General features: G+C 31.4%; 57 protein-coding genes and 2 long non-coding RNA genes across 87 annotated transcripts; 26 read left to right on the forward strand and 33 right to left on the reverse strand.

The window, feature by feature from the left end:
• Positions 1-574: 574 nt before the first annotated feature.
• LOC103580356 (uncharacterized) lies at positions 575-2632 on the forward strand. 3 transcript variants are annotated; one of them, XM_008562075.3, is made up of 4 exons: positions 575-747; positions 1000-1134; positions 1209-1853; positions 2495-2632. In XM_008562075.3, exons 2-3 carry the CDS (start codon positions 1003-1005, stop codon positions 1407-1409), a joined length of 333 nt encoding a protein of 110 aa, XP_008560297.1. In that variant the 5' UTR covers positions 575-747; positions 1000-1002; the 3' UTR covers positions 1410-1853; positions 2495-2632. The 3 variants fall into 3 exon arrangements, with proteins under 3 accessions (XP_008560297.1, XP_008560299.1, XP_008560298.1); XM_008562077.3 differs by having other exon boundaries at positions 1020-1134; XM_008562076.3 differs by having other exon boundaries at positions 579-747; positions 1013-1134.
• Positions 2633-3209: 577 nt separating this feature from the next.
• Positions 3210-4357, forward strand: LOC103580353 (group XIIA secretory phospholipase A2). The gene is made up of 3 exons (XM_008562074.3): positions 3210-3702; positions 3869-3936; positions 4016-4357. The coding sequence occupies exons 1-3, from the start codon at positions 3468-3470 to the stop codon at positions 4334-4336; spliced, it is 624 nt and encodes a 207-aa protein (XP_008560296.1). The 5' UTR covers positions 3210-3467; the 3' UTR covers positions 4337-4357.
• An 82-nt stretch (positions 4358-4439) lies between these two features.
• Positions 4440-5702, forward strand: LOC103580352 (uncharacterized). Of its 3 annotated transcripts, none has more exons than XM_008562073.3 (3): positions 4440-4864; positions 5085-5192; positions 5255-5702. In XM_008562073.3, exons 2-3 carry the CDS (start codon positions 5128-5130, stop codon positions 5544-5546), a joined length of 357 nt encoding a protein of 118 aa, XP_008560295.1. In that variant the 5' UTR covers positions 4440-4864; positions 5085-5127; the 3' UTR covers positions 5547-5702. The 3 variants fall into 3 exon arrangements, with proteins under 3 accessions (XP_008560295.1, XP_008560294.1, XP_053599235.1); XM_008562072.3 differs by having other exon boundaries at positions 5260-5701; XM_053743260.1 differs by lacking the exon at positions 4440-4864 and having other exon boundaries at positions 4929-5192; positions 5260-5701.
• A 145-nt stretch (positions 5703-5847) lies between these two features.
• On the reverse strand, positions 5848-22241 carry LOC103580351 (histone acetyltransferase KAT6A). Of its 2 annotated transcripts, none has more exons than XM_014445196.2 (6): positions 22048-22241; positions 18130-18857; positions 14486-15069; positions 12421-14321; positions 11324-11703; positions 5848-11253 (listed from the first exon to the last, which is right to left on the reverse strand). In XM_014445196.2, the coding sequence occupies exons 2-6, from the start codon at positions 18649-18651 to the stop codon at positions 6802-6804; spliced, it is 7839 nt and encodes a 2612-aa protein (XP_014300682.1). In that variant the 5' UTR covers positions 18652-18857; positions 22048-22241; the 3' UTR covers positions 5848-6801. The 2 variants fall into 2 exon arrangements, with proteins under 2 accessions (XP_014300682.1, XP_014300684.1); XM_014445198.2 differs by having other exon boundaries at positions 5850-11253; positions 14143-14321; positions 22048-22239.
• A 799-nt stretch (positions 22242-23040) lies between these two features.
• On the reverse strand, positions 23041-25475 carry LOC103579467 (uncharacterized). Its single transcript, XM_008560870.3, has 5 exons — positions 25312-25475; positions 24810-25017; positions 23863-24138; positions 23365-23773; positions 23041-23242 (listed from the first exon to the last, which is right to left on the reverse strand). The coding sequence occupies exons 1-5, from the start codon at positions 25326-25328 to the stop codon at positions 23115-23117; spliced, it is 1038 nt and encodes a 345-aa protein (XP_008559092.1). The 5' UTR covers positions 25329-25475; the 3' UTR covers positions 23041-23114.
• On the reverse strand, positions 24945-31879 carry LOC103579474 (RNA-binding protein lark). 10 transcript variants are annotated; one of them, XM_053743262.1, is made up of 7 exons: positions 31042-31279; positions 30806-30967; positions 30179-30724; positions 29821-30104; positions 29401-29445; positions 25928-26044; positions 24945-25017 (listed from the first exon to the last, which is right to left on the reverse strand). In XM_053743262.1, the coding sequence occupies exons 1-6, from the start codon at positions 31051-31053 to the stop codon at positions 25987-25989; spliced, it is 1107 nt and encodes a 368-aa protein (XP_053599237.1). In that variant the 5' UTR covers positions 31054-31279; the 3' UTR covers positions 24945-25017; positions 25928-25986. The 10 variants fall into 10 exon arrangements, with proteins under 10 accessions (XP_053599237.1, XP_053599236.1, XP_053599242.1 ...); XM_053743261.1 differs by having other exon boundaries at positions 29401-29448; positions 31042-31278; XM_053743267.1 differs by lacking the exon at positions 31042-31279 and adding an exon at positions 31797-31879 and having other exon boundaries at positions 24946-25017; positions 29401-29448.
• A 246-nt stretch (positions 31880-32125) lies between these two features.
• Positions 32126-33499, forward strand: LOC103579529 (coatomer subunit zeta-1). 2 transcript variants are annotated; one of them, XM_008560968.3, is made up of 5 exons: positions 32126-32230; positions 32609-32854; positions 32927-33060; positions 33131-33221; positions 33357-33499. In XM_008560968.3, the coding sequence occupies exons 1-5, from the start codon at positions 32213-32215 to the stop codon at positions 33402-33404; spliced, it is 537 nt and encodes a 178-aa protein (XP_008559190.1). In that variant the 5' UTR covers positions 32126-32212; the 3' UTR covers positions 33405-33499. The 2 variants fall into 2 exon arrangements, with proteins under 2 accessions (XP_008559190.1, XP_008559182.1); XM_008560960.3 differs by lacking the exon at positions 32126-32230 and adding an exon at positions 32341-32428.
• Positions 33500-33638: 139 nt separating this feature from the next.
• LOC103579544 (coiled-coil domain-containing protein 25) lies at positions 33639-35177 on the forward strand. Its single transcript, XM_014445211.2, has 5 exons — positions 33639-33848; positions 33918-33965; positions 34081-34172; positions 34388-34770; positions 34994-35177. Exons 1-5 carry the CDS (start codon positions 33824-33826, stop codon positions 35070-35072), a joined length of 627 nt encoding a protein of 208 aa, XP_014300697.1. The 5' UTR covers positions 33639-33823; the 3' UTR covers positions 35073-35177.
• A 42-nt stretch (positions 35178-35219) lies between these two features.
• On the reverse strand, positions 35220-40535 carry LOC103578621 (serine/threonine-protein phosphatase 6 regulatory ankyrin repeat subunit A). Of its 2 annotated transcripts, XM_014445210.2 has the most exons (8): positions 40382-40535; positions 40133-40277; positions 39933-40060; positions 37406-39619; positions 36891-37327; positions 36573-36826; positions 36381-36510; positions 35220-36311 (listed from the first exon to the last, which is right to left on the reverse strand). In XM_014445210.2, the coding sequence occupies exons 2-8, from the start codon at positions 40157-40159 to the stop codon at positions 36208-36210; spliced, it is 3294 nt and encodes a 1097-aa protein (XP_014300696.1). In that variant the 5' UTR covers positions 40160-40277; positions 40382-40535; the 3' UTR covers positions 35220-36207. The 2 variants fall into 2 exon arrangements, with proteins under 2 accessions (XP_014300696.1, XP_008557981.1); XM_008559759.3 differs by having other exon boundaries at positions 40133-40535.
• Positions 40536-40796: 261 nt separating this feature from the next.
• Positions 40797-44931, forward strand: LOC103578619 (protein MMS22-like). Of its 2 annotated transcripts, none has more exons than XM_008559756.2 (4): positions 40797-41111; positions 41187-44093; positions 44161-44346; positions 44844-44931. In XM_008559756.2, exons 1-4 carry the CDS (start codon positions 40894-40896, stop codon positions 44896-44898), a joined length of 3366 nt encoding a protein of 1121 aa, XP_008557978.1. In that variant the 5' UTR covers positions 40797-40893; the 3' UTR covers positions 44899-44931. The 2 variants fall into 2 exon arrangements, with proteins under 2 accessions (XP_008557978.1, XP_008557979.1); XM_008559757.2 differs by having other exon boundaries at positions 41040-41106.
• On the reverse strand, positions 44878-46734 carry LOC103578620 (high mobility group protein 20A). The gene is made up of 4 exons (XM_008559758.3): positions 45951-46734; positions 45804-45888; positions 45532-45747; positions 44878-45214 (listed from the first exon to the last, which is right to left on the reverse strand). The coding sequence occupies exons 1-4, from the start codon at positions 46605-46607 to the stop codon at positions 45069-45071; spliced, it is 1104 nt and encodes a 367-aa protein (XP_008557980.1). The 5' UTR covers positions 46608-46734; the 3' UTR covers positions 44878-45068.
• A 53-nt stretch (positions 46735-46787) lies between these two features.
• On the forward strand, positions 46788-48373 carry LOC103578618 (DET1- and DDB1-associated protein 1). The gene is made up of 4 exons (XM_008559755.3): positions 46788-46896; positions 47144-47282; positions 47425-47486; positions 47945-48373. The coding sequence occupies exons 1-4, from the start codon at positions 46894-46896 to the stop codon at positions 48056-48058; spliced, it is 318 nt and encodes a 105-aa protein (XP_008557977.1). The 5' UTR covers positions 46788-46893; the 3' UTR covers positions 48059-48373.
• A 223-nt stretch (positions 48374-48596) lies between these two features.
• LOC103578617 (uncharacterized) lies at positions 48597-51562 on the forward strand. Its single transcript, XM_008559754.3, has 4 exons — positions 48597-48844; positions 48919-48982; positions 49055-49211; positions 49285-51562. Exons 3-4 carry the CDS (start codon positions 49064-49066, stop codon positions 51009-51011), a joined length of 1875 nt encoding a protein of 624 aa, XP_008557976.1. The 5' UTR covers positions 48597-48844; positions 48919-48982; positions 49055-49063; the 3' UTR covers positions 51012-51562.
• Positions 51563-51862: 300 nt separating this feature from the next.
• Positions 51863-54390, reverse strand: LOC103578616 (activating signal cointegrator 1). Of its 2 annotated transcripts, XM_053742799.1 has the most exons (10): positions 54357-54390; positions 53854-54016; positions 53671-53783; positions 53381-53593; positions 53030-53306; positions 52691-52970; positions 52463-52626; positions 52266-52384; positions 52014-52205; positions 51863-51943 (listed from the first exon to the last, which is right to left on the reverse strand). In XM_053742799.1, exons 2-10 carry the CDS (start codon positions 53919-53921, stop codon positions 51894-51896), a joined length of 1476 nt encoding a protein of 491 aa, XP_053598774.1. In that variant the 5' UTR covers positions 53922-54016; positions 54357-54390; the 3' UTR covers positions 51863-51893. The 2 variants fall into 2 exon arrangements, with proteins under 2 accessions (XP_053598774.1, XP_008557974.1); XM_008559752.3 differs by lacking the exon at positions 54357-54390 and having other exon boundaries at positions 53854-54143.
• A 495-nt stretch (positions 54391-54885) lies between these two features.
• LOC103578615 (protein LSM12 homolog A) lies at positions 54886-57187 on the forward strand. Its single transcript, XM_008559751.3, has 3 exons — positions 54886-55130; positions 55396-55772; positions 56973-57187. Exons 1-3 carry the CDS (start codon positions 55010-55012, stop codon positions 57072-57074), a joined length of 600 nt encoding a protein of 199 aa, XP_008557973.1. The 5' UTR covers positions 54886-55009; the 3' UTR covers positions 57075-57187.
• Positions 57188-58228: 1041 nt separating this feature from the next.
• On the forward strand, positions 58229-71699 carry LOC103578614 (transformation/transcription domain-associated protein). The gene is made up of 4 exons (XM_008559750.2): positions 58229-58471; positions 58541-58606; positions 59297-71189; positions 71332-71699. The coding sequence occupies exons 3-4, from the start codon at positions 59423-59425 to the stop codon at positions 71679-71681; spliced, it is 12117 nt and encodes a 4038-aa protein (XP_008557972.1). The 5' UTR covers positions 58229-58471; positions 58541-58606; positions 59297-59422; the 3' UTR covers positions 71682-71699.
• A 97-nt stretch (positions 71700-71796) lies between these two features.
• On the reverse strand, positions 71797-74813 carry LOC103578630 (delta-1-pyrroline-5-carboxylate dehydrogenase, mitochondrial). The gene is made up of 3 exons (XM_008559770.3): positions 74164-74813; positions 73756-73984; positions 71797-73316 (listed from the first exon to the last, which is right to left on the reverse strand). The coding sequence occupies exons 1-3, from the start codon at positions 74202-74204 to the stop codon at positions 71877-71879; spliced, it is 1710 nt and encodes a 569-aa protein (XP_008557992.2). The 5' UTR covers positions 74205-74813; the 3' UTR covers positions 71797-71876.
• Positions 74814-75690: 877 nt separating this feature from the next.
• Positions 75691-78865, reverse strand: LOC103578613 (pre-mRNA-processing factor 40 homolog A). Of its 2 annotated transcripts, none has more exons than XM_053742997.1 (3): positions 78696-78865; positions 78343-78586; positions 75691-78274 (listed from the first exon to the last, which is right to left on the reverse strand). In XM_053742997.1, the coding sequence occupies exons 1-3, from the start codon at positions 78696-78698 to the stop codon at positions 75792-75794; spliced, it is 2730 nt and encodes a 909-aa protein (XP_053598972.1). In that variant the 5' UTR covers positions 78699-78865; the 3' UTR covers positions 75691-75791. The 2 variants fall into 2 exon arrangements, with proteins under 2 accessions (XP_053598972.1, XP_008557971.1); XM_008559749.3 differs by having other exon boundaries at positions 75691-78277; positions 78696-78864.
• Positions 78866-79394: 529 nt separating this feature from the next.
• LOC103578612 (golgin subfamily A member 4) lies at positions 79395-84434 on the forward strand. Its single transcript, XM_008559747.3, has 8 exons — positions 79395-79837; positions 79904-80027; positions 80091-80299; positions 80427-80771; positions 80846-83336; positions 83405-83670; positions 83740-84030; positions 84318-84434. Exons 1-8 carry the CDS (start codon positions 79751-79753, stop codon positions 84342-84344), a joined length of 3840 nt encoding a protein of 1279 aa, XP_008557969.1. The 5' UTR covers positions 79395-79750; the 3' UTR covers positions 84345-84434.
• Positions 84435-84544: 110 nt separating this feature from the next.
• LOC103578611 (transmembrane protein 177) lies at positions 84545-86080 on the reverse strand. Its single transcript, XM_008559746.3, has 2 exons — positions 85820-86080; positions 84545-85343 (listed from the first exon to the last, which is right to left on the reverse strand). The coding sequence occupies exons 1-2, from the start codon at positions 85966-85968 to the stop codon at positions 84551-84553; spliced, it is 942 nt and encodes a 313-aa protein (XP_008557968.1). The 5' UTR covers positions 85969-86080; the 3' UTR covers positions 84545-84550.
• Positions 86081-86448: 368 nt separating this feature from the next.
• On the forward strand, positions 86449-89378 carry LOC103578610 (gamma-aminobutyric acid receptor-associated protein). The gene is made up of 3 exons (XM_008559744.3): positions 86449-86780; positions 87136-87333; positions 88760-89378. Exons 1-3 carry the CDS (start codon positions 86691-86693, stop codon positions 88826-88828), a joined length of 357 nt encoding a protein of 118 aa, XP_008557966.1. The 5' UTR covers positions 86449-86690; the 3' UTR covers positions 88829-89378.
• Positions 89379-89411: 33 nt separating this feature from the next.
• On the reverse strand, positions 89412-90202 carry LOC103578609 (golgin subfamily A member 4-like). The gene is made up of 2 exons (XM_008559743.2): positions 89858-90202; positions 89412-89783 (listed from the first exon to the last, which is right to left on the reverse strand). Exons 1-2 carry the CDS (start codon positions 90194-90196, stop codon positions 89427-89429), a joined length of 696 nt encoding a protein of 231 aa, XP_008557965.1. The 5' UTR covers positions 90197-90202; the 3' UTR covers positions 89412-89426.
• A 366-nt stretch (positions 90203-90568) lies between these two features.
• Positions 90569-93039, forward strand: LOC103578629 (putative ammonium transporter 3). Its single transcript, XM_008559769.2, has 4 exons — positions 90569-90987; positions 91467-92074; positions 92444-92718; positions 92809-93039. The coding sequence occupies exons 1-4, from the start codon at positions 90569-90571 to the stop codon at positions 93037-93039; spliced, it is 1533 nt and encodes a 510-aa protein (XP_008557991.1).
• Positions 93040-93559: 520 nt separating this feature from the next.
• On the reverse strand, positions 93560-95694 carry LOC103578608 (origin recognition complex subunit 4). Its single transcript, XM_008559742.2, has 3 exons — positions 94502-95694; positions 94284-94433; positions 93560-93853 (listed from the first exon to the last, which is right to left on the reverse strand). Exons 1-3 carry the CDS (start codon positions 95546-95548, stop codon positions 93674-93676), a joined length of 1377 nt encoding a protein of 458 aa, XP_008557964.1. The 5' UTR covers positions 95549-95694; the 3' UTR covers positions 93560-93673.
• Positions 95695-96532: 838 nt separating this feature from the next.
• Positions 96533-99973, forward strand: LOC103578607 (putative uncharacterized protein DDB_G0282133). The gene is made up of 2 exons (XM_008559741.3): positions 96533-97121; positions 97990-99973. The coding sequence occupies exons 1-2, from the start codon at positions 97005-97007 to the stop codon at positions 99487-99489; spliced, it is 1617 nt and encodes a 538-aa protein (XP_008557963.1). The 5' UTR covers positions 96533-97004; the 3' UTR covers positions 99490-99973.
• Positions 99974-100680: 707 nt separating this feature from the next.
• LOC106694278 (histone H2B) lies at positions 100681-101250 on the reverse strand. Its single transcript, XM_014445206.2, has one exon. The coding sequence runs from the start codon at positions 101229-101231 to the stop codon at positions 100857-100859; it is 375 nt and encodes a 124-aa protein (XP_014300692.1). The 5' UTR covers positions 101232-101250; the 3' UTR covers positions 100681-100856.
• A 315-nt stretch (positions 101251-101565) lies between these two features.
• Positions 101566-101996, forward strand: LOC103578603 (histone H2A). The gene has a single exon (XM_008559735.3). The coding sequence runs from the start codon at positions 101611-101613 to the stop codon at positions 101986-101988; it is 378 nt and encodes a 125-aa protein (XP_008557957.1). The 5' UTR covers positions 101566-101610; the 3' UTR covers positions 101989-101996.
• An 883-nt stretch (positions 101997-102879) lies between these two features.
• Positions 102880-103227, reverse strand: LOC128668980 (histone H4). Its single transcript, XM_053742820.1, has one exon. The coding sequence runs from the start codon at positions 103195-103197 to the stop codon at positions 102886-102888; it is 312 nt and encodes a 103-aa protein (XP_053598795.1). The 5' UTR covers positions 103198-103227; the 3' UTR covers positions 102880-102885.
• A 264-nt stretch (positions 103228-103491) lies between these two features.
• LOC106694277 (histone H3) lies at positions 103492-104139 on the forward strand. Its single transcript, XM_014445205.2, has one exon. The coding sequence runs from the start codon at positions 103523-103525 to the stop codon at positions 103931-103933; it is 411 nt and encodes a 136-aa protein (XP_014300691.1). The 5' UTR covers positions 103492-103522; the 3' UTR covers positions 103934-104139.
• Positions 104140-104513: 374 nt separating this feature from the next.
• LOC103573493 (uncharacterized) lies at positions 104514-106372 on the forward strand. Its single transcript, XR_001345421.2, has 4 exons — positions 104514-104747; positions 104894-105019; positions 105108-105278; positions 105624-106372. It is a non-coding gene; the product is annotated as an uncharacterized LOC103573493 (long non-coding RNA).
• Positions 106373-111286: 4914 nt separating this feature from the next.
• LOC103580206 (histone H2B) lies at positions 111287-112320 on the reverse strand. Its single transcript, XM_008561878.2, has one exon. It carries the CDS (start codon positions 112289-112291, stop codon positions 111917-111919), a length of 375 nt encoding a protein of 124 aa, XP_008560100.1. The 5' UTR covers positions 112292-112320; the 3' UTR covers positions 111287-111916.
• Positions 112321-112632: 312 nt separating this feature from the next.
• Positions 112633-113375, forward strand: LOC103580205 (histone H2A). Its single transcript, XM_008561877.3, has one exon. The coding sequence runs from the start codon at positions 112672-112674 to the stop codon at positions 113047-113049; it is 378 nt and encodes a 125-aa protein (XP_008560099.3). The 5' UTR covers positions 112633-112671; the 3' UTR covers positions 113050-113375.
• A 78-nt stretch (positions 113376-113453) lies between these two features.
• LOC103578628 (sulfide:quinone oxidoreductase, mitochondrial) lies at positions 113454-115884 on the reverse strand. 3 transcript variants are annotated; one of them, XM_053737078.1, is made up of 8 exons: positions 115450-115884; positions 115279-115385; positions 114986-115230; positions 114713-114913; positions 114440-114649; positions 114189-114375; positions 113649-113895; positions 113454-113592 (listed from the first exon to the last, which is right to left on the reverse strand). In XM_053737078.1, the coding sequence occupies exons 1-8, from the start codon at positions 115518-115520 to the stop codon at positions 113529-113531; spliced, it is 1332 nt and encodes a 443-aa protein (XP_053593053.1). In that variant the 5' UTR covers positions 115521-115884; the 3' UTR covers positions 113454-113528. The 3 variants fall into 3 exon arrangements, with proteins under 3 accessions (XP_053593053.1, XP_008557989.3, XP_053593054.1); XM_008559767.3 differs by having other exon boundaries at positions 114986-115210; positions 115274-115385; positions 115450-115881; XM_053737079.1 differs by having other exon boundaries at positions 115279-115377; positions 115450-115539.
• Positions 115885-116128: 244 nt separating this feature from the next.
• On the forward strand, positions 116129-117800 carry LOC128667372 (cytochrome P450 9e2-like). The gene has a single exon (XM_053737080.1). It carries the CDS (start codon positions 116194-116196, stop codon positions 117724-117726), a length of 1533 nt encoding a protein of 510 aa, XP_053593055.1. The 5' UTR covers positions 116129-116193; the 3' UTR covers positions 117727-117800.
• Positions 117801-118297: 497 nt separating this feature from the next.
• On the forward strand, positions 118298-118921 carry LOC128669036 (cytochrome P450 9e2-like). Its single transcript, XM_053743195.1, has one exon. It carries the CDS (start codon positions 118298-118300, stop codon positions 118919-118921), a length of 624 nt encoding a protein of 207 aa, XP_053599170.1.
• A 542-nt stretch (positions 118922-119463) lies between these two features.
• LOC103578596 (cytochrome P450 9e2-like) lies at positions 119464-121190 on the forward strand. Its single transcript, XM_008559729.3, has one exon. It carries the CDS (start codon positions 119520-119522, stop codon positions 121038-121040), a length of 1521 nt encoding a protein of 506 aa, XP_008557951.3. The 5' UTR covers positions 119464-119519; the 3' UTR covers positions 121041-121190.
• Positions 121191-121244: 54 nt separating this feature from the next.
• Positions 121245-122390, reverse strand: LOC103578626 (chymotrypsin-2-like). Its single transcript, XM_053743196.1, has 4 exons — positions 122330-122390; positions 121929-122263; positions 121482-121730; positions 121245-121397 (listed from the first exon to the last, which is right to left on the reverse strand). Exons 1-4 carry the CDS (start codon positions 122388-122390, stop codon positions 121245-121247), a joined length of 798 nt encoding a protein of 265 aa, XP_053599171.1.
• Positions 122391-122734: 344 nt separating this feature from the next.
• On the reverse strand, positions 122735-123692 carry LOC128668988 (chymotrypsin-1-like). Its single transcript, XM_053742875.1, has 3 exons — positions 123636-123692; positions 122986-123572; positions 122735-122904 (listed from the first exon to the last, which is right to left on the reverse strand). Exons 2-3 carry the CDS (start codon positions 123502-123504, stop codon positions 122764-122766), a joined length of 660 nt encoding a protein of 219 aa, XP_053598850.1. The 5' UTR covers positions 123505-123572; positions 123636-123692; the 3' UTR covers positions 122735-122763.
• A 566-nt stretch (positions 123693-124258) lies between these two features.
• On the reverse strand, positions 124259-125537 carry LOC103578625 (chymotrypsin-2-like). The gene is made up of 4 exons (XM_008559764.1): positions 125477-125537; positions 125081-125415; positions 124758-125009; positions 124259-124399 (listed from the first exon to the last, which is right to left on the reverse strand). Exons 1-4 carry the CDS (start codon positions 125535-125537, stop codon positions 124259-124261), a joined length of 789 nt encoding a protein of 262 aa, XP_008557986.1.
• Positions 125538-128134: 2597 nt separating this feature from the next.
• On the reverse strand, positions 128135-135763 carry LOC103578595 (slit homolog 2 protein). Its single transcript, XM_008559728.3, has 5 exons — positions 134869-135763; positions 130869-131214; positions 130428-130742; positions 129739-130071; positions 128135-129669 (listed from the first exon to the last, which is right to left on the reverse strand). The coding sequence occupies exons 2-5, from the start codon at positions 131211-131213 to the stop codon at positions 128278-128280; spliced, it is 2385 nt and encodes a 794-aa protein (XP_008557950.1). The 5' UTR covers position 131214; positions 134869-135763; the 3' UTR covers positions 128135-128277.
• On the forward strand, positions 131571-134769 carry LOC103578624 (dynein regulatory complex protein 11-like). Its single transcript, XM_008559763.1, has 7 exons — positions 131571-131710; positions 131770-131922; positions 132019-132131; positions 132199-132288; positions 132351-133663; positions 134295-134643; positions 134711-134769. The coding sequence occupies exons 1-7, from the start codon at positions 131571-131573 to the stop codon at positions 134767-134769; spliced, it is 2217 nt and encodes a 738-aa protein (XP_008557985.1).
• Positions 135764-138004: 2241 nt separating the features above from the next.
• LOC103578623 (uncharacterized) lies at positions 138005-142752 on the reverse strand. Its single transcript, XM_053743198.1, has 6 exons — positions 142642-142752; positions 142298-142337; positions 142084-142202; positions 138392-142000; positions 138199-138321; positions 138005-138125 (listed from the first exon to the last, which is right to left on the reverse strand). Coding segments are annotated over exons 1-6 (4014 nt in total). The 5' UTR covers positions 142644-142752.
• Positions 142753-142821: 69 nt separating this feature from the next.
• LOC103578594 (mediator of RNA polymerase II transcription subunit 8) lies at positions 142822-144309 on the forward strand. The gene is made up of 5 exons (XM_008559727.2): positions 142822-143076; positions 143282-143527; positions 143748-143918; positions 143984-144080; positions 144148-144309. Exons 1-5 carry the CDS (start codon positions 142912-142914, stop codon positions 144225-144227), a joined length of 759 nt encoding a protein of 252 aa, XP_008557949.1. The 5' UTR covers positions 142822-142911; the 3' UTR covers positions 144228-144309.
• A 242-nt stretch (positions 144310-144551) lies between these two features.
• On the reverse strand, positions 144552-146047 carry LOC103578593 (methyltransferase-like protein 25B). The gene is made up of 3 exons (XM_008559726.2): positions 145620-146047; positions 144999-145560; positions 144552-144923 (listed from the first exon to the last, which is right to left on the reverse strand). Exons 1-3 carry the CDS (start codon positions 146040-146042, stop codon positions 144559-144561), a joined length of 1350 nt encoding a protein of 449 aa, XP_008557948.1. The 5' UTR covers positions 146043-146047; the 3' UTR covers positions 144552-144558.
• On the reverse strand, positions 146020-149756 carry LOC103578592 (presequence protease, mitochondrial). The gene is made up of 2 exons (XM_008559724.3): positions 149507-149756; positions 146020-149369 (listed from the first exon to the last, which is right to left on the reverse strand). Exon 2 carries the CDS (start codon positions 149332-149334, stop codon positions 146260-146262), a length of 3075 nt encoding a protein of 1024 aa, XP_008557946.1. The 5' UTR covers positions 149335-149369; positions 149507-149756; the 3' UTR covers positions 146020-146259.
• A 262-nt stretch (positions 149757-150018) lies between these two features.
• Positions 150019-157632, forward strand: LOC103578622 (GATA zinc finger domain-containing protein 14). The gene is made up of 7 exons (XM_053743193.1): positions 150019-150382; positions 150504-150575; positions 150921-151358; positions 151433-151687; positions 151752-151941; positions 152000-152216; positions 152298-157632. Exons 3-7 carry the CDS (start codon positions 150976-150978, stop codon positions 155522-155524), a joined length of 4272 nt encoding a protein of 1423 aa, XP_053599168.1. The 5' UTR covers positions 150019-150382; positions 150504-150575; positions 150921-150975; the 3' UTR covers positions 155525-157632.
• A 675-nt stretch (positions 157633-158307) lies between these two features.
• LOC103578591 (ATP-dependent zinc metalloprotease YME1L) lies at positions 158308-161937 on the reverse strand. 3 transcript variants are annotated; one of them, XM_008559723.3, is made up of 6 exons: positions 161654-161937; positions 160995-161123; positions 160512-160937; positions 160209-160455; positions 158756-160014; positions 158308-158670 (listed from the first exon to the last, which is right to left on the reverse strand). In XM_008559723.3, the coding sequence occupies exons 3-6, from the start codon at positions 160899-160901 to the stop codon at positions 158482-158484; spliced, it is 2085 nt and encodes a 694-aa protein (XP_008557945.1). In that variant the 5' UTR covers positions 160902-160937; positions 160995-161123; positions 161654-161937; the 3' UTR covers positions 158308-158481. The 3 variants fall into 3 exon arrangements, with proteins under 3 accessions (XP_008557945.1, XP_008557944.1, XP_014300688.1); XM_008559722.3 differs by lacking the exon at positions 161654-161937 and adding an exon at positions 161353-161646 and having other exon boundaries at positions 158311-158670; positions 160224-160455; XM_014445202.2 differs by lacking the exon at positions 161654-161937 and adding an exon at positions 161353-161646 and having other exon boundaries at positions 158311-158670.
• A 77-nt stretch (positions 161938-162014) lies between these two features.
• Positions 162015-166650, forward strand: LOC103578588 (leucine--tRNA ligase, mitochondrial). 3 transcript variants are annotated; one of them, XR_008403329.1, is made up of 6 exons: positions 162016-162271; positions 162333-164184; positions 164246-164730; positions 164792-165015; positions 166421-166495; positions 166560-166650. XR_008403329.1 is itself a non-coding variant. In XM_053736906.1 (5 exons), exons 1-5 carry the CDS (start codon positions 162167-162169, stop codon positions 165232-165234), a joined length of 2673 nt encoding a protein of 890 aa, XP_053592881.1. In that variant the 5' UTR covers positions 162015-162166; the 3' UTR covers positions 165235-165249. The 3 variants fall into 3 exon arrangements, 2 of the variants coding, with proteins under 2 accessions (XP_053592881.1, XP_053592883.1); XM_053736906.1 differs by lacking the exons at positions 166421-166495; positions 166560-166650 and adding an exon at positions 165228-165249 and having other exon boundaries at positions 162015-162271; XM_053736908.1 differs by lacking the exons at positions 166421-166495; positions 166560-166650 and having other exon boundaries at positions 164792-165097.
• Positions 164905-165836, reverse strand: LOC103578587 (gamma-glutamylcyclotransferase-like). Its single transcript, XM_008559718.3, has 4 exons — positions 165696-165836; positions 165331-165629; positions 165099-165203; positions 164905-164995 (listed from the first exon to the last, which is right to left on the reverse strand). Exons 1-4 carry the CDS (start codon positions 165816-165818, stop codon positions 164965-164967), a joined length of 558 nt encoding a protein of 185 aa, XP_008557940.1. The 5' UTR covers positions 165819-165836; the 3' UTR covers positions 164905-164964.
• Positions 166086-167063, reverse strand: LOC103578589 (gamma-glutamylcyclotransferase-like). The gene is made up of 4 exons (XM_008559720.2): positions 166794-167063; positions 166419-166717; positions 166231-166335; positions 166086-166170 (listed from the first exon to the last, which is right to left on the reverse strand). The coding sequence occupies exons 1-4, from the start codon at positions 166914-166916 to the stop codon at positions 166149-166151; spliced, it is 549 nt and encodes a 182-aa protein (XP_008557942.1). The 5' UTR covers positions 166917-167063; the 3' UTR covers positions 166086-166148.
• Positions 167064-167169: 106 nt separating this feature from the next.
• Positions 167170-168514, reverse strand: LOC103578586 (gamma-glutamylcyclotransferase-like). The gene is made up of 4 exons (XM_008559717.3): positions 168246-168514; positions 167903-168189; positions 167729-167836; positions 167170-167284 (listed from the first exon to the last, which is right to left on the reverse strand). Exons 1-4 carry the CDS (start codon positions 168345-168347, stop codon positions 167260-167262), a joined length of 522 nt encoding a protein of 173 aa, XP_008557939.1. The 5' UTR covers positions 168348-168514; the 3' UTR covers positions 167170-167259.
• A 118-nt stretch (positions 168515-168632) lies between these two features.
• On the reverse strand, positions 168633-171221 carry LOC103578585 (aspartate--tRNA ligase, cytoplasmic). Its single transcript, XM_014445203.2, has 8 exons — positions 171129-171221; positions 170917-170948; positions 170536-170620; positions 170194-170477; positions 169630-170117; positions 169120-169538; positions 168936-169047; positions 168633-168878 (listed from the first exon to the last, which is right to left on the reverse strand). The coding sequence occupies exons 2-8, from the start codon at positions 170946-170948 to the stop codon at positions 168715-168717; spliced, it is 1584 nt and encodes a 527-aa protein (XP_014300689.2). The 5' UTR covers positions 171129-171221; the 3' UTR covers positions 168633-168714.
• On the reverse strand, positions 171147-173435 carry LOC106693070 (prohibitin-2). Its single transcript, XM_008559714.3, has 6 exons — positions 173174-173435; positions 172832-173094; positions 172438-172755; positions 172112-172189; positions 171935-172031; positions 171147-171584 (listed from the first exon to the last, which is right to left on the reverse strand). Exons 1-6 carry the CDS (start codon positions 173301-173303, stop codon positions 171397-171399), a joined length of 1074 nt encoding a protein of 357 aa, XP_008557936.1. The 5' UTR covers positions 173304-173435; the 3' UTR covers positions 171147-171396.
• Positions 173436-173869: 434 nt separating this feature from the next.
• LOC103578583 (immunoglobulin-binding protein 1) lies at positions 173870-175288 on the reverse strand. The gene has a single exon (XM_008559712.3). It carries the CDS (start codon positions 175116-175118, stop codon positions 174033-174035), a length of 1086 nt encoding a protein of 361 aa, XP_008557934.1. The 5' UTR covers positions 175119-175288; the 3' UTR covers positions 173870-174032.
• Positions 175289-175410: 122 nt separating this feature from the next.
• On the forward strand, positions 175411-176775 carry LOC103578582 (NADH dehydrogenase [ubiquinone] 1 alpha subcomplex subunit 8). Its single transcript, XM_053736909.1, has 3 exons — positions 175411-175642; positions 175831-176003; positions 176324-176775. The coding sequence occupies exons 1-3, from the start codon at positions 175514-175516 to the stop codon at positions 176541-176543; spliced, it is 522 nt and encodes a 173-aa protein (XP_053592884.1). The 5' UTR covers positions 175411-175513; the 3' UTR covers positions 176544-176775.
• Positions 176776-177570: 795 nt separating this feature from the next.
• LOC103578580 (alpha-1,3-mannosyl-glycoprotein 2-beta-N-acetylglucosaminyltransferase) lies at positions 177571-180416 on the reverse strand. Of its 2 annotated transcripts, none has more exons than XM_053736911.1 (11): positions 180020-180416; positions 179646-179770; positions 179425-179509; positions 179254-179363; positions 178953-179195; positions 178739-178877; positions 178453-178681; positions 178277-178381; positions 178119-178209; positions 177887-178057; positions 177571-177823 (listed from the first exon to the last, which is right to left on the reverse strand). In XM_053736911.1, the coding sequence occupies exons 2-11, from the start codon at positions 179745-179747 to the stop codon at positions 177710-177712; spliced, it is 1389 nt and encodes a 462-aa protein (XP_053592886.1). In that variant the 5' UTR covers positions 179748-179770; positions 180020-180416; the 3' UTR covers positions 177571-177709. The 2 variants fall into 2 exon arrangements, with proteins under 2 accessions (XP_053592886.1, XP_053592885.1); XM_053736910.1 differs by having other exon boundaries at positions 179425-179527.
• A 945-nt stretch (positions 180417-181361) lies between these two features.
• LOC103578579 (atypical kinase COQ8B, mitochondrial) lies at positions 181362-184384 on the reverse strand. 2 transcript variants are annotated; one of them, XM_008559707.2, is made up of 8 exons: positions 184307-184384; positions 183819-184012; positions 183102-183608; positions 182822-183044; positions 182632-182756; positions 182199-182562; positions 181672-182128; positions 181362-181605 (listed from the first exon to the last, which is right to left on the reverse strand). In XM_008559707.2, the coding sequence occupies exons 2-8, from the start codon at positions 184008-184010 to the stop codon at positions 181431-181433; spliced, it is 2043 nt and encodes a 680-aa protein (XP_008557929.1). In that variant the 5' UTR covers positions 184011-184012; positions 184307-184384; the 3' UTR covers positions 181362-181430. The 2 variants fall into 2 exon arrangements, with proteins under 2 accessions (XP_008557929.1, XP_008557930.1); XM_008559708.2 differs by lacking the exon at positions 184307-184384 and adding an exon at positions 184212-184297.
• Positions 184385-218100: 33716 nt separating this feature from the next.
• Positions 218101-220502, reverse strand: LOC128667289 (uncharacterized). Of its 2 annotated transcripts, XR_008403307.1 has the most exons (4): positions 220478-220502; positions 220055-220311; positions 219778-219948; positions 218101-219709 (listed from the first exon to the last, which is right to left on the reverse strand). It is a non-coding gene; the product is annotated as an uncharacterized LOC128667289 (long non-coding RNA). The 2 variants fall into 2 exon arrangements; XR_008403306.1 differs by having other exon boundaries at positions 220055-220501.
• Positions 220503-221052: 550 nt separating this feature from the next.
• On the reverse strand, positions 221053-223423 carry LOC128669037 (putative uncharacterized protein DDB_G0271606). The gene is made up of 2 exons (XM_053743200.1): positions 223327-223423; positions 221053-223121 (listed from the first exon to the last, which is right to left on the reverse strand). Exons 1-2 carry the CDS (start codon positions 223352-223354, stop codon positions 221053-221055), a joined length of 2097 nt encoding a protein of 698 aa, XP_053599175.1. The 5' UTR covers positions 223355-223423.
• Positions 223424-239922: the final 16499 nt, after the last annotated feature.

Below are 239922 nucleotides of genomic sequence, written 5' to 3' on the forward strand. Positions count from 1 at the left end.
AACACTTTACACTACCACTGAACACTTGACACTTAACGACACCACAGACATTTTGCACAATTAACATTTTACAAACACTGCACAATTTAATTAAACAATAACTATGAGCAACAAATTTAATGGATAATTACACGACGTAACTGCGATACTGTCTCTCAATTCAAACGTAAAGAAAGATCTGGACTACTGCTGCCATTTCGATGATACTGACTGCCGCTATTGGACCGCCAGTTGATACAAACCAATCGACTTTTCGATTCATCGACCGCCCCCCACTTTAGCAAAAGTTTGAACCTCGAATACAGCGACGCGCAGTAGCGTCAATTTGGCGCGAAATTTCAAAATTTAAATTTAATCATTTTATTAAAAATTACTTGTGTCAATAATTATATTAATTAGGGTGCATTCGGAAATGCTCTCGCTATAAGTCAGCTTTTAAATTGAATGTATAAAAATATTACCATTGTCTACTTATCTATCACACGGTTTGTATACTTGCAATTACCTATACAGATCTCTACTGTAGAGTATTGAAAACTCACCAAAATGTTCCGAGAAAGCTGATTGGTAGACCAACATTTCTAATCCCTGTGACTAAATAGTTCATCATTAAATATATATCCACATATATATTCATTTAGTCACGTATTTTATTGATAAAAAACTAATATATATATTTTCATCGTTTAATTTCAAGTGATTCAACACCCAAGCCCAGGTTTCATCAACTTGTGTATTTTCTCTCCTGTATGTATTTTTAAATTAAAACCATAATTATAAATTATTAACAATTAATGTTATATTTTATATTCTACTAATTAATAAGAATTTTAAATTTGAATTTAGAATTTTTGAAAATTTAAATTCATTTGTTTATTTAGCCGTCAATTTTTTTCAATCCGTCAGTTTATTGTTTAAAATATTTACTTATTTAATTAAAAAATTAAATAATTAGTAATAATTATTTGTATTTAGTATTTTTAAAAAAAATGTCTTTAGAAAATGGGTTTAGTTTCCAGTACAAGAAGAAAAATCATGACAATCGACAGAGAAACAGTAGAAAATTTGATAAAATCGGATACTGTGGTAATTTTTTCAAAAACTTACTGTCCTTATTGTAAAATGGCCAAGGAGGTAAATTTAAAATTACTAATTATTTAAATTATCTAATTAATTGATTGATTTATTTATTTGTTTGGAAATTCAAGGTCTTTGATAAAATGAACAAAACCTACAAGGCAATTGAACTGGACGAAAAAGACGACGGGGAAGACTACCAGGACATTTTGGGAGAAATAACTGGAGCTAGAAGCGTACCCAGAGTTTTTGTCAAAGGAGAGTTCATTGGCGGTGGCACTGATGTTAAGAAAGCATTTGAAAATGGAGAATTAGCTAAAAGATTTGATTAATTGTATTTATGTTAATTAATCACTTAATTATGAATTTAAAAAATATTTATTAATCATGTAATTTTTTATTTTCAATTAATTTTTTTTGCACAGTTCTTTTGAGAATTAATTAATAAATTATTTTATGATTATAATTTAAATTTTTTACTTAAAATTAATAAATCCTTTTGCTTAATTCAAGGTGTTAATTATCTAGAGAAAGACTAGAATTGTTTACACGCGATAGGACATTTCAAAATGATAAAACGTGATTAAAAAATACAAAACCGTCGACTAATTTATTCATCATCACGTATTGTAAAATAAGATATTGAGTAACGATACATTTAATTACTAAAAGACAATTTAAATTGAGTATAAATTGATTAAAATTTATTTTAAATAGCTCAGTTTAAAAGTTATACTGTACATCGAGTTAACAAAATTGTTCAAATTTATTGTAACGTAAGGGCTCAGTTTAATTTTATGATAATGAAATAATAATGATTGTGATGTTCTTGTTATATTTTTATTAATTATTTCGGGAAGTTATTAAATTATTTTAAATGTATGAAATTTCGTTGCTTTGTTGAGAAATAAAATTCATCACTCCGGAGTGTAGACCGATAAGAGATTGTGAGACACGGGTCTCAGTGACGTTCACTAGGGTAACCTGAGATGCAGTGGTGACAATTTTCACTATTGTATAAAATTAGACAAGTCAGTCCAGGGTGAGACCTGGAGCTGAGTACTCTGCTTAAACTGGGGAAAAACGCAGGGGCGCGCGATTAATAGCACACCCTTCTGTTCTTACACCCTGAGACGCGGAAATTTTTTCCTTTAAATCTAATAATGTGCGACTTGCCCTATGCAAATTTTTGGGTAAAATTGCAATAATTTTTTCAGACAAATTATAATTACTATTGAACATTTATTTAGACTATTATATCAAATGATTCTGATTGTATCAGATGCAAACATCATTTGCTTCTAAATTCATCTAATGATTCCGCTGACGTAATTTCAAGTGGAAGCGAATTTAAAAAATTTTAAGTCGTATTTTTAAATAATTATGTGTTAAACTGTTATTTTATATAAATTTTTAGTTAATGGGTTCATTTAATTCAAATTTGGGGTCGACTTACATAGACCCAGAAGGGACTAAATATACTGCAGAAGGAAAATTAAGTCCATCAGAAGTTGGTGTCCATATCAAAGTTGATGAATCAAAGAAAAATATTAATGTAATTAGAACTTATATTATTTTAGGCGTAAACTTTTTTTTTGTTAATTAATACGAAGTAATAACTAATTTCTTTTTTACAATTTAAAATAAATAGAAAAAGCAATCGCAGTCACAAACCAAATGTGGAGGAATTAAAAAGTAAATGGACTGGAATGGTGTCACCAAAAAAGAAAATTAAAAAATTATGTTATAACAATAAATTTTAAAAAACTCAATTAATTAAGTTTTTATTGATTACTTTTAATTAATTAAACCCACTGATCCTGTGTAATGACAATAAAATTAATTATTATTGATTTTTCATAAGTGTATGGAAATTTTTAAACGCAAATCCTACTTGTGCTGATTCATGTATCAGATCAGCGGCCAGTTGACATTTAAATTTAAATCTGACATCTTTTCCTTCGTATTTTCCTGATTCTGCTGCTTGTAATTACAAATACGAATTCCATAAAAATTTATCATGTTTTTCATCATCGCAAATTCGATTTTTGAATTTCTCACCCAAGTTTTTCATTTCTGTCTTTACCAATCAAGTGGGAACGCAAAATTCTCATGACCAGTCTATAAATAAATTCAAATATTCAAACGTCCACGTGTACACTGAGGATTAGTTTTAAATTTTAAATGCACTCACCTTACTCATATATTTATTAAATATCAATAATATATCATCGCAGTCAGTGATGACAAAAAAATTAGCATCAAAACCAGACTCGCAACCAAACACCGGACCTGTAATTTAAATTTTTAAAGCGCAGTTTAAATTTCAAATGTACAAGAATTTTACATAAGGTCATATTTATAAATACCTGATATAATTATTACCTACGATGGATTTAATGCGTTATAGAAAAGTATTTGTTTATTTATTAACTTTTCTCGCGTACGCTTGGTCAGGATACGGAGCTGGACTTCTAGGAAATTTGCGCGATGCCGTTTTGAGCGCAGAGACTATTTTTGGTGATTTTTTTCAAAGTGCAATTACTGTTGCGCGTAAAATAAAAGACATTCATGAAGTTTTTGATGCTGCTGTTGAAGAAAATTGTATTTTCTCTTGTCCTAATGGTAAATTCAAATTTTTTTTCACTCAGAAAATTTAATTTTTACTCATAACCTAAAATTTTTTTTTTTTTACAAAACTCTAATCATTAATAAAATAATTAATTCATTTATTGACATAATTGTCAGTAATTAAAATTAATTAGAGTAAAAATAATTAATTTAATTGTAGGTGTGACAGCAAAACCTGACAGAAATCATGTTCCTCAAAGTAATGGCTGCGGGTCATTAGGAATTGAGGTAAAAAATTTAATTATCGCAATTACGTAATTTAATTATTTGTAATTAATTAATGAGTTAATTTATTTAAAATTTAAAGATAAATCAAGAATATTTGCCGCTGTCAGAAATGACAAAGTGCTGCGACCAACATGATATCTGCTACGACACTTGCAATTCTGATAAAGAAAAGTGCGATCTTGAATTCAAAAGATGTCTGTATAAATATTGTGACAGTTATCAAAGTACTGGAGTGACGATCGTCAACACGTGCAAGGCAGCTGCCAAGATGTTGTACACCGGGACCACGGCTTTAGGGTGCAAGAGTTTCATTGATGCTCAGTCTGAAGCTTGCTGGTGTGGTAATAAAAATAAGAGTAAAAAGAAGAAGGGAAAGTGGTCTGGTTTTGATGAGCTTTAAATAAAATTGTTTAATTATTTATTTATTTGTTAAATAATTTATTGATTGGAGTTTATAGAAAGTTTGATAAGAATTTAGTTTCCATTCCTGTAATGTGTTTTGAATGACAGTTAAATTGCTTTGTCGAAAAAATCTGGGATTGTATGGGAATCCATGTAGAAATTTATGGATTTATATAGGAAACTATGGATACCTTGATTCCCATACATGAATTCTCCATAGAAAACTGTGGGTACTTGAAGTTCTGAATAGGAAATTCATATGGGAAACTCTATATATTTGTATTCCAATCCATGGATTCCCCATAGAAAACTGTGGGTGTCTGGATTCCCATGTAGAAAATCTAAATAGGAATTTATGAATACCTGAATTCCCATACAGGAAATCTATATGGGGAACTACAGGCACCTAGATTCCTATATAGTAAATTCAAATGGGAAACTATGGATTCTTGGATTCTAAGAATTTATATCTGTAAATGCTATATGGGAATTTTTATAGGAATCTAAGCTGGATTTTTTTTATAAGGTAACTATAATATAAATTAGAGTATCAGCGACTTTGTTTTTTTTTTTTTTTTAATTAGAAACAAATGAATTTTTTTTTAAACAAACGAGGCGATAAAAATTTTGTGACTGACAGATTTATTTATTATTTTTTTTTTAAATAAATAAATCACCATAATTTATAAAATTACTGTTATATATTTATTTATTTGACATATAATTTTTATCAATAAATTAAAAAGTGATGCGGTAGATGTCTGATAAAAAACGTAAGAGAATAGTAGAATGGGCAATGAGAAATCAACGCCCAAAAAGTCGGAAGCACGAGAACACAGAGGATACACCAAAAGGTGATTAAATAATTTATTATTGTTATTATTTTTACTATTTATTTATTTAATTTATTGTGTAGCGCAGATGGAACCCCAGCGAAAACACCAGAGCCTCGACGTTCGAAAAAAAAAATAACTAAACCGAAAAGTTCATCTGGACCGTCGAATCCGTTTTTGATATTTTTTCTGAGGATGAGAAGCAAGAAACCTAATGAACATGTCACTGTTATCGCACGTGCTGCGGGTAGACAGTGGGCTAAAATGACTCCGGATCAACGTCAGAAGTATGTCAATCTCGCTAATTCTGCTAAGAAACGTAAAGTTGTTAAGAAAAAGAAAAAACGTGATGAAGATGAACGTGATCCAGAATAAACGTTTAAATTTAAAGACAAATTATTTAAATTTACAAACAAGTCATGAAATATTTTTAAAAATTACTCCGTATTTTAAATTCAGACAACAAAATTTTTATATTGCAGTCATAGAATATTCAAATATTTAAAAATTAAAAAAAAAAATGTTCAATTTTTAATTAAACGTCAAAAAAATTTTATAAATTCAAATTTCGACTTTTGTAATAAAATCTTGATAATTAAAAATCATAAAATATTTAAAAATAAAAAAAGTAAAAATGGATATTAGTATTTATTTTTTTATTTTTTATATCTATGTACAATAAATATTTATACACTATTTTTAAAGACTTTCTCAGTAGTCACTTTGCAACTAAAGTTATCGCATTTATAATATTATTTATTTATCATTTATAATTATAATAATTACTTAAATACCTAAATCAATAACCATCCACTCTAAATCCTTTTTTCACGTCCGCATTTTATTTAGAACAAACGAAAAACAAAAATAAAATAAAATAAAATAATAATAATAAAATATTTCTACAAAACTATCAAATGGGACTAATTCGTGTGCTATTCGGCAAACAGTCGCACTCATTTTCAAATCAGAGTTATTTAAATAATTTTTTTAAATTTACTCACCACGCAATTTTATACAATTTTTTTTTTACTCATTCTCTTATCAATAAATTAAATAAAAAATTAATAACTAAAAAAAAATGATAAATCACGACATTTTGCTGAATAGACATTTTCGCGACAAGGTACATGTTAATTATAATTTTACTTTTTTAACTCAAACTATATTATTAATTTATAAATTATAATTAAATTATTTCATACACTAGTGTAAGTAAAAATCTTTTTTTATTTCTAAGTGCAATAACAATCACTTTGTTTAAATTTAAATTTAAATAATAATGTGCATCTATTTGAGTCGTAAGCATAAAAAAAAGCAAAACTTAAAAATAAAATTAAAGATAAATTACTTTTAAATAAATTTATCTTCAATAATTAATTAACTGATTAATTAATTAATTAACTAACAATTAGCGATAGTGATAATTTACATAATAAAGTACAACGCCGTGCGGTGGATTACTAATAACTTGTTGATTTAAAATAAAAAAAACCTCAACCTGAATAAATTTTCCAACCGCGAACAAAATCTTTGACTACATAAATATTTATAAATATTTTACACAACAAGTTGAGATAAATAAGAGTAAAAAAATGAAGCGATTATTGCTGACAGTCGTAGATTAAAATTATCGCGGCCTCATTGTTCCGTTGAGTGGCTGCATGAGCCCGCTGTTGATGTATCCGTGGTAGGTCGTGTAGACTGGATTCTGCTGATGAGGATCCTGGGAGTAAGGAGCTGGTACGTTTACGACACCAACGGGACCAAGTTGTCCTGCTTGGTTCATGAATCCCCCGATTTGGGCCGCCTGGTTTATGTAGCCACTGGTTGGCTGAGTCACGCGGTAGCCGTACTGGGCTGCCATGAGATTTGTGTTGAGCGCGACGTTGGGACTGACCCGGGTCGCGGTGGTTTGCATCTGAGGACAAGAGCTGGTCGGGTCAAGAGTCTGCCTGTAGAGACTCTCCGATGGGTAGGCCTGGGAGAGCGACGCCATGTTGGCGTTGGCTGAGGACCTGGAGGTCGATCTGCTTGGGGGACCAGGTGCTGCAGAGTTTACGTTGTAGTAATTTTTGGGGTACCCCAGAGGAACTTGCGGAGGAGTGGGGAGTTGCCGCGAGTTCTGTGGCGGGGTCATGGTGTGGGGAATGGGTGGTGGGGGTGTGAGATTCATCGAGGGTGGAGGCGTGGGTGGAATCATGTCCAGGCCGTTGGTGAGCTGCTGCAACTTAGCGAGGCTGCATGAGTTGGGGGTCTGGTGATTCGTGGAGCCGGTTAGCGATGGCGAGGGCGTGTGAGAGTGAGGCGGCATCGCGCTCGTTTGAATGTAGAAGTTGGTGGCTGTGGTGCAGGGTGTCGGTGCACCGGATCTACCACCGCGATGTTGGAGTACGTAAGTATTCTGCGATGGGAAGGTTTGAGACGCGACTGCCATGTAATTACTCTGGGATATCACGGCCATGTTGTGGGAATGAGAGTGAGAGTGGGTGTGATGAGGTATGGACATGGTTGTCTGTTGATACTGAGGCGGTATAGAGCTCCCGTGGGTCACTGTATGGCTGAGGTGCTGACTCTGAGAGGCTGGTGGAGTTGCACGATGAGATCTACTTTGCTGATTAGATCTTGATCTGTGAGTCTGAGAACCGTTGGCGCGCTTGCTGCTGCTGTGAGACTGCGACTGCGACTGGGACTGAGATTGAGACTGAGACTGAGGTTGAGGCTGAGACTGCTGCTGCTGCTGTTGCTGCTGGTGGTGGTGATGATGAGGCGAGTGCTGCTGGATGTTGAGACTCGACTGCGACTGAACCATCAGCTGCATCGGCTGGGGACTGTGGGTGGGAATATTTTGGGGATGAGTTTGGACTAGAGGCTGGGGTGTGTGCGACTGAGGCATGGGCTGAGGAGTGTGAGACTGAGGCATAGGTTGGGGTGTGTGAGATTGCATTGGCTGGGGAGTATGCGATTGGGGAATAGATTGGGGAGTGTGGGGCTGAGGTGTGTGGGACTGAGGGGTGTGAGACTGGTGGGGCTGGGGAGTGTGCGACTGCGGCAGAGGCTGAGGACTCTGTGTCAGGATACTCGATGGAGTCCTCGGTTGCTGAAGTGATTGATGCATGGAGTGGTGGATTGACATGTGAGGCGAGTGCTGGGATATCGAACAGTCGTAGTGCACTTGAGACATTGAGACCGAGGAGGGCGGGGGAATTTGAATGGGATTTGAATTGAGAGTCGGCGCTGATACGGTTGTCATTGGCAGAGCACTCGGTGGTCTTTCGACGCTGTGTTGTGAGGCCAAATCACTGGCTATTGATGTGGGGGATTCGAGACCCAGTTGACTGACGTCCAGGTCGCACTGCCCGTAATGTAGCGAGTGAACTGAATTTGTCGTGGAGTCGGGAGTGTAGACTCCCATTGAAGGCAAGTCTGGCTGAGATGGCGGCGTGCGTTTAACAGACCCTGGGTTCTCCAGGTGTGGAGTCGTCTTTCCGCTTTCTGGCGAGTGCTGCTTCTCCTCGGGAACTGTCTGCGGCACGTGGATTATTTCCCGGTGCTCGATATTCATGATCGGTTTTTCTTCAATCATCTGCGGGATTTCCTCAGCGACAGGATGAGACAGAGCTGGGGATTCTTTGGACGCAACGGAAACTGGCGAGCAAGACTGCTCGAGTTCTTTTATTTCTTTCAATGGTTCCAGCTGCTGCTGCTGCTGTTCCTGCTCTGGCTCCGGCTGTGGCAGTTCTTCTTCTTCTTCCTTTTTATTTTCTTCAACTTGTTTGAAATCTTCTGCTTCCATCTTCGGCTCAGGCTCTTCAACCTCTGGCTCGACTACTTTTTCCACAACTTTGTCAACTTCCGGAGCGACTTTGCTCTCATCTTCCTGCGCACCCTGAATTTGAACCTGAACTGGTTGGTCCTTAGGTTCATCAGCTTCATTAATTTTGACACTCTCAACTTTATCATCAACTTCCTTCTCTCCCTCTTTATTATTAACAACAACAACTTTCTCCTCACTAGTCTCATCAGGTACAGGCGTATCAGCTCGTTCACTAAACACCGGCTCCAGCTGCTCAATAATTTTCACCGTCCTAGGAATCGATTTAGGCCGTAAATCTTCTTCCTCTTCTTCCTCCTCTCCTTCGTCCTCATCCCCACCCTCATACTCTCCCGGACTAGCAGTCGGAACTTCACTTTCCGGAACTTTAGTCTTCACTTCGGTTTCTTTCTTCTCTATCTCCATCTCCAGTTCCTTCTTCTCCATCTCCAACTCCATTTCCAATTCCTTCACCTCAACCTCATTTATCTTCACCGGCGCGATCATCTGCGGAATAGTCAACTGCTTCTTATCAAACTTAGGAGTTGTGCTTCGCGATGCCGCTCGTACGGGACTCGATAGTCGTTCCTTCTTGGCTTTGGCCAGCTCCGCAATCTTGTACGTCATCTTGCCGCGTCTTCTTCCAGTCAACAAGTTCCTTTCAGTAATCTTGCCCTCATCCTTGCCATTACACTCCACCACCTTCTCTTTCTCCTTTTCCTTCTCTTTCTCTTTCTCCTTTTCCTTTTCTTCAAGTTTCTTTTCCTTCTTCTCTTTCGCCAGCAAACTTTTAGTCTGCCGACTCGTGACCTTCATCAAAATATCATCCAATTTGCTCTGCTTCGTCGCCCTCTCCATTGATTTTACTAAACTCCTCTTATCAGCCTCTTCTACTTTAGCTTTCTCTTTCTCTTTTTCCTTTTCCTTCTCCTTCTCTTCCTTTTCTTTCTCTTTCTCTTTCTCCTTTTCCTTTTCTTTCTCCTTCTCCTTGACAATTTTTTCTTTAGCCTCGCGCGCACGTTTTCTCGCACTTACCGTACCCTCAACAGGTTTTTTATCTTTATCCTTTTCCTTCTCCTTCTCCTTTTCTTTTTCTTTCTCTTTATCCTTGTCCTCATCCTCAGTCTTTTCGGAATGTTTCCGTTTCCTCGACGGGATTGTGCTCAACGGAATGTCCACTACTGTTTTAGGAGTTCGTATCCTTCGACGGCTTATTGATACCGGAGTTGACATCTTGGGTGTATTTGTTATCGGAATACTCTTGTTCATAATACTATTGCGTGAGTTTCTAGGTGTTTTTATTACTTCCGCTACTGCCGCTGGATTCTCTTCGTCTTCAATATCCGCAATATTACCACTGTCTTTATCCTTCTCCTTTTCCTTGTCATCCTTTTCCTTTTCCTTCTCTGTATCCTTGTCCTCTTTATCAATTTCCTTAACCTTCGGAGACTTCAGAGGACTGCGTGCTTTGATACCCGACCTTCTGACTCCAATACGGCGACCCCTTGGTCGTTTTTTAATCTTTACCTTCTGGATCTTCTCTACCATCGCAGTGACAGGCTTCGGAGAAATTTCTGGGGAAGCTTCCGGACTGACTTCGCTCAACTCCTCGGGGCTTTGATAGGGATTAGGAATCTGAGTCAGCAACGGGATCCATCGCAAGCAATCAGGATCCAGTGAAATCCGCGAACTTTTCTTAACTTTCGCCATATGCGTGTCGACTTTACTCCAGTCCACCACCACGGCGATTTTACCCTTGGACACATCATTTACTGCCTTGTCCAGCGTCCTCACGAACCCCAGAAGCTGCAACGCCGTCGCGATATCGTGAGCAGATACTCCGGTTTCTTTCGTAATGTCACCGAGTTTTATTTCCTTGGCATCGCGATGCGCGTCAAGATGCTCCAGGACGACACTCTTCCAGAACGAGTGATAAGACACTCGGCCTAGATCAGACAGAGGTTTTTCTGGTGTCCCCGGGATACCTTCGACTTTTGACAGCAGGTAACTGAACTCGATGAGAAATCTACCGAAGCCCTGACGTTGATACTGCGGCAGTGTCATTATACAGGAGACGTTGTACCGTTGAGCCGGACAATGTTTTTCTTTTGAAAAATATCCGACTAAATGACATCCGAATTTGTCATTTTTAGTTACTGCGTAAAAGAGAAACGGCTCAACGTCATAGTAAAGAGTTTTGTGATCGAGAAATAATTTTGCTAGCAGACAAAGATTCTGACAGTAAATTTTGTTGACGTTGCCATCAATCTAAAAAAAAAAAATTAATTAGTTCATTATTAATAATAATAATAATAAAAATAATAATTATTAAAATTACCTCAAAAACTGAAAGATCATTGCAGCGATAAATTTCCGTAGCAGGCGGATGCCTCCACTGACATTTATCCATGTGCCGATCCAGGACCGCCCGACTCTTGGTGTACTTGAGACAAAACTCACAGAAAAATAATTTTGGTAGCCGCGCATACTCCTGAGGAAACGGACTCGAGTACCAGGTCTCGACTTCATAACGTCCGAAGACAATCGCCGCTGGATTACGAGTCCCTACACCTGGTCCAGTTCCACCAGGACTCGTCGACTGCTCGGACTCATTTTCCGTAGCCGTCAAACGATTCGCTTGCTCTCGCGCTTCCTTGAATAACTCAAGGTCCTTTTGCGTTACTCCTGACGGAAGGTTTTGCATCATCACCGCTTCCTCTGTAAAGAAAAATAAATAAACTTTAATTAAAAATTTATTTAAAAATTATCTACTTAAAGTTAACTATTGTTAAGCTGGGTAACTATTTTTTAGCTAATAAAAAAGCAAAGCAGGACATCGGGGAGATCTAAGGACTGTGTTGGCGAATTATTTAATTGACAATTAAATTCAATCGCTCAATTTATTATAATTTTTATTGTAAGCTCATTAAATAAACCTTCTTAACATTTAATTTTTTTTTGCCACTAATTACTCATGCAATCTAATTAAAAATAAAAAATTATCTAAGCACATGCAAATTTTTAAAAATAAAAAATGAATTTTTAGTGCATAACCACAAAAATTTTGAGGTGATTCGGTTGCCAGGGTAATTAGGATGCAGGCACACGCACACGTACTAAATAGTACCAAGATACCGCACACCACACCGCCAACACATCCACGTGGTGAATTTAATTTATTAAAGTGACAGGATTGTAAATTAGGTGGGAACAAGGAGCGGTAAATTTGTCCAGGTACTTCACAAATTTAATCATCGAGGCCCTTTGCTAGCAAGGGATTTAAATTTAAATAAAAAAAAAATGTTTGCTCTGATGATGGAGTAAATTTGTGACTCCTGGGGGAGATTTAGTGGATCTGAATGCGTCTTAGAGAAGTATTAGGTTGAGGAAGTCTGAGACATTGTTTGTTGTGAGCGGGCGGGGGTAGACTCTTACCCTTCCTGGTGGAGCAGGGTGTCGCGCGGGGTGTCGTGGTGGTGTTGGTGGTGTTGGCGCTAGTACAGGCTCGTGGTTGGGAGGATTTCGAGTGGCCAGGATTTGACTTTGACTCATCGGCCTGCTGTTGCTGTTGATGCTGCTGTAATAATGATGAGGATGACGATGATGATAACGATGATGATGATGATGAGTGAGAATTGGAGTTGAGCTCAGGGTGGCAGTCTTTTTTCCTCGTCTCTTTCGACATGGCTGACGAGTCCGCGCATTTAACGGCATTCATTGTTCGTCGTCGGCTTTGTTCATGCCGCTTCGAATTTACCGCCGTTTTAACGAGATTCGACGGCGTCATTTTAGTGTCTTTATCACTTTTCGAATCCGTTATTTCATTTAATTCTTTTATTGACTCGTCTTTGTTACGTTCCTCTTTGGACTTTCGTCGTCTTTCAACTTTAGCCTGTTTTATTTTATCCTTTTCCTTCTCCTTCTCTTTCTCTTTTTCCTTCTCCTTCTCTTTATCTTTATCTTTATCAGAATCTTCGACTGCTGCATGAGATCTTTTTCTACGATCTGGTGCATAATTAGGAGCTTTATCACCTGTCCTGACACGACTATTACCCGGCGCAAGGAAAAAATGACTGAGACCATCATAAAGTCCTTTCAATTGTCCAACACCAGGTCGCACCTTCTCCAGAGCCATTGAGTTCCCAGTCGTAGGCGTAATGACATTTGAATTACCACTAGATTTCTTTTTACCTCCGACCGGACTCGCTGCCGGCTGGATATGGAGACCAAATGTCGGTTTCTCGCCCAAATCCAACTTGGGCAGACTCGCGCCAAAAGTATTATTGATGCTGCTGAACAAAGGCGCGTCGACATTCAGCTTCGCCGCGGCAGCAGCGAATCCCCAGGGACTCTCGCTGGTCTCACAACTGAAACCCGTGGGTTTTTTCGCTGTCGATGACTTTTTAACAGGAAGACTTTCTTCCGAAGACGTCGAGTCACTAGAGTCAGTCGAACTTTCAGCGTCCTCGTCATCTGAGCTACTAGTTGTGCTTTCTTCGCTGCTGGAAGTTTCACTGGACTCGCTGCTAGACACCACCGGCAGTCGTCTGTTAACTTTACGCGCACCCTCGTTATTTTTCCGCGTACTTTTGCTGATTGCCGGTGAATTTTTACTCCTTGTATTTTTGTTGTCTATGACAACGGTCTTATTGTTGGTAATTTGTCTACTATTTTTATTATTTGCATGCGTAATTATTTTTTTAATTGGATTTTTATTCGACCGCGTTTCATTTATTTTACGCGGAGAGTCATTTGTTTTTCGCTGATCGTTTGATTTGATTGACTTGGGACTTGATACTGTCGTTGTTGCTGTTGCTGTCACTGCAACTGATGCTGATGTAGCTGACCTAGATTTATCAGAGGTACCAGTGCTAGCAGCCCCAGTTCCAGTAGCAGTCGCACTAGATCCATTAGCTCCAGCTCCAGTACCTCCAGTTGCCCGTTTCAATTTGCTGTGATCCGCATTGAACGCACTCGACCTAAAGAACTTTTGTTTCTCTTTAGATATCCTATCGCTCTTCTCCTCGAGCAGCCTACCCTGGCCCGCGATTGAGGGTGATTGGATGTGTGAAGGTGATTGTGGTATCGATGGTAACTGCGGTTGGGATAAAGGATTTTGGGTAAAGGGTTGACGAAGGGAGACAACACCCGCATTACCGTCCGAGCTGCTGTCCACCTGTGACACCGCTCCGCAACTTCCAGCTCCAACAATTCCTCTTCCTTCTTTAACAATAAACTCCTTTCCATTTCCAACTCCTCCACTATCAACTCCTTCGACGACAATACCAGATTTACGTCCAGGAGTTGCTGGGCTCTTCTTTCTCGACGCCGCTGATCTAAGAGAAAAAAAACTAAACTATTAAAAAAAAAAAAATAACTAAAATTTTAAAGTTTAAATTTCTAGTAAAAAACTAAATGACACCAAGACAAAGATTTTTTTTTCTGATGTCAATTCCTGAAAATAAAAAATAAAATCTTGATAATTTTAGCCATCACTCACTTGCGGTTCTCGCGAATTTTGTTGAGTCTCTTCCTCGCACTAATCGGCGAGCTCTCATCCTGAGACCCCTGAAGATCTTGGAGTTTGAGCTGCGGCGATGCTTGTTGACGTTCTATTAGCTGAGGCGTTTGATGCTGCGGTGATTGCTGCTGCTGATTATTATTATTGTTATTATTATTATTATTTTTACTACTACGTTTAGGTGTATGATCATCAGTCCGATGGTGTAGCGTCTGACAGTGCCGACACCTCCAGGGCGCTTTACTTTTTTTATCCAGTGCCGGGTCAAGGCACGTCGGATGATAACACTTGGGACAGTTTGCACATTTAATCAAATAGTTCTGCGAGTCCCGTTCTAATTCACAACCGGCACAAACAGAAGCACAGTCATCGCAACACCACGTGGTTCCTCGATCAACCAAAATCGCTATTTCAGCTGGTGCACATGAGTAATGCAACGCAGCACCACACACTACACATTTACTGAGTCTGTCCGGCTGATTTTTCTTAGCATTCGTGTTGTTGTTGTTCCCCGCGGCCGTTGTCCCCAAACACTCCCGGCAAATCGGCAGAGCTGCTGGATGCTGTTCAAAAAAATCATTAATTATTAGTATTCATTTTTAAAAAAATCTTTTCAATTAATTATTCGGTTATGCTTCAAGAAATAAGTGACCAAGGAGCATAACGCTCTTAAGAGCTATAGGTTGGGGTAATTATTCATTTTACCGGCAGCACAAGGGCCCTATCACTCTACCTCATCTCCTACCGGCTTTTTTATTTTTAAAAAAATATAGGGTGCATCTTATTAATTTATCCTGCATTCATACAGCCTGCATATACATTTTTTTTTCTTTATTGATAGTAAATTAGATAACATGGTAATTAATGGAATAAAATAATTATTTATTGCAACTGAATTTTTTAGTGCGGGAAATTTTAAAATTACTTGAATTCAAAATAAAATAAATTCGTAATTCAAAAAAATTATAAGATTATTTTTTAAATTTTTTAATTAAACGTTAGCTCAATTTTAATTAAAGATTTTACTTTGATTTCAAAAAATATGTAAACAAATTAATATTCATATAAAATAAATTTGATTAAAAATAATGACAACTATTCTTGAAAATTAATAAAAAATTGCAGGTGTAGTTGTCAGGTGGTTTTTTTTTGTTCAAGTATTTAATTAATTTAATTGATCAATATTTCGTAATTATAAATTGATCTAGAAAAATATCCAATAAAAAATTGACTTTAAATGTTGAGTAAACATTAGACTTTTGCAATTAAAAAAAAAAAAGAATTAAAATTATACCAACAAATACATAATTAAAAATTTAAATATTAAATAATAATTAAAAAAAAGTATGACAGTGATATATTTATCGGATTGTATTTAATGAATAATTTGCAAAACGACTTGATAACGATAACGTGTAAATTATGCTTGCGTAATTACACGCAATCAAGATCCATATGTGGTGATGACAATTCTCAAATAAAATTTAATATTTTAATCAATTACCATATTTATAATACTAATAGTACAAAAGTCTGTATCATATATCATATTAGTTTAAGTAATTATTATCATTGTTATTATTAAATTTTATTAAATAATTTAAATTGACAGCGAGAGGTCGGAGTTAAATTGAATGAAAAGATAAAGATGATGTATCAAGTAAATGAGCCAATGATCTGTGAAGAGGTAAAAATCTTCAGTATCATAATAATCATCATCATCATCTTAACTGAGTAGTCGTGGCCACGTGATCGAATGAAAGCACGCGCAGACCAACGACCTGTTGCGCGATACGACAGAATAACAAGTCGAGGATAGGAAGCCTCAAGTTAAACTTAAACTAAAACTTTACAAAAATATAAATTTCTTAGTGCAAAAAATTTGAATCGTTCATTATCGATCGTAATTTTGAAATTACGATGAAAATATTGGTGCTATAAAAAAATTTTTCGAACAAAAGTTGTAGGAAATTTTATTTTCTAAAAAAAATGTCTCTTATAATTTTTTTATACGACCAATATTTTCACTGTAATTCTAAAATTAAGATTCATAATGAACGATTCAAATTTTTGGTAATTATAAATCTTAATTTTGAAATTACGGCTTTCTTATTAGTCCTAAGACAAAATTATAAGAGACATTTTTTGTAGAAAATTAAATTTCCTATAACTTTTATTTGACACACTTTTTGATAAGACCAATATTTTCACCGTAATTCCAAAATTAAAATTCATTATGAACGATTCAAATTTTTGGTAATTATGAAACTTAATTTTGAAATTACGGCTTTCTTATTAGTCCTATAAAAAATCATAAGAGACATTTTTTTTAGAAAATCAAATTTCCTACAACTTTTATTCGAAAAATTTTTTTATACGATCAATATTTACGCCGTAACATAAAAAATTTATCAGCATTAATTATAAATTATTATTTTTGAATTAAAGCAAAAATCCTGGCCCTATTTATTATCAATAATATACAGAATATGTTGGACGGATGAATGTATGAATGCGTGGATATGGAGTGGAGTGACGCGGTTAACAAATATACATGGCAACCTCGCATATTCCTCTCGATTTCCCCTGCTCGTTTGCTATACGTATTGCTGTTTGCCTGGTTTACCGTCTACGTCCTCGTCGTCGTCGTCCCACGATATACCCGCGTTCACCGATCGTTCGAGGTCACTGGACACGCACAAAAGAGACGCTCGAGCAAACGTACTTGGCCCAATTATCCCCGTATAATTATTTAAGCGACAAAAAATACATAAATATCCATTAATAAGACAGATTTATAGTTTACTAAAACTTATTAGTAAAAAAAGAAATTCTCGAGTTAAACGGTTGCCAAAAATAGAAAGTTAATGAAGATCGTTGCCGGAAATAAATAATTTAGCTGTTGCATAACTCAAGACAAATATGACGAGCCGGTTCCCTTGCCAAAGACAGAAGGCGTGAATGAGTTTTAAATAAAAGTCAAATAAAAACGCGGGAAATTTGAGTGATTAAAAAAAGATCTGCAATGAGTCGGCGCAGTTTGCAGCGATGGAGATACGGGAGTGTTTTGTGTCGACAAGTAAACTCGGCCATTACACCTAAACATTTTCTCCGCAGTCGCCAATCGTGAAACGACATTATCACGCGTGCCGAGAGATATATATTTTATATATATAATATATGTCGCGGTGGGACACAACATTGACTGCGCAGTCTGTTTCAGGCGTGCGCTCTTTCAGCTGCTATCCGTCTATCCGGGTCAGCATTATTGACCCTAAATGCTCACTACACCGGGTAATTTTTCCTAAGGGCATAATTCTTACCGTCACCCTTTTCGTTGTTTTATTATTTTATTTATTCCCAGCCCATAAACTGACAAACGATTTATACATCGCCCTCTATAACGTCATTCAACAACAACCTGGAGTTGCTTACAAGGGTTTTGTTAAATGTAACGCCTGTCGACTAGTCTCCGCTACAAAACTCGTAGAGGCAGAAAAATAAAAAACCCGTAGGATCAATAAAAGGCTCGGTAGTGATTGCGGTTCTGTAAACCTACCGCTTGCCTACCGCTTGCTAAATAAAATATCCCTTATTATAAGTAAATAAATAAATGAATTAACCTTTGAGGGTTCGTCGAGCTTCTCGATCTTTTTAACTGGAGGTCGGTCCGGTTGCCTGAATAGCCTGCCATCCTGGATAACGAGACCGCGATCGACCGCTCGCTTTGCCGATAATCTCAAGGAAGTCCTCAGATCACCATCGGCCTCTTCTTCGACGGTGTGACTCTGTCTCACGTACTTCTCGATGCTCTTTAGAGTCGAGCCGTCTCTTTCTCCTAATTCGCGGACGGCTTTGCCCAGTACTTTACTAAGGTCCGTGGTCTTTGATACCTTCAGCGGCTTTGATTGCAATCCCCCGGGATCTTTGTACGAGGACTGGCCTTTGTTAAATATCTTGAGTACGACTCCGCGTTTCACGGCTTTTTCCAAATGCTCTCCGATTTCTTCCTCATGGTAATTGTGATGTTGTCTTATTGCGTGACAAATTCTTTCAACACTTGGTCGCTGTTTTTGACTACGTATTTTACGTATTGCATCAAGAAACCATGCCGACCAAGTGTCATCCGACTCCGTTTCACCCATTATTTAATTATTATAATGGAAATAAATTTTTCCTTCTTCTATTACTAATATTTAAAACACTTATTATTAATAAACAAATAAAACTTATTACTAAATTGTTTTTATTTATCCTCCCGATATTACGAGAGCGCATCACACGGGCATTCACATTATGTCCCGATAATTGAATGACACCTGCTTCTTACTTGTTTATTTACTGAGGTTTGCTGAAACAAAAATTAATATTGCTGTTAGTAAATCATTTTATTTTAAATGTTTAATAAACTAGAAAGTTTATTTAATATTTTATGAGAAAAGCTATTGAGATAAGAGAGAGGTAAAAGTACTATGTGGCTTTAAAACTCAACATGTTTGACATTTACCCGTTTGTTATTATTGTACAATACATTATTTTATTTAATCATTACTCTGTTACGTTTATATTTAATTTAACAATTGACATTTTAAATTATTACGTACTCTTATGATATTTTTTCTTTACATAATTCGTTTTTTTATTGGAAATTTATATTTTTATTTTTTTTTACAAGGCGCCAAATTTCAAATTCAAATTTTTTGAATTTTTGAATTAAGGAAAAATTCATCATTTAAATCCGAACAGAAATTTTTGAATGAAATTTTAAAATAAAAATAAATAGTCTAGAATGATTAAAATCATTAATTAAGAATTAATTGAAATAATGAATCGTCTATTAATTTAAAAATAATTATCAATCTTATAATTGATAAATCAGTAATGGACTTGTCGATTTACCCTCAAGCATAAACTTTCTCCTGATTTAAATTTATGTCAATTACATAATAGTTTCATTAATAAAATTCGTTTCAATTAATAAACTATTATCCTTCTAATTAACGAACTCTATTAATTAACTAATTAATATTTATTAATCTAACGAATAAAAAAACAATTGGAATTAGATACAAGATTAAACAATGAAGTCGTAAAACTTGACCTAGGTCTCGCAGGCTCATCCAACCGTACAAAAAAAAAAGAATTTCTTGATGTAAGAATTTTTTTCTTACTCCAAAAAAGTCTTGAAAAAAAATAACAAACAAATTGTTTCCTAGATAATTAAATTAATTGAAAATTATTGTCATGTATTAGAATAAAATATATTTTCTAAACAGACTAAAGTTGTTCGTCTGTTTGATGTTGGATCCTGGGTCTTGGGTCTTAGTCAGGGTATTTTCCGTCAAAATAGAATAAAATAAAAGAATATTCCGAGATCAGACATCATTAGTCAACGTTTATAAATAGACAGACTACAGTAAGTTGAGCGGAATGCGGTGTGACGCTTTAGTCTTACAAATTAACTATACAAAGTCATCATTTTTAGTAACGGGTTATTTTACTTTATGTATTTTTCAACTTTTACAATGATGTCATTAATAAAGTTTCCATATAATATTCACTTATTTACTCAAAACGCAAACCAGAATATTTTAGTGACTTTCCTAAACTTTACGTCCACATGACAGATATTTTACTCATTAATAATACACTTAATTGCTCATGAAAAAAAAACCGCACGGTCATTAGCAGCTTTCGTTGATCTATATCCTAAGTAATTTTTAATGGTAAATATTTCTACTCAAATATAAAAGTAAAATTATGGGTTTTAAATTTAAATGCTGAGCAAACAAATTTAATGACAAAAAAGTTTAGTATTTAAAAGGGCCACTTAAATATTTTCGATAATGAAAATAAATAACTAAAAGAAACATCTGGTGGTGGATTATAAAATAATATTTATGTTTAAATAGATGGAGCATGAAGTGAATGAAAGATATTTATAAAAAGAGAATAGAATACATAAAGCAATTTAAGTATGAAAAGACTAACATGGGAGTTGGGTACAAGATAAAATCATACGGGCACGTGAAGAGCCTTGACCTAGGATGCAAAGCCTCTTCAGCAAACAAAGGGAATCCCCATATTAAAACTTGTCTCCTTAAAACATTTACCCGCAGCTAAAATATTTAACAAACAGTTACTGTTTTTCGTAACTAAAAAACATCGTTAAAAATTTTAATTCAAATTTCCCGCACTACTTTCGGTAGTATGATGCATCGTTCTAACTAGATACTTAATCTGTTCTGTACAATACTGATTATTTTCAAAACAGCAACTATTTTTCGTAACTAAAAAATGTGTTAAAAATTTAAATTCAAATTTCCCGCACAATTCAAATTTCTTCCGGTAGTATATTGCATCATTCTAACCAGATTCTGTACAATACTGATTAATATTTTAAGAATAGTTACTTTTTTTGTAACAAAAAAACGTGTCGTTAAAATTTTCAATTCAAATTTACCGGACTTTTGTTTTTTTGGTTTAAGCCAATGGCTGGTTAAATTATCGGTCTCTGGACACTTACTTACGGCAATGTGATCATGTCTAACCATCAGTATCAGTATCAGTGTAAGTTTGAGTGAGTGTAAGTACAGAGTTGCGTTTAATAAAATAATAAAGCCGGGTGTACTCGCGCCTTAAAACGCGCCCTCTTTATTAACTTACTCTCCATTACATAAATCCTTCTCGCTTGTTTGTCCACTCACTTATCAACCACTGTACTCATATATGTATTACATATATACATATATCCATACATACATAATTACTAATACATATTAAAAGCCTGTCCAAAATGAAACAACCAGCTGCCTCCTGGCCACGCACGAGCGCTGCCGTTCTTTTATCCCCATATTAAAACATTTATTTTATTTTTTACCATGAAAAAAATAAACGAAATTAAGAAAAAATAAAAAAAAAATAATTAAACTTACCAAAAATTTTTTTCATTTAATTTAAAAAAATAAAAAACATGACACAAATTTAAAAAAATAAAAAAAAAATTTTTTTGAATATCCAGCCACTTACGGCTGTCACATTTGTACGTAAAATTTTCGGCGCCAATTTTGCGACTTAATTGCGGACTTAGGGCATGAGAACCTTCGGGAAGACCTTGAGATTGACAAGATGGCCGCAATAAAATTATTTCATTTAAATTACAGTATATTTAATAACAAATATTAAGTGATAATAATAATGATAATAATAATAATTAGTATTGTAATTATTTATTATTAATGATTATTAATTAATAGATGTTGGGTACGGAGTGCGGCTTAGCTTAAATGGCTGTTGATAATTAGACAGTTTAAAAATACGGGAATGGACTTTAATGTCTAGTCGTGGAGTTGCGCACCGCTTCACCATCGCGCGCTCCCGTAGCATCGCAATCGTTTTTTTTTATCTCTATTTCTCTCTTATTTAACTGTCTCTCACTTACTCACACAAAATTATTTTCTCTCTCACTCTCTCTCTCCCTCTTACTGGTTAATATCTTTTTACATGAGCCACGCATAAAAAACAATAGGATTATAATTTACCTTTTTAATTGTCATATGTAATCCAGAACAAATATTACTGACACTTAAAATAATTCAAACTTTATAAATCACCACTTATTTAATCTGTATTTATGGTTAACACTGATCACAGATTAATAACTTCGACGCACCGTAAACTACTACCGAGGTACACAGGCGTCACATTTCACAAATCAACAAAGCTCATGTATTTTTATTAAGATGGCTAACTGAAGTTCAACTTAATACCAACTACTCGAGCCCCATCTTCTGGAAGACTTTTTAAGCCCTATTCAAGTGGGGGGACTCGCGCGCTTTTGGCGGAAAATTTAAATTCTGTTTATTTGGTAACTTTGACTCCTACAATTTACTAATTAAAAATAAATAATTTTTATGGTGTCAGAGGTGAAATTCTTTATGGGGTATTTGAATTTTTAAATGTTTTTTTAAATCTGGCGGTTTAAATCTTTTGGTAAGTTGGGTAATTTTACATGATATTGAAGTTAGCCCGTCTAATAATTTCTTAAATTTATTTAAAACGACAAATTATAAAAAAAAAAATATTTGAAAAAATTGCACGCGTAGTTTTTTTAATTTTCTACATGTGCATTTTTTTATTTTTAGTAATTTATTTAGTGAAAAAAAAATTCAAAAATTTTTGTCTGCTATGATCTTGAAGTTAACAATCAGCAATTTTTTTATTTTTATTTTCAGCAAGTCGATTACAAAAAAAAAAAAACAAAATTAAAAAAATGCACATGTAGAAAATTTAAAAAGCTATAAGTGCAATTTTTTTTTGTGATTTGTCGATTTTTAAAAAATCTAAAAATTATCAGACGTCTGATAACTTCAGTATCATATTTTTAAATTTTGTTTGAGTTGATGCTGAATTATTTGTTTCAAATTTGTTCTAAGTGTTTTGGAGTAAAATCGTTGGAGTATTCAAGTGTTGGAATTGGTGTCAATTTCCCATGGCTGCAGCCGGAAATCTAAAAATTTTATATTAAATAAAAATATTTTAAAAATTTTCTTCTTTATTCATAAAATAAAAAATACAATTTATTTTTTTTAAATTAAAAATTATTTGGTCAAAGTGCAAAATCTGGTTTTCCTTCGTACGTACAACCGGAACGCTGGACAATAACAGTCGCTGCCCATATTCCGCATTTGATACAAGTTTCGATACTCGCACCTTGTACATACTGTGCTATGAAACCTATTTAAATAGATAATTACAATAATTACATGAGTTACATAATAAATGCAAAAGTTATTTTGCGTTGAAAAGATCAGAATCTTGATAAGAATTAATTACAGTAATTAAATAAAATAATTTACCTCCAACAAAAGCGTCACCGGCGCCGTTGGTATCGACAACTTTTTCTTCTGGCAAACTAGTGGCGGGAAATTCTTGAATGCAATTATCTTTAGCGAGAATAACATTATCAGCACCCTGAGTTATTATGACAATCCGCTGTCTCTTTTCATTGACTTTCGGCATCTTGGACATTTTCAACGCGATTTCTTTCCGGTCCGTGGTACCCAAGTCGTTGACTTTAGAAAATGTTTCAGCCTCGGTTTCATTTCCGAAAATAATGTCCACATACGGGAATGCTTCCATCATTGGTTTTTTAAAAAACTCACACAAAAATGGCGCGCTAAGATTCATCATAAATGTTTTAGAATTTTTGTGCGAATGCTTAGCAACTTCTTGAATAGTCTCAGGACTTACTGTTAAGAAAAATCCCTAAAGTAGAATTTGTATACAATAAAAAAATTAAATTGCGCAGAAAAATAATCATTACAATTATAATAATTAATTAATTGAAAGCTTACAGATATATAGTAGTACTGAGCGGATTCCAGCAGACACTGATTTTCTGGCTCATGAATATGAGAAATGGAAAAACAATTTGCGGCTGCCAAGTTTGCGCAAAGTGATCTACTCTTTCCGGTTATTAAAACCGCACATGTTCCTGTTGGTGTTGTATCATTGTACTGGTATTTAACATTTAGTCCACTAGATCTGGCTTTTTCTTCTAATATTTTTGAGTACTTGTCTTTGCCCACACATCCCATAAATGTTGCGACGTGAGGTTTTTCTAAAAACCACTATAATAAATTTAAATATTTAATTATTGAACTCTCATTCCATTTAATCATTTCAAAATTTTATTTAAAATTTTTTCCCGCGAAAATTTAAATGATACTAAAATTAGCTGACGTCTACTAGTTTTTAAATTATAAATTATGAAAAAAATATTTGAAAAAATTGCGCCTATATTTTTTTAAATTTTCTACATGTGCATATTTTTAGTTTTTTTCTTAATCAGATTTTAGAAAAAAAAATTGAAAAATTGGTAATTGCTTCAGGGTCAGAAATTTGAACTATAAATTTCTAGATAAAGAACAAAATTAAAAAAACGAGGGAATTTTTAAATTTAAAGGCCGAATTGTAGCTGAAAAAAATATCACAGTCCAGTAAATAATTTTTGATTTAAAAAAAAAGTTCAAGTCAATGAAATTCTAAATTTACTGTAAAAATAAAGTAAGCAAAGATTTAAATAAAATTTAATCTTTTCTTTGAAGTAGATCTGGAATAAATGAATAAATTAAATAAAAATATATTTATTAGCATAACGATAGGAAAATTTCTTATCACTCGATTGTGTAATCGTCTGTTCACCCTTTTATCTTGTGAACGTAAATCTCAGAAAGTGTGTTGACATGGACCAGTTTGATTCATCTTACACTTATAATAATAATTAATCAAATAAACGTACTTGCGCAACTCTCATAGTATTTTGTACAGCTCCCCCAGCAATAAATTCAGCATGATACTGCTCGATAAGTTCATCATACAACGGTTTATGACTTTCATCAGCAAGAATTGCATCATTAGCTTTTAAATTATATTTTTTAAGAAAATCCAAGTCAACGACTGCTGAAATATCTAGAAGCGGATTTCCCAAACCCAGAATCAGACCTTCCCTACAAGTAAATAAATAAATGAGCAATAAAAATCAATTAGTCTCCATACTTGCTGGTAAATTAAGTAATTTATTCAATGAGCAATTAATTACACTTTATTTTAACACTCAAGGTCGAATTGTAAATATAGACATTGATTGTAACCTTAAATAATCGATCAATTTTATAAATTTTAATTTAAAAAATGACTTAGTGTTTTTTTAAATTAAAATTTTTTAAAATATTCAAATATTTTATTTTAAAATTTCTAACCTAGAATTTAAAATTCAAAATTAATTTAAATTGATCATTTACCTCAATTGTTCAGCCATTTTAATAAAATATGATTTTAAAATAAATATATAATGTATTGTATAATATAAATATATATGTCTGTGATATGTTAATTAATTAATAAATTAATTAAAACACGTGTTGGCAGGTCAACAGAGCGCGGCAGACTGAGCATTTAATTTAAACTTGCTGTCATGGCGACTGTACGCATGCGAGTTACTTTTAATTGCACAAGTAATCTTCGGAATTTTTAAAATCAAATGTTTTTATTATTTTATTTATTTGAACATTTGTTAGTTTTTATGTCAATTATTTTTTTAAATTTCCTACAACTCGAATATTTCTTGATGTCAACTTTGAATATTAAAAAAAAAGCGGGATTTTTAATTTTTATTTTCAAAATTCAAAACTGAGTTTTTTAAAAATTTCTCACAAATAATTTTTAATGTTAACTTCAAATATTTAAAAAAGAAAGCGGGAATTTTAATTCTAAAATTCAAAACTGAGCATTTAATTCAATTACTAAAAATTTATTGAAATTTTCTTCAAGTTTTCAATATAAATTTTTTTTTTTCAAAAATTTTAGTGATAAATTTTACTTATAATTAAAAAAATTTCTAATTACTTGATACTTTACCTTTGATATAAAAATTATGTATAATTTTCGTAGACTCCAACATCTTGATAATTAAAAAATCATTTCCAGTAAAATCCCTTTTCTTCCTTAGAATTCAAGAGCTCAGTGGCAAATCTTCTGTACGAGTGACATAAATTAAATTAAAATTAAAAAATAATTAGGAAATAAAAAAGACATTTGTTAATTTTTTTTAAATACTTTATTAAAGATTAAGCTCCGTTATAACATGAGAAGTTAAAAAAATTTAATTACAATTACTTCGAAACATTTTTTTAAACTGGAAAAATTTTATTACAATTTTCAGGATAAGGAAATTGTCTTTTATTTTTTATTTCAAATGTAAGGAAAAGATGATTGATTTTACAGAAGGTTGAGGTGAATGGTAAAAATAAAGGAAAGTTGCCAAAATATAATGCGAGTGTACGCGTCAGCGCGAATCGCGAACGAGCGCGGAAACGCGACGCGTACGGCGCAGGAAGCCAGCGAAGCGTCGATTCGTATTCGCACATTTCCATATTTTGCATGTTTACTTTTTTTTGACAACTCAAAACCTTAAACACAATCTTCTCATAATAATTTATTTCTTATACTTTCATTTTTTAAAAATCAGTACAAAAAATAAATAAAACTGCGTTTAAGGCAAAGGAATTTTGCTGGCTAGGATAAAATTTCGGATCAATTAAGGAAGGGATGCTAAAAAAATACAATTAATTAAAAAAAAGTATGAGCATTTAACGAAATAAAAAAAAAACACGTTCTTATTTTTTTGTAATGTTTTTTCTATCAATTACATAATACATTAATGCACAAAATTAATTAATCATTACATAGCGTTCGTACATAGACAGTTATTAATTAATTAATTGATTGATTAATCAACTAATTACCATGATATCCAACACGAAAGTAAAAAATACCTGGAATTTGTTTTGAATATATATTTATATGAACAATCGGTATGCAAAGAATCAGGGTAAAAAAATCCATAAGAGACTTATACATCGACTTATCTTAATTACAAAGTAATTGTTAATTTTTTTCATACACGAATTATCTTTATTTAGTTTAATTGTTTACAATAATTATCGAGTCTAATCCTACAATAAAAATTAATTATATGTCTATGGTAGAATAACCTTAATTATTAATTATCAGGGTCCTTAGTCACAGTAACCGACGCCATTTTATTTTTTTCAACCTCCATTTTGTTAAGTCCGTTAACATTTAAATTAATTAGATTTTTCATGTTAATCTCTGAGCCTACCGTTACAATTCATTACAATTTCCGTTTATTTGATTTATTAATTCATTTAATTAATTGATAAATAATTAAAGTTGATTATTTATTTATTTATCGCATCGCTTGTTGACAAACAGTACGTCAATTCACATGCACTTTAAATTCATTGGCCCAAAGAATTAATCGCGGTAATAAGAACACGATTACCATACAATTATTATTATTATTAAAACATTTAATTAATAAAATTATTCATTTTTAAAGTGTAGGTTACAAAAATTCATTAAGAATTATTTACGATAACGATAGACGCCCGGTATTTTTTTTTACATTCGATTGTGTAAAAGTTTTTTTAAATTTTAATTATAATTAGTGTTAATTATAATTAATTAAACCGGACGGTCAACGTTACCGAAGTTAAACTACAATTGAAAAAAAAAACGATCGGTCAAAAAAAAAAAATTAAAGGTCAAGAATTTGATAATTTTTTTTATTGATATTTAAAAAAAATCTTGTGTTAAAAAAATAAAATTAAAATTTTTGTACAGTTGATTTGAAAAAAGAAATTGATAACTTAAATTAAAAATAAAAAAAAAAATCAAATTCCGATTAATCGAATAAATAACTTGGAAACTTGTCAAAATCCATTCAATCATTTATTATTAATTCATTAATTAATATTATCAATAATTATCCTTAGTCCTTATCTAATTTATAGAAATATTAAATTACACGCAGTTATAATTTTTTAAACTGTTAATTGATTAATTACTTTTTTCATTTCCTTTTTTATTAATTATCGCACTTGTTTTAATCCAGTTAGCATACCACCGGCACTTGTTCATATACATATATTTATGTATTGATCAGTATATTATTATTATTATAAATATTTAAAAGAAAAAAGAAGTGAATCGTAAATCCATTTGAATTGAATGCAATTCTTGATAAACTTTTAATTGATAAAATTATCCTGGGTAATTTTGAAAGTGATCTTCGCGCGTGACGGCCAGTGTATGTGTTTTATTTAAATATTTATTATTTGTTAAAAATCATACTGATAATAGTTATTAATATTTGTTGTATCATCACGGAATCCCGAGGGCTTCCTGCATAATCTGTGCAACGGGCGTGCGGATGACGGCGACCAAGACGAGGACAAAAGGACAACTTAGACGACGACGACGACGCAGTAGACAACAACGACGTAGACACAGACGATCGGACACAACAGATGTCTCGATCACTCATTGAGTCTCATAGATTGACTGATTGTTTGGTTATCTGACGATTAATGGCATAGAGTTACTGTCAGAATCAGAGTCAGACTGAAACCGACGACGGCAACAGACCGAGATCATCACCGATCATCCGATCACGACGACGACGACGGCGACAGCGCGACGACGACGACGTCTGTCTATCTTTAGTAGGGTGCGAACCGGCGCGACGGCGATGGTCCACGGATTCCCGGTCTGCTAACGAAAAAATAATTTTTTTATAAATTTTTATGCGTTAAATTGTTTTATATTTACACGATCGCCGTAACCGGCAATTCATTCATTCAAATTTTTTAAATTTATTATTTATAAATATAATTACAATTAAATAATAATGCAATACATCAATACGTCATTTTTTTTTCAGCGTTAGGATTTTGAATCAGGATAAAATAGGACTGGACAAAATGGCCCATCTTTAACTCCTTATTTTATTTTTTTTTTTATTTAAGAAATTTAAATAATTAATATTGTAAGGAGTTAAAGATTGAAAAGAAAAAGAAAGAAAAAAAAAAAAAAAAAAAAAATAGCAAATTACTTCTAATAAAAAAATTAAAAAGAAGAAAAAATGCGAGGTAAAATGGATAAAAATAAAATAGGAAAGTCGACTCTTCTCCACGTCGGACAATCCGATACAAATAATTAGTCATGCGATGACAAATTTAAAATATTTATTGTAAAATAAATATTTTTAAAAAATAATGATAATTCTTATCCACATTACATTTTATCTAATAAAAATAAACAATAAATAAATAGATAAAGATTTTTAACGTAAGCGGCACCGAGAAAACGCGACGTTGAGAAAAGTTGAGCGTAGGAAAGTTATTAACGAATAGGGAAACGGGATTTATTGTTTTAAAAATAAATAATTAATTAATAAAAATAAAATTAAGGGATTACTTATTAACTCAACTTCTATTTTAATTCTTTTTTTTTTTTTTTTTACTTACCTACGCTCCTCAAACGAGTCTCGGCTGAAGTCCTCGTACATGCCTCTACTACAACAGCGTCACAATAAATAATCGATTCTAATTTCTAACTAAATGATTTTCTATTTTAAGTGTAATATAAAATTAATCATCCAAAAAATAAAACAATAAAAAAAAAAAAATAACAGTAATTAGAAAAAAATAAAATTTCAAACTTTGATGCATTGAAATAAAAGTCGATAAAGTGATAAAACAAAATCCAAAGATAATTTTAATCAAAAAGTGGGAAGACAAATCACCGAATCCCAATTCGATAAATTACAAATTTTTTAAACGCGATTTAAATATTTTTTCAGTGCCGCTTTTAAATAAACTACTAATTAAATTAATTAATTATTTAAACATAGTATAATTTTTTTGAGATGTGATAATAAAACTCACCTGAATCGTCCATTGTTACCACTAGGAGGTGGTGAACGTCTGCTGAACATACCGTAATCATTACCGCGGGAGAAACCGCTGTCGCGCATGGTACCCATACCTAGAGCAGGCATAGGTGGCATGGGATCGCGTCTCGCGGGTAATGGAGGCATGGACATTGGTGGGAAATCTCGTCCTAACATCGAGCTGTCCATATCGCGGGGTCCGGACATTCCGGTGAATCTTCTCTCGTACAAATCCCGGGAGTCATCGAATCCTCGTCGGTCGTAGTAACTATCGTACTCCTGATTATGAAATTCAAATAAATTCAAACCTTTTCATTGATGACCCCGGTAAATAATTTTATAAAAAAACTTACGCCAAATCCACGACCACCCATGATACGGTCTCTGAGGAATGGAGGCGGTGGAGGTGGTGGGTAAGGATCGCGACCAAACATCCTGTCTCGGAAACCGTTTCTATCAGGACCACCACCCATTCCACCCTTGGGACACTCTTTGGACCAGTGACCGCCCCGTCCGCAGCGGTAGCACTGCTCCGGGTCGCCCATACCCGGCCTCTGTCTGACCCGACTGGTAGATATCTGGACTTTCATCGGCTGTCCATCGACCATCTGACCATTGAGCTCCTTGATAGCGTCGTTCACATCACCCGATGCCTCCAGATGCACGAATCCATAATTCCGTACGATGTCGCACTCGACGACAGTACCGTACTTAGCAAATAGCTCCCGGACTTGTGGAGCTTTCGTGTTATCTGTTAAATTACCGACGAATATTTTTGTCGTCGGAGTGTTGGGACCTTTCCGGCTTTTAGCGGCCTCGCATTTTATCGGCTGACCATGAACTGGAGTTCCGTTTAAATTTTGAATCGCGTTTCTACCGGCTTCTTCATTCTCCATATGCTTTTTTTTTAAATTAAATTTAAATTCAATTAGACAGTTACTAGATAAGTAAATAAATAAATTAGAGAATTAAATACTTACGACAAATCCATAATTTTTAACGACATCACACTCGACAACTTTACCATATTTTTCAAATAATGGTTTTATATCGGAATTAGATGTTTTATCAGCAAGATTACCGATGAAAATCTTGAACGTACCCACGCTACTGAAGCCTGGCATTTTGCCTCTTTTTTGACCCTAAAAAAAAAAACGCCCGGTTTTATACTGCGCTACATACACTCCTGGTTTTATATTTTAATATCAATATATACCCGAAAAGGCATCCTGGAGGTTCAAACAAACACGTAAATAAATTAAATATCAAACTTGTCAAATCGTCAAACAATATATTTGTAAAAATTCGAACTTTAATCTAAATGGCCACGTTTACATTGCAGTAATTTTCCGTCAAACTCAATAATCCGGTGCAGGGAAACAAAATGATGCCGTCGAAACCCCCACTAGGAATTATGGCGCACTAGGCTTCCGCTCACCCTTCAAGCAGCCCCTCGTCTATGTATTTACTCCCCACTACTGCTAATTATCTTCGAAGCTTTAAGTATTTTCCCTCTCTACTTTCACGGCAGCTAAGCCCGGCGTTGACTCGACTACGTGTCCGCCATTTTCGACACTTTCGTCTTTCATTTGTCGCGTCTTTTTTTTTTTTTATTATTATTTTTATTTCTACTCCTTCTACTTTTTTTTTTTACTACCGGAAAATACGGAAATTTAAATTTTTAAAAAATTAATCGGACCTTGAAAAATAAAAGTTGAGGAAAATTTTCAACTTGAGTAAAAAAAAAAAAAAAAAAAAAAAAAAAAATTGTAACAACTCAAGGTCACGTAAAAACTGACACGATACAAATTTTATAATTGTGAGAATCACTGATAGAATATTTGAGGTTTAAATTTAAATTTGCGAGAAAACTTTTTTTGTTAGAAAAATAACGAATGAGATGCAAGGAAATAAAATGAAAAAATGTATTTTATTTAAAATAATTTAATATTTAAATGTAAAAACACTTACCTAAGTAGTATTTACTGGAAAAATACACGATTTAATTAACGACGCGGCGACACGCTTTGTGGTTGAAAAATGGCGGACGTGAATAGACCGGGAGCTGTCGTTCTCATGAATGCGCGCGCATTTTTTCAAGATGCGCATGCGTTGACGCGTGCGCACTTATTGGTTAAATGGCGGAGTATTTGAAAATGTAATAAATGTAAAATAGTTCATGACGATTTGAATGAATTCAAATTTACCGTCTTTGAAATAAGTTAACGTTAAAATCTTCATGTCGAATTTTTAATTTAAATTTTAAAATTATGTAGGCAATGTGTTCAACGGATTTCGTTTAACTGGGTATGTCACTATGCCGTATCTTGGATCTGTGTCATAGACATCCGCCCATATGTTGACACGTCTCTAAAATCAACGTAAACATGGACGGGCAATTGTTGGTAAGTTTTTTTTGTTTATAAATATTAATAACTCACATTAAAATAATCTAAGATCAAGGGTCAGTTTCTTTAGCAATAAGTCTGAGATAATGAAATAAAGTAGTTTTTAAATAATTAGTAAACATGCAACGTTCTCCAAAATATTGTGATCATAACCTAGCAATGTTTCATTTAAATTCTGATATAAAAACTAATCAAGTAAAATAATTAAATATTTAAATTTTAATGTTTCTACTCTACAAAGAAAAAAATAATTTATTGGCGCAAAACATGAATTTTATTATTTTAATTATTTAATTTTTTTATATTAATTTAAAAATGGTCGTGTCTGCTACATTTACACTTGTCAAAAAAATTAATTACTATTATTATTTGTAGGAACCATCTTTGTATACCATCAAAGGGATGGCAATTTTGGATAACGATGGGCATCGAATCCTAGCTAAATATTACGACAAAAATATATTTCCAACTTCGAAAGAACAGAAAGCTTTTGAAAAAAATTTGTTCAATAAAACCCACAGATCAAATACCGAAATAATTATGTTGGATGGATTAACTTGCGTGTACAGAAGTAATGTTGATTTATATTTTTACGTAATGGGCAGTTCATATGAAAACGAAGTGAGTAATTAATTTAAATTTCTTATTGTAACTGGTGTAAAAATGATATTTATGAATATTTATTACTTTCAGCTGATTCTTATGAGCGTATTGAACTGTTTGTATGATTCTGTAAGTCAAATATTGAGAAGGAATGTTGAGAAACGAGCTGTGTTGGATAGTTTAGATATTGTGATGCTGGCTATGGATGAAATTTGTGATGGAGGGTAAGTTTTTGTTGATAATTATTTTTTTGAAAAGTCAATTCAACGTACTGATGATTTACTTTTCATTTAGAATTATACTCGATGCTGATGCTGCGAGTGTCGTTCAAAGAGTTGCGCTTAGGACTGATGACATTCCATTGGGAGAGCAAACAGTTGCACAGGTAATTTATTAAATGATAATTAGAGAAGTTATTTTTTAATTAACGCATCAACTTTTGGTTTTAATTAAAGACTCAGATTTTATATTTAAAGAAACTAAACTACAATTTTTATTTAAAAACTTATTTTGCTTACAGGTATTGCAATCAGCTAAAGAGCAGCTTAAATGGTCCCTGCTAAAGTAAAGCGTAGGAAAAATAATTTAAAAATAATCCATTTAAATTTTATATATTTAAATTCTTTATTAAATGTAATTTTTAATCAATAAAATCCAGTTATCGTAAAATGAATGTTTTCTTTCAAACAAAACGCAAAAAGCGAAACGAGACTTTATTTTGACTTTTCAAAACTAGAGTCCCCAGAGCGCTTTGGCGCTCAAGACTAAAAATTCATTTATCTACAGTTGGTATTGAATTTTTTTTGACTATACATTTCAATGCTAGCACATTTTTAATTATTGTGATGATTAAACTTCTCAATAACAAATAACAAACAACATTATATCATATATTTATCTCAAATGCTAGTCTTATTTAAAAAACAATAATCAATAAAAAATTTTTAATTCATAGTTTCCACAAATAATTCAAAGAAAATTCAAAAAATGGTTTACTATTTTGAAAGCGATGGTGAGGTTATGTTTTTATTCATAAATTTATTGTCTATTACAATTATTTTAATTAATTATTATTTTTTAGTGGTCCAGCCTCCAGTGGTTTTATTTATGGGAGTTGATAAACATGAGAGTAAGTAAATTTAAAAGAAAAAAGAACTTTATTGCATTTTGAACTTTTTATTCAAATTAAATATTCATACGAATTAGAAAAAAAATTAATTTTAATGTTAATTATTAATTATTAGATGAAGATTTAATTAAATGGGGATGGCCAGAAGATGTTTGGTTTCACGTTGATAAATTTTCATCAGCTCACGTTTATTTACGACTTGCACCGGTAAGTTTAATAATTATTAAAAATAACGATAGGATAAGAAAATAAGAAGAGGTAAAATGGGCCAGATTAACAAATTATTATTATTAATGATAGTTGAGTCAGCGGGCATCTGAAAATTAAAAAAATTTTGAAATAAATCAAAATGTTTATAAAATAAATAAAAAATAAATTTCCACTTATTTATTATTAGTATTTAAAAATATAAATAAAAATAGGGGCAGACAATTGATGACGTACCAACATCGGTACTAGAAGACGCAGCGCAATTAGTAAAAGCAAACAGTATTGAAGGAAACAAAGCCAATGATATCGACGTTGTCTACACAATGTGGTCGAATTTAAAAAAAACACCGGGTATGGAAGTAGGGCAAGTGGGTTTCCATAAAGAGAAGGATGTCAAAAAAATTCATGTACCTAAACGTATTAATACTGTGGTTAATCGTCTCAACAAAACTAAACGTTCGGAGACTCCTAATTTGAGAGCTGAGCGCGAGCAGAGAGACAGAAGTGAACGGGAGGATAAAAAAAAAGTACAGAGAGAGTTGAGAGAGAAAGAAAAAGCTGAGAAGAAACAACGAGAGGAAGAAGCTGAAATCAGGTAAATTTAATACTGGTCATGGACAGCAAGTTGATGTAAGTTTACTACCGCAACCTGATGTCAATTTGTAGTAAATTTTGGTCTTTAGTTTTTACAAGCAATCGCTAATTTTGTGTTGCCTTCAAATTGCGACAGTAATTTACATCAACTTGCAACATCAGTAGAAATTGTCCTATACAAATATATGATAAAATATATGACTAATAAAAATAAAATATTACAGGAGTTACTCTTCATTATTTTCCGACAGTAAAATGACAGCAAACACAGAAGCTGGATATGATTCTGATGATTTTATGTAATGTATTAATATAATAAATATATATATTATTTAAAATAAAAAAATCTTAAATTAAAATTTCAAATCCTCTATATTGTATATTTACAATAAAAATACATGATTGACATTTTTTTATTGATTTAAATTTTTGTGCACATGGGGATTCAAATACAAACATTATTCAAAATCTCATACTTTTCACCGGTATTACAATAGATTAGTATATATATATATATATTTATAATTATTATTATTATGTATATAAAGAATAACTATTGAGCAAGCTTATTTATTTATTTATTTTTTACGAATTATGTATAGACGTTATTGTAAAATATTTAATATCAGGCGTTAGCAAAGACGGCTTCTTATTTTTATGTAAAATAGCAATTCCATCGTATGCACATTAATAATAATTAATGATTAATCAATTCATTAACTTATTACAGTCAAATTCCAATAAATCTGACAGCTAGTCAATAGAGTGACAATTTCCTGAAAATGTACCAAAAGTATAAATTTCTGATACAAGTGACAATTAGCGCATGCGCGATTTTCTCTTTAAGCAGAAGAAGTTTGAACTTCCAGGTCTAGGTCTAGTGAAAAATCGCATACATAAGGAAGGAAAGACGACATTACAGTCTGCGATTGACACCATTCAATTTTTATTGACACGATTTCATTTTTCGGAACTATTTTTACGTGTATGAGCTGGTAAATGGATGTATGCTCAGCAATTTGTATGAAAAAAATCCAAAACCTTAGAATTGACGCTTTTAAAAAATGGCGGATGCGCTTGCGCTGAACTTGTGATAAAAAAAAGCCTTTTACACACATGGATCGGAATGTCCTACTTTACTCCCTTGATATGTAATATACCTTTTATATATATTATAAACAAGTGTGTAGTATCAGGTGGGGGACAGCGTAACCCAGTGGGGGTAAAAACTGCGAGAAATTTAAAGTTAATGGAATTCGCCTGTAATTAACTAATTAATTAACAATAAAATTTATATCTCACGTTATCTAATTTTGATAGATGGTATTATTAATTTGGTGATGAATGAATGCAAGCAGTGATTATGATTATGATTATGATTATGATGATGATAATGATAATGATAATTTAAAAAACGACAACGCGTGATCAATCGTCGTCAGTAAAATTCCGAGTCCGAGCTATGCTGTGAATCTCTGCCGTTCAAATAAATTTCCGACGTTTGTTGAATTGAGGGTTGTTGAGTTGACTCCCAATTTTGACCTGAATATTAAAAATATCATAATTAGTAGTGTAATTAATATTTATTTAATTAATTAAATATATAATTACCATGCGCAGCAAGAATTGTCGCAAGACATTTAGCAACTGCGGCATTGGGAGCGCAAGCTAGGGCAGGAGTCAGTCCATCGGAATCAACAGCAACTACGCTGGCTCCCAATTGAATAAGTCGTCTCGTCACCTGGAATAATTACAATAATTATAAGACTTTTGAATAAAATCAAGAGTTTGATTAAAACTTACGCCAACGAGGCCGTTTCTCGCAGCGAGATGTAGCGGAGTTTTTAATTGTTTGTTTGTCATGTTGACAATCAGCACTTTCTTGGAATGGGACTTCTGAGAATTGTCATTTGAGTTCAATAAAGATTGAGATGACTCGATAGTATCTAGTAGCAGCGACGCAGCTGCTGAATGTCGTCGCTGACAGGCCAAGTGAAGCGCGGTGTTGCTTCCTGCGTCAACTGCTTGGATGTTGGCCTTCCACTCGAGCAATAATTCTGCATCAAAATAATTAGCATCAATATTTAATCAGCAAAGTATAATTTGTGTATAAATTAATACCGATGGTAGCAGTTTGACCAGCGAGCGCGGCACTGAGTAGCGGAGTCCGACCAGCGTAATCTTGGGCCTCAAGACCTCCAAGATTAGCACCCACAGAATGGAGAATAAGTTTCGCGCACTCGACAGAGCCTGCGGCAGCCGCAACATGGAGAGCGAGTCTTCCGCCAGGAGTGTCTCGCGGCGCAGCAGCTACCGCTTGCCCACCAAATTTGTCGATCAGGAGTTTCAAGCATTCCGCAGAACCCTGATGAACTGCGCAGTGGACAGCAGAAAATGGGTTACTCTCCAATGTCTCCACGAGATTCTGCTCCAGGAGATACTCAACGCAGTCCGGGTGGTCATTGTAGCAGGCCCAGTGCAAAACAGTGCAACCTTGATCGTCTTTTAATGAGATCGCGCTTGGATCAGATTTCAGCAGAGCTGCCAATGCTTTGAGCCTAAAATTAAATTACACATCAGCTAAAATTTGATCAACAAATTTATCAATTAATTAATTACAATAAAAAAATATAAACCTTCCACATGCAGCTGCTAAATGAGCTGGAGTTTTACCAGAATTATCTTGAATAGAAACTCGCGCTCCGTGTTCCAGCAAAAGTTCAACCAACGGATGATCTTTTTCGTGTATCACAGCACGGAATAAAGGCGTGTGTTTATTTATGTCAGGTAAATTACAGTCAGCTTTGTATTTTAGTAAAATTTGTGCGCACTCCTGATGCCGATTCGCTACCGCAAGTGTCAAAGCAGTCCGATGCTTGATGTCATACCGGTCAATGACCGTGTGATCTTCCATGTTCTCCAGCAGCAATTTAAGACAGTCCGTGTGTCCCATTGCTGCGGCACAGTGTACTGGTGTCCGTCGGGTCACGTTGTCTTGAACGGAAACCAGAGCCGCGCAACGTAGTAGCAACCTGACGCATTGTTCGTGTCCACGATAAGCTGCTAGGTCCAGTGGGGTCTTGCCGGTGTCTTCGCGTATGTTTGTGCTCGGGAACAGTGGCAGTAACAGACGCAGGATTTCACCATGACCGTGATAAGCCGCCAGATGAAGGGGAGTCAGCGCTGGATTGTTGGGGTGATTTGTCAGTTGCTGCTGGTACTGGTTCATCATTGCGGATGCTGACAGATTTGACGCTGCGGCTGATGGTGATGCCGCAGGTGATGCCGAATTTTCACCCTGTCGTATTGATGGAGACGGCGGATTACTTTTGGAGACATTTGATGGTGCAGGAGACTGATTGTTTGTGATAGTTGTTGCTGTTACATACAGAAGCGCTTCCAATGCAGGCTGATTACCTCCAGCAACTGCGTAATGAATTGCCGTGAATCCGCGCTTGTCGCGAATGTTTGAGTCTGCTCTGTGAGTCAGCAGATATCTCACACACTCGCCGGCATTGTCGCCATTGTTGTGATTCATTGAGTTGGAAGCTGATGAAGCGGCCAGATGAAGACACGTCGCGCCATTGACATCTTGGGCATTTGGATCGCTGCCATAACCAACCAAAGTAAAGACACATAAATAATGGCCTTGGCTAGCGGCATAATGAAGCGCCAGTCTGTTGTCGTTGTCCGACAAACGGAAGTTGGCTCCACTTGACAACAAAAGATCGAGACAATCAACGGAACCTTTGAATGCTGCCGAGTGCAGTGGTGTCCGACCGCAAATGTCACGTGAGTCTATCTTTTTATTGTCGACTTGGAGTAATTTACGGCAGACCTCAATGTGACCGGCAAGACAACTCAGGTGCAAGGGTGTACGTTGCTCAGCATTGCGAGCAGCCGGTGATGCTCCGCAGTCCAGTAACGTTGTCGTCAAACACTCGTGGCCCAACCAAGCGGCGATATGAAGTGCAGTGTTGCCATTTTTATCACGAGTATCCGGGGAAGCTCCAGCATCCAGCAGACTTTTGGAGCGCGTAAATCTTCCATGTATTGCGGTCATGTGCAATGGGGTCCGGCCATCCTGGGACTGGACGTTTATGTCAGCACCGGCACTAAGTAAAATTTCTAGGCAGCTGACACCGAGAGTACTTGCAGCTGCAACATGCAGCGGAGTTTGGCCCCGGTAATTGACAGCCTCGATATTGGATCCATGGTAAATAAGAACTGCCACCGCGGCAGCGTGACCATTCAAGCAGGCAACGTGCAGCGGAGTGTTCCCATAAACATTTTTAGCTTCAATGTCTGCTCCAGCTTCAATTAAAATTCTCAAGCACCCGAATTTACCAGCAGCAACCGCGCCGTGCAAGGGAGTGTACAGATTGCGATCTTTGACGTCGATCTCGGCTCCATGGTCCAGCAAAATTCTCACTATTTCCTCGTGGCCCTCCGAGGCTGCGTAATGCAGCGCACGTCGGTCCATTTTGTCCCGTGCATTGATAGCACAGCCCGGCTGCTCCAGCAGCAGTTTTGTCATCTCGACATGACCATTCGAGGCCGCATGATGCCAACAAGTCCGACCACGTCGGTCCGTTAAATTAATATTATTAAACAGCTTTGGAATAATCAAACGCGCGCATTCAACAGCATTGTTTGCCGCTGCAAAGTGTAATGGCGTTTGCCAATTGCGGTCACGTACATTTACCGCTGCCTCATGTTTAAGCAAAACTTCAACCGCTGACTCATTCCCCGAACAACAGGCGCGATGTAATGGCGTACGCCAACATTTATCTTTGTTATTAACGCCCGCTCCATTTAAAATTAGTGTCTCAAGGATGTCTGGATCTCCACTGAAATAAAATTCATTCGTTAAATTTTTATAAATAAGATCTTCAAATCACCTGCATCAAAACGAGAATTTTGATTCCTCACGCCCAGACCAGGTTAAAAATCATCAATTGGACCCTAGCTATCAAGTTGACAGATCTATCAAATTCTATTGTCCTGATTGCAATCCTGAGCTACTCAAGTTCTAGGTCTAGGTATTTTTTTATTGCAGATCGCGAAAGTTGGGCTAAAATTCTTATTCCAACTGCTCTGATCATCAAAACTCAGTTTCAATGCAGTAAATATGAAAAATAGACAAATATTTAATAAATTTACATGAAAGCTGATGCGTGGAGCAAAGAACGTTGCTCCTCATCCTGCCAGTGTACGTTTTCCTGCTGCGTCGCCAACAAAGCGCGAATCTCCTGGACATCTCCAAGAAATATCGCTTGTAGCAATGGCGGCTACGAATATAAATCATTATTACAATAAACAATTGAAAATATATATATATTTATATGTAGAAAAATATTCACCCCATCGCCAAGCTCCAGAAAACTCATCTTGGACTCAACTAGTCATTTCTTTATAAAAAAAATAATAAATATATCGTCTGGTAAACTTACTGATCACTTTTTTTTAAAATATATCAACTGATATACGTATTCCTACGGAGTAATACTGCAAATATATATGTTTTTTATCACCATATCGCGTTCATTTACATGCCGCAAGTACATTTTCATCCACATGCTATTTAAAAAATAACTTTTTTATTTATTTACCATCACATATTTTTTTTTTCATATATTAAATATATATAAAATTCCACCCCAGTTAATTACTGATATATTTGGATATTTATTTTCTGTTTATTTTGTTGTACTTAATTATTTAATTGATAATCTTTGTCCATGATGGTCGCCATCAGCCATATCACGTGTCTATAGTTTGATACCACATAAATATCATATATATTTATATATATTTTTTAAAAGTAACCAGCTGATTCAAATTCTCTAGACAAAACTGCTCGTTTCGGGTGTTTTCGGTTTTACCCCCACTTTGAATTTCGCGCGCTAAATTTTCCCCCACTTCTTTTTGCGCGCGCGCAGTTTTAAATTCGCGGCAGTGGGGGAAGTTTCCGAAGCTTATTCTTTCTCCAGATCAAGTTTACAACAAACTGTACATATTTTAAATGCTACCGGTAAAACAAAATAATTCCCGCGTTCAAGTTTCGCGTAAACCAAAATTTTAATTATTAAATTTTGATTATTAATTAAAACTAAAACGAAAAATGGAAGCTGGTAAATTTGTGACATTTAATTGTGCCGGGAAAGTTAATTTAAATGACAGTAACTTGAGCAAAATTGCGGGACTTATGAAACAGCAATTAGATGATAATTGCAACGAGTTTAAATTTCAGGTTATCGATGACCGGGTCCTGCTGTTCGATTACGATCTGCCAGGAGCTTCTGCTATTTTTTATCTGAAGCCGCTAATCGAATGCGTAGAGTACATTTTAATTATTTATTTGTTTAATTATTCAAATAATTATTGGCGGGAATTAAATTTTATTTAAAATTCCAGGATCAATTTGAGAATTTTAATGAGATACGAAAAATACAACGCGCGGATTCTAGACCAGGGTGATGATGAAACTGAAAAAAATAATTTGTACGAGATCAGGAAATCAATTTGTAATTTACTGGATTACGTCATCAGATATATCAGCAGCATTGGAGCTGAGTGGATCAACATGGAGATGAATCAGCTGCTAAATTTCCAAGACGTCGATAAAATTTTACTGGTGATAAAGAAATTCATCAGTAGACTGAGGTCCAGTGTACCCGCGAGTATTTTTCATTACGCGGTTTCAAATATCGGTAACCAGTGCAACCAACCGGAGTTCCATCTGTATCACATGCACTTGGAACTGCGCTGGTTAATTATTTTATTCACTTACGTACGAGCTGTCAAATTCAACGCGATAATGGACACGCTGGTAAATGACTTCAGCAAGACAATTGAACTGGTGATTGATGACCTGGTCTACGTTTCATTAAAAATATTTGAGCGGGTAAATTGCAGCGATTTGAAATTCAAAACTCCGTACAGTTGCACGTGCGCAAGAGAGTTGTGGCTGATGATCCAGTTTGTCATCGAGGATCACAACAAATTTGAATTGTCCACGTTCTGGGACTACGTTAATTCCGCGCTAGATAAAATTCAACAGACGGTAAAAATAGAATTGTTTAGTGTCTGGTTAATTTATCATTTAGCGCAACTCCAAGGCTACAGTAGAGATGGAATTTTTGATGGTCCCGAGAGCGGAAGAGTGGCAGCGAATTATGAAAAAATAGACCGGGTGCTTCGAGGATTTTCACGTCAGCCAGATGACGTCGACGAAGAACTTCGAGTTGTCATTCCAGTTCTGAAGAAACTTACGACTGACTGGTGGCCGTTTAAAATAATGATCATCAACAATTTGTGGGAATGCTTCCATCGGAGGCTGGACCAGCCGTTCCTGACCTCCCAGGGTCTCTGGTCAGTATCAATGGACAGAAAAACTCCTGCTGATATGCTGAGACAAGTGAAGGAAAGGATTGAATGCGCGTCGAAAGATCAGGCGGAGTCCAGTTACGGGATGTTTTTAAATTTTCTGGGCCACGTGCTGAAGCGCAGCCACGAGCAAGCTGTCGGCGGGAGAAAATCAAACCACTGGAATCAAGTAAAAGGGCGGATTTGTTCGAAATTTACTAGGAGCAAAGTCCAGGAGTTCAATGAAGCCGCGTTAGTTAATTTTATTTCGCTTTTTTTAACCCTGGCAGTCACGACTGCTGACACTGCGAACGTCTGCGCGATAATGCTGGACCTTTTGCCACCAGTTCATCATCAGCAGCAGCAGGAAGATGAAAATTTACGGAGACGTATTCTGCTGAGCTGGAAGGGGCAGCTCTGTGTCCTGCTGGTTTACATGGAGAATAATTTGAACTTGCAGCCGGTTGCTGATAGGTACATCCAAGTAGTCAATGTCATTTGCTGCAGGCATGACGAGCTGGCCAGGACGATGATGTCCACGTTCATTGACACGCTGGCAACGCTGATTACGGTCAGCGAGAAACTTGATCACGGAGAGCACAACTTCATTGGGGGCTGGATCGATCGTTACTTGCGCGAGTGTCCGAAGAACAAGGTCCCGGTGCTGCTTAAAATAATTCAGGATATTTTGAACAAGCTGTCGTTGATTGACAGCAAGGACAATAACATGCTTGCTGCGCTGATGGTAAATGTCGTCGGGTGCGTTCGCACGATGGTATTTTCAGCAGCCGGTAATTACTATCAAGAAATCGCTGGACTTGCTGTGGGATTTACTGTCCAGGCATCCAGGAACAGAGAAACCGCAGAAGCGAATCGTCAAGAAGCCCCGTCGCTTTTCATTCACTTCACCTCGACCCTCAAAGTAAAAGACGCCCGGATCATCAGCTGCTACTTGGCTTCCGTTCTGAATAATCCTGAGCTGGAGCCTTTGAGGGAAATTAAAAATTTTAATTTGCTTGTGACCCAGGCCTGGCTCAAGTGCTGCATCCATGGTCAGGATTCATCAGCCGTCAGCGAAATTAAAACAATAAAACGTTTTGTTGTTGAACTAGATGATTTCAAAAATTTATTTAATCAGCAGGACAGAGATAAATTCGTTGAAAATCCCGAGTCGTTGATCAGCTGGACCATGGCGCTGGCCAACAGACGTCGGGCTCTTGAACAAGACTCGGAAATCACGGCTCTGGATGTCAAGACTCGGGCAGTCTTGGGTAATCTTGACAAGTGGGTGCTGACACCAATAAGACCCGATACTCAGGACAGTGAACTGTCTTGGTGGATATACAGATGTCTGGGTACGATATTTTTGTGCTGTGGCGCAATGCTGCACACGAAAACTCATGCCAGCATGCTGCTAAATTACATAAATAAATTTGTGATACTCAAGAATAAAGAGGACGAGTATCTTCGACATCTGGCCAAGAAAATATTTTCGATGGTCGTGCTGGGACTGGAGTCTGCTAACGCGAAAAATGACGTGACCCTTTTCAACTTGACATCCGAATTATTACAAACATACTTGCCGCTGCTTGTCACTGAGAACCCACCAGACAAAAGCTTCCGTGTATCCGAATCACTGACCCGGTGCTTCACCGACACCGCCGCTGATTTCTGTAAATTTATCATCGAAAAATTGTCAACACTTTTGAAAATATCATCAGATAATTCACTGCACAAATACTGCTACCTGGTGATGGCTCTTATCAGCAGTCTCCTGGAAATTTCCGTGTCCCAATCGAAAAAATATATCACTGAGTTCATCGTGTCCCGGTGCACGGGTCATATTATTGAAGCTTACATTCGTCTTCATGAACATCATCCCCACAAATCTCAGACAATTAAATTTATCAATAATGTGTGCGCTAATTATTATTATAAACACGATTCAAATTTGAGGTAAAGTAATTTTTTAATGTTAATTTGATTATTAGTTTTATTCAAAAATTTTTATTTTTGTTTGCAGAGATAAATTATCAAATACGATTGCGACGACTTTGATAAATTATTTGCTGTCAAATTCGCTGGCTACTTGGGAAATCGTACAGTCAATAAACACACATGATTTAAAAATAAAAATAATTACAGAAGTACAACAGGGTATTGTTAAATTACAAAGAAATTGTCATCCTCAGAATGCTAAATCACTCAGGTATCTTTGAATTTTTTTAATTTGAATTATTCCTGACAACCAAATTGACGGCAAGTTAGCGACATCTTACTGCACCAATTTGTTGTCAAGTTTAACGCTAAAATTTCATTAACTGACAACTGGATGAAAACTTTCTAAGAAAGTTGACATCCCATTAGTTAACGAAAAGTTGCCTTCAATTTTCTCAGAAAGTTGACAACTTGTAGTCAACAGTGACAGACTGTTGTCAACTTGATTGCAACTAATTGACATCAACTTTCTGACCAAAAAATCTTGCTATCAGTTTTAAGTTTTGACTTCAGTATAAGTTAAAAATTGACGTAAATTTACAGCCGTAATATAAATGCGTTGAATCAGAAAGTTGACTTCAAATTGCGGACAAAAAAAACGAACAGTAAAATTGTTACTTACGAATTACCGTCAATTATTTTTACCATAAAGTTTTTGCAGTCAACTTGACATCTTATTAGTACTTAAATCTAATTGTTTTGTTTCAGAGAACTGTCAATTAAACTCACAGACCACGTGAAAAAAATAAATGAAAAAATTTAATTAATTGATTAATTATTTGTACTGTGATTAACGCATCACTTTTTATGAGAGTGTCGTGTTGAGGAACGATATTTCAAATTAATTGTTGCAACATTTGATGAAGATGTGGCCGGTAATGGTACTGGTGATTGTTGGTGTTGAATATCAGCTGGTGAAGATGGAGATGAAGGTCATCCTATTAAATCAAATTGAGCAATCGCATTTTGTACAGAGTTTCGGAATGACGGCTCGGAATTCATCCCACCACCGCTTAATAAATATTCCAATCGCTCAATATAGCTGTCGATATTTTGTAAATTGGCACCTTCATGAGTTCCTGTAAATATAAATAAATAAATTTTATTTATTCTCTAATATATATATAAATATATCATGTATTTTTGTAATAAAATTAATTAAGTAAATTTTAAAAATTTTAATTGACATTAAAAAATTTTTTTTGACAAATGACCCGATAATAAAAAAATTTTTAATTGTCATCTGAATGCTATTTTTAGCATCACAAACATTACACTAGCGCTTATTAAAAATAATTAAATTCTGATATTCGTGTTCATAATCTTCGACTTGTTGATACTGATAAATTGTCATCAAATATCAGTAGTATTTATAAATATTTAAATAAAAATAAACCTTTGAGAGGAACAGAAGAAAAACAACTGGCCAATTGATTTCTCAATGTATCAAGATGACGTTGCAGTGACTGATTGGTCGTTCGTTGCTGGTTTGTTTCTGATTCCAAGCGATTTACTGCAGCATGCAGGCTGTCAACATGACGCTGAAGAACAGCATTCTGTGACTCGCAGTCTGATGTCGCCTTTCTCAGCTGTCGTAATTCAGATTCACAGGCTAAAAATATATCAATTATTTATACAAATAAAATTTCCATCGAAAAAATTTCATACCTTTGTTGTGGTCAAGAAATTCTTCAGTAAATATCGGAATGTCAAAACCAGAGAACCCATCGTTGTCTTTTTCCGATAAATTTTCCTGTAAAAAAATTCAAATATTCAAAAATCCCGCTTGATATTCAAAAGAAAAATTCTACGTACAATTGGGTCGGGATTTGTTGTGCCATCAGTTACTTTTTTGTCATTTTGTTTGTCCATTGATTGTTTCTCGCTGAACAAACGATACGCTTCAGTTTGTTTGTAGTCACTGTACTCGCGGTTGTATCTCTCCTTGTCTTGTTCAGCAGCAATCAGATACTGCTGCTTCTGTTCACCAGGAAGTGAACTCCATTCAGCAGCGAGAAATTTAGTTATGTCAGCAAATGACATGTTTGGGTTTTCATTTCTCACTTTGTCTCGGCGATCATTCAAAAATCTAAAGTAACCAGTGAGCGGTTGCTTGGGCGCCGTAGCATCCCTAGGTGTCTTTTTACGTTTTTTCGATTTACTTTTAGCTGGAGTTGCATTGTTGCTATTTACTGAAGTATTTAAACCCAACTTTTTACCATCCCCAGCAGAATCCGCGACTTTTTCTTCGGCGTTTTCACTGTACGGGGATCTGTTACCAGGAAAGTCATCAGATTCTCCATTGATATTATTTCCTGATGACTGATGTCCACTTGTTGTTGTCGTTGTTGTTGTTGTTGTCATCGATGTACTGATCGCTGATTCATCACCATTCATGTTATTAATTTCACCAGTTTCTACTCCGGATGATGACGTCGTGGCATCACTTCGCCGCGAATTACTCTGGGCCATTTTTTAATTTGAATTTGTATTATTGTTTTTTTAAATAATTTAAATTCTTCGGCTTTTTTACTACTAGGTTATTTTTTATTTCGTGTCAAGCTCCGAGTTTTCTGTAACCTGAAAAATTTTTTATTGCGCATGCGCATAAATAAATATGACAATTTGAGCAAAACTTAACCTGAAACTCAATATATTTTGTGACTCTACATCTAGATGCCAATAAATTTTTAAATAAACAAAATATTATAATTAATAAAATTTATATTTTTTTGAATTATTTTTCTTATTTATTATAATGGTAAGTAAAAAAAAAGCGGATAATTCATTTTTTTAAAAATGGTTTTTTATTTTTTATAAAAGTTTTTTTAACCACAAAAATACAAAACAAATTTTTTGTATATTGTAAAATATCACGAAATTAAAAAATTTAAATCATTTTTTAACTTTTTCGCGGCAATTTTAATTATTATATATTAATTAAATTAAAATATAAATAATAATAATATTTTTTTTTTTAAATTAATAATTTACTTTTTGTTATTTAGTCAGTCTCTGAGTTTTTAAAAGGACTTCCGTCACATGATGAAAATAATTTTTCAAATTTTCATACTGACAATGGAAATAGAACGTGCGTTAAAAGGCCATCAGTTTATTTACCCACTAAAGATTATCCTTCTCAACAAGGTGAGTAATTATTATAATTATTATTTATTTATTTATATCCGGTCACAAAAAATCCTGATATTTGTCACGGATAATTTTGTCGAGGATAATGATCAGGAATTTATTTATTTATTGTAATTGATTAATTTATTTATTATTACAGTAATTGTCACTGAAAAAACGACAATATTATTACGTTATCTCCACCAACAATGGGACAAAAAGGTAATTGATAAAAAAACAATTAAATATTTTTATTTTAATGACAATTAAATAAATACTGTAATTATAAATAATTGCACAGTATTTCAAAAATTTTAATTTCCCAGTTGTAGATATTTTTGAAATTTAAATAGACGAATTTTGAATTATAAATAAATAGAGTAAAAAATAATATTTAAAAAAATATACTTAATTTTTAAATTTTTTAAGCGCGCATTTTTTGAAAATTTTATTTCATTAATTATTTACTCTATTTATTAACAATTTGAAATTCATCTGATGTCTGCAACATTCACTCATAAAAATTCTTAAAAAATTGCAGAATTGTTTGCATTTTTCTTCCTGTGTATATTAAATGTTTTTTATTTTTTTTTATCGTTAATTTAAATTGTTACGATAAAATTCAGGAAATAGTTGATTGTTTACTAACGCCAGTATTTCAAAATATTTTTTTTTGACAGAATGCTGAAAGAAAACGTGATCTGCTATCAACAATTGGCGGAAATGATCAGTCCGAAGAAGTGACAGTACGACGCTGTAAAAGACCACGTCTCAATTTAACAAATTCTCAATAATATTTTAAATTACCTCAACATTTTTTTGTTTTTCCTCAATAATTAACACAACTTACAATTAAATCAATTATTTAATTTTTTTTTGACAGATCACACGCTACATTCCAAATACGCGGCATGTTTACATTTAAATTAATTTTTTAAAACCTCATTTTTATTAAATTATCAATTATAAAAATATTTTCATATTCATTAATTACTCAATATTAATTAATATAATAATAATGCGTAATGTAATTGTAATTATATGTAATGTATTTGTGTGCAATGCGTGTGAATTTTAAATGCCGCATTACCAATAAATTTAATTATTATTTAAAAGTTTTCAATTTTATTCCCTGATTTAAAACTCCCGCTAATTCAGATTCAAATTCAATTTAAAATTTCCAGCCGGAGTTTTTAATCAGAGATTAATCATTAATTAATTAATTACTAACTGTAACCTGCATTCTAAATTTTTTTTGTATAAATACTTGGAAAAAAAAAAAACAACTGTAGAGATGGCGCTGAATTCAGTTGCGTATTTTTTACTCTTTATTATATTTTGTGAATTTTAATAATAACCTCGAACAATTTATAACAATTATTTATATTTATATATTTTGGTGAATTACTTACTAAATTTCATTATAATTAACCAATTAAATTAATTTAATAATATGTTTTTAAAATTTTAATTTATTAATAAATAATTTAATGTTTTTTTTAAAAAAACATTTTAAATAATTCGTTTAAAAAATGTGTGAGCGTTTAAAGTTTTGTTGCAAAAATGGTCAAGTGAAAAAGGTGATTGTTGAATTATTTATTAAAAACGGGTCTAGATTTTACCCATTGTCTATAATTAGAATTTATATTTATAGGCCGAGACAGTATGAGCAGGCATACAAAAATTACCATATAAATTTTTTAAATTTTCATCTCACGGTAATTATTTATTTAAATAATTAATTGTTGTCACTTTATTTTGTTTAATTAATTTTATTTAAATGTATTTAGTGATTAAAAATGATGGCATTTGACATATTGGACCGTCCAGGTGGAACAATTATTGATAAATTAGAGGAAATAAGTATAAATGTTGAAAAAAGTCATCTTGCGTATTTACAAACAGACGAGAGTGAAAAAAAAATTGAACTGAGACGGAAACTCGAAGGTATTTATTTTAAAAAACATTTAAATTCAAATTTATTGTAAACATTGGAATTGATTTGAAATTTTTATCAAAGGATTCATCAAAGAATATTTACACCTGGTGCCACATGAAAAAAAATACGTATTCCAGCAGACAGCCCACATTCTCCATCAATCAGCAGCGACACTTCCGGATTTTAGCGGGTATCGCGCGTGTTCTGCGTGGATCGCAATTTCGCTTTACGCGGCAAATTTGCTGGCGCAACCCTGGAGGAAAGAGTATCGGACCCTGAGAACTTACAGCGGTTTTTATAAGCATGAGATAGAGACCAATTTGATTGGAGCTGAGCTGATGTTCGAGCTGATGGGTTATAAGCACACTGGAGTGCACGAGCGAGGGGTGATGGCACTAGAGGGCCCGATAGATCCCGACCGGGTTTCGTATGTCAGCCGGGATGCCATCGTCGCGTTCGTCGAGTGTCAAATAATAAAACAGATATGGGAAAATGTCTCACAGTCATTCACGGTCTCCTGGCTGGAAGTCCTGGAGTTTAGAGAAAAACACGTGGGTACTCCAGAAAACGCCATCCGCGCGTTGAATCACAGGTTCTGGGAACGCGTTCAGCAAAGACGTAAACTTGTTAATTATGATTTGCATTACGCGCAGCCGGCAATTATAAATAATCCAATCAGTAGTGCGCAGTATCCATTAAGTAATTATAGAACTGATGGAGTTGTTGGAATGCCTGGAGCACCTGGACCTGGACCAATACTGACGATGCCCAGAGTTCCTGTGGTACCAATCACTGGAGCGACTGGTTACGTTCCTGGAATCATTTGCCCTGATAATTATCAACGATACGAAGACTTGAGGTACTTTGAATCAGACCCGCTGATAAGTAATCATTTCAATCAACTTTATGGTGTCCCTCCATCAGCATATCCGCGAGCTGCGCCGCTAATTGAACTCGACGGCATGAATTATGACAAACGCACTCACCGTCGCAGCAAATCATCAGCTACCAAAGTACCTCAGCTAGAACAAGTTGATAATTCTGATCGGAATAAATCATCGGCCATAAAAACATCAATGAGTCTCGACTCAGCAACGGCAGCAGACTCCTGGGATTTTGTATACCGCAGTCTTGATGATCTTGGGTACTCTAAAGATGTTGCTGAGCGTGGAGACGTTCTGCGCAAGCACACCACCAGGAGGACAAATTCCAAGATAATTGACAATCAATTTGCTGACAAATATGAGGACTCGCGTCGTCGCCATGGCAACACGATAATTAAAAATTCTAAAATAAACGGCAACGGCAATTTACGTTACGACAAAACCCAACTTATTGATTTAAATCCTGGGTATAATTACGACAGTGAAGGAAGTGATGTAATGAGTAATGACATTAAATTGAAAGACACCAAGACAAGTCAAATTAAAAATAAGAGAATTATTGATATGGTTAAAAATATGTCTATCAAACCTATTGATAATCATGATGACTACGTTGATCTTCATCATTTTAATAACGAGTATGAGCATCAGCGGGAGCAAGAGTGCGATCTTGAGCATGACCGTCATAAAATAATAAGGGAGAAGTGTCCGGATAAGTGGAACTGCATGACATGTACATTTTTGAACCCAGGAAACCGGGAAATTTGTGAAATGTGTGGTAAATCCAGGCGAAAAGGTAACGAAGACAAACCTCTGGCCAGTGGAGGCAAAGAATGTCCGGTCTGTACGCTTGTTAATGAAAAAGAAGCTAAAGCTTGCGAAGTATGTCATGCTAATTTGAAAGACTCGCCTACTTATATTTAATTACTATAATTAATTTTAGCGCACTAATTTATTTATTTGTTTTTTTTTTTTTATTGATACTGAATGATGTTGGAAGAAAAATTGTGTTTTTAGTCCAGTCGAAATACGGAAGTAGGGATTTTAAAAAGTTGGTGCACCCCCCCCCCCCCGTATAAAAATCATTACCCCAAGGGTTGATGAGAAAAAATATAAACAGCCCCAAAAAACAGATTTAATTGGCAAATATTTTATGAAAAAAAAAATGTATACGACTTTCTTCCCTCTAAACAGGACAAGAATTTAAACTGGGGGTATATATTTATTTTCTCATCAACCCCTGTATTTTTATGGCTTACAGGAGAGACCTTCAATAAAATTTGCACCAACTTTCTAGAATCTCCTATTTCGAAATTTCGACTGAATTATTTTTAAAAAATTGATATTATCTGGCCTTATTAAAAATTGTTGAAAGTTTATTAGAGAATATGAATGAATGAATTTGTAAAATATTGAATATATATCTATGCTTTTATGTTATTTAAATTTAATTCAATAAACATGTTGAATTGTTATTGCTACTATTTATTATTTTTGTTTAAATGCTCAGGGATTTTATCCCTGGTAGTCCGACTCTACTGACGTCGCTCCTGAGCGCGATCAGTTACTGCTTAGATTTTTCATCAACAAGATAATTAGCAAGCGCAGAAAATATTCTGTTGCTTAAGGAGGGATCCGATGGAACTTATGAAATATCTCCGCATTTTTCGCAGATATTTTTAGGATTGGTCTGAAAATGCTAGTAGATAAAATATTATCAATAAATTAAATTTAAAATGTATCGGACGTGTCATCAATTACACAACAATCATAAGTATTTTGAACAAAAAAAATTATTTATTAATATTATGTAAGATGTTTTAACGCAGCTTTATGAATTTGTTTATCCAGCTTATCTAAAAGATAAAAAAAAAAAATTTATTATTGTTTATAAATTACTGATAAAAAAAATGAGTAATCACTTACATATTTTATTCTTTCCTTGCATTGGAAATTTGAGCGACAATTCATGAGTGTCTTGACAAATAAACACATAGGGGCTGTCTGAATCACCATCGGGATAAATTTTACGGTATTCATCTTGGGCTAAAACGTCGACGACTGTAACGCAGCCTAGCAGACAACCAGTAGGATACGACTTGGGAAATTTTAAATTCTCTGCAACAATTATTTAAATTAAATTAAATTAATTTATAAATTATTTCAAAATTTACTTACCACTGAGATGACGGTAGTGATTTTCTAGGCTAGTTATTTCTTCTTTAGAAACAGCTTTGGCTGCTGCATGAATCCATAAGCGTCCGCGGTGGGCTGAGTACCAGGTCCTGCCTTCATGACTAAATTTAAATTAATTTATTTATTAATTAATTAATTAGTTGACTGGTTAATTGAGTGGTTAAATATTTAAATAATACCTTTTGATGCCAGCGACTAGAAGAGAAGCGTACGGTTGATGCATCGAAAGACAGTATCCTTCGTCAACCATATCCAGGAGTTCTTTGTCCTGAATACGACGAATAGTAGCCGAGACATTTGGATTAACTGATGAACTTTTGAATTTGTTATTGGTTTCCATGTACTGAAATAATATAAATTTTAAATAAATAAATAAACAAATAAATTTTTGAAAATAAATGAATTACTTGAGGAAGATCGAATTCGAAATCAGGGCAAATGTCGTTTTTATTTTCTGCATACTCTTGATTGGGCAGAGATAAAATATCATAATCTTCAGGCTCTTCAATAATTTGACGGCCGTATAAATCGAGAGTTACTTTTTTACTAAAACGCGACGCGTGTTTAAGATTCCGTAGTTCTTCTTGATGTTTTTGAATTTCAGCGCGTTCTTTGTTTGACAACCAGACACTGTCACTTGACTGGTAATAATCAGACTGATCATCGATAACTTGAGTACGTTTCACACTGAAATAAATAAGAGGATTAAAATAAATTAGTAAATTAGCAAGGAAATAATTTGTTACCTGTTGCGATCAAACTCAACGAGCTTATCTCTCTGCTGCAGAGCCGCTTGCTGCTGCATTTGATCTTTTGTTATTTTCTGGTCCATCAATTTATTATACAACTGATCTGAATGTTTTGTTTGCATCGCAAGAATCGATTGTTGATCTGGAGTGCAAACCAATTCATTGCAGTAAAAACAGGGACCGGAACCCTCTTGTGCGCAAACAATTCTTCCGCAATTCAAACAATTGTTTATCAAAGAATGAGATTTCGCTTCGCAATCGCACTTGTGTCTGTCTATTAATTTTAAAAAAATTATTTAAATTAACCGACTAAATAATTTAGTGGCAAAAAATAATATTTAAATTTACTTTTCAACATAATGGTAAATTTATCTTTCCCATCATCGGAAAAAATGCTCACGAATTTAGACTTTTTCTTCACGTTCTTTTCACTCGAAATTTCTTTTTCTTCCTTGTCTTTAGTTTTATTTTTCTTTCTATCATTCTGTTTCTGCGGCTGTCCATTGGGATTTGAAAAATTGTCATCAATTTTTTTGTAACCTGTCAGATGATTTTCTGCTCCTAAATTTAAAAATCAATCACTTGATTAATTAAATTAATAATTAAAGAAATAAAATGAGAATTTGAAAAGTTCTTACCCCGCTTTCGTTTTAACTCAAGGACAAAATTACGATGTTTTGGATTAGAAAAATCTAGTAAAGTTTGCAAGTAATCATCTAAATCTCTTTCATTATGGATCTGAAGTATGTACCTATAATTAATAATTATTTAATTAGTAATTGACAGTTATTTCGTTATTTGTTTATTTTAATTCAACATACTGAGTTAAATCTTCAGGTACTGGGAAGTCTAACAATAATGACAGATTATCATGCACCCATCGATCCATTTGTTTAATTATTATTATTAGTTATTAATTATTAATTAATAATATATATATTTCAAATAATATATAAATTTATTTATTTTGTGTATAACCTCTCGCTTTATTTAAAAATACAAGTCAGAAATGATACTGATGAAACTGAAGTTAGCTGACGTCTGATTGGTTTTTATTTAAACGATAAATCATAAACAGAAAAATATTTGAAAAAATTTCACCTGTAGTTTTTTAAATTTTCTACATGTGCATATTTTTTGTTTTTTTTAAATAAATTCTTGAAAAAAAAAAATCAAAAATTGTCAACTTATCACTGATTTATAGTTAGCAGACAATTAACAATTTTTGAATTTTTTGTTTAATAATTTAATTTAAAAAAAAAAACTAAAAATATGCACATGTAGAAAATTTAAAAAACTATATATGCATTTTTTTTTAAATTACAAAATTTTTAGACGTCTGCTAACTTCAGTATCATAACAATCAAGAATTGACATCAATTTGAATGTAACTGACAGGTGGTGAAATTTTTTTAATTTTTAATAAATAAGACCCTAAATAAAATGTCAATAGAATAAAAACTAATGGTCTGTTCGGATTCTCCGCTCGGCGCTAGGGCGCTTGCAACATACCCGGGAAAATTTTAATTCATAATTAAATTTAATAAAATTAAAAAAAAAAAAGTATTAATTATCAGTGTATTGATTAAAGTTAAATTGAAGTGAAAAAAATCTTAGTATTTCAAATCGTTCATTAAATAATAGAAATTGTAGTTTTATTTTTACAGCATTTAAATTAAAATTTAAAATTCATAAATGTCTTATGCTACATCCATTTCCTGGAATTGACAGCAGGTTTCCATTGACGTTTCATTTCGTTTTCCATAGATGGCGCTGGGAATTTCGTCTTTTACGTCCGATTTCATGTCGACTAAAAGTGGCGCTTATGGAAAGCAAATGGTATCCACTTACCCCGCCAGTTTCCTTTAGCTTTTAAAACTGTCACATGAAAACAAGCTTGTGTTGATACATATCATTAGAACCCCACATTTTTAATAGTTATATATATCTAGACAGAGCAAAACATACATACGAAAAATGGCTGGCGTAAGCGACTGGTTTAGCATTGGAAGTACAGTAGCATGTAAAACTTGTTATAATAAAGAAATCGAGGGTGAAGTTCTCGCATTTGATCCACAAACTAAAATGCTTATACTGAGTATCCTTTTACAATTAAATACAACCTAATAATATATTTACTATAAACTAAAAAAATATAATAATTAACCGTGTGTACACTAGTGTCTTTGTAATTGTGGATGTTAATGTGTAATTAAATGTGTTATTTTATTTAAAATATTAATTAACATACGCAAAAATAATTAATTATTGTTATTTTAATAAATAAGTTGTAGGTTTTAGTCATTTAGTCGTAAGTTTATATTTGAAATTTCTAAGGTTATTCTCCTTAATTTATACATCAGAATGCCCATCATCCTCTGGTAGACCATCGGTAAATGATGTACATATAGTTAATTTATCACTGGTGTCTGATGTACAAGTAAAAAGAGAAGTCAGTCCAACAACAACAGAGCCACCACAGAGTCTCAATTTACAGAGGCTAAACACACGTGTACGTAATCAAGTTGAAGAAAAAAAACGTATGGTAAAAGCTCTGCAGGCCGGAGTATCGCCAGAAGGACAAAAACTTTTTATAGCTATTTCTAAAACAATTAATGAAATAACGTGGTCTGGGCAAAATATTGTCGTATGGGGTAATGTTACCATCGTACCGCCTTACAAGGTTGATAATGTACATGGTAACGCTGAATCTAAACCTTATTTACATGTTAGAAAAGTCGTAAGTATTTATTTTCGATTTTTAATATTTTTTTGGAGTACTTTTTTAGAAGTTTTGATAAAGAGTAGGGTAGAGGTACCGTCTTTGATCACTTGAAGACCAGTTTTCGACACGAAAAATTTGAATAAATAGTATATTGTGTGACGAGGGATGAAACGAAAAGATTTCAGATCAAAGGTGTCATCAATTATCAGCGTAAGCGTAAATAGTCACTTGTAATTTATAATTAAGCACAAACAATAAATACTATTTATTATTGATACTAATTTTTATAAAACTTAATCACAGAACTGTCATTTACGTAAACAAAATCAATATTCTGAAGTTGCTATGAAATAAATTACAAGTATCAGAGTTCCAATTGCGAAAGACAAGTCAAAGGGCAGAAAAATTATTTGTTTCTTACCAAGGGACAAAACAAGTTTGTCTCTGTCGCTGACGCATTCAAAATTTACGCGTTTGCTGATATTCGCGACATTGGACTGAAATTAGTTTCTTTCGACTGGCTGTAGAGACATTGAAACTTTGTTTTGATGCTGGTATCATGAAAAAATACTTTTTGCACACTGTTACAATTGAAAATTTATTTTAAACTTTTTGCTTTTTCACGGGAATCAATTCGAAGCTAATGTCTTATTGCACAGGAATGAATTACGTATTTTTAAGAATAAGTTAAAGTTACCGTAAGAATAATGAAAAATTTTAGTAAATGTATGAAATTTGAATTAGTAAAAAAATTTATTGATTTTGAAAAATTTGAATTTCGAAAGAAATTTTGTTTCTGTTTGATAAAATTAAAAAATTTGAATCAAATGTTAAAAATATGAAAAAATGTGTAAGAAAAATTTTGTAGGAAATTAAATTTCCTACAAAAAAGATTTTCATAAAATTTTGTGTAAACCCGGTAGTTTTATCAGAATTTTGAATTTCAGTAACGTGATAAATGTCAATTGATTGAAATTTAAAAAACTAATCTTTGAGCTAAAATTTTTGCTAAACTATTGAAGATATGACAAAAATATATGAAATCAACTTTAAAGGAAATTGCATTCTCTATAAAAAAGTTTAAATAAATATTTTCGTAAACTGAATACTTAAGACAGAATATTAATTTAAAGTAAAAAAATGAAAAAATACTCCAATAAAAAATCTTATCAATTAAAAAATATATAAATTAATAATAAATTTTTTGTTTTCCAGGTAGAGAAGCATATGAAAGACACAGCAGCAGCTGAAATGCAACAACAACAATCACGGCAACAAATACAAAAAAATAATAGCAATACTACGTTGCAGCAGTAGTTTAAATTATCACACATACACACAAACAATAATAGAATTTCATTGGTTAAAATTTATGTAAAAAATAACAAATTAAAAATTAATAACAACAAATAAAAAGGATATAAATTAAATTTAAATTAAAACAACGTGTGTATGTGTTTTCATAACACGCACACCAAATAAACGTTCATTATTGTTTTTTTTTTTAAATTAAACGATCAAAAACAACAGCAATGATCTTTAATTAATTAAAAAAAATGATATATAATTGCAATGTAATTAAATATAATTATAGCTACGTTATTTGTATACTAAATCCACGATTAATGTTTTTATTTTAACTTTTTTTTTTTTAAACGAATGCGCGAAAAGTTAAAATTAATTACCAAAACATCAATAAATAGATAGTGTTTTAAAAAAATTAAAAAACTTTTTTTCAAAAGTCATTTATACATAGATTGTTTTTTTTTAGTTCTATTTGAGCCTAACGAACAAAAAATAAAAATTGTCTCATGTATAAAGAAAATTTAAATAATTCGCGCGTAAAAAAAATTAATTGCGGGAGTTTACGTATCATATTTTAGTTTTTTCTTTTGATTAGATTTCTTTAGATTTTTGAATTTTTTTTACTCAAAATCAAGGGCCTCCATCAATATTTAGGACTAAGCAATTTTTAAAGTTCGCTCAGAATTTTTAAAAATTCAAAAATCAAAAAGTTTTTTTTTATTCATTAATTTATCTCGTATTAGAATTTTTTCTTGTAATTTAAATTCTGGGTAAATTATTGAGTTTATGAAAAATTTATGAGAAACTTATTTGTAGAAAATTGAATTTTCTATAAAAAAGATAATTGTTAATTTTTTTGTAAATTTATTAACTGAGAATTTGAATTAAAAGAAAAAAAAATTAACTGTCAAATTGTTCTTATTTTTTTTATAACTTAAAATATAAATTCTAAACTATTACGAAGAAATTTATCAGAATCTTTCTATATAAACTTGAATTCTGTCAGAATTTGAATTAAAAATTTCGTAAAATTAAAACGTGAAAATTTTAGAGTAAGCTCTGGATTAAAAAAAAAAAAGTATTTGAATTTACCGCCAAAATTTAAGTGTCAAAAAACACCCGAGTGTCCTCTACAGTCACTTTAACAAACAATTTTGATAGAAATTTGGAAAAATAAAGTCTTAAGTCATATTAATTTATAAGCAGTACGATTTTGTTTGTAAATAAATACAAAAATACAGTAAATTATATGATGCTTATAATTAAACACTTATTATTATATAAATAATCACATATTTAATAATAAATAATTAATTCATTATAAATATAATTTAAATATTATGATCTAATGAAAATACGAATTCATGTCAGCGGCAAGTTTCTGGGATCTAACCTCGCAGAATAGAGCGGTAAATTTATTTAGTTTAGTAAATGTTTATTAATTACTTATTATTAATTATATTTATTATTTATTTCAGTTTATAATTACTTAGTTAATAAATTATTTGTAAATGTGACCAATAAAATCAATCAATATTTTAAATGTAAGTACCAATTTTCAAAATATTATTATTATTCAAAATTGAAGTTCTGTCAATAATGTAATTAAAATAATTAACGATGACGTTTTATTTTTAAAAAATTTGAAAATTTATTTATTATTTTTTGGAGCGAAAGATTTCAATTTTCGAAATTTATTTCAGTTGATTTTAAAATTTTAATATCTTGGGATTTTGAATTTGCGGTATAATTTACAAGAAACTTCTTGTAGAGAATTTAATTTCTGACAAAAATGTAGGAGATCATTTTTTTGTATCTTTGACAGTTCAAACTGAATTTGAATTTAAAGATCAGGGAATAAATTTCTAATTCGAGAAAACTCTGACTTTTGATTCAAATTGCGCGTAATTTGATTGTTACGTCATAATTTATCAAAATTTTTTTTAGAAAATTAAATTTGCTATAAAATTTAAATAATTTTTTTTATTCATAATTTTATTTAAAAAATTTCAAAAACTAGACAAATTGATGCCATGAGTTTTGATATCTTTAAATAAAAATTGTGTTTAAATTATGACAGATTCGAGAAAAATATATGAGTTAAATTTTGTAGGAAATTAAATTCTCTTTATAAAAGTATTCAATGATTTTTTACATAAACTCAATAGTTTGAGCACAATCTTGGTGTCATTACTTCAATCATTACTAATTTTATGTAACTTGTTTTCAACTAGGCATGTACCAGATTAGGAACCATCATTGCTTATAAATAAAATCATTTGAAAAGGATCTTTAACAACAGACCGCCCTCTATCAATTAAAATAATCAGTAAAGACAAAAGTTAAAAATAGAATAAAAAATGCCGCCACCACAGCCTCCGCCACCGGACCCGGTGACCCAGATGAACACATACAGGTCATACGTGACCATGTTGGCAGATCCCAACTCCAAGGATGAGTTGAAATTGAAAGCCGCGCAAGAGCTATCAGAGAACTTCGAAGTTATCATGTGTTCGTCTCAGTACCCAGCGTTCCTGGACCACATGATGAAGATATTTATAAAAATTTTACAGGACGGCGAGCCGCATTTCATTTCTGAGTACAATATCCAGCAAGTGCGCAAGCTGATACTTGAAATGATCCATCGCCTGCCCACCAATGAGCACTTGCGCCCTTACGTGAAGCCAATCCTGAGTCTGATGCTCAAGCTACTGGAGACTGAGAACGAGGAAAATATTCTCGTGTGCTTAAGAATTATTATCGAGCTCCACAAGCAGTATCGCCCGACATTTAACCCCGAGATCCAGCACTTTCTCCAGTTTGTTAAGTCAATTTACAGCGAGCTGCCTAAAAATTTGAACAAAATATTCGAGCCCAGGCCTCCAATCCGCGTTAAAGATCTGTCTGAACTAAACATCGAAGTCCTGCTACGCGAAACTTTTACAATCACGCCAATACAAAGTGAAAAGAAGGCCAGTGATGGCAATCTTATAACTTACAATCTAATTCCCAGAGCAGTATTGTCGCTAAAAGTATTGCAAGAGCTTCCAATAATCGTCGTACTGATGTACCAAATCTACAAACAGAACGTCCATCAAGATGTAGCTGACTTTATACCTCTGATAATGACAACGATAACTCTCCAGCCGAGTCTCCAGCACCGCAATGCCCCGGGGTTCAACAAAGAAGTCTTCGTTGACTTCATGGGAGCGCAGATAAAAACGATAAGTTTTCTCGCCTACATAATAAGGATTTATCAAGACGTTGTCTCGTCACACAGCACCATGATGGTTAAAGGGATGCTGGGACTGCTAACACTCTGTCCCATAGAAGTGACGCATCTGAGACGCGAGTTACTGATAGCAGCGCGTCATATATTAGCTACAGATTTGCGAATTAAATTTGTGCCTTACATGGAACGTCTGTTTGATGAGCAAGTCCTGCTAGGCAACGGCTGGACCACTTACGAGTCTCTCCGCCCTCTAGCTTATTCGACTCTCGCGGACTTGGTCCATCATGTCCGTCAACTTCTGCAGCTGCCGGATCTAGCGCGCGCGGTTCATTTGTTCAGTAAAAATGTTCACGACCAAAGTTTGCCCACGACAATACAGACAATGTCCTGTAAATTATTATTGAATTTGGTCGAGTGCATTCGCACGCGCAGTGACAGTGATAACAGTAATCAAGGCCGCGAGTTGCTGATGCGAATGCTGGAGGTGTTTGTTCTTAAATTTAAAACCATAACTAAATTACAGCTGCCGATTTTGTTGAACAAAGCGAATAACGCGAAAGCTATAGCTGCGGCAGCTGGATCTGGTGCTGGAACTGCAGCTGCAACTGGAACTGGAACTGGAGCGACGATTGATATTAAAACAGAAGACAGCAAACCCCCGATTCTACAAGAGACTGATGATAAAGAAGCTAACAAATCAAAATTTCTAACTCCGCAAAATCAATCATCGTCGCTTGTTAACTGCAACGTTTCTGATTACCGCAGTTTAATCAAGACTTTGGTTTGCGGTGTCAAGACAATAACATGGGGCTGCGCTAATTGCAAGTCAACGAACAGTTCGGGTGATGTGATTCAATCGAAACAGTTTCATCCACGCGAGACGTTGGTGTTTATTCGTCTCGTCAAGTGGGCACTTCAGGCGCTGGATATTTACACCATTGGACCGTTGATGGCGAATCCGACGTTATCAACTCAGCAGCATCATTATCATATGAGAGCTGGGCAAGCGCAACCCCCACCTCCACAGACAGTGAGGACTAAAGAAGAAAAAGAAGTGTTGGAACACTTTAGCGGTGTGTTTTCAATGATGAATCCCCAGACATTCCAAGAGATATTTTCTACGACAATTGACTATATGGTAGAGAGAATATTTCGCAATGGAGCCTTGCAAATTGTTGGAAACTCTTTCCTGGCAAATCCCACTACCTCACCGATCTTTGCTACCGTTTTGGTCGAGTACCTGCTGGAGCGGATGGACGACATGGGATCAAATCTCGAACGCAGCAATTTATACTTACGTTTATTTAAACTAGTTTTTGGTAGTGTCTCATTATTTCCCGCCGAAAATGAACACATGCTGCGCCCGCATTTGCATCAAATCGTAACGCGTTCAATGGAATTAGCGATGTCTGCTAAAGAGCCATACAATTATTTCTTGCTACTGCGCGCGTTGTTTCGTTCTATCGGTGGTGGCTCCCATGATCTTCTGTACCAAGAATTTTTACCTCTGCTTCCAAACTTACTCGAGGGACTCAATCGTTTGCAATCAGGCCTGCATAAGCAGCACATGAAAGATCTATTTGTCGAATTGTGTCTCACTGTGCCAGTGCGTTTGAGTTCTTTGTTGCCTTACTTGCCGATGCTGATGGATCCCTTGGTCTCCGCGCTCAATGGCAGTCACAATTTAGTCAGTCAAGGTCTACGCACCCTAGAACTGTGTGTTGATAACTTGCAGCCCGATTTTCTTTACGAACACATTCAGCCAGTACGCGCTGATTTGATGCAAGCGCTCTGGCGCACTCTGCGTAACCCCAATGACCAGGTCGCCCATGTCGCGTTCCGTGTATTGGGTAAATTCGGTGGTGGAAATCGTAAAATGATGATCGAACCCCAGCGTCTTGATTATAATGACCGTGACAACGGCCTTAATGGCAACGAATCACCAGCAGTTGTCATTTACTTCCCCGATTCTGCGACGACTCCCGTTAAATTGCCAATTGAAATGATCATTGAGACAGCATTCACTGCATTAAAATCAAATACCACTGACTCTTTTTACCGAAAACAGTGCTGGCAAGTCATTAACTGCTACTTAGCCAGCGTACTGCAATTAAACACTGAAATAAATCCAGACAATACTGACGTTACTGATGAAACCACCCGTCAAACCCTTCACAAACTGTTTACATCAACCAGCTTCAAGGAAAATAATTTGCCGTCACTTCAACAACAACAGCAGTCACAGTCACAGGAACTCAATTACAAATATGACAATGTCGTTGCCAGAAATGTGCTGCAGACAGCACTGACCGGTTTGTTCGTTGCTGCGGCTATTAAAGAACTCAAGCAATCTGTCATAGCCACCATGGTTTCGTTGGTTAGACACTACACGATCATCGCGATAGCCCAGCAAGCTGGTCCCTACTGTTTAGCGCCCGGTGACAGATTGATAAACGGCAGTTCCGGTTACACAAATCGTTGTCAAGATCCGCTGGTGCTGATGGACGCGCTGGCGACGATAATGGGCCATGAAGAAAAGGAATTATGCAAACCGGGACAGCTGGCACTGATTCTGATCTTGGAGACCGCGACCCAGATTCTCGGTAGCAAAGAACGCGCATGTCAGCTACCGATGATGGAGTATCTGGCTGAAAAAATGTGCGCGCTTTGTTACGAACGCGCTTGGTACGCAAAATTAGGCGGCTGTATTGCTATTAAATTTCTGTTCGAACGCATGGCAACCAAGTGGGTCCTCCAGCATCTGTTTCAGTTTTTAAAAGCGCTCATGTACGTAATGATGGATCTGACTGGCAAAGTTTCCAACGGTGCCATTGATATGGCCAAAGAAAATTTGGAACAAATGCTGCGGGTTTACGTTCATCCTGACATAATCAATTCAACGCCAGAGCTACTGGAAGTTCAGAACAAAAGTATTTACGACGTGACACATGAGTTAGTGCGTCAAGTGACGTCTCCCCATACGCTGGTACGCGAACAGGCAATGTCTTCCCTCAGATTACTGGCGGAAATTCAAAACAAAAGTGTTACCCAGGTCATGGAACCTCACAAAGACGTTCTCGCTGACATGATTCCGCCAAAGAAACATTTGTTGCGTCATCAGCCTGCTAATGCGCAGATCGGTTTGATGGACGGCAATACATTCTGTACAACTCTGACTCCTCGTTTGTTTACGATCGACCTCCAGATTCATGAACACAAGGTATTTTTCCAAGAACTTCTTGGACTCTGTGATAATGAAGACGCGTTTTTACACAAATTACCCTGTTACAAATCAGTAAGTAACTTGATACCGCTGCGCAAATCAGCTCTACGTGCACTGGCAGCCTGTCACTATATCGTAGGCCTTCGTGACAAAATATTTTCTACCCTGTACCGGACATTCGAGCGTCCGAACCCTGAGTTACAGCAAGCGACCTTCGAGTGCATGCAGAAATTTATCGGAGGCTTCCAAATAGACATGGAAACTGTTCACACGACAATGCGCCCCATGCTACTGACACTCGGAGATCATCGTAACTTGAGTCTTAACTGCGTGAAACGTTTGTCATACCTAACTCAGTTGTTCCCCAGTACCTTCAGTATCACTCTCTGCGAGCAGCTACTTCTCCATTTGAAGAAACTACTGGAGAATTTGATCCAAACGAGCCAAGCGAATCAGCAGCACAAAACAACCGCGAGTAATATTAAATTTGACGATGACTGCAAGGAAAAAATATCACTTATCATCGGAATATTCCACTTGATACCAGCAGCGACACCTAAATTCATTGACGTGCTCTGTAGACTAGTTTTGCAGACGGAAAAGTCACTGCTGATTGAAGCTTCCAGTCCATTTAGGCGCCCGTTGATGAAATTCCTGCTGCGGTACCCCACGGAAACGCTCACCCTCTTCCTACATGACAACAACATCAAGGAGCAACAGTGGAGCCGGTACCTTGAGTACTTGATCAAGCAGCCGACAGACGGGAAACCATTCAGAGACGTTTTGTTTACGAATATGAACTGTACTGGGAGATTGATCACGATGTTACTGGCAGCTACTGTGTCAAACTCTTCGCTGTCAACTTCACTGGCAACTTCATCGACCAGTGGCAACTTGACTACTTCAGATAAATACGAACTCCAACATCAGGCGATAAGAATTATCTCCGTGCTCATTAAATTCGACGAGCAATGGCTGTCAACTCAGGGACAAATTGTTGCGGCTTTGAAACAGCTTTGGTACCAGGACGGGTATCTGGAGCTGCATAAACGCGTCGAAAATGTTGACTTCAGTCGCTGGAAGGAGCCAAAGCTTGTTGTTAAAATACTGCTTCATTATTTCAGTCATCATCCAACGGACATCGATCTTCTGTTTCAACTTCTACGCGCGACTTGCGACCGTTTTATACCAGATTTCCAATTCCTAAGAGATTTTCTTGAAAATACCGTAGCGCGGGAGTATCAAGTTGAGTGGAAACGCAGCGCATTTTTCCGATTCGTCGAACATTCTTGTCCTCAAGGATCGACATCAGCGTCGGCGACTGTTCCTGCTTCAGCCCCGACACTATCAGAAGAATTGAGAGCCAAAATACTTCAGCTGATAATAATTCCAGCATTTGCTGTTAGTTTTGAACGCGGCGAAGGTGTAAAACTGGTAGGCGGTGCTCCGATGCCTTATCAAGACAACCCAGAGAATGTAGTCAGTGTATTTATTTCCCGGGTGATTGATCCAGATAATCCTTTTGCTTCAGCAGATTGTCTGCGCATTTCACTGCTGCAGTTCTCGTGTCTGCTGGTCGAGCAGGCGTCCCAACATATTCACGATGTCACCAATAAACGCCAGGGCAATAAATTACGTCGGTTGATGACTTTCGCGTGGCCTTGTTTGCTGGGCAAGAACTGCGTCGACCCAGCGACTCGATACCACGGGCATCTATTGCTCTCCCACATAATCGCCAAGTTTGCGATTCACAAACGCATTGTACTGCAAGTGTTCCATAGTCTTTTGAAAGCCCATGCAGTCGAGGCACGAAATGTCGTACGACAGGCGCTGGAAATTTTAACACCAGCGATGCCAGTCCGGATGGAAGACGGCAACACCATGCTGACACACTGGACCAAGAAGATAATTGTCGAGGAAGGTCATTCTATGCAGCAACTGATTCATATTCTCCAGCTGGTGGTTCGTCACTACAAAGTTTACTATCCTGTAAGACATCACCTGGTCCAGCATATGGTCAATTCAATCCAGCGTTTGGGTTTCAGTCCCAACGCGACTCTAGATAACAGGCGACTTGCAGTTGAGTTGGCTGAAGTTATCATCAAATGGGAGCTGCATCGCATCAAAGATGAAGCAGCCGGTCAGATGATGGACACGAGTGATCCTAATCTAACATTGAATGAACTAATGGCCAATCCGGTCAATAGATTTCCTGGTGAACCGAGTGCAACTAAACCAATCGAACGCGGACACGCGGACTCTATTTTGAATTTCCTGCTGCGTCTCGCCTGTCAAGTGAACGACGGAACCACGAGCATAGCAACAGCTGCAGGAGCTGCTAATGCCTCTGGAGCCGCTACTTCGACAGCAACACCAGCAGCCACTGCTGCTGCCATTCAATCCTCAGGTAATCCAGGAGAGTTGTTGTCACGCCGCTGTGTTAATTTACTTAAAATGGCATTGAAACCTGATGTCTGGCCCAGTTCGACCCAGCAACAGCAGCAACCGCCGCCTGATTTAAAATTAAATTGGCTGGACAAAGTTTTCGCGAGTATCGACAGCGCCCAGCCAAATTACGGCAACATTTGTACGGCTTTAGAATTACTGACGTTTTTGCTAGGAGTAATGAAACGGGAACAGATCTTAGCTAACTTCAAATTACTCCAGCGAGGTCTCAGCGCCTGTTTGACTTCCAACAATACCAAAGTAATCCGACTAATGCACGCGCTCATGTCCAGATTGATGTCAATATTTCCGACAGAGTCGACCGTTCCTTCTGGAGTAGCACCACCAGCGTCAAAATACGACGAGCTGAATACTCTCTACACAGCAGTTGCTAACTTTATCACCGAAGGGTTGACAGCTTATGAAAAAAATACCGGTTTGTTGTCCAACACCACTGGCGCTGCTGCTGGAAACGCTTCGACGTCATTATTCGGTACCCTGATGATATTAAAAGCTGCTTGTATCAACAATTCGAGTTACATTGACCGATTCATTTCCCAATTCGGACGCGTTCTTCATCGCATGACCAAAGATCATCTGCAATTAAGCGGCACCGTGACAGCAGACGCGGCCACTTCAAACACAATCACTGATTCAAATCCAGTAAACAGCGAATTGCTGATACTTAGCTTGGATTTAGTCAAAAATCGTGTCGCGGTGATGAGCCCCGATATGCGAAAGTCATTTATTTCATCAATATTGATAATATTGATTGAAAAAACCCATGATATCAAAATAATGAAAGCCATAACGCGAATGCTAGAGGAATGGATGAAGAACAAAAACCCAATTGCCGTCAATCAGGCGCCTAGTTTGAAAGAAAAGTCGATGCTGTTGGTTAAAATGATGCAGTGCGTTGAGAAAAAGTTCCCTGATGATCAAGAACTCAATGGACAATTTTTAGAGCTCGTTAATTATGTGTACCGTGATGAAATTTTGAGGACAACTGACTTGACGTCAAAATTAGAGCCGGCTTTTCTGAGCGGGTTGCGCTGCACGCAACCGAGCATTCGCGCTAAATTTTTTGAAGTTTTCGACAGCTCGATGCGACGTAGGCTGTATGATAGACTACTCTACATTATCTGCAGCCAGAGTTGGGACGCAATGGGGCCACATTACTGGATCAAACAGTGCATTGAACTTGTGATCGTGACCGCCAGCGCGTCAACGCCAATGAAACTCGCTAACCAAGACAATTTACTACCGTCACTTAGTACAAATACAAACACATCAAAGCCCGCATCGACTTCCTTAATACCTGATGAAGCAGACTTATTTTTCACGAGGATCAAAAAAGAACCGGGTCTGGATGACGATATCGTTGATGACTTTGCTGGTAATCTGGACTCCCTGGTATCTATTGTGAAGGACGATCTACTTGACATGGACCTGGGGACCATCAGCGCGGATATTAGCATGGAAATAGACAAGAAGCCTGTGGTGGAGCCGACGGAGACAATAAACCAGTTGATAAACAAACAAGATGAGTTTTTACAAAACGCTAGGAAAGTTAAGACTGAACAGTTTTTACTGGCGGCTGCTCAACTTTGTCACATGGACACCAGTCTAGCCGAGCGAGTGTGGCTGGATATATTCCCTAGACTCTGGTCTATTTTGGACGAGACCCAGCACTCGGCGCTGACTGCAGAAATAGTTCCGTTTGTTTGCTCGGGTGCGCATGTTATTCAAAAAGACTGTCATCCATCAGCAATAGCGACTTTTGTCGAAGCAATTTCACACTGTGACCCTCCAGTTCCGATCCGGCCGCCGCTAATTAAATATCTTGGACGTTCTCATAATTTGTGGCACCGCATGACTCTTACGCTAGAAAAAATGGCTTTTGAAAATGGAGATCTTAATGGTACGAATGACACTTCTAGTGTCAATGCTAATTCAAATTCCACCGTCAATGCCAATAGCTCGAGTTTATTTAGTGACAAACGTGAATTAATACCGACGCAATCCGCGTTTGATTGCTATGACTTTGAACCAGCTGATGCTGTCACAGCGGCGAACAATCCTCATGCCCAGATACTCGATTCTCTGGCTGACATGTACTCGCTGCTGTGCGAAGAAGACATGTGGTGCGGACTATGGCAAAAGCATGCGCACTACAAGGAAACAATCCAAGCGACTTCATTAGAGCAGCAAGGATTTTTCGAACAAGCGCAGGTGGCTTACGATGCAGCGATGACCAAATTCAAACAAGACTACATTGGGAATCCCGCGCCGTTTAAAATACAGCGGGAAACTTTGCTGTGGGAACAGCACTGGATTCGCTGCGCGAAAGAACTGAACCAGTGGGATTTGTTGCTGGACTATGGTAGTAAAAAGACTGAAAAAAATCCATTCCTTATATTAGAAAGCTCATGGCGAATTCCAAATTGGACGATGATGAAAGAAGCATTGGCGCAAGTGGAACACAATTGTCCTAAAGAAATGGCCTGGCGGGTAAATCTCTACCGTGGATTCCTAGCGATTTGTCACAATGAAGACCAACATTTGAATACAGTAGAACGTTACGTCGAACTGGCGTCGAGTTTGTGCATGCGAGAGTGGCGACGTCTGCCGGCTATTGTCAGTCACATTCATTTACCGCTTCTTCAAGCCGCTCAGCAAATAATGGAGCTTCAGGAAGCGATGCAGATTCATCAGGGTCTGCTACATGGACGATCAACGGCTTCGTCTCTGCATGATATGAAAGCCATCGTCAAGACTTGGCGCAACCGGTTGCCAGTTATCGCTGACGACTTGAGCCATTGGTCAGATATATTCACCTGGAGGCAGCATCACTACACATTTATCTCTAGCCACTACGATTCGCAGCAGCAGCAGCAACAAGACCCAGCCAATGCCCAGTCTACGACTGCCGCAACGCCTACCACCACCACAAATAATCACTCAATGCTGGGCGTTCACGCATCTGCGCAGGCGATAATTCATTTTGGTAAAATAGCGCGCAAGCACAACCTCACTGGCGTGTGTCTAGATTCTTTGTCGCGTATTTACACGATACCAAGTGTACCAATCGTGGACTGTTTTCAAAAAATACGTCAGCAAGTAAAATGTTATCTGCAGATGGCAGCAGTGAGCGGGAACAATGAACTCCAAGAAGGTTTGGAAGTTATTGAGTCAACAAATCTTAAATACTTTACCAAAGAAATGACCGCTGAGTTCTACGCACTCAAGGGAATGCTGCTATCTCAAATCGGGCGATCGGACGACGCCAACAAAGCTTTCTCTGCTGCTGTACAGCTACACGACACTCTCGTAAAAGCCTGGGCACTATGGGGTGACTACCTCGAGCAGATATTCACCAGAGATTCGCGCCAACAGATCGCGATCGGCGTATCAGCGATCACCTGCTTCCTGCACGCCTGTCGTCACCAAAATGAATCAAAGTCCCGGAAGTATTTGGCTAAAGTCCTTTGGCTCTTAACGTACGATGACGACAAGAACTCGCTGATGGAAGCCGTTGACAAATATGCCGTCGGAGTGCCGCCTATTCAATGGTTGCCTTGGATACCGCAATTGCTGATGTGTTTGATAAGACACGAGGGCAACGTCATACTGAATTTGCTCTCCCAAGTTGGACGGATGTTTCCTCAAGCTGTTTACTTTTCTATCAGAACCCTCTACTTGACTCTGAAGATCGAGCAGCGCGAGCGGTACAAAAGCGCTGAGTTACAGCAGCAACAATCAAGTTCTTCTGCTAATATCAATCCAAGTCAAGCGACACCGGCCTCTGCCGCTGAAACCGGGCCAATAAAAGCAACTGCCCCAATGTGGAGGTGCTCAAAAATAATGCACATGCAGCGGGACATACATCCAACTATTTTGTCAAGCTTAGAAGGAATTGTCGATCAAATGGTTTGGCTCAGAGAGACTTGGTACGAAGAAGTTCTGCGGCAGCTACGTCAAGGCTTAGCCAAATGTCACGCGATTGCTTACGAAAACCGGGGGGCTGTTTCTGAAGCGACTATCACTCCGCATACGCTTAATTTTGTCAAGAAATTGGTATCGACATTTGGTATAGGAATTGAAAATATTTCTTCAACATCTTCGCAGACGACACCTCAGACTTTTGGATCCGCAGCCTCTGAATCTCTGGCCAGACGCGCCCAGGCTACGGTACAGGACCCAGTTTTCCAACGTATGAAGGAACAGTTTTCATCAGACTTTGATTTTACTGTACCGGGTGCCAAGCTGCTGCACAATTTGATAAACAAACTTAAGAAATGGATAAAAATACTTGAAAGTAAGACGCGACAGTTACCAAAGTCATTTCTTATTGAAGAAAAGTGCAGGTTTCTGAGTAACTTTAGTTTAAAAACTGCTGAGGTTGAGCTGCCAGGTGAATTCTTGTTACCGAAACCCTCGCACTATTACGTGAGAATCGCGAGATTTATGCCGAGAGTCGAAGTTGTGCAGAGACACAACACTGCCGCGAGAAGACTGAGAATTCGCGGGCACAACGGGCGGCTTTATCCGTACCTGGTTGTCAATGACGCGGGTCTAGGTGACGCAAGACGCGAGGAGCGTGTTCTCCAATTGCTCAGAATGTTGAATTACTATTTAGCTAAACAGAAAGAAACGTCAAGACGGTTCCTGCACTTCACTGTGCCACGTGTCGTTGCAGTTTCGCCGCAAATGCGTTTAGTTGAAGACAACCCGGCCTCGACATCTCTGCTGGACATTTACAAACTCGGCTGTGCTAAAATGAGTGGAACTGGAGCTGCAAATGCCAGCGGGGGAATGGAACACGATGCGCCAATAGCGCGTTACTATGAAAAGTTGGCGGTAATGCAGGCAAAAGGGACACAAGCGAGTCACCAAATGCTCAGAGATATTCTCAAACACATTCAGTCAACGATGGTACCCAGAACGATGATGAAGTCTTGGGCTGTTAAGACTTTCCCTGTAGCGACTGACTACTGGACCTTCAGAAAAATGTTTACTTTGCAATTAGCGCTTGCCTGCTTCGCCGAGTACGTCCTGCATCTGACGAGATTGAATCCTGATATGATGTACATACATCAGGATTCTGGTCTTGTTAATATCGCATATTTTAAATTTGACGTTGATGACATGTCCGGTGAATTGGACGCACAGCGACCGGTACCATTCAGACTCACTCCGAATATTTTGGAATTCATTACAACAACTGGTAAGTAAATGCATGCAACTTCTCTATTTGATGTCATTAATTTATACCGGGTCATGTTCCTGGACATCATGACCCGGTACAAATTAATGTCGCTTCTTCATAAACAAATTACCAATCACAAATAAATTATTTAAAATTACAGGAGTATCAGGACCGCTGACAGCATCAGCAATAGCAATAGCTCGGTGTCTAGTGCACCCTTCCTTCAAAGTCCACACGATTCTCCGCGCAATTTTGCGCGACGAAGTCATCGCCGACCACAACCGCAAGCAAGAAGACGCTGAGAACGCGGCTCAAGCGCCAGCAGACATGAAAGGAGAGCTGCTGATAACGATGGTGACCCGCGCGGTCACTGCGATCATGACAAGACTTAACTCGCTCGCAAACTTTGCAGACAACGGGGACGGTAACAAAGTCAGCACCCTAGTCGCTGCGGCGAGCAGCCACGACAATCTTTGTCGCATGGATCCATCCTGGCACCCATGGCTATAATTTTTTTATACAATTATGTCATCATTACTTCTATGTATATAAATTATAATAATAATAGTTGTTATTATCAATAAGTTTTATGATTAATAATGACAAAAGTATTAATTACAATTCGTTCGTGTAAATTAGATATTTTTTATTGTGTCCAATAAAAAAAATAAAAAAATATACTTCATACTTATTAATTAATTACTATTAATGCATGTATTCATACTTATAATTATTTAATGTAACGAAAGTTTCTTTAATAGTTTGGGGTGATGACCATCTGTGAACATAAACTGGTCCGCCGGATTTGTCGTTTGTTCCTGACTTTCGATGACCACCAAAAGGCTGCTGTCCAACTACGGCTCCAGTTGATTTGTCATTTACGTAAAAATTACCCGCTGTGTATTTGAATTTTTCGAGAGCCGCGACAGCCCACTCGCGGTCTTGGGTAAAAATGGAACCGGTGAGCGCATAGGGGGTAGTTTTTTCCACGAGGTTCATCGCGGAATCTAGATCCCGGTCTTGGTAAACGTAAATGGTGAGAACGGGACCGAATATTTCTTCTTGCATCAATTTGTCCATTGGGTCGGTGGTCACTATGACGGTGGGTCGTACGAAGTAACCGACAGAGTCGTCGTAAGTTCCGCCGGCGATGATCCGGGTGTTGGGCGAAGTCTTGGCGTAGTTTATGTACGAAGTGATTCGTTTGAATGCCGCTGCGTCAATTACCGCACTGGAGAATACTGTGAAGTCGTCGGCTGGTCCCAGTTTTAATTCTTCGGTGACGGAGACCAAGCGCTCGCTTATTGTCGGCCAGAGGGACTCAGGTACGTACATTCTGCTGCATGCTGAACATTTTTGTCCGCTGTACTCGAAGGCGCTTCTTATTGTTGACAAGACCACGTGCTCTGTGTTGGCTGATGGATGAATGAAGTGGTAATTCTTGCCCCCGCATTCGCCAGAAAGCTTCGGGTAATTGATGTAAGTTTGAATGTTGGCGCCTACTTGGGACCAGAGATGATTGAATGTCGCTGGAGACCCGGTGAAATTGATACCTGACAGATAAGGCGACTGAGTTATCGTGTCACCGAAATCTGGACCAGCTGCTGGAATAAAATTGACAACTCCCGCAGGTACGCCGGCTTCACGGCAAATTTTAAAAATAGTCCACCCAGAAAGTATCGCAGTGTCCGATGGCTTCCAGAGGACTGAGTTTCCCATCAGAGCTGGAGTGTATGCCAAGTTACCGCCTATTGCTGTGAAGTTGAATGGCGATATCGCGGCAATGAAACCGTCGTGTCCACGATGACGCATCGAGTTTATTGATTCCTTTGGCGAAATCGGGCGGTATTTTAAAGATTCTTGTAAAAAGTACGCGTTGAATCGGAAAAAATCTACTAGTTCAGCAGCGCTGTCTATCTCTGCCTGTATCGCCGTTTTACTTTGTCCTAAAATTGTTGCTGAATTTAATTCCTGGCGGTATTTCGTTGCCATCAAATCAGCGGCTCGCATCCAGATATCGATTCGTTTATCAAGAGGCACTGCGTCCCATGTTCGCTGACTTTTTACTGAATTATCTATCGCCTTCTTTATTATATCAGTACTTGCGTGATAGTATTTTGCGATTTTTTTACTGTGATTATGCGGCTGTGGATTAAAATTAATTTTATTAATTATTTAAATTTAAATTTACCGCCAATAATTTTTTATTTGTTTGAAAATTTAAATATTGAGAGGTAATGAGACCAATGTTCTGAGATTTATATAAAAATAAAGTATATAAATATGTGATAGATGTCTAATCAAACTTGTCAATAATTTCAAATAATTTTCTTTAAATTTCCAGGAAAATTTTACGATTGTGAAAGTAGCAGGCATCAGGCAACTTTTAAATTATAAATAAAGCGAGTAAATAATTAAAAACAAAATATTTACAAAAAATGCACTTATGAATTTTAAAATTTTTCAAATGCCCATTTTTTTCAAATTTTATTTTATTAATTATTTACTCTATTTATTAATAATTTTAAATTTGTCTGCAACATTCACAGATAAAATTTAAAAAACCTGATAAATATCAACGTACCATAACTTGATACTTAATATTATCAGTGCGTATTTCTTCATCACCAATAACAATAGGAATGTCTTGACATTCTATCGATTTATGTTTCAATGCTTCAATTAAATCATCACGTTCTCTGCTATTTTTTTTATAACTCAATACTGGCTCATTAACCAGCGGTATTTCCTTCAAATTTATATCCTGCACAATAGATAAATTTTTTACATGACTCAGACATCTCGTCCCGCATCTAAAAGTTTATAAAACAATTAATAAATTAACTAAATATTAATTTTAAAAAATTAAAAATGAGTAAAATTTAATTTAACGCAAGTGCGTGGGCGGATACCATACGATTGTATTTTTAAAATTCTTCTTCGACTAAACTCGATATAAAAAACTAAAATAATAAATAAATATAAAACTTACTTGTTAACAAAACAATTAAATGTATATTTAATATTAAACATCTTAGATAATTAATAATTTTTCTAGATAATAAATTGAAATGAAAATATTTCGGCACTGCCGGTAAATTAATTAAATATTTGCATATATGATATATGTAAATTAAACACTTGTGTAGTTGTTATATATATTTAAGTGTATGGAGAATTTTTATATGTGAAGGCCATCGCACATTTGAAGACTTTTTTAAATAAAAACCTGAGTAGATAAACAGAATTTAAAATGAGTAAAAAAAAAAAATTATAACGGTACAACCGGTCCTTAGATTTTCAGTAAACGTTGCTTATAAATTACTTTTTCTATTCAGCCTTAAGACTATATACTTTTTTATATATATTTTATTTATGTCAAACATATACTCATATGTACACATTTATAATATGAGACTGAAGCGAGAATTAAGCGTAAGAGAAAGATGAAACGTGGCAAGTAATTTAAACTCCAATGGGTTCAATTGTCAAATTAATTTTTTATTGTGTGATATCTACGTCCGTTCATAAATTTATTTCTTTCAATTTAATATTTATAGCATAAATTTGTTCATAGTAAACATATTTAGTTTCAAGTTTTGTTTGAAATATTTTTAGATTTTTTTTAGCTGACGTTTCAATTAACCCACGAGATTTGAATCAGTTTTTTTTATCTATGACTTTATCTGATATCATTTTTCTATTTCATAGTTTGTGGACAGTCTCGGGTTTTTTCACAATTTGAAGAAAAAATGCACGTAAAAAATTTAAAAAACTATTGGCGGTTTTTTTAAAATAATTTTATTTTTATAATTTATTGTTTTAAAATAAAATTCAAATTAAATGTCGGTATCATCTGTCATACTTGAATTCATATTTTTCTCTGCAGCTCAATTGTCTGTTAAAAATTTATTTAAATTTTGAAGGATTATTGTCATGAAAATTTAAATAAATTCAAATTTCCTGAAGTTAGCCGACATCTAGTAGTTTTTGAAATTTTATAAAAATGATAAATTATATAAAAAAAAAAATATTTGAAAAAATTGCACTTATAGTTTTTTTAATTTTCTACATGTGCATATTTTTATTTTTTTTATTTTTTTGAAAATTTGTTGAAAAAAAGTCCGAAAATTATTGCCTGTTAACTTCAGGATCATAAATTGAGAGGTGATAATTTTTGGATTTATTTTTTTACAAATCAATTTAAAAAAAAAAAAAACTAAAAATATGCACATGTAGAAAATAAAAAAAAACTATAAGTGCAATTTTTAAAATTATTTTTTTTTTTAACAATTTATTGTTGAAAAAAATCCAAAAATTATTAGACGCCGGCTAACTTCTAATGAGTGTGAATTAATAGAGTAAATAATTAATGAAATAAAATTTTCAAAAAATGCACATGAAAAAAATAAAAAAATTAATAAGCGCATTTTTTGTAAATATTTTTTTTTTATTATTTACTCTTTTTATTTATAATTTGTAATAATTAATAATTAAAATCTAAAATAAAACAAAGATAAATAATTAATAATAATATTTATTGACAACTAATAATTAAAGATGAATGTGAATTTAAGAAAATCAATTAATATGACATGAAAATTATTTATAAAGACAAATTCAATTATCTTCTTGTTGCATTTGTAATTCTCTTAGCAACTGAGCGCGTTTGTTCTCCAACTCATCTTCAGACAATTCTTGATGCTGGGAAACTTCTTTGTGTCCTCCATTGGCTGGGCTCTCCCTGTACTCAGGACCAGGAACAGCCACGGAGCCCGACCTGCCTCGTTTGTCTTCTTTTCTCTTGCGTTCATTCTGCGGGGGCGATTCTTCTTCAGCAGAAGAAGTCGGCATCCGGGAATGAGACCTCGAGTGACTGCGGCCGCGTTTCTTTTTAGTTTTCCTGGGTCTCTTGGACCTTCTGCTGCCGCTGGTGGTCTCGCCAGTTGACTCCGCCGAGCTGTCATCAGACTTGCTCTGTATACTGAGCGATCGCGACTTCATTCTCTTCTTCTTACCGCGTTCGCTAGCAACATCGTCATTGGCCACAGCTGATTGCTCGCTATAAGGAGACCTGGACCTCGATTTCCTCTTAACTTTCTTGGGTTTCTTCTTCTTGCTCCTGATATGATGATGGCTGCAGCTCTCCTCCAGCTCATGCTGATACTCCTTGAATATCCTCAGCCTCTCAGCCTCACTTCCAACGGCCTTAAAGTCACTGGAGTCTTCAATCGTGGGTCTGACATCATCCTCCCAGTTCATCTGATAGTCAACCGGTAAACTTTTAAGCAGATTCTTAAAAGCAGCCTCCAATTTCTTGAACTTTTTGGTCTCTTCTTTTATTCTCTCCTTCTCTCGAGCCTCAGCTTTCTCCAGCAGTAAATTATAAGTCAGCTTGACATTTCCCGCGTCGAGAGTCGCTGACTTGCGGTCTTCGCAAACAACCGTAGCAAATTCTTCAAACGTCGTATTGACTTGGACATCAAAGCCCTTGTCCCTCAATATCTCACGTATTATTTTTTTTTCATCATGGAACCGCGACTTCAAATCCTCGACATAAAATTTAAACAAGTCTAGAGGAGTCGAGCCCGGCTGGCCGAGCATCGTCGAGAACCGAAGATCAGCAGACAACATCGGGTACAATTCGACCCAAAGTGACATCGACGTCAGCTTACCCTGCTCATGGAGTTCATCGAGCAGACTGATGAATCCATCGCGATTTTTACGTTCCTGACGTTTCCGTCGTTTTTTCTCACGTTCCTTTTCTTCTTCCTCGTCTTTCTCCAGCTGTCTTATATGATTATCAAAAACTAGGAGCGCATCTTCTTTGTCCATCTCCAGCAAATGAGCGTCTTCAGCAAACGGGGAGTACTGAAGCAGCAGAGCTTGGGCTTCTTGCCAAGTAGTGCGATAAGTGACATCGGTCATAGTGTCCAGTACCTGCGCCAACTTCTTGGTATTTCTCTTCTTCATTTGCTTGGCTTCTTCCTTCTCGCGCTTGGCCAAACTAAATACAACATCCTCGTAAATATCACGACGATCTGCATCACCGACAGCGCGCCAAATTTCTAAATTACCAAACATTTCTTCGCATTTGTAATACTTAGTAAAGCTGGTCATCTTATCATGGTCCAGTAAAAATTGTTCGAGATCTTCCTTGGCTTTTTTGAGCCTCAGTCGTTCCTGTTCCCGCTCTTCCTTCAGCTTCTGGGTCTTGTAGGCATTGAAGGCTTGTTTCCTCTCGTTTAGTTTCTTCATCTGCGGATACCGGGGATCGTTCTGTATCATCTTGACAGCTTGCTCCCAGGTCGCGTTGGAAGGAACATCTCGTTCTTTGAGAAGTTCCTTGAAAGCCTCGATAGCCTCCTTTTTGTCTTTGAACTGCAGCTTGGGCTCTGGAGTACTGGTGCGGCTGCCAGCACCACTGGCAGCTCCGTTAGCTGAACCTTTAGCAGAATTATTGCTGTCTTCATCAGCGGCTACCAGCTTAGTGATTGCCGGCGTCGAGGTCGTGGCAGTTGTCGAGTTCGTTGACGTCGCGGTGGTATTCGGAGGCGTGGGAATGTTTATTGCCGCTAAAGTTGCTGCTATCGCTTGTTCAATAGCTGATTTACCATTAGCACCACCAACATCCTGACTAGTTGATTTGGTTGTTGGCAAGGGCGCGTCTCCTTCAATAGCTGATGGTGTTGATGACTTGGTAGCTGCTGCATTTACTTCATCAGCGACTATTTTGTTTTTTAACTCTTCCAATTCACTTGGTATCGTCCATCTAGATTCCTTAGTTATGACATTGTGGTAATAAACTTTACCATTTTCAGATTTGTACTCTTTCCAAGGACACTGGGACAGTAAAAGTTCATTGGGAGTTTTTAAATCATCAGGTTTTTCCCACAGTGACTGTTTTGTAGTCGCGTTGTAGTAATACGTTCTACCATCTGGTGCTTTATGCTCAGACCAGTCGCTTTTTTTAGCCACCGCAGCTGCTGGAACTGTTGCCGCAACTTCTGTAACTGGAACTGATGCTGGCAACGCGGAATCAACTGCTGGTGTTGCTGGTGGCTGGGAATTAACCATCGCACTGGCGGTTATTTGTGAAGGTGCTGCTGTTAAATCATTTTACAATTAATTATTTTAATTGATTATTTGAATTTAAATTTATATGACGTACCTATGACGGCGTGATGATGAGGAGCCGCTGGCGCACCCATTGGAAAACCGAATCCTGGAGGCGGAATCGTAAATTGTGGAGGCATGATACCTGGTGGACCTGAGGTAGAATGAAGTGATGGCGGAATAAATGAGGCTGTGGGTAGCATCGGTGCTACAAACCCGGGTGCTGCTGCTGGAAACCCAGGGGGAGGTGGTATGGTTGCTGCTGATGCAGGGTTTGGAGGTAAGCTGTCATTTGATGACTAAAAATTTATATGATTTTTTAATATAACCTATAACCGGCACTTTCATTTTGTTTTTAATTATTTTTCAAATGACTTTTTTAGCGGAATCTTTTAATTTGTTACTTACCATAGTGGTTTGGTAGTCAGAGCTGGAGATTTTAGTCAGAACATTTAAAATAAATTAATTTCTTTAATAAATTAAATATTTACGTCTACACCTTCGTTATTTTTAGTATACAAAATGTACTCAATGTTTTTGAAACTTTTTACTCTCGGGTCCCCATGAGTTTCTGTGATCTAGGGATTTTTCGTAAAACCACCAACGTCACGATGATACTGAAGTTGACAATCAACAAGATTTTGATTTTTTTTCGACAAATAAATTGTAAAAAAAAAAAATACACATATAGAAAATTTAAAAAACCATAAGTGCAATTTTTCAAATACTTTTTTTTGATCTGTCATTTTTAAAAAAATTCAAAAATTATCAAGCGGCAAACTTCAGAATTGAGGAAACTTCAAAATTGTAAATTTTTTAAATTTAAAAATAAATAAAAATGTACGTAGAGTAAAAATTTAAAAATGCGTATTTAGATAATTAAAAAATCTGTGCGCGCATTTTTTTAAATTTAATTATTTATTTTAAATTTATAAATTGACTTACATCTGCTATATTCACTCATGTCATCATGTCACGTGACATATATATAGATATATAAGAATATAATCGTATAGATAGCATCTATAAGTTAAATATTTTATATTAAAATATATATGTATATATATATGTATTTTTTTTAGTTTTTTTACAACTGTACTTACTATTTACTCAAAAAAAAAATATTGATAATTAATACGTGAAATTTTTTTTTAAACCTTTGAATTTTTGATACCAATTTACTAAATCATTTGAATTTTTAATCATTTATTGGGTTGTTATTAAAAAAAAAATAATAATAATTACAGCTGGGTACGTGTTAAATGTATGTCAAAACCTACACATTTTTAAGTCATTAAAGATAATTAATAAGATAATGATTTTAATAATGATGTTTTTATAATCATGTCACTAAATAACACTTCGTAAAATAGTGATATTTAAATTCATATATATAATTATAAATATAAATATAAAAATATAGAGCTAGTGGACAATAGGGCAGTCGGGTCAGTAAATAAAAAATGTTTAAAAAATTTAAAGACAAACTCACTGAGGAAATGAAACAATCGCCTGCTAGATTTCAAGCTGGCATGCAACATTTAGCTCAGGTAATTAATTAATTAATTAATTTATATATTTGTGTGCTGGTAAAAATTTAAATATTTATATTCCAGGCAGTTTCTCCAGGTATATCAAATTTGTCACTTACTGGTACTGGAGAACAGTCATCGTTTAATAATTCAAATGATAATTTCAGTCTTACGGACACTGATGATCTTGTAACACTCACTGATGATCGTAAGTTATTTATTTTATTATTTATTTGTGTGGAAGTTTTCACTGAGTGATTTTTTTGACAAGTAGGAGCTGGGAAAAATAACAACAGTCCGCCACGTGATAATTTTAATTTTCAAAATGTCGATTTGACTTCGCTGTCATCCTCGTCATTGTTGTCAAATAATACTACGGGATTGTCAAGATCATCGAGTGTTAATAGTGTGACCAGTAACGATACGCAGTCGGGATTATTTCCGATATTTGAAAGTCCTAGTAATATTTATCAGTTACAAGTTAGTATTTTAGTGCCAAATTATATATATTTGAATAATTTAAGTATCTGAAGATTTTGAACGGAGTAGAAAAAATTTTGCTGCTAAATGACAGTCTTGTAAATATCTATTATTATTTTTATTGCAGTCAGATATGGATCAATCAGCAAGTGAAGCTGACGATTGTATAACAAGTCATCAATATGATGAACTGACAAAAGATGATATTTATTCAGCTTACCGTAAATCACAAAAAAAGTATCATAAATATCGTGGGAGGTTCACTGAGTTAGTAAATCATTACCGTGAAATGGAGAGAATAAAAGTTAAATTAGAAACATTGTTAGTTGACACGCAAAATAAAGCATTGAGACGCATTGGTAATTTAAAAGAGCAGTGTCTATTGGAGCAACAAGCCAAAGCACATCTTGAAGACGCTCTAAGAAATGATATGGAGGAAAAAGATCACATTATCGATACTCTTAATACTAAAGTAAATTTATTTATATATTTATTGATTATTACTTTCGTTTATTCATTTACTTATCGTCAATAAATTTATTTCAGATAAAATTACTACAAGCTAATGGAAACAAAATGGATTTACTGCAGCTAGAAAGTGAAACAACAGACAAAAATAACGACGAGTCCAATTCAACGAATGAAAGTCAAGTAGAATCACTTAAACAACAGTACCAGCAATTATTTACCGAAAACAGTTCATTAAAAAATAAGTTAGACAAATTTGAAACTCTGGTTGCTAAGTATAAAGAAACTCTAAAACGCAGTAAAGAAAAAATTGACGAATTAGAACAGGATAGATTTACTCTCGAGCGTGATTTCGAGTCTGCTAACAATTCGAATCATGAAAAAATAAAATCACTTGAAGAGAGTTTGGCTCTCAAGAGTAACGAAATCATCGATCTACAGAACCAGGTCAGCGCGATAAGACAGCGCGAAGAAGAGTCAGCTATTTCCCTTGCCGAAAATAAATTATCTATTCATCGAGAGCTTGAGATCAAGGAAGAACAGATAAAACAGTTGACAGAAAAATTGAAGGATACGTCTGCTCCTGTAATTAAAAACACCCAAGAGTTTTCAATTCAAACCGACGAACTACCGGATAATGATAAAATTGTCCAAGAACTCAAAGCAGAATTGAATAAAACGCAGAACAAACTCGCTGATTTACAAGCAGAGTTACAAAATTCCAATTCTGTTATCTATGACATTAATTCCCAGAACAATTCTTATCAACAAACTATAGAAGATTCAAATAACGAGAAGAAATTGATTCTCAATGATATTATCAATTGTAAAAACGGTCTTGAAAGTTTGAAATTAAATTATAAGAATTTGAAGCAACAGTTTGTCAGTGATTACAAAAAAAAAGTAGACAATAATTTTTCCGGTTTGTCAAAGTCGATTGTAAAAGTGATCGCTGATTGTAGCGAACGTGAAATTAAAGAAAGAAATAAAATAAAGGAAAATTTTGATAGTAAATATGATGAATTGAAGCGCGAAAACGATAAATTATACTCGGAAATAGAAGAAATAAATTTCGAATTGTTTGACTGCAAGGAATTGTCCAGAGAAGCGAAGAAAGAACTCGAGGAAGTGGAAAAAATAAAAGAGGAATTAGATAAATACAAGAGGAGTGATGAAGACAAGAGTGAAGAGATTGAAAAATTGAGGGAAGAAATTATTTATTTGAATGAGAAGTTCAAAGAAAAGGAAGGAGAGTCAACGGGATGTAAAGTTAATGATGATTATTTAGATAGTCGTGTCTCTAGTAATAAATTAGAGGAATTAATGGACGTAATTAATGCTAAGAATGATTTCATTGATGCGTTGAAGTGTAAAAATCGTGGGGTAGCTGCTAAAGAAGTCGAATGTAAAAATTGTCTTGATAAAGTTGACAAGTTGGAGATGATGATGGAAATTATTAATGCTAAGAATGATTTTATTGATAAATTTAAATGTAAAGTAAGAGATAATTGTTGTGTTATTGATAAATTAAATAATTATATTAATGATTTGTGTGAAAGAAACAGAGTTCTGGGTGATGGAGACACTTTGCTGAAGAAGCAGGCCGCTGACTTGAATGAGAAGTTGGAAGAATTGAGTCGGGAGAGGAGTAATTTAGTTGAAGAGAATATGAAATTACAGAGGATTGGCGGTGACAGTGGGGAGAGAATCAAAGAAATGGAGATCGAGATGCTGGGATTGAGGAGTGGGAATGAGGAGCTGAAGAAAAATATTCGCGAGTTGGAAGAAATGGTTCAGGATAAAGAGAAATTGGTGGTAAGAATCAAGGAAGTTGAAACAGAGAAGAAATTTGTTGAGGAAGAAGTAAAAAAGTTGGCTGAGGACAATCAAGGATTGAAGAAATCGGTGGTAAAAATTAGTGAGGATTTGAAGAGAAGTGGAGAAGAAGTGAAGAAATGCGGGGAAGTAATAAATCGACTTGAGGAAGAAATGAGAGGATGTGATAAAAATATTATGGAACGGGATGACGAAATTAAGAAACGTAATGAAGAAATAATGGAGCGTAAGGAAGAAATAAACAAATCTAACGATGAGAAAATAGGTTTAGTTATTAAAATTAATGAGTTAGAAATTTTGTTACAAAAACATTCCAGTGAAATAGGAGAATTTAAAGTACAAATAGATGAATTAAAAAAATTAAATGAATCGTATGTTGATAAAATAAATAAATATGAGAAGAAAATAGAAGAGGCGGAAGAATTGAAGAAGAAAAATGACAGCGGTGTTGTTGATGATTTAAAAAAATTAGTCAAGGACTTGGAGATAAAACTGGAGGATACGGAAATGAAGTTACGAGATGCCGAGATGACGGTGACTAATTATAAAACTAATGAGACGCAGATAGAGAATATTAATACGGGTTTGAAAGATGAGATGGATAAATTAAAAGACCAGTTGGCGATGGGTGAAGAAGAGCAGAGGGTGAGAATGAAGCAGCTGGTAAAAGAATTTCAAGCTAGACTTGATGATAAAGACTTGGAGTTACAAGCGGCACTTGATCAGAAATTCGGTATTTATTTATTTGATTTGTTGAAGACATTTTGTTTTTATTGTTAATAATTGATTGACTTTTTACAGATCGACAGAAAAATTATGAAAGTGATTTAATTCAGCAGTACAAGGAACAGTTAAAAGATTTCCAAGTTGAACTGACTGCGAAGTCTGAAGAAATTGAGTGTTTGAAAAACGAGCAGCATTTGCTGGTTGATGCCAAGAGTAAGCACAATGAGGAGCTGAATAAATTGCAGGAAAAAATAGATAAAATGAAAGCTTACGCTGACGAGATGGAAGAAAAGTATAAGAAGGAAAAAAATAAATTTAATGAAGAAAGTAAAAGAAGTCATGTGAGTATTAATATATTACTTTATTGTACTTTTAAAATATATGAATTTTTATGAAACATTAATTTACAGAGTGAAAATACCTCAAGTAATCCTACAGCAGAGTCACTGCATCTTATGCAAAATACTTTAGTAGCGCAGCGCCGCGAATTGAGCGAACTTCGTAAGCTAGTTAAATTGAGGTGCGAAACATCCTCGACCTTGGACGACTCAACGGAGATCGAGTACTTGAGGAACATCCTCTACGAGTACATGATGGGCAAAGAAACCCTCGTGCTTGCTAAAGTAATCGCAGCTGTAGTTAAATTCGATCAAGAACAAACGCATAAGGTTCTCGAAAAAGAAAAAGATAAATTAACACTAGTAAGTTTTTAAAATTGCAATTTATTTTTCATTAGCTGCGGAAGTTTGAATTCCTGCCCTGAGGGAAGAATTTCTTTTCTTTAATGAGACAACAAATTATGAAAGCGATTAGCGCATGGGAATTCTTCCTGCAGGGGAAAGAATTTAAACTTTCAGGTGCAGATCTGGTGAAAAATTTTATACACCTCGGTAGTCAATTGCATAAGGCTCGGAATGTCCTACATCCTCCCTAGGTGTGTAATATACTATTAATTACAAATTAAAAATAATATTTTTTTAATTTTCAGTTGGGCTCGCTGGGACTTACGTCATAATTAGCTAAAATAAATGTAATATAGAGTGCAATTAAATTAATAAATCTTTATAATTGTAGATTTTTTTTGTAATTTTAATTATTATTAAAAACAAATATTAATATATACTTTCTATTGATTAATACGTTTATTTTTATTTTTAATTCTAACGAAATATTTACAAGTTTGTATAAAAAAAAAGAAAAAAAAAAACAAATTAAATAAATCTAAAGATTATCAACATGTGATTCGAATTTTTTACAAATATCTTCAAAGAAATATTTTCTCTGAGTGTTAGGTAAATGTTTCTCTCGGAAAAATGAGTTTTCATTGCCCTTGAGAGTGTAAACTTTATTACCTTTGTCACCGAGTAAACTTCTCAGCGCCATGTTACGCTGCAAAGTTTTGTTGTAGAATTCCAGTCCACCTTTCACGTAATTTTCGTTTATTTCAGAAAGTTTTTTATCAGAAGTGTACTCGAAGTGTCGCGTCAGCGCGTCTCTTTGCATGGCCCAGAGGCCCCAGTAGAAAGCGCCCACGATAGAGTACACAACAAATCTTCGGAATCGAGATCTCTTTAGCATGCCTAGTGTCTCATTGATCTTGAATGTCGTCGCGTAATAAGCCGCTGATATTGCAGCGAGTGCTATCGATTCAGTGTAAATAAATTTATTGTCGGTCATGATTATTTCCCGGCCGATCGCGTACTTCTTGGCGTCATCTGATAGGATCAAGGAGTCAAGGAGTTGCTTTGCGTCGGGACGGAACCAGTCTACTGGCTCATTGTTGACAACGATGGCATCCTTGTCTATTGATGATACTTTGTCGTATACAAAATTCGTTGGTATACCGATCATTGCTCCGAATCTAGATCTTTGACTCCCAGCATGCCAGGGCTCGTATCCGAAGACCATGAATGGGCGCAAAATTGTTCTGTGGAACGCGCTGACATTCAAATCGTCTAGTACTTGGTTCCAAAGCTTCTCAAGGTGCGATGTCAGAGGCATTGGATCATCTAATCTGTTTATAAAATAAAATTTATGATCCTGTTTAAAAATAATCCGTAACTTCCGGATATTTTTGTGTGTGAATGTACTAGACATCCAACTATTATAATTTACAAATAAACAAAATGTATATGGAATAAAAATAAAAAAATATACATGTACAGAATTTAAAAATCAGTATATGCATTTTTTTAAATTTTATTTTAAAAATTCTTTAGTTCGTTTATTGAAAATTTAAAATTTTTCTCATACCTCCTGCACTCACACTCATATTTGTTATCAATAAATCAATAAAAAAAAAAATTAAAAATATGCACATGTAGAAAATTAAAAAAACTGTAGGTGCAATTTTTCAAAAAATTTTTTTTTTTGAATTCATTGTTCTAAAAAAAATTCAAAACTAAAATATTCTAATTTTACTTAAAACTGTCAAGTACAATTTTTAAATTTAAAAATTATCGAGATGGATATTTAAAAATTTATTCTTACCTACGCATTGCTACTAATTTATAATAATTTTCTAAAAAAATAGTATGTGGAAAAAATTGTGCAGAAAATAATCCACATGATACAACTACCGCAGCACCGGTTGCAAATTTACGGCCACTGCGCGAAAGAAACCAGGATGATGAACTCATTATTAATTTAATTAATTACCGGATTTCAATTTATCAAATCTTATATTTTTACTTTATAAAACTTTTATATATTTTGGTTTTCTTGATCTTTAACAATCAAGTAACATAACCATTTAATTCTATTTAAAACCCAAGACAGATGGCGCAATTTAAAATTCCGCGGGAAATTCAAATTTCGAATTTTTTTAAAATCGTCAGAATTTAAAATCTGCAGTTAATTACTTTGATCGGCAATTAGTATTGTTTATAATTAATTTTAGTAATTAAAATAACAATTTATGTAAAAATATTATTTTAAAAAGACAACCAATGAACGCGCGAGTTTACCTCGGAGCCAATAGGAGAACCGTTTGAACAGCAGAGCCAATGGCGGGAGTTTTCTAACGGCAGTAGCCAATAAAAAAAAAATCTGATGTAAATTTCGGCAGACCAATCGATGGAGTTTAATAAAAAAAAAAAAGACAATTCATCCTCCATCTCTTTACCCCCAGTGGCAATTCGTCATTTCATTACAATTTCTTGCGCATTTACTCAGTACACAAAAACAAGTTAACTAAATTTAAACGTCACAATTATTTAAGTTTTATTTTTATCAATAAATAAATAATAATAAAAAAACAATAAATTAACAATTCGAGTTTTTAAAATTAATTAACGTTAACAAAAGACGACGCGGATTTTTTGTTATTGTTCAAGACAATTTAAATTTATTTTTCGTTATCATGAAATTTCAGTACAAAGAGGAACATCCCTTTGAAAAGAGAAAGGCTGAAGGTGAAAAAATTCGTAGGAAATATCCTGATCGTGTTCCAGTAAGTTCATTATTAATTAATTAACCAGTTATTCAAATTAATTTAATTATTTTTTGACATTTAAATGGCTGTCATTTTGCTCCAGTGTAAATGTATAAAAAAAAAGTATAAATACATATAATATGATTTAACAATTTTTTGTATCCACACCTACATACTGATGACGACATACTGATATATATGTATATGTATATATTTGTCATTACAAATACACTCAGGGTCTTATTTATTTTTTACGCACTTGTAATAAAGTTTATTGATATTTTATTTATTGATTATTTAAAAATACATTTTTTTTTAATGACAGTTTATAATTTTTTTGGCTTTATTTAATTAGTTTATTGATTTTTTAAAGGTGATTGTGGAAAAAGCACCAAAGGCTAAAATCAGTGACCTTGACAAGCAGAAATATTTAGTGCCGTCAGATTTGACTGTTGGTCAATTTTACTTTTTGATCCGCAAACGCATTCACTTACGTCCTGAAGATGCACTTTTTTTCTTTGTCAACAACATTATTCCACCCACCAGTGCTACAATGGGCTCACTTTATCAGGTAATTTATAATCATCATTTTTTTAAATTATTTTATAAATCGCGCCTATGATTTTTTTATTTTATACATGCACACAGACGTCTAATAATTTTTGGATTTTTTTTTTGATGATAAATGAAAAAAAAAAAAATATTTGAAAAAAATGCACTTTTAGTTTTTTAAATTTTCTGAAAAAACAATAAAAAAAATTTATTGTTTTTGATAAAATTGAAAATTATTAGACGTCAGCTGATTACAGTATCATTTTTTTATTACGAGTTCATTTTATTTTTATCTTCACGCACATTTTTTTTTTATTTTTACCAGATAAATATTTAATTATTCATTAATAGCAAATTAATGTGATGGTATTTATACAATAAACAGATTTTTATTAGGATTATAATTGTTATTTATTGATTGTTTGATTATAAATATTTATATTTATGTTTCATATATTTTCAAGATAAAGAAAATTTGCGGATTTCATTTTTTTTATATTTTTATATAAATGGAATATTATAAATATATACTAGGTCTGTCAAAAATAATTAAATAATTTTTTGACAATTTTGTGGATTTAAAAAAATTTTGAAAATTTAAACTCAGTATTTTTGACAGCGCAATCCCATTTTTAAATAAGATCTCAAAGTTACCAGACAATTAACAATTTTCGGATTTTCTTTTCAAAGAATCAATTGCAAATATAAAAAAACTAAAAATATGCACATGTAGAAAATTTAAAAAACTACAGGTGCAATTTTTTCAAATAATTTTTTTTTTATAATTTATCATTTTTTTTTTAATTTTATAAAAAATGATAAATATTAAATTGTTACAGTAAAATAGCCTTGGAAAAAAATTCTGAAAATCAAATTTTCGTGTCTATTTTTAAATCTAAGTCCCCTCAAAAAATGACTAGTCTCTAAATAAACAACATATATATATATATATATATATATATATATATATATATATATATATATATATATATATATATATATAACCCTTATTTACTGACATACATATCTATCAAAATTTTTAATATAAAGAGTGAGCTTTAGAAATTTATCAAGATCATAACCGAGCCACCAAAATACATTCAAGTACAAAATTTTTAAAATCACATTTTTTTGCGCATAAATTTTCAATACTCAGCTGATGTTTTCATATTTTTATTTGTATGAAAACTGAAAAAATATCTCAAAGTTAATAAATCCTCGCATAAGTTTCCACCTCCGTGTTCTAGTTACCCAGTATTTTATTTCTTGACCTCAAAAAAATGTTTAAATATAAAAAAAATTAATCCGCATTATTTTTACTCACAGTAAAAAAATCTAAAAATATTTTACAAAAAAATTACTTTTTTTACGAGGTCTCTCCTCGACTTTTTATCAAATATTCAAATTTGAATATTTAAATAATTTGTTTTTTTTTTTTTTAACAGGAACATCATGAAGAGGATTGCTTTCTTTACATAGCATACAGCGACGAGAACGTTTACGGAAATCATTAAAAAAAATATATAATTATATATTACACTTAACTATATTACAATTAAATGTTCACTGAGAATTTATTTCTCAATAGGATTTCACAGGTAAATAAAATGAAAAGAAAAAAATTCGACTCATAAAAAATGAACATTTTAAAAATAAAAAAAAAATATTAATACTGCGTAAAGTTATCATTCCTCGTGGATGTTCAAGCAAAACTAATCATTTTTTATTTCTCTATTACTTCTATTTAATTAGTAATGAGTAAAAATAAATTTCAATATTAGCAAATTATTGATCATGTTTTGAATGCCTAATGAATTTTATTTAATTCATGAAACTTTAAATAATTTGTGTTTTTACTTTTATTTTCTTTCTCCAATAAATTATTGAATTAATCAGTAGCTTGCCTTTGTGTGTATTCACGGATATTAAAATAATTTCTAGCGAAAAAGGTTCGGGAATTATTTATTCTACTAAATTATATTAATTAGTAGACTAATGTGTATTAATAATAAATATAATTATATTAAGATGTGCAAAAATAAAATTTACGTCAATAAAATCTAATCATTCATTGTTTTATTATTGTAGTTATTAATTTTATTTTTACTGCTTTTAGTTTCTTTGATTTAGATGTAGAGCCAATCTCTCTTCAAGTGATTTTATTTTTTCATGATTCGAATTGTTAGCAGACTCGAAATCACTCTCGAGAGTAAATCTATCCTGTTCTAATTCGTCCATTTTTTCTTTACTGCGTTTTAGAGTTTCTTTATACTTAGCAACCAGAGTTTCAAATTTGTCTAACTTATTTTTTAATGAACTGTTTTCGGTAAATAATTGCTGGTACTGTTGTTTAAGTGATTCTACTTGACTTTCATTCGTTGAATTGGACTCGTCGTTATTTTTGTCTGTTGTTTCACTTTCTAGCTGCAGTAAATCCATTTTGTTTCCATTAGCTTGTAGTAATTTTATCTGAAATAAATTTATTGACGATAAGTAAATGAATAAACGAAAGTAATAATCAATAAATATATAAATAAATTTACTTTAGTATTAAGAGTATCGATAATGTGATCTTTTTCCTCCATATCATTTCTTAGAGCGTCTTCAAGATGTGCTTTGGCTTGTTGCTCCAATAGACACTGCTCTTTTAAATTACCAATGCGTCTCAATGCTTTATTTTGCGTGTCAACTAACAATGTTTCTAATTTAACTTTTATTCTCTCCATTTCACGGTAATGATTTACTAACTCAGTGAACCTCCCACGATATTTATGATACTTTTTTTGTGATTTACGGTAAGCTGAATAAATATCATCTTTTGTCAGTTCATCATATTGATGACTTGTTATACAATCGTCAGCTTCACTTGCTGATTGATCCATATCTGACTGCAATAAAAATAATAATAGATATTTACAAGACTGTCATTTAGCAGCAAAATTTTTTCTGCTAAAAAATTACATTCTGATCCACAAGTCAAGAATTGTAACCCAGCATCGATTATTCTCTTTGAAACTGATTTATGAAAATACTAGCATGCACTAAGGAAGAGCATTATCAATAATTCTATTTGTCATTTACCCAAGTACAATATATATTATCGTGCCTTCGTCTATTTAACAATCAAATATTAAGCAACATTTATGTTTTGTTTATCCGGTCGAATTAAAACCGTAGACAAACGTTTACTTGCTCACTTGCGACTTGTTCGTTCCTAGTAATCGTGTAATATAATAAGTATTAAGTGCAGTACAATGGATAATACGAGTCTTAATGACACTGATCATTTAAATGAATCAACTTATATCAGCTCATCTTTCAATATCGGCAAGGAAGACAGCACGTGGATCGTGACAAATTCCTTTATTATATTTACGATGCAAACGGGATTCGGAATGCTGGAGTCTGGGTGCGTTTCTTTGAAGAATGAAGTGAATATAATGATGAAAAACGTCGTTGATATTTCTCTTGGTGGCCTGACTTATTGGATATTCGGTTTCGCGCTGAGTTTCGGATACGAGCCGCCTACTAATCAGTTTATTGGCACCAGCGGATTTTTCATTGATCCCACTGTTGATGATGAACTTATGGGTCCTATTTGTGCGGCTTTTATATTTCAGCTGAGCTTTGCTACTACTTCTACGACAATTGTCAGTGGAGCTATGGCTGAACGGTAATTTTTTTTTGACAAAATACTTTTTTGTTGGACCGCTTAGATTTTATTTCTGTATTCTATACTTAGAATTTAAATTGCGGCTAAAGGATTGGAGATACGATAAAAATGTATGAATACAATTTTGTAGGAATTTTAATTCTCTACAAAAAAAGTATCTTTAGATTTTTTCGTAAACTCAATAGTTGACTTGCAATTTTAATTTTATGTAAGATGTCAATGATTTTTTCCATTCCTGTACAAAAATTCTGTTTTATTGATCTTGTAATTAAAATTGTGATTAAAATATCAAAGATACAGCAAAAATATATCAATACAAATTTGTAGAAGTTTAAATTCTCTACAAAAAAAGTATCTTTGAATTTTTTCATAAACCCAATAGTTTAAACAAAATTTGAATTTTAAACCCGACATCCCAAAAATAATTCATTTAGAAAATTTTTAACTTCCCGCTTTTTTGAAAATTTCTTTTTTTGCAGATGTAATTTCAAAGCATACTGTCTATTTTCTTTTTTAAATACCATCGTGTATTGTATACCAGCCGGGTGGGTATGGGGTGATCACGGGTTCTTAAAAAAACTTGGAGTAGTTGACATCGCAGGCTCAGGTCCAGTTCATTTGGTCGGTGGGATTTCAGCTCTCGCTTGCGCAATAATGTTGGGACCTCGTCTCGGTCGCTACGATTACGGCCTGGACCCATTACCTCTAGGATCTCCAGTAAACGCAATCCTCGGACTGTTCGTGCTCTGGTGGGGCTGGTTGGCATTCAACAGCGGAAGTACTTACGGGGTTGCCAATGATAAATGGAAGTACGCAGCACGTGCTGCTGTTTCAACGGTGATGGCCAGCATCGGTGGTGGGTTAGTTGGTCTAATTTTCAGCTTGGCTAGTTCTCGGGGCATAGATATCCTCAGCCAAATAAATGGAATCCTCGGAGCACTTGTCGCTATCACAGGAGGATGTTTTTTGTACAGAGCATGGGAAGCGATTATTATTGGGAGTATCGGCGGTTTTATTACATGTTTTACTATGCCTCTATTTGATAAAATGAGAATTGATGATCCTGTTGGTGCTTCAGCTACTCACGGTTCGTTGCAATAATTTTTATCAATAACTATTTTTAAAAAACATATTTTTTAGTATTTTCATATGGGAAAAAACTTGTTACAACAAAATGAGTGTGATTTCTTGAAAGCTGACAAAATTCCGCGTAAAATGAGTACCAACATCGGTATATTTCAACAAACTCTTTATTATATATGTTATATATATATTTGTCATATATTAAATAATTTTTTTTTAAATATATCGATGTGGGTACTTAAACTAACGGAAATTTTCTCAGAAATTCATTGAAAATAATCATAATAATTTTAAAAAAAAATCCTGAGACCTACAGCACAAATAGTCTCTTTGTCACTTAGTATAGATGTTTATTAGGTTTCAGTTTTTTTAGGAGTTACAGGTATGTGGGGAGTCGTTGCAATAGGTCTATTTGCTGATAATCCATGGCCACTGAACACCACCGGTGGTAGAAGCGGACTATTTAAAGGTGGTGGTTGGTATTTACTGGGAGTTCAAAGTTTAGCGGTCGCATGTCTAGCAACGTGGGCATTTTGTTCATCTATTGTACTGCTGTGGATTGTTAATAAAATAATACCTCTGAGGATGACGATGCAAGAAGAACTGCTGGGTGCTGATTTAGTTGAACATAGAGTCAAACATTCAAAGGTAAAATAGGAGAGCTTATTGTTGTTGTGATTGTGGACAATAATTAAGTTAAGATGTTTTATTTATTTAATCATTTATTTGTTAATATAGATTGGAGTGAGTAGAGCTATGTCAGCATTAAGACCTTTTACAGGCGACAAAAAATTAAATGATATTTTAGACATCGGTATTAATCCAGGACATGATTATTTTGTTAATAAATATCGTAAATCAAAGCGTGTTAATAATTTAATTAGAATGATGAATAGAAAAAAATCTATTAAATCACCATTGCCAATTAATCAAACACCAGTCATTAATACTCTGGCTTGGATTAATTAATTAATTAATTATAAGGGCTGACAATATCAAGTACTTTTCAATTTTAATTGAACTAAAATTCAAATTCTGTCTAAACTATTGGACTTACGTTAAAATTTATAGAGACATTTTTTGTAGAGAATTTAATTTCCTACAAAAAAGTTATCCATCATTTTTGTGATATCTCTGATAGTTTGGGCAAAATTTAAATTCAAATAAAACAAAAAACTAAAAATTCAAATATCAATTTTTTACGTGAAACTTAAAATCAAAATTTTGACGAAAATATCAAATTTACATAAAAATTCATAGAAATCGTTTTTGTAGAGAATTAAATTTCCTACAAGTTTGTAAGAGACCAGTTTTACGATATCTCTAATAGTTTGGCGACAATTAAAACTTTAAGTTGAAAATATAAAATCAACTTTTTCCGAAATTGATTATTTTTAAAAATATTTAATTGCAATAATTATAATTAATAATAAAATTTATGTAAAAGTACTTTAGATAATGGATGCCCTATAGTTTTTTAAATCACCATTTAATATCCAAGGCGATTAAAAATCAATTTCGTCTTCGGTATAAAAATGTATTTTTTTAAAAATAAATTATAAATAATAAATAATAAATACTAAATAATTAATTATTATCTTATTTATAATGAATTATTGTAAGTAACCCATTGAGACACTTCCGTTGGTAGCCCAGGATAATTTTTAGCAGCTTCAATAATTTGTTGCGATGTGACAAGTAATTTAAAAAACTGATATTCTTTCTCCGATTTCAAATAATTGCTAATCCCGCTGCTATTAACTGGTGCCAATAATTGCAAATTCTAAAAAAATATATGTGTACATTATATATACTAGACTGTGCCAAATAAAATCATTTTAAGATGAACCCTCCGACCCAATTATGAAACGCGCGCTCGCTTAAATTAAATTTCCCATTTGAATAACATGAAATTTTTTTTTAACTTTGAAATTTTATCTCGTTAACGTGATAAAGGTGTCCATTGGACGTTGGGAAGCCTCTGGGGTATCAGAGAAGACTTCTGGAAAACGCTGACACTCAGAAGTGAAGGAAAAAAATTTTTTTTTGTACAGCATTAAATTCTCTACAAAAAAGTCTTGGTGATTTCAATTTATTGACCCGTTAACGAGATAAAATTAAAAAAAAAAATCCCGCGTGATTTAAATGGGAAATTTTATTTAAACGAGCGCGCGTTTTGTAATTGAGTTGCCCAACTTGATACAATTAATTACCTTAATATGTTCAAATGCTTTCATGATAACTGGCCTCTGTACAGAATGAATCGATGACAATTGATTAGCAAATTTAACATAACGATTGAGTATCGCTTCAAAATTAAATGGCTCATCATATATTTCTGTTTCATGTTTCATTGCAATTATCTATGACAAAAAAAAAATGAATAAATATTAATCAGTACCTAATAAATAATAATAAAATAAAAAATTACCAAACTGAATTCCAGTACAGAAAGACCTTGAAGCATAAGTAGTTTGTCATCATGCATAAATACTTTGCTGGCTTCCACAATATCATTGACCATAATCTTGCAATGCTGGTCATTCAGACCAGAGACGATAACAAACAGCAAATTTTTTAGTAATCTTTCACCAACGTCCAGCTGATAAATTCTCTGTAACAATTTTTTGATCACTGGATTAGCAACAAGACTGTCAATGTTTTTGTTCCAAATCGCAGCGAACTGTTTGTCGATATCGTGACCTCCATCATCATCGGCATCATCATCTGTTACACTGAGCAAATAGTAAAATAATTTGACAATATTGTCATTGGGTTCAGCCTGTGGATTATCGCTGCCGGGAAAAATGAAAATTTGCCGATGAGAAAATCTAGACTTTACTCGTTTCTCCAGCAGCTCAATGACATCCAGCCGACAAGTGATTCCCAGGACGCAGATTGGCGACTGTGCTGACTGCGCGATGTCAAATAAATTGTAGAGCAAAGTCTGATTGTGGTGCTGGCAAAATAAATCGAATTCATCAATCAAAAATATGCATGGCTTGGATGTTTTTTTGTCGCCAGATTTTAAACACTCGAGTAAAAAATTTAAATTCTCAGCGAAAGTTCCAAATACTTTATCACCAACGACGTTTTCTAATTGCATTTGTCTGGTGGCATCTCGTAGTGCCAACCTGTCATCAGTGTGAATTAGTCCATTGAGATTGACAATTAATGCTGTTGATTTGAAACATTTTAGAGAACTTGACAGCTCGTTTAAAACAGAATTTATCAGGGATGTCTTGCCAGAACCACGTGGCCCTATCAATAATGCTGAGTTACTTTCACCCAATTCTACTGTTCGGCGAATTAAATCATATATATGCTGCCTTTGTTTAGTGTAATACTCATTATTTATATAGTACTTGTCATTTGTATTCATTATTTTTTGCTTTAAATATTTTTTCGTACGCAAAATCATCGTACTTTCATTGATCACTTGATTTAATGCTATGTCGAGATTTTTTTTTCTGCTCATTTTATTTATCACTTTTATTTAAACTTTTTATTGTTATTCAAATGTTTATACACTTGATATCAATTTAGAGTAATTAGTAATCTATTTTTTTTATTTTTTGTCAACTGGGTCGTTCTTTTCTGAAGCTTGTTTACGCGGACATGACAGATGAGCAGAGCGCGAAATTCAAATTTAAAGAGTGAAAAAATTGTCATAAAGGTTATGACGTAATTATATAAATATGTAATGAATATAATTCGTATATATATATATATAATATAAATTTAGTTATTTGTATATATTATTTTTATGTAACTTTGAATTTTCAAGTGATGTCATAAAATTTAAAATTACACCTTTATTTTATTTAAATAATTGGTTTTTTTGGCTAGAAGTCGGGTAATTTTGAATACTGCGAACTTTGAAGCTGATATTTATTTGAATTTTCTTAATTTTAATTGAAAACTCGTATTTTAAAAAATTTGAATTTAAATCTGACTCGAGCGCTTTAATTTTTAAAATTACAGTAAATCGATATTCATGTAAAATAAATAAATTTTTTCAAATTTTTAAAAATTTAACAAATTTTTGACAGCAGTAATTATTAAAAATCGAAGGCTTATTTCCGTTAGCGGGAATTTCAATTTGTAATTTTGAAATTAGAATTCTAATTAAGCTGTTAAATTTAAAAAAATGAATATATACATTAAGTTTGACAGGAAATAAAATGTTATACAGTTTCAATAAATTCTCTAACGTAAATCGAATTTTTTTTACGGAATTAAAATATTTAAATGAACTGTCAAAATAATAATAAATTACGATTTCGCAGTAATAGAGCTAGTAATAATTATAATTAATATTAATTAATAAATTATTTAGTGTAAAACTCATTAATAAGTAACGCAAAAGAAAGAAGAAATGGAGTATTTTTAAATTTTATTAAAATCCCGCCTTTAGTTTATTGCTCACTCTGGCGGTAAAAATTCAAATTAAGCCGCCATATTTAAACGGTTGAAAGGAAACAAAGATGTCGACGTCACTGTGACTAAAACTGTACAGTTTTTTCGTTATTATCTGTCACTAAACGGCATATTTATAAATGTATACAATAATAATTACTATGACAAGTTACGTAATTACCCGATAATAATCATGTGCTCGCTTAGTTTTTGACAAATAAAATACACGTGCACTTCCATTAATTGTCTAATAATTGTATACATACATATACATATACATTTACATATATATATATTTTTTTTGTGCTGCATAAACAAGCAATCGAAGTTTTTTTTTCCGAAGAAAAGAAAGAGGAAACGAAATGTTTTTTAAACGCAACAGGCGATTTTGACACATGAGTCATTAATAAAAATGGTGGATACGTAAATAAAAATATTCAAATTTATTTAATTAATTTTGTATATAATAATTAATAATTATAAATTAAAAAATTTATTTTTTATTATTAATTAATATGGATACGAAATGTCCTTGTCGACTTTGCGGTAAACAAGTGTCTAAAACGTTAATTAATATTTTTGATTCAAATAATAATTACGCTAAGAAAATCAATGCGCTATTACCAGTATATGTAAGTATATATTAATTATATTCTTTTTTGTCACGTGCGTATTTTTGACAAGTGATATTATTTTACTTTTTCTTTTGAATAATTTTGATTTTTGGGTGTAAGTCAAAATTACTGCGGATACTTTTTATAAGAAATTTATTTTTTTGTAAAAAAAGTTTTTTTTTAATTTTTATTAAAATTTTATTGTTTTAATGGGATGTTAATTTTGAATCACGGAGAAATTTACTGTCACGATAGAATTTTTTTTATTTTAAGGAAATTTGAATTTTTAGAATTCAAATTTCTAATTAATTATTGAATTTATGGAAAAATGTATGGAAATGATTTTGTAGGAAATTTAATGCTCTATAAAAAGGTCTCTGTGAATTTTAGTGAAAATTTTAATTTTTCAGCGAAATTTCAATTTTAAGTCAAATAAAAATTTTTTTATGTTACCGAATTTTAATTTGTCGTAAAAATTCCATTTTTGCTGAGTTTTGAATTTGAATTCCGTCTAAACTATCTAAGATACGGGAAACATGTATAGGAACAATTTTGTAGGAAATTAAATTCTCTACAAAAAAGTATTTTATAAATTTTTATGTAAATTTAATGGTTTAAGCATAATTTCAGTTTAAATAAAAGCGCGAAATATTTTAGCTGCAATTAATTGATAAGTTTCTTCTGCCAAATTAAAATTTAAAATTCTGTCTAAACTATCAAAAATATAACGAAAATGTATAGGAACAATTTTTTAGGGAATTAAATTTTTTACAAAAAAGATTTTAATAAATTTCGTCGTGACTTCAATAATTGGTAAATGAATCAATGAAATAAATAATTTTGGATAAATTTTTTTCTGACGAAAGAAATTTTTTTTTGTTCTCAGGTTCATGAAGATGATTGTCTTCCCAAATGCATGTGCAATGACTGCCACGACAACCTGCTGAAGCTCCACAAATTTTACTTAACAACTTTAGAAACAGACATCGAATTAAAAAGTCAACTTCCATGGATGCAGAAGCGCCTCGAGGAGACCCACGTCGGCATTCCAATGGTCCAGTACCTGAACAGCAAGACTCTAACGATAGCAACAGATTTAGAAAACTACTCCTGCTACAGCAGCACAAAACTTCCAGAATATGATCTGATAAAAACCCTCGACTCAAATCTAGTGTCAGTACCAGTAAGTTCCTGTCCCTGTTCATACTCGTGTTCAAATTGCCTGCACATAAACGTCGAAGATCCCAACGCCGACTTCGATCAAAGTATCGACGAGGACACCGACTCTGAAAATAAAGACAGCGCTCTCGATCCTCTAGCGACGGAGATTCCCGTCGATGTAAAAGATCTTAATCAAGATGTAAAAAATATCAATCGTGAATTGAAAGATCTCGCTCAGGATAATTTTATCTGCAGTAAATTAAATATTTTTAATTCTAATGAAAAGTCAAGTGATAATTTTCATCGCACTTTGAGACCCCGTCAAAAATCGACTGATTCTTCGAAAAAAGTACCGGTTAAATCTTCTAAAATAAGTAAATCTAAAAAGAAAGTACATTTTTATAGAAAAAAATCGGATAAGCGTAAAAATTTAACGAAAGATTTAATAGCTGACTCAAAAAATTGGCAAAAATTAGAAATAAAAGCCGAGAAACTAGACGACGTTGACCGCAAATTAAAATCTGATGATAAAAATTTACGTAAAAAAATAAAAACAGATTTGAATGGGAAAAATAATTGTGTGGTTATCGATCGTAAAGTAAAAATTGACGAGTCAATTGTTAAAGTAGATAATGATATAAATATTAATTATAATTACAGTAAAAATAATGATAACACGAGCGAGAAAATACTAAATGATGGCCATAAGATAAATATACATAAATGTACTGATAATTTTAATGAGATTAATATTATTAATGGTAATAATAATAGCAATAGCAATAGTACCAGTAATAGTGAGAGTAATGCTAGCGGTAATTATGATAATCAGCCAAATGTTACGAACAAATCAGTAAATATTAAGAAAGAGTGTAATGAGTTGAGTCTGATGGACGTGAGTGTGAAACTAGAGAAAATAAACGTCGATGTGGATGACAGAGCTAAAGAATCCGAGAGATTGAGACGCAACGCGACAGCGAGTGTCAAGAGTAATTCAAAAGACGACAGTAAAACAGCCAGCAAGTGTTTGCCTCCGGGTGCCGGGGGTAAGAAGCGAAAGAGAAAGAAGAAAAAGATAAAAAAACAAACAAATAATAATAGTAATTTAGACAATTTGTTTGAAAATATTGATTTTTCCTCGTCTTCCGGGAGAGTAGAGTGTGATCTATGTAAGAAATCATTTGTTACTCGTGAAGTATTTAATTTACATTATTGTTGTAATTGAATTACAATTATTTTACATCTTTATTGTTAATTGTATGGTAGTTAAATTTATTTTCATTCACATGCGGTTTATTTAACATTTAAACTGAGAAGAAATTAACGTTAAAAAAATATACTTTTGAATCAGGAATTAATTTATTTAAAATTTCTTCAGTACAAAAAAATTGCTGAAAATTTTTTATTAATTAATTTTCTCAGTGTTCAGTAATCGCGTTATTAAAATTTATTTAAAAAATATTAAAGCTAGAGTACAATTATCTTGTTACTAATGAATTTTTTACTTGAATAATATAAAAAAAAAAAATGTTCTTTACTTCATTATGTTTGTTATAAATATTAATTATAATTAAAGCTTACATATATTTACTGCTTTGTTTACGTTTACTTGAATTGAAAATTCTGTGATTTAAATCTCTCTATTGATTAGTTAATTAATTCTCATAAAGTGAATTAATTATGTAGTTTTTAATTGTTCCATGTATTCATTAATAATTAAGATGTAATTAATTTTAAATATTTTTGATATCATTTTCTCTGCAATAATTAATTTATATATTCTCTCGGTTGTGTTTTGAGAAGTAAATAAATTATTGGGTGCATGCTTGACATGTTTTTTTTATAAAAAATAAAATGAATAATTGATGGTATAAATTATCTGTATAAAAATTAAGTGAATTAATGTTTAGCTGATTTAAATAAATGCTACAAATTTTTTAATATTTCGATTTTAATTTCATTTTTTTCCTTCCACGTTTTTTGCGTCATTTAAATTTAAAAAAAAATTGAAGATTCTCTAGTCTAAAATATTTACATCTGATTAAAACTACATTTTTGAAAATCGGATCCAAATCAATAAAATTTCTTATTTTAAAAATTTAACGCTCATTTTGATTATATTTAGATTCAAGTCAATGTTGATAAAATTTTTGTATCCAATAATGGATACAAAGCAACGAAGCAGACAATGCGGGTTACTGAGTAATGATCTTATGAAATGAGATATTATGCTGACGAATTCAAAAATAACTAACGTTGAACTGAGTCCTTACATTTATTTATGACTCATGCGCAGTGTAGAGTTCAAGTATCGAATTACTGATAAAAAATACTGACGTCGGCGGTTTATCTTCTTGAATAAATATGATGTAAATATATAACTGATTATTGTTGATACAAATTTAAAATAAGAATATGTGATTGATATTTATATAAGATAAATACTTTGATTGGAAACATTATTGAATATTTTATTTAAATTCTATTGATGATGTAATTCAAGATGAATATTTAAATTGAGATTAATTTACGTTTGAAAAAATTTGGTGGCCCTGAAAAGGGCCGTTTGGTTTTTATTGAGGATTAGGACATTTATTTGGAGCTGGTGTATTTGGTGACAGCTTTAGTTCCTTCACTGACTGCGTGTTTTGCCAATTCACCGGGAAGCAGAAGACGAACTGCGGTTTGAATTTCCCGGGAAGTGATGGTGGAGCGCTTGTTGTAGTGCGCAAGTCTTGAAGCTTCAGCAGCGATACGCTCGAAGATGTCGTTGACAAAACTGTTCATGATGCTCATGGCCTTGCTGGAGACTCCAGTGTCAGGGTGGACCTGCTTCAAAACCTTGTAGATGTAAATGGCGTAACTTTCCTTGCGCTTCTTCTTGCGCCCTTTCTTGTCACTTTTGGTGATGTTTTTCTGGGCTTTACCAGACTTCTTGACGGCTTTACCACTTGGCTTAGGCGGCATGACGAAATGGAGATGAAGTGACTCGGAAGATAAGTCGAATTTAGCAAAAAATTGCCTTGAGCAGTGGTACGGTGATTTTTGAATCGGTAGCTGCGAGCCAATAAAATCGCGTAAAAGTGAGTAGAGAGGATAAACGTGAGCTCATTAGCGCGCGGGTACCGACGGCTAAAAAATAATAACAATAGTAATAAATTCGGGACCTGCGAGCCAATGGGAGCGCAGAAATAGTGGAGGGGATAAAAGCTCGTATACTATTGGGTCGCTGGTTCCGAAAAAAAAGCTTATGAGTAAATTGCGACGAGCATTATTTTTTTAAATCGCTCCGACAGTTCGTTCTGTTCATTTGTGTTTACTACCGTTAACTTATAAACTTATCATCATGTCTGGTCGTGGTAAAGGAGGAAAGGCAAAGGGCAAGTCAAAGACCCGTTCAAGCCGTGCTGGACTCCAGTTTCCAGTTGGTCGTATCCATCGTATGTTGCGCAAAGGCAACTACGCAGAACGTGTTGGTGCTGGAGCTCCAGTCTACCTCGCAGCTGTTATGGAATATCTGGCTGCTGAAGTTCTCGAGTTGGCAGGCAACGCCGCCCGTGACAACAAGAAGACTCGTATCATCCCACGTCATCTCCAGCTGGCCATCCGTAACGATGAAGAATTAAACAAACTTCTCTCAGGAGTCACCATCGCTCAAGGTGGAGTTCTGCCCAACATTCAAGCTGTCTTGTTGCCAAAAAAGACCGAGAAAAGCAGCTCTTAAATTGCACATCAACTCAAATAAAAACCAAACGGCCCTTTTCAGGGCCAAACAAATTTTTCAAAACGTAAAATACTCTTTGGGATTATTTAGATGTAGTTTAAGATATTGATGACTCACAAGTCCTCACTAATTACAATTAGTAAATGAGCTATTTAACATTTCGATATCCTCCATTTAAATTTTTATAATTTTATTAATCTCTTTAGACAAATTACCCATTGCTACAATACAGCTTTTTGATTTAAAAGTATTTTAACCCATTGGTCAATTATAATTTTAACTCTGCCATAAAATTCCATCTTACTTCATATTTTCACCAGCATTATTTAAACTAAGTATATTAAAAACTTTAAGTAGTTGCTTCAAAAATATTGAACTGTCTCACTAAATTTGAAATTAATAAATCAAACAGCAATTATTACCAAAAAAAATTAGTAGAGCATAAGGTGGAATACTTATATTTGTTAATATAAGAGTCGAATGATAGAATTATATACAGTACTTAGTAATTATATGCATTGTCATTGATAATTTGCAGACCCTGATAAAACTCAAGGTATATTCGTTCTATTGAAAGGCGCGGGGATTAACAATTTCTTATTCAAAAATTAACGATACGATTAATGAATCTCAATGCTTGATGCATTGATAGCAGATTAAATTATTTTATCCTAGGAATAGTAAGTAAAAAATGAGACAAAATAAGATGAAGTATGAGTACTAGGTAATTGGGAGCTCATGTTAAAATTAAATATAAAACTCAATGAATTACAGTTCAATTTTTAGTGAACTAGGATTATATGGGATTTGAAACTTGAATTATTTTTCACGTGTAAAAAATTTGGTGGCCCTGAAAAGGGCCGTTTTGTTTAATGTTTGCTGAGTCGAATGATAAAATTAACCTCCAAAACCGTAGAGAGTACGGCCTTGACGTTTCAGAGCGTAGACAACGTCCATGGCGGTGACAGTCTTACGCTTGGCGTGCTCGGTGTAGGTGACAGCGTCACGAATGACATTTTCAAGAAAGACCTTGAGAACTCCACGAGTTTCTTCGTAGATCAGACCTGAGATACGCTTGACGCCACCACGACGAGCCAGACGACGGATCGCTGGTTTGGTGATTCCCTGGATGTTGTCACGAAGAACTTTACGATGACGCTTGGCTCCTCCTTTTCCCAATCCTTTTCCTCCTTTACCACGGCCAGTCATTGTCACGAATTTAAAGAGCGGAGACGTTTACTCGACGAGAGACAGTGAAATTATGACTTTGAAATACGAAATGGCCGTATTTAAGCACTTTCTTACGATTTCCCTCTCCGCTCGTTTGCAACGAAGCTGTCAAATTTTCTCCCACTTTTCGATTCGGACCAATCGCAGAGACGTTCGTTAAATTATCCCCCTCTACCGAAATTGTCCGAATCAGAACGCGCCAAGCGGCCAGCGAGTTGACAAAAAGGCAAAAACGGGCGCCATTTTTTCAATTCAACCAAATCTCTTGAACGCATCGTTACGTCGAATCTTAAATCAACTCACAATGGCTCGTACTAAGCAAACTGCGCGTAAGTCGACCGGTGGAAAGGCTCCACGCAAACAACTCGCCACCAAGGCTGCTCGTAAGAGTGCGCCAGCGACCGGAGGAGTCAAGAAGCCTCATCGTTACCGTCCCGGCACAGTTGCTCTCCGTGAAATTCGTCGCTACCAAAAGAGCACAGAACTTCTCATCCGTAAACTACCATTCCAACGTCTGGTTCGTGAAATCGCTCAAGATTTCAAAACTGATCTGAGATTCCAGAGCTCAGCTGTGATGGCTCTCCAGGAAGCCAGCGAGGCCTACTTAGTTGGTCTCTTCGAAGATACCAACCTCTGTGCCATCCACGCCAAACGTGTCACCATCATGCCCAAGGACATCCAGTTGGCTCGTCGTATCCGAGGAGAACGTGCCTAAGTCATCTCCACTTCGAACATAAAACCAAACGGCCCTTTTCAGGGCCATCAAATTTTTTTAACAAAGAAAATTTTTCGAGTTTGTTCCGTCTCTTATATATCCTATCGTTTTTTTTTTTCTTACTAATAAAATTCTAATAGATCTTTAAAATAAATTCAACCATCATCCCATTTTTATTTATCTACTTTGATATTTAATATAAATAACTATTTATATATGACTTAAAATAATTAACCTCGATATCCTAATTTTCTTATGCGTCAATTACTTCAATAGTAAGTTCAAAATTAAAAACTTGTAAAATTGGGTACTTAGAGATTAAATTTGCTGAAATTACTACAACTTAGCAACATATCGGCTTCTGATTAGATCAACTTAAACCCCCTCTACCTGGAACCGGTCAATCACGTGGAAGTGTCAAACTGTCACCCGATTGGCTCGCAGTTACCGACGTTTCTTGCCAGAGCCAATCAGCGCCGAGAATAGCAGTAATGCAATGTTTCGGTCAATTCGCTAAGATTAGTTATAAATACACCTGCTAATTTTGCATAATTCGCATTTGCTACTCAGCTGTCAAAGGGGTAATACCTCATTATCCTTTGACACTTTTAGCATCCTCAGAGTCCAATTCAAATAAATAAACTCATTAGGGCCACTTTAAACTCTTTAACTCCGCGACTTTATTAATTCACGTAATAAATATCTATTCAACTATTATCTATTCACCTTCAAGAATGAACTTCTGATTGCTGCTTTGACAAGTCTATCGGCCTTGAAAATAGGCTAATGTCACTCCTGCTGTTATATCTAAAAAGTACGTATTTCCTAATTTAATTTTTCATTTTTAACTTGACAGCAAGTTTGCGAATATGAATTTTGAAGTTCACTTCAAATTCATATCAGTGCGCGTGCGCGATTATTGCAAAAAAATTAACACCAAGGAAAAAATTGTAATTACAGGTGGAGCCACCGGCGGATGAAGAAATGCGGATGTCAATGAGTTACTATGGATTATTCGCAGCTCATTATAGCAACTGAAACCGAGTTTAAATCCAAAACTTATGCCCCGATTAATTATTCATCAAGGTGAATAATTTTTTTAATGAATTGAAATCCAATGCACAATTCAGCCCAGCGACATAAAACTTTATGGCTTTCTTTTTTTATTTTACAGAATGTAGCTGGTGTTTGAAAAATTATGGGAGAATAAAATGAAAAATTATCCGGGCATTAGAAAATTAATGCAATGAATGCTGAGTGAATGACTGGTGTTTTGACGGGAGTTTTTGCCTGCTGAGAGCGCAGGCGCGTAAATATTTAAAAGCTGCAATTAGATTCATCGAATGTGAGTTTCTAAACGTTGTGATTTATTTTATTTAGCCAAGATCGTTAGGATTACGCGGACAAAAATTTAAAATTACTTTTATATTGAAATTAAATTTTCGAAATGAAAAAAATTCCGCTACTAAAACTAAAAGGGGTATATTTGAGAGTCATAGTAAATAGGCGGGAATTATCGTCATTTAAATATTTCATGATATGAATTCAGAATTTAAATTTTTCGCGAAACAATTCAATAATCGTTGATTAGTAAGAATTATTTTAAACCCCTGATTGCTCTGATTTAGAGTTTTTATTTTTATCTAAATTAAAATTTTCAAAATTAAGTTCGTCGTTCCTTATCTTTTAGGACCAAAAATTTATCATTTACATTGATCGCAACTACCAAAATATTTGAGATATTATTTATTATCGGCGGCTTCAAAAATTGCAATTAAGTTTATCATTTTTATTATATTTCAAGTACTTTTTCACAAAAAATGTTTGGATAGTGTGAATAAATTTATCAAATAAATATATTATTAGGCCTGATTAATGAGAGGATGAGGTGACAGCGTTTTTGACAAATAATTAAAACTTTTTCATAAATATATTTTAAAAATGAAAGAAAATTGGATTTTATAATAAAAAATATTTTTCGAGCTCATTTTTAGTTGTACGTTTAGTCATTCCGCCGAGGCTAGGCAAGTTGCCGTATCTTGATCCTGAAGAAATCAAAATACTGGTGGCCTGTCTGGTCAAGGCCGAACCAGCGGTCGCGTTTTACGTTAAAATCATTTTTTATTTTGAAAATTTAGGGTCAAAATGAGCTCATTTAAGAAAATGAACAGTAAATTTAAAATGTTGATTATTAGTTCAGAGGTTAATTAGTGGTGGGGCCTTGCAGTGCCAGGGATCTGGCTGCCGTCGGGTCACCACTGAATGCTCCTTCAGGACATTTATTAATCCGACGATAGACCTCACAGCGAGTTGGCCACTATGGGCACATCCCTTTTTAGGGTTCTGCATTATCACTAAAAATAGCGAGCAGATAGAGCCGTTCGGTTTCGTACTGTTGGGCGTGCAGAGTTTACAGTATGGACAGCACGCGGTCATTGAATTGAGAAGTTGCATATTTTGTAATTTATTTTTTTTTTTTTTTTTTAGTTCAATGAATTTAACAGTTTTTTAAAAATGCTAATTTAACATTTTAAAATATAAATTAACGCAGCTTCTCTGTTCAAAATGATTCTCTATCTGCTACAGTCTCCAAATCGGTCGCTTTTCCGACAGAGTCACTGTGTCCCCCAGTTTCTTCAGGACTCGTGGATGCACCTCTGTAGTAAGGGCAACTGGGCCGGAATCGGCTGTTGGGGGGACTCTTCCAGATTTGAAGTAGTGAAAATATTGAGCACTTCTTACTAGTGAATGTACGTCGCTCTTGAAAAACACCGGTTTGCATCGCTCTGGTAATTGGTGTATTTTCACTAGTTCATTTTTAGGGAGATGGGAAGCTAAATGTGCGCTGGTGCAGTTAAACGATGCCTGTCCCAAGTGTGTCACCGAGGGAGAGGATTCACCGGAGTTTTAAATGTTGTGAGCACCTAGAGTCATTTTTTGTCCGCCGTTATTTTATTTATTACTATATTACATTACATTATATGACATTACATGAATTTGAAAAGATCTGGCACCCGACTTTACAAATGAATTTTTTTAAATTGATAAATCGTTCGGAAAAACCTCTGATCGGTGATGAAAATTTGTTGGTTGTAATTTAAAAAATTTTAAATGTTCAAATAATTTTTTATTAGTATAACAGAGGCCAGTTGCTCCTTTGGGCAATTTGAGTTCGCTGTCGACTACTGCGTTGATCGCTGTTGGTCCTGCCTATCATGTCCTTTGACTCTGTCAAACCATATAGGTGTCAACACTTCTCGTCAGAGTCAAGCGGAAGTTCGATTGCCGTGAGCAAGTTTAGGATTTTGTTTGTTGATAAATAAAGTAAATTCTGCGTCGATGAATGAAAAATAGCCTCTGTCCGCGTTTGAAATTTTCAAGTCACGGTTCGAAACATTATTAGAGCCACCGAAGGCTCCGGTCGCGATAGTCAATTTTTATTTTTTAATTATTTTTCATTCTATTTAGCTTTTATTAGAACAGGAAAACAGTGGCTAAATGTGCTCCTGTGGGCAATCCGAGCCTGCTGTCGACTGCTACGTTGATCGCTGTTGGTCCTGCCTATCATGTCCTTTGACTCTGTCAAACCATATAGGTGTCAACACTTCTCGTCAGAGTCAAGCGGAAACTCGGTTACCGTGAGCAAATTTAGGGTTTTGTGCGCCGATTTATAAAACTACTTATACACTTTTCTATTAAATGTAAATTTTTTTTGTAAATAACCAGCCACTGTTCGCGTTAAGAAATGGCCAGGTCCGTGGTTCGATATAGGCCGAATTTTATACGGCGCGTATCGGGTTTTCAATATACAAATATTTTTTATTGCAATAAAATTTATTTCTTATAATAATCAGTTTGACTTGTAGTAAAAAGTCTACGTTTTCACCTCATTCAAATTTAATCGACTGAAATAATTTATTTGTTTTTGCGTCAAACTTTAAAAATAATATTAGGAAACTTATGAATTCGAATTGAAGCTTAATTGTAATTCAAATAATAAGAGAATACAAATTTCAACTGGAAAATTATTTTGAACTGGTAGTAAAATTGTGGACAACATGTGACACTTAAGCCAGAAAAATCTCAAGTGAGTAATTACTGACGCTCAAGCTAATACATTTTTATTTCAATTCCAAATTTAAAATATTAATATCTTTCCAGGAGTTTTGATATTTTATTATTTAGGCTGCATTAAAAAAGTTCTAAGAAATAAATAAAGCCAAATGAAATAAATTTAATGTGACTGATCTATTGCCAAAGAAATAATTATTTAATTAAAATTTTTAATGAAAAGAAAAATATAATTTTTTGAAGGGACTGTTTATAAATTTTGGTTGGTAAATATCATAAACTTGGTAATTATTTTTTTTATTTTTTATAGTTTATAAGAAAATCTATATATTGTTGCTTAAAAATTGAATATTTTTAATTTGAGAATGATTTTGAAGATTCATCATTCGCTATCAAAATTTTTACATATTTTCTATAGAAAAATCCAAATAATATTTATTTTTATGTTTCTTATTTGCAAAAAATTTACAGGAACAATACGAGAGGAAACTTGTTTCTCTATAAAAAATTCTTTGATTTTTAATCTTCCAACTTTGATATTATAGTCAAGGGAATGGTTTTGATGAGTCGCTGTTCCTTGGACAAAATTTTTTTTCTACTCTTTATTACTGTGAATTTTAAATTGAAATTCAAACGAAACTATCAAACATATTACGAAAATTTATTTAAACAAAAACTTGTAAGCAACTTGCGTTTTTGTACAGAGAATCCTACTAATTTTTACTGACTCGAATTCGCCCAAATTTAAAATGGTTTTGAAATTACGCCAGTTCTTCTCCATCACCAATAATTTTCAGTTAATAATTGCGAATCAATTTTAAAATACTCAAAAAAAAAAATTACAGGAACAATATGAGAGGAAATTTTTTTCTCTATAAAAGTTCCCTGGTTTTTTAATCTCCGAAATTTTTTAACATTGTCAGTGGAATGGTTTTGATGAGTCATCATTCCTTAGGAAAAATTTTTCATCTCCAAAAAAAACTTGTAAGCAACTTGCGTTTCTGTACAGAAAACCCCATTAATTTTCGAGACCCAAATCTTCCCAAATTTTAAATGGCTTTGAAGCTTCGCCATTTCTTCTCCATTACCGAATCTCTTTATCTTCAATAGTTTTAAGTTACACATTGCGAATCCGCTTTCAATCCTGCGACAAATGTTCAATAAATTGAAAACATAAGTTCGTTTACCGAACTCTTGCGAAATGGGTTTTTGTCCCATAAAAATTTCACCAGGTGTCTTTTATGGTTAACAAAAAATTTATAATTTTTAATTAAAAAAAAAAAAAAGTTATTATTTCTGATCAATCTAATAACTTTTTTCAGTGCTAACTAATGTAAATTTTTTTTTTCGTTATTTCTTTCAACTTGATTTTGTCCATCGACTACGATAAGTATAAATTTTTATTCCATGGCCAATCAATGTAAATTTTCTTTATTTATTGTATAATTCTTTCAGTTAAATCGTACATAAAATATTATTTCTTAAAAAATTAACTTGAAATGTATAATCTTAACGATAAAAACTTATTTAAATATTTTCATTTCAGAGCAAACTAATATTTATTTTTTTTTTAATTCTTTCAGTTCAATCTTATATTAAATGAATTATTGCTCATAAAATTGACTTGAAATTAAACTTTTCAGCGCTTCATCATATTGATAAATACTTATTTAAATGTTTCATTTCAGGGCATTCTAATCTTTAATTTTTTTATTTTTTCAGCTAGATCTTCAATTAATTAAATTATTACTTGTAAAACTGACATTAAATGACAATTTTAAACGCCCCATTGTAATGATAAAAATTTACTCAATAATTTCTGTTTCAGGGCCAACTAATATTCATTTTTTTATTTTTTTTTTAATTCTTTCAGTCAGATTTTAAATTAAATAAATTATTGCTTATAAAATTTATATCAAACGTACTTTTCAGCGCATTGTTAAAACGTTGAAAACTTATTTGAAATTTTCCATTTCAGGAATCAACTAACATGAATTGTTTTATTGTTTTTTTTATTTTTTCAGTCAGGTCTTACATCAAATGAATTATTCTCAATATAATTGACGTCAGATGTGACTTAAGCGCTTTATCATTACGACGAAGAGTTTTTCAATCAATACAATTTCAAGGTGAACTGTCATAATTTTTTCTGATTTAATTTTTGACTTTGATTTTAAATAAATTATACAAAAAAACAACCATACCCATATGTAAAACCAAACGGCTCTTTTCAGCGCCTGGCTCACATGGAGAATGTTCTCGAGCTTTCGGGGTCCTGTTCATGCAGGGCCCCCTCAAATTTTTCATACGTATGTTCTCTTCAAGTTCCAAATTTTACTAAATAAGCACTCACAAGAAATACAAGATTTTTTTTCCGTACAAATAACATAAAATTTTTTTCTTGCAGAGTATAATTTTTTTAAAAAAAATTTTCCAATACCCACAAAACCCATTCTTGACTTTATCTTTTCCCATTGAACTCAGCACATTCATAAAACTTTTTTTTGTTCCATTTTACGGTAATTAGTAAAAAAATTTCTAACCTAGTCCATAGAATTTTTATCTATCATCTCTGTACTCAAAAATAAATATATATATAAACTAAAGTGTAAACTATAATTTAACAAATGTTAAAAAATTGTAATTCTTTGTCAGTCATTTAAAATAATGAAACATTTACTGCGAAAAAGTATCGAAGCATTGATGTAAGTTAAATGTTACAGAACTTGAATTATTTTCCACAAATGTAAACTGTACTGGCCCTGAAAAGAGCTGTTTCCAACTCAAAGTGTAAAACTTCAGTATCCAATTATAAAAAAATACATAGAAATAAAAATAATTCCTGACGAAAGACATATTTTGTTTAAGATTTCCTCACAATAACATGAAAACCAAATTATAAAGTCGTGATGACAACTTTTTTTTCGCAACCCAGGATATTTTTCTACTACTTCTTAATGGTTCGCAGGTACCGACGTCAGTGTTATTGTTATTATTTAACTTTGGTTTCTGCGATCCAATCGCTGCACAGGAAATATTTTCTCAAGGCTATAAATTTTTTTTAATTGGTTTGCTGATACCGACTTAGTCAATATTGTTATTATTTGCGTTATAAATAATCACTTAAAGTTGTACTACTGTAAAACTTATAATACTCTTGTAAACATATAATGATAAATATAATTACTATTAAAAAAAAAAAAAAAAAAAATAAACATTAATATTTCATAGATGTCAGAAAAAATTTTTTATTAGTGTTTGACTAGCAAAATTTCACTTTATTAGTCATTTAAGTGTTATATCTTCATTTTACAGGGTTTTTATTTAAAATATATATACGACTGCTTGATTGCAACAACCAAATTCTTAACTACTTATATAAGAAAAAAAATTTTATACGTATGCACATCATATCTAATTATATGGAAGAAATGGCTTAATGTAAGTATATAAAATGATGTATCATCATGTCATTTGATAGAGATGATATGTAATAGACACGTTTTAAAAGGCGTCGAGTTATTAGTAATAAAATCATACTTCTTACTATAAAAAATTTAATTTGGAAACTCTTATTCAAAAAGTTGCTGTGAATTACTTGCAGGCTGATTCAGCAATCGCTGTAAACTTGTCTCGAGATTGAAATCTCTATCGAGTTTTAATAGATGTACAATATTCAAAAATACTGTATAGCTTAGATTCTGTGTATTCAAAATAGAACTTTATGTCTCGTCATACAGTGAGAGATTGTTTAAGAAAATTTTTTATTCGCATATAATTTGATAACGAATAATTTTTCAACTACTATGAAATTGTCGTTTAGATATTCATACAAAACTTGAAAGAAATACGTTTGAAAAAATTTGGTGGCCCTGAAAAGGGCCGTTTGGTTTTTATTGAGGATTAGGACATTTATTTGGAGCTGGTGTATTTGGTGACAGCTTTAGTTCCTTCACTGACTGCGTGTTTTGCCAATTCACCGGGAAGCAGAAGACGAACTGCGGTTTGAATTTCCCGGGAAGTGATGGTGGAGCGCTTGTTGTAGTGCGCAAGTCTTGAAGCTTCAGCAGCGATACGCTCGAAGATGTCGTTGACAAAACTGTTCATGATGCTCATGGCCTTGCTGGAGACTCCAGTGTCAGGATGAACTTGTTTGAGCACTTTGTAGATGTAGATAGCGTAACTTTCCTTACGCTTCTTCTTGCGGCCTTTCTTATCATTCTTGGTGATGTTCTTCTGGGCTTTACCAGACTTCTTGACTGCTTTACCACTTGTTTTAGGAGGCATGATGACGGACCAATAAGTTGACTGTTATAGAATAGTCGGACTGTGCCAGAAATATTTTTTCGCAGTAATGGCATGACTTATGAATCGGTACCTGCGAGGCCAATGAAATCGCGTAAAAGTAAGTGGAGGAGATAAATGTAATCTTATTGGCGCGCTGGTACCGACCGCTGAAAAATAATAACAATAGTAATAAAATCGGGACCCGCGAGCCAATGGGAGCGCAGAAATAGTGAAGGGGATAGAAGCTCGTATACTATTGGGTCGCTGGTTCCGAAAAAAAAGTTTATGACTAAATTGCGACGGGTGTTCATTTTTTAAATTGCTCCGACAGTTCGTTCTGTTCGTTTGTGTTTACTACCGTTAACTTCAAACTTATTATCATGTCTGGTCGTGGTAAAGGAGGAAAGGCAAAGGGCAAGTCAAAGACCCGTTCAAGCCGTGCTGGACTCCAGTTTCCAGTTGGTCGTATCCATCGTATGTTGCGCAAAGGCAACTACGCAGAACGTGTTGGTGCTGGAGCTCCAGTCTACCTCGCAGCTGTTATGGAATATCTGGCTGCTGAAGTTCTCGAGTTGGCAGGCAACGCCGCCCGTGACAACAAGAAGACTCGTATCATCCCACGTCATCTCCAGCTGGCCATCCGTAACGATGAAGAATTGAACAAACTTCTCTCAGGAGTCACCATCGCTCAAGGTGGAGTTCTTCCCAACATCCAAGCTGTCTTGTTGCCAAAGAAAACCGAGAAAGCCAGCTCTTAATTGACTAAACTTATTTACAAAAACCAAACGGCCCTTTTCAGGGCCACCAAATTTTTCATACTAAGAAAACTTACCAAGTGGTATTATTATTACTAAAGAAATAATTATAACTGCCTGATCACATTTTATCTAATTTTGACTTGTTCTAGTTAACAAAAGTTTTTTCTAACCTAAAATCTGTACGACAATTAAATAATCAAATTCAGTTCTATGTCAACTGATGTCAATGAAATTCGACCCAGCCTTTACATGGTTGAATTACTATGGTCGCAACTTGATTTAGGCTTTTTATCATTAGAATCTATCAGATTGTCATGTGATCAGATGTAAGATTAGCTCTCAGTGGGATCATTTGTCTAGAAGTAAGATTGCTAGGATCTTAAAATTTAATAAGAAAATTTGAGTAATTTTGATATAAATAAATATATTAAATTATGTACAAATAACATATCCTACAAATATATTCATATTTTGAAATCTTATTTGTTAAATTTAAATATCGATAGGCATTTTCTGATAAACTCTGGACCATTCCACCGCCCCCTGAAAAAATTAGTAGTTAAGAAGTAGTTATAGTTTGCGACAGTAAGCTAACTTACTTGAGCATAAAATTCCAGTAGAGAAAGGGAAAAAAATATTTCTTCATAACAAACATGACCCAGTACTCGTTTTTCTGATCGACTGGGAAGGTTTCCCGCGGCTGTAGGTTGTAGTCAAATTCAGCTAGAATACATTTTCCGGGTGCGGTAACCAGTGGACATGATGCGTATCCATTGTACTCAGATTTTGATTTCTTATCCGCCAGGTCATTCATTATATTGTCATATAAGACTTTTGACTGTGAAGCTAATTCATAGAATAAATAAATATATCAGTAAATCTCGAATTATAAGAGCGACAATACAGACGAATTCCTGTAAGCCTCAATTTCCTCGATCTTGATATCCATTACTACAAATTATAAAGTCCATGTAGAATCATATGGACATCCTAATAGGAAACTATGGCTTCACATAAAAATCCATTTCAATTTATGCAAACGGGGCTTGAAAAAAATTTTAATTTCCAGGAAATTTTTGACCAACTCTCAGACTTAATGGAATTCGACTGTAAAAATTTTTGTATATTTTTCAATTTACCAATTGCTGCCATTGTTTTAGAATTTGGAGTCGACGTACAATCCCCTAGACCGTAAATATTTTTATATTTCGTGTGTTGTAGAGTTTTCGGGTCAACGCTCAGAAAACCGGCTTCATTTGTCAGCGAAGTGTGTTCTTTCAAAATGTCCGGCGGGCCCATCGGAGGAGTCACGTGCAGAAATGAATACTGAAATATATGTAAGTAAATAAATATTTATCAAATCATTTGTTGATATCAACAGACGTCATACTTTCTGCGTAATTTTGTTATCTGGATTTTTCAAATCAACAAAAACAGCTTCTTGATCGTCTCCTTTAACCTCAACCAAACATGTCTGCGTATTAACTTTGATATTACGAGTTTTGCAAACTTCCCAGAGGGCGTCGGCGTATTTTTTAACTCCAAATATTACTGGAAGTGATGTATTATAAATCACCTCTATATCATTTCGTATATTTTTCTGAAAAAATTCCGAAACTTGAATCACCTATTCGACAAATTAATAATTTATCAGATAACTTACTTTGCTCCAATAATCTTCTGCCAAATAAACAATTTTTTGTGGCGCTCCTGGACATTTTACCGGAGTGTTTGGAAAAGTAAAAACCGCCGAACCTGTAAAAGTTCTCTCTATTTTTTTAAATACTTCCGTCACCGTTTCCGGAGCGTAAATTGAACAGACTTGAGAGTCAGGATTCTTCAGGCCATCTATCAGTCCTGGAATCTGAATGAATTTGTTTAATAATAATAATAATTATTATTATTATTAATTCGTTGACATTTTAGATAAATTTACTTTGTCCCAATATAGTTGTAGACCCATAGCGACAATCATCAGCTGATACTCAATTGTATCGCCATTACTGGTGACAACTTTATTTGACTCTGGTTGAAAAGACATCACGCTGTCCTTAATCCATTGGGCCTTTTTCGGTAGCACGGCAGCCATCGGCTTTTTCGACGATTCAAATTTTTTTAATCCCCCGCCAATTAATGTGAACATGGGCTGATAATAGTGTACCTTAAAAAATGTATGAAAATCTATTTATACATTCTATTAATAGATATAGTAATAATTTAGTACCTCACTTGGTTCTAAAACTATCACATGATTTGGAGAGGTGTCAAAATTATTTGAAAGCTTTGCTGCCATACTGCAGCCTCCGGTCCCACCTCCAATTACTAGAACTTTACAACTAGAAGATTTATTTATTTAATTAAGTCAATAATTAGTTAATAATTTTAAATATTTAAATTTACCTGTGATGAATTTCTCGAGTTACATTTATATAAATTTTAGTCAAAATTTTTAAATTCGTCGCAGTAATCATTTTTATTTGAATTTTAATTATTTTTATTATTGATAATACTACTTAAATTATACTTATTATTATTTTAATTTTAAAAGAAGTGATAAAAAATGACCCAATTATTTTACACCTTAGACAAAATATGATAACACTTGCGCAAGTAATTTTTTTTTCACAAACTTTGCAGTTGAAAGCTATGTATTTTTACACAAATATAAATTAACCTAAATCGATTATTCGTCTCTTGAAGCTCAAATGATGAGTAGAAAGTGATGTTACCGTCTTTGGTGACAACAAGACCTTTTTGACCGACAATTCAGCAGAATGCATTTTTATTTTTTATATTTGCGGCTTTTTAATACAGAAAATGAAGAAAAAAATATTTTTATGAGCTAGAGACTTATTTTCCGCGAATTTTTTAATGAAAATAAATGATGTTTATTTTAGATGTATGTTTTGTTCACTAATTAGCAATAATTAATTTTTTTACTTGAAAAACTGTGCAGTCATCTTGAACATAAGTATAAAAAATTATTTGTTAAAAGTCGCGGCTTTAGTTTTTTATGTATTACGACGCACTGATAATATGTCTCAAGAGTGGGAAGCTGGTTGTCAATGAATTGCATTTTCTGATGCAGTACAGTGTTGTGCGTTCAATCAAACCGCATGCGTAGTAAAACTTATCAAATAAACAATGGATATTTCATGGACTGTTTTGCTGGCTATAATAATCGGTTTGATTCTTATAAAATACATATTTTTTGCCAAAGACCCACATTTCAAAAAATATGGGATCCCATACATAGAACCGCATTCAATTCTCTATGATGTTGGTCAGGTATTACTGAAAAAAATATCAATCGTCAATCAAACAATGAAAACATACAATCATGACACTTCTGCTAAATATATTGGATTCTATGAATTCACCAAACCCATTATAATGATTCGTGATTTGGATATTTTAAAAAATATAACAGTGAAGAATTTCGAACACTTTGTGGATCATCGGAGTTTTACAGACCCTGAAGCTGAGCCTTTGTTCAGCAACAATCTGTTTTCTTTGAAAGGTGATCAATGGCGAGAAATTCGGAATCTGTTGACTCCTGCGTTTACATCCAGCAAAATGAGAGCCATGTTCAAGTTGATGTCCGAGTGTGCTAATAATTTTACTGACTTTTTGGTAGAGGAATCGCGAAAAGGATCCACGGAATTTAATTCCAAGGATATTTTCACCCGCTACACTAATGATACAATTGCTACATGTGCTTTTGGTATTTCTGTTGACTCAATGAAGAATCCCAAAAATGAATTTTATGTTCTTGGAAGAAGAGTTACTAATTTCGAGGGTATTCAAATGCTCAAGTTCGTTTTCGCAATGACTTTTCCGAAATTAACGAAATTACTTGGTATCAAATTGTTCGACAAAGCTGCAGATTCATTTTTTTTGAACCTGGTGCGAGATACAATTGCAGCAAGAGACGAAAAAGGTATTTATCGACCAGATATGATACAGCTGATGATGGAAACAAGGAACCATGAGCCAGGGTCCAAGAAACCTGAATTAACTATAGAAAATATGACATCCCAAGCATTCATATTTTTCTTCGCGGGTTTCGACACTACGTCAACGTTAATGTGTTTCGCTGCCCATGAAGTTGCTGCCAATTCTGACGTTCAAACAGAATTGCAAGCGGAAATAGACGAAGTGCTGGAGAAATGTAACGGAGAACCGACTTACGAAGCTATCACCGGTATGCAGTATCTTGAAGCTGTAATATACGAAGCATTGCGGCTGTACCCAGTGGTAGTTGCAGTAGATCGCGTGTGTACCAAGAACTTCGAACTCCCTCCCGCTGTACCTGGAGCTAAGCCGTATACTCTCGAAACCGGAAGCGCTGTTTTACTTCCAATGTGGGCGATTCACAGGAACCCAGAACATTATCCCGAGCCAGAAAAATTTGATCCGAACCGATTTCTGGGAGAAGGAAAGAAAAATATCAACACATCTGCCTATTTTCCATTTGGAGTCGGACCTCGAATGTGTATCGGAAACCGATTCGCACTTTTGGAAACTAAAGTCCTACTCTTCCAACTTTTAGCCAAGTGCAATATCAAACCAGCGAAAAAAATGATTCTGCCAATGAGAATCAATTCCTCTTCCGTTGCCGTGACCGCAGAAGGTGGATTTTGGCTTGAAATTCACCCAAGAAAAATTGATAAATAATGTAAATTTCTATGTTTATATCTATGTATGTAAATCGAAGCTATTAATAAAAAAAAAATCTTGCTGTTGTTTTTTTTAACTTGTTATTCGTTATAGTCTTCCCGACCAAAAAGTCGTCCTCCTCCTACCATTAGTAAATACGAATTTCTTATACCCCTACTATCCATTTTAGAACGGCATTTTCGTCGGGACTACTATAACTAAAGTAAAACATCAATTGACTATTTTATTTGTATGTTAGTTATCATTTAACGCTGAGGCGATGACGTAACGCTACTCCCACTTAAATAATCATCTGCTCTGGCGCAGGAGGATGGTCAACACTTTTTTATACAAAAGCAACTCGTAGATTATCAAGGCTAACCACGCGAATACTTGTACACGTAACTTATAAATATAACTTATTACATCTGAAAGTAAACAATGAGTTTTGTTGATTAAAATAGTGATAATCATGGACATATTTTTAGCAGTTGTGGGATTAATCACTATATATTATTTATTTTTTCGTAAAAATTTTTTTGAAAAACATGGGATTCCTCATAAAAAACCCTTTCTATTCCTCGGAAACATGGGAAAAATAATATTTCGGAGAGCGACTGGCGTTGATCTTATTAATGATACTTACAATTATAACTCGGAAGCTAAATTTGTTGGGTTTTTTAACTTCACTTCTCCAATGATATTGATTCGTGATTTGGAATTGATAAAGAGTATTACAGTAAAGAATTTTGATCACTTTGTGGACCACAAAAGTTTATCAGATCCTGAAATGGATCCGTTGTTCGGAAGCAATCTATTCAGCCTGAGTGGCGACCGGTGGCGACAAATTCGGACTCTACTTAGCCCCGCTTTTACGTCCAGTAAAATGAAAGGAATGTTTAAATTGATGTCCGAGTGTGCGAGTAATTTTTCAGATTTTTTAGTAGGTCAAGTGCAAAACAACTTAATTGAATTTAACTCGAAAGATATTTTTACGCGATATACAAATGATGATGACCTGAATACATCAGCTTATTTGCCTTTTGGACTTGGACCCAGAATGTGCATTGGAAATCGTTTCGCTCTTTTAGAAATAAAAGTTCTCTTCTTCTATCTTCTTGCTAAATGTAATATCAAGATTTCTGATAAAATGATTCTGCCAATGCGATTTTGTAAATCGAGTATTACTTTGATGGCCGAAGGTGGCTTCTGATTAGAAATACAATCAAGAGAGTGAGATTTTTTAATTAATTATATATCAGCCGTAATTTATCTAACCATGCTTAATTCGAAAAAAAAATTGTTTACAACATCTGAAATTTTTTCATCAATCTGCACAATTACATGACGGTGATAAATTGATTTTATTAATCGTCAACTAAGTCTTAAAAAAAATTTAATCTGCTATCTTATCTCGATACCGATTTATAGTTATCATTATCATGATTATTGATTTAATTATTAATAGTAATGAATGATTGAAAGCGACGAGAAACCGGTATTTAAATGAAGGTAAATATCAATTTAATTAAAATGTATATTAATCTTATTATTTTGGTCACGTTTAGCTTGCGTGAAAGATATATTCAATATAAACATATTTATATTAAGGAATTGCTGCCGATGATGCAATTGAGAATTAAAAGCGAGATCTTGATGACTCTTGTTAACTCTCGACGCATTGATTACTTCAAGGTCGCAGCTCTGTTGTTTCGCAAAACCGAGTGTGCACTGCTAGTTATCATTAGGTGCAGTGTGTGTAAGCGTCATATAAAGTTATACTCTGTTAAATTACAGTTTACAATTGAATCATGTTTGAAGTATCTTGGTCAACAGTTTTAGCTATTTTAGCTGGACTGTTTGTTGCTTATTACTTTTTCTTTCGTGAAAACTATTTTGCTAAGCATGGAATTCCTTATTCAAAACCTCTTATCTTTTTTGGAAACATGGCTCCGGTAATATTTAGAAGAATCACGTTTGTTGACAATATAACAGTTGCTTATAAGACGAACAGTAAAGCTAAGTACGTGGGATTTTTTGAATTTAGTACCCCTGTGACGATGATTCGTGATTTGGATTTGATTAAGACCGTGACAGTTAAGTACTTTGATCATTTTATGGATCACCGCAGTTTCACTAATCCTGAAGTAGATCCTTTGTTCAGCAACAACCTGTTTTCTCTGCGTGGTGACCAGTGGCGGGAAATACGGACTCTGCTGACTCCTGCGTTTACATCAAGCAAAATGAAAGCAATGTTCAAATTAATGTCCGAGTGTGCTGATACTTTTGGTGACTTTTTGGTAAAACAATCGGAAAAAAAACAACCGTTCAATTCTAAAGACATTTTTACCCGCTACACAAATGATACGATCGCAACATGCGCTTTTGGCATATCTGTTGACTCAATGAACAACCCTGACAATGATTTTTATGTTCTTGGTAGAAACGCAACTAATTTCGAAGGCATAAAAACTTTGAAATTTTTCATAGTTCGTTCATTTCCAACAATAGCCAGAATATTGAATATTAAACTTTTCGATACCAAGACTGAAAACTTTTTCTATGATTTAGTACGAGATACAATAGCTACAAGAGACGCCAAAGGAATCAGTAGGCCTGACATGATCCAACTGATGATGGAGACAAGAGGCAGTAAACCAGGTTCCAAATCACATGAACTCAGCATTGAAAGTATGACATCTCAAGCGTTTATTTTCTTCTTCGGTGGTTTTGATTCTACATCAACTCTCATGTGTTTTGCCGCTCACGAGATCGCGTCGCATCCAGAAATTCAAGAAAAACTTCAAAAAGAAATAGACCAAGTTCTAGAAAAATGTGATGGGGATCCAACTTACGAAGCAATCAACAGCATGATCTATCTTGATGCTGTCGTTAATGAGACTTTGCGATTGTACCCAATAGCTGGATTTATGGACAGACTTTGTACCGAGAGTTTCGAGTTGCCTCCAACTCTACCTGGTTCAAAACCACTTTTGGTAAAACCCGGCGATAATCTTTGGGTACCAGTTTGGGCAATCCACCGAGATCCACAATATTTTCCAGACCCGGACAAATTTACCCCCGAACGATTCATCGGAGACGCCAAAGACAGCCTGAATATGTCAGCTTATTTTCCTTTTGGAGTCGGGCCCAGAATGTGCATTGGAAATCGTTTCGCTCTTCTAGAGATAAAAGTTCTCTTCTTTCATCTTCTTGCAAAGTGTAACATAAAACCCTCTAAAAAAATGATTCTACCAATCAGATTAAGCAAAAAGAGTTTCGCTTTGATGGCTGACGGGGGCTTCTGGTTAGACATAACACCAAGGCTGTGAATTGATAACTTCGTTTTTTAAATGTTAAAAGATAAAACGACTAATCGCTTTGTTTTTAAATAATTTTTTGTGCTAAGTATAAGTATGGTAGTCACTGCTAAGAATTTTTGTAATGGATCAATAACAAATAAAAAAATATGTTTTATATTACATTTATTCGTCGATTCTATATTACATTATATATAAGATCCTAATTATAAATAATTATCTTTTAAATTTAAAAACTGTCCTATAAATCCAAGGTAAGTATGAATGCACTCGCGTATAAATATCCGGAAGACCCGCGCCGCAGGCGTATCCCATTGAAACGACGCCAATTACTACTCCATTGTGGATCAAAGGGCCGCCGCTGTCACCCTGTTATCAAGTAAAGTAAGTAAGTCACTTAATTATTCTTACTAAACAAAATTTATCATAATTACTAATAAGACAAATACTTACATCACAAAAACCTACTCCGTTTTTATAAAATCCACAAATTTGGTGTTGTCCAATCGGGTAAGGAAGTCTTCGTATGCATTCTGGGTTACTCAAAGTAATTACAGGAGCCTTTTGTAATTTGGCTGTAGTGCCACCTCCATCATGTAAATATCCCCATCCAACTACTGTGGCAAACTGACCAGCACCACAGTATGAAGTTGACAGTCTCATAGGTCGTTGTTTTTCATCAACAATAATTTCTTCTGCCAGCTGAAATTTATTCATTGTTAATTAAGGTTAACCCTTAGAGTTAATTAGGGTTAATACCACAGAAAAAAAAGTTGTCGAGTCAAGGAAATATTTAAGAAGACAAACGTTTTCGAGAAGCACACAGAAAAAAATTTTTACTTGTTCCAAGAAATCATTTTTCTGTGCAATTATGAGCATCAATGATTCATCATTACTTACTGTTATGATACCAATGTCATTATAAACTTGAGGTGGTCGTACGGTGTAGTGTGGATAAATATCAAATTTTTCTATATTGTAAACATGCTGAGGTTTTTGACAATTACTACTTCCAGTTGCTACTGTAAATGCATCTTTGTCCAGCAATCGCACTAATTTCGATGTGCCATCAACATTTGTCAAACAATGCGCTGCTGTCAAAACGTGACGTTTTGTTATTAAAACGCCGCCGCAAAAATGATATCCCCAATTTTGAATAGAAACCACCCCGGGGAATTCAGTTATCGCTGCATCGGTACCATTAACTATTTTATTAGGCCGTTTTCCATAAATTTCTGCCCAGAATAAATTCAAAAATTAATTAATCAAAATATTTAAAAATAAAAATATATATAACTTACCGTCAGGTATCAGAACTATTCCAATAACGAAAGGAAAATAAATAAATTTTAATGGAGTCATAATAGATTACGTTACAATGAACTTATTAATGGATGCTGTAATGAATGAAAAATTTTGTCACCGTTGGTTTTTATAATTATTCTTATCAAATTTAGGATGCCAACAATGAATCATCAACAAATAATTTAAACACGAGTATTTAATAATTAATAGGGCATTAAAATTAAAAATAATATAAATCACAGGCATTCACGGTCATATAAGTAATTAAATTTTTATCAATAACAATAAATCAAATTGTAAAGAACCAAAATTATATTATTAATTATTTATTACTTAAATTAAGTATTTTTTACAATTAAAGCTAAAAATATTTCATCAAACAAAATTCTTTTGGTCAACATTTGAAACTGTCGGTATTTTTTAAATCTTTTCAATTAATTACGCTATAAATCCAGGAGTAATATGAATGAACGCGGGTATAAATATCCGGTTGTCCATGACCACATTCCCAACCCATCGAAACTATGCCAATTACTTGTCCATTACTAATCAAAGGGCTACCACTATCACCCTGTAATTAAATTCAATTGATTAATTAATTATTTATCATCACCAATAAAAAAATCACAGCGAGAAGTTAACAAATACTTACATCGCAAAAGCCTGATCCTTTGCTGGAAAGCCCGCATAAATGAGATCGCTCAATAGGCGTAGGTGCTCTACGCAAGCATTCTTCATGACTTAAAGTAGTAACAGGAGCTTTTTGCAATCGGTCTGTAACCGAACCTGCTTTCTCTTTCAAATATCCCCATCCGAGAACAGTTCCACGCGAGCCACCCATAGTATACGAAGACGGTAATCTAATAATATTTTGTGTTGCGTCAAGGAAAATATATTTAGTCAAAATCACGATGCCAATGTCATGTAAGTTTTTCGGCGGAGTTCCTGTGTATTGTGGATGAATAACGAATTTCTCGATAGTATGCACGTATCTAGGATATCGCCAATTACTACTTCCTGACTTAACTGACAAGTTATCTTTATTGTGCAATTCTACTCTATTTGTTTTAGAATTAACAATAGCCAAGCAATGGGCCGCTGTCAAAATATGACGTCTCGTTACAAAAACTCCGCCACACCAATGGCTATCGTAATATTGAATAGAAACCATTGCTGGATACTCAGTTATATCAGCATTTGAACCGTTAACTATTTTTTTTGGCGGTTTGCAAAATATTTCTGGTAAAAAAAATTTTTTTAATTTAGAATGCAGTTTTTCGAAGTTAAATTTTGAATACTGACCTGTAGTTAGAATCGCGATACCAATTGTAAATATGAAACAAGTAATTTTGAACGACATTTTTCGGAATTTATTAAAAATATCTAAAGACAATGATTGAGTTTATTTCGAAGCTGGTTATTATAAGTTTCCTTATCAGTTTTATAAATATAAATTATTTTTTATTTCAGGATAGACAAGTTTCCATAAATTACATTGTTTAAATTACATCAATTATTTAAGTTTAATGGAATATCTTTGATAAATAGCTTGTCATAACTAATAATGTGAAGTTCTAAAAATAAATCAAAAATATTTTTAAGTTTATCTTGGGATTAATAGATGAAATCGATGAAGTGAAATCAATACTATCAATTATTTTAAATAATTATTATTAGTAGCATAAATCATACATAGTCAATAACATTAATTTCAAGTGAGTAATTCATGTTTACTCACCGATAACCTATAAATATAATTTATTCATTCTCAAAGAAATAATAAATTAAAAACAATTAATGTCAGAGTGAATATAAGCAAGGTAACAATAAATTATATTGTAAAACAGGAATCAAATATTTGTTTATAATAAAAATATATATTTATATAATACAATAGAATTAAGTATTAAAACCGTTAGAGATTTTTACTGGATATTTGCTTTTATCCATCCTAAGTATGAGTAAACTCGGGTGTAAAGATCTGGAGTCCCTTTACCGCAATTGAATGACATTGATACGATACCAATAACTTCTCCGCTGTGTACCAGAGGACCTCCACTGTCACCCTATTCAAATAAATTTGCTTTAAATAGTTTAAATCAAAGAAAATCTAGGAATGGGTCAAGTTTCTATACTTCTACGAGGTGAGGACAGTGAACTAGTGGCCGATCGAGGATCATTACCCAATCACCTAACGTGTTTCCGGTCCCTTATCAGCTTCTAGGTTATTGACATTCAGCAACTTGACGGAAAATATACGTCAAGGTATATATTAATCAGTTTTCGAGATCACAAAAAGCTGATGGGAAATCTTGTTTTCAACTGTTTCGGGAATTTTGCCGTCCGAAAACGGGAAATTGAATGCCAAGTTTACGTAAACTAAGTGACTATTGGGATATATAAAAAAACGATAAATAAACTTACGTCACAAAAACCAACACCGTAGTTTTGTGAAGCACAAAGTTGTCCACTATAAATAAAAACATGATTACGACGTTGGCATTCAGCATTACTTATTGTCTTAACAAAAGCTTTCTTCAGTAGTTCTGATAGTTTTCCTTCGCCTTCATACGAAGTCCCCCATCCAGCAACTGCAGACTGTAGACCAACGCCAGAAGGCCTGCTTGGTAATCTTATAATTTGTTGTGATGGATTAGGAGTGATTGGCTTTTCCAACTATGGAGTAGGTAAACAATCGATAAATAAATTTCTTAGATGCAACTTAGTCGACAATATATAATAATTACCGTTATGATGGCAATGTCATTGATATTTCTGTTATATGCACCTAGATACCGAGGATGGATTTTAAAACCCTTTATTTTATGAATCATTTTAGGAAAGTTGCAATTATCGCTCCCTGAGCCAACGGTTATTTCGGAAGCCGGGTACAAATCGACGCCAGTTTGGAAATAGTTGTCTTCCGCCAGGCAATGCGCGGCTGTTAGTACATGTTTTGTTGTTATAAATACTCCTGCGCAAAGCTGTTGTCCGTAAAAACGTATTGATACTATCGATGGAAATTCATAGAGGAATGCTCGTACACCACCGGTGATTTTATTTGGTGTTTTTCCGTAAACATCTGCATTGAAAGAAAAAATTATCGAAAAACAAGAAATCGACAAGACGGAAGAAAACGTTACCTTGAAGTGATGCGAAGACTAGCGCTAAAATTAGAACACTAACAATGCTTTTTGTAAACATAACTTATTTATTTTTGAAATTTAAATAAAACCGACTGATGAATGAGTAAAAAAAATATTTTCACTCTTATATATGACTGCAGTGTTTATTGTATTAAAACACAGTTTTGAATAATCTTGTAATCTAGATATATTTTTATAAACTTCGCGATGTCTTATGACATTAAGTAGCAAATATTTATAGACACATCTCGATGAAATATAATAATGACATTTATAAGCTTACTATAAAAGCAATTTTTGATATAAATTAGGTGATAATATCTTTGTTTCTGCATACTTTCATTGTTTGGAAGTTTACTGAGTGATTAAGTAGACATTTCTATTGATAAAGAGATTAGACATAAAAAAACTGGCTCTGCAATAATGAAAATTGATAATTACAGACTGATAAAATTAACGCAAAGTACATAAATTACGAATGTTGACTTAACACGATTTCGAACACAGCGTCATGCATATTACTATTTGAAGTAGCTGTGGAAAAAGAAAAGAAGAGAAAAAATATTGATTTCAAACTAAGAGGTGCTTGAAACCCGTAAAACGTACTGCTCTATCAGAATGTTAAGTTAAATGTAATCCAGCATGGTTGACTTTTTGACCGGAAAAAATAGCAGGACTCGGGGTATGTAATTTAATAACTAGTAGCCCAGGAATATGTTGCTGTTGGAAATTTTTCCTTCTACGAAGAATGCCCCGTAACTTTGGTCCTGTTGGAAATAACCCATCACAACACAAACGTTTTTTGTTCATTAGGATGTCCTCTAGTAGAAAAAGCCATAAAAAGTTCTAGGAATAATTTATTTTTTGAGTAATCGACGTCGGGCAGATGAGGGCAGATACGGGCAGATGACACTATCTATGCAATATTATGAGGAATGGCTCGTAACTTTGGTCCTGTTGGGAATAACTCATTACAACACAAACGTTTTTTGTTCATTAGGATGTCCTCTAGTAGAAAAAACCCAAAAAAGTCCTAAGAAATATTTATTTTTCAAATTCAGACCCATATGATGGGTTGGTGGACATGGGTAGAGATGGATGGAAATGATTTTCTACAAAGAGTAGCCCGTAACTTTGGTCCTGTTGGAAATAACCCATCACAACACAAACGTTTTTTGTTCATTAGGATGTCCTCTAGTGGAAAAAGCCATAAAAAGTCCTGAGAAAAATTTATTTTTTGAGGAATCGACGTCGGGCAGATACGGGCAGATGAGGGCAGATGATACTGTCTATGCAATATTATGAGGAATGGCTCGTAACTTTGGTCCTGTTGGAAATAACTCATCACAACACAAACGTTTTTTGTTCATTAGGATGTCCTCTAGTGGAAAAAACCCAAAAAAGTCCTAAGAAATATTTATTTTTCAAATTCAGACCCATATGATGGGTTGGTGGACATGGGTAGAGATGGGTGGAAATGATTTTCTACAAAGAGTAGCCCGTAACTTTGGTCCTGTTGGAAATAACTCATCACAACACAAACGTTTTTTGTTCATTAAGATGTCCTCTAGTAGAAAAAGCCATAAAAAGTTCTAGGAATAATTTATTTTTTGAGTAATCGACGTCGGGCAGATGAGGGCAGATGACACTGTCTATGCAATATTATGAGGAATGGCTCGTAACTTTGGTCCTGTTGGGAATAACTCATCACAACACAAACGTTTTTTGTTCATTAGGATGTCCTCTAGTAGAAAAAACCCAAAAAAGTCCTAAGAAATATTTATTTTTTGAGGAATCGACGTCGAGCAAATACGGCAGATGCGGTCACATGACACTGTTTTTGTAGTTGTATCCTGAGTGTCTCGTGACTTTTATTCTGTTAAGAATGAATCAGCACAATTTTAATGTTTTTCTATCCGTATGATTATCTCTAGAACGAGAAACCCAAAAATGTCAAAAAAAAAATATGTTCTTTTTATTTATGACACATTCGTTGTTATTCAAGAATGTTATTTATACATCTTTTTTTTTGTTTACTCTTACTAACTTTTCGCAGATTCACCAAGTCAAGTTCCTCCGGATTTACGTTATTTCTAATTCAAACATGGTTTCTACATCATCGCACATAAATATGCTCGATGATTTTAAAGTTTGTCATATGAAATCGCTAAAAATGACGTGAACAAGCTATAAAATTTCATAAATGTCAATATAGCGAAAGAAGCCGTCCTTATTTGGGTGCCTACAAGTCTTTGGTCCAATTATTGTTATCGTATTGGGAAAACATTGAGTTATTGCCGATCGGAGAACATTAATTGGAGCTACGAAACTATAAATCCTCCGTTTTTATCGTTTTTTTTTCTTTTTACATTTTACATTAAAATACCCTTATGCGTGGATTAATAATTTAGTGATAGCAAGCTAACTATTTTTTACATTTACTTCATTAAAACATTATTATTTTCCTGTAGTTCAATTTGTACGCTAAATATAATTATCTCAAAATATTTATTTTTATTTACACATAAAATTACTTATTATGCCAAAATAAAATCGTGTCTAATAATTTACATTCATTTATTTTATTTTATTTTAAAAAATAATCTCAGTTAATACATACATACGAAGTATTTACAAAATATATATTCAAAAAATATATAAAGGTTATCAGGCACTAAATAACATCATTAATATACATTTCAACACTTAAATATAATTTTAATATTAAAATTAATTAAATAAAAAAAAATATAATTATTTACACGATTGAAATAAAATGTAAATTGAACAAATTCCAATCAGACTTTTGTCGTAGCCAGTAATTTAATGTAATGTGCTTTATGAGTGATTTCAAGTTCTTGCGCGGGTAAAAAACACTGGGTCTGTATTTGCGGGGTCTTTATTTTTTTAATCAAGTTACGAATAAACATAATAATCGTTACAAATAAAGCGCACGACACTACAACGGCAATTAAAATAATTAAGTCAATTTTTTGTTTGAATGCCTGCACTTCAACACATCTAGAGCTCCCGCTATTATTCTCGTGGCCTTCATCATAATTATTCAAACTCGCGCAAACTTTGTATCTGCCGGGGATGAGTCCGGTCATTTCTGCGTAAGCTAGAGTGCAGTTCAACTTTCTTCGGTGGAGAGCAGCTTCGCCTGCAAAGACGACGACAAATAATTCACACGCTGAGTTTGAGGATTCTATTGACGATAGACTGATATCGACGTGAAGAAATCCTTGTTCGGACACATTTACATGAACGCCGGTAATTCTGTGGGAATCTTGTCGGATTGATGGGACTGTGGTGCTTGGAAAAGTTGTCGGAGGGCTTGGCGCAATATTCTGTGCGTCTCGATTGGTCCATTTTGGTGTTTCTTCAAGAGGAATTATGTCACTGCACCCTAGACCTAGTGATAAATTGCCTTGTTCCGACGGTACGAGGAGAACTATGCAGTACCTGTACTTCCGGCCTACTTGAAGATTCACTGACGTAGGAATCGTTACAGGAAGCGTGCAAGGATTCGCCATAAACCGGGAATCGCAATGGAGTGTCTTGGATTCTATTTCAACTTCCGAGTTCCCGGTGGCTTCGTAGACAATCAAACTGTCGCAGGTGTAGCTTTCGCTGCAAGGCTCTACGTTCCATAGAATATTAACTCCAGATTTGTCATAGTGGAACTCTTTGAGAGTCAATTGGTCGCGTGCTAACGGTACTTTGGTCATTATTGGCGGTGTGGGATCGCCACAGAGCAAACTGCCCGGTGACACCTGGGTCAGGATCCCATTTTCTAGAGCTGGGGGTGTCGCGCAAACAGCAGAATTTTTTTCTTCTTCATCCAACGGTGAGTTGCTTAGCCAGTTCGCGAAATCCAGAAGCGTACAGTCACAATTAAGTGGATTGTCGGCAAGAGACAGCCGCTTTAGTTTCAATTTCGATGTTGGAACTTCGCTGGATACCATAGTGATGTCATTGTCGTCCAGGCGCAAATCTTGTAGACTCGTTAATGGAACCACCAGATCAGCTGTCAGAGAACGTAGAAAATTGTGAGTGAGATCCAGAGTCACTAAATTTTCCAAGTGAGCCAACGACGCACTAGAAACTGCTACGATTCGATTGCTCGCGAGGTCTAACCGAGTCAACGTTGACAAATATTTGAACGAATGATCCTCGAGGACGTCAATCTGTAAATAAATTTATTAAATGGCTGGCTATTGTTCTTTATTAAGTTATTACGGGTTTAAAAAACTTACTTGATTGTGGCTTAAACTGAGATATGTTAAATTTTTAAGACCGGCAAGTGCGCCCTGCTCGACATTAATAAGTTCATTCTCCGAGAGAGTTAGGAATCTCAATTTGGGCATTGATGGCAGTAAATTAGGTCCCAGAGGACCAATAAGTAAGTTACTAGATAGATCCAGTTCTTCAAGATTTTTCAATCCACGTAGTGCAGATAATGCTGAAACGCTTAATCGATTGCCGCGCATTTTTAACGACCTCAGTTGCTTCAATGGCCCAAATGCTTGCGGAGACAATTGGGATAATAAATTGTCGCTAAGATCCAGGTACGTCAGACTAGCGAGACTCTGAAATAAATATAATATATGGGTATATAAATAAAAAACCAGAGTATATTTTAAATCAAATGATTTAATTGTGGGAATCAATGCTAATGCCTTTTAAAACTTATATCATTCAAGCTTGTTGAGCTGAATTAATATCTTCTGGGAGTACAAGGTTGATTGACAGACGAGACTTTTATTATGTTATGGGAATAAAAAAGGGATCATGGGGAATCTTGATCGAATGATAATGTATAGTCGAAAAAAAAATAAAAAACAATCAAGTCGAAGATTGATGAAGAAAAAAAATAACAATGATAAATTATATTTATTTATTTATTTATTTACGAGTAATTTGTGCTGGTAAAATATTTACTTACTTTTAAAGAATTGGCTTCCAATGTATGTAATTTATTTTGCGATAAATCTAGCCTGTCTAGACCATTGAGTTGGGCCAAAGCCGAAGTGGGAACAGACTCCAAAAGATTGTTGGGTAATCCAAGTGCCTGGAGTGGTCTCACTAAACCAGTGAACGCATTGTCATTGACACGTCGTAATTCACCGGTAGATATTACGAGACCGTGAAGAGCAACGTCTTCTAAAAATTTTGCCGGAAGCGTTGAAATCCCCGTCACTGTTAAGTCTAACAGTGATATTGCTCCTTCGCGGCTGCTTTTTAAATGCTGATTTATTGTCTAAAATAATTTATCATCTTATTATTGAGGATTCACTTTATCTTAACAATCTATTAATCAACATAATTGTTTATTAAATCCCTATTAAAAGAACCCATATAGAATTTTTATGATAGGAATATTAACCTGCAATGCTGTCCGATCTCCAGTACATCTTAAAGTATGAGGAAAGTCACAAGAACACTCGACATTTTTTTTAGTAAAATTCGGACACTCCCAGGGAGTATCAAATTTTTGAATCACTTCTGTTTGAACAGAAGCGTTATTATGCGAAATTTCTTCTGATGGTACAGTTGATGATTCTGTTGTCGAGTCATGAGATTGCTCAGGATTAAAAGAAGTTGAAGTGACGCCTGTGGGTTCTATCGAGGACAAAGTTATATTCGCTACTGCTGCAATAGTCACATTTTGTGCTTTAGTGTGTAAAATATATACTGCTGTCAGTATAAATATTAAAACAGTATTCGGCATCCTGTAACAAAAAAGTTTAATGTTATGAATCAATTATCACGAACGAAATAATCGAATTTTGCGACCATTTGTCTTACTCTGGATCTGGTCTTTGTTCTTTTTAGTGTTGGATCTTTTAAGCCCGTGAAATTCTCGCGTTGACGTGAGAATGCCAACCGAAAAGAAAGAATAACATGAGGATTTTATTCAACTCTAGAAGAACCTCAATCGCGATAAATCAATCAAACATTTTCAGCCATGTGTTAAAATGCCAATGAAAAATTTAACGTCCTGTCTTATTTGTCGGGAACGAACTTCATTTAATACTTTTATAACCTTACGTTTTATTTTTATGGTAAATATTTTAAATTATTTATTATGTCTGATAAATTTTATGATGACCTCTGGTTGGAAGCGAAAAAAGAAATATCAAAATTAGTGGCCCAAGATATTGCGGCCCAAGAAAACGAACTGACTGAGGAAGCTGCGTTAAAAAAATTAATGCCGATTTATTTGAAGTAATAAAATGATCTATTGATTTTAAAAAAAAAAGTTACTAAATTTTTTATAAAATTAGATATCGTAAAGTTACAAAGATTCTGCTGTTGTGTTATGAGCAAACAATCCAGAGCCAAAAGAGAGAAATCATTGAGAAATTTGTCGGGTGCTCGATCGGCCGGATGCTTGAGTACAAGAAAGAAATTGTGAAACTGAATTGCTCAGAATATGAGTGGGTTAAAGTGGAATAATTATTTTTAAATGCTCGCGGGCAGTAAAAAATAATTATTGAGGTAAGATTGTGGGTATGAACATATTTAATGTGCAGGTGCCCAGATGACCTGCTAATTAAAAGTAAGTGGACGCCAAATGATATTGAAATATCATCGCCAAGCATGTCAGCCAATAATCAATTGTGGCAGCATCAAAAACGTATTGAATAATTAATGTCTCCGATACTCGTTGCTATGTTTTTATAACTCTCATCTTTAAAAACGAAATTTTTCAGATGAAATTGATGAGCAAGTATTTAAAAAAGCTGTTTTGATGATACAGAGTCACGAAAGAGCTAGAGTTGCTAGAAAAATCGCTATCAGAAGTAAGAAAATTTTGGTACTAATTATTATATGCGAGAAATTAATTTAATAAATATTTTTTAAGCCCAAAAACAGAAGGAATATAATGAAAAATTGATGTCAGGAGAAATTTCGCTCGAGAAAAAAAAAGAAAATGAAAAAAAAATTCACAAAGCTGTGGTGACTATTCAAAAATTATGGCGAGGCTTTTATGCCCGGAAGCTTTTACGAGAGCGAGCAAATCGGTTGGAAGAATTATTGGGAATGACTTCCAGTTCCAGAGATGACCAAGTTCTGAAAAAGGATGAAGACAATATAAAACGACGGCAAGACTTACGATTGCGGGATCTAGTCGATTTTGAGATGAGGAAAAGTGAACAAAAGTCTCGAGTTTTTGAAAAAAAAAGCCCTGAGCTTATGGAAGACATCACTGACGAAATTCGTGAATGGTTTCGGCTTTGGTACAATCAAGTAGGCCATTTTGGAATTTTTCCTCCGGCTTCTGATGGAGGATCGGTTTTGATTGCTACCGAGCACGTTCCAAGTCCGCAAGAATTTTTAAGTCCACAGGAAAAAAGTGACAAGATAGAGTCCGGAGATTGGATAATGCCGAGGTCAAAAGTTCTTGATACTTTAGTTGAATTAAATCGACAGTATTCATATGACTGGGAGTTACAAGACGATTTGATGGGTGATATTTATCATGAAGTTCAATTGGAAACCCGTGAAATTGTTGATGATTCAATGAGACTTGAACTGAAGCGTCTTAACAAAGCATTGATCAAAGATCACAAAGACGATAAAGTCAAATTCAAAATTTCCAAAGCCAAAGGCAAGCGAAAAAAACAGAAGAAATCAAAGCTGCCGGATGTTAATAAAATCCAAGAAATGTTTGATGAACTGGTTAAAACAAATATAATAAAAAAGTATGAAAACGTTAGATTAGATGAATGGGTCAGCGACATTTCTTACGGAGAATCGAAGCTAAGAAATAGTCTAGGTAACGTAAAACAAGCGGTTATCGATTACTGCATTCTTCCGTTGCGATCAAAACAAGTCCATAAACTAACGCCTTTAACTAAATCAATTTGCATCGCCGGCTTACCGAGATCAGGAAAAAATTTACTCGCTAATATAATCTGTACTGAAGCCGGCGCTACTTTGATAGACTTAACACCTAGTAATTTAGCCAATTACCGAGAAAAGGTGACAGAAAAAAAATTAATAAAAATGGTAATAGCTGTGGCGAGATTCTCTCCATCAGCTGTAATTATTTTGATCGATGGCGGCGATAAGCCCTGGTGGAAGAAAGTGCCACCGGTTGAAAAAGATACAAAACCTAAAAGACTCGCACGATTGCTACCTAAAATAATAAAGTCTATAAGCCCCGGGGATCAGGTAACTACTAATAAAATATTATTATTATTTAGTTTATTATCATTATAACTTATACTTAGATCGTAATCAGTATTTGCTTAATAAAGTTGTTAAAAATATAATAGTTTATAACATTAATCGCCAGCTGGGAATTCGAGTGTGATTTATTGCTAAATAAATAATTCAATTGAATTTATGTAAAACTTGTTAGCATATTTATTAATTATACAATGTCATAATGTAAGCATTAAGCGCGCATTTAATCGTATGATCGTGGGCACACGAGTTTTTAAATAATTTGCTTTTTTTTCTTTGATTTATATAAATATATATATGTTTATTTATTATTATATCTTCTTTTATTCATTTTTGCAACCCCGTGAATAGAGATAGTCTTCGAAAACTTGTCTCGATTCTTCACTTCCCACGCGCGTTTATGGCGTCGATAACCTGTCGGTTTGCTGCGGGCGGCCTTGGACATATGCAATCTTAAATTGAATACTTTTTATCAACAATTACTCTCAAAGTGTTGTCTTTCTGAGCCTAATTAACCACGATCTGTTTCATTTCCTTTTGAATAAATTTACGCGGATTCTTTAATTTTTACCGGGAAAAGTTTCGAATTCAAATATCTAAAAATTTTATTTTACAGATTCTGGTATTGGGAATAGCGCACGAGCCATGGAAATCAAAAAAACCTTTCTATAAATTCTACAAAAAATTTATAATAATACCGCCTACGGACTACAATTCTCTGTTTATGTTTTATCAGAAAATTATATCAAAATATCACGGGTTAGATAAAAATCTCGATATTTCGTCGCTGGCACGAGTAACAGTCGGATATCCACTGGGTGCCGTAAAAGAAGTTTTAGAAAATATTTTAAATATTAAACGCAGACTAAATTTAAAATCACGTCCGTTAAAATGTGAAGAAATTTTAAGTGAATTAATTAATCATGATCCCACGCAAGTTGTAAAGCAATTCAAAAAATTTGAAAGTAAGGTCAAAAAATAAATGAAAAATTGTATGAATTTTTTAAATCGATTGGTTTTTGTGATAAAAAGACGATCGAGCCATTTTAGTAATCAAGACCTTCAATAGCGCAACAAGATTTAACCCCTGATACAATGCCAGACCAGTTACTATATTAGTCCAGCATCTACAAGCAAGTTTTTAAGTTGATACAACTTATAAGTAAACATTCCCTTGATCAAACCCTTACCTCTACACACGTTTGTCGCGTGTACACACGACTATTTCTTCTTCGACAACTTCTTCCTTCACCCTTTTCTTCTTATCCTCAATCTTCCTCAGCTTTTTTTTATTTTATCAAACCTCTTCACCGTGAATCATAACACCCTCGTCTAAACTTCCCTCTTTTACTAAACATTTTTCAACCATTTAATTTTTTATCACAAAACTCACTCGCCCAAACTCTTAAAAAAATTCAAATCTCAGCTCCGAAGACTCCACTTTTTAAATAAAAAATTTTAACTAAAAATCATCACATTGATTTATTTACTTTTTTTAAGGAACACAAAATAAAATAAATAATCACCAGTATTATAATGACAATTAAAAGTAAATGATTAGATAAGGAATTGAAGTTAATAGCGAATAGTTGAGATAGTAATTAAGATATTGATAAATTAAGTGAGCCGAGAAATGGATAACGGATAACGAAAGAAAGGTGAAACGTAACTAAACGTGTGTACGGATCGTTGGAGGACCCCTACCAAGACCAAGGAGCCTTTGAGTCTTTGAGAGAGATATAGGAGTATCTTTTTCTACTCTTAACTCTCGTCTTACTTCTTAACTCGCCTCCGCATATGTCCACCTCTTCGTAGTTGATTCGATCCCAGCCAGCCACATAACAGAGTGTGTGTGTGTCCTTTACCCCACCTTGATGCAGAAATATGGTACTGTCTCTGTCCAAGTGTCCCACGTCGTCGTGCTCGTTCAGAGTTGCCCGTTTCCACATAGCATAGCCATGTATGGAACCCACCGGGCAAAGACGTGGACGTTCTCTCCGGCCCTTACGCCCACTTGCTCTCCAGACTCTCTTACAAACTCTCTATACGCAATACACGCATCCAGGTGTGCCTTCATATATATATTTGACTTTACACTTACACTCACATTTACATTTATTATTATTATGTATTATTATATACAGTCCCACGAAATCTCAGCTCGTATCTCGACTGCCTCCTCGCTAACCGTTCCTACTCTTCAGTGTCTTCCTACAAGTACATTAAGCATTTTTAATCGTGGGAATGTACACACTTATTTCCTTTTATTTTACTCATCAGTATTAATTTATTGGTTTGATAAAAATAATAATAAAAACATTTGCTGGATTAAATAATCCAGGCAATTTAGTGGTGACGACTTTTAAAGAAAAATTTATCTGGAGGTTGAAATTACAAGAAATCCTTCGCCCACATTTTCCCTCCAAGTTATTAAATTACACACTATTTGTTTCGTAATTACATAAATATTTATTAGACTGGAACAAAATTATTTATAAATATATATATTTTATGAACCGAAGTATTTGATCCTACAGGTAACAGGGTATCGATAAAAAACTGACTAAATTTCAGAAGAACAGGCGTTAAAAATTATCAGAACTAAACGTTTATTTTTAAAGATAAAAGTAAAATGTATGAACATGGGCAAGCTTACAAGCGTGACACTCGTCACAATTATTTTAATGTATATTGCACCGGAGCCTGTACTCGTTGACTGGATAATCCTTTAGCATACGTGGGAGATCAAGAATATAATAATGAATGAAACGGCTCGGTGATAACTGAACTCTTATTCAGTATAAGGAGTAAGAGGACCGAAAAAAATAATAAAAATGTATAAAAAGAGTGAATGAAAGTTTGAATACGCTAACGCCTCCCCTCTACTCGACTCCCACCCGGTTAAATTCGGACGCGATAAAGATCGGGCGTAGTGAAAGGACAGTTCTTTCAGTACAACTGGAACCAGAATTTTTTCACCCGATTAAGATCTCAAATAGTCATTTTTTTTTATCTATAAATATATATGTATTTGTTTTTTAGCAACAAAATGGATATATTTAACCGCTCTGACTTTGAATTGATGGTTCCTCTCTTCTTATTTAGAATTTAATCTTATCTTAATCCGATTACTGAGTTTATTGGCTTATAGACAGGCATTAATTTCACACTTAAAAAAAAAAAAAACATTTTTTATTTTATTACAGTACCAACTCGTATTTATATATTTTTATAAAATTAAAGATATTGATAGTTGTACTGTGGAAAAATTAACAAGATTTATATTTAAGATATTTAAATATTGTTGATGTTTGCTTGCTCGCGCGCGTTACGAAATATAAAACCGGGCCCAGTACACCCACGCAAGTTTTATTGGCTACTTAAAAGAAAGTCTGTGTCATTTGACAATATTTTTATAAATAAACCACCTTAATAATTTGTTTTACTCTTTAGTTTAATTATCAAACATGTCCTGATAATCGTTTGAATTTATCAGTTCCGAATATTTCAAATCTTAAATATTATACGGAAAACTGACTTTCAAAGTTATGTAACGAGAAAAAATATAATTTTGCTGCTAATTTTGATTCCTAGACTGAGCTATTGCATAACAATTATTTTTACAATAAATTTCTTTAAAAATGAGATAAAAACATTAAACAAATAATAAAATATGAAGAAGGAACAAGTTTAAAGCCCGGTCTTGAGAGTCGTTCTATTCACAGAAATGGAAGATAACTGTTAGCTTGCTCACTATAAGGATAAGGATGTCCGCGAAACATAAATGTACAGAGCCCATGTCGTACGGAGTACATCAACTCCAGATGCTAAGAGATCAAACGCTAAGTTATCGCAAAAACGTTTAATCAAACCGGCTATTAGCTGACTAGACTTATCTATCTTGATCCACACATACTAATACTTTGTTACTTAAACTCAATACCTTACCAAGAGTACTCGTTTTTTTTTTAATTTATTTTATTTTATTTCAATTCTCATAGAATCACTCAACATCCAGTTTTGCTGAATTCATGATCAACTAGACAATTCCATTCCATTCCCACGTTATTTTTTATTGTTATTTACCCAGAATTTACTCAATAAATAGTTTTATTGAATAATAAATTGATTATTATTTAAATTAGAATTTCTTCGATAGCTCAGTTGGCAAAGCAGTGGACTGTAGTTTTATTTAATTCAATTCAATTTTTTTTTTTAATACTCTGTGCTCTATTGCACGAAATTTAATAATAATATTTTTTACATATAATATAATTTAATTTGTGTAAAAATTTTATAAAAATATATATATAATTATAATTACATTCAAATCTTTGAATTAGCAATTGCAAGTAATTCTAAAAGTTGTTTCACATCATTTATATACAGTGTAAGTAATTTCGGAGTTGGTTTTACATTTTTTATTAAATTTTTCACATCTTTGTCTCTGAAATATTGTAAAATAATAAATAAAAAAATTTAAATACGTAAAATAAATACAAATAATTACAATTACTTACCTAACAGATCCTAATATATTAATAACTTCTATGTCATCAGGATTTATAAATGGAAATGACGCGATATTAATTTTAAGTTTGATAATTGTCTCCATTTTTTTAGTTCTCACTGTTACTGATACTCTGAAAAAGTCGAATAATTTTATTAATTATTAATATTATCATATATTTATACTCAAAGTAATCGACTTACATGTCTCCAAGAATGTCCATCACACTAAGCCTGTACAATTTTTTCAACTCCTCATAAAAATCGTAGACAAAGACAACTTGCTCGGTAACAAGAGCAATAAGTTTAGGAATATCTGCGTAATTTTTATGAGTCTCCATCAACCGATCACAGTCGATCTTTCTGGTGATCAATCTATCAGTGAGCTTCAACATTTCGATATCATTGTCACATACACGAGGCACGATACGAATTTTAGTTATTTCTTCCTCTGGTTCGGCAACATTCACCCGGACCCCGAATATCAAACTAGTTTTGTAGAATTCAATGCAGACAACAGCCGGATTGATGGTATGGATTTTCCAAACGCACTCTTTCCTCTTCGCGTAATTCTCAAGACCAACTTTTAGTAACTGGTACGGAGTTTGATCAACAATTTCTTCAGTCACGCACTCAATTTTTTTCGGTAGCTTTTTGAGCTTAGCTTTGGCTTCTTGAATATTCTGTTGAGTCTCTTTTAATTTTCTGTTAACTAACTGGTCTCTTATAATAAGTTTTTGCAGACGAATGTTGATATCACTCGGCTCTAGGTATCCTATCTCTGGAATATTTATTTTCTTATCATCCAATACCTCTAGAGATTCGTTTACCGCCAGACTGACATCCATGGAATCATCTTGCGTTCTATTTACTTGACTATCCGCTGAATCATTTGACAGGACATTAGATTCTGCTGAGTTATCTTTTATTTGAATGTCTTCAGTAAACGTTAAAATTAATTTTTTCTTCTCAACTTCTTCACTATCTTCATCTGAAATACTTCGTTTCAATCTAGACTCGTTTGCAGCACATTTAACTTTATCTGAGTAATCCAAATTTATGTCATTGCCAGACAGATCTTTAGAAATATCGTCAGTTGATGATTCTCTGTTATTACTCTCATCTAGTTCACTTGTTTGACTTAGATCGCTAGAGTCTTTACTCAAGTTGCTGGACTCCACCAGCGTGCTATTATCAGAATCATTATTCAGAGATTGAGACACTTTAGGAGCATCAACATCTTGATCGACACTAAAATCCGCATCATTGGTGTAAATAAATGAAGGTGTCTCTTGCAATGAAACTCTACCATCAAAATCAAATTGATCTTCATTTCTAGACATCAGTTCCGTAAATCTATCACTTGAATTTTCATTATTCACTGAATCAGTCGACTGATTTACTGAATCCGATTGAGATTCAAAACCGGGTGCTTGATTTTTTTCAAACGAATCCGATGCTGATAAACTTGAAGAATCATCTGGTTCAACGGCAACGGTATCAGACATAACTAGACTTTCTCTCACATCAGAAGCTGGTGCTCGGATTGACGGAATCGCTACGGTCATTTCCATAGAGTCATCAGCTCTGTCGTTTTCATTTGAAATAATCGGCGGTTTGGATAAAAATGATGGGCACAGATCGTTGTCTTTGTTCAAATCTTGATGCAGTATCCGATGCAGAGCTTCCATCGAAGCTTTTCGATCAACAGGTGGTTTACAGTCACGAGGATTCTTAGCATTCGGACTAGAGACTGCTGACTTTGGAGTTTTAGTGTCTGCGATACAGTGATAGCTTCGTTTCAAAGACGGATTTATTGATACTGTGTTCTCCATAAAGTAATTGTGATCTATTTCCAGATCTTGGGCAGCTGATTTTGATAGAATCGACCGGTTAGTAAGTGGAGTTTGTAAAGAACTTATTGTTTCAGTTATTTCCATTGATTTGTTATGGAAGACTTTAGTTTTTTCTTCATCAAAATGAATCGGCTGTGGTAAAATTGACGCTGGAAGTATCGCTTGAGTCATTTCCATTGATTTATTATGAAAAACTTGTGTCCTATCATCATTGAAATTACGTGATTGGATGATTTGTGATGCTGGAGGTATTGTTTGAGTCATTTCCATGGATTTATTATGAAAAACTTCTGTTTTATCATCACCAAAACGACGTGATGATGCTGGAACTATTGCCTGAGTCATTTCCATGGATTTATTATGAAAAACTTCTGTTTTATCATCACCAAAACGACGTGATGATGCTGGAACTATTGCCTGAGTCATTTCCATCGACTTATTATGAAAAACTTCTGTTCTATCATCAATATGACGTAATCGAGTCATTAGTGACACTGGAGGTATCGCATCAGTAAATTCCATAGATTTATTCTGAAAAAATTCTGTTCTATCTTCACTAAAATGACGTGATTGTGGTAAAACTGATGCTGGAAGTATTGCTTGAGTCATTTCCATTGAATTATTATGAAAAACTTGAGTTTTTTCTTCATCACAACGACGTGGTAATAAACTCAGCTGTGGTTGAATGGCCTCCGTAATTTCCATGGACTTATTTTGAAAAACTTCTGTTTTATCTTCACTAAAATGACGTGATTGTGATAAAATTGATGCGGGAAGTATTGCCTGAGTCATTTCCATTGAAGTATTGTGAAAAACTTGTGTCCTGTCGTCACCAAAACGACGAGACTGAGTAAGAACTGATGCTGGAGGCACTGCCTGAGTAATTTCCATGGATTTGTTATGAAAAACTTCTGTTCTGTCTTCACCAAACTGACGGAATTGACTGAGTAATGACACTGGCACTGCTTGAGTCAACTCCATAGACTTATTATGGAATACCTCAGTCCTCTCTCCGGTAAAATTACGTTGCTGCATATCAGGCACCAGGGGAACTATCACATCCGTCATCTCCATGGATTTATTATGGAAAACTCTAGTTCTATCTTCATTATAATGACGACTCAATGTCGATGGTATCGCTTCAGTCATCTCCATTGATTTATTATGGAATACTTCGGTTCTGTCATCAACATGCTGCCGTGGTAAACTTGAAGGAATGACTTCTGTCATTTCCATCGATTTATTTAAGAAGACCTGAGTTTTTTCTTCACCCAAACCACTGGATTTTATTGGGACTGACGAAATGGCCTCAGTAATTTCTATAGAATCGTTACTGAACACCTGAGTCCTGTCATCACAAAACCGCGTCTTGCAATTAGATGCCGGAATAACTTGAGTAAATTCCATTGATTTATTTAAATATACAGTGTCTTTAAATTTCCTATCTAAATTATTATCCTGATTTCCAACAAGAGGAACATCCGAAGCGACTATCGTACATTCCATAGAAACATCTTCGACATTAGTTTTATCCAAACGATTTTCATCTTCGTCGCAGTAGACCGCGAATCCTGGGGTCTGACTGACGAGTCTCGTTTCGTCGACGGCAACTTCGACAAAAGAACTCTCTACAGTTTCTAGACTCAAAATCTCCGGCATGTTTTCTTTGTTAGCCAGCAGCTCGGGATTTACTATCACGCGTTCAGTCCGGACTTCCAGAAGAGACGCAGCCTCCGATGTTGGAAACTTGAACTCAATTTTGTCCGGGCGTAGAGAAGCAGATGACGGATTTATGTCCAAGTTTTGACCTGCATTCAAAGCGAGGCTTAAAAAACTAGTAGTCGTAACTATTCCGGGTTTTGGAGCTTCCGTATGACTCAGTTTCATCTGACTGGAGTCGCTCTCCTCGTAGGTGCTGTCCCATAACGTTCCTTGCTCGAATGAATCAACGAACTCTCTGTAAAAAAGATTTATATGAGTAAACTGACACTTGAGTTTGTAATTTCACTAATAAATAAATTAAAAAATTAATTTACGTACTTAACACTTTTTTTCTCAGCGAAACTGACTCTGCGCTTGAGTCTAGATGGGCTATTTTCCGGTGACGAATTCGACTCAACATTTTGTGAGGACGTTGGTTTTTTTGGTAACTTCAAAATCTACATGACAAAAAAATATTTATAATTATTTATCTTTTAATTAATTAAAAAAAAATGAAGAAGCTTTTTGAAAATTTAAATAAATTTTGAATTACCGAAGACCTCCTTGAATTTTTTATTGAATTCACGGGTAACCTAGACAATAAAAAAAACATAAGACAAAATATTGACAGAATTTTGTGGTTACTCTAGTAAATTTGAAAACAAAATTGATAATATTGATAATTACAAGTTAATTAATCGAGGTGGAATAAATGTAAAGTAAATAATTAAGAATACTTATTTAAATAATTAAAGGCTCGTTAGTGAAGTGAATTTAAAAAAAAAGTTTGTTTACATTTTTAAGCGGGAAGGATTTAAATTTTGGAAATGAGGTTTTTTAAATGAATAAAAAAGTGTTTATTGTTAATTAATTATCAGGCAATGAACTAGTACTTACATTTTTGAATTTGAAGATACTTATTTGTTTGTTAAACAAAAAATCATTTGAATTTAAACGGTTAACTAACAACTCAAAGCTGATCTCCATCAGTTGGAAATAAAGACAATGTTTGACGTTTCTATGTAACGACGGATTGTAAACTGATCAATAAAATTGACAGTTAGGGCTCAGCAGCTCCAGAAAAAAAATTAAATAATTGACAGGTTAGTTATTTGTGTAAGAGTAGTTCCTGTTGTTTATAAATAAATAATAACATCAAAATTAAAAATGCAACGGGAAGAAAAACAATTAGACGCAGCATTAGAAGCGATGATTATGCGCGTCAATGATTTGAAAACTTCAATAGCTTCTATGTTATTTAAATTGGAACACGAATATGAAACATTAAACTGGCCAAGTTTTCTTGATAATTTTGCTTTAATTGCCGGTCATGTAAGTAAATTTTTTTATTGACATTAATTAGAGTATTTTTGAAATAATATTTATTACGAGTTTAAATGTAGCAGACATCAGACAAATTTAAAGTTATAAATAAATAGAGTAAATAATTAATAAAAAATGCACTTATTAACTTTTAAATTTATCTTATGTCTGCTACATTTACACTCATTATTCATTTGAATATCGTATTCTTTAGCTTACAAGTTTATCAAAGCTCTTGGCTCATGATAAAGCTCCAAATTTTCGGAATTTGACTGTCCTACCATTGTTGCTAAGTCCAGAAAAAGATGAAGATTTAATGAGAATGACTGAAGGTAGAATTACTACATTTGCTCATGACTTAGTTCCCGATTATCTGAGAACGAAACCAGAACCACAAGCTGAACAAAAAATGATTCAACTGGAGCACAAAGCTGCTAACTTAACTTATGATGCTTCACATGTAAGTTCATATATTAAATATCAATTGTTAATATTATTATAAAAAAAAATATTTAGTTATTCAAGTACTCACTTGTTTATAATTTTTTAAAATGCTAAACTGACGACTAGGATTGCAATGTAAGCTGTTAAGGCTAAAGTTAATTATGTTATTGTTGATGTCAAATAATCGATAGTAAATAAATAATCAACATATTACTTAATAGAAACTTATTTTACAGAAACAAGTTGCACAGTATACTAAAGTTATTACTCATGTTCATGATATTGCTGAGAAAGCACGCGATGAATGGGAAAGTGAAGCTAATTCTCGAACAACACAAACTCAAACTAGTAGCACAGCTGATACTCATGCTCTAGTTGCTGCTGTTGGAATGGGAAAAGCTCTAAAGGTAATTTATATTTTTTATTAATTAATCAGTTTCAATTTTATTTAATCAACTAATTATTTTTTTAGAATGAGACTGTCCAAATGGTCCAGTCGGGCGTAAACGCTGGACCTTCTAATATGATGGTCGGTCGACCAGGTAGTCAACCTGGTGCTGGTGGTCAAGGTTCAATATTATTATTATTATTATTATTTTTGTTATTATTATTCTTATTAATTTATTTATTTTTTAGTTGGACAAATGGGAAAAGCTCCAAGTACTATCAAAACAAATATCAAAGCTGCCTCACAAATTCATCCTTACAATCGATAATATTAATAGTAATTAAATATACTTTATTAATTTAAATATATATGTTAGACTGTGCCAAAAAACCGACTATTTTTTTTTTTATAAACAGCCTTACAATTTTGGTGGATACCAAGTCCTGTTGAAATTTGAGCTCTTAATATTGATAAGGTCGCTAATTTTTTATTTCCCATTTAAACATGGGTTTTTTTTTTTTAATTTTGAAGTTTACAACTCGTCGGCAAGTCATCGTAGTGGAGGTCGACTTATTAATCGGCCGGACTACGATTTCTTGAAACAAATAGGCATTTAAATGATGTAAATAAAATAGTATAAATTTTTATATAGATAAATGTTATTTTTTAATTCCAACAGTCGCATAACATCTTGGCGAAATAACATTACTTAAAACAGCAACTATTTCGGATGAATAATTATTTTCAATTAACCAACAATATCGGTCATATAAAACTAACGATTCCGCTGGTGCTTGTAACAATAATTGTAATCCAGTATAAATTTCTACATCATTCATTTTATCCTCATGCGATTCCCATAATTTCATTATGGTTTCCATAAATTTTTTGTTATCACCGTCATTCGATATTGAATTTCCATTGAAATAATACCGCTCTATGGTATCTTGTAAATAAGTTTCAAAGTTTTTACATTGAGATTTTCTTGTCGCTTTCCTTACACATTTAGTAAGAGTTATATTATCTAAAACAGTTAAACAATAATTAATTTTCAAAAATTTCAAATATTATAGACGGTAATTAGTATTATTATAATTACTTTCATAAGTAAACAGTTCAATAACTGCTCGTGATAAAACACAAAACGCATGTTTGTCATGTAAATCTTTCGACATTTTATCCCATCGATTTGCTGGTTCTTGACATGCAAGTCTTAAAAAAGGCCTATGTAAAATTTCTTTATAATTACAATTATTATTACTATTATTTATAACATTTTTCAGTGTCTGTGATACTGGAAAATTTATAAATTTATTATAATCATTAACTTCCAATTTATGATAACAACAAGAGACAATTATCAATAATTTTGCCATTTCTATTTTTGAAAATAATTTACATGCAGTTACACTCAAATCAGCGCATGCATGTAAACCAATAAGACAGAATTCCTCGTCGTTTGTCAAAAGTTTTATTTTGTTTTTTATTTCTTCATCAGAATCATTTGTTGTTATTTTTATATTTACAAATTTAACTTTTTCTATTGATTCTGGATATAATGAGTGCTGACGTTTTTCAGCGATTTTCACGTTATTTAAATTTGATTCTAATCCAATCACTTTGTAGTCATATAAATAATTTAATAGCTGACCAATATACCCCTGAAAAAATTATTTAATTTACAAATAAATAAATAGATAAATAATAAACTTTTACTTACTAAACCTGATCCAAAGTCAACAATTGTCTGTATATTATATTCCAAGCACTTGTCGTTAATCAATTTAGCCAGATTCAAAATTTCATACTGTTTTTTTTGACTCAGTCCAGTTTTAAATGCATTCGGAAGTTGTTCAGATAATTTAGGCGGAAGTGTAGGTGGATGTGGTAATTTATTAATTATATTACATTTATTAACAAATGACACAAGTGATGGTGGCCAATTTTCATTTACAAATTTACCATTAACAAGATCATTTAACTCCTCTGTCGTTAGTTGTCGCAAAACTTGTAACCAATCATCCGGAAATTTGTTTAAAAAATTTTCAACGAGGATTTTAGTAACTGGATATTTAAACAACCATTGAAATTCATCAAATAAATTAATAGTATTTTCAAAATAATTTTCGAAATCTTTCAACATTTTTTATTTATTCTGTAAAAAAATCATTTTTTTAGCACAAAAAATACAAGACTATTTCAAATTATGAACAATTATCATTAATATTAACATTTTATTACAAAAAGTTACATTTTTAATAATTATTATTAATAATAAATATAATACAGTTGACTAAACTTGTCCCCAAGACAAGGCTTATAACGGGTAGCCTGTACATATAAATTTAAATTTATTAATCCTATTGTTCAACAATTTTCCAATTTTGAGTTTTTCTATCAAGTAAATCAGCATTTGGCGGTCCAATAATAGCTCTTCCAACTTTAATACCATCAACACCAGGTTTCAAATACTTTTCCGCAACCCTAATAATGTCATCTTTGCTAACATTCTTCAATCTCATTCTCTGATTTTGTACATCATCATCAGTTAAATTCATCAAAAACTTTTTCATCCCACGATCGCTTGGCGCAATGGGCATATCAAGATTTTGAAAAACTCCTAATTTAGATTCATCAAGATCAGTATCTTTCAGATTATAATTAAGCAAAAAATCATAGGTATTATCAAATGTATCGAATGTTTTAGTGCTGTTTGGATCTCGGAATGAGTAAAATGTAAAGATTCCATCAGATGATACAGTCGCGCCAGAACCATAAGCGCCTTCTTTTTCTCTGACTTCTTTCAGTAAATAAATCGAACTAATTAATTTAGATAAAATACGCAGCGCAGCAAAATCTGGATGATTGTAAGGTACAGTTATTAGTGTCTTTGATGTATAATTTGTATTGTAAGGCATGATATGATGAATTCCTTTTTCCAAACCATTTTTATCATCATTTACTAGTAATGATTCACCAGCAGTATATTTTAATGACTTATCATTATCCGGCTGTCCGTCAATGCCATCGTAAAATTCTCTCAGCCCTTCAATTATATTTTTCTTGTCATTGTCATCATTAATTGACAAATTAATCGCTGTGCGTAAGTGCGATTTATTCAACACATCGTTTTTAATGGATTTAATTTTATTCAAAGTAGACAGAAATTCATTGTTTTGAGTTATTTTTTTAATGCGGCTGACATACTCAAGCCCAGATATACTTTCTTTGAATTTAGCTACCGGTGATATCAAACTAGCGGCGCTGCTCATAGCATAAATATGACCGGAATCAGCAATACCATTTGATAAATCACTAGCCTCTACTTTTACAAGAGTTTCAAATCGTTCTGTATTTTCTAGATCAACTTTATTAAATAATTCGCTCCATAACTTCCACATGTATTCGTAATTATGATTCAAACAATACGAACTTATCAAAATTCCTTCTTCATAATTATAAATATTGTCTTTATTTTCAGAAACATGACTTGAAAAATTCAACCCACCGGTTTTTAGTTGACATAAGCGATCAAAACTACGGTAGTCATGAATTTCAGTTCCCATTCTAGCGATTACGGTATTAAATAATGGGATTAATTGTTTTAACTCATTATCAAGCTTGTTTGTATTTAAAATACCGCGATAATAAGAAACTCCATTTGTCGGCTGGATTGACAATTGAACTGGAACATTTGAAATTAAAATGTCATTTGTGACGTAGCGATCAACGTCATTTTTTAAATCACTTATTTTTAACGTTGGCAATATATTTAAATCTTGATTTTTTTCTTGATCATTCCGCAAAACTAGACCGTTCTCATAAATTTTATCTAGATCATCTTTGGAGCATTCATTTAATTTATCAGCGAGTAATTTGTCTTCGGCCTTTTGTAGATTCAGCTGATAATTATCATCCGGCGACATCGTTAATATCAAACAATGTTGATTATTTTTAATATATTTTTCAATAACTTTATTTAAATATTTATCATCTTGCTGTAATTTCATTTTAAAATTTTTAATTAATTTATTTATCCTCATTGAGTCGACTAAATTGCCATCGTGGTTCCATAATGGCGTGAGACCAAACAGTAGATTCATTCCGAAATTCGATACCTGATGTTTTATTTTCAGTTCAATCCCGTGTAGTACAGCATCAATGTGATCTTTTTCAAACCCGTTTTCAATTACGCTGTCAATTGTTTGATGAAATACTTTCTCAATGACTTTAAAATCATCAGATTTTACTCCTTGTAAACTGACAGCAAATATCGTATCTTTTAATTGATAGTCGTAGCCAGTAAATGGACCAAAACCAGTTGATAAATTTGATTCGATCAGAGATTTATAAAATGCTGACGTTGGTCCTTTCAAAAGTAATTCAGAAATAATATTTAATTCAAGAGTTGTTTGTATGTCTGTGATATCATTGCAGAGGTATCCTATCGCAATGACACTCTGCCTTTCAGGATTTGGAGCAAGAGGATCATTCTTACAAGTTATGTGTTTATATCTTGGTTCTGTCCAACGAGTTTCCGATGGTACGGACGATATACTTGCGTCTATTTTATCGAAATTATTTAAATATCTGTCATTCAAAAATTTGAGATTATTTTTGAAGTCAAAATTACCGTAGGAATAAATTTTAGTATTTGACGGATGATAATATTTGTTGTGAAAATTTTTCAACGCGTCGTAGGTCAACTTTGGAATATCCAGCGGATATCCACCGGAACAAACCGAGTATGTGTGACTGGGCAAGATATAATTCAGTAATTTTTCAGCAAAAATAGATTGATTTTCATTGAAAACTCCTTTCATTTCATTAAAAACAACTCCCTTTATTATTATCGGGCTGTTTTTGTCATTCAAATCAGTGTGCTCGAGTCGCCAGCCTTCTTGGTCGAAATCTAGCTTACGTAGAAGAGGCCTGAAGACCGCATCAGCATAAATTGACTGCAAATTGTTGTAATCTTTAAGATTTTGGGTTGAAAATGGATACATTGTGTAATCAGGACCAGTCATTGCGTTCATAAATGTGGCCAATGATCTGCGCAGCATTTTCATAAATGGATCACGTACAGGATAGAGTTTACTTCCGCACAGTGTCATATGCTCAAGAATATGAGGTATTCCTGTTGAGTCCATTGGAGTCGTACGAAAATTTATTGAAAATACATTATTGCTGTCATCCCGATTCAAATGCAAATATTGCGCTCCTGTTTTTGAATGCGTCAAGCGAATCGCATCTAAATACATTTCGTCAATTCTACTGACTTCGTTGATAACAAAACCGTGCAATTCATCGCCTTCTTTGTAATCTTCTTTATTATTATTGTTATTAATTATTGGCATTTGTGCAGTACGAGTTGAATAATACGTACGTGGAGCGGCAAGAAGCGCACGCTTGGCCATTTTAAATCGTTGTAACATTTCTGTTTATTTAAATATTGAACTTGTTTTTCTTTCTGTAAATAAAATAAATACTTGTTATTATAATAATTAACACAAGCAATACATATTCTTACCGCTCCTCGTATATTATTTTATTAATTAAAAAAATATATACTAAAATAAGGTTAAATAATAATTGAATTTTACTTACAAAGTTAATTATTGGTATTATTTAAACGGCAACAATTAATTATTTTATTATGAATTGTTAATTAAATGGTCAACTTTTAAAATAGTAATTGATGTTTTGTTTATTTTGTTTTTACACAACGTGTTTTTTAAACCAAAAAAAAAAGTGTAGTCGGTTTTGGATGTATTTTTTTTGAGCGGATGCGCACTGAGATGAGCGCAGTTTTTTCTCGCGCGAAAATTTGAATTTGATATTTATTGTAGCAGCGGTACTAAGCTTAGGTTTTTTTTTGACTTTTTAATTAAAAATTAAACGATTTGAATAATTATCACTTTAATTTAGTGGTAATTAATTGCTTATATTAATTTATATGTGATACAATTTAAGGTGACTTTTTTTTCTATTTTGAAAATAAAACTTTCGCGCCATCTCACGGTAATTCAAATAATAAGTATAGACAACCGTTAAAATTAAACTGTACACAGAAGCGTAGCGCAACAGCAGCAGAAAACGAGAAAAACAGAAAAAGTAGATTTACATATACGTATTTATGGTACAGTGCAAAAGATGGTGATGGTGTACAGGGTATACACTTAAATATATACCTATATACCCATAAGCAAGACCAGCATAAAAAATAATAATGAAAAAAAATTAAATAAAACCCAAAAAGAAAAATAAAAATCATTAAAGAAAGTAATAGTAATAAAATCGATAAATTTAAATCCAGTGAGAAATTTAATTAAATAAACAAACTGAAAAGTGGATTTTTGTTTATTCCGATAAATAAACTAAAAAAAAAACGTTAAAATTTATTTGACATAATTTTTATGATTTAATTAAGCTACCTAATATATAATATTATATATATATGTATACATATTATATATTAATTGTGTATGTAGTAAAGTATTTGTGATTATTAAATTTAAATAACTAGCACTAGAGTATCGTGATAAAAATTAAAGAACAATTTAAAATTTTTAATGTGTCTTCTGTATGCTGTATTTTGCTGTAGCTGATGCATGGACAACAAGAAGCTCCACCGCGCGATTAAAAGGCGGCCCCGTGTTCACTCTGAGTATTACATGTAATTTGTTATTTTATTCATACAACTAATTGTTATAAAAAATTCCATTTTAAACTTCCAATTTTCATTTTATTGATAATTGTAATTTATTACTTCATACTCATTAAAAATATTTAATTGATTAGACTGAGTACAAAAAAAAAATTGAATTTGTTCGTAAAATACAGACGTGAGTTTTTTTATTAATTTTAAAATTCGCAATGTTAAATTGCGAATTACAAACTGATATAAAAAAATGGAAGTTAATAAAACACGCTGTCAATTATTGAACCTCAGCGTAATTTAAAATAAAATAAAAAATATAAATAAATTAAAAAAAAAAAAATAATAAAATTATTTATCCAGATTTTATAAATAATTCAAGTTGGAGTTTAAAAAAAAAAGTGGTGTTGGATGTAAGATGAACATGAACAATCATGAGAGGCCGAAAATTGCCCAGAAAAGTCACAGGGCCAATGAAGACAGTGCCTTTGACTCGAGAAAAATAAAAAAAGAATCCAGTGAGGTTAATTGTGCCGATGGAGATGTCAATAAAAACTCTAATGTCTATGATACTACGACAGGAAGAACTACGACGCCTAATAATTCATTAATTAATGATGACAATTCGACACCAACATCAATAACAACTCGTGAGCGTAATTCCGGTTCGCGTTTGTCCAATGGCTTTCATCCTGACATTCAGGATATCATCGCTGCTAAATTGTCAAACTCGAATTCTCATGGATTATCATTGTCTGCTAAAAATGATAAGATTCGACATCTCATTGAGGACAGTATCAGGTTCGTTTCTTCGATTAAAATTATTATCAATTTTTAATTACTATCGGTTTTATATATTTGTATTTTTTTTTTAGTGAGGAATCAAAATTGCGTGTTCAAGAAATTTATCTACAAGTTGATCAGCTGAAAATAGATGAAAAATTATTACTGTACCTGAAATTACCAGCGTCATTGACGAATCCTGGTGGTACGGTTGATCCACTGAGGCAGCCGTTGAATCCGCTTGGTAATCGGTATGAAATTCATCAAACGATAATGTGGATTAAAACCCATCTAGAAGAAGATCCTGACGTTTCGTTACCCAAACAAGAAGTCTATGACGAATACAAGTACGTAATTTATTATTAATAATTATTATTATATTAAAATAATGAAATGTTTTTCGATCGATAGCATTTTTTGTATCAAAAATTCAATGAAACCTCTGTCGACTGCTGATTTTGGTAAAGTTATGAAACAAGTTTACCCGCGAGTACGACCACGTAGACTCGGTACTCGCGGTAATTCACGTTATTGTTATGCTGGGATGAGAAAACGAGTAAAACTTGATACTCCAACACTTCCTTCAATTATTGGTGTCACGGTAATTATTTATTTAAACTAATAGTTTTATAAAAAGTTAACATGTGATTGTAATGCAGGATGAAGATGATTCTGAAGAATCATTAACTGAGGAAATGCTTGGAGCAGCGTCAATTTTAATTCGTGAATGGGCTGAAAGTACACTAGGTCATAAATTTTCATCATTAAGCGGCTTGGCGCGTCACTTAGTTGACAATCTGTGTGTTGATACTCGATCGTTGGCTGCTGTTTGTATTCTCAGTGCCTCAGTGGATGTCGAAAATTCATCAAACAAAAGTTTGTTTCATTTTTTAAAATTTAATATTGTACTAATTTATTACTAAGGGTAAAAAAACTAAATATAAATTTGTAAATTAGTTTTAGAGACACCTCTTAAGTCATCAACACCAATCGGTGGTAAATCTGGAAAATTACGCGAAGCTCAAATACAATTACAGAAAAAACTTCAACAACGGGATCAAAAAAGTCGAAACTCCGAGGCGATTATAAATCAGCCAAAGGAAAGTAATAACGGGGGTAGTGAAATTGTTAAAAATTCAGTCGGTAAATCGTATAAAAAAAGTAGAACTAGTTTGTCTCAATCACCGCAAACAACAAATTCAACAGCAACTGTACCAATTAAATCATCATCATCATCATTAATTACTACAAATCGGTCTAGAAAATTATCCAGGTCTTGTAGTCAGACTAGTACGATATCACCACAACTGAACTGTGATAATTCAGCTGGGCGTACGTCTGTTGAGCCTTTAAATGGATCTTCAAATGCTAGATCTTGCACGAGTACGCCCAATGACTCAATTACCTCACGAGATAATATTTTAACAGCAACAACAAACAAAAATTCACGGAAGCGTGTTAGTCTAGATCAAGCGCGTCCAAGTAATGAAACGAGCCCGGAAAAACAAGCGAAGCTTGACGGCGACAACCAAAATAACGATGATTCAAAACTGTCCCTATCGTCAAAATTGAAGCAACAAAATTCAAATCAGCAACGTGCTAATAAACTAACAGTCGTCTCACCAGGTAATTTAAAATTTAAAAAACTCGATATTATTGACGATAACAATGTTATCAAAATAGTTAAATGCCGTGATAATAATAATATACTTATAGATAATAATCGTATTATAAAATCTAATGGTCGTTCTAGTGTTTATGATAAAAGTATAATAACTCCTGTTATTGTTGACGATACTGCAAGTATTTTAATAAAAGATCAAATATCTACTTTACAAGATAGTAATAGTAATGCTACTGATACTGATAATTTTATAGATAATAATAAAAACGATAAACTGACTACTATTGATACAGACGCACTTGATGATTATTTAAATGGTGGTAATAATTCCCAAGAACCTGAAGAAGAATTACTGCAATATTTCAAACAATCAAGTTCATCAAGTTCTGATAATGATATTACCTCATTGTCATTAATTAATAATTGTAATAGTACTATTACCACTGCTTGTACCAATACCACTATTATCAATACCACTAATTCAAATATTATTGCAACTGATGTTGATCAAACATCAAGATCTGATAAAGTATCACAGCTACGTTTAATATTACAACAGAATCTCAAAGATGGTACAATTAAAACAACGGATATTATTAAAAAACAAAATAATAATGATAATATTAATAATATTAATAATAATAACAATAATAATAATAATCAGATAGGAAAACGTCAAGTACAAAAAAATGATATTATATTACCAACATTATTAAATAATCAGAATAATAATACTAATAATAATAACAATAATAATAATACTAATAATAATAATAATAATAACAATAATAATAACAATAATAATAGTAATAATACTAATTCACGTAGACGAGTTAGCTTTGAGACAAATGTTATTGAACATAATTCTCAACTAATAAATAATAATATACCAACAATAAATCCAGTACCACCAAGTCCAAATACACGCCGTCATATATTTAATTTTACTCCAATATCACCAGGACCTCATTCACCAATAAATGGACGTGCATCAAAACCTAATTCAGCAAATGCTAGTCCTTTTGTATCACCACGTAATACACCAGTACCCCGATCAAGAAGCAATATAGCTAATGTATATAGATCGTCACGTAATAATTTAAAATCATATTCACGGTCAAATTCATGTAGTGCAACATATATTTGTAAAAATAATACCGATAGTACTGACACGTTTCTCGTTCCGACAAGTAGCAATGAAACAATTAAATTGTCACCATCATTGTCATCAGCATCACCAGCGACAACAACAGCAACAATATTGGGGTGTAATAAAACAACTCAAGTACAAGTTTGTGGTAATATTGGATCAATAACATTGGGACCAGATGATAATAAATCAACATTAGTCTGTACATCATTATTATCAGATGTTAATCCACAGAAACAATTACTTATTAATTATCCGAGTCAAGAAAATTTATTAGAAATTAAAAATATAAATAATAATAATAAATCTACGACAACAACACCGCCAGCAGCTGCTGGAATACTGACTAGTAAACCAGCAGATCAAGAAATAAGTGAATTATTATTGAATAGTGTAAAACAATACAATTATAATAACAGTGATAATTATTATCGTTCGCAGTCAGTGCCATTGCATCGTATGTTTAATCCAACGCTAGTATCGCCGATATCAATGCAGTTTTTTTCAAACAACAACAGTTTCAATCCATCGACAAGTAGTTCTGTTGTACATACACCGGTGCCCAGTGAATATGATGATTTTGGTTCAATAACTGGACAATCAGATAGTTATTTGTTGGACCAAGTTGATGCTAATTTCATAAATGATGATCAATCATACCTTATTGAAGACAAAGCAATATCATCAGAAAATATAAACAAAATATTTGATTTCTTCGATGAGGACAATGACAAAGATTTGAATAATATTCTAAATCAACAAAACAATGACGCTGAGGATGATGATGATGATTATGAAGAAGACGATGATGATCATAATCACCATCATGATGACACCAATTTAATCATACTTAACTCGTTGTCAAGTGCTGGTAATATGGGCATGCAGGAGACGATGCTCGATCCTTCGACATTGAACCCCTCGTCTATTGATCCGTTTGAAAAAATAATAATACACCAGCAGCAGTCTAGATCGTATCCTAATACACCACTGCCTCATTCAGTAACGACAGCAACTACGTCAACCTCAACAGCAACAACGACCCCACCACCACCACCAGCAATATCGGCATCTTATCATCAGTCATTTACGGAAGACAGCAATGGACCACGTTCTTATCCACCAACACCTTCATCGCATCTTATAGGGTCTCAGGATGTTTATCAAGAAACAAATGAACCGATGTTGTCAAGTCCGACATTGAATTCATTGAATTTACATGTTACTGAGCATGGTAACAATGATCCAACGGATAACGTCTGTAGAAATGTTAGCGATTTACTAGAAACAAATTTTCTTACTGATGGGGACGATGACGACGGACTTGATCCGCTAAGTAATTTTGATGGGTTGCAAGATGTTGATTCATTAGCACCGTTATTTAATGAAGTATCTGATACTAATCGTTGATTAATTAATTTTAGTTATTATTATTATTATTAAACATTAAATATTTAAATAATAGATAACGAATATCAACAAATTAACGATTTAAAATCGTTTTAGTTAAGCAGGCTGTGGCGCAATATATACCAGTGGCTTTTTATTTTTTACTTCTATTAGTTTTATTTCATTTTTCATCCAATCACTTGAATTAACAAAATACGAATAAACGATAAATTGTCATTTTTTATTGACATGTGATAATTTCATGTTTTAAGATTCTGCATTTACTGTATGTTTGGTTTTAAGGGTATTCTCAAGTAGTGCCTTTCCCATACATTTTAAAAATTGTATTGGAATTTTATCAATTGGCAGTTCCAGGTCATTAAGTATTTTTAAAAAGTATGGAGACACTGCCTGAGAATGCCCTTAAAAAAATAATAAATATTGATAACACCGACATATATATAAATGTATGTCAGCAAAGCAGTTGCCCGGTCACGGGATATTTTTTATTGAAATCCAAGTTAAATTGAATGAATAAATTCAACGTGATAAAAAATAATAATAATAATAGTTATAAATAAATAGAATACACTAAATATTAGTGTAATAAATATAAAAATGAATAATTAAAAAAAAGTATTTGCAATTGAGATTTTTTTTTATCGACGTGAAAAAATTTTTTCAAGATTGATAATTTAAAGAAAGACAAATCAGCATTGAAATAGTTATTAACAGTAAAATAAATTTAACTTTCATTTTTTTTTCTTTTTTAATTAAGAAAAATAAGATCGTATTTAAATTATCAATTGTTTAGAGTCCGCAATCAAAGGACTTACGGTTTAAGTGTAAAATGTATTTGTACAAATTATTTAATAGTATATATATATTTTTTTTTTAATACATTTTTTTGTATGTATAATTTTAACTAACTATAAATACTATGCAATTTATTTAGTAATTATTATTTTTTAAACGGAAATTCGTAACAATTGATAACTGGAAAAATTAAAATTTTTATTTATTGTATACACAGGCAAGGATTTTTTTGGCGCCAAAATTTTTTACTCGTCCCGATTTTTTTGAATTATAAATTGAAAATAAAATTTTCTTGAAGCGAGAAGAAAATTCTTACGCTAAGAAATTTTTTCGTTCTAAGAAAATTTTTCTCTTCAATTTATAATTCAAAAATTTCTCGCGCCAAGAAGTCCTTTTTCTGTATACTTACGATCAAATTTGTATAGTTAAAATATTTGTTATTCAGAAAGTAATTAACTTTTTTTTTAATCTGACCAATAATTGAATGCTATAAAAGTTTAAATCAATAAATGATATTTTGAATTTAGCGCTCTTGGTTTGTTTAAACAAGTACCAAAAAAGTATTAATATATTTCATACAGTAATGAATAAAGTTTAATATTAAATAATTAAGATAATAAACATTTGATATTAATCTTTTTCATTGAAATTTTTTTTCCTTTTGTATTAAAAAAAATTAAAACTAAATTATAAAATTGAAGTAAATACGAAACTAAGATTACACGCACAAAAATAATTTTTACATTAGGTAATATCTATAATTAAAGTCTAATCATGTATAATCGGGATTCTTATTATAAAAACAAATATGATAAATAATATAGGAATTAAATGAAAAATGTGTTGGTAGATAGAAAAAAATATATAAATACTGGAGATCAAATTACTGTGGAAATGATTAATATTAAATTTGTAATGAACGTAATCGAGCTTATTGACAACAAAAGTTGAAAAAATTCAAGTGTTTCGGTACAAATTAATTTCTTTAGTTATTTCATAAATTTCATGTGATTTGATCAGCAGTAATACAATAACTATATCGTGATTTATATTAACTAGTAGAATTGCATGATGACAAACAATAGATCAACCCGTTCCTTATTTATTTTTATTTTCACTCCAATATTTTAAAAATTATTTGTCCGATTGCATCTGAATCCCGATAGATTTTTTTATTTTTAAAATTATAATTAAAAAAAGTTTTTGCATAAATTTTTTTTCTTTTTTATAACAAATGATTGAATACTTAATAAGTTAAAATTATGTTAAATAATTTAAAAAAATATAACTTTTGTAATTAGTGCAATTAATAATTATTATTTATTATTGATAATAAAAATAATAATAATAATAATTGAAAATGAATTATGTTTAGTAAACTGTGATATTTGCGTGAATGTATGTGTGTTTTGTGTATATATGTAATTTTTACTTTAATTTTAATCAATCAGGTTTATTTTTAAATATTATCATTATTTATTAATATAAATAAACATTTAACTCACAGATTATCATATTAATAGTAGTAATTTATAATGATAAAATAAAAAACGGCTTGAATAATTGTGGTAGTTTGCAATCGTAACAATTTTTTTTTTGTACTTTTTAATTATTAAGTCATTAAATTTTTTTATTTGTTTAATTTTAATAAATAGCGACACTAATATTAACAATTCATTTTATTATTAAATAATTTTAAGTAGTATATGTATATATATATACATATAAATATGATTTTGTATTATTTATAATTAATAATGTATGATGACAAAATAAAATGTTACATATTGTATGGCCTAAATAATTACAATCTATAATTAGATTAATTTAATAACTTTTTTATTATATAAACAAATATATATATATATATAAATATATTAGACTGTGCCACTAGATTTATTTAACAGAACAAATTTTGAATCCAAAATGAGTATTTGTTAAAATAAAAAAAAATAATTGATGAAATTAAAATTATATTAAGTCACAACTCAAAATAATTCATAGTAAATTTTATAATTTATTTATCTACATAATTATGTATTATAAATTTTAATTAGATTGTTTTTAACATTTTATTTTAATTATTTAACACAGTTGACAAAGTGAAACTTTTTTTTTTTGTTATTAAACACTTCAGTCTTCATTAATTACAATGAACAAATTCACATAACATTTGTCGGTACATCTATTATCGGTGTTCTCTTATCACCAATTGATTCAACTTTTTTATCATTCAAAAGTGCTTGGACTTCTTCAGCGTCGAGAGTTTCATACTTCAGTAATGCTTCAGCAAGAAGCTTGTGCTCTTTAGCATGAGTTTTTAAAATTGATTTAGCTCTTTCATAGGATTCCTGATAAATAAATACATAAATTAATTAAAATTAATAACAATAAGTCTCGAAGTTGGTGTCTTTGGAGGGAACGAAAAATACAAACCTGTAAGAGACGTTTAACTTCGCTGTCAATAATTTCAGTTGTATTAGGACTATAATCGGAAGTATTTTCTTGTCTACTATTTTTGATTTCAGATCTGAATCCAACTTTCTCTGACATACCGTAATTTTTAACCATCGCTTCAGCGACTTCTGTTGCTTTCTGAAGATCACTTGATGCACCAGTCGTTACTTTGTCTGGTCCAAAAATTAATTCTTCAGCAGCCCGACCTCCAAGCATCGTGTCCATGCTCGCTAAAAGCTGTGACTTTGTTTCATGATAGATATCTTTTTTAGGTAGATAGCTTGTGTGACCAAGACTTCCAGCTCTTGGAATAATTGTTACTTTAGCTAATGGATGTGCTTCCTTTGAATAATAACTAACTAATGCATGACCGGCTTCATGGTAAGCTGTTATGCGATTTTCTTCCTTATCCGGCATACGTCCCTTTAATTCAGGACCTAGAATAACTTTTTCGCGAGCTTTTTCTAAATGATCCATCGTAACATAATCAGCTCCTTCGATAGCCGCTCTCAGTGCTGCCTGATTGATCATCGTTTCGATGTCAGCTCCTGTAAATCCGGTTGTCGCCCGTGCTAATGCATCAACATCCAATGATTTAGTTAATATTTTAGTTAAATATAATTCAATTATTTCTTTTCTATCTTTTAAATCTGGTTTATGAACATAAACTTCAACGTCAAAACGTCCTGGACGTCTCAGTGCTTGATCTAAATCATCACGTCTATTAGTGGCACCTAGTACAATAACGCCTTCATTTTGATGAAATCCGTCCATTTCAGATAATAATTGATTTATTGTTTGATTGGCATAGGGATGAATTACTGAGGTTGTACGTTTGCCACCAACGGAATCTATTTCATCAATAAATACAACACATGGCGCACGTTCTTTAGCAGCTTTGAATAAATCGCGCACACGTCTTGCACCTTGACCGACTAAGATTTCATCAAACTCTGGTCCAGCAGCATGGAAAAACGGTACGTGTGCTTCGCCAGCAACTGCACGGGCTAATAATGTTTTTCCAGTACCTGGTGGTCCGACTAATAAAACTCCTTTAGGTAAACGTCCACCCAGTGCCGAAAATTTATCCGGGTTTTTTAAAAATTCAACTACGTCTTTTAATTCTTGCTTGGCTTCAGTTACACCCTTGACATCATCAAAGGTAATATTTATTTCTTCTGGGTCGATCGCTGTATGAGATCCCAATGAAATTCTAAACATACTTCCGCTGCCACCAGCTATTGGGTAAAATAAAAAACAAAAACTAATTAAAAAATAAAGAAAATAATTAAGTAGTAAAACAAAGTTATCAATAAATTAAACTATGATACCTTAATTGCTGTCGTAATTATTATTATAGTAAGTTAATTAAATGAAAATGATTTAAAAAAAGAAAAAAAAACATGATAATTTCTACATATGAGATACTAACATTTTTTATACACACCCGCAAATGATAGAAAGATGAGGAATACTGTTGCAAACATCAGTACTTGCTGAACTATTTTTAACCATTTCCATGAGCGTGCTGGTGATTTTCTGTCATTTCCGGCAATATATCCTTCAGCGAATGCAACTTTGATTCGTTGTCTGTCCGAGCTTGATAATTCCTTGTTGCTGAGAATGTTTTTTAATAACTCGAGATCCGCTCGGTCGATTGACACCTTTGGCTTTTCTTCCTAAAATTTAATTTATTTATAAATATATGAATAATAAAATATGTAAATAAACTTACTCCTAATTTCGAAAGCCCAATCCATGCCTTGAATCGACTGGTGAGTGTTGGATTTCTTTCTTTCTCAGCAGTGACATTACGATTTGTTTTAAAACCACGTGTTGAAATAGTTTGTCCTGGTATTGCTGATAAATAATATAACAACTGCGCTCCTCCCTTGTCACCAGAGTAAATACAAGGTGATGAATTAAATATAAAACCGCGTTTATTATCATTGAAATTAAAGCCTGATACATATGACACTTTCCAGTTCATGTCATTGATTGATCTAGCAGAAATTCCTCTATCAATTTTATTCAAATTATTATTTAATTTACGGATTATTTTTTTTAATTGTGATTTTTTAAATCTTTGGGACGGCTGTAGCTTTAGTAATTTATTGGGATCCATATTTTCCCACAACAGAGCATTTAAATTTTTTGACGCCTGAAATTTTAAACTTTATTAATCATGTTCACAAATATTTCAACTGACGTTTCTTACTTCATTCAAACTTTCTTGGCAAAAATGGTCACTATTTATACTTATATCTACATGTTGTTTATTTATTCGTGAATAATTTGATGATTTCGGTGTACATGTCGATAATAACTGAGTCAAGTGATATAACACCTAGAAATAATAAATAATAATAACAATATTTTTATTGTGTACTAAAAATTTAAGACAATGCGAAAGAAAATGTAAATTTTTAAATTAAAACGTTACGTAAATTATTATAAATAAATATGATGACAAAATAATAAAATAATATGACGTCTTAATAATAATGACGAAAAGAAATATAGTTGAGAAAATAATAAAAATAAAAATAGATACAATTTAAAAGTTCTTGCATCACCTGATTATGAGATTGCAAAGAAATCATTTGCAGTCTTAAGTTTGTTATTTATTTAAAATAAAAATGGAAGTAACTATTAATTATCAGGATAAAAGTAAAACTAGGTAGAAAAAAATATATTCGATTATTATTGTTGTTGTTATTGTCTTAATTAAACAATTTAATGACAACAAAATCGTTGGTTAAAATGTCACAAAACACTCGACTGCTCTCAACCTCAACCTCACTAATATAAAACTCAAACCTCAAAACAGAGTAAAACGGAAAGGCTCAAATGATCACGTACACACTAATTTCTTACCACTAGATTTTTTAAAATAAATTTCGCATGATGTCCTTAGTGATGTCAAGTAGTGATTTTTTTTTTATTTCTTCAAGTTTTAAGGAATTTTCTTCATCATGGAACTGGCTGCACTGTTATTTATTTAAAAATATTGTGGTCGCTTTTCAATTCAAATCTAAAATTTAATCAAATCTTATCAAATTTAAATCGTAAAATGAATTGGAAATGTTATCAACATCTAGTTCAGTATGGAGATTTTTGCGGGTAGTGTTTAAAACTGGTATAGTTGTTGTGTGGTACAGTTACTTGTGGTAGGCCTGGTTGTGGTTCAGTTGTCGTAAGGTACAGATTTTTCCGGTACACCTATTAATGTGCCGTTCAGTATTATCATGACAATGCTGCCAATCAGACGGGAATTCCTTCTCTCCCCTCTTCATGTTTTTAAACTTTATCTTTGCTAAGGATAAAAAATGGCGGCACCCACGTGCCAGATAGAAAATATATAAACAAAGTCTTAGTCAATTTTTGAATATGAAGTACAGTGGACTTAATTGTTTGAATTTAAATTCTAATAAATTGAAACAGCATTTATTTTATAATGTTTTACGTTCAGCATCAACTGGACTAGGATTATGGGTAATCAATAAAATAGATTTTATTGTAATTGATAACTTCTAATAAATATATACATTTATAGGATTTAAATGTAGACAATGAAATTCGTCATAAAATAGAAGATCATTGGAAAGATAAAATTTGGTCAAGTAAAATCAAGGGCAATGACAGCGATAAAGAAAAATACTACGTCCTGTCAATGTTTCCATATCCATCAGGATCACTTCATATGGGACATGTGCGCGTTTACAGTATAAGTGATGCAGTATCACGGTTCCATAGAATGAAGGGTAAGAACGTAGTCCATCCAATGGGTTGGGATGCCTTCGGATTGCCAGCAGAAAATGCAGCAATCGAACGCAATATTGATCCTAAGGAATGGACTGACAGTAATATAAAAAATATGAAAGAACAATTAAATATTCTTGGCTGTGATTTCGATTGGGAACGTGAGTTTGCGACTTGCAATCCAAATTATTACCGCTGGACCCAGGAATTATTCCTCAAACTCTACGATTGTGGGTTAGCGTATCAGAAAAAAGCGTTTGTCAACTGGGACCCTGTTGACAAAACAGTTCTGGCTGATGAGCAGGTTGATCATGATGGAAAGTCATGGAGATCTGGTGCTAAAGTTGAAAAGAAGTTATTGAGACAGTGGTTCATACGGACCACAGCTTTGGCCAAGTCACTTTTTGATGGTCTTGATGATCCGATGCTGAAAGAGTGGCGGGATATTATTAAAATACAGAAACACTGGATTGGTGATTGCAATGGGACATCAATGGATTTTAAATTAGTATTTGATTCACCTGATGATGCTGATAAACCTGATACTTTTAACATCTGGACAGACAAACCAGAATTTATTGAGCATGCGAAATTTGTTTCAGTTTCACGTGATAATTTTCTAGCTAAATCACAAATTGATAATTTTACAGACATAACAACAAAATATCTTAATGCTAAAGTTATTAATCCATTTAATAATGAAGAATTGCCTATTTATTATACAGATACAATGAAATTTTCAAAGCTACGTGATAATCATATTGGTATTCCAGGTTGTTTTCAAGCTGACGCTGATTTTTGTATAGATAACGGAATTACTTTTGATAAAATCGAGGAATTGAGTAATGAAGAAATAGAGAATAAGCGTAAGATTGTTATGGAAAGAGCGAAAGAATTAAGAATTGGTGGTTATTTGGTCAGCGCGACACTCAGAGATTGGTTGATATCACGGCAAAGATATTGGGGCGCACCGATTCCTATAATTAATTGTGATAAATGCGGCAGTGTTCCAGTACCACGTGATCAATTGCCAGTTCTTTTACCAGAAAAATCATCTAGCTCAGATTCGGGTATTCCCAACTTAAGACAAGCAACTGATTGGCTAAAAACATCTTGTCCTAATTGTGGCGATGATGCCACCAGAGAAGCTGACACAATGGATACTTTTGTCGATAGCTCATGGTATTTTATGAGATTTATTGATCCACATAATGACAATGAAATGTTTTCACATGACAAAGCTATGAAATATCTTCCGGTTGATTTGTATATCGGTGGCAAAGAACACGCGGCATTACATTTATATTATGCGAGATTTATAAATCATTTTTTGTTTACTCAGGGTCTTTTACCAACACGTGAGCCTTTTAAACAATTATTGGTACAGGGAATGGTTATGGGTAAAAGTTTCCGCGTTAAAGGTAGTGGTAAATATTTAAAAGAACATGAAGTTGAAAAACAGGGAAATAATTTTATTGAAAAAAATTCTAAACTTCCGGTTGTTGTTGCTTGGGAAAAAATGTCCAAGTCTAAGTACAATGGTGTTGATCCTATGGAAATGTTTAAGGAATATGGATCAGATACCACAAGATTAATTATTCTTGCTGATGTTGCACCAACGTCTAGCAGAAATTGGTCCGATCAAAGTAAGAAATATATTTTTTAAAAATTTAATTAATTTATTTATTAATTAATTAATTTTTTCAGCGTTTCCTGGTATTTTTAATTGGCAACAACGATTGTGGTTATCAATAAGACAACTTTTGATAAGCCGTAATGGTATTGACGTAGAAGAAATTAAAAATACGATACCAGATACTGAAAAATTTATAACAGAGAATGAGTATTTGTTTAATAGTAGAAATTATTATATAAAAGGTGTTACATTTAATATAATTGGATCACAGCAACTGAGTGTCGGTATTTCTAAAATGCAAGGCCTGACAAATAGTTTAAGAAAAGTATCATTGAAATGTTTGACTCACAGTTCAGAGTACGAACGCACATTGGCTACGCAAATAATAATGCTCGCACCTTTAGCTCCAAGATTTGCATCTGAATTATGGAGCGGATTTTGTTCTGCTCCCTACCATTTAGTTAATGATGATTTATTTATACAGAGAGACAAAGATGTTCTCGAACAAAAGTGGCCAGAAGTTGACAGCAATTATGAATTAGATATTGATGTTATTGTAAGTTTATTTTATTTTAATTATTATACATTTTATAAATTAATTATATAATTATTTATAGGTAAATGGAGCTCATATTGATACTCTCAAAATTCCTAAATGTAATATTGAAAAAATGTCAGGAGAGAATGTAGCAGAATTAGCATTGCAATCCGAGGCCGCTAAAAAATATATAAAAGATCGTAAAATTATTGGATTTAAATATCACTGGGATCCAGATTGTGATGGAAAAATTCAATTCCAAGTATCACTGAAGCCTTCAAATCTAAAAATAAAAACTACCGTGTAAATATATATATTTATATTTATTTTGTTATTTTATAATTTGTACAGTTTGGTTTAAAATATATATATTTAAATAATCTTACCCAATGGGAATGGGAAATTCTTGGCCATTATGTCTTGTAGAATTTAAATTTTCTATATATTTTTTTGGTAAATCATGTTCTAGTGCACCTTTGATTACTGTTTTTCTATTTATAAAAAATAAATTACAGCTTATAACAGTTGAAAGTAATTGAAAATTTTTAAAAAGTGGGGGAGAGACACTGTCTGAAAATGGTCTTATTATTAAAATAAAAATGTATGATGAATATTTACAAATAAATTAGAGAAGGTCTACGATGATCAGGTAATTTATCCAAAGGTACATTATCTTCAGGATCAATGGTCATTTTATAAGTACGACAGTTAAATATTTTTCCATCAACTGTCGTAACACTAACTGTCAATGGTTTATAATTACCAACATGTACTTCTTCTTGTCCGTCTAAATGCTTGATATCACTGATATTTAATTCCCACATAACTCCCCATACATGTGAGCCCGATGCTTCTACAATAGTTGCCGGTGATGCCTCCCAAACCGGAGTATATCCACAAAAATCTAATCTATAATCCTGATGAATATTTATTTAATAATTCATTTACTTTAATATTAAGTGAATAAATAAATAAAATTATACTTGTAAGCAAGCAATATCTTTATACCGCGCAGTTGAATTAGCAACAAGTAATCGCGATGAAAGCATATTACTACCATAAGCAAAGTATAAGAAGGTTTCCATCATAATCATTGGCCCGTTCATACTGACGATTATTTATTTATATTACTGGAGATAGTAATTTACAGTTATCATAATTTATGCTTCATTTTGTTTTGTTTCACCCGTTTTTTATCATTAAATCATTTATTTATAGATGATAAATCACAGTTATTTAGACAATGTAGTTGCTATTAATTTATTATTTATCAATAGTTAGACAATTATTATTATTAGTAAACTTATTATCGCGTAAATATAAAATTGATATAATTTTTAGACATAAATTAAATTTTTTAAAAATGTATATATGTACGATTATATATCAAAGTCTAAAGATTAGTGAATTAACACTGTTTATTGTTCAATTCCTAGTTATATATCACAAATGTTTAATCTGAAAATAAATAAATAATATATTATATCATAAGATATTGATTTAATTATAAAATCTTACTCTTTAAGTATTATAGTTTCATTCCAATTATGTTTTATATTTTTTAAAAATTCAATATAATCACTTGGTAACTGATGATCTTGAGCGCCGTGTACAATAACTTTTCTAATGAAATTAATAATAATTAATTGGTTATTAAGTTTTCATAGTTATTAGAGGTATCCCCAAGTAATTATAGTATACTTTACAGGTAAGCTAATGATGGTTGTCGATCATTAGGTAGTTGATTCAATTCAACAATAGGATCTGGATCAGTAAGCTGCTGGTAAGTACGACAGTTATAAATTTTACCATCTGAATTTGTTACATTAACATTTAGTGCTTTATAGTATCCAGCATCAACACCTTCCTGACCATCGAGATTTGTTAGATCTTCATTAGGTATTTCCCAAATCACTCCCCATACATGAGAGCTTGGAGACTTGACAATCGTGCCAACGGATCCACTCCATACTTGTGAAAATCCCATAAAATCTATTTTATAATCCTGCATTTTATTTTAAGCATTAACAGTTTTATTTATCCAATAAATCCATTAAATATAATAATTTAAATTCCCTTACTTGTAAACGAGCGATATCTTTGAAAACAGCTCGAGGATTAGCAATATGCAGCCGTGATGAAAGTAAATTACTTCCATACGCGAAATATAAAAATGTACCAGCCACTATTGCTGATCCGTACATAATGTTTATGTCTAATGCCAACGGTTTTAAACTAACTGGTGATAAACTGATAGAATGGATATGAATATCTTTTCATACTTGTTAAATAACTAATTCTAACAAAATTAAAAACTCGTTTGTTTAATATATTGCATAATTTACTACTTAACATACTATGATAAATGTATTTTAAGTTTTCTAGTAATTAAAAAATATTTATTACTTGGGTAAAAAAATTTATTTTAATTATATACTCAGTATTTACAACAAAACATTTATTATGCGAAGGATAAAGATTATCAGTAATAATAATAATAATATAAAATGTTTATTTTATTTAAAAATAAAAATACTATTATAGATACTAGATCACATTTTGCAATTCTTTCCTGTAAAAAATAAAAAATTGTATGATAAAATGAACAATAACAATAATTGTGATTATATTTAGCGAGTATAATTATAATGTATATACATTTTATTTATCACCAAGTTGATCAAAAACATCGCGTATTAAATCAAACAATACTACTCTTATCGAATAACTTGTTAAATAATCATAATTACGACATTATAAACTAATATGCAAACATTATATTTTATTCTTTGGTCAATAGACATAAAGCATACTCTGAATTGGTGTATATTTATTTATTTTGTAACACTCTTATTGCTCTAAGTAAAGCTCAATGTGCATTTGCTATAAACTGCTTATTACTAGATAAATTATATATATGTTATTCTATTCGTACGTTTAATTTAATACATATTGCTTTTGATCAACTTAGTACTAAAGAGAATTTATGTATTTATGCTATTATAGTAATATTTACCCAATAATACTATTTTCGTCCATAAATTCATTATGTTTTATTTTTCTCAATATATCAATGTAATAATTCGGTAATTTACAATCAAGAGCTCCTTTAATTATTATTTTTCTGTAAAATATTAAAATATTAATATTTATGATCGTTAATATAAATCTAATAATAATAATAAATTACAAATAAGTCAATGCTGGTCGTCTCATCTCTGGTAAATCTTCAAGTTTAACATTAGCCTCGGGGAATTTTATTTGTTCATAAACTCGACAATTATATATTTTACCATCAGGATTGATAACATCAACTTGAAACGCATAATAATCAGTTTCTTGTTTATCTAAACGTTTAATATCATCAACATTTATCTCCCAGATAGCTCCCCAGACATGATAATTTTTAGTTTTTACGATAGTTGCTGGTGATCCTTTCCATAAATTTGAGTATCCATTAAAATCCAATCTGTAATCCTTAAATAAATATCATTAATTATAAATAATTATTTAAAAATTTATAATAAACATACTTCTATTCGTCCAATATCTTTTAGAACAGCACTTGGATTATTTATTTTAATTCTTGATTTTAATAAATTACTTCCATAAGCAAAATAAAGTACTTGTCGCATTTTTTTATAAATATTTTCTCTATTTTTTATTTATAATTTAATTAATAACTTAAATTTTCGTTGCTAAAATTTATTAATTACTCAAAATAATTTAAACAAGAATTTAAATTTAAAAAAAATAATAAAATGTTCTAAAAGTTACAACCAGCTGTATATTTTAACCACAAAATAAAGTATGAAATTAATATAAGCATATGTTTTGACCTTGCGTATATTTAGATATGAAAATTGATATGACTATGCAACAGTTAATAAGAAAAAGTAAATTCAATAACAATAGGTAAATATTTTTTTTTTATTATTTATTAGAATCAAAAATGATTGAATTGTTAATTATAAAATATCAAAATATAAATGATATTTATATTTAAGGAGTCAGACGTTTAGGGTCACGTGGGAACATAGATGTCTTTCTGATATTGTCTAATCCCAGATAAAGCATCACAACACGTTCCAGTCCAATTCCACCACCTGCATGGGGTTGACATCCGTATCTGAATGCGTCGACGTATGATTTTATTTTATCGATATCTGAAAATTTATAAATAAATAAATAAAATTGATTAATTAGACTTCTTATTAACTTACCAATTCCATGATGCTTAGCACGTTCAGTTAAAAATTCCGGATCATGAATCCTCTGAGCACCAGAAATTATTTCCTCACCTCTCATAAACATGTCGTAAGAATTCGAAGCTTTCTGTTGTTACATAAATAATAATTATTATTGTAATTAATACTTATAAATTAAAGTAAGTAAAATATATATTACTGGATTATTAGGATCTGGCATCGTATAGAAGGGACGAACAGCCAATGGATATTTGTCAAGCATATAAAAGTCAGTGTCATATTTAGCTTTTACTAATTTCCCCAGCAACTTTTCATCTGGAGTAGAAAGATCATCTTCTTCGCCCAAAGTAACTCCAGCTTCTGCTAATAATTCAATAGCCTGAGGGAATTCAAGTTTTAAAGGCGGATCCAAAAATTTAAATGGTTCAACTTTAAACTGTTGATTAACAGTTGCTATTTCATCAGCATAATTATCACGCAGTCTGCGAAACAATTCCGTAAACATGTTACCAATCGTATCAAGTACTTCATGGTAATGATATTTAAATGCCATTTCAAGATCAAGACCAACAAATTCCGTCAAATGACGATGAGTATTTGAGTCTTCAGCTCTGAAAACTAAAATCATTTTTTAAATTAATATAAAAGTAAAAAAATGAATAATAATAATAATAATAATAATAATAATAATAATAATAATAATAAATACCTGCACCAACGGTAAATACTTTATCAAAGTCTGAAGCAACAGCCATTTGTTTATATAATTGTGGTGATTGTGCTAAATAAGCAGATCCTTTAAAATAAGAAACAGTAAATACATTAGCACCGCCCTCACTGGCTGCTGATATTATTTTAGGAGTATGAATCTCAACAAATCCTTTTTCTGTAAGAATATCACGGAATAATTTAGTAACAGCAGCTTCAATACGAAAAATCGCTTGATTTGCTGGAGTACGAAGATCCAATACACGATTGTCTAGACGTTTGTCTTGATTAACAGTTATCGTTGATCCACTTTCAACATTTTCTGCTCGTCCGGCATCTTCAACTAAAATAGGCAGCTGAGGTTTTGCTGCACTTACAACAAATATTTTTTTGATCAGACATTCAACATCCTTTTGTGTACATGATTCTATTTTAGTCGGTACTGTTTTTATAATCGCTTCCACATCAATTATTGATTCCCTTGTAATTCTAATAAATTATAAATTAAATTAAAACATCGATAACAAATAAATAAAAAAATAAATTAAATATTTAAATAACTTACGCAGATATAAATTTAATCATCTGCTTACTGGTATTGTCATTGACTGTCGCTAAACCTTGTACGGTATAAGATTGTTGTCTGATAACAATAAAACATTGTTTACCTTTAGCACGACTTGTGTGCAAACGACCGCGAATCCAAACAGATTCATCAGTTAATTTCAAATTCAAATCTTTTACATTAACAAATTTTCTGTCCAGATGATAATCGGAGCTTTTAATTATTCCCATGTTGCCGTACAACCCAACAGATACATCTTCAGTACCGTTTGTTTCTTCATGCGGCTAATTAATAATAATTAATATGTAATTACAGTAATTAAAATTATTTTAATAAAGTTACCATTTGAGATTGACGTTCAGCTTTTTTGGCAGCTTTTTCAGCTTCTTTTTGCTGCTTCTTCAAAGCCTTTTTCGATGGCTCGCCTCTGAAAAATAATTAAAAATTAATTAAATCACTCAATTACTTTTAAAAAATAATTAAATAAATACTTTATTCGAACAAATAAAAAATCATTTTTAGATTCTTGATAATAATCAAATTCTACTTCATCCATTAGAAAAAAAAAACAACAACAACTTGATTATAGAAATGTAAAAGTTCTACTGAATAATAAATAAAAAATACCAAACTTTTATGTATTAATTTATTTATTATTCAAGTTCATTAGACGATTAATTTATCAACTGTTTTTTTATTGTTTTACTTGAGATAATTACTTACCCTTCAGTAACATTTCCCAGAGTATCACTCATCTGCAATTGCAAATTAAAGTTGCATCATTTTATTTTTTTAAATTTTATTAACCACTTAAGTAATAAACATTTCAATTAATTAATTAATTAAATTAAATTGGAAGAGGTTATGTTTGTTGAGTTTTTAAAAATAATTAATTAAAAGTAAATAAATAAAAAAGAGTTAAAAAATAAATTTACCTTTGGTTAACAAATTGATATTTTATAAAAAAAATTTATTTTCCAACAATAAAATTACGATATGGCTGAAAAAAATAAAAAAAGTACCGAGTGACACGTGCTCACGCTGATAACTTTAAAACGGTAAATTCTTGTACTAAAAATATATAATAAGATAACAACAACTGGGATTATTTATAGTGGAGAATAAATTTAATGAGGATGGGAGACAAGACAAGCACGATTTAAATAAAAAATCTAAACTTAATAGTTATCTATTTGTTATAAATTATAAAATAAGTTTAGCAGCATCAACAGCAGATTCTAATAAAGTAACTGAAGAATCATTGACGGTCATGTCGGCTGGATAATTATTATAGTTATTAAAAATATTTTGATTGATTGCTGGCTTTATTTGAATTATTGACTCAATAGCATTATTAGTTGCACTGTCCCATGTATCCCAATTTGATTTACCTATAAAATAAATTAACTTAAAAATTACGTGCTTGTCTTGTAATTTAAATATACAAAGGATTTGAATTAATAAATATAAATAAATAGTTATATCTAAACACATTTTCTTTCTGTCTTATTGACGATCTACATTGATTAACAATTTAAATTCAAATGCGAAATTTCAAATATTTCCGTCACCAGTTTATTTAAAAATATAAATATAATAATAATAATAATCAGTATTATTATTATTAATAACGGAAATTTGAAATTACTTAAATACATTAAACATTGGTTCAATTATAATAATAACAATAATTATTATTATTATTTATATGTATAATCAATTTTTCAGCTTTACTTCTTACTTTTTAACTTGTCAGCAGCTTCATCAAATGCTCCGTCATGAATATTTAGCATCAAATTGTTAGCATTAAGGTAAACACGATTTTGTGAAGTAGCAATCTGTAATTTAAATAATTTAAATACATAAATTTATGTAATTTAGGCATTTTAATTATAATTATATTATTAAAAATAATTACTGTGCGAGAAATGCTTTGTGCTGCACGTAGTTTCCTCAATTTTAAGTAACCTGGATTAATACCAGTGGCTATACCTAAGTGCAAAGGAGTTAAGGATTTAAATAAATAAATAAATAATCGGATTTCTCCGTTTATTTGGGCAACAGAATTTGTCCTGCTGTACTTCCCTATCCAAACGTTCTCATTTGAGTGGATTTTATGGGAACTGATGAATAGGGTTGCTAATTATTTTGTTAATAGAGCATCGAAGCAGTAACAGCCCTTATTAGAGTCAGACTACCGGGGATAATTCCCTAGAATTTAAAAAAAAAAAATAAAAAGGATATCATTTTAGCGGCTTCAGCTTCTCCTTCAGCTTGAACAATTTTTTGTTGTTTTTCTTGAACTGCACGTTCAACAACAAACGCAGCACGTTGTGCTTCCTGTTGCGCAACTTGTTTAGCTTCAACAGCGGCCGTATATTCTTTACCAAAACTCAATTCAGTAATAGACACATCGTCCAATACAATATTCCAATCTTTAGCACGTTCTGTCAATTCTCTACGTACTAGCATTGATACTTGCTGACGCATCGTTATCAATTGGGATGCATTGAATTTGGCAACTACTGATTTTAACACTTCGTTGCAAATACTCGGAAGTACCTGAAAAATAAAGTATCAAATAATTAAACAATGAGAAATAATTTAATTAAGAAAAAGATAAAAAATTATGTAATACTTTTTCATCGTAATCTAATCCTAGTTGACGATACATTATTGGCAATGCCATTGCGTCAGGTCGTGATAGAACACGAAGTGATATATTGACCATCTGAAGATCCTTTGATCCTGTTGGTGATGATATTTTTCTTGGACGACTTCTGATGTCATAGATTATCGGGTACTGGAACCAGGGAATACGAAAATGTAAACCTTCAGTGAAAATGTCTTTTTGAATTCCTCCAAGTCGTGAAAAAATAATGGCTCTGTGTCCTCCTTCAACTATTTTGTAAATAATTAATATAATTAGTGGCAATCTGATGATAAATATATAATAAGAACAATAAAAAAAATATCTAACCTGTGAACATTGACTGTGAGATGCCATATACCGCAGCTCCAGCCACTGCTAAGACTTTCAATCCAGTATTCATACCACCGGGATTTCTACTGAATTTTCCAGCTAAATCATTCAATTTACTTTGCGCCATGTTTTCTTTAATTATTTATACTATTTAATAGTTAGTGAATATAAAAAAATTAATTACGAAAGAAATTGTAAAAATTGCGTGTTGCCGGCGCACGTTTTTTCAGTAAAATATTTCTTATGTCTGAAGTTGGCTTCTATTCTTATTTCCCTCTCTCTCTTTCTCTCTCTAGATTTAAACTATCGATAAGTAAAATATCAATTATCAACATAATTTTCGATAATTCGTTAAAATTTACATATTTTGATATTAAAATAAAAAAAATACACTAGTTGAGTGTCACATTAATTACACTTATCTTTACTCTAATAAATTCATGAACAAAAACAGAATTTTAAAAACATCTTAATGCTTTCGAATCACCCTTCTTATCCCTGTTTAAAAATATTGATTGAAAAGAATTAAAAATGATGAAATTTGAATTCTTTTAAATAATTTAAATTCTTTTGTTTGTATATATACAGTTTGCATGAAGTGACCGCTTCTCAATTCTTTTCAATCAGTATTTTTAACCAGGGATTGGTTGCAAATCGTTTCGAATTGTTTCTTTTAATCAGGATGTCTACCTCTCTATGAATTTATTATTTTATTAAATTGATCTGTACATGAATTTAAATTAAACATATAAAAAAATACATTTTAGAAAATGAATAAACAAAAATAATAATAATAATGAAATCGTTTTTAATACTAAAAATATTACAATACATGGATAAATTTATAATAAATAATTCAGCTTCTGTTGTAGCGATTTCCCCAGCCGCGTTTATGATCATCTTTATACTCATCCATAGCTCTCATCTGTTCAAGATATTCTTCATCATCTTTTTCAACTAACTCTTCTTTCTTCAAAACATCTGGATCTTCAGATGAACTCTGATTCGCCATATCCTGAAGACTTTTACCAGCAACTTGAGTTTGTCCAGGGCCAGTGTTGGCAGCCCATTCGCCATCAGCAACTTTTTTCTCATAAAACTCTTCAACAGTCATGACCGGTAGACTTGGATACCCAGCACCAAGTACTCTCTTTTGCATCTCATTACGTGTAATAATTATCGGTTGTAATTTAGGAGGTCGGTATTCTTTTTTACTTTTACTTTCTTCCCCATCATGTTTTTTAATCATCGCCATCTGCTCCAATATGTTTTTTTCTTCAGCCAATGAATTTATTTCATCAATAGACTCGAGGACATATAATTTTATTAAAGTGATAAAGTAATTTCTTTTGGTTTCATCATCAATATTAGGATTGTCCATACTCTTTTGATAAATTTCTAATTTTTCTTTCAGATCTTTTTGTTCTTTATAACGCTGCAATTTTAAACGACGTACAGTCATCATATCTTGAATCATTTCTGTATTTGTTTGTGATTTTTTAACTTGTTTACATTTATCATCATCATCATTATCATCATTGGAATCATCATCGCTCTTTAATTTTGGAATTTCAACTTGGGTGATACCATACGATTTAACTCGTTCAAGAAAATCATAAAAATAAACCTGTGATACTTTTAAATAATGCATTCGATTGTCACGATCACATATTTTAGTTGCCAAAGTACCAAGTAATGCTGGTAATAAAAAATATTTAAGATGTTCTGTAGGTATTTCATTGTAGTCTTCATTTTTACTAAAAATATCAGCAATGGAAACTAATTTTGTCGCATTTTCAAAAATACTTATACATTTTTTAACATCCAATTGAACTGTCAAACTATTTGTTGGTTCATCACTTTTCATTATACTGTTAAACAGTAAAAATCCACTGTCAAATAATTCGGATAAATTTATTTCAGTATCATCATTAGATGCCATTATTATTTTTTTATTTTATCAACACTTGGTTTTTATTTTTACTTGTAGTATATGGTTATGTTTATTATTATTTTTTTTTTTTACTAAAAGTGTCCCTACGAGATAGTGCTTCGGGTGTTTTCGGTTTTACCCTCACTCTGTCTTCTGCGCGGTAAATTTTAAAAGTGACCGGTAGTGGGGGCGATTTTCGAAGTTTATTCTCGTTCTGGAATGAGTTTACGGCAAATTGTGATTAAAGTCAAGTAAAGTGAAGTTACTTGTAGAATTACACAGTGAAATCGATAATCGAAACTCGAAGTAGGGGAGCTGCGATCACACACTGGATTTTTTTTGCTTTAAAAAAAAAAGAAAGAAAAAAAACAAGTAGATTTGTTAATTAAATAGTAATAAATAAAATGGTAGTAACTAATAAAACTTATATACCTTCAGAAGAAGAATTGACAGTACCAGAAATTAATTTGTCATGGCCAGTTCTTCATGCGGCTTCTTTTTATATGGGAAAATATTGCGAGGATCATAATAATGTATTTATTTAATTTTTTATTATTTTTATTAATTATTATTAACATTATTTATTAATTATAAAAGTTTTTTATTACTATAAATTTTATATAAAAAGTATAATTTATATTTATTTATTTTTATTTATAATAAGTTACGTAATTAAATCATAACCTTAATAAATTGGGTAATGTCAAATAATTATTTACAGGAATTTATGCTGTGCCGCAAAGAATTGGATGCTGTTCAATGTGTCAATGAAGGAAAAGCTGTAACAGCATGTGCTCTTGATTTTTTGAGGAAACTCAAACAAAATTGCTATCAAGAATTTGATCAGTACTACAATTGTGTCTACCGATCAAGTGCCAATGTTTCTTTTATGCCGTAAATATTTTATCAATTTATATTTTATCATCAGCAAATTACTCACATCTATTTCCTATGGCAATTGATTCCATAATTTAATTGCTGATAATAGAATTGATTTCTCATATGATACTGTTTTACAAGATGGTTGATAAAAAAAAAATAATTAAAATTACAAGTAATTTACCTCAGTTATGCATTAAGTATCAGAACTGTAATTAAATAATTGAGAAATAAAATGAGGAAAATACTGGAGTGAGTCCAGGTACCTGTGAGTCATTTGCTGATGTCAAAGAATGGACATAAATGAACATAATTTAAATATATATATGTTTTAGATGTCGTAATACACAAGAGGTTTTGGATAAATGCGTTTTCAAGCATATGAATATTGAACGACCACCGTATGGTTACTTTTGTGAAGTTAAAGTTCATGATACCAAAAGACCTAAACCCGTTGAACAGTTGCCTGAATATGAACCGATCGCGGCGAAATTACCAGAAGGAGTTCCGAAACCACCAGCTAGATTTGGTAGCAGATGGTGGTGGGGACAATAAATAATCGTTTTTAATTATTTAGAAAAAATAAAAAAATTATTGCAAGTAATCAATTATTGTTAGTCTTAAGTCTGTACATCTTGATATCAATTATTTATCAACATTCAAGGTTTGTATATTATATTTTATTTTTATTTGAAATTAACATCATCTATTATCGTTACTATTATTGTAATCGTATATATTTGTGTATTGAGAATTCAAGTTGTACAGGCGAATAAAATAATTTAAAAAATAATATAATTGATTGTGATTATATTTATTATATTGCACAATTATTAAAACATAAGTAGACAAGTATATAATTTAATAACATTATTTTTTTGCTATTTCTGTTGCCAGGAAGACTAAATTATTATAGTTTTTAATTTTGATCTTTTTAATTAAATTAATTTTTTTAAAATTTTGTTGCGTTTTAAATTTTATTTTCTATTAATAAGTCAACTAATTAGCAAAATTTACAAATAATAACAACCGGTTATAATTTAAATATTAGTATTTATTGCTAAGTATTAATATAAATTTAAAAAAAAAAAATTTATCAATTCACTGTAATCTTTTTATTAATATATTTTTTTTATACAACTGCACTAAAATATATTTACATATAAGCAGTGAATAAAAAAATTTGAAAAATCTAAAATTTAACAAGCTCAAATAAAATTATGAAATAAATTTAAACAAGATTTTGGACTTGTATTAAATTTTTTAAAAAAGCTTCAACTATTTTTAATAAACTATATAGTGGAATCGACTTGCTTCTTTTTCATCTAACTAGATAGTCTTTTTTTTACATTTTTTTTTTTATTGTTGGGAGGTAGTTTCGATCACGGCAAAGTTTTTTCCCTTTGGCTTTTTCCAACTGGACATTGGAGTATTGGAGAACTTTGCCAGGTACGAATTAATTGATTGTGAATTATTATTTTTTCCTATTCTCTCTTTCTCTTTTATTCTTTTAATTTAATCAACTCTGTTAAACTATCACTAATTACTTGATTTCAAAAGGAATAAATCAAGATCCAGTCTCTCATTTTTAAAATATTCTTACAGTTTAAAAATTCATTAGTTGTCATTCACTCTAAAAAAATTAAAATAAAAACACAAACATTAAAATTTAAAATGTTATTATATATCTAAAGATCTTGAATGTGACTTGGAATCATGTGTTAGTTCCAACTTATATCGTAACCGTTCCAATTAGTATTTGGAGCGAGATGTACGCGTCTGTTATTGTAGAAAAATGTGATTACACCTCGATAACCAGTTCTTGGTACTCCACTCTGTAAAATAATTATAATTAAGTAAAAGAAAATAAGGGAAATAAGTAACAAGAAATTACATACTCTAAAATCATCCATTAATCCGAGCATTTTAGCGGTATTTTTAAATGTCTGTCTCGTATGATATGGAATTCTAACAGATCCAGGTATCACGATGTTACCACTTTTTAATTCTGAATAACTTACAACCGTCGAATGATAGACTTGATTTACAAAGTTAATGTCATAATTATCCTTAAATAAATTTCGAGATTAATAAATAATAATAACATAAATTTATTTAATAAATACTTACTTTTAATAAATAACTTAAATTCATTTTAGTAAAAGGCACAAATTGATCATTGAGTTTAATATATTTAAGATGTTTTTCATAAAATAGTCCACTGTAATTATTTAATTAAATTAATAATAATAATAATCAACAAGTAAAAATTATAATTTGTTTCTTACTTGCTGACGCCAACTTTTCCAAACGTTCTGGTTCGTGAAAGCTCTGGTCTGATGCAAGCTCTATTTTTTCGTTGCTCCGGTTGACGAATCCAATCATCCCAATAACTATTTACCAAATATATAACATTATTTAAATATAAATAAATAGATAAATAATAATAATTAATATTACTAACGCTTTTGGCCATTTTACTGATAATTCTTGCCACAAATCTTTAGTAAGCATCCAACCAAGACCAGGAAAAAAATCCGTACGATAAAGCAAATGTGCTGCGGTCTCGTCAACTAGTCCAGATTTACCATTATCATTCCATGCTGAGACGCACCATAATGATTTATCGGCTACTAACAGAGGATAAGTTCCCAAAAAATATTCATAAAAATCTGGAGCCACATCCAAGTCGTCTAAAAAATAATAAAATTTAAATAAAATATCGGATATTTAAGTTATTTTTAAATTACCTTCAACAATAATCGTAGTATCAAAACCAAATTCAAAGAAAATTTGATTTAATGCCCAACCATAATGACGTGCTATTTTAAAATAACCTTTGAATTTTTTTTCTCGAAGTGGTATATCAATATCTGATTGATCTGGTTGCTAAATAATTATTTTATTAATTATATATATAAAAAAAAGTAAATCTTATTATTATTATTATATTAAAAAACTAACTTGTATATGTACAACTTGATCTCCAAATGACTTGATAATATCTGCGGTCTGTTTATGCTCACAATCCTGTGATACAATTATCGGAAATTGTTCAGCATTGGTACGTAATTTTATTAATTGATTCAAACATCTTTCAACAGTTATTCTGTTACAAGAAATAACAAGTACAGCAATTATAGGCAAGTCTTTCCCTAATGATTTTTTAGCTGCTAATGCTTTTAGTTTTTCACGTTTTATTTCTTCCTAAAATTTATATTTAAATTAAATATTTAAATTTAAAAATAATAACAATAATAATTACCTCTGTTTTTAATTTAACAGTCGAACCCACTAGATAACTGCTATTTAAATTATTTATTGAGTCATCAGGTAAATTGTTCACTGTCGTAGCTGCTTGCAATTCATCTAATTCTTTACAAATTAAATTAAAATAATTAATAATCAATAAATAATAGATATTAAATTTACTTACTTTTTTGTTGCAATTCAATTAGACGTTTTAAAAGTATCTGATTATCAGCAATCCTCCTTTGAACTTGAGTTTTTAAACTGTTTATCTGATTCGAGAGTACATTCTACAATTAACGGTTTTTAACAAATAAAATAGTAATAAAATAATAAATAAAAAAATAATTAAGTGTTTATGTATAAATAAATTATAAAATTATATGATAACAATGATAAATAAATTACCTTATCTCGATTGGCAGTTGTCCGGCTAAGAAAAAGGAAGTATGTAATGATACCCCATACCAATAACGATATCAGCAATAAACCAATTGACTTTTTCCGCATTGCAGAATTAAATGTCACCTCATCTAAAATAAATTATATTAAATATATTCATATTATTTATTTAATGATTGTGAAAGTGGACCAGATTTTGCAATTATTATAATTGTGAAATAAACCAACAAAATGTAAATTGAATGAAAATAAAAAAATGCGCAATCACCGAATTTTGAAATCGGTGTTAATTTTTTTTTATTGTTTATTTCAAATTTATAATTTGTTTAATATCTGACACATTCACACTCATATTTAATTGTTTAATAAAATATACTTACCATTATGTTAGATTATTTATATTTGAATTTGTGTTTCACACAAAAAATGGATTTTTCAATATTTTATCAATTGTTTATTTCAATTGAAATTTAAAAAAACAATTATTGTTATTGTTAATTAATGAATTGTAATTTTTTATCAACTACTTATGCTGCTCCATTTAGTTCAAGTGTCATGTACTTTTACTTTTGACTTGAATTAAAAATTTCAATTTTTATAAATAAAAAAAAAATCTAATACTGCCACGTTTTTATTGACTAATATAATACAATTGGTAATGATAACAAATTATTTATCAAGTTAACGCAATAAAATGTAATTGTTATACTTTTTAAACGATTAAAATACCACATGACGTATCACTTGTCACATATATCTATCTGTTTGTGCACGATGTCATTGTATTTTAAGGCGAGTTTCTATTCAAATATTGATTTACAATTAACTGGTACTTTTTCAAATGTTCTATTGCACATCAGAACGCGCTACGTATAGGCGCGCTCTATAACCGATACTAAGGATCTTAGAGCTAGATCATTTCTGAATGCATCCTAATTAATATAATTATTGACACTAATAATTTTGAATAAAATGATTAAATTTCAATTTTGAAATTTCGCGCCGTTGGTGCCACTGCGCGTCGCTGTACTTGACGTTCAAATTTTTGCTAAAGTGGGGGCGGTCGATGAATCGCAAAGTCAATTGTTTTGTATCAACTAGCGGTCCAATAGCGGCAGTCAGTATCATCGAAATGGCAGCAGTAGTCTAGATCTTTCTTTACGTTTGAATTGAGAGACAGTATCGCAGTTACGTCGTGTAATTATCCATTAAATTTGTTGTTCGTAGTTATTGTTTAATTGAATTGTGCAGTGTTTGTAAAATGTTAATTGTGCAAAATGTCTATGGTGTCGTTAAGTGTCAAGTGTTCAGTGGTAGTGTAAAGTGTTGCTGATGGCTGATGCTGACAACTTCCTAGTTCCTGAGCAAAATCATCTGGCATCGTCTGGTGGGAAATAGCAGTCAAGTGACATTTTTTTAGCTGCAGCACTTGGAGCTATTTAATTTAAATCTCCAAGTGTATTAGGACACCCTTCTGCATATTATTTCCCCGCCAAGGTTTGTTCAAACACTCAAGTGTTTTTTTTTTCATATTTTAAATATTTTTCTATCATATTCCGCTATTTTATTTTTGACGTACGATTTTTAATTTTTCTACAGTTTCTAATAATTCATTCTTCAAATATTTAAACTTACCGCGCAAGTAATAATTTAAAATTATTATTATCCAAACATTGGAAAAACAGGTATGGAAGGTAAATAAAAAAACATTTATAAGCAATTTATAATTATTGTATAATTTAAACTTTCAAATCAACCATTTAAAAATTAAAGACATATTTATAAAAATAATTATCCAAAACGATAATTTTTGTATATGTCACGGAACATATCGCGGCAATTTATTTTGACTTTAAGTTTTGCGCATAAAAGAAATACACCAGAGAGTTTGCGATGTAAACTGTAAATTTCTTCTGGTGGTGGACAGAGACGATGAGTTATAATTGTTGGTACTAGTGCTTGCATTCTAGAAAAAAATAAATAAAATAATTAAATTGAATATTAATAATAACAGTAGTAAAAATAAACTTACTTTTTAGTAACATTTTGTCCACCGAAATCATAAACTTGATTTTTTTCACTGAATATTTCTCCCAAAATCATAACTGCATCAACGTGAGCTTTTTCCATTAATTTTGACTCATATCCCGTCAAAAATTTCATCTCTCGAGATAGTTTTAATACTTTGTCACGGTCGCCATAACTCGCTCCATTTATTATTTCAATATAATTATCCATAAATTTTTTATCATAAGATCTACAAGCGCCAAAGTCTAGTAAAATCATTTTTTTAGTCTCTGGATTATAAAAAAAGTTTGCCCAATTGGGATCTGTTTGCATGTAATAAAATATAAATAACTCTTTAAGACACAAGTGCATTATAAGTTTACAAATATGTTCACGTGTCTCCTCATCCATTTCTGCACATTTATCAACTGGCACACCATCAATTAGCTCTGTAGTTAATACTTGTTTTGAGCTCAACGCATCTAAGTCAATAATAAATTATATTACTATTGTTATTATCATAAATAATGAATATTTTTGAATTTAAATTACCTATTACTGTTGGTACATAATACTCGGGATAAGGAGCTAAAAAATTTTTAAATTTTTTCGAACATTCAGCTTCTCTGACATAATCAACTTCCCCTGACAATTCACGTTTCGCAACTTCAACGACATTATCTATGAACATTCCGTCCGGAAAAATGTTCCATACTTTTAATATACCCACTAAGTTGTCAATGTCACTTTGAATTCCTTCAGCTACTCCAGGATATTGAATTTTCATAGCAACAGATTGTCCATTTTCAAGTGTTGCCAAATGAACTTGACCTATTGACGCTGCTGCAAATGGTTTTTCATCAAAAGTTGATACTTTACTTCTCCAATCAGGACCTAGTTCACTTATCAATACTTTCTGAAAGTCAATAATAATTTTTATTAATTAAATTATAAATAAAAAAACAAAATAAATATAAAGACATACATGAACTTGCCATGTTGGCATAAAATCAGCACTCTGTCTAACTCTTTCGAAAGCTTTTTGAAGCTCTGGACTGATGACATTATTGTCTTGAATACTTAAAATTTGTCCAATTTTCAATGCAGCGCCTAAATGAAAAAATTTTTTAAAAGTTAAATTATAAATTATTTAAAGATAAAAAAATCAAACAAACCTCTGACTTTACACAGAGTGGCAACGATTCTTTCAGCATTGGCTTTTGTTAAAAATATATTGTCTAGTGTATTTCCAACACTCGGTTGTTCTTTGATACCAAGTGTTCTGCGACCCAACTCTGCCAGTGACCCGAATCCTAATCCAAATCCTAGGGCTGCAAAACTTGTCATCCGCCCAATTCTGGTGCTCGGTACTTTTCGTTCTCTTGCTTCGGTTGATAACTAATTTAAATACTTTAATTAAATAAATATATTAACAAATAATCATATAAAACTTACTGTAATTCGTGGTTTGATAACTGGTTTAATTTTCGGTTCGATCGAATTAAATTGACTACTTTTCGAAGATTCATCTGATTTTGAATATTCAAGAGTATTATTCGTCACATCGGTTATTTTTTTCTCATACTCAAGCTCTAATTTTCTCAATAATTTTTTATCTTTATCACTCAATTCAATTTTAGGGATTGTCTTGTCTATTGATCCAACTATTTCTATTTTTTCTTTGACGCTGCTGTACTTTAGAGGAATTTCAACTATTTTTTCTGGCTCTGCTTCATTAATTGTAACTGATTCAAAGTTATCAACACTTTTTCTTTCATTTATTTTTATTTCTCTAGGATCTTTTGCCGGGTTTACGACTTGTAATTTTTTATCTGATAAATTTCTATCAGCCAAAGGAATACCTGTTATTTCTGACGTTGTCTGTTTTGTTAATTCGCGTATTCCTTTTTCAATAACGGAAATTCTATCAATCAGTTCTTTTGTCTCCGTGAATATTTTTTCCTTAAATAAATAATTAGGTATTTTAATTTTTAATTATAATAATAATTATACCAAGTATAAAATTAAGTGATACTCGATTTATTTATAACTTTAAATTTGTTTGATGTTTGCTACATTCAAATTAGTAATTTTTATTTGAAATGAATTGGATGTGATTTTAATTATAATTAAATAATAATTATAATTAAAAAAATAAAGAATAAAACTTACTGGCAGCTTACTTGGATCAATTTCTTTTAATTTTTCAACGGCATCTTTTAAATTTGTTTCGGCAACAGATTTAATACTTGAATTATCAGCAATTTGTTTAATTGTTTCTTTTTGATGTTTCAAAAGTGCATTTCCAACAATTTGAGCCCCTTTTAATACTCCAATAATATCTGAGCTCCAGTGTCGAACCATTTCTGAATAAAATAATTCAAAATATTAATTATTTGTCAGTATGATACAACTTTGTGCAATTAAACTTAAAAATTATGTAATAAAATTTGTAACAAAGTCAAGAATAAATAAAAATGACTTAATAATTTTAAATATTGCAATAATAAATAATGAGATTAGGTTATAATTTCAATAATTAAAAAATTTCATTGATAACTTAACTATTTATCAATTTAAAAATATTTAATTATTAATAATAAATCAATACAAGTTGACAGTAAAAGTTGTTATTGTTAATAAAAAAAAACAAATCTTACTTTTGAATAAAGTAAATGCTTGCAATATTTAATTTTCATGGAAATTGACAGTGACCTTGAACTACTAGAGACATCTAAAAGATAAAATTAGAATTACATTTTAAAATTACGATCTTAGAAAATTTTATAATTTAAATATCAAAATTTTGAGTTATGAATGTGAATGTAGCAGACAGATTAAAAATTATAGATAAATAGAGTAAATATTTTAAAAAATGCACTTAATAATTTTTTAATTTTTTAAATGGGCATTTTTAAAAAATTTCATTTTATTAATTATTTAAAATTTTTCTGATGTCTGCTACATTCACACTCATTTTTAAATTTAAAATAATTGCAGGTAAGTAAAAGTATGGACAGATTTAATTTTATTTGTAATGTATGACGTCATTTCCAAGAAATTAGTATAGACGTTGTCTTGCTATTGTTTTTGAATGCCAGGTGCAACTCCAGGTATAGATGCGATAACATAAGAAATATAATAAAAGAAAATAGATAAATTTTTAGCCTGTTTATGAATGCTATGAATGGGCAATTCGGACAATTGTTGGAAAGGTTCTTGGGTAAGTTAACACTAGTGACCTAAGATAAGACGAGACACACCAAGAGCTCATTGAATTCTACTACTGCTATTTCAAATTCGTCGTCAGTCAGTGCAGTTGTGATTTCTCGTGTGTTAATTTTAAGTGAAAAATATTTAAAATTTTTAATAAAATATGGAGACTGATTATATGGATGGTATTCATAATAAATTAATTTCTATATTGAATGGAATTAAAAAAGTAAGAGATGATTTGGACCATGGAACCGAAGAAACAAAATTTAAAGTGGAAGAATTGGGGGATAAAGTAAAAGAAATAGAAGAAAATAAATTTGATGTTGATAGTGATGATGATTCTGAAGTAACGACGCAAAGTACTGTGGATTCTATATTAGAAGAAGTAAAGCTCATTAAAAAACAAGTGATGGATAGTAAAAAAGAAATTAAAGGACAGCTGATGAAATTGGGTGAAGCGATAGGAAGAGTTGAGAAGAAATCAAATAAAAAGAATGGGAAAGCTGTTAAAGAAATAAAAAATCAATTGGCAGCTGCTTTGGAAGCTACAAGACGAGCCGAAGATCGTTTAGTAGAAGAAAAAAAGGAAAAGGAAAAATATATACTTCAAATGGAATTAATGTTTGAACGCATTAATAAAATGGAGGATAAATTCAACAAAAGGGAACGCGAGTTCGATACGAAATTAGAAGATATGAAAAATAAAATAAATTATATGGAGCAAGTTAATTATAAATGGAGAAATAGAAAAATTTGTACTGTTTCGGAAGAAAGTAAAAAATCAACTTCACAAATAAAAACTGTTACTTGTTCGGATATTTTGATTGAAGATTTTAAAATTAACGACACAAAAATAAAGGAAACGAAATATTACCAGAGCTCTTCGATTGATAAAAAAAATATTATTGAACAAATTGGAAGTAGTGATGACAGCAGTTCATGTTCAGCGATTGAAGATAATGATAAAAATTCAGCTAGAGAAACATCATTTAGTAAAATGAAAATTGTTCAAGATTGGCCGTGGAAAGAAAGACAGGAAGACAGAAAAAATAATATTATTATAAAGGGACTTGAAGTTGATGAAAACGATAACAATATCGTTGATAATGTTAATGAATTTATTGAAATAAAATTAAATACTCAGATTAAGGCAATTGCTGCTAAATATCAATTGAACAAAAATAAAGAAAGAGAGCTGTTGGTTAAATTGGAAAGTGAAGAAGATGTTGAAGAAATAATGAGACGGCATAAGTTAGGCAGTGATGGAATTTTTATCGATTATCAAGTGATAACACCTCAGCGGGAATTACGAAAACAATTAAAAATTATTGTGGAAAAACAACTGAGACATGCAACGTAGTGCTGACAATTTTAAATATTTTAATTATTGTTTTCTGGTGTTTAATAAATAATTTAATGTTAATCATAATTATTTTTTTTTCTTATGTTATTTTTATAAAAGTTTGAAATTTTAAGAAAACGTAATTATTTCACTATTTTCTAATGAAGGTAAAAGTTTCGTTTTCCAGGATAACGGATCGACCCAATACATTGCTACCAACATCTCCTAAACTTAATCCTGAAATATTTTCTTTATCACCGACCTCAAGTAATGTCCTTTTCATAATAAAATATATAAATATTTAGTAAACTTATTATTAAATGGCAACAAATAATTTATTTACAATTGGTAATATATTTAAAAATATTGCTTTTACCTTTTCATTCTTATATAAATGGATAGTAATACGAGATATCAGAAACAGAATATGAAAGTAATATATCAAAGTCATTTAAATTCAAAGTTTATCCATTAAGTTCACTCTATTTAATTTATTTAAGGATTTAAATTATAAGGACAATAGTAAAGTTATACTTTAATATCTGTTCTCAACTACACCCTATTTTTCATCAACAAAATTGTTATTATTGGGATTACTAAAATAATAAACTCAAATTACAAATCTGAATCATAGTTTACTTTTATGTTAAGTCATATTGTATTTTATTTGTGTCAAAATATATAATTTTCAAATTTGAAAAAAAAAATTGTTTCGTAATTCAGAGTTTATAAGCTTCAAAATTTCAAAAAATTAATTTTTTTTTTTATTTTACACAACAATAAAATCTATTTTTAAAAAATAATTAGCGGCTTAAGGGAGGGGGGGGGTCCTGTTCGATCTATCTCGTTGATAAATAAATGTATTATATTATTGCGATATACTTTGATATATATATATAAATAAATACTTAGCTAATAATGCAGGTGATGAAAGGTAAAAATGAAAAAAGGATTTTAGATGTATATGCATATAAATGTAGCATCTGGTTTGGTTTATCTTTTAGCAGATAAGATACATCGCCTTTGTGATATGTTACAACATATGTCGTCGCATAATAGTACTGTAGTAGGAGTAACAGCAGATTCAACCCTACTCTTTTACCATTGCCAAGAGTATCCACGTGGGAACGAGATACACAAGAGGAGGCGATTAAGTGTATGACATGGGTTATCAAACGTTTTATCGTTCATAACTAATCAGGCGTCGCTAACGAGACCCTTATTTTATTATTTTATTTTATACTATTTCAATTAAATTATTTTCTGCATATCTTTTATATTTTTCCTGTACAGGATGAAAACGAATTTAAGCTTAAAAAAAAAAAAAAACACTATTATGGTAAAAAATAGTTGGGGCGCTGTTGAAATTTAATTCATTTGATCTTTTCGAGTGTAGAGAGAAAGAGATGAAAATAAATAGAGAATTTTTACAACAATCGTATATTTTAAATAAATAAATAAATACCACGTAGTATCATATTATCAAATAGTAATTCAAGACTATATTTATTTTTAGTTATCTATCAAGTGTGTTAGGGAATTTTCGGCATTTCCCACTGAGATATTTATAAAATAAAGGACAAAGGACATGTGGACTATTTATAAATTATAATAATTTAACGACATGATAATAATAATAATTTATTAAAAGTAGACATAAAGAGTGTATCTGACCTAAAGGAATCGATCGAGTTGCGCAACCAATGACACAGTCGGTGCCCACGCAGTGAGAACCCATAAATACTACTCAGACGGCTGTCACTACTGAAACTTGTTCTTTTATTCTCTATCTTACTATTCGTTATTTTATTTATTTATTTTTTTTTATTTTCCCCACACTAAATAACGTATAGCAGTAGGATATAGAGGAGTAGTATTAGAATGGTTATAGGTGTGACGCCAGTTCGTCGTTGACACTGAGAAAATTCGTGTTTGCATCGCAATAAGCTGGCCCACCCGTAGCTATTCTGATCCAAGAGGGTTGACATTTAGACACATTCGTATCTGGTGTATTACACATGGAAAAGACGTCGGACACGTTGAGTTGGGTGCTAGATATCAAGACGATAGACGATAGACGAGAGATGGACACCCGTGACGTCGTCCAATGATCTCACACTGTTACTCCTTGGTAATTGTTGATGGATCCAACGTATTCCCTCTTGTCCCTCATTACATTGCATATCTACCACCCGGCGTTTCAACCTTCCACCCACAATATCTATCTATATACATCTATATACATATTCCTTAATGTATGTGTCTATGTCTCCACTACAACCTAATTGAATTGATTGTGATCGGGACGCCGACTGATCATTGATCACATACCGCCTGCTGATCATCTCAAGTCTTCTCTGTCGGCTCAAATTAATTGGAATTAAATTACATGCACACCAGGAAGTGGATATATATGTATAATATATACATGCGGGTTTTTGATGACCAAAATTATAACTAATTTTTTTTTATTGTCATTGTTGAAAAAATAAGTGTATAACAATAATTAATAATTTTTATTAAGTTGTACAGATATCGTTATATAATTGAATGTTCGAAAATGTCGATATAGCTTGGTAAAATAATTGAGGGAGAATATCTAGAGTGAGCTGTTGATTATAACAACGTATGCGCACCTGGAGTGTAAGGCAAATAGTAGATAAGCGAGCTGGGTGAACATTTATTAAACATACCCCTGAAATAGATGGGAAAGTGGTTTTACACACGAGACAAATGTGTCAGAAACAACCCTTTAATGGACATTAAACTTTTATTTTATTTAAACTTTTTAATTTATTTTATTTACTAAAATTAATTTATAACAAACCAACTAACTAATTTATTATTTTTAAAAATAGTCGTTATATAATTAATACAAGTTACATCGGATAAAATTTAACGGTGAATTTTATTAAAACTTGGTACATATATTTGAACGATGGACGTACCTTGAGGCTAAATCAGAATTTCCAGTTTCATATCACTACTAAATTAAAGGTAGTTTGCAAATGACAGCTTGCTAAACAAATTTATTTAACAATATGTGTAATTCATAATCGTAACTTCCGGAACCATAATTACTCTGTTTGCTTGATGCAACATAATTATTGTACAAATTTACTCGATACACAATCAACATATATTTATTATTTTAATTGTGTGGAAAATATAATAAAATAAAAATATTATATATGACCATTTTCTCATTGAAAAAAAAAAAAAAATTCTTGAGTAGTAACCCTAGCAGATCCGAATTACGGTAAAGTGCCGCAATTTACTGTAAATTTACCGTAAATTGCGGAGTTTTTACCTAAAATTCAGTATTTTATGGCATTTACGGTAAAATTTGGATCTGCTAAAGAAGTCAATAAATATGATTATATTATTATTTTCATATTTAAGTTAAAAAATAATTTTCTTTATAAAAAAAAATCAGTTTTTTTAAAGTAAAAATAAGATCAGCATATTTTGAGCTGTGAGATTTGTTCGATTAAACAAAATGGTTTTAAATGAAATCTTCAAAATTTTTTTACTAAAAATATATCAGATTGCAAATTTCCAACAGCATAATTTCTTGTAAGAAGAAAATTAAATATTTCTAAAAGTTATTTTTTTCCTCAATTCTTGTCATTATTCATAGATAGTATCTATAATTTCGCTACAACATTTTTAACGTTAATAATTTTAGCCTTGCCCTCATCTATTAGTATTCATCGTAACGCTGGTAAATGTGTATGTACTACAAGTAAAGATCCAAACATCTGTGGGTATTATCAGCCATAAGATCTTAGATGCTTCGTTAAATTTAACTTTTGTTGACGCGGTAGCTATGACGTTAACACATCTACTATAAAGATAATGTCACTTCTATTTTTTTATTCTTTCTTCGCAATTATCCTTTGTTTGTTTTCAAACAATAGTTTACTTAAACATTTGAATTTTTATGCAATTATATAATATTTGAAATTTAAGTTGACGAACTTTCAATAAATATTATACAAGATATGAACTTAAAAGTACTTTTAAATTTATATATATATATATATATATCTTTAATACTATCTTCTTTCACCTACCCACAGTCTACTTAAAATTGGCTTTTGATTTTAATTAGCGGCTTACTGAAATTCTCTTGATTTCTATCAAGATGGATTAGCTCTATTCATTAAATTAATTGATTTAAGTCGCTAATTAATATAAAATCTCAAATAATTGGTGGTTTCTTATCTTTTATTTTTAACATAAAATGGAAAGTGCCCTAAAATAATAACGAATAGAAATAATTCAACTTTGATGTGACTTCCGGTTAAAAAATTATATTTTGTAACAGTTATTAATAAACACAGTTTGTTGTTGTTGTAATTTGAAATAAAGTAAACGCGTGGGCAAACAATTGCCGAGAGTTGAAAAGACCCTGATGATATTAAAGTTTAACTATAAAATGTATATAATAGTTAAAGCAGATAGAAAATTGTTAAAACGACCGTGCAATGAATAATTTATTGACGTATGCATGATTCTGTGACACGATTAAATTTATTTAAATTTTCCCCTTTGCTTGTCAAAACTGCCTACTAGTGATAATAGTTTTGACAGATTACAAATGGCTGCACAAAATATGCCTCTACTACTGATAATCAACTTTTACTTTTTTTTATCCTCTAATCAACAAAAGATATTTTTTTATTTTTAAATTATTAATATTTAGTGCATAATTTATTTATTTGATAGACTTATCGGCCCTGAAGCTTATGTCCTTAAGGGCTGAAAATACAAAAAGTATATAAATAGTGTACTTGTATATAAATTATTGTATTAAAAAAAAAATAAAATTATTATATATATTGCCACTATTCTACATATAAGTCTCGATATCAGAATATCACTAACAGACAGTACTATAAAAAAATTTCGATCAAGAGTACTGTCATGATGTAAATTATCGCGTACTCTGGTTCGTTAGATGATTGATAAAAACGTATATAAAAGCATTGAATTTTCTTTGTAGTTCAGTTTTAAAATTTTTGACTCTTAATGGGATCGAACTCGCGTCCTTTGAATTACATGTTTCGTCTACTGGCCACTAGGCTGACATACGTCCGAGCTTAGTTTTAAGACTTACATAAATATTGGTAATTACAGCAGGATAATATAATTAAATTGAATGATCAAAGAAAGGACTTAAAAAGGATATTTTCAATTGTAGACAATTATTACTAATGGGTATATTGTAACATAAGGATGGTTAGTAATTAGAAATGAATACACATCTAACAAGATTATTTGATAAATTATACACATGGGTACATATGTTTATAAATATATGTGTACATGACACTGCTATCAAATAGACTCACAAATAACCATAGTGGTTTCTATTTATATCTATATATATGTACTTCTCATATGTATATTTACAATTCTGTGAATGATCATGTAACTTGGCAGTATATAGCAGAATATTTCATGTTCGTTCGTTCGCTCGTCATTACGGTGTATTATATTTGATTTCTCGAATATTTCGGATACACATACTATCATTATGTTTAATGTCGGGCTTTATATTATCGTTTCTGATAAATTAGTGGGCATTTCAAAATCAACATTGCTGCATATATATGCAAACAATTTTTTTTTTTTTTTTTTTTTTTTTTTTTTTGTAATTTTGCCCTAATTATTTACGCATAATTTGTATGATTTATAAATTATCTACTATTTTAGTCGGTCATATTGATAATAAAATGTAAAATTTATTTTGATGTTCAGAGCATCAAATAAAAATTTAAATTTATTCATGTGTCCAGAGCACAACATCACTAAGTCAATCGACTGTGAATTAAAATTAAAATTCATCCAATTTTTTTTATCATGCATGAAAAATAAAAAAAAATAAAGGTATGTATAAAAGTAAATTTATTTATTTAAATTATTGTTATTATTTTAGTATGTAATACAATAAAAGATATAGTAAAATAATTTGAGTTTTAAGGATATGTTCTGTAAAGATATAAAAAAATGAAAATCTTGGTTATAATGATGTGTAAAAAGGGGTGTAGTATCATTAAGGGGGAATAAAATAAATAAATAAATAAAAAATGAATATAGTGTGTAGTATAAAAGTGTAATGAAGAGTGGGAAAAAAATGTCCTTACTCTAAATTATAAATAAATACGCATGCGTAAGGAAAAGAAAATATGCAGAGAGCCACTCCCGATGATCGGCGCACAAGCATCCCCTTGCAAGATTACGTGCGTGCGATTCTTGGACACATCAGTCTCACGTCCGCAGCCGCACAGTCGACAACCCTTGTCTCCTCTAACTATTCAACTTTGGCGGCTAATCCGCCGGTACTCTTATCAATTTATTTTATATTACATTTTTATTTTTTATTTATTTTTACGTGTTTACTATTAATCACATAATTTACTTTAGAATTATATTTATTTATAAAATTTTTCACTGCAATTATAACTATTTTATTTGTAATTATTTTTAAGTATTTAATAAAAAAATATTTATTTGTTTCATGTTTTTTATTTTTTTTTTAAATCAGAAATTTGTGAATTTATAGTTTTTTTAGTTAATAGAGTAAGTAATTATTACTATACTTTTTTAGAGTAAAATTGTTATGTAAAATAATAATTAAACTTATTAGAGGAATTTATTTTTGTTAGCGAAGGGTTTGATAGAAAAAAAAAAAAAATGATGAATTATTATTTATTTTAATATAAAGTAGTATTTGAATTAGAATTTGTGGTGGACTGAATAGATTACGAGCAAATACTGGTTTTGACGATTTAATTCGGTAGGTAGAGACAACTGGCAGACACCTGTCCATCGTACATGCGGGTGCGGGCGAGAAGACGTCACGTTGAACTTGATTTGAGGCTACGATACACATCAAATTACTCGTACGTGATACATGTTTTATTAAACTAGTTCAGTGTACGAAAAAAACCCGTAAAATTTATAGATTTATATATTTTTATTTATTTATTTAAAATCATATTTTTATTTTTTAAATTCAGTGTCCAGACATTAAACCTTTTTTTTATTTTTTTTACGGAGTGAATAAAAAATGAAACGAGTGAGATCGAGAAAAAAAATCCCAGCAGCGGATCTCCAAATAAGGTAATCATTTTTTAAAAATTTAAATTAATTTTTTTAATTTTTAATGAAAAAAAATAGTAAATCTTGGAGTCGAATAAATAAGATTTATAAATGATGAGAAGTAGTAACGCCTGAGGGTAAACCACGAGTAACCACCGTTGGTTGCGGGTCACTGGCGTCGGAAGTAACTACTGAAACTTTATTTTATCTCTTGTAAATTATATCGAGGATGTCAGGAACCTCTCAACACAGCTGATACGATTATGACCAATACTTCATTACATTTACGATTATATATATATGATGAAGAGACAGACTTTTCAACCAAGTTTCAGTTTCCAATAGCTAATCGAATAAAGCAAGATTTTCCCCTTACTAAACTGACTCATTTAAATAATTGCTTGTTAAGATGATCAGTTATGCAAAACCGATTAAATCCTACTACTCTTGCCAGTATCATACCAATTTAATGCTAAACTTTAAAATTCAATTTTCCTTTATTTAATCGTCAATATTAACTTTGATATACTTAATCACCGATTGCATTATTAACAATTTACAAATTATTTAACAAAAATTTAAAAAATCAAATTTTCGTTAGTAAAGTATAAAAAATAACGTAAAGCTCAGCCTAATTATTTTATACAAGGATAAAAAAAAAAAGCTGAAGAAATGTAAACCTGAAATTGAAACTCGACTAGATAGAAAAGAACTTGACTCTACAATTTCTTTTTCAATTATCTCTAGTCTGTTATGAGTATTTGCTTCATGTATTCATCTTACTTGCTTTGAAGATAAGAGAAGAGAATTTTGCCCTCGGTCTTCTTGTTAAATTACCTTCAATGTCTTTTCTCTTATTTTTCCCTCCGGTCAAATTATATTTAAAAGAATATTTACAATTACATTTATTCGATAATTTAACGGTTCGCAGTTTTGTCTAGACTGCTTTAGTTGTGAAAATTGAGTGGCTTTATAAAACTTTTTAAATATTTTTTTTTTCTTTTTTATCAACAATAACTTTTTTTAACAAAACAATACAACTTAATTTTAGGGGTGGGCGAATCGTTTTCGAATCGAATCAGACAATTAGATAATTTCTTTCGGTTCGAATTCAAAAATTCTGATTAGCTTTCAAATATTGAATTTTTATTTAGTACCAACTAAATTTTTGAGGCTAATCTATTTTCTTAAAAAAAAAAGGCAAAACAATGTACATATATATGATATGAATAAAGTGTATAGTTGGTCAATTGAAATATATGATGACGTTATCATACTTTTGAGCAGAATCGACTTATCCGCTCTTGAGCATTTTGTATTACGATATCGTCCATTGGCACTACGAGCTGGGGTTAATCTATATTGCGAAAGCTGCTTTTCGATCCCTCGCTCTGGAAATTGCTTTACGCTTGGCCCACCGGGCATCAAGCTTTTCAGATTTTTGTTGTATCCGCGAGATAACACGCTCCGTGAATTTCAACAGATTTAAACCTTGGTTATTTAATGTCAACCCCCTTCTATATTTTTATTATATTTTTCACCTTCCTGCTTCTTCTCCATCTCTACTTACGCAAACATTATCATTATTATTATTATTATCATTACGAATTTTAGATCACAACAATATTATTATATATCAGCATTATATTATCAAAAATTTATTTAAATACTATCTGGATATTCGATGCGTGTCAATATCAAAATTATTTTGGCTCGTGGGAAATTCGTCTCACTGTCAATTATTTATTTTTTTTTTCCTTTGAATTTGGTCAATCAAATGTTTATTTCGTAATATCAAATAACTAAATGAAATTCTATAGATTATCAAAATCAATATTATTATTATCATAATTATTATAATTAAAGACTACCTTAAATTTTACAAAATTATTTATTTAAGTTTAAGTTTAATGAGTTAATAAAATAAAGTAATCAATAAATTTTAATCTATTTTATAAACTCGAAAAGTTATTTGACATTGATCAATGAGAATATAATCCACGTATAATATAATAATTTTATCTAAAGAAAGTTTATCAAAGTATTATATATATATATTAAATATTTGTATTTCCGCACACGAACACAAGCAAGATTTACCTCATCACACAGCATTTAGGAATTATTCACTAAGACGATTATATTATTAAACGCAGTAATCCTTTTCCTATTATGCTGCCTATTGTTTTCATAATTCTCATTATAATATCAATGTAAATAATTGTTTTGTAATTAAAAATGAACTTTACTATTCAAGACTTTCTATGATTTTATTTTTAATATGTCCGTGTAATAAATTGGTTTATATCCGTTAAATTACAAAAATTTTTATATAATCCTGAGTTTTGAGTAAATCATTTTTTGTAAAAATTTTTAAAAAACGAAGTTTAGAGATTTAAATTGTCGGAAATTTGGAAGATGACGATTATGATTTTTTTTTGAAAATTTTTAGAAGTATATTTTTTTGTATGGGTACATATAATAATTTATTTAAAATGTCCTGTGAAAAATGATGACGATGATAAATATAATAAATATATATACAGGAGATGATGCAAGAATAAGTATTATATAAGAAGCAGGGGTATGAGAAAGGATAAAATTCACCCTAAAATAAAAAGTATCTTTCAGTTGGGGTAGCAGTTGTTCGACGTGGCTGGTTAATCTACCGCCTGCGTTGCAATTTCTTCCCATTAAACGGCTCCTTCGCGATTAAACATTTGCATAATCTTAGTCGTTGCCCATTTTATTGGTGAATATATATATATATATATACATATTTTTAAATGTAAGCGTAAAACATGGGGTTCTATGTTTTTACCATTTAATAATGAAAAAAATAAATTAATTAAATATTTTTCTAACATAATTTTAGTAGTAGTAATAATAATAATAGCGATTTAATCCGATAATAATATGAGAAATGCCTGAGAGGTATTTGAGTGAGAGCCGCTGTTTGCTCAGCTCTCTATGAAATTGGCTGGAACCACTTTGACGCGCCGATGAGTTTCTATGTACATCTTTCTCTCTTTCTCTCTCTCCAGTCCTCTAAAACTTCTCCTTATCCCTTTACATAACATCTGTATATATATACCGATGTACGTACGTGTTTGAAACTCACCCTCTTGATTTTCCTTTCATACTCGAATTTGCTTCCTCTCTTTGTTTTTGTGCAAGAATTTATGTGTATTACACCTGTCAAATGCATCTACACTTTATTTAATTCCACTCAGTACTGTCTCTTAAATTTATATATTTATATATATTCAAACCAAATTATTAATCTTATTGATCTTAATTATTATTTCATTCTGTATATGATGTCTCAGTAGTATCAACATTCCTCCTGTCGGACTTTATTCATCGATGCGCTTTACAATAGACCACAGAAACTATACAGAAATTTATTGACGACAATTCTTATGAACTAATATTATTATTAATTTATAAATATAAATTATATTTGAAAACAAATTGGTTTGAACTTGTGATGAACCAAAAATCCTTTAAATCCAAGTGATTCTCTTTTATCCTCCCAGACAAACTTGATATAAATATAGATATAGATGTATATAAAGTCAAATTGAACCTGGTAAACTCAAGGTTCTCTGCTCACAAAGTCTCTGTCTCTCCGAAATATTCTGTTAGAAAATCCCTGTTAAGCCAGTGTGCTGGGAAGCTTCCACCAGCTATGAGCGAGCAACAGCTGTACTAAAAACCGCGTGATATTTCACTGTAAATTTAACCACCAACATTTTTTATTTTATTATATTTTCACCTAATTTCATTTTTACTAATTGAGTCACTGAGTTTTATTATATTAATTGTTTTTTTTTTTTTTTTTTTTTTTTTTTTTTTAATTTCCCGCGATGAAAATTTAAATTTAAAACAAACTCATTATTGGTTTCGTTGCGATTTTTGAAAATTGAGTTTTCATCAGATGCCGATGTTTTGAGGTTTCAGAAAGCTTAATATTTTCAGATGGACATACGTGTGCGTGTTAATTAAATTTTGTCGTATGATTTCTTTGGAACGAATCAACAGATTTGAACTTCCTTTTGGCAATTGAAAGGGTTCATCAACACTTAGTTGATTGAATTTAGAAATCAAAATTTCCTTTCCATTGCCGCAAAACAGGTAGAAGTCAGTCGATTACCAAAAATCGGACGAAAATTCAATTTTTTTTGGTCCAAGCGTTTTTTGAGTCCGAAAATAGCGAAAAACTTTATAATCAGCCCGCAGGGTGAACCATTTTTAAAAATTTTTCTAATTTAATAATGTGATAGGGTAAAGTATTGACAATAATTGTGTACTTCCATATCAATTTGTGGTAAATGCTTTTGTCAGTATATTAATAATCAACTCCGGGAAGTTGGTATGTATCTATCAAATTCAAAATTGGAAGCTCACCCGCATCTCGAATTACTTCATACTTCTGTTACCCACAACATTATTCTGTTAAACTACATGTTTGATTTTATACCTTTCATCACTCGGTAAATTTCAAATGAGAAAATATATATACATATATAATATCACATTCTTTACATACATAAAATTCCTCAAACCAACAATCAAACAAACTCTATAATTTTAAACTCAACTTTATTGTAAATATAAATTTATTAAAAATTTAAAATATCAATAATTATATAAATTATAAAGCATATATATTTAATTGAATTAAAAGTTTGTCTATAGCAAAGGTAGTAAGCAACAAAAAGTTAATTTCACCACACCGGAAAATTCTAAATTATTGAACGAATAAGGAGAGAATTTTCGTGTGGCTTCTACTGGGTATAACAGTCAGAGCAGTTGAAATGACTAAAACTACCCTCGACTAACACTTTAGATATCGCCGCCGGCTTATTAAACCACGACTACATTTTTTTTCTCTCTGCTGCTACACTTTTTTTAAAATTTTTTTTACGGCGTTAATGTAATTGTCATACGTATTATTATTTTTATTGTCTACCATTTGGAATTTTATTTCATTCCATTTTCTCCGGCAACTAATTAACTATAGTATACATGATGATAATAACAATAATAATAATAATAATAACACAGTATATATAATTAATAAAATATTTAAAATGTAATCCACAAGAATAATTACTCAAGGGAAAACGATAACATTTCTCAGGTTACTCAAAAAGACGAATAATTTTCGTTAGGGCTGGGGGAGGTAAAATTGACGTCTGCTGGGGTATGACAGAGAGCTGGAGGAAGTCGTAATAACTCAAGTTGTTGGTGATACAAAGTGGAATAATTAGAATATAATTCGAATCAGTGGCAGTGAGCTGTAACCCGTACAACCCGAAGGGTGTTTTCTCAGTCTAGGGTTTTCTTAGTCTCACCATCTTGGATTAACTTAACTCTTGCTACTTCAACCCTCAATATATATATATATACCAATCCATCATCTCAATCCTCCTTTGACCAAATCTTGTTTCTTTCATCTTTACCTACCACTCTTTTTATATATATATAAATATACTCTTGATAACTTACTTCTTTCCAATATATTTTTCAGGGCTATATATATATATATTATAAAATAACTCATAAAAATGTCACAGGTTTTCTTAACAACTAAAATAGTTTTAATGGATAAAAAAATTTAATTTAAAGTTTAAGTTTAATTAGAAATGGTTAATGTAAAACTCTTGTTAATACTTCTCACTCATACATCTATATCTTGATTTGCCTAACGAGATTTTGGGTACTAAATTTCCGACGGTACTTGCACGACGTTGGCTACATATATTTAACATTTGTTGAATGCATATAGAATTTTAGTAGTGTGTGGAATGTGGGATTTTAAATAAAATAGCTGGGAGCGAGAGAATGCTGACATATATAAGAATACAGGGAATTTATATTTAATCGTCAATATTCTCACATCAGCAAGACTTACGTCGCCGATGTTGTTAGACGTTGCTTATTTAATGGCTACTCTTCAAATTCACACATATTAAATTTTTAACGGGTATATATATATATTTAACTGGGCTATTTATTTATAGACCACATGAAACTATTATTATTCCGTTAAAGAGATTTAATGTAGGGGTTTTTTTTTCCCAACTATTCCAATAAAATATCTTTAATAACTATTTTATACAATAATACTCTTTTTAGGTCGTCAAACATAAACACTTGAATTCATTTACGTCAAGTCGTTGGCTCCTTTTACGATACACATTTTAATCATTTAACTGTTTTCTTTAATAGCTTTTTTATTTTTCTTACACCCTCGTAACTATGAATTATTTTAATCTCAATGTATTTTACTCATATATCTATATACACTTTTATTTAAAATGTTTTAAAAGCCGGAAAAAAGTGGTTTTTATTTTGTCCGTCTGTTTCATTTATCTATCTGGTATTAAAAACCCATTCAAAATGCTTCATTGGATTTTACTTTTACTAGATATTTACACGTAAATCCAGTTGTAAATTTTTTTTTTATGTTGTAACGTTTCCATTTTATAGCATTGTTACATTAAAATTTAAATGAAAAAATATATGCTAAAAGTTTTATGAAACGTGTCAAAGCATAGAGGTGATTTATCCCTTTGTCTTGCTATATGTCAGTCGATATATCTCTGTTACAATGTTTGCTAAATAATTTAATTATTTTCCTATAAAGTGAATTGAGTTAAATAAAAATAAACTCCTTTTTGAAATCTATCTTTTTTCGGCTTTTACTTTGGCGTTATTTTAATTTGGAATTAAAGTCAAAGTAAAGTGGCAATTTGACTGGACAGTGATTCGACACTTATTGAAACGATTATTCAACATCCGAGAGTGCGTATAGACGGACAGTAATGGAAAAGAAAAAATTTTAATTAAATGACGTTAAATGTGTTTTAATTTCATCAGGATTTACTCAATCACTAATTTCGCTGTCGATTATTATTTTTTATTTAAAAATAAATTTATTTAATAAAATCGTGTTTGATTTTTTTATTCATTCATATACATTCTTATATATGTAAAATTTTTGATATTAAAATATGTAGACAACTGGATGCTACTGTAATTTTATCGATAAATATTTATATAAACCTTAAACCTACTCTCGGACGTATGGCAGCTAGTGTTGTAATAATCGACCATGAACAATCGATTGTTTACAATCGACTATAACTGATAGACGACAATCGACTGTATAAAAAACCGGTCTTTCAACAATCGATTAATCGGAAAATCAATTTTTTTTTTTCAAAATTTTAGATTGTTTTTATTATCAACTTTATAGTTGGACAATCGAATATCCAACAATCGATGTTGACAATCGATTTTAGATGTCTCAATCTAATTTTTTAAAAATAATTTTTGGAGGAAAAATATATTTTTAACTAGTAGTTTAAACCAATTGTTAAATTTAAATGTTTATTTTTAATATAAAATATATTATTACATTTTTATTTTATTATTATTACTATTATTAATATTGCAAATTACATATACTATTTACTTATGCATAAAGAAAAATTTACCAATGTTTTTCATCTAAACACTGCAAAAATAAAATTTTTCTACAACAATCGATTTTTTGTGTACAACGTTTAAGTTGGGCAATCGAAACTACAATAATCGATTGTTTAAAGTAACAAATAATCATTAAGGACATGGCTATTTACGGGTGAATATCACTTTCTTTTCTGTATATGATATTCATTTTTTAATTTTTTATAACAATTTTGTCAATAAAAAAAATTCTAAAAATTTCCAGATGTCGGCTAACTTAAATTTCATTCGAAATTGATCCTTTATTGTTAAAAAATCAAGCAATAGATTTTGCAAAAAATAATTATATAAATATAATTTTTTCAAAAAAATCGATGTTGAAAAAACGTTTTGAAAAAATAAAATCGATTTTTTTTCATTAATCGAACCCTTCACAATCGATTGCAAAACATCTACAATCGAACCTTTAACAATCGATTGTTCGATTAATCGACTTCGATGTTACAACACTAATGGCAGCCTAGTAGTTAGCAGACGAAACTTTTAATTCAAAGGTCGCGAGTTCGATTCCGTCAACAGTCAGAAATATTAAAACAATTAAATTTACTATCACCTGATGTCTATATTATATTTATACAAGTTCACTATTTGTATATTTTTTGTATTTACGGCCCTTAGGGAACATAAGCTTCAGAGCTGAAACATTTATTAAATAAACAACATATCAATGATAAGGATACACATGTTATTTGCGACAAATATGGCATTAACACGAAATATGTGTCAATAAAAGAAATTTTACCAAACAATGAAAATTTTCATATTGACAATAACAATTAATTGAAAGAATATAAATAAATGAAATCTGTTGTGTTTTGATTTCCAGTTGATTCGTTACACTTTACATATGAATTATTTTACGATTGATATAAATATGTACGGATAAACACAGAGCACAAAACACACGTACAGCTGGAGAGAGAGAGTAGACTGGAGCATACTGCAGTAGAGTGTGTTAAGTGTATAGAGAGATATGATATTGTAGTAGTAATGTTTGTGTAGTTTCACTGGATACTACAATATATGTAAATACATAAATTTCAACAAACACAATCATATAAACCTGGGTGGTTTAACATATACACATCCTATGAACAATATTCACGTGCTGCACGTGCGTTCTACTGAATATCATTTTGACACGCCCCATGAATCCTACTAGTTTACCATTTTAAAGATACACTCGCCCCCCGCTACATCACTAACATATGCAGTTTCATGTTTACAAATTACTCATTATTTTTTATTATCAATTAATTTAATAAATATAACTATTGATTTTATTTATTACTTACAAACAAAATTTATATATTTTTTTTTTCATTTGTATTTCAAATCAAATCAAACGAACAAAAAAAAATATGTATACAAGTATAAGAATACCTGATACAGAAATAAAATGGAAAACAATAACTTTTTCATTTACTGCAGGGAGATATTACTGTGATATAAACGTTTAAAAAAAAAAAAAAATAAAAGAAAATAAGAATAAAAGACAGTAGTATACTATAAAAGTAAAGCAAAACATCTCTTCGCAAACTGAAAACAAGTACTCGTGATATATATTTATATATATATATAACAGCAACGAGTTGATCTGGAGAAGTATTATAGCAGTAGCTGTGTGCGATCGAGTATATTATTATGTCTGGAGATACCAAGAGTACCTTTATTTCGGTCTGCTTTTATTCTAACTTATAATTCATAATAATTTATGAACTATAATCATAATATATATTCAATTATAATGCGTGATTATTAAAATGATAATAGATTGAAGACAAAACAATAATAATAATAATAATAATAGTAATTGTATGGGTGAAGCTAGTTGGATTGGGGAATGTCCTGGATCTGAAATTGTTCAACGAACCTCCGACAAACCACGTTGTGGTTTGTGGGTAGATCATTAAATTGTAATTGTTATATGTCACGCTTCTGCGTGCGATAAACTTTGCTCACAGTATATATCTATATGTATATCTTACACTCTTGTTGTTGTTGTATTTATAACTTTGTCAGTTAATTCACTAATTGTTGAAATGTGAACCTTAAGGAAGGTCAGTAGTAATTTTTCTCCAAGCTTTTCTTTCAAACAAAATTTCCAAACGTAAAATTATGAAAGAGGTTTTCATATTTTTAAAAATGTTCATTCTGCGCACGTGTAATAAGGATCGTACCGTTCAATGACTTGAGTTTGACAGAGAAAAAAGTGCAGATCCTTCTGAAAAAAAAATCGATCCTTTGAACCGAATTGTTAAATTTCACTTATCTAATTATGTCGACATCTTGAATAATTAATAAATTAAAATTTTGAAATTCGGGTAGTACGGGCCAGCTTTAAGACGAGATTATAAATTTATGTGATATCTTTAGGTCGATTATGAAATTAAATTTACACCTAAGTATAGTCGTCAAAATTTAGTCAGCATCTAACCCATCTCAGTCTGTCTTTATTTTAGCTAAGGGCATTTTATCTTCAAATACTACTCCCCGTTTCAATTTACTTACACTTTTAGTACCAATCAACTCTTAAACGTTCTTTTAGTTATATTATTTTTAAAACTTTTTTTATGCATTAAATCTTTTTCCATTAGACTTTAAAGACTTTTTTCTTTTTTTTTTTTATATAAAACTAAAATGTTAGTTTATTTTATTATCAATAATTAAAAATTTATAAAGTTGTATTTGACAGTAATAAATTGCATAGTAATCGGTACAATTGGTGATTGGTAATTCGTATAAAACTTGAAGTAATTGAAATAGTAATAATAAAATTTTAAAATATATATGTATGTATGTATATATCAGTATTGGTAGAGTTGTAGGAATGATATATAACAGCTGTCAAGTACGTCGAGGGGGTTGTTAAATCCAAGTTGCGAAAGAAGTACCAAGTAATCCATCCACTCATCCTTGAGTAATTAAAACTTATAATTTGCACCGTGCAAAACTCTTTTCCTCTCTTTCTCTCGGCCTTCCATCATTCTACACCATACTTTTATACATTTTCATTTTTATTTCTTCATATATCCTTTTCCTTCCACTTTTATTTCCTATCAACTTTTAACTCATAATACATCATTTTCTCCGCTATAAATATATAAAATAATTTTTATCCATTTGATCAATCTCTTAAATTTTAGATTCGTGTCTTGTCAACTGAAAAATAAACCTCTTGTTTTATTCTTTATTCACTCAATTATTTATTAAAAATTTTCTTCTTATTAAATTCTGGCAAAATTGAATTTTATTAAATGACGAATTAAATTTCTGGCATAACTTTACCAGTTACTAATTTATTTTCCTGATAATCATAGTTTAATTTGTTTAAAACTTTATATCATATTTTTCAACATTATTGGGATACTTATTTATTACGTCGCAGTAGACAAAGTAACTTTGTACACTAATCAAAATTGTGTTTATCGTTTAGATTTAAAATTAATAACAATAATAATAACAACAACATAGTATATAATGTTTAAATGAAGTAAAAGTAAATGTAATAGAGCCATAGACGGCAGTACACAAGTCTGGCAGTTATTGTCAACATTATAGGGACATAGTATCATCAAAACAACCGTAATAGTATAAGTAATAGTAAGCTCTATTTCCACCAAGAACAAAGTATCCTTCGTTACCTGCCAACTGACAACAAAAGACATAATCTAAAGATGCGCTGGTATAAAAGTTTATGTACCAGACAACTCACTTTATTAAATCTCTCTGTTTTCTTATATATATAAGTATAAGTATATACAGTAACAACTAACTACTAAATATATAACAGTGGTATTGTATGACATTAGTCAAATATAAATATAATGCTAATCAAATCATCAAATTTGTTTTAGGGACTTAATAATTATTTTTGCACACCTCAACCGCGAAGAGTGTTAAATAATTTATACACTTTTTTAAAACATCATGAATTTCGGTACACATAATTAATCAGCCAAATTATTTTTTTATCAGTTTTGTACCATTCATCTCAAGAACCCTTTTTAAATTCATTATTCACATCCACTTCATTTATTTGTAATCAATAAAAAAAATTTTATACCGATAATTCATGAAAAATTTATCTACCATTATTATTTTTTCTCTCTATTAACTACTGGCAGCAGCACTAGCGTAGCAGTAGTTTCGAAAAAAAAAAAAGCGACATCTGAGACAAAAAGGCGGGATATTTAAAAAAAAAAAATTAAGAGTATAGGTGTTTTAATTATGAATAATGTCATTATCTCTTCTCTCCGGTTTTCGGTAACATGATCCTTGACGTCTATTGACAAGCACTTAGACTTAAAATCCTAATTTTAGTAACAAAAAGTTCAAATTACTTATGTTGGTTAAAATCACCGTAATTACTTATTATTTTAATATAAATAATATTTAAATTTTATAGTCTCATTTTTTAATATTTATTATTGTTGTATTTATAAAGTTGATATTCAGTTAAAAACAAATTACGAGGTACAATATGAAACAATTTAAAAAATTATAAAAGAACTTAATTTAATTAAATATTGCAAAGTGTATTAAAAGCACAGCAGGTAAATTAAAAATAAATTAAAAAAATTTGTAATTTATTTTCAGTATGTCTATAAAGTATTTTAAATTTATTACAATAAATTTTTTAAGTAAAAACCATTGTTCAGCGAATAACTTTTTAATTATAAAATATTGAAGTAATAATTAATAAACTAAAATAAACAATACGATTAGAATTTCATGCCGCTGGAAAATAAAAAAGAAGAAATTGAGTAATAAAGGATTTGATGAAAAATATGAACGATTCAAGAGTTTAAACCAGACTGACGACAATGTCCAAGTGATAACCACTGCATTGGACGTTGTCAAACAATAAAGGCTTTTCATACAAAGGCTCACTGACATTCCTATCCATTGGTACATGCTTCAAGTGTATACCAGTAGTACAAGTAGTAAAAGTAGTTGTAATAAAAGAGTGCAAAAGATAAAGAGATAGAGAGATAGGATTTTTACCTAGACAAAATAAAAAGTGTACATCCTTTCTCACTGGACTCAATATTAAAATACTTTAGCATATTATCTGACCACATAGAATTTATACAGCTTTTTTTTTGTTTTTAACAAGTTCTTTACATTTTAAAGGACGACGGAGTCCTTGTAAACTTTTGAACTCAACTATATTTTATTTTTTATTTCTTTTACGCACTTCAAGCGCGAAGCGCCGTGTGCTCAATAGACACTCGATTTTTTCTGATACTTCATTTACAATCAGCATTTTGTACAGTTCACTAAGATAGGTTTAAATTTATATCATTGGAAAGAAAATTTATGAAGAAATATTTATTATCCAAATCCTTCTGGTTTAATTATAATTATTTGAAACTTAACTGTTAATACACCAAAAATTTAGCAGCCATTTTACTATTGTCATTATTCACTTCTCTTTTTTCTTCTTCAACTATTGGCAGCAGCACTCGTGTAAGAAAGATTTTAAAAAATGTCATCTAAGAAAACTGGCGGGATATTTAAAAAAAATTTAATAAAAAGTACTGGAAGCCTAAAAAAGTAAAAAAATAAAATAATACTAATTATGAGCGATTGAGATGTGCACTTTTGGATTTTATAATTAGAAAAAATATAATTTTTAAAAAAATTTATCATTTTTTTCCAAATAAAAAAATTGTCAATCATATAAAAGAGAATTTGTCACGAACGATTTGTCTTGGGAAAGAGGTTTCAGATACGTACGAATCTATAATCCGATATATGAAAAGCTTCGATACAAAAATTTCCATATTTTTCTTTGTAAAAATCCAGTGGATCAAAGAAACTCTGAGATCTAAGATTCATGAAAAATATGTATATATATAAATATATATATTTAGGTTTCTTTATTTGTTGCTACTTTGGATATTCATCCCGACCACATAAAACTTTCTTACACTTTTTTATTTCAAATTTATTTTTTTTTTATCCTACACCCATATTTCCATGGAAAAAAATATTTATATACATAAATTTACAATATAAAATTCTCATACTAAATTATTAATTATATAGAAATAAAAGCAATTTATTTACTTTTTTTTCCAATGAATATCAGAAAATTGTTGTGTTTTAAACTTGTCGCGAGAACATAGCATAAATATTTTTTATTAAAAGGAACCTGAAGCGTTTAGTGGCATATGAAATGAGTAATGAGGTAGTAAAGGTGGTTTAAACGAATGAAAAAAAATATTAAAAGAAATAAAAAAAAAAAAAAAAAAAAAAATAGCTGAGCATGACGAACCAAGTGAAGCAAAGAGTTCGCTGCAGTCTCTCTGAGAATAATAATAATAATAATAATAAAACAAAACAAAAGTAATGATAAAAAAAGAGATTGAATGGAAAAGAAGACAAGTCGTACGAGTTGAGTGTAAGGGAAGCTTAGATATAAATAAGAAGGAGATAGAGAAGAAGCCAAAGAGAATACAGAAACGTCAGAAGATGAAAAAATATAAAATAAAAAAATTCTAATGGAGTAAGACTTGTAAATATAAACTTGGGAAATGACAAGTCTGCGATCTGTGGAATGTAACCGTAACATTTGAAAAAAATCGGTCTGTCGGTTGACCCTGCGGGCCAGCCCCAAAACTTCCCGCTGTTTTCGACCTCAAAGAGCTCGAAAACATTAGTGTAGATATATTTGCGAGCTCGAAAATGCTATCACATGCCATTGTTTTTTTATGATCTTTTCAAGCTCTAAAAAGTTACCTGTTATGCTGAAGTTTGAAAATTTAAGAATCGAAAATCATCAGTGAAGCGGTTTTTAAAATTTAGTTCCTGATTATGTTCACTAAAATAAGTGTATTGAGGCAGAAATCAATGTCGGAGTCAAAATCAAGATTTAAATAAATTTTGACTCATGTAAGAAACAAAAAATATGGAATATCCGGTAAAAATATTAAAAACTACGTTTTATCGATTTTTTTGTTGATAATATGATTTAAACTAAAAACCAAGTTCGATGACATTATATGATCGAAAGAAACCATAAAAAAGATGAGTTGGTATGATATCAGGCACATTTTGTTACGTTATATTATGATTTATCCGGAAAAAATAACATAAAATGCTATTTTTTTAACTTTTCAACGCCGATATCTTTTGAACTAATCAATCGATTTTGATAGTTGACGTGGCAATCGGCGCGTTTTATTGAGTTCTAGAGCTAATTAAAATTTGAAATCGATCGCGTCAGTCGTTTCGAAAATATTTAGAAAAAACCGTTTTTCACGATTTCTTTCTCCCGCGATAACTCTCGAACGAATTATCCGATTATGATGTTTGAGGTGGCAATCGACGCGTTTTATTGAGTACTAGAGCTGATTAGATTTTAAAGTCGATCGTATAAGTCGTTTTTGAGAAATCAATAAAAAACTAAAAAAAAATTTTTTTTTTTCGTAATTCGCCAATATTTTCGAGTCTATTCGATCAAATAATCTGAAATTTTCAGGAAAGTTGAAGGCCAACAAGCTCTTTCGATTGCCACCTCAACCATCCAAATCGATTCATTAGTTCAAAAGTTACAAAGAGTTTACATACATACACACACACACACACACATACATACACACACTCGGACATCATTCTGAAAATAGTCAGAATAGCTTCCTAGGACCTCAAAACGTCGACATCTGATGAAAACTCGATTTTCAAAAATCGGGGTGAAAACAATAACTTCCCGAAATTTTTGAAAATCGTCGATTTTCTTAGCGGGAAGTTAAAAAACTAATATTTTCTTTAAGTAGCAAATAAAGTTGTTTAATGATATGCATTATTATAATGTGTATTATTATTAAATTAATTAACTGGAAAAACATTGTTTTATATACAGTATAAATTAATGAGTGATTTACATTAATTGGAATAATTTCTGCTAAGTCAAACAGCGTCTAAACAGTACTTAATATTCGGTTATAAATTCGAGTGATTCGCCTCAAGCTGGGATATATATGTATATGGTCTGCTTTCCTTTCCTTTGCCTCTTTATTTATATTACACTGCTTCAACATCTTTTACAGGCTCATGCGTTTGATATTATAACATGTATAATGTATTTCTCACATGCAAATGCACATGTGTAAATAGACAAGGATCCACTATAACTAATTATTCATTACACTTTTGGATAATTTATTTTTTACCATACCTGCATTGGAAGTATAAATTCTAGTCCTGTTGAGAAATAGTACATTACAGACCATGGGAGAAAAGTAAGACATTGTAACCCGTGAGTGTAATCGCCAGAGCCGAAGGCAAACACATTGATCGGGAAATCCCAAGTTTTTCCATGAGGTGTAGATACAAATTTTTTTATCATGCCCGTATTTGAAAGTTTGAATTTTTGCTCTGATTTTCGCATGCGATAACTTTTAACATTCGTTTTATCATGAAAAAAAATAACGACTTTCTAACCTCTAAACAGGGCGGGAATTTAAACTTCCAGCGCAGGAGATTTGAATGATAAAATTTAATTAATTAATCAAACAAAATTAAATTTAATTTTAGTCAGTACTTTAATAAGTAAATTAGTTTACTATACATTTACGTTATCAAATTAAGTTGCGAAATATATAATTTAATAGATTTCATTCTCATTGTTTGGGACAAAAAATTAAAAGGATTTAAAAAAGAATCCTATTTCGAACACATCGCTAAAAATAAGAAGTTTATAAAATTGTCATTGTTTCTGTTATCAAAGCTACCAGTTGCGAGCTGAGTGGAATTTGAATGGCCCTATAGTAGATAAAATAATAATTAATTTTTACGCCATGAATTTTTTGTATATTCATCAGCGGATATAAAATCTATATCAAAATATTTTTCAGTATTTATTAAAATATTTTTTTTGTGTATACGTAACATACATGCATTATTTTTGTTTACTTTTTATTGTAAAATCCATTAATATTTTATATTTTTATTATTTACAGAATCATGATATAAAAGATAATTTTTTTTTATATAATAAAATTAACCTTTTGTTTGAATTATTTATTTTTAATAATAAAAATAATAACAACGTTAAAATTATTTTTGTTTCAGATTAAAAATCCTGGGTAAAGTTTTTTTGTCCAGGTAAAATTATTTAATAAAATAGTAATAATAATATTTTTATTTTGTTATAAAAAATAAGATAAAAGTAAAAACGAGTAAATGGACGTACTAGGCGATTAACATTTATGTATCGGAGTGCTCGAAAACGGGTGGTGAGTCCATTAGCCAGTGGTCTGAAAGTAAAAAGAAACAAAATAGTGTAGATGCACGCAAAAATACCATAAGCCGAAATAACGCACGTAATAATAACCGAACAACCGCCCGATGGGCTCTAGAAATACTTGGACAACGAGAGCTTTGTATTTTATAAAACCCTAATGTAACGCAAGACTGCCCATATATGCTGGCTTTTCCGCACCTACTGGACCTCTTGAACCCTGCGAGCTTTCCGTTATTTCATTTACTTTTATTTTTTTTACATTACATTTTATCCAGCATTTATATAAATATAAACATACATAAACTTTTAAATCCTTTAAAAAAGGAATAGAACGCCGTAATAATGATTCGTATGAATTGTTGAGTTTTATTTTTACTCGGTAATAAAATAATAATATTTAAATTCATTAAAGTTTGTAAGCAAGTGAAGGTATTGGTCGCTCGATGAGACTCTGAAAGTTGAATATGGGAGGTAAAACTGGTAAAAGGGAGGAGTAGAGTTACGGTGTGATTGGGTCGCTGCCACTTAACATGCAAATTTACCAGTGGCGCAACTGCTCGAGGCTAGACACCAGTCAACCGGGCCAATACTTTAATTTACATTTAAAATTGCTCAAGGGTTGACAGCACTATCACTATCACTATCACTGTCACTAGTACTGTATACCAGTATCAGTCTTCTTTATTCTCTACACCACCATTTCATTGTTCATTATCGATACTTTTTAACTAAATCTCATCATCTCTTATTCTTTACTTTATTTTTTTTTTTTTTTTTATTTATCCATTGATTATAAATAACGCAAACAAGTTTTGTTAATCAAAGCATGTATTGTAATTTATTCAGTTTTAAAATAGAGTAGGAAAAAAACGATCCAACTTATTGTGTGATAACTCAGTTTTTTTTTATAACATATATGTCTTTTGATTATATTTTTGTTTTCTCTCTCTATTCGGGAGGATGATATCCGGCATAGAAGCAGTCAGTGGGTACGGGTATCCGTTGGTATATCATATCATATCCGAGTTCTCAGCTCTGTTTGAAACAAACACACACAGACACACGCACTCTATATACAGAGAGAGGCGGCTCATCGGGCAAAGCTTTGCCAATCGTGCTTTTTGTTCGACAGTGAGGATTTGGTAGTGTCACGCGTTGCCGACCGTTTCACATTACTTTACGATATCACGTCGCACCACCACACTCATCCTGATAATACACCCTTCGTGTTGGATGATATCACTCTCTCCTGTCATTGTCTATCCACAAACTTTCAAACCCTGTCAATGAAAAACGTGACAGCTATCCGGACCTCATATTATTTATTTATTATTTTTTTTTTATATTTATATTTGTTCATATAATTAATCTATTATTTAATGAAGAATTTATTTTTTTTTAGTATCGAGAATTGAATAAACGAAATTATAATACGATTATGGTAAAATTAAATTGTTTAGGTGTAAATATTTAACTGAAATGAGGAAACATCATCAGTTAAACGGTAAAGTCACAGTAATGTAATGGGTAATTGAATTGAGGGTGTAACAAGCATGTGGTTACATTGAACCTCAGAATACATTACAAAAGCTTTAATTTAACACGCTCGCGTGATGCAGAGAGGTGCAATACAAGTCGTAGTTGTACAGTTTAATATATTTCCTACTCAGCCTTCATCTCTTGATGATGACGCTAAAAGTTTAATACAATAATCTATTAAATTTATTCCTCTAGACTGGAAAATTTTAAAACTACCGCCGTCTCTGTAATAAATAATTAAGTTAAACAAAAAAAAAAAAAAAAGAGAGATTTAATTATTTTTGTCAGGGTTAGTATTTTTTAAAATTTAAATGTTGTCTATGTTTTTTATTTTACAACTCACATTGCAGCTGTCGACATTCCTGTGACACATGCGTGAAAAAACGTTTGCGACCTGCCGCTTTTACGATTTCACCAAGAGCTTTTTTCACGCACTTATGTAACCATAAACTTAAACACAGACAGACATAAAAAAAAAAAATATTTAAAAAAGGCATAGATAGATAAAAATTTGTTTTACGCATTTTTAATTTTAAAAATCTCAAATTGATGTTATTTTTTATTATTTACTTTTAAATAGTATATGGAAATAATAATAATAACCCCAGTTTAAATGTACGACGATTAAGTTTACGAAAATTCCTTCGCACGTCTTCGAGAACGACTTGCTGGTATGGCCGTTTCCTTGCTTTGAATATTTATGAGAAAATTAAAGACCTCATAAAATTTACTGATATTATCATTGAAATGATGACGCTCTGATGATACGGACTGGTATTTTTTTTTTTTTTTTTTTTTTATTTGAAATTAAAAGTTTCTTTTGTTTAAAACTTGATTTTTAGGGGGGATTAATTTTTTATTATATATATAAATATATAAAATACTTTATAAAAGATATTTTTCAAGTGCTAAAGCGTAAGCTCTATTCCAAAGAGATTTGAAACTCGGAGAAAGTTGATTCTTTTGAAAGCTTCAGCTTTCAAAAGTTGTTCGGTATCTTATTGAAGAAAAGCCTGAGACCCAAGACCGAGTACATAAGGCTCCTTCTCGCCCTTCTTCATCGGATTAAACATTGGGTAACCGATTGTAAATACAAGGAGAAAAGAGCTGGCTCGAGCATAAGTTGATTGTAAAGAAATAAGAATTTTATAAGCTCATCATAATTGCGGAAAAAATATACTTGTAACAAATATTGTCTACCATTTCATAAAGTTTTTGTTTTTCTTTGTATTTTAATTTATGTTTATTAGGGTGACCCAAAAAGACCGACAAATTTTTTTTCTAAACTTTTCCTTTCTCATAGCAGAAATATTTTCTGTTGTGTAAATTTTTGAATTGAATATAAAAATTTTTTTTTTTTTAATTAATAATTGTCCTTACAATTAGTTTGGTTAATTTTATATTTTCTGGAGTTATAAACTCCTTGGGGTTGTGTAAGACTATATTATTGAAAGTTGCAAAGAGTTCAAGGCGGGAACGAATCTAAAAGATGTTCTAGCTTTGAAAAAGTTGACGTAAAAACCAAGACGAGATCAAAAGAGCTACTAATTTTTTTTTCTTTGCTATAAAAGTGGAAAATAATTTCATTAAAAGAATAAAAAAAAAATATTAAAATGTTATTTGTTATTGAATATTTCGCGTTACTAAAACCATAAGGGCGTATCTCAAAATATACGCCCTTTTGGTTCTGCAGAACCAAAAGGGCGTATAAAAAAACTTTTTTGCTCCAATTAATGCAACAATGTTGACAACATTAAAATCTATGGAAAAAACGAAAAAATTTTTTTTTGTTTTACGCCTTTTTGGTTTTAAGAAAAAATTTTTTTAAAATCATAAGGGCGTATACTGTTTTTTCGATTTATTATCAATTACAGGTAAGAGTAAGAAAAGAAATTGCCAGGGTAATAAAAATTATCACTCCACACTTTAATTTATATGGACAAATATTTATTTAAGAAGATGTTGGAGGGTTTTTCGTCGATAAAAAGGGTCCTTACCGACAGTAGCGAGCACCATCTAGTGGTGAGAAGTAGATATACATATGACAAACTATTCTATCGACTTAGAGGGAATGGTAGAACAGTGACATCTACAAATTTTTAATTCCCCTTCTTTGACAAAGATAGTGATTGCCAAAATATTTATATATAAGAATTTACTCAATTTAAATTACAGAAGTCGGAATTTACGTATTGTAAAAGTGATGTCATCACTGTTTATATAAAAATATGACATGACTTACAATATTGGCCATAAATTCACGATGGGTGGCGTTCAAATCGGTAAAATAAACTAAAGATAAATAAACATTTAGAAAATTAAATTTAAATAGATATGATTTCAAAATAAATATTTATAAAATTAATCTGCTGGGCTTGGAATCTGTGTCCTTCCGATAACAAGTATATTTATTTTGAAATCAAATCTTTTGTGCAATTGTTTATTTATCTATATGTTTAAATATAGATAATTATATTCATCCAAATGTTTAAAAATTGGTGTGTTTTTTTTACAATTATATATTTATTCTTTTATTTATTTATCTATATTATATTAATTCTTATTTATATTTATCCGCAATTTTTTTTACTCAGGAAATTGATTATTTTTTTTTTTTTTCATCTATATTTTTAATTATACAGAATTTTTTTTATCAATTTATATAATTATAAATTTTTGTTTTTGCAATTTTTTATAATTATTAGCTTAATCGAATAGATTAATGTATATTTATCTTTTTTTTTATTTGTAAATTTTTTTTTTTCTTAAATTAAATTATCCGTTTTTTTGTTTACCATATGTTTTTTTTATTATGTATTTTTTTTATTGTTTTTTTCATATATCAATATTTATAATTATACCAATTTTTTGTTAGCCGATTTTAAAAATGCGCGCTATTTTTTTATCCTCAGTTTTAATTGGCTAATTTTTTTTTTTTAGAGTAGTTTTCATTTTTCTGTTATTTTTATTACCGATATATTTTTTTATCCATTTAAATTATTACCTAAGTATTTTTTTACTGTTTGTTTTTTTTATAAAATTTTTATATTATCTACTTTTTTATCTATTTAAATTTAATTTTTCTAAATGTTTATTTATCTTTAGTTTATTTTACCGATTTGAACGCCACCCGTCGTGAATTTATGGCCAATATTGTACATTATATAGACATATAACTACAAGCAGAAATTCATTAAAAACCAGGCTCTTTTCAAACATGTCGTTTTCACCTAGATTCTATAGTAATTGCCTAAAAAATAGCAAAAAATGAAATTCTGCAAAGCCATCAAATTATTAGTGCTTTGAAGTTAGAAAAATGTTAAGAACGGCATTTCAGACGAATCTTGAAGATTCTTATGAAAATGCACTTTTAGTTTCCTAAAAGGTGTTCAATTAACAATTTTATAAATAAAATAATAAATCTAAGCAACCGTTAAATAGTTTCTAATTATTAAAACGTCAATGCTCCTAGCATAAGACGCATTCTTATGTTCGAATGGAAATCATCCCTGACTTACAAAATTATTTACAACCACATTTCAGACGAATCGTGCCCTGTATAGAAAAACTCATGGAATTCAATAGATTCTCATATATTATCATAGAGATTTCTTAGGAATAATTAAGTTCTATGAGAAGTGCCATAGTTAAGTATAAGGCCTTATGTATACAACTATAAGAATCTAACGAATTTTTTAAGCGGGGTTGTGATTCTTATCGAAACGACCTTTTAGTTTCCTAAAAGGTGTACAGTAAAAAATTTTGTAAGTAAGATAGTAAAACTAAGCAACATTTAAATAATTTTTAATCATTAAAAAGCCAATGCTCCTGGCGTAAGACGCATTCGTAAGTTCGAATAGAAATCATCAAAACTTACAAAATTAATAATAATCACGATTCGAACAAATCGCTGTAATTCTTATCAAAACGCATTTTTAGTATCTCAAAAAGTGCTCGGTAAAAAATTTAGTAAGTAAAAGAATAAAACTAAGCAGCAGTTAGATGATTTCTAGCTACAAGCAAATAAGCATGTCAAAAAACTAAAAATTATTAATAATAAAAAACGATTTATAGATGAATATTAACGATTTCAATTTAACCAAATTGTAATATTGCTCTATTCGAACGATTTTTACCAATATTTTCCCATCATGTATTTTTTAGAGATAATTCATCACCAGAAACGAGCCAATATCGTTGTACAATATTCACTCACACTTTTTCACAATACAAATTCTTCCAAATTAATTAATTTTTTTTTTTAGCCACTAAATTATAGCAATTAATTTGTTAATAAATTTCTCAAATATTTTTTCATCAGCAGTACTGACCCCTCATCCCTATACAATGTCGCTCTCACTTTTTCACAGTACAGATTATTAAAAATAAATAATTTTTTTTTTTCGGCCATAAATTTAAAAACATTAATTTGTTAATAAATTTCTCAAATATTTTTTTATCAGCAGAACCGGCCCTTAATCCCTACACAATGTGGCTCTCACTTTTTTATAATACAGATTCTTAGAAATAAATAAATTTTTTTTTTTGGCCATCAAATTATAGCAATTGATTTGTAAAACATTATCAAATATGATTTTATCAGCAGTCTTGACCCCTTATCCCTTTACAATGCCGCTCTCACTTTTTCACAATACAGATTATTAAAAATAAATTAATTTTTTTTTTGGCCATCAATTTAACACCATTAATTTGTAAATAAATTTCTCAAATATTTTTTTATCAGCAGTACCGGCCGCTTATCCCTATACAATTTCACTTAGGTTATTTCACAATACAAATTCTTCGAAATTAATTAATTTTTTTTTGGCCATCAAATTATAGCGATTTATTTGTAAAAACATTTTTCAAATATTTTTTTATCAGTAGTACTGACCCCTCATCCCTATACAATGTCGCTCTCACTTTTTCACAATACAAATTTTTTCAAATAAATTAATTTTGTTTTTGGCCATAAAATTATAGCAATTAATTTGTAAATAAATTTCTCAAATATTTTTTTATCAACAATACCGGCTCCTCATCCCTATACAATTTCGCTTATGCTTTTTCACAATACAAATTCTACAAAAAAAGGTATTTGCGAAATAGTATAGGGATGAGGAGCCAGTATTTTTGATAAAAAAATATTTATGAAATTTATTTACAAATCAATTGCTATAATTTGATGGCCAAAAAAAATATTAATTAATTTTTAACAATTTGTATTGCGAAAAAGTGTAAGCGAAGTTGTATAGGGATGAGGGGCCGCTACTGCTGATAAAAAAATATTTGAAAAAGTTTTTTACAAATAAATTGCTATAATTTGATGGCCGAAAAAAAAAATTAGTTAATTTTGACGAATTTGTATTGTGAAAAAGTGAGAGCTACATTGGGTATTAATTTATAAATGAATTACTCAAATATTTTTTCCTCAGCAGTACCGGCCCGTCATCCCTATACGGGGTTTTCACAATACAAATTCTTTAAAATAAATTAATTTTTTTTTTGGCCATCAAATTATAGCGATTAATATGTAAAAAAATTTTTCAAATATTTTTTTATCAGCAGTACTGACCCCTCATCCCTATACAATGTCGCTCTCACTTTTTCACAATACAGATTCTTAAAAATAAATAAATTTTTTTTTTGGCCATCAATTTAAAAACATTAATTTGTTAATAAATTTCTCAAATATTTTTTTATCAGCAGAACCGGCCCTTAATCCCTACACAATGTCGCTCTCACTTTTTCACAATACAGATTCTTAAAAATAAATAAATTTTTTTTTTTAGCCATCAAACTATAGCAATTAATTTGTAAAAAAATTTTTCAAATATTTTTTTATCAGCAGTACCAGCCTCTTATCCCTCAACAATTTCACTTAGGTTATTTCACAATACAAATTCTTAGAAATTAATTAATTTTTTTGTTGGCCATCAAATTATAGCGATTAATTTGTAAAAAAATTTTTCAAATATTTTTTTATCAGCAGTACTAACCCCTCATCCCTTTACAATGTCGCTCTCACTTTTTCACAATACAGATTATCAAAAATAAATTAATTTTTTTTTTTGGCCATCACTTTAAGAGCATCAATTTGTAAATAAATTTTTCAAATATTTTTTTATCAGCAGTACCGGCTCCTCATTCCTATACAATTTCGCTTATGCTTTTTTACAATACAAATTCTACAAAAAAAGTATTTGCGAAATAGTATAGGGATGAGGAGCCAGTATTTTTGATAAAAAAATATTTGAGAAATTTATTTACAAATCAATTGCTATAATTTGATGGTCAAAAAAAAATTAATTTATTTTTAAGAATTTGTATTGTGAATAAGTGATTGCGAAATTGTATACGGATAAGGGGCCGGTACTGCTGATGAAAAAATATTAAAAAAATTTATTTACAAATTAATTGCTATAACCTGATGGCCAAAAAGAAAAATTAGTTAATTTTGAAGAATTTGTATTGTGAAAAAGCGAGAGCTACATTATGTATTAATTTATAAACGAATTACTCAAATATTTTTTCATCAGCAGTACCGGTCCCTCATCCCTATACAATTTCGCAATCACTTTTTCACAAGACAAATTTTTTCAAATAAATTAATTTTTTTTTTTGCCATCAGATTATAGCGATTAATATGTAAAAAAATTTCTCAAATATTTTTTTTATCCGCAGTACCGGCCCGTCATCCCTATACGATTTCACAAACACTTTTTCACAATACTAATTCTTTAAAATAAATTAATTTTTTTTTTTGCCATTAGATTATAGCGATTAATATGTAAAAAAATTTCTCAAATATTTTTTTTATCCGCAGTACCGGCCCGTCATCCCTATACGATTTCACAAACACTTTTTCACAATACTAATTCTTTAAAATAAATTAATTTTTTTTTTTGCCATTAGATTATAGCGATTAATATGTAAAAAAATTTCTCAAATATTTTTTTTTCAGCAGTACCGGCCCCTCATCCCTATACGATTTTGCAAACAGTTTCTCACAATACAAATTCTCAAAAATAAATTAATTTTTTTTTTGCCTTCAAATTATAGCAATTAATTTGAAAATAAATTTTTCAAATATTCTTTCATCAGCAGTTCCGGCCCCTCATCTTTATACAATTTCGCTCGCACTGTTTCACAATGCAAATTGTTAAAAATTGATTAATTTTTTTTCTTGGCCTTCAAATTATAGCAATTGATTTGTAAATAAATTTCTCAAATATTTTTTTATCAACAATACCGGCTCCTCATCCCTATACAATTTCGCTTATGCTTTTCCATAATACAAATTCTACAAAAAAAGTGATTGCAAAATTTTATGGGGATGAGGGGCCGATACTGCTGATAAAAAAATTTTTGAAAAATTTATTTACAAATTAAATGCTATAATTTGATGGTCAACAAAAAAAATTAGTTAATTTTCAAGAATTTGAATTGTAAAAAAGTGAGCGATATTGTGTATTAATTTATAAATGAATTTCTCAAATATTTTTTTATCAGCAGTACCGGCCCCTCATCCCCATACAATTTCGCAATCACTTTTTTACAATACAAATTCTTAAAAATAAATTAATTTTTTTGGCCATCAAATTATAGCGATTAGTTTGTAAAAAAATGTTTCAAATATTTTTTCATCAGCAGTACCGGCCCGTCATCCCTATACGATTTCACAAACACTTTTTCACAATACAAATTCTTAAAAATAAATTAATTTCTTTTTTGGCCATCAGATTATAGCGATTAATTTGTAAATAAATTTCTCAAATATTTTTTTATCAGCAGTACCGGCCCTTTCATCCGTATACAATTTCACTTATGCTTTTTTACAATACAAATTCTTCGAAATTAGGTAATTTTTTTGTTTGGCCATCAAATTTTAGCGATCAAATTGTTAATACATTTTTCAAATATTTTTTTTGTCAGCAGTACCGGCCCCTCATTCCTATACAATTTTGCAATCACTTTTTCACTTTTTAGTTTATATTTTCAGACCATAAATAATTATGATAATTGTCGTGTTTCCAAATATGCCAATTTATCTTTTATTCATTGCTGAAATTAATTTATGTAGTGTTAAAATATTTGCCTCTTTCATGTTTGTTGTATCGAATAAAATTTACCTGTTTTTGTAAGTATTGTAAAATAATCAATCATGTCCCTAGTATTATAAAATTCACATCTTCAGTATGTAAGCGATGACAAAATTCCATTATTCCTTCCGTAGTATTATCATTTCCTCATGATTATTATGCTTGTACCTTTCATCGTTGTATTCTTCTTTGTATTCTAACCTTCAAATCATTTAAGTGAAGATTATTGTTGATCATTTCTGATATTTTATTTATTTATCCATTAATCAAGATTAAATTAATTCTTCTAATCTCCAAACATATTTACCTTATTTAGTTGTCCAATTAAATTTTTTTAGATATACATCGTAATTTAATTACGTTAATTGACGTTTACTATCTAAGGAGGCTTTAGTGAATCCAATAAAAAACAACATATTATTAACGCTAATATTTGTAAAATTACATTAAAACAATATAGCGTCACTTTTGAATTATTAAAATAATTAAAGTTGAACCATTGTTTCCATCTCGATCATCGATAGAGATGAATATTATCAAAGGGTACGGAACGACCGGAGGCAGCTGAGAGCAAAGACAAGATAGAAATATGTTAAAAAGAGAAACGAGGCAAGAAATGAATTTTTTTTTTTTAATAATTATTGATTCCTTAATTTTTTATTTTATTATAAATGTAAATAATTAATTTTTATGTACGAAAATTAAGTAAACAAAATAATTCAGACATTACTTTGACTCACTACTTTCACTTAAACCTTTTAACGTCAACAACCCATAGGTTAATGTCGGCCATTTTGTTTTATAAAATGAGAGCGAAAATTTGAATTCTGAGTGTTATAGTTAAAAGAAATTTTTTTTTTTTAAATTATTTATATTTTTTGACTATAATTTTTAAACTAAACACATGGATAGAATAAATCACAGTTTTTTTTTCAAGAATAATATTATTAATAACTTAATACATTTTTATAAATTGTTGATTTATTATTTTTTTTTTTTTGGAAAAACGTACAGCTTTTTAAAAAAGTGAATAATTATTATAATTTTAATTATTAATGATATCAATATTGTTATGATTATTATTATTTTTTTTATTAAAATTTATGTTATAAATATTTTTTTTAATAATATTATTATTATTATTATAACATAATGTAAAAGACCCAGTACCTAACCATTCATGTATTTGTATATTTATATTTACTAGATTTTACTAAATATAGATATACAAATACGAGAAGTATACTGTAGACGGATACTGTCTTTGAATATATTGTTAAAGAATATTTTTTTTCTCAGTAAACTCTAAGGACGAGCGTATTGATTAGGAAGGCAGAAGTACGGATAGAAAAGAGTAGAGAAATTCGGTGGATGATTAGGAAAATTAAATGGAGGATAAATGTGCTGATGGGCTAAATTAGGAGGAAGTAAGATCCCAGGTTGCTGTTGAAGAAGTGGCTGCTGTTGCGGTAACAATTGCAGCTGGTGTGGTAGCAACGGCTGCTGCTGTAGGAGCAATTGTTGCTGCTGAGGTAGCACTTGCTGCTGCAGTAGTAAGAATTGCTGCTGCTGTGATAGCCATTGCTGCTGCTGTAGTTGCAGTTGCTGCTGCTGTGGTTGTGATTGCTGCTGCTGTGGTTGCAATTGCTGCTGCTGTGGTTGCAATTGCTGCTGCTGTAGTTGCAGTTGCTGCTGCTGTGGTTGTGATTGCTGCTGCTGTGGTTGCAATTGCTGCTGCTGTGGTTGCAATTGCTGCTGCTGTGGTTGCAAATGCTGCTGCTGTGGTTGCAATTGCTGCTGCATCAGTTGCTGCTGCTGCAGTTGCAATTGCTGCTTCTGTGGTTGCAATCGTTGCTGCTGCAGTTGATTCCATCCTGACAACTCTTGGGATTGCTGCTGATTTTTTCCAACCTGTTCCAAGAGCTTCGAGTAATTGCGGTTGAACTTTTGAATGGCTTTCATTGTGCGCTTTGATGGCAGATGGGGCTCGATAGAAGACGGTCGCTGCGCAATCTTTGGAGGTGGTATGCTAAAATTTGGCAGCATTAAGGATCTTGATAACTGGTTAGCATTGCCAATCAGTTGCTGAGCATTTGGCAGCTGTGAGTTGTTTACAATCCCCGGTTCCTGATGTCTCGGCATCTGGTTGACATTGTTAGCTAGTTGCTGAGCATTTGGCAGCTGTGGGTTGTTTACAGCCCCCGGTTCCTGATGTCTCGGCATCTGGTTGACATTGTTAGCTAGTTGCTGAGCATTTGGCAGCTGTGGGTTGTTAACAGCCCCCGGTTCCTGATGTCTCAGCATCTGGTTGACATTGTTAGCTAGTTGCTGAGCATTTGGCAGCTGTGGGTTGTTTACAGCCCCCGGTTCCTGATGTCTCGGCCTCTGGTTGACATTGTTAGCTAGTTGCTGAGCATTTGGCAGCTGTGGGTTGTTTACAGCCCCCGGTTCCTGATGTCTCGGCCTCTGGTTGACATTGTTAGCTAGTTGCTGAGCATTTGGCAGCTGTGGGTTGTTAACAGCCCCCGGTTCCTGATGTCTCAGCATCTGGTTGACATTGTTAGCTAGTTGCTGAGCATTTGGCAGCTGTGGGTTGTTTACAGCCCCCGGTTCCTGATGTCTCGGCCTCTGGTTGACATTGTTAGCTAGTTGCTGAGCATTTGGCAGCTGTGGGTTGTTAACAGCCCCCGGTTCCTGATGTCTCGGCATCTGGTTGACATTGTTAGCTAGTTGCTGAGCATTTGGCAGCTGTGGGTTGTTAACAGCCCCCGGTTCCTGATGTCTCGGCATCTGGTTGACATTGTTAGCTAGTTGCTGAGCATTTGGCAGCTGTGGGTTGTTAACAGCCCCCGGTTCCTGATGTCTCGGCATCTGGTTGACATTGTTAGCTAGTTGCTGAGCATTTGGCAGCTGTGGGTTGTTAACAGCCCCCGGTTCCTGATGTCTCGGCATCTGGTTGACATTGTTAGCTAGTTGCTGAGCATTTGGCAGCTGTGGGTTGTTAACAGCCCCTGGTTCCTGATGTCTCGGCATCTGGTTGACATTGTCATCTAGTTGCTGAGCATTTGGCAGCTGTGGGTTGTTAACAGCCCCCGGTTCCTGATGTCTTGGCATCTGGTTGACATTGTCATCTAGTTGCTGAGCATTTGGCAGCTGCGGGTTGTTTACAGCCCCTGGCTCCTGGTGTCGTTGAAGCTGGTTGGCATTGCCTGCCGGATGCTGAGCTCCGGGCAGCTGCGGGTTGTTGAGAGTGCCCGCTTCGTTGGTTGGTCCACCTCGGTCAGTTCTAAGTCGAGTTCGTGGTCCGTTTGGCGCGATGGCATCGCGTTGTAGTGCTGGGCGGGCACGCGTTTCTTTCATTCTTCTTCCTCTCCCTGTAAGATTCAGAAAATTAAATTTTATTTAACTTTAAAGATTTAACTTAAACTTATCAAATAAAATCATACTGCAATTAACATCGTACTCGTTTTCTTTATTATTGTCCAAATAAAGCTAACAACTGAAAAATTTATATCATTTTTTTTGTACCCATTATTCATTATCATAATATACATTTTAATATTATATTTTCTCATTCACCTTTAGTTTTGCCTCGAAACCCATTCATTGTTTGGCTTATACTGTTGTGAGATATTGGATGAATCTGCAAAAGATAGATATTGTTTTTTTTTAGCAATAGAACTGGACCTACATCCTTATGTAATATTTACAGCCTTTTTTTTGCGAATCTAATGTTTCAAAGTGGAAAAATTTTTCCCCACCGATAATGTTTTAATCACTTTTTAATTACCAAGTTATTTTTTAATTTTTTTTTATCAATAAAACCGGACTTACATTCCTAAATATTATTCCCTTTACTTTTTTTACAACGCTATATTTTGAAAATAAATAAATTTTTTGTTTCCGATAATTTGTAACCCAATTTTTAATTACCAAATTTTTTTTTTATTTTTTTTTTTTATCAATAGAACCGCACTGACGTTGCTAGATAATATTCGCTTGACTTTTTTTACAACGCTATATTTTAAAAATAAATAAATTTCTTTTTCGCCGATGATTTTTAACTTAATTTTTAATTACCAAATTTTTTTTTATTTTTTTTTCATCAATAGAACCGGACATACATTGCTAAATAACATTCGCTTGACTTTTTTTACAACGCTATATTTTAAAAATAAATAAATTTTTTTTTGCCGATAATTTTTAACGTAATTTTTAATTAACAAATTTTTTTTTAATTTTTTTTTTTTCACAATAGAACCGGACATACATTGCTAAATAACATTCGCTTGACTTTTTTTACAACGCTATATTTTAAAAATAAATAAATTTCTTTTTCGCCGATAATTTTTAACTTAATTTTTAATTACCAAATTTTTTTTTATTTTTTTTTCATCAATAGAACCGGACATACATTGCTAAATAACATTCGCTTGACTTTTTTTACAACGCTATATTTTAAAAATAAATAAATTTTTTTTTGCCGATAATTTTTAACTTAATTTTTAATTATCAAATTTTTTTTTTATTTTTTTTTATCCATAGAACCGGTTATACATTCCTAAATAATATTCCCTGTACCTTTCTTAAAACGCTAATTTTTAAAAAGAAATAAGTTTTTTTTTGCCGATAATTTTTAACCTAATTTTTAATTATCAAATTTTAAAAAAATTTTTTTTTTTTCGACAGAACCGAACTTACATTGCTAAATAATATTCGCTATACCTTTCTTAAAACGCTAATTTTTAAAAATAAATAAGTTTTATTTTGCTGATAATTTTTAACTTAATTTTTAATTACCAAATTTTTTTTTATTTTTTTTTCATCAATAGAACCGGACATACATTGCTAAATAATAACCGCTGCTATATTCTTACAAAGTTTAATTTTATAAATAAATAAAATTTTTTTGACAATAATTTTTAATTTGAGTTTTTTTTCCCTATTTTCGTTTTCTTTTTTTTTTTTATTAATATAACCAGACTTACATTTCCAAATAATATTGTCCGCGACTTTCATTTCCCGATTTATATAAAACTTAACGAACAATATTATGCATTCAAGTATAAAAAAAAATTTTCGTACTTACTTAGGATACTTTTTTTTGATGAAGTGTTCACCGCAACGATTATCCACCAAGTGAGATACGATTTTACACAATGACTCGATGTTTTTTTTTTTTTTTTATTTTACTAATTGTCGCCACAGATTGTCGATTATTTCACTAGTATCTTATGATAGAAAGAGAAGAACCTACAGGTAGCATACTGTCACACACTTTTAAGTGTAATTTTACAACGCTCTCTGTCTCACAAATTCATAAATGTTCTAAGAATGATATTTCTAAGAAATACGACATTATGAACGACAAATATTATTAATAGTTTAAATTAAATTAAGAAAAAAAAAAATTATTTTAGGTAATATTTAAACTGGAAATCAACAATATGTTTAAAATGACTTTAAAAATACATTTTTTTTTATCAATAGAACCGGACTTACATTCCTAAATAATATTCCCTGTACCTTTCGTAAAACGCTAATTTTTAAAAATAAATAAGTTTTTTTTTGCTGATAATTTTTAACTTAATTTTTAATTACCAAATTTTTTTTTTATTTTTTTTTTTATCAATAGAACCGCACTGACGTTGCTAAATAATATTCGCTTGAATTTTTTTACAACGCTATATTTTAAAAATAAATAAATATTTTTTTTGCCGATAATTTTTAACCCAATTTTTAATTCACAAATTTTTTTTTTATTTTTTTTTGCAATAGAACCGGACTAACATTGCTAAATAATATTCGTTGTACCTTTCTTAAAACGCTAATTTTTAAAAATAAATAAATTTTTTTTCGCCGATAATTTTTAACTTAATTTTTAATTATCAAATTTTTTTTTATTTTTTTTTATCCATAGAACCGGTTATACATTCCTAAATAATATTCCCTGTACCTTTCTTAAAACGCTAATTTTTAAAAATAAATAAATTTTTTTTTGCCGATAATTTTTAACCTAATTTTTAATTAACAAATTTTTAAAAAATTTTTTTTTTTGCGATAGAACCGAACTTACATTGCTAAATAATATTCGCTATACCTTTCTTAAAACGCTAATTTTTAAAAATAAATTAATTTTTTTTTTGCCGATTATTTTCAACCCAATTTTTAATTATCAAATTTTTTTTTTATTTTTTTTTCATCAATAGAACCGGACATACATTGCTAAATAACATTCGCTTGACTTTTTTTACAACGCTATATTTTAAAAATAAATAAATTTTTTTTTGCCGATTATTTTTAACGTAATTTTTAATTAACAAATTTTTTTTTAATTTTTTTTTTTTCACAATAGAACCGAACTTACATTGCTAAATAATATTGCTGTACCTTTCTTAAAACGCTAATTTTTAAAAATAAATTAATTTTTTTTTTGCCGATTATTTTCAACCCAATTTTTAATTATCAAATTTTTTTTTATTTTTTTTTCATCAATAGAACCGGACATACATTGCTAAATAATATTCGCTTGACTTTTTTTACAACGCTATATTTTAAAAATAAATAAATTTTTTTTTGCCGATTATTTTTAACGTAATTTTTAATTAACAAATTTTTTTTTAATTTTTTTTTTTTCACAATAGAACCGAACTTACATTGCTAAATAATATTGCTGTACCTTTCTTAAAACGCTAATTTTTAAAAATAAATTAATTTTTTTTTTGCCGATTATTTTCAACCCAATTTTTAATTATCAAATTTTTTTTTTATTTTTTTTTTTATCAATAGAACCGCACTGACGTTGCTAGATAATATTCGCTTGACTTTTTTTACAACGCTATATTTTAAAAATAAATAAATTTCTTTTTCGCCGATAATTTTTAACTTAATTTTTAATTACCAAATTTTTTTTTATTTTTTTTTCATCAATAGAACCGGACATACATTGCTAAATAACATTCGCTTGACTTTTTTTACAACGCTATATTTTAAAAATAAATAAATTTTTTTTTGCCGATTATTTTTAACGTAATTTTTAATTAACAAATTTTTTTTTAATTTTTTTTTTTTCACAATAGAACCGAACTTACATTGCTAAATAATATTGCTGTACCTTTCTTAAAACGCTAATTTTTAAAAATAAATTAATTTTTTTTTTGCCGATTATTTTCAACCCAATTTTTAATTATCAAATTTTTTTTTTATTTTTTTTTCATCAATAGAACCGGACATACATTGCTAAATAACATTCGCTTGACTTTTTTTACAACGCTATATTTTAAAAATAAATAAATTTTTTTTTGCCGATTATTTTTAACGTAATTTTTAATTAACAAATTTTTTTTTAATTTTTTTTTTTTCACAATAGAACCGAACTTACATTGCTAAATAATATTGCTGTACCTTTCTTAAAACGCTAATTTTTAAAAATAAATTAATTTTTTTTTTGCCGATTATTTTCAACCCAATTTTTAATTATCAAATTTTTTTTTTATTTTTTTTTTTATCAATAGAACCGCACTGACGTTGCTAGATGATATTCGCTTGACTTTTTTTACAACGCTATATTTTAAAAATAAATAAATTTCTTTTTCGCCGATAATTTTTAACTTAATTTTTAATTACCAAATTTTTTTTTATTTTTTTTTCATCAATAGAACCGGACATACATTGCTAAATAATATTCGCTTGACTTTTTTTACAACGCTATATTTTAAAAATAAATAAATTTTTTTTTGCCGATTATTTTTAACGTAATTTTTAATTAACAAATTTTTTTTTAATTTTTTTTTTTTCACAATAGAACCGAACTTACATTGCTAAATAATATTGCTGTACCTTTCTTAAAACGCTAATTTTTAAAAATAAATTAATTTTTTTTTTGCCGATTATTTTCAACCCAATTTTTAATTATCAAATTTTTTTTTTATTTTTTTTTTTATCAATAGAACCGCTCTGACGTTGCTAGATAATATTCGCTTGACTTTTTTTACAACGCTATATTTTAAAAATAAATAAATTTCTTTTTCGCCGATAATTTTTAACTTAATTTTTTAATACCAAATTTTTTTTTATTTTTTTTTCATCAATAGAACCGGACATACATTGCTAAATAATATTCGCTTGACTTTTTTTACAACGCTATATTTTAAAAATAAATAAATTTTTTTTTGCCGATTATTTTTAACGTAATTTTTAATTAACAAATTTTTTTTTAATTTTTTTTTTTTCACAATAGAACCGAACTTACATTGCTAAATAATATTGCTGTACCTTTCTTAAAACGCTAATTTTTAAAAATAAATTAATTTTTTTTTTGCCGATTATTTTCAACCCAATTTTTAATTATCAAATTTTTTTTTTATTTTTTTTTTTATCAATAGAACCGCACTGACGTTGCTAGATAATATTCGCTTGACTTTTTTTACAACGCTATATTTTAAAAATAAATAAATTTCTTTTTCGCCGATAATTTTTAACTTAATTTTTAATTACCAAATTTTTTTTTATTTTTTTTTCATCAATAGAACCGGACATACATTGCTAAATAACATTCGCTTGACTTTTTTTACAACGCTATATTTTAAAAATAAATAAATTTTTTTTTGCCGATTATTTTTAACGTAATTTTTAATTAACAAATTTTTTTTTAATTTTTTTTTTTTCACAATAGAACCGAACTTACATTGCTAAATAATATTGCTGTACCTTTCTTAAAACGCTAATTTTTAAAAATAAATTAATTTTTTTTTTGCCGATTATTTTCAACCCAATTTTTAATTATCAAATTTTTTTTTTATTTTTTTTTCATCAATAGAACCGGACATACATTGCTAAATAACATTCGCTTGACTTTTTTTACAACGCTATATTTTAAAAATAAATAAATTTTTTTTTGCCGATTATTTTTAACGTAATTTTTAATTAACAAATTTTTTTTTAATTTTTTTTTTTTCACAATAGAACCGAACTTACATTGCTAAATAATATTGCTGTACCTTTCTTAAAACGCTAATTTTTAAAAATAAATTAATTTTTTTTTTGCCGATTATTTTCAACCCAATTTTTAATTATCAAATTTTTTTTTTATTTTTTTTTTTATCAATAGAACCGCACTGACGTTGCTAGATGATATTCGCTTGACTTTTTTTACAACGCTATATTTTAAAAATAAATAAATTTCTTTTTCGCCGATAATTTTTAACTTAATTTTTAATTACCAAATTTTTTTTTATTTTTTTTTCATCAATAGAACCGAACTTACATTGCTAAATAATATTGCTGTACCTTTCTTAAAACGCTAATTTTTAAAAATAAATTAATTTTTTTTTTGCCGATTATTTTCAACCCAATTTTTAATTATCAAATTTTTTTTTTATTTTTTTTTTTATCAATAGAACCGCTCTGACGTTGCTAGATAATATTCGCTTGACTTTTTTTACAACGCTATATTTTAAAAATAAATAAATTTCTTTTTCGCCGATAATTTTTAACTTAATTTTTTAATACCAAATTTTTTTTTCATTTTTTTTTCATCAATAGAACCGGACATACATTGCTAAATAATATTCGCTTGACTTTTTTTACAACGCTATATTTTAAAAATAAATAAATTTTTTTTTGCCGATTATTTTTAACGTAATTTTTAATTAACAAATTTTTTTTTAATTTTTTTTTTTTCACAATAGAACCGAACTTACATTGCTAAATAATATTGCTGTACCTTTCTTAAAACGCTAATTTTTAAAAATAAATTAATTTTTTTTTTGCCGATTATTTTCAACCCAATTTTTAATTATCAAATTTTTTTTTTATTTTTTTTTTTATCAATAGAACCGCACTGACGTTGCTAGATAATATTCGCTTGACTTTTTTTACAACGCTATATTTTAAAAATAAATAAATTTCTTTTTCGCCGATAATTTTTAACTTAATTTTTAATTACCAAATTTTTTTTTATTTTTTTTTCATCAATAGAACCGGACATACATTGCTAAATAACATTCGCTTGACTTTTTTTACAACGCTATATTTTAAAAATAAATAAATTTTTTTTTGCCGATTATTTTTAACGTAATTTTTAATTAACAAATTTTTTTTTAATTTTTTTTTTTTCACAATAGAACCGAACTTACATTGCTAAATAATATTGCTGTACCTTTCTTAAAACGCTAATTTTTAAAAATAAATTAATTTTTTTTTTGCCGATTATTTTCAACCCAATTTTTAATTATCAAATTTTTTTTTTATTTTTTTTTTATCAATAGAACCGCACTGACGTTGCTAAATAATATTCGCTTGACTTTTTTTACAACGCTATATTTTAAAAATAAATAAATTTTTTTTTGCCGATTATTTTTAACGTAATTTTTAATTAACAAATTTTTTTTTAATTTTTTTTTTTTCACAATAAAACCGAACTTACATTGCTAAATAATATTGCTGTACCTTTCTTAAAACGCTAATTTTTAAAAATAAATTAATTTTTTTTTTGCCGATTATTTTCAACCCAATTTTTAATTATCAAATTTTTTTTTTATTTTTTTTTTTATCAATAGAACCGCACTGACGTTGCTAGATAATATTCGCTTGACTTTTTTTACAACGCTATATTTTAAAAATAAATAAATTTCTTTTTCGCCGATAATTTTTAACTTAATTTTTAATTACCAAATTTTTTTTTATTTTTTTTTCATCAATAGAACCGGACATACATTGCTAAATAACATTCGCTTGACTTTTTTTACAACGCTATATTTTAAAAATAAATAAATTTTTTTTTGCCGATTATTTTTAACGTAATTTTTAATTAACAAATTTTTTTTTAATTTTTTTTTTTTCACAATAGAACCGAACTTACATTGCTAAATAATATTGCTGTACCTTTCTTAAAACGCTAATTTTTAAAAATAAATTAATTTTTTTTTTGCCGATTATTTTCAACCCAATTTTTAATTATCAAATTTTTTTTTTATTTTTTTTCATCAATAGAACCGGACATACATTGCTAAATAACATTCGCTTGACTTTTTTTACAACGCTATATTTTAAAAATAAATAAATTTTTTTTTGCCGATTATTTTTAACGTAATTTTTAATTAACAAATTTTTTTTTAATTTTTTTTTTTTCACAATAGAACCGAACTTACATTGCTAAATAATATTGCTGTACCTTTCTTAAAACGCTAATTTTTAAAAATAAATTAATTTTTTTTTTGCCGATTATTTTCAACCCAATTTTTAATTATCAAATTTTTTTTTTATTTTTTTTTTTATCAATAGAACCGCACTGACGTTGCTAGATGATATTCGCTTGACTTTTTTTACAACGCTATATTTTAAAAATAAATAAATTTCTTTTTCGCCGATAATTTTTAACTTAATTTTTAATTACCAAATTTTTTTTTATTTTTTTTTCATCAATAGAACCGAACTTACATTGCTAAATAATATTGCTGTACCTTTCTTAAAACGCTAATTTTTAAAAATAAATTAATTTTTTTTTTGCCGATTATTTTCAACCCAATTTTTAATTATCAAATTTTTTTTTTATTTTTTTTTTTATCAATAGAACCGCTCTGACGTTGCTAGATAATATTCGCTTGACTTTTTTTACAACGCTATATTTTAAAAATAAATAAATTTCTTTTTCGCCGATAATTTTTAACTTAATTTTTTAATACCAAATTTTTTTTTCATTTTTTTTTCATCAATAGAACCGGACATACATTGCTAAATAATATTCGCTTGACTTTTTTTACAACGCTATATTTTAAAAATAAATAAATTTTTTTTTGCCGATTATTTTTAACGTAATTTTTAATTAACAAATTTTTTTTTAATTTTTTTTTTTTCACAATAGAACCGAACTTACATTGCTAAATAATATTGCTGTACCTTTCTTAAAACGCTAATTTTTAAAAATAAATTAATTTTTTTTTTGCCGATTATTTTCAACCCAATTTTTAATTATCAAATTTTTTTTTTATTTTTTTTTTTATCAATAGAACCGCACTGACGTTGCTAGATAATATTCGCTTGACTTTTTTTACAACGCTATATTTTAAAAATAAATAAATTTCTTTTTCGCCGATAATTTTTAACTTAATTTTTAATTACCAAATTTTTTTTTATTTTTTTTTCATCAATAGAACCGGACATACATTGCTAAATAACATTCGCTTGACTTTTTTTACAACGCTATATTTTAAAAATAAATAAATTTTTTTTTGCCGATTATTTTTAACGTAATTTTTAATTAACAAATTTTTTTTTAATTTTTTTTTTTTCACAATAGAACCGAACTTACATTGCTAAATAATATTGCTGTACCTTTCTTAAAACGCTAATTTTTAAAAATAAATTAATTTTTTTTTTGCCGATTATTTTCAACCCAATTTTTAATTATCAAATTTTTTTTTTATTTTTTTTTTATCAATAGAACCGCACTGACGTTGCTAAATAATATTCGCTTGACTTTTTTTACAACGCTATATTTTAAAAATAAATAAATTTTTTTTTGCCGATTATTTTTAACGTAATTTTTAATTAACAAATTTTTTTTTAATTTTTTTTTTTTCACAATAAAACCGAACTTACATTGCTAAATAATATTGCTGTACCTTTCTTAAAACGCTAATTTTTAAAAATAAATTAATTTTTTTTTTGCCGATTATTTTCAACCCAATTTTTAATTATCAAATTTTTTTTTTATTTTTTTTTTTATCAATAGAACCGCACTGACGTTGCTAGATAATATTCGCTTGACTTTTTTTACAACGCTATATTTTAAAAATAAATAAATTTCTTTTTCGCCGATAATTTTTAACTTAATTTTTAATTACCAAATTTTTTTTTATTTTTTTTTCATCAATAGAACCGGACATACATTGCTAAATAACATTCGCTTGACTTTTTTTACAACGCTATATTTTAAAAATAAATAAATTTTTTTTTGCCGATTATTTTTAACGTAATTTTTAATTAACAAATTTTTTTTTAATTTTTTTTTTTTCACAATAGAACCGAACTTACATTGCTAAATAATATTGCTGTACCTTTCTTAAAACGCTAATTTTTAAAAATAAATTAATTTTTTTTTTGCCGATTATTTTCAACCCAATTTTTAATTATCAAATTTTTTTTTTATTTTTTTTCATCAATAGAACCGGACATACATTGCTAAATAACATTCGCTTGACTTTTTTTACAACGCTATATTTTAAAAATAAATAAATTTTTTTTTGCCGATTATTTTTAACGTAATTTTTAATTAACAAATTTTTTTTTAATTTTTTTTTTTTCACAATAGAACCGAACTTACATTGCTAAATAATATTGCTGTACCTTTCTTAAAACGCTAATTTTTAAAAATAAATTAATTTTTTTTTTGCCGATTATTTTCAACCCAATTTTTAATTATCAAATTTTTTTTTTATTTTTTTTTTTATCAATAGAACCGCACTGACGTTGCTAGATGATATTCGCTTGACTTTTTTTACAACGCTATATTTTAAAAATAAATAAATTTCTTTTTCGCCGATAATTTTTAACTTAATTTTTAATTACCAAATTTTTTTTTATTTTTTTTTCATCAATAGAACCGAACTTACATTGCTAAATAATATTGCTGTACCTTTCTTAAAACGCTAATTTTTAAAAATAAATTAATTTTTTTTTTGCCGATTATTTTCAACCCAATTTTTAATTATCAAATTTTTTTTTTATTTTTTTTTTTATCAATAGAACCGCTCTGACGTTGCTAGATAATATTCGCTTGACTTTTTTTACAACGCTATATTTTAAAAATAAATAAATTTCTTTTTCGCCGATAATTTTTAACTTAATTTTTTAATACCAAATTTTTTTTTATTTTTTTTTCATCAATAGAACCGGACATACATTGCTAAATAATATTCGCTTGACTTTTTTTACAACGCTATATTTTAAAAATAAATAAATTTTTTTTTGCCGATTATTTTTAACGTAATTTTTAATTAACAAATTTTTTTTTAATTTTTTTTTTTTCACAATAGAACCGAACTTACATTGCTAAATAATATTGCTGTACCTTTCTTAAAACGCTAATTTTTAAAAATAAATTAATTTTTTTTTTGCCGATTATTTTCAACCCAATTTTTAATTATCAAATTTTTTTTTTATTTTTTTTTTTATCAATAGAACCGCACTGACGTTGCTAGATAATATTCGCTTGACTTTTTTTACAACGCTATATTTTAAAAATAAATAAATTTCTTTTTCGCCGATAATTTTTAACTTAATTTTTAATTACCAAATTTTTTTTTATTTTTTTTTCATCAATAGAACCGGACATACATTGCTAAATAACATTCGCTTGACTTTTTTTACAACGCTATATTTTAAAAATAAATAAATTTTTTTTTGCCGATTATTTTTAACGTAATTTTTAATTAACAAATTTTTTTTTAATTTTTTTTTTTTCACAATAGAACCGAACTTACATTGCTAAATAATATTGCTGTACCTTTCTTAAAACGCTAATTTTTAAAAATAAATTAATTTTTTTTTTGCCGATTATTTTCAACCCAATTTTTAATTATCAAATTTTTTTTTTATTTTTTTTTTATCAATAGAACCGCACTGACGTTGCTAAATAATATTCGCTTGACTTTTTTTACAACGCTATATTTTAAAAATAAATAAATTTTTTTTTGCCGATTATTTTTAACGTAATTTTTAATTAACAAATTTTTTTTTAATTTTTTTTTTTTCACAATAAAACCGAACTTACATTGCTAAATAATATTGCTGTACCTTTCTTAAAACGCTAATTTTTAAAAATAAATTAATTTTTTTTTTGCCGATTATTTTCAACCCAATTTTTAATTATCAAATTTTTTTTTTATTTTTTTTTTATCAATAGAACCGCACTGACGTTGCTAGATAATATTCGCTTGACTTTTTTTACAACGCTATATTTTAAAAATAAATAAATTTCTTTTTCGCCGATAATTTTTAACTTAATTTTTAATTACCAAATTTTTTTTTATTTTTTTTTCATCAATAGAACCGGACATACATTGCTAAATAACATTCGCTTGACTTTTTTTACAACGCTATATTTTAAAAATAAGTAAATTTTTTTTTGCCGATTATTTTTAACGTAATTTTTAATTAACAAATTTTTTTTTAATTTTTTTTTTTTCACAATAGAACCGAACTTACATTGCTAAATAATATTGCTGTACCTTTCTTAAAACGCTAATTTTTAAAAATAAATTAATTTTTTTTTTGCCGATTATTTTCAACCCAATTTCTAATTATCAAATTTTTTTTTTATTTTTTTTTTTATCAATAGAACCGCTCTGACGTTGCTAGATAATATTCGCTTGACTTTTTTTACAACGCTATATTTTAAAAATAAATAAATTTCTTTTTCGCCAATAATTATTAACTTAATATTTAATTATCAAATTTTTTTTTTAATTTTTTTTTTCAATAGTACCGGACTAACATTGTTAAATAATATTCGCTGTACGTTTCTTAAAATGCTAATTTTTAAAAATGAATAAATTTTGGTTTGGCTGAAATTTTTAACCCAATTTTCAATCATCAAATTTTTTTCATCAATAGAACCGGACATACATTGCTAAATAATAACCGCTGCTATATTCTTACAAAGTTTAATTTTATAAATAAATAAAATTTTTTTGACAATAATTTTTAATTTGATTTTTTTTTTCCCTATTTTCGTTTTCTTTTTTTTTTTTTATTAATATAACCAGACTTACATTTCCAAATAATATTGTCCGCGGCTTTCATTTCCCGATTTATATAAAACTTAACGAACAATATTATGCATTCAAGTATAAAAAAAAATTTTCGTACTTACTTAGGATACTTTTTTTTGATGAAGTGTTCACCGCAACGATTATCCACCAAGTGAGATACGATTTTACACAATGACTCGATGTTTTTTTTTTTTTTTTATTTTACTAATTGTCGCCACAGATTGTCGATTATTTCACTAGTATCTTATGATAGAAAGAGAAGAACCTACAGGTAGCACACTGTCACATACTTTTAAGTGTAATTTTACAACGCTCTCTGTTTCACAAATGCATAAATGTTCTAAGAATGATATTTCTAAGAAATACAATATTATAAACGATAAATATTATAAATAGTTTAAATTAAATTAAGAAAAATAAAATATTATTCTAGGTAATATTCAAACAGTAAATCAACGATATGTTTAAAATGACTTTAGGAATACATTTGTTTTTATTAATAGAAACTTATTAAATTTATAAATTTGTTATTTGTAATTTGGTTATATTGTAACTTTTGCTGTCAAGTATAACTTAAGTAAAATTATAATCGATACTTAAGAAAAGAAAAAAAATTCAGTTGGTTTTTCTTTAATTATAATTTTAAACTTTTAAGATTTGGTAAATTTATAATTTTTATGATCAAATTATTACATTGGTAAGATCATTACGTTTTTGTAGTTAGAAGCCTTTTTTCTCAACACTAAGAAAGGAAAGTCTAATCTCTTTGAATTCCAAGGAATCAAGCGTGAACCGATCGATCGTTTCCGATATTTACAATTAATTTTATTTTAATATCATTTATGTAGAAATTTTTATGAAAATCAAGTTGACGTGAAAAAACATAATTGTTGATAAATATCGAAGACTCGATGTAGTCCTTCGAATGAAAAGGAGAGCCTGTATACATTTTGTTGGTCAAGGCTGCTCTCAACCGTTCCCTAATTATTTTAGAACAGGGATCACAAAATTTGAGTCCCTGTTGTTGAAACGAATTGTAAAAAAAATTTGGAAAATCCGAAAGTGCACGACTCATAATGCTCATTTATTATGAAATAATAAAAAAATAATGAAAAAATGGCGGGAAGCAGAAATAAATATAAAATATTTAAAATTTTCGTTCATTAAAATTTGTTGTTTTTTTTTTTTTTTTTTTTTTATAATTATATTAGTATTTATTTTATAATCATAAAAGAATCTACTTAAAATATCTCGATTGATAACAAAAAAATTGATATAAATAAAAAAAAAATTGAATTGAAAAAATTCAGGCTTACCAATTAGCAAAAAAAAACAGCTGTACTAGGATGGTAATGCGCAAGCGCCTCTAGTGAAATAAATGTAACTAAAAAACTATCAGACCTATTATAGTCTAAGAGCCGGACCTACTTCGACCTTCACCGATCCTGCAACCTAATGAAATATATTTTTTAAAACGCTTAGATAATAGATAAATACGCCTATAATAGATTTCCTATCAAAATCCTGACCAAGCTATTTTTAAATAAATTAATAAAAATTAAATTTTTTTAAATTTTTTACCGTACTCGCAACCTGCCAAATTATACTCTAACCGACAGCAAATAATGCATAGAATATGCCACGGTAGCCTTGCTTAACCATTTTTTGACTAAACTGGCAAGCGGGTATAAACAGGTAAGTCAATATAAAAAAACTCCACCGATCTATGGACCGCTTTAATTTTACACCAAAATGTAGTTAATTTTATAACAATCACGATGGTATAAGATTGCCTACGAAAACCCGGTCATTAATATCCATTGTCAGGCTTTGAAGTTTAAAAATCGGAGCAAACAGTGATGCGCGAGAGAGAAAGTCGAGCGGCAAAAGTCTGTGCGTTAGAAGAAGACATACCATGACAGTTGTGCGCGCTATATTCCCGAGATATAGGCTACTGCGCATGCTCTGTCTCATACCTCTTATGATTACTCGGAATTATTTTGGAGCAATCGACAATAAAATTTATTTATTTTATAATTATAGATTATTATACTTATATTTATAGATTATTTTACTCATATTTATAATTATATTAATTATATCTATAATTATAATAATGTTAGTATATGCATAATAAAAAATATATCCTAATTATAAATGAGAATATATATATTCATTTTTTATAATTTAACTTTTAACTAAGAAAACTTAAGTATAAGCAAAGGAAATAGAAAATTAATGAAAAAAAAAAAAAAAAAAATAAAATAATATTTAATAAATATTTTTACAAATTACAAATGTAATAAATATTAATATTTTTTTTTTTTTTCATTAATTTTCAATTTCCTTTGCTTATACTTAAGTTTTCTTAGTTAAAAGTTAAATTATAAGAAATGAATGTATATATTCTCATTTATAATTAGGATATATTTTTTATTATGCATATACTAACATTATTATAATTATAGATATAATTAATATAATTATAAATATAAGTAAAATAATCTATAAATATATGTATAATAATCTATAATTATAAAATAAATAAATTTTATTGTCGATTGCTCCAAAATAATTCCGAGTAATAATAAGAGGTATGATACAGAGCATGCGTAGTAGCCTACATCTCGGGAATATAGCGCGCATAACTGTCATGTTATGTCTTCTTCTAACGCACAGACTTTTGCCGCTCGACTTTCTCTCTCGCGCATCACTGTTTGCTCCGATTTTTAAACTTCAAAGCCTGACAATGGATATTAATGACCGGGTTTTCGTAGGCAATCCTATACCATCGTGATTGTTATAAAATTAACTACATTTTGGTGTAAAATTAAAGCGTTCCATAGATCGGTGGAGTTTTTTTATGTTGACTTACCTGTTTATACCTGCTTGCCAGGTAGTTTGGTCAAAAAATGGATAGGCAAGACTACCGCGGCATATTCTATGCATTATTTGCTGTCGGTTAAAGTATAATTTGGCAGGTTGCAAGTACGGTAAAAAATTAAAAAAAATTTAATTTTTATTAATTTATTTAAAAATAGCTTGGTCAGGATTTTGATAGGAAAGCTATTATAGGCGTATTTATCTATTATCTAAGCGTTCTAAAAAATATATCTCAATAGGCAGGAATGGTAGAGGTCGAAGTAGGTCCGGCTCTTAGACTATTACAAAATATCGTGGGACCTTTTTTGGAGACAATTTTATTCCCTAGAAGTTATTCGTATAAAGTTTTTTTCGAATTCCACATTGTTTTCTAGTTATTTTTATTTTATTGTCAAGCTCATAAAAGAAATAGTTTTCTGATCGATTTTAAAAGCTTGACATTAAAATAAAAATAACTAGAAAACAATGCGGAATTCGGAAAACCTTTATAAGAATAACTTCTAGGGAATAAAATTGTCTACAAAAAAGATCCCATGATATTCTGTAATATGTCTGATAGTTTTGCCGGAAATGTAAAAAGATCTTAAAATTTAATATGAATTCGACTTCAACCTCAAATACCTTTTGAACAAATAGATTTATCAAAAAATGATAAGAAACTTTTTTTGTAGAGCATTCAATTACCTACAAAAATATACCTGCCAATTATTCCTATGACGCATCGTTAGTTACTTATAAAAATTAGAAGACGAAAAAAAATTTTTTTTCATGTTATTCATATGGAAAATGGAAAAGTGCAATGCGAAACCTCTCAATGTTAATATTAAGAGCTCTAATTTTTACAGGCGTCTTTTTTTTTATCTAAATGAAACTTTTGAACCTGTTTGCGAAAAAAAAATTTTATTATTTTTTAATCACCCTTATATATATATATATATATATATATATATATATATATATATATATATATATATATATATATATATATATATATATATATACTAGCTGACCCGGCAGACTTCGTACTGCCTCAATCGATTGTAGAGCAAAATAAAAAAAATCAACTCTGCTTAGGTTTCCACTATATAAAATTGGTGTATTATCGTACCATGGACGGGGTAGCTCTATAAGTTATAGATCAAATTAAAAGAAATATAATACAGTGCCAAATATTTCAGCTGGTAGAGCACTCGGCGCGATATCGACATAATCTGGGTTCGATTCCCAATTCGGGCTATCTATGAGGCGTTCCACGCCAAATCAGACACCATTTAGCTTTTAAACCTCGGATTTTTTTGTAACTTTCTTAACTTTTAGCAAAGGTTGAAATAGGCCTTCATGATTTTTTTCTAATTTTTTCCTCTAATCGTTTTCGAAATATCGAATTTTTAAAAAGGAAGAGATTTTTCTTTTAAATGTCTGTAACTTTGCGAAAAGTGGTTTAAACAAAATTTTCAAAGAGTCAAAAAATGTTTGTCTTTAGTTATCTTTTCGATAAAAAATATCAAAAACACTTTTA

The sequence above is a fragment of the Microplitis demolitor genome, chromosome 2 (assembly GCF_026212275.2).
Source record: "Microplitis demolitor isolate Queensland-Clemson2020A chromosome 2, iyMicDemo2.1a, whole genome shotgun sequence".
Taxonomy (NCBI): domain Eukaryota; kingdom Metazoa; phylum Arthropoda; class Insecta; order Hymenoptera; family Braconidae; genus Microplitis; species Microplitis demolitor.

Coding starts and splice junctions, on each gene's coding strand:
- LOC103578611 (XM_008559746.3), bottom strand. CDS start 85,968: ATGAGTTCATCATCCTGGTTTCTTTCGCGCAGTGGCCGTAAATTTGCA. Junction 85,344..85,819: donor AAATTAGTAGCAATGCGTAG/GTAAGAATAAAT, acceptor TTTTATAAACAG/ATTAGATGATCCAATGCCTC.
- LOC103580352 (XM_008562072.3), top strand. CDS start 5,096: ATGTCTGATAAAAAACGTAAGAGAATAGTAGAATGGGCAATGAGAAAT. Junction 5,193..5,259: donor CACAGAGGATACACCAAAAG/GTGATTAAATAA, acceptor TGTGTAGCGCAG/ATGGAACCCCAGCGAAAACA.
- LOC103580205 (XM_008561877.3), top strand. CDS start 112,672: ATGTCTGGTCGTGGTAAAGGAGGAAAGGCAAAGGGCAAGTCAAAGACC.
- LOC103578593 (XM_008559726.2), bottom strand. CDS start 146,042: ATGTTGAAAGATTTCGAAAATTATTTTGAAAATACTATTAATTTATTT. Junction 145,561..145,619: donor TTGACTTTGGATCAGGTTTA/GTAAGTAAAAGT, acceptor TAATTTTTTCAG/GGGTATATTGGTCAGCTATT. Junction 144,924..144,998: donor TGAACTGTTTACTTATGAAA/GTAATTATAATA, acceptor TAACTGTTTTAG/ATAATATAACTCTTACTAAA.
- LOC103580351 (XM_014445196.2), bottom strand. CDS start 18,651: ATGGGTGAAACGGAGTCGGATGACACTTGGTCGGCATGGTTTCTTGAT. Junction 15,070..18,129: donor AGCTCGACGAACCCTCAAAG/GTTAATTCATTT, acceptor TTTTTTGAACAG/CATCCAGCAGCTCTGCCGAT. Junction 11,254..11,323: donor ATGATCTTTCAGTTTTTGAG/GTAATTTTAATA, acceptor TTTTTTTTTTAG/ATTGATGGCAACGTCAACAA.
- LOC103578614 (XM_008559750.2), top strand. CDS start 59,423: ATGCCGCCACCACAGCCTCCGCCACCGGACCCGGTGACCCAGATGAAC. Junction 71,190..71,331: donor GGAATTCATTACAACAACTG/GTAAGTAAATGC, acceptor TTAAAATTACAG/GAGTATCAGGACCGCTGACA.
- LOC128669037 (XM_053743200.1), bottom strand. CDS start 223,354: ATGAATGGGTTTCGAGGCAAAACTAAAG. Junction 223,122..223,326: donor GTTTCGAGGCAAAACTAAAG/GTGAATGAGAAA, acceptor TGAATCTTACAG/GGAGAGGAAGAAGAATGAAA.
- LOC103579529 (XM_008560960.3), top strand. CDS start 32,354: ATGCAACGTTCTCCAAAATATTGTGATCATAACCTAGCAATGTTTCAT. Junction 32,429..32,608: donor CTGATATAAAAACTAATCAA/GTAAAATAATTA, acceptor TATTATTTGTAG/GAACCATCTTTGTATACCAT. Junction 33,222..33,356: donor GAGAGCAAACAGTTGCACAG/GTAATTTATTAA, acceptor TTTTGCTTACAG/GTATTGCAATCAGCTAAAGA.
- LOC103578589 (XM_008559720.2), bottom strand. CDS start 166,916: ATGTACGGATCAGCAATAGTGGCTGGTACATTTTTATATTTCGCGTAT. Junction 166,718..166,793: donor AAGATATCGCTCGTTTACAA/GTAAGGGAATTT, acceptor AATAAAATGCAG/GATTATAAAATAGATTTTAT. Junction 166,171..166,230: donor GAAACTATAATACTTAAAGA/GTAAGATTTTAT, acceptor ATTTATTTTCAG/ATTAAACATTTGTGATATAT.
- LOC103578617 (XM_008559754.3), top strand. CDS start 49,064: ATGATGGCATTTGACATATTGGACCGTCCAGGTGGAACAATTATTGAT. Junction 49,212..49,284: donor ACTGAGACGGAAACTCGAAG/GTATTTATTTTA, acceptor TTTTTATCAAAG/GATTCATCAAAGAATATTTA.
- LOC103579474 (XM_053743261.1), bottom strand. Junction 30,105..30,178: donor TGGGTGGTCGTGGATTTGGC/GTAAGTTTTTTT, acceptor TTTCATAATCAG/GAGTACGATAGTTACTACGA. Junction 29,449..29,820: donor GGTAACAATGGACGATTCAG/GTGAGTTTTATT, acceptor ACGCTGTTGTAG/TAGAGGCATGTACGAGGACT.
- LOC103580206 (XM_008561878.2), bottom strand. CDS start 112,291: ATGCCTCCTAAAACAAGTGGTAAAGCAGTCAAGAAGTCTGGTAAAGCC.
- LOC103578609 (XM_008559743.2), bottom strand. CDS start 90,196: ATGGATCAATCAGCAAGTGAAGCTGACGATTGTATAACAAGTCATCAA. Junction 89,784..89,857: donor TCGATACTCTTAATACTAAA/GTAAATTTATTT, acceptor AATTTATTTCAG/ATAAAATTACTACAAGCTAA.
- LOC103578620 (XM_008559758.3), bottom strand. CDS start 46,607: ATGGCCCAGAGTAATTCGCGGCGAAGTGATGCCACGACGTCATCATCC. Junction 45,889..45,950: donor CAACAAATCCCGACCCAATT/GTACGTAGAATT, acceptor ATTTTTTTACAG/GAAAATTTATCGGAAAAAGA. Junction 45,215..45,531: donor TTCTTCTGTTCCTCTCAAAG/GTTTATTTTTAT, acceptor TTATATTTACAG/GAACTCATGAAGGTGCCAAT.
- LOC103579544 (XM_014445211.2), top strand. CDS start 33,824: ATGGTTTACTATTTTGAAAGCGATG. Junction 33,849..33,917: donor TTACTATTTTGAAAGCGATG/GTGAGGTTATGT, acceptor ATTATTTTTTAG/TGGTCCAGCCTCCAGTGGTT. Junction 34,173..34,387: donor TTTATTTACGACTTGCACCG/GTAAGTTTAATA, acceptor AAATAAAAATAG/GGGCAGACAATTGATGACGT.
- LOC103578579 (XM_008559707.2), bottom strand. CDS start 184,010: ATGGTTCGACACTGGAGCTCAGATATTATTGGAGTATTAAAAGGGGCT. Junction 182,563..182,631: donor TGCCAACATGGCAAGTTCAT/GTATGTCTTTAT, acceptor ATTGACTTTCAG/AAAGTATTGATAAGTGAACT. Junction 182,129..182,198: donor TTATGTACCAACAGTAATAG/GTAATTTAAATT, acceptor TTATTGACTTAG/ATGCGTTGAGCTCAAAACAA.
- LOC128669036 (XM_053743195.1), top strand. CDS start 118,298: ATGGGAAAAATAATATTTCGGAGAGCGACTGGCGTTGATCTTATTAAT.
- LOC103578583 (XM_008559712.3), bottom strand. CDS start 175,118: ATGGCATCTAATGATGATACTGAAATAAATTTATCCGAATTATTTGAC.
- LOC103578621 (XM_014445210.2), bottom strand. CDS start 40,159: ATGAGTTTTCTGGAGCTTGGCGATGGG. Junction 39,620..39,932: donor CTCCACGCATCAGCTTTCAT/GTAAATTTATTA, acceptor ATTTTATTTCAG/TGGAGATCCAGACATCCTTG. Junction 36,511..36,572: donor CGAGAAACGGCCTCGTTGGC/GTAAGTTTTAAT, acceptor TAATTATTCCAG/GTGACGAGACGACTTATTCA.
- LOC103578615 (XM_008559751.3), top strand. CDS start 55,010: ATGGCTGGCGTAAGCGACTGGTTTAGCATTGGAAGTACAGTAGCATGT. Junction 55,131..55,395: donor AACTAAAATGCTTATACTGA/GTATCCTTTTAC, acceptor TTTATACATCAG/AATGCCCATCATCCTCTGGT. Junction 55,773..56,972: donor ATTTACATGTTAGAAAAGTC/GTAAGTATTTAT, acceptor TTTGTTTTCCAG/GTAGAGAAGCATATGAAAGA.
- LOC103578613 (XM_008559749.3), bottom strand. Junction 78,278..78,342: donor TCATCATCACGCCGTCATAG/GTACGTCATATA, acceptor ATGATTTAACAG/CAGCACCTTCACAAATAACC.
- LOC103578607 (XM_008559741.3), top strand. CDS start 97,005: ATGGATACGAAATGTCCTTGTCGACTTTGCGGTAAACAAGTGTCTAAA. Junction 97,122..97,989: donor ATGCGCTATTACCAGTATAT/GTAAGTATATAT, acceptor TTTTGTTCTCAG/GTTCATGAAGATGATTGTCT.
- LOC103578594 (XM_008559727.2), top strand. CDS start 142,912: ATGCAACGGGAAGAAAAACAATTAGACGCAGCATTAGAAGCGATGATT. Junction 143,919..143,983: donor GAATGGGAAAAGCTCTAAAG/GTAATTTATATT, acceptor TTATTTTTTTAG/AATGAGACTGTCCAAATGGT. Junction 144,081..144,147: donor ACCTGGTGCTGGTGGTCAAG/GTTCAATATTAT, acceptor TTTATTTTTTAG/TTGGACAAATGGGAAAAGCT.
- LOC103578608 (XM_008559742.2), bottom strand. CDS start 95,548: ATGAGCAGAAAAAAAAATCTCGACATAGCATTAAATCAAGTGATCAAT. Junction 94,434..94,501: donor CTGTACTGGAATTCAGTTTG/GTAATTTTTTAT, acceptor TTTTTGTCATAG/ATAATTGCAATGAAACATGA. Junction 93,854..94,283: donor AAGCATTTGAACATATTAAG/GTAATTAATTGT, acceptor ATATTTTTTTAG/AATTTGCAATTATTGGCACC.
- LOC103578616 (XM_053742799.1), bottom strand. CDS start 53,921: ATGGATCGATGGGTGCATGATAATCTGTCATTATTGTTAGACTTCCCA. Junction 52,206..52,265: donor TCACTACCGTCATCTCAGTG/GTAAGTAAATTT, acceptor TAATTGTTGCAG/AGAATTTAAAATTTCCCAAG. Junction 51,944..52,013: donor GCAAGGAAAGAATAAAATAT/GTAAGTGATTAC, acceptor TTTATCTTTTAG/ATAAGCTGGATAAACAAATT.
- LOC103578623 (XM_053743198.1), bottom strand. Junction 142,203..142,297: donor AAAATTCAAGGAGGTCTTCG/GTAATTCAAAAT, acceptor TTTGTCATGTAG/ATTTTGAAGTTACCAAAAAA. Junction 138,322..138,391: donor ATGGACATTCTTGGAGACAT/GTAAGTCGATTA, acceptor CGACTTTTTCAG/AGTATCAGTAACAGTGAGAA.
- LOC106693070 (XM_008559714.3), bottom strand. CDS start 173,303: ATGGCGCAAAGTAAATTGAATGATTTAGCTGGAAAATTCAGTAGAAAT. Junction 172,756..172,831: donor GATTAGATTACGATGAAAAA/GTATTACATAAT, acceptor TTTATTTTTCAG/GTACTTCCGAGTATTTGCAA. Junction 171,585..171,934: donor AGCTGCTGACAAGTTAAAAA/GTAAGAAGTAAA, acceptor TTTATTTTATAG/GTAAATCAAATTGGGATACA.
- LOC103578626 (XM_053743196.1), bottom strand. CDS start 122,390: ATGACTCCATTAAAATTTATTTATTTTCCTTTCGTTATTGGAATAGTT. Junction 122,264..122,329: donor AATAGTTCTGATACCTGACG/GTAAGTTATATA, acceptor TATTCTGGGCAG/AAATTTATGGAAAACGGCCT. Junction 121,398..121,481: donor ACGGAGTAGGTTTTTGTGAT/GTAAGTATTTGT, acceptor ACTTGATAACAG/GGTGACAGCGGCGGCCCTTT.
- LOC103578622 (XM_053743193.1), top strand. CDS start 150,976: ATGAACATGAACAATCATGAGAGGCCGAAAATTGCCCAGAAAAGTCAC. Junction 151,688..151,751: donor GAAGTCTATGACGAATACAA/GTACGTAATTTA, acceptor TTCGATCGATAG/CATTTTTTGTATCAAAAATT. Junction 151,942..151,999: donor CTTCAATTATTGGTGTCACG/GTAATTATTTAT, acceptor ATTGTAATGCAG/GATGAAGATGATTCTGAAGA.
- LOC103578596 (XM_008559729.3), top strand. CDS start 119,520: ATGTTTGAAGTATCTTGGTCAACAGTTTTAGCTATTTTAGCTGGACTG.
- LOC103578630 (XM_008559770.3), bottom strand. CDS start 74,204: ATGTTTAATATTAAATATACATTTAATTGTTTTGTTAACAA. Junction 73,985..74,163: donor TTTAATTGTTTTGTTAACAA/GTAAGTTTTATA, acceptor ATAAACTTTTAG/ATGCGGGACGAGATGTCTGA. Junction 73,317..73,755: donor ATATTAAGTATCAAGTTATG/GTACGTTGATAT, acceptor TTTAATCCACAG/CCGCATAATCACAGTAAAAA.
- LOC103578625 (XM_008559764.1), bottom strand. CDS start 125,537: ATGTTTACAAAAAGCATTGTTAGTGTTCTAATTTTAGCGCTAGTCTTC. Junction 125,416..125,476: donor AGTCTTCGCATCACTTCAAG/GTAACGTTTTCT, acceptor CTTTCAATGCAG/ATGTTTACGGAAAAACACCA. Junction 124,400..124,757: donor ACGGTGTTGGTTTTTGTGAC/GTAAGTTTATTT, acceptor TTATTTGAATAG/GGTGACAGTGGAGGTCCTCT.
- LOC106694278 (XM_014445206.2), bottom strand. CDS start 101,231: ATGCCGCCTAAGCCAAGTGGTAAAGCCGTCAAGAAGTCTGGTAAAGCC.
- LOC128667372 (XM_053737080.1), top strand. CDS start 116,194: ATGGATATTTCATGGACTGTTTTGCTGGCTATAATAATCGGTTTGATT.
- LOC106694277 (XM_014445205.2), top strand. CDS start 103,523: ATGGCTCGTACTAAGCAAACTGCGCGTAAGTCGACCGGTGGAAAGGCT.
- LOC103578591 (XM_014445202.2), bottom strand. CDS start 161,379: ATGATTTCTTTGCAATCTCATAATCAG. Junction 160,938..160,994: donor GCCAAGAAAGTTTGAATGAA/GTAAGAAACGTC, acceptor TTAAAATTTCAG/GCGTCAAAAAATTTAAATGC. Junction 160,456..160,511: donor TTGGGCTTTCGAAATTAGGA/GTAAGTTTATTT, acceptor ATTAAATTTTAG/GAAGAAAAGCCAAAGGTGTC.
- LOC103578585 (XM_014445203.2), bottom strand. CDS start 170,948: ATGAGTGATACTCTGGGAAATGTTACTGAAGG. Junction 170,621..170,916: donor CTGGGAAATGTTACTGAAGG/GTAAGTAATTAT, acceptor ATTATTTTTCAG/AGGCGAGCCATCGAAAAAGG. Junction 168,879..168,935: donor TGCTAAGCATCATGGAATTG/GTAAGTTAATAA, acceptor ATAAATTTTCAG/ATATCGATAAAATAAAATCA.
- LOC103578580 (XM_053736910.1), bottom strand. CDS start 179,747: ATGCGGAAAAAGTCAATTGGTTTATTGCTGATATCGTTATTGGTATGG. Junction 178,878..178,952: donor ATCAAGTTGTACATATACAA/GTTAGTTTTTTA, acceptor ATAATTATTTAG/CAACCAGATCAATCAGATAT. Junction 178,210..178,276: donor GGAAAAGTTGGCGTCAGCAA/GTAAGAAACAAA, acceptor AAATAATTACAG/TGGACTATTTTATGAAAAAC.
- LOC103580353 (XM_008562074.3), top strand. CDS start 3,468: ATGGATTTAATGCGTTATAGAAAAGTATTTGTTTATTTATTAACTTTT. Junction 3,703..3,868: donor TATTTTCTCTTGTCCTAATG/GTAAATTCAAAT, acceptor ATTTAATTGTAG/GTGTGACAGCAAAACCTGAC. Junction 3,937..4,015: donor GCGGGTCATTAGGAATTGAG/GTAAAAAATTTA, acceptor TAAAATTTAAAG/ATAAATCAAGAATATTTGCC.
- LOC103578628 (XM_053737078.1), bottom strand. CDS start 115,520: ATGATTACTGCGACGAATTTAAAAATTTTGACTAAAATTTATATAAAT. Junction 115,386..115,449: donor ACTCGAGAAATTCATCACAG/GTAAATTTAAAT, acceptor TAAATCTTCTAG/TTGTAAAGTTCTAGTAATTG. Junction 113,896..114,188: donor TAAAACAATGGCAGCAATTG/GTAAATTGAAAA, acceptor TCTATGAATTAG/CTTCACAGTCAAAAGTCTTA.
- LOC103579467 (XM_008560870.3), bottom strand. Junction 24,139..24,809: donor ATACTATGAGAGTTGCGCAA/GTACGTTTATTT, acceptor AATTTATTATAG/TGGTTTTTAGAAAAACCTCA. Junction 23,774..23,862: donor CTCAGTACTACTATATATCT/GTAAGCTTTCAA, acceptor ATTCTACTTTAG/GGATTTTTCTTAACAGTAAG.
- LOC103578588 (XM_053736906.1), top strand. CDS start 162,167: ATGAAGTACAGTGGACTTAATTGTTTGAATTTAAATTCTAATAAATTG. Junction 162,272..162,332: donor CAACTGGACTAGGATTATGG/GTAATCAATAAA, acceptor ATACATTTATAG/GATTTAAATGTAGACAATGA. Junction 164,185..164,245: donor CAGAAATTGGTCCGATCAAA/GTAAGAAATATA, acceptor TAATTTTTTCAG/CGTTTCCTGGTATTTTTAAT.
- LOC103580356 (XM_008562075.3), top strand. CDS start 1,003: ATGGGTTTAGTTTCCAGTACAAGAAGAAAAATCATGACAATCGACAGA. Junction 1,135..1,208: donor ATTGTAAAATGGCCAAGGAG/GTAAATTTAAAA, acceptor TGGAAATTCAAG/GTCTTTGATAAAATGAACAA.
- LOC103578629 (XM_008559769.2), top strand. CDS start 90,569: ATGGATAATACGAGTCTTAATGACACTGATCATTTAAATGAATCAACT. Junction 90,988..91,466: donor AGTGGAGCTATGGCTGAACG/GTAATTTTTTTT, acceptor CTTTTTTTGCAG/ATGTAATTTCAAAGCATACT. Junction 92,075..92,443: donor TGGTGCTTCAGCTACTCACG/GTTCGTTGCAAT, acceptor CAGTTTTTTTAG/GAGTTACAGGTATGTGGGGA.
- LOC103578618 (XM_008559755.3), top strand. Junction 47,283..47,424: donor AGATTATCCTTCTCAACAAG/GTGAGTAATTAT, acceptor TTATTATTACAG/TAATTGTCACTGAAAAAACG. Junction 47,487..47,944: donor ACCAACAATGGGACAAAAAG/GTAATTGATAAA, acceptor TTTTTTTGACAG/AATGCTGAAAGAAAACGTGA.
- LOC103578587 (XM_008559718.3), bottom strand. CDS start 165,818: ATGAACGGGCCAATGATTATGATGGAAACCTTCTTATACTTTGCTTAT. Junction 165,630..165,695: donor AAGATATTGCTTGCTTACAA/GTATAATTTTAT, acceptor AATATTCATCAG/GATTATAGATTAGATTTTTG. Junction 164,996..165,098: donor GAATTTCCCATTCCCATTGG/GTAAGATTATTT, acceptor TTTTATTTTTAG/ATTTGAAGGCTTCAGTGATA.
- LOC103578624 (XM_008559763.1), top strand. CDS start 131,571: ATGTCTGATAAATTTTATGATGACCTCTGGTTGGAAGCGAAAAAAGAA. Junction 131,711..131,769: donor TTAATGCCGATTTATTTGAA/GTAATAAAATGA, acceptor TTATAAAATTAG/ATATCGTAAAGTTACAAAGA. Junction 134,644..134,710: donor GCAATTCAAAAAATTTGAAA/GTAAGGTCAAAA, acceptor TGTGATAAAAAG/ACGATCGAGCCATTTTAGTA.
- LOC128668988 (XM_053742875.1), bottom strand. CDS start 123,504: ATGGTTTCTATTCAATATTACGATAGCCATTGGTGTGGCGGAGTTTTT. Junction 122,905..122,985: donor AAGGATCAGGCTTTTGCGAT/GTAAGTATTTGT, acceptor ATTTAATTACAG/GGTGATAGTGGTAGCCCTTT.
- LOC103578612 (XM_008559747.3), top strand. CDS start 79,751: ATGTTTAAAAAATTTAAAGACAAACTCACTGAGGAAATGAAACAATCG. Junction 80,772..80,845: donor TCGATACTCTTAATACTAAA/GTAAATTTATTT, acceptor AATTTATTTCAG/ATAAAATTACTACAAGCTAA. Junction 83,671..83,739: donor AAGAAAGTAAAAGAAGTCAT/GTGAGTATTAAT, acceptor ATTAATTTACAG/AGTGAAAATACCTCAAGTAA.
- LOC128668980 (XM_053742820.1), bottom strand. CDS start 103,197: ATGACTGGCCGTGGTAAAGGAGGAAAAGGATTGGGAAAAGGAGGAGCC.
- LOC103578586 (XM_008559717.3), bottom strand. CDS start 168,347: ATGCGACAAGTACTTTATTTTGCTTATGGAAGTAATTTATTAAAATCA. Junction 167,837..167,902: donor CGACCAGCATTGACTTATTT/GTAATTTATTAT, acceptor AATATTTTACAG/AAAAATAATAATTAAAGGAG. Junction 167,285..167,728: donor GACGAAAATAGTATTATTGG/GTAAATATTACT, acceptor TATTTTTTACAG/GAAAGAATTGCAAAATGTGA.
- LOC103578610 (XM_008559744.3), top strand. CDS start 86,691: ATGAAATTTCAGTACAAAGAGGAACATCCCTTTGAAAAGAGAAAGGCT. Junction 86,781..87,135: donor AATATCCTGATCGTGTTCCA/GTAAGTTCATTA, acceptor GATTTTTTAAAG/GTGATTGTGGAAAAAGCACC. Junction 87,334..88,759: donor CAATGGGCTCACTTTATCAG/GTAATTTATAAT, acceptor TTTTTTTAACAG/GAACATCATGAAGAGGATTG.
- LOC103578592 (XM_008559724.3), bottom strand. CDS start 149,334: ATGTTACAACGATTTAAAATGGCCAAGCGTGCGCTTCTTGCCGCTCCA.
- LOC103578582 (XM_053736909.1), top strand. CDS start 175,514: ATGGTAGTAACTAATAAAACTTATATACCTTCAGAAGAAGAATTGACA. Junction 175,643..175,830: donor ATTGCGAGGATCATAATAAT/GTATTTATTTAA, acceptor AATTATTTACAG/GAATTTATGCTGTGCCGCAA. Junction 176,004..176,323: donor GCCAATGTTTCTTTTATGCC/GTAAATATTTTA, acceptor TATATGTTTTAG/ATGTCGTAATACACAAGAGG.
- LOC103578619 (XM_008559756.2), top strand. CDS start 40,894: ATGGAAGCTGGTAAATTTGTGACATTTAATTGTGCCGGGAAAGTTAAT. Junction 41,112..41,186: donor CCGCTAATCGAATGCGTAGA/GTACATTTTAAT, acceptor TTAAAATTCCAG/GATCAATTTGAGAATTTTAA. Junction 44,094..44,160: donor AAACACGATTCAAATTTGAG/GTAAAGTAATTT, acceptor TTTTGTTTGCAG/AGATAAATTATCAAATACGA.
- LOC103578603 (XM_008559735.3), top strand. CDS start 101,611: ATGTCTGGTCGTGGTAAAGGAGGAAAGGCAAAGGGCAAGTCAAAGACC.
- LOC103578595 (XM_008559728.3), bottom strand. CDS start 131,213: ATGCCGAATACTGTTTTAATATTTATACTGACAGCAGTATATATTTTA. Junction 130,743..130,868: donor GAGATCGGACAGCATTGCAG/GTTAATATTCCT, acceptor AAATTATTTTAG/ACAATAAATCAGCATTTAAA. Junction 130,072..130,427: donor TGGAAGCCAATTCTTTAAAA/GTAAGTAAATAT, acceptor TATTTATTTCAG/AGTCTCGCTAGTCTGACGTA.